This window comes from Rhinolophus hipposideros, assembly GCF_964194185.1.
Source record: "Rhinolophus hipposideros genome assembly, chromosome: 2".
Taxonomy (NCBI): Eukaryota; Metazoa; Chordata; class Mammalia; order Chiroptera; family Rhinolophidae; genus Rhinolophus; species Rhinolophus hipposideros.
In genome coordinates this window covers 34,461,077-34,734,908 of record NC_138048.1, presented here as the reverse complement: position 1 = coordinate 34,734,908, position 273,832 = coordinate 34,461,077, and the positions used below count along the sequence as shown (strand labels likewise).

At 35.4% G+C, this 273,832-nt stretch overlaps 1 protein-coding gene across 4 annotated transcripts; it reads right to left on the bottom strand.

Annotated features, from left to right (window-relative positions):
* Positions 1-37,663: 37,663 nt before the first annotated feature.
* ALCAM (activated leukocyte cell adhesion molecule) lies at positions 37,664-229,423 on the bottom strand. 4 transcript variants are annotated; one of them, XM_081066689.1, is made up of 15 exons: positions 228,630-229,423; positions 87,330-87,430; positions 83,330-83,549; positions 76,736-76,800; positions 75,415-75,502; positions 74,765-74,947; positions 69,777-69,904; positions 68,176-68,308; positions 64,086-64,198; positions 61,819-61,954; positions 61,573-61,710; positions 58,907-59,035; positions 56,977-57,015; positions 56,569-56,686; positions 37,664-37,779 (listed from the first exon to the last, which is right to left on the bottom strand). In XM_081066689.1, the coding sequence occupies exons 1-15, from the start codon at positions 228,700-228,702 to the stop codon at positions 37,692-37,694; spliced, it is 1,752 nt and encodes a 583-aa protein (XP_080922815.1). In that variant the 5' UTR covers positions 228,703-229,423; the 3' UTR covers positions 37,664-37,691. The 4 variants fall into 4 exon arrangements, with proteins under 4 accessions (XP_080922815.1, XP_080922814.1, XP_080922816.1 ...); XM_081066688.1 differs by having other exon boundaries at positions 58,907-59,039; positions 61,577-61,710; XM_081066690.1 differs by lacking the exon at positions 56,977-57,015.
* Between the last annotated feature and the right edge of the window lie 44,409 nt (positions 229,424-273,832).

Here is a 273,832-nt window from a genome sequence, read left to right as displayed (position 1 = left end):
AGACAATATATTAGACTGGCAGCTTGTAATTATACGACATGTAAACAAAGAAGGGGGAAGAGGAGGAAGGGAAAGAGGAGGAGAATAGAAAGGAAGGAGGAAAGGAAATGAAAAGAAAGGAGAGAAGTGGGGAGATCGAACAAAGGAGCATAAATAAAAATAATGAAATCATTAAATCTTCAGCGAGATGTATTGTCAAGGACCAGGAGCCTTGTGATTGCCCTAAAACGATCTCGTAGCGGGACTATATAGCTAAAATCAAAGGCACAATCTGATCATGTGGACTACCAAATTAAAATGTAGATGGAGGTATCGTGTTATCAAGTCTCATGTATTTTAGGGCCACTTTCAGGAAAAAATATAGGTTTTGACAATTGGAATGAATATATTGAGGTAGCTTCAAAGGAATCTGAGTTTTCTGGTCCTTCAAATTTACTAATCCTCCTATGTTGGCAGAAGTAGCCCCTCATCCCTGTCTTATAAAGCTAATTCTATGTAGTTTGGAGATCCTGTAAGTCCTTACATCATGTAGTTCCCTAGTAAGCAAAAAACAACTCTCCTCATGACACTGCCCCAAACTTATTGCTTTTTGATTTAGAACAGAGTCAGACCCGACACGCCCAGGGACCAAAAACAAAATCCAAGGTGGGATAGGATAGCTTTATAGCAATAATTTTCAAGATTTAGCTAATTTATTTGACATCAAACTGAAAAATATGTGTGGAAAGGGATTCCTATTTCTTAAGAGGAAAGAAGGACCAAATTTCGGTTAGGTCAAATTTATCAACATGTATACATTTTCCAGAGATATGTAATTCAATGTGCCAGCACAAATGTCTGGGGATGTTTCCCACTCAAGATTGGCTTACATGGATGTAAACATTCCAGAAAATCCTTAGTATATTATAGAAAGACTTAGGAAGATAGGAAGGATGGACATTTATTACATATAGCTTACTCATCCAAACTGTAAATATGTTTGTAGGAGGACTCAGAGAACACTTTTCACAAAAGCACTGAGAAATGCATATGTGAGAAAAGCATCAGATTATTATAAAGCTCTATAGAGTTTGTCCTTATAGGCCAGCACTGAAATGAGAAATCCCGCCATTTAAATGGTGTGACTCATTTCACTGAATGATGGATCCTGGAAAAAGAAATGTGATGGTTAATTTTATGTGTCAGGTTCACTAAGATACAGTGGTCAGTTATTCAATTAAACATTAATCTTATGTTGCTATAGAAGTATTTAGTAAATGAAGTTATCATCTGTAATCAGTTGATGTTAAGTGAAGGAGATTGTCCTTGATTGATGCATAAGTCTCACTCAATCAACTGAAAGCTTTAAGAGCACAACTGGAGGAGAATGATGTCATCTAGATGACAACATAGGTAGTTCCTGACTTTGCTCACCCTCACAAAATGAACTAACAACTGTTGAAGAACAAGGCACCCCTGAGTGAACATTAAAACACAGAGGTGAAGTGGAAGGGACCTCCTGCATTACAGAGACCAAGACACACTAAATTAGAGAAGCAACCACATGTTGCCTACATTGCCCCTCCCCCAGGCTAGCACAGCACCACATATAGGTCTCCCCTGAGCCTCTGGTTCCTCCAGTGGTAAAAATATACCCCTGGGGTGGGGATGGGGGCAACCAGTTCCCTCTGCACTGTGGGTCACTTTGAGGGATCCCCATGGGGATTGCATGGGAACCTGCTGGGCTCAACCACTGGGAATCTGACTGTGGTGGAGAAGAGGGAAGGGTCTTACAACAACCAGGACATGGATCTTGGCAGACCAAGTATAAACCTGCAGTGCCCGAGTAATAATCCCAACCAATGGCTTTGCTCATCTGCAGAACCAAGACAGGGATTCTGATCAGGAAACTCAGTTGGGGTACAGATCTGCCTTACTGAGATCTTCAAATGAGGAGCTCTGCTAGCCTTTGAACTTGGTTTGCCCATACCCAGGCAAGGAGTTGAGTCACAGCCCCACTTGCTGTGGAGAGTATCTCCCAGCCATATCTGACTAGACGGGCTGATGACAACTTCTGAAAATGGTGTAGCCCAGGAATGCTCATGCCAAGAGACTGACAGGTAGAGTTGGTCACCCCCAGAGCAAAGCCAGTACCAGGTGTGGAGAGCTCCCCTGCTACACATAGGCAGGGGAATTACTTATAGCCGAGGCTGAGAGTAATGCCCAGTCTCCCACACCAGATTGCCTGTTAGGGAAATTGAGAGTTGCCGGGAATGACCCCTCCCCTTTCCACAGTCAAGGGAGCTGAGTATAACCCTACTTGCTGTGGCTCCTCTCCACATCTGAGCAGCAAGACTGGCCAGAAAACCTGGAAGTTGTGTGGCCCAGTGACACTCAAGATAAGAGAAGAGAAGGTAGAGCTGCCCTCACCCCCAACCCTAGAGCTTGAACAATTGCCTTGCCTCCAAAATAGGCCATAATAGCTGGTCCCACCTGCCCAAGGACATTATCAGCAGATACCACCAGGAACTTAAACTGAGCTGACTGATGATGATCTGTCTCTGCCAAAGCAAATCTGTAAAGTCTGGAAGAGGACTCCAATTACTCAAATACAGAGACACCAACGTAAAAAAATCAAGGCCACAAAAAAAAACAGGTAAATATGATATCACCAAAGGAAATTAATAAAGCTCTAATAACTGATCTGGAAGAAATGGAGATCTATGAACTATCAGGCAAAGAATTCAGAATAATCCTCTTAAAGAAGTTTGGTGAACTACAAGAACACTCAGACAACTGAAAAATTAGGAAAACAATGCATGGATAAAGAAGTGGTAGTGCGTATATACTATGGAACGTTATCCAGCCATAAAAAATGAGGCATCCCTCCCATTTGCGATAACATGAGTGAACCTTGAAGGCATTATACTAAATAAAATAAGTCAGACAAAGACAAATGTTGTATGATCTCACTCATATGTGGAAACAACAACAAACCCAAGTAGAAAAAGAGGTTGGACTTGTGGAGTGAGGGCTTACCTGAGGAGTGAGGGGAGGGGAATCGAAGGAAGGTGATCAAACTGCACAAATTTCTAGTTTTAAGATAAATAAGTAACAGGGATATAATGTAGCACATACTGACTATAGCAGCACTGCTGTATGATAGGAAAATTAGGAGAGGGAATCCTAAGAATTCTCATTACAAGGAGAAATCATTTTTTCCTTTCTTGTTTCTTTTCTTTATATTGTATCTATATGAGATGATGGATATTAGCTGAACTTATTGTGGTAGTAATTTCACAAGATATGTAAATCAAACCATTATGCTGTACGCCTTAAACTTATACAGTGACGTATGTCGATTTTCTCAATGAACCTGAAAAAAAAAAAATTAGAGCAAAGCTGAGGTGTCCCTGTGTGAGAAGGCATTCCACCTATAGATTGCAGTTAGCTCCTGCTTGAGAGTTGCCAGCCTGACCTGCCCTGAAGATTTCAGACTTTCCAGCCCTCACAATCATGGAAGCCAATTCCTTGAAATCAATCAATCAATATCTCCCCTCTTCCTCTCTCGCTCTCTCACTGGTTCTGGCAGAAAGAAGACAAATGACAGCACCAGAATCAAGAAGCACGGCTGCTGTAATAGCAATCTAGTCCAGATTGTTAATCAAAATGCTTTGATAATTAGGAATCATTGGCAGTGGCTTAACATATTTGGGTGAGACTGTTGCCATATAGATTTTTGGAAAAACAAACAAACAAACAAAAAACCTATAAAACTGTAGGTTTGACCTATATCCATGTTGGAAGAGGTCACGAAAGGAAGTGATCAGCACAGTGCCAGGTGGGTACTAGACTAGTCAGGGGGATCATTTCTTAAATTATATAAATGTCTAACCACCATGCTGTACACCTGAAATTAATATAAAATAATATTGAATGTCAAAATGAATACATAAAGTGTTTAAAAAAAAAAGAGGATGTGATTATCAAGGCAACTTGAGGCTCTTACCTCCCTCCCCTGTCCTTGGTATGTGCGCTCCACTTGCCTTCCCCATGCTAGAAGCTGCCCAAGGACAGTTTTGTGATAGTAATGGGTGTTAACATCATCTGGGCTGTATGCATGATTGAATCCAGGTGAGGCCTTTATACAAACTTTTAATATTCTGCCAGGTGCGATGCGGAGATCTACTCATTTTATAACCACCCAAGACAACCCTCGTAGGTAAGTTCCCTTGCTTGTAAAACTTGCTGCCTACCAATCGAGAATGCTCTTCTTCTTTCCTGGGTCTTTCCCTGCTCTCTGTGTGTGGGGACCAATTTCAGATTACACTCAGGAAGCTCCCAAGCTCCCAACAGTCCCCCTAACTGGAATCACTATCACTATAATGAAGTGTCATTGCCTCTCACCCACTTCCAAGACCTGTTTTATCTAGACTGGTTTATCTAGAGATTTTCAAGTCAAGAGATAACATGTCCCTTTGACATTGTGACAACATATAATGTGAAGTTTCTTTATGGCCTTCCCCAAAGGTCCTGCATCTCCTTAGCAGAGTTACCATCCACTAGGAAAGGGCAATACTCAAAGAGCTGGCTCGGGACATCAGAACGGCACCATGAGAGAAGTCAGACTGAGCGCAGGTTATGGGGTCAGGTGATAAATGGGATTTCAGCCTGAGTCTGTACCAGAACAGACTTAATGAGTTTGCAGATACACCCTGAGGTGATTTTTTCCTTGTTTCTGAATGCATAGTTGGCATATAAATAAACCATACTAGTAGTTCCCTGACCAATGGAATAAAGGCTATTAAAATAAAAAGAACATATTTGAAGTCGCTGAGGTAATCCTTATCCACAAAACACAACATTGAATTCTTGGGAAAACTGAGTAGCAACATTAGTTTTGAGAAGACATAAGGATGGTGTCCCCCCAAAGGATATGTTGATGTCCCAACCCCCGGACTTCAGAATGTGACCTTATTTGGATATGAGGTTGTTACAAATATAATTAGTTAAATTAAGATGAGGCCATACTTGTGTAGGATGGGTCATTAGTTCAAGATGACTGAACTAATCATCCAGTCAGAAGAGGAGAGAGACACAGAGGGAGAAGGCCGTGTGACAATGTAGGCAGAGATTGGAGTGATGCAGCTGCAAGCTAAGGAATGTCTAGGATTGACGACCACCACCAGAAGCTAGGAAGAGGCAAAGAAGATTCTCCTTGGCAGATTTCAGAGGAAGCATCACCCTATCAACATCTTGATTTTGGACTTCTAGCCTCCAAGACTGTGAAACGATAAATTGCTGTTGTTTTTAGCCACCCAGTTTATGGTACTTTGTTAAAGCAGCCCAAGGAAACTAATACAGGTGGTATTCCTTCCCCGTTTCATCACTGAATAAATTTAGATGGGTTTTGGAGAATGCCATTGGAATAGCTCAACGGACCATGTGGTAACTTCAATGGGAGGAGACTTACCATATGGGCACTTGACTGGTGCCCTAATAATTGATATGAAGCTTTTGAGATGGCAAATGATTTTTTAAATAATAATAAACCAAGACTATCAGAATCAATTTTCTTTCACCTAACAGAGCCAAAAGTATGTTTCACAATCTTAGTTCATCTCTGTATTAGCATTCTAGTTCTCTGTCATAATTAAGTCCACAGGGATACGGAGTATCTCACAGTTCCACAGAACATTACATGTCTGTTACATTAAACATCATGCATATTGGATCTGGTGAGCATAATGCACATAATATCTTGGGAATCAAAATGAATACAAAGCAATGTGAGATAAACCCTAAGAAAATTCAAGGACACCCCAGTTCAGTGAAATGTCTAAATGTCCAGTTTTCAGTCATGTTATATCTTTCAAAGGAATGACTACTGCTACATTTGGTCCTACCGACCTCAGAGAAAAATGGTTAAACATTTAACCAGCCTCTTTGATTTTGGAGGCAACATAAATCATATTTGAATGTGCTGCTCTGACCAGTTACCAACTTTAAATATGGCCTAGAAAAGGTTCCTCCGCTGTCCCAGGTTGCTTTACAAGCACTCTGTTGCTTAAGCCTTAACACCCAGCTGATCTAATGGTGCTTAAATTTCCTGTGGGCCATTGGAATGCTAAATGGAGTCTGCCACAAACATTCATTTATGTGTTTCAGAGTTCTAAGCAGAATGCTCTAGTCAGCAACTAGTGTCCTTTTGAGAGAGAGCTCTGGATTGTTGCTGGTCCTGGTAGACACTAAAGTCAGTCACCATAGGACGAATAACAAGGAACTTGAACTACCTGTCTTAAACTAAGTGTCCGCTATTCCGCTAAGCCATATCTGGGCATGTGTAGTAGCAGTCCATTATCCAGTGGAAGTGGTATACATGAGATCGGGCTTGAGTAGTTTCTAATGGCACAGAAATCTGCATAAGCAGGTGACTGATATTCACAGTGCAGACTGCTACACTGATTCTCTCTCAACCCACATTTTTGGTAACATGAGGGAGTTCCCTATGACAGGTTGACTGAAGAATAAAAATTGACAATCTGCTTTACTATTGCCCTGTTAGATTTGTCAATTTATTGCTATTTCTCCTGTCAGAGTTGTCCCTGGATGGGAATTGCTTATGTTTTGCATACAATAGAATCCCTTCTCAAAGCTATAAGAACACATACAAACCAACTGGTAATTAATTTCTGCTTTAAAGATCATATTTTGATTTTGTTTGCTTCTATGATTAAAGATGGGGTAGCTGAAGTTGTAGAATTTGATTCTGAAAAATTCACAGACCGCTCACAAGGCTGAAGGAATCAGACACATGGGAGAATATCAGGCTTGGAATAAAAGTCTAAAATCAAAATGTGAAACAAAAAACTGTTAGAAAATAGAGAGGGAGGCACAAGTCAAGGTAAATGCCACAGATGTTCTAAGTACATAAGGTCAGTGTGGCAGATTTGCAGTTGTCTTGAGAGTACAATAACGGGAGCTTCATAACAGGTAAAGTAGAGTTGATTGGGGAGGAAAAGTAGAGAAAGAACTTACCAGGGAGATTTTTCAGAAGAGACAACGCAAACAAACATTAATATTTGAAATTGAGGGTGAGGTTGGATATTATTGACTATGTCTTATCTAATAAAGAGAATACACACAGATGCATTTGTATCTTCCCAAAGAACTAAACTTTTGAACATTATCTTTACAAAACAATGAGTTCTTGTCTGGAATTTTAATATTGAAAGTATGTAAAAGCAAAGACACTCTGATTAAATGGGAGAATGAAAGTTGAGAGCTCTCTTGTCTTGGTCTCCTCTCTACCCTTAAGCTGCTACTGGTTTGAAAACTATCCATGCTTTTCCAAGTTTTTATTGAAAGCAAGATCACTGCTGCATTAAAAAAATAATATTGACTTAAAAGGGAAGACAACCTAAGTTTTCTCTAAAAAATACATTTGAAAACTATAAAAATGGTATTTACAAATTCTCCTATAGCTTTGACAACTTTGTAGTTATAAGTCTCTTGACTTTTTCTTTTTCTTTTTCACTCTCAAAAATGTCTCAGTGTGATTCTAGAAGCACAGAGTAAGGTAAATTCTTGAAATAAGGACAAACTCTTTGTTTATCAATTATGCCTGGGCCCCATGGGGATTTAATACTCTTACCCTACACCTACTTTGAAGGAGGAATCAACATTTGTGTAAAACCTATAGTAGTTCTAAGACTTCATGAAATTACATTTGCTTTGGAGGATTAGTAAATTTTTGTAGAAGAAGAGGGTTACATTTGCATGCCACACAAAAATACTTAACATATTTCCCCATTAGATAGTCCTACCTCCAAAAGTTTATATATCGTCTTCTTATACCTCATCACCCATCCGTGAAAGGATCAAAAAGTACATTATTCCATGTGCCCAGAGGGTATAGGAAGACAGAAATACATGTAAACATCACTAATGATTTATCACATTGTGTTAGTAACTTCTCAACACACCTTTCATTTTTCTCCTCCACAAAATGCAGAAGTGTAGCTCTAACATTTTGGCACTATTTATCACTTGTCCACTTGTTTTATTTCTTGCAAAAATGCATTGTAAAAACAGCGCGTTCTACTATACCATCTATAGGACCCCTTTTTTCTTTTCTTAATCTCATTTCCTTTTTCTGAGTATTACCAACAAAATATTTCATCCATGCTGTAGAGGTGCCTGAGGTTGAGATACGGAAGTAGGCCAAATTCACTCTAAAACGTGGTTTCAAAGTTTTCCTGCATGAGAACTGCCAGAAAAGAATCAGTAGATTCACAGCCTGTTCCAGTCAGTTATTCCAAGGAATAACAAGGGCTAGCCAGATATAGATTTATGGTAGATAGAAATCAGAATTAATTTTTGTCACTTGTATGATTTAGTCTATTTGTGAGAGGTAGTAATTCATGACTGGGTTATAGCTGATTTAAAATTTTTTTCTCCTTTCTATTTAGATTGGTAGCTGATATATATATATATACATATACTTTCTTTCACCTAACAGAGTGAAAGATTTCTGGAAAACAAACAACAGTAAACATATATATATGTATATATATATGTATATATATATATGTATATATATACTATATACTATATACTATATACTATATACTATATACTATATACTATATACTATATACTATACAATATACAATACATAATATATAATATATAATATATGTGTATATAATATTATATATATAATATATATAACATAGTACATATATATATTATATATATACTTTTTTTTAACAGAGCATCCAATACTGATTTGCACATAGGCTGTTTCTAATTATCAGTTAAATCACATGCTGAGACACTGATATTCATTTCTTCTTAGAAATGTTTAAATAAACCAGAAGAAGCAAGGCCTCTTTTACTTTTTTTTTGCAAAGACTCCTTATTTATTTATAACTACTGTTTATACTGTAAAGTATCTAAAACACGTTATACAGTTTTATACTTCATTCTCTCAACAACTTTACCAGTATGTATTATTTTCCTAAATTTTAAAGTGGAGGAACAGATTCTAAAAAGATTAAATCACTTTCCAGTTGTAAGTGACAACAGTTGTCAGGAAAACCTGCAACAGAAACTCATGTTTTCTGAATATAAATTCAATAAATTTTTTTCTACTACTAATCTATTTGTTATAAATCTTAAAGCCAGATATACGAGTATTAGTTATTACAACAAATTATTTAAAAAAAATTAACCAGAAGTGATAAGTGTAAAGGAAAATAGAGCAGGGTATGGGGTAAATGAGGTGTCTGTGGGAGTGGGGAACATTTTAGACTCGATAGTCAAAGAAAGCCTCTGTGATAAGTGACATTTGAAGGCTACTTAATTGAAACACAAGTACCCACATGCATACATGGAGGAAGGATATTTCAGGCAGTGTGGGATTTAGGATAAGGCTACTATCTCAGACCCAATATCTGATCCAGGGATTTAGGAGGTGGGCTTTCAGTAACTAGGTCACCTTATCACCAACACAATTCTGTTTATCTGCCTGTTAAATGTCTACAAGCTTCTCTGTGGCCAGGCTCAGTGCACTGGCCAAGATAACAAATTTGTCCTTGCTGGAATTGACATTTCAAAAGCCACCTTTGTGGAACACCAGTAGTCAACTTCCATCTTTTACTATGCTCCTGTGTTACCATGACCCATCTGCCTTATTGGTCTCCCTCATCCTGCGGCTGAGTCTACTCCCATGAATCTGTGCCTGCCCCAACTATCTGTTAATTTGCTAATTATAAATCTCTCTATACCAATTGTTAAACACTGATCTCCTGATTTTGTCCTAAGGTTGGCCTCTGAGGTAAAACACAGTAAACATTTCAAGCTTTCTTGCATCTGTACTTTCTTAGATAATACCCTTTACTTGCCTCAAAATGTTTATTTCCAGACAGGCAGAGATCCTTTAACACAAGGAGCTATGTGTACGCCAAAAAATTGGTCATTATGATTAAAGAAGTCCCATGGAAATGCTCTTATCATAGTTCTTTGTTTCTTCTTGAATAAAAATTGGATTCACATCGATATAATAGATTGATATTTGCAGATTTTCGTATTTATGAATGATGATTTCAAACTCCATGATGCATAAATGTTTTTGTTTCTATAGTATTCTCTGCTACAGTGTCTTTAAAACCATTTTTCTGATGACTGTCCGAAAGTTTTGATCCTCATAATCTCTCCTGTAGACTAACAGCAATAGCTTCTTAAACAACCTCATTGTTCCCAGTGTCCAATATTTCTTATTTATCATAAAACACAAACTAGTTCATGTTTAGCATGGCATTGGTATGTTAACTTTCACAATAGGCCACCATAACAAACATGTAGTGATTTAAAATACAACTATTTATTTAGTTAAAAGATTCTTGGCTCAGCTGAGTGGCTCCTCTGGACTGAACCAACCTTGCTGATCTCTGTTGGTCTCTCATGTCTTTGAAGTCGGCTGGCAGATCAGCCTGTGGCTGAATGACTTAGGGTGGATTCACTGGCTGTCAACCAGGACTACCAGGGCCAGTTGAGCTTCACGTCTCATCATGAAGCAAATGGCAGATGCAGGGTTCTAAGATTAGCAAGTCGGCAAGTTCCAACATATGTGTGTCAGTTTTCCTAAAGGCCATAAGCCCAAACTAGTCAATGGTCAAGCCTGGATGGGATGAATGGCTATCATGTCTTGCTGGGCAGAGCTGCAGTCACATTAAAAAGGGCTATGTATGAATAGCAGCTTTATCATAACTGCCCAAACCTGGAAGCAAACAAGGTGTCCTTCAATAAGTGAATGGATAAACAAACTGGTACATCCACACAGTGAAGTGTTATTTAGTGATAAAAAATAATGAACTATCAAACCATGAAAATATATGGCGGAAACGTAAATGCATACAGCTAAATGAGAGAAGCCAGCCTGACAAGGCTATATACTATATGATTTTAATATACGACATTCTTAAAAAGGCAAAACTATACAGACAGTAAAAGGTCAATGGATACCAGGGGTTTGTGAGGAAGGGCGAATGAATGAGTGGCACAAAGAGGATTTTTAGGACACTGAACCATTCTGTATGATATGGAGGACATATGGCATTAAGCATTTATCAAAACCCATTGAATATATAATAGAGAATGAACATTAATGTGAACTATGGACTTCAGGTAATATGTGAATATCAATTCATCAATTGTAACACATGTACCGCAGTAGTGCAAGTTATTATTAATTATAGGCAAAACTGTGTGTGTGCATGTGGGTGTGGGGGCAAGGGAGCATATGGGAAATCTGTTTTATTCTGCAATTTTTTCTGTAAACCTAAAATGCTCAAAAAGTAGTTTATTTTTAAAAGTAGAGTGTGTGTAAAAGGAGAGAATTTGTGACTGTTTTTGGAATCTACTGCAGCATCTAATGCAATTCAAAATTTGCCATTCAATATCTGCCAAACCTTACCCTCCAGATTCATCTCCTAATTCATCTCCCAGACCACCTGGGCTAATGACCTAGAAACCCGTAACCATTTCCTAAATACAACGGCATTTCTACACCCTGCTGCATTTTCTGCATGTTCTTCCCTTAGTTAGGGGGCTCTGAACTCCCAATCTCTGTATTAAAGCTCCATTTATTTAACCAGACTCTATTACTTTCTCCATGAATCCTGTCAGTTTCCTTCAGTCGAAAACAATCCCTTCTTCCTCTGCATTCCAATCACACCCTGCAAGTACCTTATTTATTTGTTTTGATTTTTCAATTACAGTTGATATATATTATTACATTAGTTTCAGGTGTACAACATAGTGGTTAAATATTCATATAACTTAGAAAATGATCTCCCTGCTAAATCTAGTGCCCATCTGACACCATACATACTGTGTTTCCTCAAAAATAAGACCTAGCCAGACCATCAGCTCTAATGCGTCTTTTGGAGCAAAAAATTAATATAAGACCCGGTCTTATAGTAAAATAAGATCAGGTCTTACATAATATAACATAATGTAATGTAGTATAATACCAGGTATAATATAATATAATATAATATAATATAATATAATATAATATAATATAATATAATATAATACAATATAATATAATACGGGGTCTGGTATTGATTTTTACTCCAAAATACATTAGACCTGATGGTCCGGCTAGGTCTTATTTTTGGGGAAACGTAATAGCTCTTATAATATTATTGACTATATTCCCTGTGCTGTACTTTACATCCCCATTCTTATTTTTCTAACTGCCAATTTGTACTTCTTAACCCCTTTCATCTTTTTCACTCATCCTCCTAACAACCTCCATCCACTCTGCCAAGTAGCAATACTTATATCAGACAAAATACTTCAAAACAAGAGCTGTAATAAGAAACAAAGAAGGGTATTTCATAATGATAAAGGGATCATTCCAACTAGAGGATATAAGTCTTTTAAACATCCACGTACTCAACGTAAGAGCACCTAAATATATAAAGCAAATTCTGATGGACACAAAGGAAGAGACTGACAGAAATACAGTCATAGTAGAGGACTCTAACACATCATTGACATCAATGGATAGATCATCGAGACAGACAATCAACAAGGAAACAGTTGTCTTCAATGACACATGAGACCAGATGGACTTTATTGACATTTTTAGGACATTTTACCCCCAAATAATAGAATATACATTATTTTCAAGGACAAGTCCCTTATTATTGATCCCGGTTGGCTTTTTATTATGCTCAGTTTTCACATCTGTTTCTATCTGTTCTCCTTGAGGGCCAGCCAGTCCCTTGTCTTTATTTTCTTTGCTAAGCACAGTACAAGGCACATAATTGGAACCAAGTGAATGTTGATTGGAAACAGTAATTAAGTACAGAAGAGACGTGATAATTTAGTCATGAAAGTCTTGGTTTCTTGCCTTTTTTCTTAAGTAATTTGGATTTCCTAGTCTTTTTTCACTGCTAATGACCCAAAAGCCATTTCATTTGTAAAATATAAAGAAAGGCATGGGGAAGAGGTTATTAAATTACACAAATGATAACAATAGCAAATGGTTTCATGTAAAGTATATAGTAGAAAGGGGAATCAGATGTATTGCAAATAACGAAAACTACATTTAACTTATGGACTGTGGAGAAGGAGAAGACATATAAATTATTAGCTATTAGAGCCAGCAGATTCCTACTGTAATTGACAATACTAATATTATAAAAATTGCATTGGATATAGTTTCCTAGGAATGAAATTAGTAGTCAATACTGTCCCATTAGGGGGTACATTTTTCTTTATTACCATGACAAATGGAAACAGTGGGCATTTGAGTTTCTAATTTTTAATAAATAAGCAAATTGCTATTTGCCGAGTATTGAGCTCTAATGGCCTAAGGTCTGCTTACTTTTTCAACATTATTTCTGTGCAATTGAAATAAAATGATCAATTAATTTTTTAAGCACAGCATCAGTGTCTCGAGGGCAAGTTGAGAATGGAAGTAAAAATCATTTTGTGATGAGTCTCACAGGGGTACTGACTTTTTCCCTTTAGAAAAGTGCCTATCTCTAAGCAGAAGGCGGCTGCTAGAATTAGGGCAGAAGGGTAAATTTAGTACAGGACCTATGTAAAGTTTTAAACTGGTAACAATTGACATAACTGAGTGAGGATCTCATGATGCATTAACTGAGAAAAACACAAATGACCTAAAGAGAGTGATATCTACTCAGTCATACATACCTGGAAAGGAACAAAGCCAGGACCCTAACTGTACACGGGAGCTAATGTTACCACTATGAGGGATGAGCTGGGCTGTGATAGGAACTAAGGAGGAAGAATCTCTATTAATGGGAAACTCTACTCTCTCTCAAACTAGGGAATAGCTTCATATAATCTCCTGGATTTTGTCATATATAATTGTTGATGCAAATGCTTGTAGGGATGTGCTTAGTGATTACTGTTTCTTTAGAAAATGGTCCTCAGAAATATATGTATTTTAAAGTGTTTACACAGTCCGACAGCTAAGTTTGTGAACTCGTCCTAAAAAAAGTGCTGCATAACTCATTGTTGAATATCACTATGGTCACCTTCAAAGTACCCCCCTTAGGAAGCTATGCACCGACTCTAGCGCCTAGTCTATCCTTTAAAGCAATTTTGGAACTGTTTTTCTGGAATGGCCATCAGAGCTGTCATTGTATTACCCTTGATATCCTGAATGTCACCAGAATGTCTTCCTTTCAATATTTCCTTTATCTTCAGGTAAAGAAGTCATTGAGGTCCAGATCAGGTGAGTAGGAAGGGTGTTCCAATACAGTTATTTGTTTACTGCCTAAAAACTCCCTCACAGACAATGCCTTGTGAGCTGGTGCATTGTCCTGATGCAAGCGCCATGAATTGTTGGCGAAAAGTTCAGGTCGTCTAACTTTTTCACACAGCCTTTTCAGCACTTGCAAATAGTAAACTTGGTGAACTGTCCAGTTGGTACAAATTCATAATGAATAATCCCTTTGATATCAAAATAGGTTAGCAACACCATTGCAACAAGTTTGCGAACTTAATCGTCAGACCTGGTTCATAGGACTAAGGTAACACCAGAAGAAACAATCTGGAGTAATAAGAGTTTTAGGTTAATGAACATAGCCCAGAATGTAGGAAAAAGTGAGCAAGACCATGATATGTATACACCCAATTGACTACCAATGTGCTACATGACAAGCAACACGCCAACTTGGAAAAACTCCATAAAATCATTGACAGACCAAATTTTGGTTAAAAAGGTAACCTCCGGTTGTTTAATTTTCAATGATGGAGCCTAGACCTAATCAGATACATTTCACTGTTATAGACACCAGCATAAGCAGTCATCTGTATCCCTCCCCCCTCCTATACACACACACACACACACACACACACACACACATACACACACACACACACACAAACACCAGACTCAAGCGGAGGCAAGATAAAGTTCTTCATGTCTTGAATCATAATAAAAAAAAATTGCCTCACGTAGTTGTTTTGCTTATTAAATGAGCCAATCTTTATAAAGTGTCTAGGACATAAAAATCTCATAAAAATTGCTGTCTCCACTGTCTGTCTCCAAAGCAATCAACATAAAATCCAGGTATTAACAATTATGCACAATGACTCAGTTGTAGTATCATGTAAAGTGCTGATCTTGGAATCACATCACCCAAGCTTTGAAACCACTTACTGACAACTGAAAGGCTTCGGCTAACTTATTAACCTCCCTAAATCTCCAATTCTTCCTCTGTAAAATGGGGCAGTAACATTTACCTCAGGATTTCTATGAGGAATTAATGTAAAGTAAGTAGGAAGTAGAAAGAAATTGATAAATGTCAACGATTGTTGCCGTTTCCTCCTAAACCTTCTTTAGAAGAGTCTCCACTCCAGACAAGAGGATGCCACTCTTGAATGAGTGGGTTGTAGCCCTGCACATTCCTTCCTACTCTGAGTGATTGATGGAAACCGGTTATCTCTTTCTGAGCAGCAGCAGCTGTTGACTGCTACACAAGTGTTCCCTGGAACGTGCTGTTAGGAGATAGTGATGCTTTATTTATTGCTCGTGGTCAGGTGACCATTTCTCTGGAGGAGTGAGAAACCCAAATAAAATGTGTGAACCAGTGCTGTTGATGGATTCAGAACATGGTCCTGGATGGATACAAGAGTGATGACATCCTTAACTACCCAATTTCCAGCGACTCTATCTACATGCTTACATAGCACTGAAATGCCCATTCATTGTAATTGCACCCTTAAGTTGCCCCATTTTTATGTGAATCCCTAAAGGCAATCATATTCCTAAATTTGTTTTGCAAGTTTTCTTCCAGGATATTTCTAGCCACTCTCTGGACTTAAGCTATTGTGTGTCTTTTTATCTCCTTCCACAATCCTTCCCTGCTCTATTTCCCACCCAGAAGTTGACCCGTAAGATTTGAAATGGCTATAACATGTAAACCTTGTACTTGTCTTTCTTCAAAGAGGCAGAGTGATCCTGGAGGCAAGGGCACGGGTTTTACAGTACAAAATAGTCCTTATTGTCTCCCTGTATGGAACCTACATCAGTTAAGCCTCAATTTTCTCAACTGAAATGGAGACCATAGTGCATTCTGGTAAAGAATTATTGATGCTTAAGTGAATGCATGAATGGGAAATGCCTATCACATAGGTGATGCTTAACTTTTCAATGCTTTTTTTTTGACACACAGACTTACTCAGTCTATCTTCTTGATTCACCTACTTTTAAAAAAACTCTTATTCTGAATCTATTGTCCATTTCCACTAACCCTGTCCCAGCTTCAAAGGAGCATCTGACTGTGGAAATGCCTCCAGCTGTATAATCCAAAACATCAGTGCTTGGTACTGGGGATGGGAAGAATGGAGACTTCCTGGGAAGGAGAGGTGACACTGTGTTCCCACCTTCTGGGAAGCCACAGGCGGCCTGACCAACAAGAACATTTTCAGGGCACCCACTGAGCTCAAAGCACCTGATTAGGCTCAGTGAGGGATGACAAACGAAGAAGATGGGCCTCCTGCCTGGCTCTTCTGTCTGCCAACTGCTTAAAAGCCTGAGTGAAGCCCTAGAGTCAAAATTAGCTGGAAGGATGTCACACCACAATGCATTCTACTCAAGAGGAGCTAATTTTAAGCTGGCAAGTATTCTATATGTTAGCACAGAAAATATGCATTTCTGGAGTAAGGGAATTGGGAGATAACCAGATCCAGAGCACCCAGGGAGCCTTGTAAATCACAGAGCTACCGAACAACCTAAAAACTCTGCTGAGAACAGTGAGAGTACGTATTCCAGTCACAAAGAAGCACAGAAGCCTTTTGTCAACTGAGTGAAGGCAGATGCTGTGCAATTGCTTCACAGAGAGGGCAAAATCTAGGACAGCACGTACAATAAAGCCCAGCTAAGCCAAAGTCTTCCTGTTGTCTTTATGTACTAAGTCACTTAAAAAATTTTTGACTTGTCATTTGTGGATATTGCCTGATCAAAAGGAAAATCTCGTTTCCCCTGAGAGGGGCTGGGGTTGGCAGGAGAGGTGTGCCCAGGCCCAGCACGGGCTTGTTTAGCTCTGCTGTGGTGTCATCCTTCTGCCTGGTCTGAGCAGCACTCTGAAGAGCAGATTGTTCCACTCTCGGATAATGTGGAGCATGATTTCCCCTGCTGTCTCAATTATTTCCGAAATGCAAACTTGCAAGGGCTGATTCACGTGCTTGTGTTTAAGAAAAAAACCCAAGCCCTCCCACACAGTCCTGGGCTTTGTGCTCATGGTTGGATTCTGTGGGTTTCACTCTCCCCAAGATGACTAGATTCCTGTAGAAACTAAACAGAAGGGGGGAGATTAATCCAGCTGGGTTGCATGTCAGTCATTTTATACAACCTTTGAAGGTGGATGTGTGACAGGCATTTCTAATTATTTATAATGACACTTTCATTTCTATGGCTCTTTTAAGGATTTTCTGATTTCAGCATGCTTTAGAAGGCTACTGCTATTCATCACAGCTTATTTAAAAATTGGAGTGAGGTGATATGCAAATAAGTAATATAAAACTTTCTTTTAAAGTGACATTTTATACAGGTTTCCATTGTCACATTTTTATATTGCCAACAGTGCGTACTTTCCTGTTTTGAATAAATTATTATTTTTAAGGGGAAATTTCAAAGTCGTAATTTCAAGCAATGATTAAAAATAACCAACAAAGTCAATAATGCTTACAAGCAACTTTAGTATAGGGAAAAGAATTCCAGATTGAAGACAAAAACACTAGGTTTGGTTTAGCTGTATCACTAGAAAATATTGTTTAATATTGTTTAATGAAGATGTCTGCTTGACTGATTTGTAGTTATAAGAATTGAATGTGATCAAATGCAAGAACGCTACCGGGTGAGTTTATGATAATTAGTGTTTTTCTGGAAAAATAGCATATCGAGAATAACGCTCACGGAATTGAAGGAGAGTTTTAAACAGAGGTTCACATTTGAGGACTATGGATTCAGAGACAAAGACAGGCTTCTTCAGGAAGTCCATGAATCCCCTAAAACAATGTGTGAAATGTCTAGGCATCTACCTATGTTAGGACTCTCTCAGTTGTAGGAAACCAAACCCATATATTAGGTGGGTGCAAAAGTAACTGTGGTTTTTGCAATTATTTTTAACCTTGTAAACCATAATTACTTTTGCACCAACCTAACAGCTTATTCAAAATGAAGCTTAATAAAGTACAGATGGAGCCTGGGTACCTTGGGAACAGGTGGAACCAAGGCTTGGAATAGAGCCAAGATGCTTACTCCACCTAGTGGATATTTCTTCCTCGGGTGAGTGTTATTCACTTTTACACAGCTGACCAGCTTCTTCGAAACACATTGTGGGGCACGGATTCTGAATTACATCATTCACGTTAGAGAGGAACTGAAACTATTTTTCTCTCTTCCCAAAATGAGCCCCAGGAAAGGACACTGATCATCCTGTCTTGATCACAACCAATCACTGTGGCTAGGAGGGAGGGCATTTATGATGTTGGTAAAAACCCTTGCATGGTATCAAGTAAAAAAACAACAACAAACAAAAAACAAAAACAAAAAACAACACTTCCAAGGGAAAAAGGGGGCTCAAGTATGGTTCTGAGGAGACAAAATTCACATATATAGACAATTTTGTGAGAATTCTTTTTTAGATTTCCAACTGTTTCATTTTCCACAGAAGAACCATGTATCTGTAGATTTGAAAATTAAAAGAATGTTTCCTCTTGTGGAAATATCTTGTGACAGATATTTTTTAAAGAAACCCAATGTTTCTGTGAATACGTAAAAAAGTTTTCATTTAACTTTAGTCCGATGATTAAAAAATTAATGCAAAGCATTATTTATTAATAACCATCACATAAAGACATTATTAATATTTCAACTGAAGTGTGCAGAAGACTAAGATTCAATAATTCACAATGGACATCTTAGGCTTTGTAAAAATGTCTAATATACATAAATAGATGTCAATTTAACTCAACACATATTTGAATATTTACTATGTATGAGATTTGAGTTAGACAATGTTAAAAGATAGTTGACAACTTGCGGCAAACATCCTTAGTGTTTGTGATGGTTAATTTTATGTGTCAACTTGGCTAGGCAATGGTTACAGTTGTCAAACACCAGCCAGTCTTGTGATGAAAATACTTTTTCAATGTGATTAACATTTATATCAGTGGCCTGAGTAAAGCAGATTACTCTCCATAATGTGGCTGGACTCATCCAATCAGTTGAAGCCTTTAAGAGCAAAAACACATTTCTCAAGGAAGCAATTCTGCCTCAACATTGCCACATAGAAAATCCAGCCTAAGTTTGCAGACTGCAGGTGTTGGACTGACGACCGGCATCAGCTCTTCCCTGATTCTCCAGACTTCTCTACCGATTTCAGACTTGCAAGCCTCCAAAATCACATCAGCCAATTTATCCCAATAAGTCTGTCTCTGCCTCTCTTTATTGGTTTTGTTTCTCTGGAGAATCTTGACTAACACAATACCTCTTTGTAAGATAAAGTATCCAAAATTGAGGGAAAGAAACCAACAACCCAAGAATAAATTGAGTGGAAGTGAAACAGAAGAAGAGGCAGATGTTCCTCATGTTCACCTACCGTGTTGCAGACCTCGACCAGACGCTGGACCTGTCCTAGGAACACCGTTGCAGGTGCACACCACCAGCCACAGAGGCATCTCCACGCACCCCCTGCGGGGGAGGGAGCCCTCCCGGCAGTGCATGCACACCTCCAAGAAGGAGGCACCGCTGGTGGAAATATCTGAGGTTAAAGACAAACCTGTGGGGCATTATCATCCTGCCCCAGATGGTGGGCAACGTGGTAGGCATCTACAACGGCAAGACCTTCAACCAGGTGGAAATCAAGTATGAGATGATTGGCCACTACTCCATCACCTACCGTATAATTCTGTGAAGCAAGGTAGGTCTGGCAAGGACACGGGGCCACCCACTTCTCCTGCTTCATCCCCTTTCCAACCCCCCCACTTCACCTCAAGTAGCCTGCTCCACCAATGAAGGCACAGACTTCTCAATAAAAAGAAAGGGACTCCTCTGTAACTGTTCATATATAAAAAGAAATATAAAAGATATTTAATGTTGCTCAAAATAAAAGATTCGCAATAAAACTACAGAGCTACCTCGGTTTTTGAACTCTTGGTTGACGAACATTTCAGTTTACGAACGCTGTAAATTTTATGGATCGATGGTATCATTAGATAGTAAAATTCATGCTACATTTGCAGTATTAGGGATTGATTTTAAAAATTTGGAACAGATTAATACATTTTGTATTGCTTTCTCTGGGGAAACTGTGCCTCGGTTTTTGAACGTTTCAGAACTTGAATGGTCTTCCAGAATGGATTACGTTCGCAAACCGAGGTACCACTGTAAATTAAGACATGTTCCTTACACATCACAATGACAAAAAATGAAATGTTTGGTCACACTCGTTGGTTGTGGGAAAACAGGATTCTCTTATGTTGTTGCCGGAAAAAAAAAAAAAAAAAGGTACAAAAATATGGTCAGGCATCTGGTAATATCCAGGAAAACTGCATACAGATTTACAGTTGACTCAGCAATCCTACTTGTAGAAATATATTCCAAATGTACTCTTGTAAAATTATAAAGCGTGCACAAAACGATTCATGGAAGTTTTATTAGTAATACTGAAAATTGTGAACATCAAAATATTCAATAGGAGACTAAATCAACCACAGTGCAATGATAGAATAGAGCACCATGCAGGTGTAAAAAAGGATTAATCTGGTCTCTACTTATATGGAGTGATTGCCAGGGTATATTGTCAGGTGAAAAAGGCAAAGAACAAAATAGCATTTATAATATGCTACCTTTTGTGTAAGATGAATATATATGTGTATGTGTCTGTATATGATATATACATACAAATATTTATTTATAATATTTTCAAAAAGAAACAATGGAAGGATAACTAAAACAATACAATAATCATAATTACCTATCAGGAAGGAAGCATATACGGAAGAGAAAGAGAGATTGAAGTATGAACTTGTGTTACACCTTTGACACAGGAACCATGTAAATGTTTTATGTAATTGTAAAAAATATATTAAATAGGAATAAAAATTTTGAAGTAAAACAAAGAAACAAAAAAACAACTGAAATAAATGAACTTAACTGTTATTGTATAACAATCCAAAGACAAAAGTTACTTCAGGTTAAAAAACTTAAGTAACTACCTTTAGTAGTAGATATGTTATTTTAAAACAAAAATAGGTATATTTAGGATAAAAAAATAAGTAGCTACATTAATGTAGTTAACGAAAATGATTTTCATTATGAGCAAACAGAGCAAAGAGACCTACGAGTGTGTAAAGTAAAGCAAGTTAATAACAACCTGAGATCTTAAATTTGAATTGCAAACTCATTTTTAACTCATAAAAAAATATACATATATACTTCCTAACTCTGTCCATAGAAAAGGCTTAGTAGCATTGAGTACTTGTGATTTGTAAATGTGATTTTTCACTAAAATATTCTACGACTCTTGGTGAAATAGCTGATTCTAGCCAGACCTGGGGCAGAAAATGGGAAGGTGAACCTGGGACATTTTATTTTAACAGGAAATAGGAATTTTTCAAGACCAATGGCCGCCTATTAAAAGAAAACAGAAACTACATGGAAAGGGCTCTCTCCCATTGGCCAAAATAAGAAAACGTAAGCATCAAAAGGAATAATGACTACCATGGATTGAAACACACAAACTATGTAAAAATCCTTTAGTTCATTAAGATTCTTAAGGAAAAAAATATGCTTGGTCACCATTTGGAACTCATTCGATTCAATGTCATTTTTCTCAAAACTGATCAAAGAAGAACCAGACATCTATGCTTTCTTTCCAGTGCAAACTTTATTTTAGGACAGCCAAGTAATTAATGTATTACAGAAGAATCTCCTCTAAGACATGCATACAGAATTATAGAATTACAAAAATCATTTTTTTTGCAACCCCTAAATTATGAATGGAACTGGGAAAAGATCATCAATGGATGTTCAACCCTTTGATAAAAGTTGATAGGAAACTTCATTATGAGCACCTTGAACTTCAAATGTAATCATAACTAAAAGTGGGACTACCACTTAACAACTGTTGACAAGGAATGGAAAAATTGCTACTTTTGTGCACTGTTGGTGGGAATGTAAAATGGAAAAACCACTGTGGAAAACAATATGGCAGTTCCCTCAAAAAATAAAAATAGAATTATCATATAATTCAGCAATTCCACTTCTGGTTGTATATTCAAAATAACTGAAATCAGGGTCTTAAAGAGCTATTTGTACATACATGTTCATAGCAGCATTTTTCACAATAACTAAAATGTGGAAGCAACCCAAGTGTCCATTGAAAAATGAATGGATAAGCAAATGTGGTCTAAATATACAACGGAATATTATTCAGCCTTAAAAAGACATTTCTTCAGAATACTACAACATGAAAGAGCCTTAAGGACATTATGCTAAGTGAAAAAAGCCAGTTACATAAAGACAAATAGTGTATGATTCCTCTTATATTAGGTACTTGGAATAGTAAAAATCAGAAAGACAGAAAATAGAATGGTGGTTGCTAGGGGCTAAGGGGAGGAGAGAATGGGAAATTACTGTTTAATCGGTATTTTAGTTTTACAAGATGAAAAGAGTTGTGGGGATGGATAATGGTGATGGTTGAATAACAATGTGAATATATTTAATACCACTGAACTGTACACTGAAAATGGTTAAGATGGTAAATTTTATGTTATGTATGCGTATATTTACAAGATTAAAAACAAAGTAAGACTATCAGACACATGCCTCCTGATGTGGTACAATAGGACCGACATATTATGACTTATAAGAAATGTTTGCCTAAATAATTCAATCCTAAATCCACTCTAGCATCCAGTAATTAAACTACCAGTTTACAAGTACAGGTGACCAATGAATTGAATTTGGAATGATAAGCAGGATTTTAAAGTTTGACAGGAGGAAGGAGAGGTAGGAGGAAGCATTAGAAGCAGAAATAAAACTACAGGAGCAAAGGAGGAGCAGGTAGTTCTGTGGGAAATAATAGACATTGTGCTATTTTCTGGAAGGCCTTGACCCTCTGGCTTAGAAGTCTGTAGACACAAACAAAAATAATGACAATCACTTATGAATACTTGCTAGGGACCAGGCACTGGGTTTCTCATACTCATTTACTTCTCACAACAATTTTTTGTGGGAGGCATTATTTTCATTGTTTTACAGATGAAGAACCTGGGGCTTAAGAAAGTTTAAATAACTTCCCCAAGGACACCAGACACATTCAAACAGAAAAGGTTTCAAAGGTTCAATGTCACTGATTTTTTGACTGTGTGGAATAACAAATCCATTGAAGAGAAAATTGCTTACACTTCTGTAGCATTTGTCTGTGGCTTATTTATTTATCATATACTACATTGTATTCATTCAAAATGCCAACAATTGCAAGACACACCATTTTTTTATGTATTAAGAAAGAAAAATGCTGTCAAACTATAGCACGATGTTTTATCCTTTGAATTTTTATTCATTATACTATCTATTGAGGGAATTCCTATAGGTCATTGATTTTAACATGTAGACATTCATTTTGAATTATATATCATTGTTATCATACATAAAATCAACAATCAGAAAACTAATTTGGCTAAGAATTCCTAAAATTTCTTATCATTCAGAGTATAACTTTTCCACATTACTTTTCAAATCAATCATCCAGGTCTATGATTTGTCACAAACATAAACCTTTGTACTATCGAGAACCAAAAAAATAATTAAAGTCCACTGGTGCGGGGATCTTAAGTCAGTTTCACAAGAATTTAGATGTAGTCTAACTTTGAGTTTCATTTGGAACTTGTCAATTTGATCTACGTGCTCCCCACTTCCTCCTGCAATTGTTTATATCTTACAGGTTGAAAGAGTGTCTGATTTTCCTCCAACATATTGAAATTTAATTTTGCAAGTTTCAATGCTGGAGCTTTTCATATTTTCTTATAAAATGACAACTACATCCTGATTGCTGCCAGGCAAAGTAAGGTGTCCGTAGGCATAACTTGTATCTCAATTACAGAGATGTTAAAATGGGAACAAGAAAAATGCAGAGCTTAGGCTAGCTGATGAAGATGGTAGTTAAAAATAAAAGATTTGCTTAAAAATCATGAGCATGTGGAGACAGAATCTAATTAGACTAGCTCGCTAGTGTACTGCGTGGGTTTAAATCTTCTCTTCAATTACTTACTGTGTGTCCGGTGGCAATATCTTTCCAGCTTTCCCTACCTGCTTCCTGTCTTCCCTGCCTTCTTTCCAATATATATTTATTAAGTGTCTTCCATGAACTGGACATTAGTATAGATTCTCGGAAGTCATTAGAAAATAGAATAAGGATCACAGTTTTACATGGCTTGATTTGAGTCTTGAAGAAAAACAGGCATTTGATAATTGTAGAGAAAAAGAAAGACATTTTAGATAAGTGGAATATCACTAGTAAGTCAACAAAGTTGAAATTGAAATGTATTTTTCTCTACGTTCTATTTAGACTCTTCAGAAATTATTTTCTGACCTTCACATTTTTATTTGCATATTCCATGAATCAATTTTGTGTGTGAATGTTTGTACGTGTGTATGCCACTTTAAAATGAAAGTACATATGGAGCTATCTTCCACAGAACATCATGTATTCTTCAAGGTGAAGAAGAATAACTGCTGCCAAAAACGGTGATCAGTGAAATGCAGAAAGGGCAACAGCATGGAAAATGAAACATAAATGAGGTTTATAAAATTATCTTGGTTATATTTCTCTAAGGTATTTCCTGCAGTGCAGATGACCCTCTCATTTAGCACATGAGTTCTTGGTTAACTAAGTTGCCTTTGGAGTTACTTTGCTGTCATTCATGTGTGTTGTGGGTTTTATCCACAGAGAATATATATCCTTCCTGAATGCACACAGTCATTTTGAATTTGAAATATTTCCCTGAATTCTTCATATAGGGCCAAATCTATTATTTTGTGTAGGGAATAATTTTTTCCTTTACTTAACATCACAAGCTAAAGAGCGTATCATTTTCAGCAATTTAAATAGAAATAAATCAACGTGCTAACTTTGATTTGCCTCTGTTCCTTTGCAGCCACATATTGTAGTTTGCATTAAATTAATAATAAAGGGATTAAAATTGCTAGCTTCTAAAAAAGGGACTTGTCAGTGGTATTACATATTATTTTTGAAATGACTGTCCTTGCATGTTAATTATTAGCTGCCTGAGATACAGAGGAAGTTCAAGAAAATTATACTCTCAACATGTGTTATTTTAATTTTGGAAAAGATCCTTTAAAGGATGAGTTACATTGCAATGTGCTTTCTAATCAGAGCATGCATTCATTTAGATCGATGACCCCAAATCCTCTAAATCCACAATCACTGGCAGTAATTCCAAGGATTCTACAAGGCTGTTCACAATGTTTTCTAACAGGACACAATGAAAGATGGATTTGTTAACAAAATTGAATTTGTAACTATGTACAATAGAAAGCTCATCTCATTAGTTGTAATAGTGATGAGATAATTTGTGTCACCCTGTATTTGATGTGTGTGTGTAGGACTTGCAAAAGAGGAGAAATGTGGAAGGTAATGGTAAGAAAGAAATTACCAGTAACATAGTTGTTATCTACAATCACCTAATTTTTCCAGCTGCCTAACTGATGTCACTTGTGGATTCCATAGGGCAAATGACCATTTTTCCTTTGTTAAGCCTAGGTATACCAGCAATAAGGAGGCAAAATTAGCACTTGTTTTGGTTGCTCTATTGTTTACTCAATGACTCTCAGTCCAAAGAACCAGAAAAGAGCCGTGTTTTTAACTTCCCTGACCCTGCATGGAAACTTGGGCAGGACTCATGAATTTCTGGGTTCACTGAGAGGTAATGGACAGTTCTATTGTCACTTGAAGTCACAAAATGTAGTCTCAATTCAGTACGAGTGTCCAGTCTAAGATATTAATCAATAATTCAATCTTCATTGTAAAACAAGGATTTTCTTTTTCCATTTGTTTCTAAGACATGGGCAGAGGAATGAGCTGGGACTGCTTCTTTTTCCTTCATTCACACTCCATCCTTGCTTCGTATCTGCAGGTTGCAACTCTCGGGACTTGGAGCATGGAAAAGGAGGAGGGAAAAGGCTAGGGAGGTAGGAAGGTTTTTATTTGCTGATGGCTTCAAAGTCCCTGGCACTGGAGGATATTTAAAGCTGTCTGTTTGAATATCTTATTATTATTATGAGTAGTAGTATTTATTTTTTTTCTCCAACATAGCATACCAAGTCACATAGTTGCAATAGGCTAAGATGCAAAGGAAGTGGGTAATTAAACTAATTGAATTGGAAGAGGTGATGTCATACCAAACATCACTGCATCAATTTTGGGGTCACCTATGTCCACATTGCTGCTATTTGCAGTAGAAAAGAACAAAGTAAAGTAAACACACATATATCAGCTGTCCTGCTGAGGGCAGCACAGATCTGACATCAGCCACAAAGGAGAACCCTTTCATATATGTGGAGACCGTTTTCAGGAATAACCACAAACAGCTAGGCCAGCATTTGCCCAAGGACTAATCTGTTTGAGCAGATACCACCAGGAAATTAGCAATTCTCAGAGACTTCGCTTTCCCAGTGTGGGAAAAGATACTGCTTATAGTTTTCATATTTAAAAAACATATCTATTTCTTTGCTTCCTGCCTCCACCTTTGCTACCTACACTCTGTTGAGTTGGGTTTCCCCATCCTGCAGTAACCTCTAATCTGCACTTCATAGTGGGAGCCAGTCGTTTTCTCTTTACCATGTGCATTTTACCCTGTAAAGGACCAGCTCTGATGTAATTATTGTTGCTGCCATTTTACATATGAGGTAACAGAGGCTCAGGGGTTTTAGTGTTACGCTCAAGGCCTCACTGCTAATGAATTACAGAATCTCCATCCATTTAGAAGTTCATTCAAAGTCTGTTTGTTTCTAAAGACTATAATTTTTCCATTAAGCCAGTAAGTATATGTGTCCCTCAACAATGCTCTGTGCCATTTGGGGCACAAAGGAAAAAAAAAAGTAGTCCCCTCTGCCGCCACACTCACTTCATTCAGGAGGTAGTAGACAGTGAGATTCAGAATAGCTTGCAGGAAAATTTGCTGAGGGTGTATGTATGTGTAGGTGTGTTAAATAATTCCTTCCCAATTGTTTCATATTTAAATACTGCAGTACATACTTCCCTCTCCTTACACTGAAACTTCCAGTTTTGCAAATCTAGACAACGTATTCCTGAAATGTGAAACATAAGGAATAGGATAACAAAAAAAGTTACAAAAATTTTGATTTATTTTAGGGTATTGCCTGTGATCATTTAGATTCATGTTCTGATTTAGTGCCTGGACACCTGAGTGCTTGCTGATTTGCATGATTGTCCTAACGACCAATGACATGAAGAACTGAAAACCTAATTAGGCCTTTTGAGATGAGAACATTTTTAAGGGCCTCTGACATTTGGTGAGAAATGTGGTGTCAGCAGAATATCTAGCCTGAATATAACGTCTGATTTGAGGAAAAGTATTGGCATGTAATTATGTGGGCATACAGACAGAGCAATTATATGAACTCGTCTTGAACGCTAAACTTTTAGAACAATGAGAAAGGACAAACGTGGACCAGTGCCAGACAGAATACAATGTGCCCAGTCTGTCAAGAGACTTGTACATGATTTATATACTTAAGAAAGATCTCTAAAGAGCTACCTGGCATTACTAGAAATGATTCTTATATGTTGATGCCAAAGTATATTTAATAGCATATAGAGAGGTTGGGGGCCAGGGGTAGTGAATGTTGATCCCAGAAAGGTCAGGGAAGAGGGAAGCATTTCAAAAGCATGAAAGTCTAATCATTACAGCTTTAATAAAGTATGTCTGATTTTTCTGAGGAAGGAATGTTCTTGATATTATCCTGACCTAATTGGCCAACCAGGAACTCAGCGGCTCCTGAAGAGGTGTACTTTGTTAGTTTGGTTGCTAAGAACAATCTCAAAACTTAGTGGTTTCAAACTATACTTGTTTATTATCGTAGCCCATCTATCTCTGGATTATCTGATTGACAGCTGATGTAGATTGGGCTCAGGTGACCTTGGCTGGGCTTGTTTGTGTGTGGCCATGCGTTGACTAGGAACACTGCTCTAGCCTGGGCTTGTCTGAGGCACTTTACCTGGTGCAGGTCTGTGCTGTGCATCTTCAGCCACCTTCTGGCATGAGCAAGCTTGCCTCGGCTTGTCCTTCCCATCGTGATACTGAAGTACAAGTGGGCAAGAAGACTCATGGTTGGCTTCTCGAAGCCTAGACTCAGAACTGGAAAACTGTCACTTCCACATGATTTTATGGGTTAAAGCAAATCATATGGATGAGCCTAGTGTCAAGGAGTGGAATAATACGCTCTGACCCTTTTGTGGGAAGAACTGTAAAATCAGATGCAAAGGGTGCTGAAACAGGTAAAGAGTTAGGGCCTCTCATGCACCAAATGGTCCGTGAGAGAACTAGAAACAGACACTGTTTCCAAAAGCATTTAACTTTAGGAAGCAACTTCTGAAACATATAAAGAGGGGGGTGGAAGGAAAGGGCCTATATTGTGGTACAGCTGTAGTAGCTTCTTCTAAGACGAAAACAGGAGCCAAGGACAAAAATCAAAGACTGTGCAAACTGTTGCAGACATGCTTCATCACACAAAGTCATCTTTTAGCAAAAGCACAGTTAACTGCAATTATAAATATATATGTTTTAAATCTAGGAATCCGAGCTCATGTGCAGAACCAAATCATCACTGCACAGCTCCCTATGCTCATCCAATTTTCTAAAACTCTGCTGCTCCATTCTGGTCTTTCATTTCTACATTGGAATGTAAACAGTTTTGGTAAAGCCCATTTGACTTTGCTCCCAACCATATGATTTCCTCATTGGATCAAAAGCTTGGAAAAATAATTTTAAAAAAGAAAATGAGAAGCAGATTTCCCATCCCCAATGTATATATATATATATATATATATATATATATATATATATATATATACCCCATTTTCTATAGTAAGAGTGAGGAATAATGAAGACGAACCCACAAAAACTGCCTCACTGGCAGTTTCTCTTCAGTGCAATGCCAAGAGCCACTGGGCAATGATGCTGAGGGGATAAATGTAAATTTAACTCCATCTACCTTGCAGAAACCCCATAAAAGCAACAGCATTAATATTTATAAATCTCTGCCACCCTTTGAATTGAACACTGATGCCATACGTTGTCATTATCATCTGGACAACAAAAAAATATAATGAGCCGTGTGATAATGATGAAGTATACATTTGGTAGTTAATGATTTTATTATATTACATTCAAGAAAAATTAAACACCAAAGACTGAAAGAATAAAAATCACTACAGGCAACTTTTAAATTGTAGTATAGTACCGTGAAAACAGATTATCAGTTAGGAATATGGGGGAAGGTCTATCTGTTGTTTTTGTGGTATTGCCAGTGTGACCAAAAATCCATCGTCTTTTAAACAGCTTGTATGTAACTATTATATATAAAAAACAAACCTCTCTGAATTAAGAAAAGTCACAGAAGATTACTCCTATAAATGAATGTGCAACAGTTTAAAAAAAATGTAATCTTTCCTTTTGGAATCAGACTCAATGATAAGTAATGTCTCTATCACTCAATACAGAGATTATTTTAGAGCTTTTGGTGGACATTTCTAATCAAGTAAGAAAAAGGAACTTAATTATTGCCAACAATGTAGATGCCCACAATTCCTGGGTAGATTTTTTTTTATTACAGTTTATTGGGGTGACAATTGTTAGTAAAGTTACATAGATTTCAGGTGTACAATTCTGTATTACATCCTCTATAAATCTCATTGTGTGTTCACCACCCAGAGTCAGTTCTCTTTTCATCACCATATATTTGATCCTGTTTACCCTCATCTACCACCCCTGTAACCACTAAACTATTGTCTGTGTTTATGAGTTTTTGTTTCGCATTTGTTTGCCTTGTTCTTTTGTTATTTTTGGTTTATATACCACATGTCAGTGAAATCATATGGTTCTCTACTTTTTCTGTCTGCCTTATTTTGCTTAGCATTATAAGCGTTTTTAGTAGCAATTTAGTATCCAAGGAATTATTCTAACGATTAGACATAAACCTTTTCTTAACAGAAATATTCCATTTCCTTAATAAGCCATTCCAGAGATAGACTGTGAATCAATTTTCAAACAGTCACTATATCTTATTTCAATAATATTTCACTACATCTAATTTCTTACTGATGAGAATTCAAAGAATTGTATAGGGTGGTCCAAATTTCAACTATTATTTCTGTTGAAGTGAACAAGCAGATGGTATCTAAATCAAGCCATCAATTTAAACTATTAATTGAAGCTCAATTTATCTTGGGGGCGTACCTGGAAAAGTATAACCAGAAAGAAAATATGTATGGGAAATGTTGATCTTTAATTTTGATTGTCTTACAAATAGTCTAAACTGAGTTGCTGTCAGCTTGCAAAGGCACGTTTTATCAAATGCTATACCATCTGGAGACCACAGCCTTTGCTCTCTGATAATACACGTTTCTCAAAAGATCTAATAATTTATTTTGAGCTTCTACAATGTTGAGGCCCTCATTTTTCCCCTGGCCGATTACAGTTTAAAGAATTAGGTTTACTCACACAAATTTCATTGCAACTATTGAATCTAGTATGTGCTATGGTACCTGTTTGTTACACTTATGAATGCCTCATGTCAAAGTACCATGAACATTTTCACCCCAGAGCTGCTTCCTATTTCACAAATATTTTGTAGTTCTTCAAGCAATTCCTTTCTGATAAGGAAAGTGGGGTAAAATAGCCCACAATGTGTGTGTGTGTGTGTATGTGTGTGTGCGCGCGCATGAGAGCGCCCATGAGATTCTGCACGCCTGCATGTACACATGCACACACCTATATATACCTATATGTGAATATCTTTTCTCTATTTCATTCAGCTGCTTGGCCGTCACAAGGTAAAACTTCTTCCAGACCTAGCTAGTGAAAAGGGACAAGACAGAAAATTTGAGAATGGAATTAGCTCTCAGAGTTGTATGCGTGTGTGTTCAGTTTTCAATGAATATTTGTACATTTGAGAAGTATTTACAAGGAAACATGAGAGAAGGACAAATTTGGGGAGGAGAAATTGGATTAGAATAAGAATAATGAATAGGTGAAGAAAGCATGCTGGGAAATAATGAACTCCAGTTTTCTGACTTCATGTTTCCCAAATACAGTGCATATTAAAATCGCTTTTTATTAAGAAGCTCAAAGGAGAAATATACTTTCTATGTGTAACTGAAGTAGTTTTATAGTTAAAGTATGATACTTCTAGAGACAAATCTACTGCACTGATTTTTTTAATAACAGTTATTCCATTTGATTCCTTAGACATATAATAAAAAAATTATACTCATACAATAATGTTTTCAAAGTAGTTTCACATATTTCTTTGAACATGAATCACATTAGTTACTAAGATGATCAAACAAATTATTCAATGCAAATCTTTTTGGTAGCTTCTCCAAGCATAGATAGAAGTATATTCTTATAGCGGGAGGAGGGGTGGTAAACAAAATAGTGAATAGAACTTGGACTTTGGCATCTTGAGCATAGGTCCCAGCTTAACCACCCCCTGTGTCTGTGATTGTAGATAGTTATTTACATTGCCTTCATCTGTAAAATGGAGATAACACCTCCTGTAACCGGATGCGTTGCCACACAGCAGCCTACCCATCTGTCTCCTCTTACCTGCCCATAAAGAAAGGAGAGTCTGTGAGACGGATCCTTTCAGGGACTTTGCTTCACTTTTGTGCTTACACCTTATGTCTCCCTGTTTGGCCCCAAAAAGATGGCTGGCTAGTCAAAGACAGGTACAACTCCCCACCGGGGCGGGGAGGGGACAAACCAAGCCAGACCAAGCCGATGTGGGGACAATCTGGGGAACTCGCGGGGTCCATAGACCTGCGGCGCACAGCCCCCTACCATCCCCCTGCTAGGAAGAGCCTCTGCCTCTGTGGCTGCATTCCTTCCCACAACCTGCAGGGGAAGTGACTCAATGATGTGCTCTCCATCTGTTCATATGCATAAAGGTTTTATCCCTTGGTGAAGCACTTATTCTGGGACTTATCATTCAGCTGCTTGCAGGCAAGGGTGATTGGCTTAAATCAGTTTCCTTTTGTAATGTATGGGATTCACAGATCTTGAGATTGACAAGCTTTACTTCTTTTACTTCCACATCTAACTAATGAAAGCCATGCATTGGCCTGATTCAGTGCTCAGTCCTTGAGACTGCAGTCCCTTGGCCCTACTTGCACTCTATTCTTGTCTACTGTCTTTCTTAACCTTGTGCAATAGGTTAAGAAACCTTTCTTAACCCTCCTTGCTCCCCACAACTCTTGTCGTGCTGGACGCGACAATGATGTTGAGTGGATTCAAATGAAATAGTGTAAGTAGCACATCAATATGGTGCCTGTCTCATAATAGGCACTTAGTGTATGATAGCAATATATGTTATGTTTAAAAATCACACAAAGTCACACAAAGTATCATATGTATGTCACATCACATTTTTAAACACATGTGTTTTAAACCTACACACATATAATTATATATTTAATGTTTAATAAAATATCTAATCATCCACATACAGCTGAAAAATTATATATAATATTGGTCTATTATGTGATTTGAACATCTTAGAATAATCTTTTATGGATGGTATAACCAGTTCATGTGTCAGTTAATATTTCCCAATTTTACATATTATGAAAAGGAGGCTTTCTTTATTAAAGAAGTCTGGAAACTATAGTAGACTGGGGCAAGATGGCCTTTAGAATCAGATGGTTTGATACCCAACTTACCAACTTAGAGGCAAAATGCACTTGGGAGTTTTGGAACATCGCTAAACCTTAGTCTTCAGCTATTAATGGGGAATATTTAATACTATTTATAACTTTTAAGGATTAAATAAGATAATGTGTGGATGGCCTTAGTACATAATATGGGCTCGATAAATATTAATTTCTTTCTCTGATGTACACAGCTGGCTTTACCTTATTTTGAAGGGAAAGCATTTCTATGAAAGTTCATGCCTAGGTATTTCCAAATGATAAACTGAATGGTGCCTTGTTAATGGTGGAAGTGAAGAAATAGGAGAGGGTCCTCTTAATTAACTTCCTAGGACAGCCACATGGGACACCCACAATAAGTATCATCCTATCACTGAAGACAGAAACACACACATCACAGAACCAATCACAGGTGAAATCTAGGACTAGCTAAGGTGGCCCAGCTGACATAATAGGAAGGCAGGGACAATTTTATTTTGCCGCATTCTCTCCAGAGAGATGGAGAGTCACAATGAGTTTTCTACTCTTTCATAAAAACAACTACTTTCTATATGTAAACATCCTAGTTTAGACAAGAGGCAGACAGCTGTGAGAGATATGTGAAGACATATTTCAGTTTTATTATCTTTTAGCCATAGACGGGTATGTTAATCCATTTCCACATACAATTCCTGTAATCACAGATTGGAAGTGAAACTTGAACTGGAAAAACTTGCCTTCAGTTGCCAAAGAGTCAAACCGGAGAGACGCAACCTCAGAAGTTAAGGATTGTGCATGGTTTTCCTTCCCAGCCTCGCTGTACATATCTCTGCCATTACACAAATGAGCTTTCTTTTTTTACCCAGGCATTCATTCAATAGTAATAATGCATACCCTTAACCCTGGCCAACTTTCTGCTTTCTGTCCAGAGCTCTGAGTTTTTAATGTTCTGCTCTCTAGGTTCTGACAGCTGTTTTTGGACTTAGTTAACCATTTCAAGTGGAAGCCAAGAAATCATTGTAGTATATCCCTCTCTATTGTCACTGCTTCTTTCTGCAAATATATCTTAGGAGTTAGACTTTGAACCTTTGTCCTACACCAAAAGAAAAAAAGGAAAAGTGTTTATATGGAAGTGATTTCATTTTAGTGTTCGTGGTTTATTGTGGAAAGCAGGTGTTTAAAAATTTTAGAATTTCTTTAACAAAATTCTAAAGAGAAAAGAAAAAAAAAAAGAAATCACAGTATTTACAGAGATAACAGAATGGCTTAGCCATGCAAAACAAATAACTTTGGTTTCTCCCCTTTCACTTTGGTTTAAATATTGACCAAGATTCAATTTTTTTCTTGCCAAATAAAACTTCAATAAATCAAAGTTTAGAGGCAAAAATAACATATTTTCTTTTCCCCGTAATATTTTACACAGCATCGAGTCTAATAGGATATTTTATGTATTTAATTCATACCAATCACTACAGGAAGCTTTTATTAAACTGAGTCACTATTGCCCAGACAGTAAATGGTTTACAAATGTACAATAATATGTTTCTAAATAATGCAGAAGTGGCAAAATATTATTCCTAATCTCCATCTGATTTTAATCTTTATTTTTCATTGCTTTCATAATTTTTCATTCCATCAATCTAAAAAAAACAAACACCAGTTTTCCTTTTCTTCCCAAAGAACACGTGTTCTATACTAGGAAATCTGATGTTCATTTTTTCCCCCTATAAAGTTATGTAAATCCTGGGACAAGAATGGCTGTGCAGTTTTCTCCCAGAAACGAGGCTTCTGCTTAAAAGAGCAAAGTTTAAAAGTCTAGTCACAAGTAGCTATTGGCTCATATCCAGTCTACTTCAAAAAGTTCCCATTTATACTACCACCCTAAAAAGTCCCTCAAGCATAAAACATGTTTATAAAGTTACAAATTTAAATGTAACTAAAGATACATAGACATTTTATTATTACACTTTTATGTACTGTTTGATAAATTATGTACCAGTTAAAAACACTAAATTATCTCAAGGTGCATTCAATATCTTAGCGTAGTTAACAAAAACACACACCAAAAAAAATATATATTCTATATTCTGTGGAAAATAACACAGCTTTGATAATGACCACTGTTAAAAATCTCCAATTCTGACTGATATCTTTTTTTAAAGGAAATATTATAATTTTAAGGCAGTGGATAACCCAAAGGATTTAACACCAATTTTTAATTACAGTGATTTACATTGTAGTCTATGAAAATGGAAATGTTATCCATGATTTTTCCAAACTGTCTCTCACACATTGATTTTTTTTTTCCTTTGACAAAAAATAATTTACTAGCAGGTGTCTCTAAAGGTAAGTGCTACCCAAATTCTGTTACTTTTTTTACAGCACAGGCAAAATTGTCAGTTTGGGAGTACCATTTTTATGTATGTGTGTCCATATGCGTGTGTGGTTTACTTCTGAGAGTCAGCTCGTGGCCCATACACAGAATCAGCTCCTCTGGTGCTTATCAGTCTGACTCTCTGCCTCCCCCTCTTGTGATAAAAAATAAAAAATCACACTTTTCATAGGGCAATGTGTGTGTCCCCAATCTTCACAAGCTGCCACCTTTGGGATTTAGGTGCTTGTAAGAAAGTTTGAGGGCATTACTGATAGCAATCAGTCAGAAATATACCTGCTCAGATTATCCATATAAACAACTGAAATAAAAACATTACATTATACATCAGATTAACAGCAACTCCCAGAACAAAGCTTACAGTGTATAAAAATAGCTACGTAAAAAATTTACATAAAAGCAAACCAAAAGGAAATCCTCAGTGCAGACATTTTACAGAAAGAAAAAAAAATCAAACCAAACACAACATATGAACTATCATCATGGCTGCCAAAACTTGTTGTTATTGTTTGTAATTTCATTTCACTGTTTGACTTGAGATAATTCTCTAAAATCCCGTGACAGCTTGGTAGAATGATCTGCTTAGTACTTGAACCATGAATTGCTGTCAATATCTTTGTATATGTCTTAAATACAATCCACGTTCATGCTTCAATTGGCCTATATAGTTTTTTCTCTGAAATGATGAAAAAAAAACATAATTTGGTAAGTTACCATAGCAATAATTTCTCACCATCAATAGATGCTTTGTACTCAAAGTGACAGGAGTTACATTATAGGAGCCTTTCATAAACCTCCATTGTCCCTGAACCCATCTGTAATCCCAGGCATTGCTATGGCCCTTCTACAAATAATTTTTTGAAATTGGTGAGTCTTTATTTTTATGAAAATTCCTTAATTCATATGAATATTATAAGTTGTTTTGGGAAAATACCTCATTCTGTTTCTCTTCAGGTTAAAAAAATGCACTTATCCCTTCAAATCACACTCTTTTGTGGGCTTTGTCTTCAAGCTCAATTTTTGTTCGAGGATTTATTCTATCCGATTTTAAAGAAAACAGAACATAAAATCTATGTTTATGAAAGATTGTGAAATAAACCCTAGAGAAGCAGGAAAAAACACACCACACAAAAACAACAACAACAAAAAAAAAACAGGTGGAAATGCTGCCTACTTGGCTTCCAATGGAAGATAGGATAGAGGAAAAAAATCCAGTTCTTACTTCTTTTACCCAATTTGAGATCCTGATTTACAGGTTTTAAAAATGTCTTATTTAAAAATATTCTATTTTTCTTTCCTGTGTGCATCCTTCCAATTACAATTCTTTCCCATGCTCCGTATCTTCTCTGTGGGATTAACTCTGGTGACCTACACAAATTGTGACTTGTAATTTACTTATAATGAATCAAAGTTTTACTGTGGTTGTTGGGGATTATAACTTTAGATGAGGAAGCCACAGTAACAGTTATTCTCAAGGACACACAAATTAATTTGTCCAAATGGCTTCTCTAGTTGGCTCATGAAAACATAAATAAAAGTAAAAGCTCCAATTATAAGTGGCAATACCATGGAAACAGACTACCTCTTTTGAAGATTGTCTTAAAAATCACTTATATTGTTATTATATATACACATATGCAATATATGTAACATTGACATATACATTATATGCATACATATATGTGCATGTACAGATACATATATACTTACACATATACTATATAATATACACACTATCTGCCAAAGTGTGTGTGTGTGTGTGTGTGTGTGTGTGTACACACACAAATTTGTTAGCCAGTTCATTAAAATGATTTGGGAGATGGCTATATAAATACTGTGACACTTTTAAGTATCTTAAATCCTTGGACTAAAATTTTTATATTTTAAAATTATTCTTATAATTGCTTTTAAAAATAAATTCGAAGTTTTAGAATCAGCTCTCATCAAACCAAACTATTAACTTATAAAATTAAGCTTCTCTGCACTCAGGAAAATTCTTGGCATTAAAATAGAAAATGCTAATTGAATGTTAAGATCTCAAAATTGATTTTAATTATTCAGACAATAATTATTTTTTGGAAGATAAGGAAACTGTCAAGATTCCATTCTTCTGAAAACACCTTTTCTGAGTTAACAAAGTTGCTTTCAAAAAGCTCTCTTCTTGTTTTAAAAGCTGCTATTATGAAGCATCTTAATGTCAAAGCTTTCCCTTTCATTGCCTAGGATGTTTCATATTTTCCTGGGAATTATTCCTATAAACTTCACACAGTCTGCTCACCTGGACAATAAGTAGAACAGTTTCTCTCTTAGGCTTCTGTTTTGTGATTGTTTTCTTCTAACTTTTTATTTTCTTCCAGATTACCAAGGTCCTTGTTTACGTGTTTTGATGCAGTCCTATAAAGGAATGAAATAAACATTATTACACACAAAAAAACGTGCGCGCGCGCGCGCGGGCACACACACACACACACACACTGTTCTTTTTTAAATTTAGGGTTCACAGTAATGTATTCTCGTAAAGCAGATGTTTTACATCTAATACAGGCAAACCACTAGGGTGAACAACTGTACATCTGTGAGCCTTGATTGGTTACAGAACGCATTCCAATGAAATCACCTTGGTAGTGAGTGGGGCTGTAGTAAATATATGCTAAGAGAAAAAGAAATCCATTGTTTGGAACACAGACTATACATACTTAATTGCATCATGTTTTGATCTGGGTTGTTTTCCGCTTCACTTTCTGGAAAGTAATTATTATCATTTGATAGTCAAAATTTTCATTCTGGGCAAATACTTTCTGCAAAAAATTTCTGAGGGAGTTTCATTAGGGCCTTTTCCTTTTTGGCATTCCCTATTACTCATCCAGGTTGAGCCAATCCCCTGTATCTTTGTTTGCGGATTCTGTTTTATTGAATAAATCAAAAGCAAGGTTAATGACAGAAGATTGGCAGCAGAAGCTAAAGCAGCTCTAATATTTTGGTTCTCAAATCGTGGACCCAGATCAGCAGTATCAGCAAACCCTTGACAGAAGTGCAAATTCTGAGGTCCAGCAATAGAACTATGGAAACAGAAACTCGGGGGATAGGGTATGCAGTGTTTGATAAACAAGACCTCCTAGTGGTTCTGCTGCATGCTAAAGTTAGAAAATCACTGCCCCAGTGGCTGACATGGTTACACATGGTTTTATGGTTACACTAGGCTCTGTCCTTTAAGAGCTGAAATCAGATTTTCTTAAGCACACAGCTAAATTTCTTCGTTTTGTGACCACTCAGGAGAAATCATAACTGCATTGCCGAAAGTATATCCTTTCTTTCCTTCCTTCTTTCCTTCCTTCCCTAACTAACTCACCTATTCATCCCTGTTGTAAGCACATCAGGGTAACCACAGCGATATGGTACTTCAAATTATTATTTCCATATAATTCCTAGTAATTCTTCTAGTTTTAAGAAAGTGTATAATCCCAGATGTGTCTCTTGGTTAAGGAAGAAGGGGTAGAAAGCCCCATTTTCCCTGAACGTATTTCCATGCTTTAAATAGAATTCTTTAACTCATTTGCTAAGAATCACAACTTTACTAGAAAGAAGGTTGTGATGGTGTATGGCACATATCCAAGTGAAATGAAGACATACAGTTCATTCAAACTAGGACATTCATTATTTTTAGCATACATTTAATTTGTAATTCAAAAATTGTTAATTTAGCTTAAACTATAGCCTTCTAAATTCATGCATAAGGCAGGAGAGCAACCTCAAACTTTGCCAACATGATTAAGTCCTATCATATGTGATAGCATTTTAAAGGAAGATATTCAAAAATGTAAATGAGACCACGTTGTAAGTTTGAATCTATGTCTTGAGTTATAAAATATTATCATATAAATATTTTCTATCTTGTACTAAAATGGTACATCACAGTGAATGACATCTTTTAACATATACATTTTCCAGGCAAATATAATAATATAGATGGTATTTCTCTCTCTCCCAATACACATACACACACACACACACACACACACACACCATCTACATTATACATTACATTATATATCACAGATGATTTAAGGGCTAGTCTCTTTAATAAGTTACTTAACTAATAGCTAATAAAGTCTTAGTAAACTCAACAGTGTAATGTGAGGCGGTGGAATAGGACGCTCTCTAAGAACTTTCTTTAAAGCTTGAACTTTCCATAAATCAATGAATCCTTTTAAAATTTGTTTTGTTGAAAAGTAATATCCATTCAATATAATGTACTTATCATAAAAGTACAATTCAATGAATTTTCAATGAATGTAACCTGTACCCAGATCAAGAAACAGAACAGTTGCAGACGCAGAAGTGCCACAGTGTGTTTCTGTCCCGTCTCCACCACCTCACAAAGGTTACCCAATCCTAAATTTTAACAGAATAGTTTTACCTGTTCTTGTAATTTGTATATAAATTTATATATACCACATGCATTCATTTTTGCCTGCCTTTTATTTAAACTCAACCTTATGTTTGTGACATTCGTGTATAAGGTTGCAGGTAGTTGTAGGTTTTCTATTCTCATTGCTGTATAGTCGGGGGAATTATTGGGTGAATAAATCATGATTTATTTATCTATTTTACTGGTGATGGACATTCTTGCTCTTTGTTCTTTCTGGGATTCCAATTATATAAGTTAGATCTTGTGTGTGTGTCCTATGTCTCTTATGCTCTTACATGTCTTATCTATTCTTTTTTCCCTCTGCGCCTCAATCTGGATGCTTTCCATAGATCTGCATTCCAGATCTCTTCTCTTGTGTTCTGCTGTGGCCAATCTGTTTTTAAATTCATCCATCAAAGACTTATTTTTTTTTTAACATTATATTTTTCAGGTCTAAAATGTCGATTTGATTTTAAAATATTTGAAATACATTTCAGTTCTCTATTCCCTTGATGTCTTTTCCTCCACTTTCAATATATTATTTATAGTTATTTTAATGTCCTTGTCTGTTAACTGCAATAGCTAAATCATGCATGGATCCTCTTGTCTACTTTTTCTGTTGATAACTGATTGCATTTTCTTGACTCTTTGCATAGTTAGTCCTTTTTATTTTGCATGACACCATGTATAAAGGAACTGTAGAGACTCCATATAATGTTATTTTCCATCAGATAAGCTTCCCACTATTCCTTCTTAAGCAGATAAAGGTGAAGAGCTGATGACTCCAATTCCACCAGGGCTTGAGCTAGGTTCAGGCTCAGGTGAAGTTTTAGTAAGACTCAGTCTTCTTCTGGTTTGCTCCTATACCTAAGACATGGCCCTCTAAAGTTCTGATTAAGATTCTGGCATGTCTCATTTTCTTCAGCCATTAAAAAGAGAGATCCAGCTCTTTTCTTCACAGAGTCCCCCACCCATCTGTCTCATGACACTTCAAGATGTGGCCAATCTCTTTTGTACTCTTGACTTGAGTATAAGCTCTGTGAGAATAAGGACCATGTTTTCTTTCTGTTTCATCCACAGCACATAATACATTGACTGAATATGGTAGGCATCCAGAAGATAATTCTTTTACTGAATTGAACTGACTGACCTACTATAAAGGTATTTTCTCTTCATTATGATTTTCTCAATAACACTTTCTTTTCTCTAGCTTAGTTTATTGTAAAAATCTATAGTATATATTACACATAACATACAAAATATGTGTTATCGGCTGTTTATGTTCATATCTATTTCCTTCTACTGTTCTTTATGATATTGGTGTTCACCAATATGAGGTCTGTACTACCCAGCTGCTTTCTTACAGGCCGGTAGATAGAGAGGATACTACACTGAATGACAGAACCTGAGTTATGTCTTACTCCAATCTTTTCAGACAAAACTGCACAAAATTATACGCATAAACATGCACCTTGATTATTCCAATAGCTCCTAACTTTATATTCCAACATAAACTACATTTTAATAAATTATAAACTATAATTTCTATAATCAGTAAGTTATTGTGGTAATCAAGGAAAGCCACATGATTCTCAAAGCCTCTTCACTTATTTTCTTTCTTTTAATCTCCTTGCCTTCTCTCACCCCTCTGATTTTTCCTCCATTGCTTTTCTCTCTGCTGATCCTGTCACTGTCTCTCTCTATCTCTTTTTGCTTTCAAACTCACTTCATTACCTACTATTCTTTGCCTCTAAAGTGAAAATTGCAACTTGTTTGGAGCCACTGGAGAGAGTGACAAATAAAAGTGTCAATGTTTTTTAGGCATATTCTAAAAAATAGTAAAAAAATAATTTAGTAATGTAATAAATAAATTTTGCAATTTTGATTTTTTTCAACCTGCTTTGACCTTCATGGGAAGGAGGAAGGTATATTAAGGTTGAGGACATAATGATTTCATAACTTTGAAATAAAGCATGGATTATTAGAAGTTCTGGTATGTGTAATGATTTCTTAAAACTTTATTTTGTTAATCCTTACTTTTGTGACCATTATAAACTCTCAGAAAAATACATAATAAACTATTTGTACTTGAGAGTGACAAAAAGAAAGTAGGAAATGAAGGGAATTTGACCTTTATACTGAGTGAGCTCTATTTTTACGTAACTTTTCCTCTGAGAGCACTTCCCAGAGACGTAGGCTAGCTAGAACAAAAGCTGGAAATCAAGGGGGGAAAATCTCATAAAGGAGAGGGCCATAAAGTGGTGAGGACCCCAAATTTGCGAGTAAAATATAATAACTTCCCTAAACTGGATGTGTACGAGAAATTTCACATAGCCTAGCAGAAAGCAGCAGCTGGGAAACCTAAGAACTTTGCATAGATTTTAGCTACTACCCACACAGGCAAACAAAGTTTGGAGTTCAGGTCATCATGCCAGAAGTTCTTGTCAAATACATCAGTCTTTCTATGAAAATCCCAGAAAAGCCAAGTAAAGACTATGTATTGATTCGCAGCATTCCCCCTAAAACAGATGTGTCACATAAAATATAAAAGTAACTTCACAAGATCAAGAAAATTCAACTAGTAATATACTTGTCTGCTACAAAAAATAATCCATATCCTTTAGAAGAAAATAACAGAAATTAGAATCTCTACAATATATCACCATCAAAAGACTAGTATACAATAAGAAAGTTACCATACATGTGAAGAATAGAAAAATGTAACACAAACTACAGAGAATGTCCTTGGATGACACAGACTTTCTAAGTAGAAGGCAAGAACTTTAAATCAGTTATGACATCACATGTTCAAAGACTTAGAGGAAAATTTGGTAACAATGAGAGAACAGATAGAAATCTCAGCACAAAAAACATAAACAATTCTCCAACTTAAAACTACAATATTAGAAATGAACAATTCATTAAATTGTCTTATCATCAGATTGGAAATGAGAGAAAAAAAGCCTCAGTAAACTTAAGGACAATAATATGACAAATTATACATTCTGCAAAAAAGAAAGACAGTAGGAAAAAATGCAGATTCTCAGTGATCTGTGGGACAATATTGAGCAGTCTAATGTATGTATAATTGGAATCCAAGTAGAAGAAGCCAAAGAGAATGGGACAGAAAATATATTTAAAGAAGAAATAACAATATTCTCAGATTTATTGATCTCCATTAACTTGCAGATCCAAAATGCTCAGCAACTTCGAAGCAGGAATGATAAAAAGAAAAACACACCAAAGTACATAATAATCAAACTAATGAAAAGCAAATATTAAGAGAAGGACATGAAATAGCCACAGAAAACTTGTTCAGGGGAACAATGACATAGATAACAACTGGTGTCTCATTAGGAAAAAAATGTATAGAGAAACATTCAGATAATTATTGAGAGATAATTCAAGATCTTTAAAATGCTGAAAGAAAAATCTCTCAAGCCAGAATTTTATATCCAACAAAAAGACCCTTTCATTAAAGGCAAAATAAAGACATATTAAATTGAATAAAAGAAAACTGAAAGAAATCATCACTAGCATACCTGTGCTAAAAGAAGGATTACAGGAAGTTTTTTGGTTGAAGGGAAATTACACTAGATGGAAACTCCGATGTTCAAGAAAGCTTATATTTATGTAGTAAAATATAAATTCTATTTAAATTTCTTTTTTACAAAACCAACCATTTAATACTATATGTTCATAAAGTATTATATGAAAGAAACATTATTTAATGTAGCCTCCTACATCCTCTTTGCTATTGTTGACATAGCCACTACAACTGCACATATTATAAACCTTACACTACAATGTTATGGAGGAGGTTAGATGAAATTATAATGGTTCAAAAGTTTTAGATTATTACACAAGTAGATGCTATAAATTAAGAGTTCTTATCGTAATCCTGGAACAACCACAATAAAATAATACAAAGAAGCCAGTATAGAAATTAAAATGTAATACTACAACTTATTTGAGTTACTTGAAAGCAGGAAAAGAGGAAGAGAAGACAACTAGAAAACAAATAGGAAGATGGCAGTCTTAAACGTTAATTATTTAATAATTAGGTTAAATGTAAGTTGGCTAAATTCTCCAAATAAAGTTAAAGATTGTTAGACTACACTAAACAAGACGACTTAACTCTATAGTAGGAGTTAGATTTTATCTGAGAGTTCCAGATAGTAAATATTTTAGGCTTGCAGCCCATATGGTTTTTGTTCCAATTCTTCAACTCTGACATTATAGTGTGAAACAACACAAACAATATGTAAAGAAATGCGTATGTCTGTGGTCCCATAAGCTTTATTTATAAAATGAGGCAGAGACTGGAAGACATAGTTTGGTCAGCCTTGCGACATGAGATACACTTTAAAAATAAAGAGCTAGATAATTGTAAATAAAAGGATAGAAAAAGGTATATATGTAAGCAGTAAGCATATGAAAGCAGTGTGGTTATATTAATATCAGGCAATATAAAATTCAACACAAGTAATATGACAGCGATAATGAGAGACATTTCGTAATTATTAATAGAATAGGTTCAAGACCTAAAAAAGTTATAATAATTGTAACTGTATACATCTAAAGAAAGAATAAAGCAAAAACTGACAGAACTAAAGGGAGAAATACAGATACACATTCTTAGAGAATTTAATAACCCTTTCTCAGTAGCTAATAGGATAAATGAACCAAAATTCAGTATGCATGATCATGAGGAAGTAGCTAGAACTAGATAGCTCTAGTACTGGATGTGTATGTTTATAACCTTTTTAATTATATGTGAAGTGATTTTATATAATTTGAAAATAAAATTAAAGATGAAAAGATTTATAAACAAACTATAATGTAACTTGACCTAATATACAGCTATAGAACAGTGTACCCATCAACCACTAAATATATATATAAATATATCTATAAATATGTATAAATATCTATAAATATGTATAAATATATATAAATATATATAAATACATATATATATTTTTTAAGTGCTCATATAGCATCCACTAGGAAATACTGTATGACTGTATGTTAGGTAAATAAATAAATAAATAAATAAAATCTCAATGCATTTCAAAAGAGTAAAGCACACAGAGTATGTTGTATTAACAAAACAGAAGAAAATAAGAAATGTTTGGAATTTAATACAGTTTTAGTTACATAACTCCAAATAAGAAACCACAAAGGAGATTTAAAAATACTTTGAACTGAAGAAATATAAAAATACAACATTCTGAAATTTATGTTAACATAGTGCTGAGATTGAAATTAAATGCTCGTGTTATAAAAGAAAGGCTAACATCCATGATCTAAAATTTTCATTTACTTTATGAAATTAGAGAAGTAAGAGCAAGTTAAACTTCAAATAACTACAAGAAAATAGAAATGATAAGAGCAAAAATAATAAAATTGAAAATAAGCAATAGTTTTTAAAATATTAAGAAAATTGACAACTCTCTAAAAAGACTGAGCAACATAAAAGAACAAAATACGAAATAACAATATGAGAAAATAAAGAGTGTTATCACTATAGAACCCACAGACAAAAAAGATAAGAGATTCCTATGAATAACTTTTCCTTTCTGCAAAATCTCAACAACTTAAGTGAAATGGATAATTTCCTTGAAATACTTACCAAAATTTATTTAAGAAGAAGCAACCTTATATCTATTAAACAATTAAAATACAAAATAAATGAGTAAACTGAATTTTATTTTAAATAATTTTTGTTTTAAAGCAAGTTCTCATAAAGAATACTCCAGGCCCATGTGGTTTCATCACCAAATTATACCAAACATTTAAGAAAGTAATGAACTCTTTCAGTAAAAGAGAAGAATGGGACTCTTTCCCATCCATTTTATTAAGTCCACATTACTCAAATGCCAAAACTTGACAGAGATATTACAAAAAAATTATACACCAATAGTTGTCATGAATTCAGTCCAAAAGAAAATTCTTAATAAAATGTTGCAAATTGTATCCATCAATATATAAAAATTATGATACATCCTAATAGAGTGAAATTCCAGGAAAACAAGACTGATTTAACATTTAATAATCAATTAATGTCATTTACCATTTTTTAAGAATAAAGAATATGAGAAAACAATATGATTATCTGTAGAAAAAATGTAGATGTAGATGAAATGTAATGTAATGTATAAAGAGCATTTGAGAAAATTCAACAATGATTTGTGATAAAAACTCTTAGTAAGCTAGGAATATTATAAATTTCTTTCACCTGTTAAAGGACATTGTGTGGTAAAGAATTTGGCCTTGCTTAAAAATAGGTCTGGCTTTTGTCCTCCTGGGAGATAACCTTTAAATAGGATTTTCTGAGTGATAGAAGTGGCCATCTTATTCATGGTGGCCTCTTGGATCACACTTGACAGTTTAGGTTGTGGACATGTCTCAGTTTAGGGCCATCAACAACCAATAGTCTTAGTCTGGTGGCCCCACCAGAAAGAACAACCATATGATTTAGGGTGCTTTTGGCCATGTGATATCTGTCCTCTGGGGAAGGGAAAAACTGAAGACTGAGTTCAAACACATGGACAATTAATCAATCATATAATGAAGGCCCAATAAAAACTCTGGACACCAAAGCTCAGGTAAGCTTCTCAGATTGTCAATACTACATGGTTTGGCCACACATCAATACAAATAGAGTGACATATCCCTGAGGACAAAGGAAACTTCACATTTGGAACCTTCCCAGACTCTGCCCTACACTTCTTTTCCCTTGACTAATTTAATGTATCCTTTCATTATAATGAAATAACTGTGAGTATAAGTTTTCAGTGAGTTCTACATTTCTAGAAAATTATCAAAACTGAAGGTAGTTTTGAGAAATCCCCGAACTTGAGTTTGTATCATTGTAACAGAGGTGAGGGTGTTCTTATGTGGATTCTTCACTCTAACTTTGTATTTGGACCCTAACTCCTTTGGGGTCAGAAATCTTGGACAGACTTGGAAGCCTGGAGGACTGTGCCCTTAACCTTATAGTTTGACTAACCCCAGGTAGGCACACACACACACACACACACACACACATATATATATATATATATAAAGTTAACATCAAATATAATGTGAAATACTGAATAATTCCTTCTCTAAGATTGGGAACATGTAAAGATGTCTGCTCTCAACATTTCTTTTCAACATTGTATTGTAAGTCTCTATGAGTGTAATAAAGCAAGAAAAAGAAATAAAAGGCATCTAGAATGGAAGGGAAGATGTAAAATTATTTCTATTTGCAGATGAAATAACTATTTATATAGAAATAGTAAGGAATTCACAAAACAACTAATAGAACTAAGATATTTTGGAAGATGTTGTATACATTTCAAAAAAAACAATCATTTTCACATACTACTATAACAATTGAAAAATAAAAATTACAAAACAATTGATTTTTAACAGCTGCAAAATAATAAACTATAAGACGTCAAATATCTGCATTAAAAGTTACAAAATACTACTAAGAAAAAAATTAAGTAAATGGAGAAATATATGATAATCATGGATGGGAAGACTAAACATTTTTAAGATTTCAAATCTACCCAAGTTATCTATAAATTTAAACTAATCATAATCCCCAAAGCTTTTTAAAAAATGGTAGAAATTAAAAAGTTGCTAGAATTTATTTGGAAATACAAAGAAACAAGACTGCTAACACAAGCAGAATATCAAAGTTGAAGGACTCACATTATTATTATTATTATTATTTTATTATTATTATTATTATTAAAAATGTGCCAAGGCCAAAAGAGTCTTTTGAGCAAATGGTGCTAAAGCAAAAACAAACAAACAAACCACCTTTGTCATGGACCACACACAAAATCTTATATGTATCGAATCCTTAAGTATAAAAGTTAAAACTATGTATTTCCTAGAAAAAGACACAGACAAACATATTTGTCACTTTGGGATAAGCAAAGATTTTGTAGAGTGGACATAAAAGGCACTAAACATTGTAGGAAAAAGTTGTAAGTTGTTTTCATCAAAATGAAAACCTGCTCATCGAAAGAGCACTAAGAAAAGGAAAAATCAAACCACAGTCTAGGACAAATTGACAATATATCTGTGATAAAGAATTTTATGTGGAACATGCAAAGAACTGTTACAAATCAATTACAAAAGAACAAATACCAATAAAATCATAGGCAAAGATGTGAATAGTCATTGCACAGAAAAAGATGGACCTTAAAAACATTAGGTCTCAGGGAAATGCGAGGTAAAACCAAAATTAGATCTATTTCACACCTCCTAGGACGACTAAAATTAAACAGAATGACAACACCAAATTTAGGCAAGGATCTGGAAGAACTGAAACTCTCATAACACTGCTGGTGGGAATTGCAAATAGGACACATACTTTGGAAAGCTGTCTGGCAATTTCTCATGAATAAATACCTACCCTATGACCCAGCAATTCCATTTCTAAGGTATTTACCTAAGAGAATGAAAACATATGCCCACCAAAATATTTGCATAAGAATGTTGATTTTAGCCGTATAATAACTTAAACTGGAAACCATGCAAATGTCTATAAACAATAGAATAGATTGTGATATAGTCTAAAAATAGAACCCTACACAGCAATTAAAAATAATGAAATTATTAATACATGTACCTCAGAAATATTATGTTAAATGAAAGAAGCCAGACACAAAGGAGTACATTCTGTGTAATTCAACTTACATGAGGCTCAAGATTTAGGCAAATCTTGGTGATAAAAATCAGCACACTGGCTGCCTTTGAGAACAGGGTTGGTGAGTTTAGGCAGGAAGGGAGCCCAAGGGAAGTTTCTGGGGGGAGGGAATGCTCTATGTTACGATTTGAAGTAATGGTTACAAACGAATCTGCATTTATCAAAACAGATGTAATTGCACATTTAACATAAACAAATATGATCTGAATACTATAAAAGCATTATACAGAGATAAGCATGGTCCTCTTGGCCAGGGATTGAAAGAATCAGGCAAAAAGTGCAACGAAAAAATGGATACCATTTCCATTGCTCATTATAAGTACTTCCTAGTTGGATTTATGTGTCTAGGAATGGTGAGTAGTTTCTGTGATTTCATCAAGTTGTGTCAAATAGAAGAAGGAGGAATTGAGAGGGCGGGAGTGATGAGAATTCTCTCTGGAAGTAGTGGTACTCGGGTAAATCACCTATCTTCCCGCATATCAGTAAGGGTGAAAACTATTACTGCTCACAATCTGAATTACAAAACAGAGGTCATTAAGAGCAACATTAAATATATTTGTAGAATATACTTGTAGAATAAGAGGTGGGTCACTTCAAGCCAATTATATTTCTTATTTTAAAGTTTACAAAACCAAACCATAAGAAATGGTAAATGAAAAGCAAAACTCTTTTTGAATCTCACTCTCCAGAATAATAACTGCTAACACACTTAAAATGCCTCAAGGTGTCAAGCACTGTTCTAAGTACTGTACAGATATTAAATTATTGTAGCCTTAGGATATCTCTATTCTACATTGAGACTAATAAACTTATTTGCAGTCTCACACAGTTAGTAAGGAGCAAAGCCAGGAATGAAATTTCAGCAGCGTGGCTCCAGCATCCATGCACTAAGTTACTCAGTTATACAAATATGCTAAACGTTAATCACTGTGAAATGTACTAAACAGAAATAAAAATAGTGTTGCTGGTGGAGGTGGGGACATTCATTGAGTGTATATATATGTGACTTAAATACATTTTATTATGAATTTCTCCATTTTGGTTACTGAGAATCTGCTCTCCCTAGCAGGTAAAACAAGCAAACAAACAAACAAACAAACAAACAAACAAACACCTTTAATACTATTCTGATTACTTTTGACGTGGTGTGGTAAAAATAAATATAATTTTATGGATATGTCTTTTTTAATTTTGGAAAGATTCATATACGTGAATTACAGAGGTTAGGAATCCATCGATGACTGGAAGAAAACAAAAACTTATGTAAGTCATTTTTCTTAGCAAAATGTTTTCAGTCAAGTGGTTTGAGGAACAAGCTTAGGCATTTATAACAAATGAGTGCTTAGGTAAAAATACAAATTATTATGTATTATATTTTATCTTGGTGATAAAAATCAGCATACTGGTTTTTGTCACGAAGGTTATTGGTCTTAACCTTTCTTTAGCAGTCAACATTTTGTAACCTTAAATATGAGAGAAAATTTAATTCAGAGAATCACAGTAAATTAATGGTGGGAGTAGCCCCAGACTAGGGGTGACTCTAGTCTAAGCTCTAAATGAGGTAGAGAGAAAAGGTCAGTGGGCCACATTCTCACGTGTCAAGTCTGAGTGGAAAGGCCCTGGCCAAACGCCTCCTCTGAATCATGCTTGCTTATCTACAAACGGGGAGTAACAGGATGTATTCACAGGGCTGGTGTGAGGATACGTGTAACAGTATAAGGGAAAGTTCATAGCATGCAACAGGGACTCACCAACTCAAAGGTGAGGCATGGAGCTGTTCAAAACCAGGTAGCTATGAAGTAGCACAAAGAAGTTAAACCTCGTCTCAACTCCTCATCTGTGTTATTTCTATAAATGCAGTGCCTATTAAGGGCTCAAGGTACTTTTAAGTAACTTTTTGGAATATTCTTTAACTTTTATTGTGAGATTTCCCCAAATATTATAAAGTTATTTCGAGATCTCCTTCCAAGGAGTCAGGGAACTAATCTGGTGGCATCTCTTTAGTGTGCTTTTATTTTTAACACTTCAAAGTTGCTAAGAGACTAGATTTTAAATGTTCTTACCACAAAATGAAATGAAATTACTTCACGTGATGGAGGTGTTAGCTAACGATGCAGTGGTGATCATATTGCAATATATAAATCTGTCGAATCAACCCATTGGTGTACACCTTAAACTTATTCAATGTTGTATGTTCATTATTTCTCAATTAAAAATTATTTATTTGTGTATTTATTTATTTTTAAAGTTTATGGGGGTGGCAATTGTTAGAAAAGTTACACAGATTTCAGGTGTACAATTCTGTAATACATTATCTATGTATCACATTGTGTGTTCACCACACAGATTCAGTTCTATTTCCATCACCATATAGTTGAAAAACAAACAAACAAACAAAAACTTAGTGGGGGACAAAGGAGGTAGGAAAAGTGAAGGGGATAAGAGTGACAGGCATAACCAATATATCACAGTCTTGGGATGTATTACCATTTGAAAAGATATATGAAATATTAGAATTAAGTATTTAAAAAACAAAAATAATACTCAAAATAATTCACACATGAAAGAAATCATAGGTTTTAGGTATTCCAAATGCAGGAATTTGTAAAACAAATTTGAATACTCAGAGGCTGCATTAGAAATCATTAATACTTTCTAGTTTGAGGTGCATTTTCTGTGATTTTTAATTTACAGTGTGCCTCGGACACACCACGGAAGGTCGCCATAACTATGGGGATTTAAGACTGGGACCCTGGCATTGCCACTTCCAGCAAACTGGACACTGATTCCTGTACAGAGAATTAGTGTCACATCCAAGAGAATAGTTATTTTTCTTCTTCCCTGGTCACAACTATCTGTAGAATGAGTTTCCTCTTGGGCCAAGCGTAATAAAGAGTTAGAGAAGAGAGGAGGGCACTTCCCTGCATTTCAGGAAGACCGATGTCTGCAATTTCTGGATTTAAAAAAGGAAATGAACAAGAAGAAATAGTTGATCTTATTACAACTTTCACATTTATAGCCTTAGAATTTCTAAGGTTCTCCAAAGAAACTCTCCTCTTAATTAGGGAATCCTTCTTTCCTCTGTAAGAAACAGAAAATGGCCTTTTCATCTAGGCCAAAAACAAATCTGGGGACCATCCATTTAAAAGACCGAGAGATCAAAATAAACATAACGATATTGAATATGTGTGAAAACAGGATATCACCTGCATGCTTCAGCACCATGGTGGGGAGTGTATCCATAAAATGGGTAATGTTGAGACAGCACACAGCCTGGCCCATGGGCAAGTGCTCAGGGAACAGGATTTCCCTTCAACTTTGAAGAGATAATTAAAACGAACACTCGACATTAAAAAAAAAAAAAATGAAATGCCTATATACAGGTGGCTGGAAGAGATTAAAAAAATTGAAAACATTATATTCTGATACAAGCATTTTCCTCTGGAAATGTGTCAGGTCACACTTGGTAGGAGAGGGGGGAGCTGTGGTGGTTCTTCCCTCTGAGTGGCAAACGACCTTGTGGTTGAATGGATGGGACCCCACCATTTCTACATTATCTAATTTCCCCTCTAGTCCACTCTATCATTTATGGTTTGAGAGAATAATAGGAAATTTTATTTTCTTCTTTCTTCTGGCTACCTGCCAGGCTATGGGCAGGTAAAGAGAAAGGACCCAAAGCTTGGATTAGCCTGACTTCTTATAAAGGGGAGAGACCACATCAGCCCTGAACTTTGGGGCACACCGTTCCATCCCTAGCACTATATTAAATACCAGCAGGACACCAAAGTCAGAGATGAAATTTTAATTCCAAAGAAATCCTGGTGAGGCAGCACAATATATTTGAAAATATATGAAATATGGAATACCTACTACCTGTATTATCTTGGGCAGGGTAATCTCACTGAGGCTTAGATGCTATGAAACAGGGTTAATTGCATGTACCCCATTAAATTGTTAAGGATTTCAGTAAAAGAACAAAAAAGAGAAAAATAGAGGAGGACTCGCTGGGGCTTGTGTAGCGATGTATGAGGAAAGTCATTCAAAATGTGCTATGAAGGATCCTCCAGCACTATCTGTTCCATTAATGCAGTCGGAGTACATATTTGATTTTAGAGTGAGTATTGATTGGAAATAGAATTCAGTTAAAATCAACCTTCTTGCATGACCCTGTTCCATATATCAAGAGATACTGATGAGAAGGGTTCCAGAAAGGCTTCATACAACATTGTGTCTTGAGGTGTCAATGTTAGAATAGGCAAGTCCTCTTCTGTCCTTCCACCAAATTTAGAACTGTCTGTTTTTTTTTTTCCTGAGCCATTATTGAAATAACGTGGCATCACATAAAAACAGAACTAATAGGGTATTTGTGATTTTTAGATTTCCAGATTGCCTATATATTACACAATAATTTTCATGAAAATAGTTATGAGTTCCATAGTTGCAACAGATAAATCTTTTGGTAAGTTTCCAATATTCAGACAATGTGCGTTTTGCGATTACAAAAGTCTGGTTAATGCTTACTCCCAGTTTGGCGAGAAGAAGAATGGTGGCCAGGGGTCTCTTAAATACAACAAACCTGGAAATTATGGTTTTAATAAACCTCTGAATAAGTCTGTGGCTACATCATGCTGCCTTTACATTTTTCCTTTCTCTTTTGCTCTTTTAATTTTTCATTAGTTCTTGTACTATAAGATATACAGGAGAGGATTTGGAACTCAAATAGTAACATTTAACTTCCTCAGAGCTGAAAACCATGTTCAGAGTAGAGGATGAAGAGAAAAAAAGTAATTATTAAGTTATCTCTGGTTCTTGAATGTTTTCCTGCCTGTTAAACAATTAGACATGGAATGGGCTTAGTCAGTTAATGCCTTTTGCCTGGAATTGTCAGTTAATACTCTACATACATGGGAAATGATCAGTCATCCATTCTCATTATCAAAAAATCTCGAATTTTACTTCCACTGAGAAGTGATACGAATCAAAGAAGTAGAGAAATCAGAAGTCCTTACTCTGCTATGAACACACAATCTCACAAGGCTAAGCACCATTGCTAAGCACTTCGTGCTACAAGTCTCCATTTTTAAAATAGATATAAAATATATAGCTCATATTAATGGAATGGGGAGTGCGTGTTAGCTGAGTAGCCACTAGGTATGTTAAATATACTCTTAAATTCTACTTGGACATAAAAGATTCGTTTCTCTCATCTCTCTCCAATGATTTATAAATTGCCAATGCAAAGGACTTCGAAATGTTGCTCGAACTTCCCCACTTTGCTCTCTGTATCACTGAGGCTTTTAAATCAAATGTTTGACTCATAATTTAATTGGTGCTCAAAGTTGTTTGCAACAATGGGTTTCTCACTAAGATTATTGATGGCATTATTTTGTAGGATGGTAAATACAAGGCTGTATTTCATTAGGTACCTAGGGAAAAGTATGGACCATACTTTTAAAATCTTATTTAAATCTTATTTAAAATCTTTTGTATGCATGTAAAATGATGATAAATTAGCTACAGGTAGAAATGTAACCCTCATATTAATTTGTAAAGTTGAAAGAATTATCTAGAAGAGAAGAAAGAGAATATACTAAAGCTAAAAATGACCTTTGCAATTCTGAACTTGAAGGCTCTTATTCTGAATCTGAACTTACTCTGGACGAAGGGATTAACAATAACTCATACTGCAAAAATGCTGGCTTATCTCAGAGGGCTCTAGCAAGGAATAAGTTACTAAGAATAATCAGGAATGCAAAGCACTCAGCGAATCTGAAAAGTGCTGCAAATTCTTAAGAAAAACTCTGATGCTTGGGATGAGAAATGCAATTTATTACTTCGATTACCAATAGTATTGACTCTAGAAAAGTTGGTACACTTTTCAATTAAATAACAGTTATTTAAACAAATGTTCAAGTTAGATGGTAAACACTGCACAGTGATGAGGTACTTTAAAGGAAATTCATAAAGCCTTAATTATTAACCTATAGATAATATAAAGCCAAGTGTCTAGCAGTTATTTATTCATGATTTTATATTTAGGTTACCATATGGTAATAACCAATGAAGTAACACCCCTCCCACACACACACATACACACATAAATGTATTCTATTCCTAGATGGACAAATGGTGTCTGATGAGACACTAGCAGTTAGAATAGGGTAATTAAGGACATCGGTGATACTCCAAGAATTTATTGTAACATTCATTTAATCATAATGTAGAGGGCTGACATTTATCATTCAGCTCAATTTCAGGACACAGAGAAATTTAATTTTCATTTTTGTAGGAAATGGAATTACTTTGGAGTGCACCAGAAATCCTTAGTAAGTAAAACTAAAATATCCTCTAGCCCAGGCTATTAGATTTGTGAACACCTTATTGTGGGTTTCAAAGGAATGGTAAGATCTTAATCATTAGGATACTTATAACACATAGAGAATTTCTATAAGATAGATACTGCCTCTGGGCACCTCTTTTTACATTCCCTTTCACTTCCATGGGACAGACAGTTTTCTAAATTTTTCATGGAAACCATGGACACAAACCCATATGAACTTTTAGGCAAATGTTCACTGAGAAAAAGAACACATTTGTTACCAAGTGACAGTGAGGACTGCTTAAGATTGAGAAGTGCTAAGATCAGAAATGACCAGGCCCCAGCATGAGAGTGGATGTGTACATCAACCACAACACACAAGAGGAAAATGTTTCTGCCTTATGTGAACAAAAATGGGAAAAAGGGAAGCCTAGTGAGAGAAAGTCAAGTTTAGCGATTAAACACCAAGTTCCTAAAACATCACTGCCTTAAATCAAATACCATTCTGTCCCTTAACAACTGTGCAAGTCATTAGCTTTTTTAAATGTAAAACATGAATAATAACAGTATCTACTTCAAAGATGAGTTGTGAGAACAAGACAGAGCTCAATACATGCTCATATTATGTCACTTCAGAGTTTCTGAGCTACTGCTTCCCTTTGATGGCAGCTAAATTTGAATATTGCTCCATTGAAATTGCTAATATCTTTACAGGGCAAGATCATGGAACCTGAGTCTGCTCTTTTGTTGATTTTCTTTTAAGTTATTTTAGGTACCTGAGTTGTTAAAAGGTGTTATATTAGACAACAAGAAAATATAAAATTAAGTACAAAGTTGCCACTAGCTACACACATCCCCTTGCAAAAATCAATGTGCTCATTTATAAGATAAGAGGATTTAAATCCCATCTTTGAAACCAGGGTTGTACCACAGAATCACCAATGAAACTTTTAAAAAATACAAATGCTACAATCTCACCTCTGCCCAGTCGTGTCTGAATATAGGGTCAGGGCTGGAGAAATGAGGAGTTAAGTACCAGGCACATGTGTACGTTAAGAATCTTCATTTGTAAATTGGATTTTCATTATAAACCACTGTTAGATGATTCATAAGATTACTATCTGTATTATTTTGCGACTCTAATAATTTTAAATTTAAGCACCTTCTAAATCATTTTTAAAGTACCTAGTTCCTTAATCAATTTTTTTTTCAAGACAAAATAATGATGATATTTTTCCTCCTCTGAATTAGATCCTTCTATGGAGCAAAGTGACCTAAATAGAATAAACGAGTAATGACAACAAGATAATTCTAGTTTCCTGGCAGTTTCACTGCTGGCTAGACCTGTCACTGACAGGACACCTCGCCATGCATGTACGATGTACTAGCCACTTTCAATTAATCTCTGCCAACCTCAGGCAAACGTTAGAATGGTAAAACTTTAGGCTGTATATGTTTTTTAAAAATCCACCTAGGCATTGAAAAATTCAAATATTTGAATTCAGACTCTGGGCTGACAAAAACAAGGAGACACATGTGAAATCACAGCCCAAGCCATATCCCCAATGTAGGCAATGTCATTACTATGAGCTAAAAGCAAAACACAATTAGCCTGATGTGGGGTATACGTCTTTCCCATTATAGAAATTACATGCCCAGCTGGAGTGAGCATAATTAACACATTGTATTTTCTCTCAGTGAAAGGCAATGAACGATGAAGATCTCTCTCCCATGACTTACTTTGATTTCTTCATGTACAGCCAGTAGACAACACCAGCCACGAGGGCGGCCAGGAGAAGACCAACGACGATTCCCACAATTAGCTTTGCCTGGTCATTCACCTTTTCTCTGTTTTCATCTACAACAAAGAAGAAAAGCCCACGCGATTACAGACAATGCCAACAATTTTTGAAAAGAAGTAAATCTAGTTATTATTTCTTATTAAAGAGGGTTAAAGCTCACTAGCATTAGTAACATGCAAACTTGTGAATTTAAAGGTTAAAATCTTAGCATTCTTACTATCTTGTCTCACTCACTACTTTAATTCAAGTCAAAATTGTAGCAGTGAAGAAAATTACTCAAAACAGTGACACTTCATGAATATTGAGCTGATAGTCAAGGAAGAAGAGTCGGCAGCATAGTACCTACCACTTATCTCGTCTGCCTCATCGTGTTCTGGAATACTTACTGAAATGAAAAATGTTAATATGAAATTAAAAACAAAATTTGTTGATTAATGAAAGTCACCTTTACTATTATAGTATGATGTAATAATACTCAAAGGTAAAAAAATCTATTCTACAACTAAGGGTAGAAAAAAAATTTACATTTAATAGAGCATGAACTTTCCTACAAAGAAATTAATCTTGCTTTAAGGAAAGGAAAGTAGTTAAAACTGCAAAGGCATTAATCTACTATAGAAAATTTTGCAACTGACAAGCTATAGTATTCATCTGAAATCCATAGTAATTTTCCCACTATCTACCACCTTTTAATAGTTTTTTTTTTCTTGTAAGAGAAACAATTTGCCACATATGAATTCTACAATGCAGTGTTTCTCAATTTTTCCTGCCTCAAAAGCGGAGAAACAATTTTCCTCTTCAATGTCAGGGACTTATCACTAGAGACTTTCTCAAAGTGGTGGGGGTCAAGGTTACAACTGGGGATGTCTCTGAGGTTAAGAGGCAACTTATGTGATATTTGCAAAAGCCCTCCAAACAACTGCTAGTGCCATGCTCCTGGTTCATTTTAAGAACTGCTGCTGTGGTGGATTACCAGCTAGTATTAAACTACATAAATATTTTTCTATGTGCAAGGGTCTGCATTAGAATTTCCAGCGATGTTTGTTAAAGTGCAGATTCCTAGACCCTTCCTCATACATACTAAAGTGGAATCTCAGGAGGTGCTCACTGAATTGGAAAACGTCTGTATTAAATGTGGATCAAACCACTGCAAGGCCTAGAAAACCACTATTCAATGGGTTAGAATAAAGAGAGGGACTTGTGTTCAGGAAGAAAGGATAAGTTCTCTTTCTAGGTAGGACAAATCAATACTCGTTGAATTAGATTCTGAGAAGAAGTCAATGCTCCAATTTTAGAGTTAAATTTGTTTGGTTCTTTTCTTGTCAATTCAGCAGGCTTTTATAGTCTAGTCATAATCTGCTAAGAATGGTTATCTTCAGACAATTATTTTCTCCTAGCTCCAGCTAATTCCTATCCGGTATATTCCTATCCTGCTAAGGTCACATACACAATTCCAACTGACTGAAGAATAAAAGTTTGGAGGGTTAATTAAGCCTTCTGTCCAGAACCGAGCCTCATTCTATGCCAGTCCTGGCTTAAGGTTGACATAGTAATAGGAACAATGACAGAATTGAAGATGATGGATAATATCAAATAAATGACAATTGTTTTCAGAAGAAGCTGTTTTTGGTATATATGTATTACCCTGATTTCAGCATTGCCAGATTATTTTGCACTTTTTTTGACATAATCTCATATATCAGATTTTAAGCTGTGATTCAAATATGATATTCAAAAGCATTATTTTTTAAAACTAGATTTCATGAATTCTAATACCAGTTTCACTACCAATTTGCTGAATGACTTGAAGCACGTGGCATTCCTGTTAAAAATAAGGGTAGGATAAATACCACAAAGAATTGGAATGCAAAATAATAGATTAAAAGGAATTAAAATTTTACCAACATTAAAACTGTTACAGAAATGTTTTAAGATAATGTTTGAATCAATTATCTGTACTTTGAACACAAAGCATAGATTAAATAATAGCAACTCAATTCATATCTTCTGTTGGTCTTGGGAAACATTCCTGTACAAGATAAGGTCTCTGACCCATAAAACATAAAATGATTTAGCTGTCAAGACAAGGATTGTACACGAATGGATACCAGAAAAAAAGAAAAAAAAAAACAACTTATGATGATGATACCAAATGCAAAATAAATAAATAAAACTTACCATAATGCAGTATAGGAAGATGGAATTGAAGATTTTAAACTAATGAAGAATAACTTCAAATTTTCTTACTTTTTTAATGTCAGAAATGAAATACTCACTAGCAGAGACATTCAAGGAGTTTACTGTTCTCTCCAGCTGGTTTTCTGCTGTGCAAGTTAATGTAACATTCTCTTCAGGGGAAATGATAATTTTACTATAATACCTGCCATTGATATAAGGAGATTCCTCTGTCTGGAAAAGAAATAAGGAATGTAGATTTAGAAATGGAAAAAGATTAAAAACATGGGAAAGAGTAATACTGAGTGAAATAGGATAGATGTGGTGCTCGGCGTGCTATCTGGTCTTCAAGGGCATATGCAAGGTCATAGTCACAGACACTTCGGATTTACAGCTATAGCAGAGGGGAAAAAGAGTAGTGAATCCACAACTGGATTTCTGTTTTTGCTACTATTGTAAATTCTAATATTGTAAATTCTAAATTAATTAAAATCATCTTTTTCAATAGAAGCTCAGGTTAGTTAATATTCTGGCATGATAGGACTTGCCTCAAAATAATTAATGATTAATCACCAACTTTCCCCTAATAAACTTATGAATTTAATTCTTGTTTGTAAATTATGACCCTGTTCTTCACTACAGGGGTTAATTCCTTTATCTTAAACCATTACATCTAAGGGCATATTTATGTATGATGTACTCGTGGGAAATCAAACTATTTTTTCTCAATGTTTGGGAGCTAACTACAGAGGATGGGTTCTTTTTAGCGACTGGTAAATTCATTTGGTTGTTGTGAGGTGTTAATGAGGACAATCACTGCATTGAATTCCTCCAAACATAAGAGACAATTCCCTTGACTCTCTTCCCCAGGACTTGACCCCTAAATCCAATACCACTAAAGCAAATACGCATTTGTGCTCTTTTCTCAGTTACAATACACACACCATGTATGGGTTTCTATTTGCTTTCTCCTCATCTGTAATGTAAGGACTTTGAGAACAGGAGCTAATTTCATACTTAGGGATATCATCTAGTCCCTGGGTCAGGGGTGGGACAGATGTTTCAGGAGCTGTAAAATGATAGATTCACCATGTGATTGTGGAGGGAACAAATAAAAGATTATGGATGGATCAGCACACACCTAGAACAAGAAATATAACATATTGCCTAGTGGGCCAGAATCAGTTCTTCTCCTTGACAATGAAGAATAGCATTATTATTTTTATCCTCGTAGTAAGTTCACCTGATATTTTACCACTCTCCACTCGCATTTTTCATATGACTTTCTCGCTGAGCCTTTGGTTTTGTTATTTTTATCTCTACAAAATGTATGTACTCATTTCTAGGATGGCCTTTTAAATCTTTGTATCTTTATGTTCATCAAATATTTATTGTGTGCTTATTTTTTGTATTTCCTATGCTCGCATTACTAGTACTATAGGTAAAAAGAACCTTTAATTATTACTGAATTGAACTAGAGAGCAAAAAGAACACAGCAGAAAAGAAACGATCATTTTTAATGCTAAAAACATAAATCTGTACATTTGTCAACGGTTCAGGTGGTTGAGGCCTTTATTTGAAACAAAACAATAGCATTTCCTTCCAGGGAGAGGGCCCAGAGCCTCTTGTCCTCCTCTTGCATGCTCTCCTGGGTGTCCCCATTACACCTAACCAAATCAGGAGTCATTTGCTTCAAGTGTGACCACTCTTTTGGGGACCTTCCATACTTGGAGTTAAATATATTTGCATCACCCATAAAACAGCCAAACTTCATCTCGCTTTGCAAAACCACATTATATAATCTGAACCAGCAGCCCAACTTTCCTGCACAGAAAAACGATAGAAAGTTTAACTTAAAACTCAAATGCAACTCTGCTTTATGCATGTCTTCTCAGATTTCAAGTCCAAAGCTGAGAAGAAGGCAGCACAGAAGATGCAGATAATCAAATGGTACCTCTGGGTGTTGCTGAAGAGTGTTTAACGGGCTCCATTGAGAAGAGGGACATAGACTGTTGTAGAGAAAATTGAATTAACAAGAATGTCAGTAACTCAAGCAGACTGTCAATGCAATGGGATTATAGCTTTGAACCCCTAGTGATGGGCCAGATTTTCTCTTTGTTTCTTTTTTTGGTTAAAGAAAAGAGAAAATTACTGGTAGTGTTCTTAAGTTCTTAGCCCTTTATTATTATTAAAATATCCTGGCACAGTACAAATATCAAGGTTTGGTTTATGTCTATTTTTGTTCACAAGGCAACATCCTAGACACTGCATGTTTACCTAGCCTTATTCTGGTCCTAGCCCAGGCATACACAAATCAGACCATATGTTCAGAAACAGCGAATGTGTTCTTCACCACACTCTAGGGCCCAATTTTAAAAAGAAATATCCCTTAATGTGCATAAGTAAGCAAAGTAATGGAGGCCACTTATACTCTGATGTGTAAGTTTATGATGCAGAAAAGTGCATACCTTCAAGTTTTAATCACCCAAGTTTCAGGAATTAATGACCATGGAAGAACACCCAAATTACATTCTTTTAAAAACAGATACTGACTACAAGGTAATGATTCTTCCCTTCTCCATGGCCCTGGGTTTTTATATTTCTCTTTGAGCCATGTCCTGCTTTTGGGAAAGTTAAGAATCTCACAAGCTCTTCCTCTGAGAACATACTGCAAATTTCATGTTGGTAGGAAGGTAGCCCACAGTTTAGGCATCTAAATAAAATGCCACATTGGGCCAAGTGCAGCATATAACAAGAAGACCAATACTTGCTTGATTTATGACACTTCCGCTACCAGTAATTGTCCACTGTATAGCTGGCTTCGGAAATCCTTCCACATGGCAGATTATGGTCTTAGATAATCCACTGGGATCAGTTTTCTTTGTCATTTTGATTTGAGGTTTTCCTAAAGTATCATTAAAATTAAAATAAGATGTTGAACTGAGGTAATAAAAGTAACCATATATCAAATTCTCAAAGAAAAATTTGAATTTGAGCTCACATATTGTATTACCTTCCACAATAAGCGTCAATGACTCTCTTTTCTTTAGTCCTTCTACTTCTTGTAGAGAAGTTTCACAGACATAATTTCCAGCATCCTGATAGTGGAGACTAGGAAATGATGGGCTAGCTTTAAGCCTGGTATTATCCTGATTAAATAAAAAAGTTAATTACTTCACATGGCACAGTAATAACTCTTGATATATGTATTAGATAATAATTAAGCCAAAAATTATTCTTTCAGTTTAATGAAAATGCAAGCTTCTTCTTAACTACATACTTTCAAAACTAGATTTCCTTTTTCCTTGGTTGTTTTAGAGTTAGACATGCCAGAGTTTTATTTAAGAGTTATCTGTTTACTGAATTTATAATTTGGATCAGGTTCCTAAGCCTCTGACACTCAGTTCCCTTATTTGTCAAATGGGATAATAATCTTGCCATACTGAATTGTTTTGATGACTTAATTATATGAATAATATAATGTGTTTACACTAAGGAAAGTTCTCAATTCATAGTAACTATCCCTTGTAGTAAACGTAGCTGAACTAGGATTAACAGACACTGAGCTATGTAATCAATTTCATTCTATAAAATGAAAGTCATTTTATAGGATACAGTTAGCAAGACAGGGAATCCTTAGAGAACCTTGGCCATTATCACAAAATGCTTTTTAAAGAAACCCTTAATAACAGCTTGCTATCCTAATTTCTATGAATAAAGAAAATACAACATTAAATTGAAAAAAAAAAAAAAACACGATATACAGAAAATGATACTATTTTACCAGGAATTGAAATGCTCCTAAGCAGACAACTAAACATAATCCTAAGATTATGTGGTTTTTGTCCACTAAGAATTGTTTTCTACTCCCATCAACTAAGCAGTGGCTGGGAAATATTGATCAGCATCACTGACATTAGGTATTTAATTAACAACAGTGACTGCAGTTGAGGTAGAAACTGGTTTAGCCAAGTAAACTACTTTCTCCAGTCCAGTAGTAAAAACATTATGAGTGTTCACAATATTACTGATTAGTCTAGAACTTGTCTAGCCCTTTCACCACCAACTGCTATAAATATATTACGTTAAATATGCAGTCTATGGAGCAACACTTTAATTAGTTGAGTGAACAAGAAGTTGCGTGAGGTTGTCGTTAAAGCAAAGTGACAAATGAAACTAAGCTTTAAGAGTAAGCTTTAAGAGTAAGAGAACAAATAACGGGATCTAGCATTAAAAGAGATCAAATAGCAATACAAAATAATATATATTTTCATGAAGAAGAAACTCTAGCACTACATTTCTTCACAATGTTTTATAAAGATAATACTTGTCAATTCCTATTTCCAATGGTTTGTATGTGTTTTGTCAATACTTTACTGGTTAAATGCTCCTGTTACATGTCACGTTCCAGTAAAAAATGCACTGAGTGCTTAGAAATACTAGCCAAGATTTGAGGGGAGGGGTCATAGTTACAACCATTTGCTTTGGCGGCAAGTTTGTCTCAAATCACAAATTACCAATCCTACTTTCTCACTCTAAAGAAAAGCAGCAGTGATTGGGATCCCCAGGTAATCGCCCACATTTAGACCATTACAAGAATATATCAGCACTCAGGAAGGAGGTCCTACCTAAGCTCCTAAAATGTTCCAGATGTTTGACTACGGCCCACAGGTGAAAATGTACCTTCAAGGAGCTACTAATTCAGTGGAACCCACATTCAGACACTTAAGGTTAGTTTCGGCAGAGAAGCAGAAAGTTATTTGACCAGAACCCAGTATTTACACTCAGTAAGGCCTGAGCTCAAGTTTCTACTCTGTTACTTATGAGCTTTCTGATTTCTCTCACCTCAACCTCTTTATGAATAGCGTCGGGAAATAATAAATAGCCTGCACATTTCACAGGCTTGTTGTAACTGTCATGTGAGAATAATGTGGGTTAAAACACATCGTAAATTGCTAAGCCCCAAAGTCTTGTATTGTGTGTGCCCATGCGCATGGATATATGTGTATAACTACTTAGTATACACACATAATTAAATTAATACCTCACCAAACTAAGTTTAAGAGCATCAATTATAAATGCCATGCTATTGTTGAGTACCTCTAAAATTTTATTGTGACATGATTTGCATTATTATGTATATACAGAAAGAAAGTATGAGTGTGGGTGTATAAACACATTATCCGTGAATATACATATTTGGCTATAATACAACATGCAGAAGAAGCCTAAGAAGGAATCAATTCAAACAGCAAAGTATCACCAAGGAGTATTACTTACTTTCATCCACACCACAGTCGCATTCCTACTAGCAGATATTGTGCACGACACAGGCAGGGCGTCACCAATCTGCTTGGTCACTTCCCCACTTGGATTTAAGGACAAATCCAAATCTGGGAAGCAAAAAAATCTGCTTGAAATGCAAATGCCAGTAAAGTAAGATAGTCAAAATATTTTAGAGAAGAAACACACAAAAAACCCTCTAACTGCATGGAAAACTCAGAATTGATTTATGTGACTGAAATAACTGAACGGTGGCATCATCAGTCGTTTTTTCAAGTCAGCTTTGAGACCAGTTTAGACAAGTGACTGGCCAATCGAGTTGATTATGCATTTATTTGCAGTTAACATGATTGATGTTTTCACTGCATGTAAGTACTACCCTGGGGTTTATCACCTTAAGAAAAATATTCTTAAATAATTTCTGGAGTAAAATAAAAATGATGACTAGGTAAATATTATTAAAAGAATGAAGCATACCGTGAGTAAAATCATGTATATTTAGCCAGCAGGTAGTATACTGAAAAGTCATGTAGTTCATGTAGTTTTTTCAGAGAGAATTGACTATAGCAGCTAAATACTTTTTAAAAATTCTACTCAACTTTTCATATAGTTGAAATTTTAAACAAGATCTATTGTTAGGTACACTGTTAGCAGATATCATCTTTCAAAAATAGAGTATATACACATCTAAGGATGTATAATCTTTCAGATAGAAAGTATTTTCTATAAAAACCTTACTGCTATAGTATAAGCTGTATGAGGAAAATTCAATTCAATAGAACAGACATTTATTGTACAGCTACTACATTCCAAGCACTGATGGGAGATACAGAGATGAATAATGAGCTTACAATTTACAACTTTTGAGGCAGAGGTAATATGCACTCAATTATGCGACTATAATACACAGCAGCATGAAATCAGCACTTTGTAGCAAATATTTAGGAGCTCAATAAATATGTGTTGAAAAACTAAAGTAAGGGCTACAAATAAAAGCAAAGACTTATGAGAATTTAGAGGCTAGAGCCAACCCGGGTTTTAACGCAGTAATAAAGGTTTTGTATAGGCGGCGGTTTCTCTTTGGGGCCCCTGATAGCTGAGAAGGGCTATGTAAGTGGAGATACAGGAAAAACTTCTACCACATAATCAAAGGCAAAGAGGTGAGAGAGCTTGACAGAATTCACAACAGTGATTAATTTGGTATGAATGGTTACAGCACACGGAAGATAAACTAATTGAGGCCAGATTGTAAAGGATTGTGCTTGCCATATGAAGAGTTAGGGCTTCATTCTTATAGCAGTGGGAATTTGCTAGGACAACCTGTGCTTTTCCTTGGTTTTGCATGTTGTGATTGCAATTTGCTGATTGTTTGTACATCCTTTTTAATACTTGTTTCTCAGGCTAGGCTGTAAGCACCATGAGGGTAGGGACGATGACTTGAGTTGTCACTGTGTACTCATAGTTTTTGGGTCAGCTCTCAAAAACTATTGTTGAATGAATGAAGGGAAGAAGCATGCTTTCTCATTTCTCATTAATATTAAAATATGCATTATCACAGAGAAGAGTGGAGTTTCCTCAGAATATGTGGATGGATTATATTTAAATGAGAGTTCTATTCAGAGAGAGTTAGAAGTTTTTCTTTGCTGGACAGTTAAGCTGCCAGTGGTAAGAGATTTTAAAGGATGTTGGTGCACTTTGGAAGTTCTGATGAAGAATCGACATGTGCATGAATTGGCAGAGGAACAGTAGACGTTTCATCAGCAACTAAGCGTCAGTGGCTGAAAGCCCTGAGAAGAGGGATGCTATGCAAACATGAGCAAGTGTGGGATGGAGCTTCTCTTGCCACACTCCCTTTCATCGTCAATGGGAAAAACCACACACCTTGGTTTTGGAAAACAAACAAGCAATCAAAAATAAGTGGGCAAAAATAGGATTCTTATCTTTTCATTTCATGTAATTTAGAGTAAAATCTTTATTTATTTGCAATACCTTTTCAGCTTTTAAGGAGCAATATAGGATTTAAAACCTAATGTTAACAGCCTACCTGTCAAAACTAAAAGGCATTTAAATCCAATGAAATGCACTGTACTCTAATTAAAGGGTTACACGCTTTGTTTAATTTTGTTTTCTTATCACAGCTGATCATGGAGGTACTATGTAGCTGCAGTCAAGTCTTTTGCTTTATCAGTCTGCTATCTATCCCTCCCTTCCTAATGTACATGCAATACAAATAGAAGCCCTCTCTTTTCAGGTTCTGAACAGCTAACATCTCTTAAACATAAACAAATCATACCATCTCTCCACACTGGATTATTGGTTATTGGCCCACAGATCTCATGAACAATATCAAAGGGTTATTTCATAGGCAATTCTATATGCTGGTTATAGTCTTTCACTTCACGCCCCCGCCCCCCATGGGACAGGCTGGATAGATTGTCCCATGACTGACAAGTCTTCAGAGAAAAATTAGCACCGTTGGTATCCACAGAGGTCACCGCTTTTTGTCTAAATAATCCCTAGTGACAGACACAGTCAGATCTGTGCAACATGAATATGGAGCAGAGAGATGGCCTGGCCATAAATATTTCTTAACAGTTCACTGTCTTTATAGGTCTCCCCAGAGTGTGCTTCCAACATCAGACACTCAAAAGCAACCATCTGGTTACTCTACTCCCAAATGTACCTCCTTGTATCTCCCTGAAGTGTTAGCTCCTGTCCTACATGTTTTCCAAGCATTATGGGAGAGTGAAAGATTCAAATCATTTCCTTAGAGCAATTTCTAAAGTTTGTTTCAATTTTAAAATAAAGAAACCCCTCATACTCAATGGGACTTTAGTGGTTCATGTCTACAGGAAACCTTATTGATGGTGCTGTTGGGTGCAAAAGATGCATGAGAAAGTTTGGCCTAGGCCTCCAAGCAAGACCGACATTTGCCCAAAGCACTCTGTAAATAGTAGTGCCACCAGAGAGCAGTTCAAATTAGTGCCCAATTTCCATGATGCATACAGTACATCAATAATATAGACTGTCAGGAATTACAAAATAAAGAACACAACAATTAAACTTGTCTATGTGTATCCAACAACTGCAACTTTTGGCAGTAGCAAACTGTTTTTCTGAATGTCTTCAATTCGTGGCATCTACAAAAATATACACTTGGATATGAAAGAAAGAACTCATTTTATCTTTTAAGAAAATATTTAGATATCCCTGAAGTTTACAAGGTTTGCATTTGGCCCATAAAAGTATACTGCAGACCCAACTTTGAAAACAGAGACAGAGACCACTAAAAGTCATTGATTGCCTTCTATAGAGAAAGATAGAAAAACTTTTCAATCGTGCTGGAGTAAATACGACTTTTGGAGTACCTGAAGTTCAGAAGTAGGTTAAAAGTTATCAACACACAAAAAAACGCATTTCAAGGTGATTTTGAAGAGGTTCTCTTTCCAAAATTTTTGTATCTTCTCTAGAGAAGCCAATAAATGGCTTTTAGTGGTCTTTACCTCCTTTCCCAAATTTGGGTCTATAGTTACTTTGTGTTGCCTGGGTTTTGGTGTTAATACTATTCTGTAATGAAAAAGATACTTAATCTATACTTTTATGGGCCAAATGCAAACGTTGTGAACTTCAAGAATATCTAATTTTTGTTTGATTTTTTTTTTTTTTTTAAGGACGGCGCAACTCAAAGCGGCCCATGTGGGGATCAAACCCCGCCACCTTGGTGTTATCAACACCATGCTCCAACCAGCTGAACTAACCGGCCATCCCCCAAATATTTTCTTAAAAGATAAAATGAGTTCTTTCTTTCAGATCCATGTGTATATTATTGTAGATGCCACAAATTGAAGATATTCAGAAAAAAAGATGGTTTACCACTACCAAAAGTTGCAGTTTTCGGATCTGTGCAAGATTTCACAATTGCAGTACAAATCTCGACCAAAGGGGAGCTTGCTTTTATGCACTTCATTAAGTCAGTTGAAAGCACATCATTTAACAAAAACACAACTGCAATTCATTGGAAAAGATAGCCAGTTAGACTATTAGAGGTCTTGAAGTGAAGTTGGTAATGAAGAATAAGGTGACTTACAGTGAACTGTGATGGATGTTGAAGCAATCATGCTTTTTTTGTCTATCAGGGAGCATTTATAGTCTCCTGTTGCATTGCGCCTCACATCTGTCAGTGTGTAAGTATTTGAGCTCCTTATTCCTTCGAGCTGTCCCTTTTGATAGAGACAAAATGTCAGATGATTACACTTGGTAGCTACAATAAGAACAGTTGTATTTCTTGATGAAAATGGAACTTTCTCAAATAAGAACAAAAAAGAGAATGTGTTTCTTTGATTGGACAAATGAGAGTACAGTTTGTATTACCTGATTCCTAGAAAATAATTAATATTGATGAGTTAATTTACATTGTATTGATGACATCCATTTGATTGACAGCATAGGTTATGTTTTATTTTTTAATTTCCAATATTTTATTTTTATATTTATGCCTTGCTTAATTTGACAGGAAGATTCAAGGCAACTTAAAAGAAAACACGCTATATATCCAATTAAAAAGAACAGGAAGGAAGGAAGGAAAGAAGGGAGGAGGGAAGGAAAGACGGAAGGAAGAAAGGGAAAGAAAGTAAGAGGGGAAAAGAAATAAAGAAAAAGAGGAAAGAAAATAAACTAAAACAAACTAAAAATACAAAAATATAGATGAACTAGGAATATATGTTAACAAAAAATGATAATCACTAGATATTGTTGCTAAAATTACGAAACACATTTGGTTCTTTATCCCTGATAGCCAAGGTGTAAACAACTAGTTTCAAAATTTCTCTTCTGAATGAGACAAAAGCAATACATCAATTTATTAGGAGAAACAGACTCTAAAAGGAATGACTTATGTTAGTTTTCTGAGTACTGTAGTGGGTGATATTCTTAAATGCTACTGAGTAATACAGCGGATGACATTTGTAAGCATATCCCTGCAGTAAATGCATATAGAGTCATACATGGCTTCTCTCAATGGAAGGTAATGTCAAACAGAAATAGAGAAGAGCTGTGGGAGAGCAGGCATGTGTCCTAAGATGAGCTCTCTACTAGTCTGGCTCCATATCTATGGCATCTAGAACATATCCTAGAGAAATATTCCAAATTATCCTTTCTCTATACATATCATTTCTTTCAGCTATGGTACTGATAAAAGTTGAAGACTATACAATGGTAAGGTATAGCCACCGCTTTAGTCTATTAAGCTAAATACAATGTGCCACACAACTGTCCCTATATCAGAGGTTTACAAATGTGTCCACGAAGGTAAAATGGGTAGATTGGGAATCCACATTAGACCACTTGCTGCCATCACTTTTCATGTTAGTTATCTGTGCTTCTGAGGACCAGATTCTTATAGTTTATTTAGATGATGAAACCTTGAGTTTTTGTAATTATGGTTTCCCGTGATCAGCTTTTTTTCTCTTTGTCCTTGAAATCTCTTAACATTGAGGAAAAAGGCAAGAGCATTGGCAGATGCTGAAAAAGCTTTCAAAGGACATTCTACTGGTGTCCATTGTCCCCAAGAATAACATTCTGTGTCACTTAAGCTGCCCAAGTACATCCAATCCTTAATGTGAGGCCGCTGCCAAACAACAGGACAAAATGACAGCAGTCTAGCTCAAGTAGTAAGCTGTAAACACTTACTGGTAAGTAAAACATAAACTCCTCAGGAGGAGGGTTACCATTTCCCAAGCACTTAAGAGTCATGTTGTCCCCTTCTTTGATGGCATTTTTTGGTGGCAGTACTTGTATTGTCACCTGCTCTGTAGGATCTGCAAGAGTCATAGATACAAGTTAACCATTTTCGTTAAGTATCCAATTACACTGTAAATGTACAATGTAAATGACTAAATTATATACAATTTTCTCAAGAAGCTAGCAATGGTAATAATTACTTAACTATAGCTTTTTATAGAAGACTTAAAGTTAATAGCTACTTGCTATAGCAAGTACTAATCTTGGTTAGAGCAAACTACAAAGAGACCCTCTTACATAAAAATCAATTTCTTCCCAGGAAAATATCTTTAACTGAGGTAGGAATGACCATAATTATTTTACAGGTAAACGACTAGTAGGAACAATCTCACTATATGATTTCAATATAACGACAATTTAACTATATTATGTGAATCTTAAAACTTGGAAAGACTGGGTCGGCTGGCAAAGTAGCTAAAGCTATTAGGCACCCCTGCACTCATATTACATAATATCTTACATTTTTTAAAAAAGAGATATGAACTAAATAACACCAGCAAGATTTTTGGCATGTAGGAGCATAGATCTGCTTTCAAAAAGATGAGTACTGTGAACTGAGAGAGACCCTAACACAATCAACAGGGCTCTAAGTGTATTGTAATTTTGTTCTGTTCATTGGAGCCAAGATGTAACTTTCATTCCATTTTGGTCATTTTTATCAAGAAAATAAGGCCAAAGGGTATTCTTTCAACAGAAAGAATACTGCTCAACAGTAGAATGCTAAAGAAATTAAAGGCTGGATACAGAGGACCATATCTAGTAAATGGGAAATGAAAGGAGGTGGTGTAGGCAGTTATAAATCACCCACTTTCTAACATATCCATTTGTGATGTAGCTGGATAAATACAACAAACAATGAATTTGAAATCATATAATGCAAAGGTTTATTTTAGAGCACCTTTCCACAAGGCTTAGTAACTATTGAGGCACGTATCTGTATTTCCAAACTGGTTGCACTAAAAAATATCTGTGAAGACTTATTTTGCTATTGGCTAATAAAGCAAGATGAAAAAGTGCTAGATTTGGACGCTTTTTTCTATTTCTTGCAATCATTTATTCATATTTCCAAGATTAAAGTGCAGAAAAGGAAACTTAGAAGGATTGTTATAGATTGCTTCTTTGCATCTCTGAATATCTGTTTGTCCAAAATGTTCTGTGAGGATAAAGTGTTGGTTTAATATTCTTTATTTTTTCTAAACTTGCCTGAGATAGTTCCCCCACCAGCAGTTTCCAGTAAAGTTGTGAAGCGAATGAAGTTTGGTTTTGGTCCTCCACTGACCTTCCATTTCTAGGCCTCCCTCACTCTTTTGCGTGGCCGTCCTCTGACGAGTTTTGGCCTGCCACATGTCACTGCGTTACATCTCTCCAGTCGAAGCTGACACCAGAACAGCTAGCGATCACGTCTGACTTCCTGCTCTATTTCAAAAATCCCCTCCTCTGTGTCCTTTCTTCAAAAGGCTCTGCTCTGTTTTGGAGGGCTGAAGAACTAAACTGAGATCAGAAGGTTAATGTCTGATTTTTCACAGTAACTTTCTCGATGTCCACTACCGGTCCTGAAACAAAACTAATGACCCTTTGCTCACCTCTTGCCCCTGACTTTGAATTTTACTTTATTAGTAAATCATCATTCTGCCAGTTACTCTGGCTTTCCCCTTTGTCGTCTCTTACCCACTCAATCGGCCAGTCTTAATGATTAATACTGACTATATTTGGCATCTGATTCTCTCCTTCTATTCCAACGAACACTTCCCTTGTTGAGGCTCTAAGTAACCTGCACTTGAAACACTGCCATCACATTTCATTCTTTGTCTTTTTTACTCCTTCTTATGTATTTCCTCTAAATAAATTTTGCAGTAATGCTTTGAGTAGTACAATAATATTCAAACCCCTTCACATATTCCCAATATGGAAAGATTGAGATAAATGTTTCTTAACCTGGTATCTACAATTGGTTTGAATCTAGGTCAGCTGAGAATTTTCCACCTCACTGCTCTCTATATACCCTTACATCATAAACAAAAGAGTCTACTCAAATTTTCTTCCTCCCATCTCTCCATTTATCCTTCTGGCCAGTCATTTATTCATTGGTTAGCTAATATTTATTCTTTGCAGGTACTAAGTGCTGGAGTTATAAAGTTATAAACAGCATATTCCTTGCCTTCAATGAACTTCCAATCTATTTATGGTGACAGCAAACTTAACATTTAAGACTACAACAATGTAAAAACTGCATATGATATAAGCATAGTGACCAGTGGTAGCATATAGATGCATGAGATTGGGAAGTTTCCAGTAGGAATTGACCCTGGAGCTGGGTTCTGAAGACTAGATAGATGTTTGCTAGATGACAAAGGTGAGGTAGTAACAGCATAAGGCTAGGCATATAAGTGGCATTTGACAGGTGGAATCTGGAAGACAGAACAGACTATGGAAGGTACAGTGATGTGATGAAGGTTGAAACAGTGCAGAAGCACATCTACAGGGAATTCAAGGCATATTGAAATTAATAGGGAGTGGGAAGATTGATGTCAGAGATCTGAGGTGTCATTGAAGAATTTTAATCACAGCAGTGACTTGGTCACATTTGTGTTTAAGAAAGACATTTTTGGTAGCATCTTGGAGGGCAGTTTGGGATGAATATATTGAAGGAATATGATTTAGGAAATCATCACAGAAATATAGGCAATGAAAAATGGCGGCATAATCTTAGGCATTGTCAGAAGGCAGAAATCAGATAAACAAAGAATAAAGAGCTGGCTTCTATAAAAATTCATGACTAACTAGCATAACTAACTAATAGGGCAAGAAAGGAGTGCCCTAATGCATCTTTCACAAGTTCTCTCAAGATGGACTTAACATATTTATTTTGCTTGAATGTACTCTGTCTTTCCCATTTAGCTCCCTCCTTCTCTTCTCTGAAGTCATCCTACAGCAGTGGTTCTCCAAGCATGGTCCTCTGATCAGCAGCTTAGTTTTCCCAGGGAATTTGTTATAAATGCAAAGTGTTGGGGCCCTCTCTACACCTACTGGATAGGAAACTAGAGCAGGGTGCAGCCACTTGTGTTCTAACAAGTCCTCCGGGTGATTCTGAAGTGCACTAAAATCTGACAATCGCTGTCCCTGAGTGCCAGAGCTTTTAGGACTGTTCACCAAGTTCCTGTGGCACTTCTCATATGCAACCTTGCACTGACAATTTCCTTCTGATGTAGGTGTCTCATTTCTTTGTTGGACTAGCAGATTCCTTATATGTCAGGACTAGGTCTTAAATACTTTTGGGTTTTTACCGTGAAGCTCAGCACTGCATATATTGTACCTTCTCAAAAGCTATGCCCAATATGTCCCACATAGCCAGTCAGAGTAAAATCATTTCTTTCAATAAGACCAGGGACTTTCCTGCACATCCAAACCTCCATGCCTGACATCCATATAATTCCTGTTCTTTCTTAAGCCAAACTCCCATTCTTTATCATGATCTTGATGTTGTTTCTTCTACTCCTGCACTTAAAGCAAGATAGTTTATTTCCAATTGAATATTTTTGAACAGACAAAATTCTCCCTTCACTTACAGAAATAATACTTTGATTTTAGATGAGCTAGCTGTGTGTGATGAAATCTTCTCAATCTTCGCTTTTGAATCAAGTTGAAAAGTATTTACAAAGTTAAACGTAAAACGACCCTTTATTATTAGGGGAAGGACAATTTCAGTTTTGTTACTATATAAGGTTCCACACTTTATGGAACCAAAATAGAAATGTGGATGAGATAAAACTCTCTGAAGGCTTAACTGGAATTTATGCCCTTTCTGCAGAATAGATGTAAAAGTACTAGGTGATTCTGCAACATTTGGCAGTATTACTAGAATTTTTTTATTCATTTCTTTTAAATAATAAAATTCTTTCTTGTATTTTTCCCAAAAGATATCTCTACCCTATGCTTATGTAGTTCTAATGACCGTTTAATAATAATGACAATACTACTTAATAACGAGCATTTAATGTGTTGTCTAGTGTGCTATTTTAGATCTGTGATTTCACTTAATCTCCGTAATGACACTGTGAGTTAAGTATTATATTTTTCTTATTTTCAGATTAGAAAACTGAGACCTAGAATATTTAAACTACTCTTCTAGAAACACACAGTAATTGACAGTGCTGAGACTGGATTGCCAGCATGTTGGCTCTTAATAATGATATAATCTTGGCACCTGTCTTACTGGAAAGAGCACAGCATTAGAGAAAAGGGTTCTAATCCAGTCTCTACCACTAATTTAGGGCAAATCTCAGGGTCACCCTTTATTGCTGGGTAAAATAATGGAGTTAGACCAGATGATCAAGAAGATTCCTTGATAGTCTATTATTCTGTTTGAAATCTATGAAATAAAGTTAACCAAAACATGTTGGAATACAACATCCTATTTAACTTATGCAATTGATCTCATTAATAAAATAAATCTCTTCATTAAAATGGAAATCCCTTATCTAGAAGACATAAGCCTCTATTCATTTGTCATTCATTCAGAAAACCAGCAGTTAGCATTTTGAACTCCTATAAAAATCATGGCTATGTGCCAGGGCTGAGGACTCCCAGAAGGGATAAGACTGTCAGAAATCTTGTCTTTAAGGGACTTAGCATCTAGCACAATACAGAAAAACGGCTCATAAATAACAAAGTAGAGAGTGAAAGATATCACAAGAATTGTAAACCTTTATTGCATAGGCCTTTCCGTGAGGAAGAGATTATTTGGGTGCTATGGAGTAGGGTGGGGATTTGGAAGTAGAATCCAATGAGTATTTGGACTGGAACTTAAAACATTAATAAGCATTTGAATATTCTTTCTAATGCATTCAAATCCCGCAATTATATGTTGAGATACTTACAGTAAATATCAAAGACTACTTGCTCAGAATGAACTGTTTTCTGGCCAGATGGTCCATAATATGTCACAGAGCAGGTGAATGGCATTTGTATGTCAGCCTTGGTTGTTTTGTACTCCAGGGATGAAGTCATCGTATAGAGTTGAGTTACCGGGTCCATTTGCTTTGTAAAAATTATGACCACCACTGAAGAAAATAAAGAACACTAGTGATAGGATTTTTTCATCGGAAAACTCACAGTTCTTAATTATATGTCACATGCCTTTGAGAAGTGGTTTTGCCCTTCTCTCTGTATTTAACAGGAGGGGAAATTGACATGTATGGAGGTAGGATGTCTTCCAAACCATGAATCAGAGACATAGACAGAAATAGAACCCTGGAATCTTATTTCCCACTCACTTTAATTAACTTCTAGAACATGCTGTATACAGAAATGATTTTTTCTGCTCTTGATTCTTCTGTACAAGGGCTGAAATGACGTTTTTAAAGATCACTTAATGATTTAATGGATACTTTAACAAAGCATGGATACTTTAACAAAGCATAAAGTCATAGATCAAAAGAGGGCATTTAGATGTAGGACAGTCTAAGGAATCCCTAGACAAGAGAAAGTCAAAACAGGTCATCTGAATTTATTGCCTATTTATACCCACCTCCTTCAAGGTGTTGCAACACCTTTCCACCCCTGTACCATGTGATGTTGCCATCTGGATAACTGTCTTTTGAAATGCAGTCACCCAACTGAAAAACGAAGAGAAAATGTTACTACCTTGGTTTCATCAGTGGCTGTCAATTTGGGAGCCCAGAATGCTCAGGGGATTTTAGAGTTTCCTCAAAGAATTCCTGACCCATTCATTTTCCAAGCACTAAGAACTGAAAAAAAACGCTCTCTTATATAGAAACAATGTCTTCCAGTTAGAATTATGGTCTTGTCCATTTTAAAATATGCAACAGATGCTGCAACTATAAATAAATCCTCATTCATTTAAAAGCATTACTAAATTCACTTTGACATTATTCATTTTTAACATTAACTGAATAACATAATTACGTTAACATTGGCTATTACCGTGATTCATAGAACTAGGTATGCAAGAATCACTAACAGTGTTAGTGTAGGGTTGCAGCTCCAGTTTCACACTACATATATTTCAGACTACAGTATGTATACTTAGCATGATCTATAATCCCCACCATTTTTCTTCAAACTTTAACATTTAGTGTTTATCAAGTAATGTTCAGGAAAACTTAATCTGATTCAAATAACCCCAGACTTGCTTTCCCCCCCAAAAGGAAAATTGAGGCATTTTAGCTAGTGAAAGTGGGGTTATTAGTCAACTGATGTGCCCAAATATGGAACTCCATATTTGTCCTTCCTTCAATACAGCCTTCCTTCAAATCTCTGCTAATGTAATATTTCAAATCTGATCTTCTCACATCTTTACTTCAACTCTTCAATAGTTTAATTTGTCAATAGAATAAAGTCCAAAATTCCTCCATAACATATAAGGCTTGTCATGATCCATCCTCTCTTTATCTCTCCGGATTTATATTTTTCTGCACTCGATTGCCCTCTGTCTTAGCACTCAAATTTCTAGCAATGCCAATAACTTGATGTTCTCCAAAGATGTCATTCTTTTTCACACCATATTACTTCAAATTATTGGGAAGCCCTTTCCACCTTTGGTCTGGAGAAAATCTACTCATCTTTCATGATTCTGTTAAACATTCAGCTCATTCAAACAAGAAAGAATTATGCTTTTTTTTTTTTCTCTCAGTCTCCTCCCTTCGGAAATGGCATCACCTTCCTCTGTGTCCCCACTCTACCTTGTGCAGATGTTCTGATTGGCACTTGCAATGCTGTCAACTACACAAGAGGCAAAGTACATGTTATTTGTCCTGGCATCTGAGGCTACGAGAAGGCAGTTGAATAATAAGCTAAATAAAAGAAATGAGTCAAAAACAAGTTCTTACCTTTTTTAGCTGCTGAGTTTCAAGAAATGGTGCCTTGCTTACAATTTCAGGTTTAGATGGTTCCTCTAAAGTCAAGTAGAAAAAGGTTTTTAAGTACGTGTGGAAGAATGAAAGGACATGATTTAGCTTTTAGAAAAATAATTCATTTACTCAAAGTAGAAAATCAAAGAATAACATATAGAATAGATTTACCATATAATACCTAATTAAGACACCTAGTTAGTCCACCCCCTTTGAATATTTGCTTTATTATCTTAAATATTATTTTAAATGCTTATAACTCCTTTGACTAAGATATCAATAATGTTTGGATGCTTCATAAACTGACTATGGATTTGATAGTGAAATAGAGGTTAATGTACGAAATAGGGTGCATTATCTCCTATTGATGACCATGTCCACTTATCAACAACTTCCCCTTTCTTTAGGTGAAGACATCAGTACACATTAATCAAAATCACAGGGGTAATTTTTTTAAATGCAGATTTCTGAGCCCTACCTTGCTGACTGAATCAGAATCTCTGGGGGAAATTCCTACAAGTCTATATTTTTAACACGTTCCTTAGGGATTCTTAGGCACAATGACGTTTAAGAATCATTGCTCTAAAATCATGAGAAATACTAAGCTAGTTCAGGGATGCAGAGCCCAAGTTTCCTGTACATCTCAGACCTTATCTTTAAGTGATGTCACATCATGAAATTATCAATGTGGGGGAAGTTTTTTCAGAGTTGGAAGTTGAGATGGACAGAAGCATTTTAAATATAGGAATTTTTGTAAGCATAAATTCTTACAGAGGCTTCAGAAAGAATTGATTAAAAATTCAGCAACAAGCTATCATTTAAACTTAAGTTATTTAATTCTTCGCTGCTAGTTTTCTATCATTGATGGATTTAAAAATTTTTTTAGTTATCTTTAACAATTATTCTACAGAAAATGATATTGTCTCACTGGTATTGATTTTTGTGAGTTTCATGGATCAGAATTATTCTATTCTTAAATAAAGAGGCAATTAAAAACTAGCTATTCTTTCTTTCACAGTCTTACTGTTTACCATCTCTAATACTTATAATTTTGATTACCAAAGTAAAGTAAATTGGCTTTTGTATATTTATCACTCAACTTTGAATTCAGTTATTAGAAATGTTACCTACCCAGACCATTACAGAAAACAAGGATGAAGACAAAAGATCTTAGGAGAAGCAAAATGAATTATTACCAAAACTATATGAAAAAATGTAACCTTCTTCAGATTAATATTGAGAGTTAATTTCCCCTTTGCTATTATGTTTTATATTACAAATTAGAATAATGAATAATAATAAATCTGCCTATGTGTGGAATTCATGTGCTTTAATTATAGGAGGGCCTATTTATTATTAATTCTAGAAATATAATTCTCCTAATATAATTTTTATAAGAGTGATTATCTATTTTCTAAATATGTACCATATTTCCCCAAAAATAAGACCTAGCTGGACAATCAGCTCTAATGCATCTTTTAGAGCAAAAATTAATATCAGACCAGGTATTATATTATATTATATTATATTATATTATATTATATTATATTATATTCCTGGTATTATATTATAGTAAAATAAGACCAGGTCTTATATTAATTTTTGTTCCAAAAGACATTAGAGCTGATTGTCCAGCTAGGTCTTATTTTTGGGGAAACATGGTAGATTGGAAACAAATCATAAAAAGGATAGAAAAATAGAAAAAAAATATACAGAAGAATAGAAAGGCATAACAGAGACAATTACATTAGCCCAAACAAGAAGTGACACCTCATCACCTGATTTTTATGAATGTGACTAAAATACTTATAAAAAACTGACAAAAATCTCAAAGTAAACAGCAATTTCTGAGAAACATATTGTGGGGGATTAAAGTCTTCCATACATTAGTAAGCCTTAATGTTATCATTATTTCAATGTAATGTCATTAATGTTCATAATCACAACTCTGAGTTATTACTAAAACATGTGCCTTAAAACATTAAATTCTAAACAGAATTTAGTATTTAAAGCACATGTCTAACTCATTTGAGAGAGGGCTGCAATCAAAATATTTAAACATACTAAAAATTCTTGGGGCTTAAGTCAGTGAGCCAAAATCCTCTGGGAACTAAAATCAGTTAGTATGTAGTAACACCTCTCTGAGAGCTAAAGAGAGGTAAGATATTAAATTTATTTTTGTGGTGAATCAAGACTCAAAATTAACAAGAAAAAAGGTATACTTTTTTTTTTCTGTCTCCTTCAGTAGCATCTATGCCTGAAATACATGGAGAGATTTGAAAAATCCTTTGAAAAAACCGAGGCTCTACATACAAAATGTGTGTTGGCAGTTTGGCTAAGCTGCATTACTTTCTAGTTCACTAAAATCATCTAGTTAAACAGCTGGGCACATACTGCCTCCTATGTAGAATATATTTCTCTCCTTTGCTTGTAAACCCTGTGATGTTTTATCAATGCACATAAGAGCATAAGCATTTGCTGTGTTATAATTGCTGATCCTTTACACATGGGCAGGTGTAACTTTGTTTCCGTAAATATTTTCTGAAATTTATTCTTATTTCAATAAAATGACACTGTAGCAAATCCAGGGAAAACTGATGAAAGGATGCTTAAAGTTTAGTCCTCTTTACACTGTTATTCATCTTTCTATTTGGAAGAGAGAGAGTCTCAGTGGGTATTGTGGAAGTAATGGCAATACCCATTGCATTTCCTTGAGTTATTTTCTCTTTAAACTTTTGTTTCCAACCCTCTATATTAACTATATATTCTGCATGTAATTTGGTCTTCTATTAGCTGGTAACAATCGATGAGGATTAGTTGGAGGACCACACAAGAGGACATGTACTATTTTAGCAAAATTGCATATTGATTCCCAAGTGTTTTAAAAAAATCTTTATATGAATTGTCTTAATATGATTCAAGGATTCATAACCAAGTACAGAGGTGAAAGGAAAAGGCATGCCCCAAATTTATTTGCATTATTAAAATCATTTGGTCAAGGGTCTCCCTCAGCCAGGTGATAATGGAGTGAGGAATACAAAACTGCTCTTTATCACCCATAACGTACAGTGTAATTGAAAGCCACACACAGGTTAGCTCAATTTGATATGGGAGGAGAGCAGAATAAGGCACGTGTACTGTTATATTGAGTCAAAAGTGCTTCTCTCAGTACTTTGTCAGCAATCATCCTTAATAAATCATGATGAACTTTAAGTAAACCATTCTGAGCATGGCATCAGTTTGTTTTCCTCATGAGGTGCAAATGGTACTTTTTTAATATTTAAAGAATCAAAATGAAATATATGGTGTAGGTCTCATTTGTTCAATAGGTCATTTGCTGCTTCCTTCATTCCAAAAAAAATTACTTGCATATTTATTAACTTTCATGGGGAGAGTAGGAGAAAGGATGTTGGATTCTGATAAAGCATTGAAAACAGTATACAAATGAAAGCTCCAAAATGACTGCGTGAAGCCAACCAGCACTGCCCATCATGATGAGAAGAGCTGGTCGAGGTGTAAGCCAGAATCTGTCATGGGATCAGTCTTCCTTTTGACACCACAGACACCAGAATCCAAGAGGGTAGACAGATTAGCCTGGATTGGTAGCTTTCAAATGCTTTTGTAGAGCTGGAGTTCTTCTGCCCACATCCCATCTTTTCCCCTGAAAAATTATCATGAAAAGACTTTGATATATTGAGTAGGTGGAATTCTAGCTAATGGAGCAGAAACAGCTCCTCACCTCCTCAGCCCTCTTCATTAGTTCCTCAAAAGGATTCTAGAAACACAGTGGGAAAACTGCCATCCAATTCAAAGAACTCATTTTACTAATGAGGAGGGATATGTAGCCCCAGATTGGTGAAGTGACTTGTCTAAGGTCAGAAATTTGCAGCCTAACAAAGCTAGGTCTCGGGATAACCAGTGGAGTGATTTTTCCATTACACCAGTGACAGCCATGTGGCAATCTGGGCTCCCATATGACCTCGAAGCCTTTTGCACAATGACTGGAATAAAACTTCGGGAATTTTTCAAGGTCTATTCTTACTTTTGAATGGTTATGTTAACTTTGGAAGTGCATTAAATGCAAACATAGTTTGATTTTGATGCCATTCAACTACCAAAAAAATTTTAAAAAGCTGTATTAGTGCTAATAAAACATGTGATTTATTTGGATCTGGGTTGCTTTATGGGTATGATTTCTTGCATCTGAGCTGTAGGTTAAAACTGAGCAAACAACCTTACATCAGAGGTAACAAAGCTGTCAGTCAGGGCTTCCAGTTTGAAGAAAACCAAGTTGACTTTGCCCATGAGGATGACACTCTGCAACAAGCTGATCTGGGATTAGTTTACATCAAGCATACTCAGTTCTGTGGTACACAGTGCATGTTGCTAGGTGATTGGACAGAAGGAAACAGAGGACTGATTGATGAGTCTAGTAACTCTTAAGTGACTGCAATATACACATGCATAGAATGAAAGCCTCCCTGTCACAGCTGCTGTTTGCTTCATTAAAAAGCGACCCAAAGTAAATTCATTATTTTTAAAAAAGCGAAGCCCCTATATGCTCTTGTAAACACTTTCTTTACCATGAGCTGTACTGTTCATTTGATTAGACGTGGAGTGTCCCACGGTTTCTAGTATAAAACTCCATTTTCCAGAGTGTGCAACTTGCCTATTTAAATTCTCCCTGGCCTGGAGCCTGGAATGCAAATTCTTTTTCTGAGAATCACTTTGTTTCAACAACATTCAAAAGAGAAGGGGGTAGGGGCTACTATGGTATGTGGGTGTGAGTTTGTTTTCACAATCATAGAAATCCTTTGTATTCCAGAATGGCTTACAAATTTTATCTTATTAGAACAATTGTATTTTTTTTTTCAGATTGCTATACGGCATTTCAAAAAAATATATTCTGAAAATTGTCACAAATGGAACAACCTGGCTTTTTTTCAATGTTTTTGTATACTATCTTGATATTTGGTAATTTAACACAGTAAAAAAGAAACCCGGCAATGACAAATCAATGCATATACCATTTAGAGTGCTGTGAGTTAACCTCTGTACCTAGTGTGGTACCTTCTTCACTTGTGTTTATATTCATTATATCATGGCCTAATAAAAAAAAAAAAAAGGTTGCTTTCTTTAGAAAAAGTGTCCCTAGTAGGGCACCATCCATCTTCCTAATAACATCAAAGTGAAATAAAGATAGAAAATAAATACACAGGACATTGCCAAATACAGGATGCAGATTATTGGGGGTGTTTAGTAGAAGAGGGCATGACTGACAAACACTTAGTATTTGGTTTGATTCCTAAAATAATTGAGAAGCCTGTATGGTTTCTGGAAGGTGCCTTCTAAGCCGAAAGGGAAGCAACTGAAACATGTAATATGCTTTTACAAGGTTCTTCTGGAGAAGAAAGGTTTCCTTTGATAGTATAAGCGCTCTCTGAATCTATGTAATAAGCCCATAGGAGCTTTGAAGTCCATATAAATACTTAAGGGACAGTACTACTTAGTTGCATAGGCTATTACAAGAGAAACAGGAAAAATCCACAGTAACTTGCTTTAGTAGCAAGGTCCTCTGGGTTTCTTTTTTCCCTATTTATTTTAATAATTTCTAGGTGCTGTCAAATCATCAGAAAGCAGAGGGGAAAAAATGAAACATGAGACCTTCTTCCCTACCTAAAAAATACTGGCATTCTGAAACTATTGAGACTATTTTTTTTTCTTGTAATTTCTAATATATTATAATGGAAGTGAGGTGGGATTTTTATTTGAATATTAAAAGATAAAATGCTTTAATTAAAACTTGTCAAGCCCCTCATTTACATAGATGTTTGCACACTAACATTAACTGTATATTATTGTTAAGCAAAGTAACTGTACCATAATGACTACAGTAATTACCCCAAGTTTCTTCCACACTTTTCTCCTGATCCTACTCTACTTTTTTCCTTTGTTGTATTCCACATACACATTCAGGATTTGGTGAACTTTTTTATTTTAAGGCAATTTTATAAACCACCTGAACTTTGGAGAAATAAATCAACAGGCACTGAAGGTAAGGATGTGTGTTATACACACACACACATACACATAAAGCTTAGGTCTCTAAATCACAAGATAGCTTGGAGTTGCCTTATTTTATTTTTTATATATCAAAATGTCAATTTTATATGGTTCTTAATACATATATACGAGTATGTATGCATGACATGCATGATGATGTGTACGTATCATGTATCTACACATGTATCATAGAACACTTATTTGTACATGTCAGTGAAAGTTAAACATCACATGCCAGTTTTCACTTAGTAGTACTTCATATCACAGGAAATTTTACCCGACAAAGCAACAGAGAACGGTTTAGCTCCTCACTGCAAAGTCCTATTTGAATTTCAGGATTTTTTGTTTTCCTCACTGACAGCATGCATGAGCAGAATAAAGATCGCTAGAAATCCTTTTATATAGATGCCTGCTGTGGAGACACTACAAAGAGTTCAGTCTTCTTTCTAAAGAACATTTTCTAGTACCAGCCATCAATCCCACTTAGCAGTTATACTGCAGACTACTTACTGAACACCTTGACTATGGTAGGTGCCTCAAACACATTGTCCTCAGTTACTAGCATGCACACAAATCTCTTTTCATCACTGATCCTTGCATTACTGATAGACAAGGTGTAGTTTTCTGAGAGGCTCAATCTGTCTTTGTATTCTGGTACATCGTCGTAATGCACACTTTTCTTTGTAGAGGACCGGAAGGCAATAAATACAGGGGAGCCATCGAGCTTTTCCTAAAAATCAAAATAATAATACATTTAAAAAACAGGCACATTCAGATGTTTCAGATCACATCTAGAAAAACAACATTTCTTTGGCCATATTTTTCCACCAATATTTATAATTGTATCCAAGAAGAATAATTTTGGATATGAGCCTTGTATAAATCTTCAGTTACCGAAAATCACTCTTCACAAGAGAAGCTGTAAGTTCTTTTATAGGCATCAGCTTAAATACGTGAAAAAGAAAGGGCAGAGCTCTAGGAATTGAAGATTTTCTTGCATCTGGAGGACAGAATTAGTGACTGTTTTAAAACTGACAAGGGCTAGCCTTCTGTCTAATATAAAAGAAAAAACAGATGCAAACAAACATACAAATACCTCATATTTAAAAATGATACATGAATTCATTTCAAAATGTACAAAATGATATTCAGCTAACCATCATGCAAGCATACACTTGAGCTGCAAATACTCATTTAGCAATCCTGGGCAATATTTTGCATATTCATTACTTTAATCCACACACTTTCAATGTCTACACCTTTCAGTTTCAGCCTAAACTGACACAGCTAACCTTTACACATTAGCACAATTTAAAGAGTCTTCATGGAGGAACAGTATTTGCTGCCCCTGTGAAACAATCATGCCCATTAAACAATAGAATCAGATTAATCACTAAAACCCATAGTTTTGTTCTCTGAGTCATAAACTTAGCTCCAAGGGCTGCCATATAAAAACTTATTATCAAAATAAAATATAATCTTGGCATACACAATTAAGCCCAAAGCACTGAAACATACAAATTCATGTCTTCCTCTGCTCCTACAAAAATTCTATGACCTAATAAGGAATTTAATCGAAAATAGGGACCAATCTCTCTTCTATTTGCCTCACAAGACCTTTGAGAAAATAAAATATGACAAAACATTTTAAAGTGCATGGCAAATTTCAAGTTACATTTTAAAAATTATTAATATTATGAATGTTCTGCACTAAATGTTTATGTCCCCACCAAATCCATAGGTAGAAGCCCTAGCCTCCTCTGAAATGGTATTTGGAGGTGGAACCTTTGAGGGGGAATTAGGTTTAGATGAGGTCATGGTAACGGGGACCTCACAATAGAATTAGTGCCCTGATAAGAAGGGGAGGAGACACGAGAGTTCTCTCCCACTCCATGAAAACACAAAGAAGAGGCCACGTGAGCACGTAGCAAAATGCCAGCTGTCTACAAATCAGGGGAGGACCCTCACCAAGAGCTGAATCTGCCAGCACCTTGATCTTGAACTTCTCAGCCTCCAGAGCTGTGAGAAATAAGTACCTGTTGTTTAAATCCTCAGTCTGTGGTATGTTGCTATAGCAGCCCATGCTAAGACAATTACTAAGCTAATCTTGGAGTTCAAAAGTTCTAGTTGGTTGAATATCTGAATACATTAATAATATTCATTTTAAATCTCTTTTCGTCACAGGTCCGCAATGTAAATCCTTGCTCTAAATCCTTCCTCCTTAAGAGAAATACGTTCGACCAGTACCTTAAATTTCTGTGTTCATTCACTTACGCAATAAATAACAGTTACTAAATTTTGAGCACTTAACTATATGACAGATACTTTCTTTGGGCTTTCCACGCATTAATTGATTTAATACCCATAACAATCCTGTATGTTGGAGATATGATATTAGTGCCATTTACAGATTAGACAATAGAGACAGTTTGGTTAAATAACTTGTCCCAGGGCCGAGCTGCTGTATCTCAGCAGAGCCGAGATCGGAGCTCAGCAGCCTGGCTCCATGATGACTACCATGTACCACTGTCAATAGCTGTCAGATGTTGTTTCTGTAGCAGAACTGAGGCAGATGCTAGTGAAGACATTGGGGGGTGGGGGATAGGTGGTCACAGAGGGGTGCACAGGGAGCTAGGGCCTTATTCACTGGGAGACTACCCTGCAGTAGGGGAGAAGGCAACCATCCTTCCTCTATGCTTGCTCCCTTTCACTCTTTCCAAACCTGCCATCTGTCTTTCAGGTTACATTGAATTAGAGCTTGTATACTTGGTCTGCAAGTCAACACTGTTTTTAGAGCCCATGATACTCCAATGTATCTCTTCGGTTTACTGCTGAAGCATTTTGCTTAATTAACAATTTTAAAACTGCCATAATTGTTTGTTTCCGCAACCATTGTGCCAGTTCAGTTTAGGTGAAAATTATTCCCTGCATTATTGTCAAAAATGTCTGTGCTCACAGAAGTTTTCACCATCTGTGTTCCATTGATTTGGCAGGAGGCTGGACTTAACAGGTGAATGATGTAGTAGCTTCCTAGACCAGAGGAATTTTAGGGGTGCGAATAGACCTCGTCCTCATAGGCCCTAACTTCATATTTCCACTTTTAGAGGAAATCGGAAATAGTTCAACGTGAGCTGGATTCACAACGTGAGCTGGGTAACAGGAGGAGAGTACGGGGAGTGTTACACGTCCCCTCACCTCTTGGTCCTCCTTTCACATGCCCCTCACACACAGCATGCTTTCATCTTGGCAGCCCCACAGCCATAGCAGCTTATATTTTTCATACAATTATCATGTGTCAAGCACTATGTCAATATTCTGATGAGTTACTTCATGTAACCCTCACAACACTACAAGGAAGATAATTCTTATCTCATTTTGATGAGAAAATGGGAATTAATGAACTCATTCAGAGTTGCACAGTGAGTATGTGGTAGAACATATTGGTCTGACTTCAGAACCCATATTTTAAAAGACCATGTTATACCACCCTTTGGAAGGAAACTTAAGCACGTATCCCAAAGTGTGTTCTGCAGAATGTTTGTTCTTGCAGATATCTGAGGAAAAAAGGTCGTGTGGTTAAATAAACCTAAGAAATGAATCAAACTCAGACAATTCATAATGCATCTTAATATATGAAAGGCTCTGAGAAGCTTTGTAGTAAAGAAACTTCAAAAATCATTTGACCATCAAATCCTTTTCCTCTTCAAATACCTTTTAACATTTCAAGTAGCTAGGGAAAATGTGCCATTGTGTTTAAATAAACATATGCCTACGTTAAGCTTGCTACTATCGTAAGTTTCATGTGATCCAGCCTTGGGAAATCATGCCCCATAGGATACCTTTTGTTGGTTTTGGTAATTAAATTGAGAAATTTTATCAGTTTTATCAGATGTCACTTAGCCACTCCACATACACCTACCGGGATATCTACTCTCCATTTCCAGACCCACCTATACCTTGATACTTGAGAAAATATGATTTTGCTATTTGTAAGAGATGGATAAAATCAGCAATGTTAAATGCATAAAGGACCTACCACATCAACACAGTTCTAAGGTAAATACCAGAAATGAGCTTCAAATGCTGATGAATAATTCCCAATAAATATTTGGGTACTCTGGCTACTGGTGTGTCTTGCTTTTGCAATAGCTACACCAAGCAGAACATAAGTACGTAGCAGCTGTCCTCCACTGAGCTCTGTCCCATGCTCCACTCACATTACTCTGGAACTCAGCCTTTTCCTCTGCTTCCAAAATTGAAGGTTGAGTTTTATAGACTACTGTGACCTAAGAATTAGGTGTTTACTGGCATTATTTTAAAATAGCATTTGCTATGTAAGAGTTAGGAATTATTCTTTCGACATATTCAACACGTGAATTCTACCTTCCTACATTTGTAACACAGTTGAACATTGCCATTATGTTCATTTTAAATTCACATTCACTCACAGAAGGAATTTTGTTTCAAAAATTAGAGGCAATTAACCAAATCCAAGGTAGGTCACACTTACATATTTCCATTTGCCAAACATGAGATTCTGAGGTACATCGAGTCGGCAAGGCATGATAACGGTATCGCCATATGCTGAATTTACAGTGTATAATCCAAGGCCTTTAGGACAAAAAGGGGGGATAAAGAGAGAAGATTTTAAATGTTTTCCTGAAGTAGCAAAGTATAGTAGTCCCCCTTACCTATGGGGCATACATTCCAAGACTCCCAGTGGATGCCTGAAACTGCAGATAGTACCAAACCCTATATTTATTAAGTTTTTTCCTACACATACATACCTATGATAAAGTTTAATTTATAAATTAAGGCACAGTAAGAGATTAACAACGATAACTAATAATAAAATAGAACACAGCAGGATGTGTGTGCAAGATTTCATCACACTACTCAGAATGGTGCTCATTTAAACTTATGAATTGTTTATTTCTGGAATTTTCCATTTAATATTTTCAGATGGCAGTTAACCATGGATATCTGAAACCTCAGAAAACAAAACTTCAGATAAAGGGGAGCTACTATAACCAGTTCAAGACGCATGTCTTAATGAAGGTTACCTATTATAATTTTATCTTAAATGGCATACTAAAACTATAAAGCTACTAAAATATATTTACTATTTACCAACAACTCTGATTTAGCTACTAAGCTATTCAATGTCACACAGTTCAAATTTATAGACTGGCCCCAATATTATCAGGGAAGAGATAAGTGTGTGTTCCAAGGGAACACAGTGGAATCTGTGGGTGTATTTTCTTTGTGTTTCATAGGAAAAGCATTCACTATGTTGCACAGAAACATGGAAGTGTACAAAGATTAACATGCATTACATTCTCAAAGCTAGCTTTAAATATATTTGTGTTTCTTATTTGATAATACTGTCAAATTTATTTTATAGAAAAATTTTAAAAGTATTAAAAACTAAGAACTAATACATATAAGGCAATACTGAATTTTAATTATAAGTGGGAAAACAAGCATGGAAATGGTTTATTTTATAGTAGTAATGGTTAAAATACTAGTTTTAATTTTGATTCTACATAAAATATCATGATAAAACTGTGTTGTATGAAAAATCTTCATAAAGTATTTACAAAATGATTGTCCTGCATTTTTGGTAGACAATCTAACTAAACCTCAATTGCTACTAAAGTACAGAGAACTTCCTGGTCTCATGTAATTTTTTATTAAGAAAAAATGTAAATGATAAAAAATTAGATTGTTAAAAAAACCCAGAATTGTTGTCTATGTATATAACATACTATTCAAATCTGTATATATTCATGAGGTTTAATAAAAACTCAGACATTTAACCTGGCAATAAGACTTAGGAAACATCTCAGGTTTTTTAACCTCATTTTGGTTACAATAATCTTTTAGATTAAATATTTTTATAATTAAGATATGTCCTAATTGGATATAGATTGTCAGGAGGCTAATTTTGTAGAGAAAATGATATTTTGTCCACCAGGTGGTGCAAAAGTGCAAAGCTAAGGCAATTTGCAACGCAGAAATCAGACCATCTTAGAACTTTCTGAAGAACACAGGACACAATGAATAGCATATTTTACTGTTACTCATCACTCACAACGTATACAAAAATTTCATGTAGGGATGAAAAATCAGTAACCTTCGTAAAGAAAAAACGTAATAAGATTCCTATTTTAAAATTCTGTCAATTGAGGAAGCTACTTCACTTTAAAGCAGTTTTGTCCCGGTGAACAACATTATGAAGAACACAGATTTTTATGCATTTATGTCACAAAACAACTAGTTTCCAGCATTGTTAACATTGTCAAAATAAACAATACAAAGTATAAATCACAAGAATGTGTTTTTCACTTGCTATTGGAGAGAAGATATTTACAAAATTATTTATTATATGTTCAGTGTTATAATTAAACATTACGTTAGTAATTTTTAAGTTGTTTAGAGTTCCCCACACTGTAACTTTAATTCTTTATAACTTCAAACCATTGAAGAGTATAATCCTGTAAATTAAGAAATGATCTCTTCAGCCTTATTAAAATAAAAATTGTAAGAATTTAGATATATGGTTGCAGACATTCAAATTAACTAGAGTTAAGAAATTGCTTTATTTCACAATATAGTACTTATTTTCTATAATAATTTGGCTTTTAAGTGTGTAACTTCTATTGTGTAATTTTAAGGTCTGTTCATGTACAACATAGGGGCAGTTATGCCAAGCCAAGGAAACCATTTTGTGATTTAGTGTTTTGTTTTTTCATCAGGATAGCAAGGTGCTTGAGTATATAATAACTCTAAGATAATTTGGATCTAACCTTAAATTATGGCAGGCATACATATCTCTAGATCTCTTATCATTATAAAAGTATACCTTCTTTTGATAATGACAATGCTTACATGGTTGGTCAAGGAGTGAAAACAATTTAGAGAGCTTAGGTACCAATGACGTGAATCCCTTGCCAGGTATACAGAGAAATAAGAAAATTACTCTTCTAAAAATGTAATGCTTTCCTTTCTCTTTCAGGCCATTTTTATTTTATCTTCCCTATAGAACTATATATATATATATACACACATATATATGAATTTCAAATACATAGTGTATTAACGAGATGCAAGTGAAATTACAACAGGGAAGGGCCCATGTATTTTTAATCTCTGCATCCCCAGGAGCAAAGCCTGGTGTCGAATGGGCATCTAGTAAGACGATTCCTCACTTGAATGTTGTAGAATCCTTTCCATTTGGGTTATCAAATTAACATTTGAAAATCAGGAAGGAGTTAATAACACTGGGACTTTGAGAATTCTTATTCCCACCATATACTCTAGAGGCTGTCATATATTGTCTTTGATGTGTAGAAAACATGGATTTGTGCTTGGATGGCACTCTTGTTTTTGAAGAGAAACAACATAAAGCAAACCTTTTTATAAGAGTTCATGTATGAAACTACAGGACAGAACATTCCTCTTTTCCCTTTCAAGAGAAATTAAAGATTATTTGAGCTCTGTGATTTGTAAATGATACCATGAAATGCCTTTTTCTTGCTTGTGAAGACCATAAAGGCACAGAGTTGTTTTTAAAAGTATTTGAAAATTCTTGCATTGGTTCTTAATGACAGGTTGATATCCAAAATTAACCAGGACAGAACTCTTTAAAGCATAACAAACATAAGGAAAATACAACATGTGAACAAAATGAGGCCAGTAGTTAAAAGGCCAACAGTTACAGACAGAAGCACTGGTCTGTAGACTTAGGGCAGAATGAATGATAACCAGATGGCAGCATTAGGACCCACAATCATGAGGATTTTAGAAATAATTTTCAAGTTTTCTATAATCAACTTTCCCCTTCTGGTAAGAGTAAACCGACCCCCAGTTTTCTCTGACAGAAAGAGTAAATGCTTGAATCTGTGGGAGAGCTAGTATCTCTAAGCTCCCAGGGCTGAAGTGGCTACAAGAACAACTGTGATGTGGGGATGACTTTGCCTCCTGATTTCTAGATGTCTCTAGAGATGAAGTTCCAATGAGACCCAAAGTACCTGTCAGCACAAATGATTGTGTTTATACTTTTCATACAAGCGAAAGATTTTTTTTCTTTGAATTGCCAAGTCTGAATCAAATTTGGCTTACTAAAATTTCCCTGCAATTGTCTCCCTGTAGTGTTAGTTGCTTAAATTACTCATGGTTTAACAGCCAAGAGATTTTTGGATTCTACTGCAAGTATAGGATGCTGTGATGCTATGATGTCCTTCTTCAAAAATGTTACATAGAAAATATAGAAGAAACATATGTGTGCACAAGTGTGTGCATTTCTATGTGGTACATGGTATATCTACATGTACACGTGTATGTCATACCATACTTTAAATTGGGCTAGAAACTTTCTGTATTAAATGTGTTATATAAATTTAAGGTATTGTTATGAGTTATTAATATTATTATTGCTACCAAAATAAACTAAAATAAAAAAATATAAAAACATGTTATACGTGAGAAGCAGTATGTAACTACTTCAGCATTTTTTTTTTTTTATGAATAGTTATTAACTAGAGATAAAGGACAGTAGAACTAGAAAGGCTATACAGGAAAATTCACTGAAAATACAATGGGAAAAGCACAGCATAAGAAAATCTCTTGACCAAATAATTCTGACATATAGAATCTCAGGCAAGTGATCATAAAGCACAAGGTAGTTATAGTTAGGCATATTGTATAGCAAATAATTTAAAGAGGTTCTGAAACAGACTCTGGTAAAATTTTGAAGTTAGGTAACACTTCTTACTTCTAATTAAAATAATAAAAAAATGTAATAATTTAGGCTATATTGGTGAGAAACACTTTTTCTGTATAAGCTAATTCTTAAGGACTATCAACTTCAGAGTAATCATCCTTTTGCTTTGCTAACATATAGACATTTGCGCTAAGGTAGCTTAAAATTCAGAATCTGCCACATTTCAAGTAGAAAAACAGCAAATAATATAGAAAATAGGATGAGAATTCAACAGAGTCTATTTTTACATGCTGTAATTTAGCATGGTTAATTATTTTTTAGCGCACTGATATTTTAATAGCATCATCATTCTTAAAAGCATGCTTTTATTTTTTCTTAGCTCTGCAGCTCTGTTAGGAGCCATAGAAGGTTTACTCACAATTACAGTTGGCTCAGAGCTTATAAGAACTAACTCCCAGTTCTACAGGAATTCTAGAAAAAAATTATTTGTGCAAATGAATTGTTGGGGAGGAAGTAGGTAGAAATAAGAAAGTTATCCTAAGAGGTTACTTTCATATTTATGTGATTGAATTTGACAGGTAAACACACTAGTTCCCTATTTGCTTTAATCGTGAATTAAGATATGTACGACTCTAACTAAGACATGTAAATATTTTGTAACCGGTCTAGAGTTGGTTGTAAACCGGATGAAGTTTCTCAACCTCATCACTACTGACATTGGGGCTGAACAAATCTTTATCGTGGGGGACTCTCCTGTGCATGCTGTGCAGCACCCCTGCCTCTGCCCATTAGACGCCAATGGCACCCTTCCCCAGTTACGACAACAAGAAAATTAACAGACATGACAAATGTCCCCTGGGAAGAAAATGGCCCCCAAACTCCTATCTAGTTGAGAACCACTGGTGTAGGACTTCAAATCTTGGCTTCTTTCATTCAGGAAAACTGTGGTTTCCAATGAAGGGATCTACGTTACAAAATATAATTTTAATGTGGGACTAAATAATAGTCAGTAGGACTGAATATGAATAAAGGGATGGAGGCAGAAATGGCACATAATAACACCTGGTTGTTATCAAATTCAAATTAGTTTTCCTCACAAAAGTATAGTTAATATTGCATGAACTATAAAAAAGTATAGTTTTTTATACTATAGACTATACTATATATAAACTATACTATAAATACTATATATTTTATACTATAAACTATAAAAAAAGTAACTATAAAAAAAGTATAGTTCATGTTGTATATTAACCTATACATGGGCATTGATTACTGACCATAGAAATGAGATCCAATATCTTTACAGAAATTTCAAAAAATATTCTGTCTTTGCTTTTACTTCCCTTATCTTTGAGGTTAAATTCATAGAATCCTCTCTGAACCCAATGTCCATTAGTTTAGTATCTATGCTTTCCTCTATGCAATTTATTGTTTCAGGTCTTATGTTTAGGTCTTTGATCCATTTTGAGTTAATTTTGGAACGTGGTGACAGATAGCAGTCTAGTTTTATTCTTTTGCACCTGCCTTTCCAATTTTCCCAGCACCATTTATTAAAGAGGCTTTCTATTCTTCATTATATGTTTTTGGCTCTTTAGTCGAAAATTATCTGCTCATATATGCATGGGTTTATTTCTGGGTTTTCAATTCTATTCCATTGGTCTGTGTGCCTGTTTTTCAGCCAGTGCCGTGCTGTTTTGATTATTGTTGCTTCTAGTACAAATTGAAGTCAGGGAGTGTGATACCTTCATCCTTGTTTTCTTGGAGGATTGCTTTTGCTATTCAGGGTCTTTTGTGATTCCATAGATACCTGATGATTTTTTTTGTTCTATTTCTTGAAAAAAATCCTTGGGATTTTGATGGGAATTGCATTAAATCTGTGTATTACTTTGGGTAATATGGCCATTTTAACTATGCTGATTCTTCCAATCCAAGAACATGGAATATCTATTTCTTTGAGTCTTATTCAATTTTTTGTAATAATATAGTTTTCAGTGTGTAGGTCCTTCACATCCTTTGCCAAGTTTATTCTTAGGTATTTTATTCTTTTTGTTGCAATTGCAAAAGGAATTTTTCCCCCTGAAATTTCATTTTTAGTATACAGGAATGCAATGGATTTTTGTGCATCAGTTTTGCAACCTGCAACTTTACTGTATTCATGAAATTCATTTATTGTTTTTATAGTTTTTTTTTGTTGTTTTTTTTTGGTGGCATCTTTAGGGCTTTCTTTATAAAGAATTATGTCATCTGCAAAAAGTGACAATTTAACTTCTTCATTCTCAATTTGGATGCCTTTGGTTTCTTTCTCTTGCCTGACAGCTCTGGCTGGGACTTCCAATACTATGTACGGGAGGCAAATCAGCTTCTTCCTGATTTTAAACGAAAAACTTTCAGTTTTTTTCCATCAAGTATGTTATTAGTTGAGGTTTTGTCATATATGGTCTTTATTATGTTGAGGTACTTTCCTTCTATACCCATTTTATTAAGTGTTTTAATCATAAATGGATACTGTATCTTGTCAAATGCTTTTTCTGCGCTTATTGATATAATTGTATGATTTTATCTTTTATTTTGTTAATATGGTATATTACATTGATTGATTTGCATATATTGAATATGGATAGATCTTGAGATTATCGTGCTAAACAAAATAAGTCAGACAGAAAAAATGAAGGACCACATGACTTCACTCATATGTAGGATATAAAACTGAAAGCAACAAAAGAATAAGGCAAACAAACAAAGAAACGAAAACGCGTAGACACAGACAACAGTTCAGTGGTTACCAGAAGGTAAGAGGTGGCGGGGATGATAGACGACGGTAAAGGGGGTCAAATATGTAGTGATGGAAAGAGAACTGGCTCTGGGCGGTGAGCACACAATGTGATATACAGATGATATATGATAGAGATATATACTTGAAGCCCATATAATTTTACTAACCAATGTCACACCAATAAATTTAATAAATAAATTAAAAAATATATTCTTTCTGAGCAAATCTACCACATGTGCCACAATCAATTACAAATTATAGATGCTATGTGTCCTTTCTAACCTATACATGTGGCATATCTTTTATTTAATATAAAATATCATAGTCCTTTTGATAGAGAGGGTGAAGTAGGTACCTTTAAAGTGTCTTCCAAACCTGTGATTTTATCATTCAATGACACAAAGTTATCTCACAATTCTTCTCATGCTTTATTACATTAACAAAAGTTTAAGATTTTTGTCAAGGTCATGTGGTATATAGCAAGTAAGATTGTGTGTGCGTGTGTGTGTGTGTGTGTGTGTGTGTGTGTGTGTGTGTGTGTTACAAGGGCCTATAATTCCCAAATAATCTGGAGTGGGTGGCAGATGGGAGAAGACAACTGATGAAATCTAATGTTATTTTGAGAAATAGGTTTTTCTCCTCTCTTTTTCTTTTTCAATTTCTCCTCAATACATTTGGGTAGTTGGGGGTCATGTAGGGTCTTTGCTGAATCTGAAGTAGGAATACATTTGTTTAACATTCACTTTCTGCACTGCCTTTCAAATGGTCATATATTATAAAGTAGTATGATTGTGTAACTCCCTACAAATAATAAAAACAGTAATTCTTCCTTTCTCTTTCTCCTGTCAGTTTCCATAATTCTATAAATGCATTACATTGTATCTTTAGATACAATGGTGAGAACATTATGGAATAATATTTACAGGGAAAAGGACCATCTTAATAAATTATAAAATACTGTTGGTACCCCAAAATATGTTTTAAGATATGTGGTCTTTACTGCCTTCCAAGTTTGGTATATTATAATGTTCAAAATATTTATCTTCTTTGAAAAGTATAGGTCAATGTAATAATCCATATTATGTCTTAGAAAGGAGATCTATAAAACAATACAAATTTTAAAATAGAATATCAGCGTTTGCACTACTGTGCTAAAAACTATGTTCTCAATTTACTATTTCCCGACAGCTCATTATACCATAAGCATGGAATGAACTATAAAGCTACAAAGTCATAATTCTCCCCTTTTAATATAGGCTTTGCCCCATCTCTCCTTTATTTTTATCGTTGTTAACCAGCCTCTGGCTGAATTCCTGTATGTCCTTAAAGGCCTATCTCAAAGGTATCTATTTATACATTCAATCATACATTGAGTATTTATTGAGCAACTGCTACAGGCACAGTGCTAGATGTTATTTGTGGGGAAAACACATAAAAAGAATATTGAAGCCTATTCCTCAAGGAACACGATGGAATTCTATGAGTTGCTTGATAGCTTAACTAAGTGTTGTGGGAATGCAGAGAAAGGAATCCTAACAATGAGCTTGAGGATACTGGTAAAGGCTTCTTGGAGAAAATTTCATTTGTCTTGAACACTGAATAAAGGTTTCTATAGATGGAAAGATATTTTACTGGAATGTTCTAGCCAGGTACAATGTAGAGGCATGGAGTGACACTTGGTCTTTTCTCCTATGGCGAATTCCATTTTTTATTTTTTTTATTATAGTAATTTCTATAGAGTAAATCTTTGGTTTTCATAAGGAACATGTCCTAACTGGCAGTTTTCCCAAATTCTCAAATGCACATAAAATTTCCCTCACAAAATGTAATAAACAGATCTTTTCAGTTTCTCTTTACTTTCCTCATCAACACTAGCATTTGGATTCTTTTCGGGGCTACTTTTAATGTATAAGGAAAAATTCTATTTAGAAAATTTTTAAAAGCAACATAATTGATTTAAGTTGTAGATTATTATTTTTATTTTTTTGAGAGATGTCTCATGAATTTTAAATCATCAAATGTGCAGATTCTACTGTGCTTGTTTGAGTTTCTTAACTTGGGGTCCATGAATGAACTCTAGACCATCTATGATTCCTCTAAATTAACTTTAAAAGCCCCCGAACTGTGAAACACTTGTTTTAATAGAAAGAGAATGCAAAGCTTTCATCAGGTTGTCAAAGAGATTGAATAAAAAATAAAATGCTTAAGGTTCATTCTAAATTGAATACAATTTATGGGAGCACAATTTGATGGTATCCATCAAATTTTGAAATGCTAATACCCTTTGATCTAATAATTCTACCACTGAGAATCTACCCTCCAAAAGTTTTTGCACAAGTGCACAATTGTATTCAAAGATAATACACCATTATTTTGAATACTAAAAACTAGCATAACAAAATGTTTATTCATATGGGAATAATAAGATAAAGTGCATATCCACACAATGTTCTACATGAACCCATTGAAACGAAGAGCCAAATATACTGTATTTCTTTTTCGTCTATATATAATTATTTATAATTTTTTTATCACTCATTCATTCATTGACTACTGAATGTCTACTCTATGTCAATCACTGTTCCAGGGTAGGGAATCCAGCAGTGATAAAAAACAAAAATAAACAAACAAACAAACAAGCAAACAAACCTGCTTTCATGAAGTTTAAATTCTAGACATATATATTTATTCATGTATTTAAAAGCTTAATTTCTTTTCAAAAAGGGGAAAAATGATCAGTTTATAATTCCTCTACTATATTTCAAGCTATTTAAAGGAAAAGCCTACATTTTACTCATGTTGAAATTTGTTACAGCACCGTGAAGATTGCAGGAGCTCAATAATAATAGGTAAAATTAAACCCCATTGTACCATCTTGAAAGGAACTCTCTGAGATCGTATTCTTATAGCCCATATTCCTTTCTCTGCACTTAATATTCTAGGAAACAATAGGCACTATGATGATTAGAAGTCAGGATCTTAAAATTGTTCAAAAACAGCTACTTTTGATTTAAAATACCTTTAAATGGAATATAACTTACATGCAAAACAGTGCACAGATCTAGACTTAAATAGAAACATCACTAAAAGCACCAGACTTTAAGGTTTCTTTGGCAACTCTTCTCACATTCTTTGTCCTAATGATGAGACTGAGATTCCCACACATTTGTCCCAAAACCGACCTCTGTGTTTACCATGTCATCATTCCTTAGTGATGAGCTTTTGACTAGGCTGTGGGGTATATGCCAACAGACTAAAACACTGGTCCCTTTGTGGGGACAAACTTAAATAAAGTCACTTAAAAACACTTGATGCTGTGTGTGTGTGTGTGTGTGTGTGTGTGCACGCGCGCGTCTGTTTAGGGGGACTAGGAAGGAGACAGAGAACCCTTTAAACCCAAAATTTTAAATTTTGTATATACAAAGAACAATATCCTATTTTTATTTTAAAATAGATCATAGTGAAGGAGACTAAAATGGAAATTGTTTAAGCACATTTTCCTTTATATTGTATGGTTAGTTCATTATAAAAATTTAAAAGCATTTATGCAATTCATCATTTATTAATTGAAGTTCATAAAACTGACTATTTTCTACTATCACACTTCTACTTATATCACACTTCTACTTATCTACGAGTTGATGCTGTATTTTAAAATGCTCATATAAGGAGAGTCCTCCAATTAGTCAATACAATGTAATACAATGAAAATAACAAATACAATATTATTTTCCTCTCTCTTCTCCCAATTCAATTTACTGCATTAGTTCTTATATTGACTGTATTCAGATTCTGAGAACTTCAATTGGGAACGAGCTTAACTAAAGAGGTAGATGGAAAAAACCAATATTTGAATACTCCCTTGGGTTAAAATAATGCAAAGGAAAGACAAATACATTTATGCTCCAGTGTTCTGAATAATTTCTTCACATGCAAGTCCAGGCGTAAGAATACCAGTTGTGTGTGAATGGTAAAAATTACGTTTTCTTGTGTATTTTGCCAGAAGTTGTATTGAAATTGTGAATACAGTTCAATTATTTTAGGAAGAACAATAACCATACTGTATTCACCAAAGCACCATCAACAGGAAAGTAGGCACAACACTTCACAAAAGCCTTTAATTGCATCATCTGAAGCAATGGAAACTTTTGGAATTGAGAGTAGAGTCTGCCTTCAGAAAGAGTTCATAGTTATTGTGACTTTATTAAATTTGTTTTCTGAAAATAATTTAAATCCATGACAACAAGACGACCTTTTGGTTTGAAAAAAATCAAAGCTGTCCTGGATAGCACTCTCAAATTCCCAAACAACAAATTCCTAATAGTTTTAATATTCCTCAAAACATCTGAGGGAAAAAAATATATCATAAAGACTTTTCGCTAATAAGATCATCATTGTTTTCACAGAGAGTTTCAGTTAATAACAGTGTGTGCTAATCGCATTACTGTACCATTTAAAGTAATATTCAATAGCATTAGAGAATTTTAATTTATAATTGAGACCGTGAATAACCGGTGAGAGCAAATGAATTGTTAAGGCTACTAAATAAGCAGAGTAGTGACCTCTCACTTCTGGATTGGTTCGGCGATCTTGTCCAATATGTTCACTCTGGTATATTCCATATGAAGTATCTAACTAGGTACCAAGAAATATTTACATCAGTTGAAATAGGTTTTTCTTCTTTTCTTTACATGAATCCCAATTAGCATTGGCTAGATCTCCTGAGGATATAGATTTCAATCAAACATGGTAAGTAATAAAGGTTAAAAAGCTATTTAATAGGTTTTCTGCTATATTCAGTACAGATTGCTGGCTGGTTTCCGAGACCGAGATTTGTGTAAATTCCATGCTTTTAATTGACAGTTCCCCAGAGGCATTGTAATATAATTTAAGGTCATAGTAAGAAAATGATGGCTGTCTATGGCATTTTCCCTTTCTCTGAGAACTAAACTGACTTTCCTATAGTTTTGAGGAAGAAAGAGAAATAGAAATATTTGTCCAACATAATTTTTTGAAAGAGATTAAAACCACAGAAAAGATATAATTTTAAAGTAAAACTTACATACACTTAGGAAATCAGCATAATCAGTTGTATGAAATTGAAATCATCTTCTAGCCTTTAGAGGTCTTGGGTCACCCCAAAGACCAATTCAGTATGAAGAACAATACCCATCGTAGCTTGTCCACAGTCAGAGCTCAATGAAGTAACTATGGAATGCATAAACTTAGACAATTCCGTCATTTTTTAATATTGACAATAAGTTTTCATATATTCCATTTTCCCTGACAGTCATTATTCTTAATTGGTGAGTGGGAGGAAAAGTGGGAAAGAGGACAAGATAATTTAAGAAGGCAATGAGTAAAGATGAGAAATACAAGAAGCTGTATTGAAAGGTAGCTTTATCATTCCTAAGCCTCAGAATAGAGGAATGTTTTAAAGATCTTGGACCGGAAGTTGCCTCCAGGTTTGAAACTTTCCCTTACTCCCAAAGATTGTAACTCTGAAATCTTCATCTTACTGTTCCAGAGGCCAATCATAACTTTAAAATGTGCCTTATTTATGCTTTAATTTAGGAAATGGTTTAATGCACCACAGAAGAATTTTTGGAAAACTAGTTATCATGGACAAGGTGGGGGGAAAAAAACTAGATAAGGAAAACAAGTTCTTCCAGCAGGAACATAACAATGGTTCTTCTATAGACTCTGATTGCAGGAACATGAGAATGTGGACAGTGTTATTAAACTCTGCTCGGGCAGGGCACCCCTCTCTTGAGAAAAGTATCTGCATTCAGTTAGTTTTCCGTGTTTGCTAAAGTTCGCATCATATCTCACATGCTTCTGCTTCACATCTTCACATCCTCATTTAAGCGCTGACTAAATGCATGCTTCCTCTTCTTTGTTATTCAAGGAAACACAATGTTTGTGAGGTTTAATGGACATGAAAATGTACCTCATAGCCCCTAACTGCAGGGACTGTAACTTTCCAAGGACTCTGAGTGCAGCACTCCATTCATCACCAAGTTTGTGCTTAAGGCCACATTTTCCACTGGCTGTTCCCAGCTTATGGCTGAGCACAGAAAGGATACAAAGGCAGGCAAGGTTCTGGAAGACCAGGGACACTTGTGAGGGTTGACTATGGTCACGGACTCCCTGACAAACAATTCTTGGACCGCATGACAATCTAGGACACTTTCACCCAACTTTCTATCCCTCAGGGTTGGATTTACATTGCAGTCTGATGATTCTCGCAGCTCACCAGCTCCCTCCTCTTTTTTTCTAACATAGATGTTTCCCCTAGTATAATCCTTGCATGTTTAATCTTCTTTGGCATTCACTCTTAGAGGCTCCTGACTAACAAATACATGGGGGAAATGAGGAAGATCATAACTATATTGATACACTGACATTAGTAGACTACTGAATTCTAGAAAATTAGAATTTCAATACGAACGTAGTGGGGAAAAATCACTTTGATTTAGTAAGGGGTTAACTAAATTAAAAATAAGTAATACATTAGAGCAATAATAGCAATAATAAACTTTTATGGTGCTTTATAGTATGCAATATTCTCACATATACATTGTACATTTTTGCTTTGGGTCTCACAAAAGTCCTCTATAGTGGGCAAATATTATGATACTTCATTTGATTGATATGACACTGTTTGCCCTGCAAAGCCAAGGGAATATTCCAACATTATCAAGATAGCATGTGATGGAGCCAGAGCTCAAAATTAATTCTCAACTCTTGTCCAAGTCTCATCACTATTCTAGATACAGAAAATGACTACATGTTCTTGTTTCCTTTTATATGATGACTAATTTAAAAATATTGTTTGAAAAAAATGTTAAAATACTTTCCATGTTTAGACTTAAATATTTTTAAAAAACGTATAGATTGGAGGTACTAGAAAGAAAATACACTAACATATCCGATCATCTGTCTCTCAGTGGGAAGCTATGTGGCAACTGGCATTTATTGCCAAAAAATGTACTAAATCCTGTCCATGATAGCTCATCAAATTTTCAAAATAACAAAGGAAGCTGTAAATTACTGAGGATGTAGGTGTCTTTCAGATAAGGAACCAGAGGTATAATAAAGCTCTTTAAAAAGGATAAGGCACTCAGGTAACAGGCATGGTAGCACTTTACTATGCATTTCACATACCTAGGACAGTAGAGATAATAGACTACCGGGAAAAAAAATATATTGGATGAATAAAATGAAAAGGCTGGGATTCAAATCCAGTCTTTCTAACTTCAAAATACATGTTTTTCTTCTCCATCAAAAATACTTTTCAAAATTATAACTTTTAAGTGAGTTAAAAGTTGAACTTCACACAAAAAACAACTTTATTCATAATCGCCAAAGTTGGGAAGCAATTGAGATGTCTTTTAGTAGATGACTGGATAAACCAACTGTGGTATAGCCATACGACAGAATATTATTCAACAGTAAAAAGGAATGAGCTATCAAGCCATGAAAAGACACAGGGAACCTTAAATGTATATAGCAAAGCGAAAAATAGCTAACCTGAAAAGGCTACATACTGTATGGTTCCAATTATATGCCATTATAGAAAAGGCAAGACTATGGGGATAGTAAAAAAGATCCGAGGTTGCCAGGGTTTCAAGGGAGGGAGTGATGGATAGCTGGAGTACAGGGAATGTTTAGGGCAGTGAAATACTCTGATACTATAATGGTGGACACAAGTCATACATTTGTCAAAACCCATAAAATGTACAACACAAAGAGGAAAACCTAATATAAATTATAGACTTAAGTTAAAAATAATAATGTATCAATATTGACTCAATGATTCTAATAATTGTACCACACTAAAGCAAGATATTAATAATAGGGAAACGGGGGGTGGGAGTTGTTGAAGGACTATATGGGAACTCTATTTTCTGTTCAATTTTCCTGTAAACCTAAAACAGATAAAATGTTCCACTAATTTAAAAATATTGATGCCACTAGTTACTTAGTGTATAGAATACATTCTATTTTTAGACAATGTCACCTAACTCCCCTTGGTTACACCGGAGGGGAGAACATAAAAATCTTTGAGGGCAATTTTTGCATAGTAGCAAAGGTGATCTCAGTCCAGGCAGCTGAATTCCCAGGCAGAACTCAGAAGGTGCTGACAACACCACGACCTCTGCCCGACAGTGTCCTAGCGGTGCTGTGCTGCAGCCCAGCAACTGCTCTTTTATGATTCTGTTTCCCACGTATTCCCAGTCCCACTGAGGTGCTAATACATTTGGTTCATCTTTCCATTTAAAAAAGACAATGACTTGGATACTTTGTTCATGGTTATTGCTCAGGGAGATTATGACACTCAAAATTCCCCTAAACTGAATATTATAATATTACCTCTTTGGCTCCGCTATTTTTAACAGCTTTTAAAGACAATGGTGTCGTTAAGGTTAAAAAAAGTTCACTGTTCCTACACATTAAAATAGACTACCAGTTTACAGAGATGAGCTGGAAGAGTGTCAGCAGGGTTTTAGATTGTGTCACTACTTTTGTTTACGAAAGTAGGCCTAAAGCTCCCCCTGTAGTAATTAATTAAGAAAACAAACAAAATAAAAAAGACTAAAATGCTTAGGCTGTGTCACTGTGTCTGAAATCCTGTGGTTAATTTTCCGGTTAGTTCCCTTTTAAGAGACCTACAAAAATATGCAAGATGTGAATGTTTTTCAACCACAGTTCTACCTCTCTGCCTATGTAGAACAGAAGATAAAGAACGGCTCTGACCTCAACCTTGCAATATTTCTTCTCTACCTTTTATGAATTGCAGGCAGCTTCAACATACATACGAATCATATTTGTATGTTGATTCATATTAATATGATTCATATTAATTGTATCTGATTCATATTAATATGCACCTGATTCATATTAATATGTATTAGTAAGTACATATTAAATATCTCCTAGGTGATATTAAATATCTTCTAGGTGATGACTTTTGCTTGTTATTCAAAAGACTATTTATTCTTACTGCTAATTTTAAAAACTGGAAGTTACAAAGGAAATTTCCAACACACCACCTTACCTAACAGTCTCTCAAGGTAAACATATATGGTCAATGAAAATAACTGATACACATGTACTTCAGAAACATATCATTATGGAAGTGTGCTATTCATTTCAAAACTTGTGTAGCTATAAGGCAGCTTATGATGGTGTATATGTGAAAGCCATTGCAATCTACTGAAAAAGGAAAATGTCAAATGCGTGAAGAATAGGCGATAGCATAAATATAGGTTAAACATTTATCCAATATTGTTGATGTAATCTAAAAACTCTAAAAGATATATGCTAACCACCAAGAGCCACAGGGTGCATGCCATTGGTATCAAATAAGTTTTTGCATTATTGACCTGTGCCAAACAGTCTTTAATTTTTCCTAAGAATATATTCTATAAACTTTTGAAAATCAAATTTACCTTAATTCAAAGATTCTAGTTCATATTCATTCAAAGGCATTGGACATAAAGCTATTGATTGGCTACAATATATCAGATGTTATATTCCTGTTGGGCATACAAACGTAAATCAGTTATCTATTCCAGGAGATTAAAATTTAGAAGAGGCAAATGAAACGGCTAGCAGAACAACATGGCAGTTAAGGCCTGGTCACTGAAGCCATACTGCATGGGTGTGACTCAAGCCCTGCTAATTGTAAGGTAGGTGACTTCCAGACAGTTACTTAACCTATATGTGCTCCTATTAAATGAGAGACATAACAGTATGAAACCCATAGAGTTATTCTGAATATTAAATAAATTAATATATGCAAGTTGCTTAAGAGTGCTTTTCATACAAGAAGTGCTCGTAAGTTGCTCAACATCATTAATCATCAGGGAACTACAAATCAAAATCACAACGAGATATCCACCTCACACTTGTGAGAATGGCTATTACTGAAAATTCAAAAGACAAGTATTGTCCAAGATGTGGAGAAAAGGGAACCCTTATACACTGTTGGTGGGAATGTAAGTTGGTACAGCCATCATGGAAAACTGCATAGAGGTTTTCAAAAAATTAAAGATAGAAGTACCATATGATCCAGCAATCCTAATGCTACTACTTCTCTATATGTATCCAAAGGAAATAAAATAACTATATTGAAAAGATATTTGCATTCCCATGGTCATTGCAGCATTACTCACAATAGCTAAGATATGCAAACACATTAACTGTCAATGAATAAATGGATAAAGAAAAATTACACATGCACACACACACACACACACACACACGCACACACTGGATCTTATTCACCCTTAAAAAGGAAGGAGAGTGACCGGTAGGCTCAGTGGTTGGAGTGCAGTACTCAGGACACCAAGGTCCTCGGTTTGAATCCCACATGGGCCAGTGAGCTGCGCCCTCCACAACTAGATTGAACACAACGACTTGACTTGGAGCTGAGCTGTGCCCCCCACAACTGGATTGAACACAACGACTTGACTTGGAGCTGAGCTGTGCCCCCCACAACTGGATTGGGGACAACAACTTGATCTGGAACTGATGGGTCCTGGAAAAGCACACTGTTCCCCATATTCCCCAATTAAAAAAAAAGGTAGGAAATCCTTCCATTGATGACAACATGCATGAACCTAGACATTATGCTGAGTGAAATGAGCTGGACACAGAAAAGACAAATACTGCATCTCATGTGTGAAATCTAAAAAAAAAAAAAAAAGTCAAACTTACAGAAACAGAGAGTAGAATGGTGGTTGCCAGTGTTTGGGGGGAGAATGAAGAGACATTGGTCAAGGGGTACAAACTTTCACTTCTAAGACCTAATATATAGTATGGTGACTGTAATTAATAATGATGTATTATTATACAGTTGAAATTTGCTAAGAGAGTAGGTCTCAAGGTTCTCATCTCCCCTATACACACACACACACACACACACACACACACACACACACACACACACGGTAACTATGTGAAGTGTTAGCTTGAAGGTGGTAATCATTTCACAATGTATACGTATATCAAAACATCACATTGTATATCTTATACACACAATGTTTATCCATCAAAAATACCTCAATAAAGATCAAAAAGTGTTAGCTATTATCTCTCTCCGGCGTTTATATAGTGGAATAAAAGAGATTATGTGCCAAATGTTGTAGGGGCAGACGAGAGATTGAGGGATAGATTGGAGAAGGCTTTACCCAAGAAGGCTATTCATATTAATCTTCACAGATGAGGATTTCTTCAAGTCAAAAGGAGAATGAAAGAAATTCCACACAGAAGAAAGGCTGGGAGCAAAAGGCATGATCTTGTTCAGCCAGTGTGGCTAAGGTTTAGGGACCTTACACATATAAGAGAAAACTTCAGGGAATATAGCTGGGATGGGAACTTTCTCGGTGATATTCTGAAAGCCCTTAAATGAAAGCTGAAAGCTGAAATAATTTGGGCTATATTCTATATGGAGTGCGGAGACAAGTAAAGGGTTTTGAGTGCATTTTAAGGATGGCAGTGATTTCTGTTCAGATTTGCGCTCTTGAAAATTACCTTTAGCAGTCTTGTGGAGAATACCCAGCTGAAGAAGGGACTAGGGGAAGGTAACACTGTTAGAAAGATCAAATGTTAAGAAGGTCATATAATTATAGTGAAATATAATTGGGGAATGAAGAAGAGGAAACATGGTGAAGAGGAGACATTTCCAAAGTTGAATCAACGTGAGCTTCAGTAAGTTTGCTGCGTTGTGAAACTACAAAGTTCGCATTTCCCAACATAGCTAAGTACACTGCTCATGTGAAGAACAGCTAATACTTAGTCTCTGCAGAAGCACATCATACACTGTGTGTGAAATCACACACCCGCTAGGCAAATAAGAAAGCTGCCTTTTTGTGTTAGCTCTTCGGAAAAGCTTGAGACTAAATAAGCAAAACAGTCCAAAGCAAATATTAATTCTACTGGTGTTAGGTGCCTGGGATTTCTAAATGCAAATTGTTAACGTAACATGCATTTTGGCTTTAACACATGCAAGTCCTTTTCAGCAAACACTACAAACTACACAAAGAGAAAAGCCCAAAGCTGGAACTTAAATTGTCCTTAACCCCCACCCCCCTTTTTTAAAGGCTTTGTGTTTACCAATTAGGGCTTTGATAAAGAAAGCACAGAAATGAAACATAAAGAAAAAAGACCTACACGATTGTGCTTTTCAGTTACCACTGATTTTTCTCTTTTGGAGCAATTTCTGAATTCTTTTGGGACTCCAGAAGTGTTTCTGAAAGCCCTGATGAGTGGGTTAAGGACCTCATGCACAGCCGTGATATGAAGTACAAAGCCATGGTGCTGTTATTGTTTAAACATTCCAATTCCTAAGTGATCATGTGGCCACAGATAGTTGCCAAGGACTATTGCTGCTAACTTCGGTTACAAGTGAATTTCAGTTGTGACTTGCACAACACCTCTCCTGTACAGGGAGAGAGTGGAAAATATTACTTATGTATCTTTCAGATATCTCTTCCGAAAGTCACTGGTAGCTGGGAGTTAGTACACTCTGGTGTTCTTGTCTTTCTTTCCCTGCTGTACAAAAGAGTAATTGAGCGAGCTGTGCTCTGGTCTGCTGGGAAGTCAATCCATCCCACTAACCTGCACCTGCCTGGCTCGTGGCCTTGCTCCTATTCACCATTCAGTTGCTTTTGTGCGCTCTCCTTAAATGCCCCAACTCAGGGACATGATTTCCAAAATTATGGCCTCAAGCCCCCAAGACCATGGATTGTCATGTCTGCCAGCAATTCATTATTCAAGTGTCTGCCATTGTTGTTATGCAGCAGATGACAACATATTAAAAATTCAGTATAAAATATCAGTTCTATAACTCATAGTTGAAAAAACACTGGCATAGGATCTAGAGACCTGAGGACTTGTCTCATCTTTAGTTCTAAATCATTATGAACTTGCGTTCCTGGGCCTCAGTTTATTCATGGATGATCTGATATAAAACAAGGCTTAAATAGTTTAGGATTCACATTCCCCAATAGGAGATAAGTGTACAGTCAATGCTCAGCTGAGATTTGAAACCACATTATGTTTCTGTCTGGACTGGCAAAAGCTTAGAAAAAGAGAATTTCAAATTTCTTATTGTCATTTTATGACAATTTGCTGTTGGGGAGTCCAATGAATATTTTAATAACTTGACATTGAACAAACTTTGGTTTGGGCCTGACCACTGCGCTGTACACCTAAAGTTGAAGTAGAATAATACTGAATGCTGAATGTCAATTATAATTAAATATATCTAAATTATATATAAATATATATGTGTGTGTGTGTGTGTGTGTGTGTGTGTATATATATATATATATATATATAATGATTGGATGTAAAGTACAGCATAGGGAAGACAGTCAATGGTATTGTAACAGCTCTATACAATGTCAGAGGGGTAGTAGACTTGGGGGGGGTTAGCACTTTGTGAGGGGTGTAAATGTGTAATCATTATGTTGTTCTGTACACCTGGAACTAATATAAAAAAATAAAAAATAATAATTATTGAAAAATTTTAATATATCACCTCAGTATGTAATACGTTTCAAGTATTGGCATATACCTTGTTTTATGTCTCTCCAATAGTACTATCATAATAAGCGCATTAGTGTAGAAACAATGTTGCAAACAATTCTGAACCAATTAGAATCATTTTGTTTAAATATGGAATGAAATGAATTAATATTATTTTATCTTAAATACTTTCATTATGGATAATAAAAACTTAATTGCATTTCAAAATTAGAGTAATATTTCATGTATTTAAGATGATTGGGATATAAATTTCTAGGCAATTAAAATCTAACCCCTTACCATACAGATTTTAAATTTTAAATTCTTTTAGATGGAAAACATTTGTACCATGTTGCATACTCCCCTGACTTCAAATCAAATTATATGATTATTGCTAACATTTTATAGTGCATAAAAATGCAACTCCCAAGTATATAATATTTTAAACCAAATCTATTAGGTCTATAAATGAACTTTTCTGTAATAAATCAGTTACTTCTGTTTATTTTATTTATCTATTTTTTTAATTAAAGTTTATTGGGGTGACAATGGTCAATAAAGTTACATGGGTTTCAAGTATACAATTCTGTAATACATCATCTGTATGTCACATTGTGTGTTCACCACCCAGATTCAGTTCTCCTTCCATCACCATATATTGGATCCCTTTTACCCTCAACTACCGTCAGTTCCTTCTAAAAGCATATAGTATGCTATAACTCAGTGGGATCTTCAGAGCTACTGAAGTGATTAAACCTTTTTGCCAGTATGCTAAACACCCCCACCCCAATAGAATTTTGAAATTGCTATTTTGTTTGGAATGATTTCTCTCTTCTCCCACTCTTCCTATCAGTTGCCTCTCTTGCTGATGCTAACAGCTCCCATGTACATAGTACTTCAGAGCCCACCAAGCACTTCCCCTTACATTGCTCCATTTTAGGATGGAGCCTTGGAAGTCCCTCTCCAATTTGCCACCAAAGTGTCAGGCCTTTGAAAACATCACAATCAAACTTACAAAGAGATTCTATTTAAAGACTAAACAGTCTCTGAGGAAGGCCCCCAAGGAGCTTCCTTCAGAATAAAGTTTAGTTCATGGATATCAACATTTGTTTTGGCTGCTCAGAACCTTTGTGTTTCCCATGGGTTCTTGGCTGGGCCCTGAATGATCAAGGCTGGAAGATAAGAAGCCTCTGACTCGATGAAATAGTTCTGCTATTCTACTTTTATAACGAAATGTTTATTGTTTTAGAGACAGTGCACATTAGAATGTGAGGTAACCTTAGAGATAGTTTACTGAAGAACACTCATCTGAGGAGCAGAGAAATTTTTGGTATTACAGGCAGAACTGACTTAAGGCAACAACTCTTCTGACTCTCAATTCAATATTCTCTTTATTAACACCACACCATGCATTTGTTCTAGATCACCTTGGTATTTTTAAAATACTGCGTTTTTGGGAGTTTGGCATAAATGATATGAAGAAGATAATGTATTTTCGAATGTAGGTATTATGACATGCGATGGCATATAATAGAAAAATTACCTTTCCCACTATTAAATTGCAAATCTTATATCAGCATTTTTCTATAGTTTATAAAGTTAGAGAGGAAACACTTTAAAAGAGATACTGGTTTTTAAAATGATACATTACTGAGATGTACACTTGAAGCCTATATAATTTTATTGACCAATGTCACCCCAATAAATTTAATAAATTAAAAAATTAAAAAGGCAAAGAAAGGTTATCTGACTACCTAGCAAACAAAAAAAGAAGACCCTATATCTTGAAAATACAGAATCCTAAAATAAAAGGAAAGGAGAAATGGAAGGGAGGGAAGGAAGGAGAAAGGAAGGAGAAGGAAGGAAGGAAGGAAGGAAGGAAAGAAAGAAAGGGGGGAAGAAAGAGAAGACTAGAACAAAAGTTATTCATTCTTTGCATATCAATATTAAAGTATGGTAATTTTTGTGTTTCAATAGTTTTCTCCCATCCTAATATAAACTATAATTAGTTTTTGATTTCAAGAGCAGCTTTCTGAAATCAGGGCAAGGGTGGCTAATTTGGTCACTTCTGAGTGATGATGTAATCTTATTACTATTCCCCTTAAATACTTTACTGTCAACTAACCAATACAATTAACACCAAACATTTTGGTGTTCAAGTGAGTGATAATTTTGACTTGATATTTAATTCTTTGTAGATGATGAAATAGAAAGAAAATGGTAGCTTATTACAATTTTTAGTTCATTCTTTTGTTGGACAAATGACCACACTGGAATAGAAGGAAAATGGAGCAAGGACTTTGAGATTATAATATTTCATTTTAATAAACATAGGTAATGAAATAAGAGTAGTCTATAAATTTCACTTTAGAAAAGTCAGATTAGTAGCTCTTTATTGCTAACAACGTTGTATCATGTTTATACATAACAAAAACACAGGGAAGTATACTTTTCTCACTTGGTTAGGAGAAGTTGGCTTGAATATTTGCAGATTTGTTCTCATGACATATTCATAATGATTCACATGTTTGCCATTGGGTGAATTCTAGAGAAGATATACTACTGCCAATTAATGTCGAAACTCTGCTGGTAAATCAAGCATAACGTCTAAGAAATAAATTGGGAGATTTTAATCAATAGAGGTCCTAAACACAACTTACAATGAGGACCCTGAAGAGACTGTGTCAGAGAAGCCAGTCCACAGCACATGGACCTTATAGAAATAGGCTCTGAAACAAAATGGTCATTCAGTAAAGTAATTTGAAATAAGAAAAAATAGCAGATATTATATTAATTTAAAGGACTGGTATTCATCTGTATAGCAATTCTAAAAGTCTAATTTTAAATAGTAGTTCTCCTTGGAGATTGTTAGAATTAAATGGATGTGGAGTAGTGATGAATGTAGAACAGAGGGGTAGCCATATTTGAACGGAGATCATTTTGAGTAAATTGTTCTCTCTAGAATCCACATCAGCTTTCCACCAAAGGTCATGAGGAAATGTGTTTGCTTCTGCCTGCCATCCCTACTAATGTTTACCTTCCTTCCTTAATCATTTATGTTTAAACTTGATTGGCCAATAACAGTAGCCACCTCTCCAACCCCAGCAGATTTTAATCAATAAACAAAAATTAATTGGTATGTAGAGGGACAGACATGAACTAATTTATAAAGCACATTTTTAAGGCAAAAACAAATTCCTTTGTCTAGCAAGATGGAATTAAAGAACTTTTCTATACATGGTTGCAAATTAAAGCCACATTAAAGTTATGTGAGATTTCTAGTTGGGAATTTGGGAAAGAATTAATAAAACATATCTTATAACTGGGCCCATTTATTAAACTGACAATATTATACTATGTAGAATAATCCACATAATTTCTACATTGTTTTTTAGCTATAAATAACATTCTATTCTGATCTTTTGTCTTAACTGGTAATTCACATATCAATTTTTGGTCTCTTACCTAAAATCATTTACTCTTAGAAGGCATGAAATACATGCACATTTTAAATTATTTTCTGGCTCTTGGGATATTGAAGATATAAGATCTCTACCCTACAAGTTTTGAAAATTCTATGTTGCTTGGATTTTTACAGTGATATAAATATAATTCCTATTCTGCTGATACATTTTAACCTCTTTCATGAACTCAGAAGTAATTTTGTGACATTATACTACTTTAATTTATTGTGATTTATTTGCCTAAAGAAAGGTGAGATAAGTTGTGTCCTTCCTATTGCGGAACATATACATCATTTGACCATATATAAATACAATTAGGAAAACTCTGAAAAACATCAATATTTATATAATGTACTGGAGAAACTGCTTTACTCTATTTTAGAGCAGTTTGTGAAAACATAACTAAAACATAACTAAAAGCATTATACCATAACTCATATTGTATTCTTATACACACAAAAAATAATACAATAAGGGATTTAGCAAGGGGTCATTTTAATTGTTAAACTAAAATGTTTATATTTTAACTTTTGTTTCACAACTGGATCATTCTGTGCCTCGAAAATTTTTACATTGGAGAACTTTACCAGATTCCTTCAAAGCCAGTTGCTGCTCTTGAAGAGAGAAAAGCTCTAAGAACAGAACTTTGAGGTATTATAGAAAGTGGAATATCCTAGAATCTTCATTAATGGAACAAAGCTAATATGTTATGTCACACTGAGTAGATGACAGCAAGATGGATAAACACATATTACACTAATAAACAAATAAATAATTAAAACACACACACACAAAATGGCAGGCTGACAAACATAACATGATGGTAACAAGGTTATCAAACTTAAGACAAACGGCGTTGTGATTCTTCTAAGTCCTGAATTCCTGAATTTCTTAGAACAGTGTTCACATATTTAATTTTTAGAAAACTTCTCAGTTATGCTGTTCTGGTTTGAACCCTAGCACCATGACTTCCTAGATGTATAATCTTGAATATATTTTCTGTTTGGAAACATGAGTTTAGTGACCATATCCTCCAAGTGAAAAATTGGGACACAGTCTGCTACGTATGAATCCATTTATGGTGACAGCAAAACAAAATATTTGAAACTGGAACTGTCACTGCAAAACCATGATGGGTATTTATCATGCTATGAGGAATGTAGACATCAGGAAAGCATTCAAGCAGATTCCTTTTTAAAGAACTTTTACTTAATAAATTTTAATGTTTTCTATTTAAAAAAGGAGGCTAACTAAAGCACAACACATGTTCAGAAAGTCATTTTCTCTGAAAAAGATACCTTGCTACCTGCATTGTACTTTTCATGTTATTGTAAACTGTATGGTGACCAATTCTTGTATATTATATATAGATTCAAATAGAAAGACAAAGAGAACTTAAAGGGAGTTCCTTATTATCTGAAATGGCTGGGTAATGCTGTTTTTCCTCTTTACCTCCTCCTTCTATTTAGTGCCTAGAGGGAAATCATTTCTTATTGTCAATATATTCTGACTTTTTAAAAGTCCCACTTTTCTAGTGAAAATGATTCATTGTTGTTTAAGGAAAATAAACGAAACATACCCATTGTATTGTGGGTTGAGATGGGAAATACACTTGATTTGAATTCTTTTCCTTACAGGATACTATACAACTTTCTTTTCTTTATTGATTCAATCCCCAAATAGAATAAAATAGTTTTTCCTTAGTGACTAAGAATAGTTAGAAAGAGGTAATAGGGTGAAAGCGGAGATGGAAAAAAATCTATTGAATTCATTTCATATTTGAGAGCTAATCTTTACTACACTTCTTTGTTGGTCCTTCTTGCTTTTTTCTTATACTTCTGCTACACACACACACACACACACACACACACACACACACACACACACATTTTATTTAATTGGACACCCAGAATATCTAACCTCACTAAGCAGGGTGAGAAATAATCTCTTCAAAAAAGGACCTCTTCTGTTAATAATAAATTACCTCCAACTTTACCTAAAGATAGTCTTATTTACCTTAGTTACTCTATTCTGTTAATGTGCTTAACATCAAAAATTTCAAAAGACCTTATATAGAATGGCGAATGACAGAACATGCAGAGTGATATCTGTGGTGACAGGTATGCCAAGTCTAACAAAGCTGAAGACAATGAGGAGATATAAAATAAATATTCCTCTTACATGACTAAGGAGGATGGGAAGCTTTTTGTAAAACCTGTTTGGGTAGACAAAATCAACAACTTAGGAAGAAAACAACTTATTTCATTTCTAATTTATGACACCATTACATCACTACCTATTATTTCATTTTTCTTCTACAAGTTTCCATGTTGATTCAAACAGACTACTCACCAAAATTGTTTGAAATATGCTAGGTTACAGTTTCAAAATATCACCATGCTGGAGGGAAATAAGCACAGACTAAAGATATCTTACAAATCTAACATAAGGCAATACTTCTATTTTGGTTAGATAAATACTTTATATAGATAAAGCCAAGCAAAAGTATGTTTCTGTTTTTAACCCATTTAAATCAAATTATGATAAGGCATTTCATAACTATATCTCTTATTCCTCCAATAAACTAACGAACATCTCCACTTTTTAGTAGTTTCCCCAGGAAAACTTCAAATTTCTAGACATCTAATGAATATCAGTATTAAGCTTACTTGAATAATGAGAAACATTGGTAGAAAGGTTCTATCAATATCTAAATAAATCATTCCTAATTATTACTCCTTTTATAACTTCTGCTTTCTCTCTCTCTCTTTCTCTCTCTCTCTCTCTTTCTCTTTTTCTTTAGGACCTCATAGAAAGAGGTTACTTCATTAACAGAATAACTGGAATTATCTGACAAAATCTTATGTAGCAATAAATTTAGGTATTTGAAATATGGATAGGGGATGGAATTTATGGTTTAAATGTAACTGATGAGTGGAAATTATATTTTTCCACAATGTCCCAACCATGCTCAATTTATCTTCTCATGGCAATGTTATATCCCTTAATATACAAGTGTCCTGAGTATAAACATAAGTGTACACGATGCTCCAAGTATGTATTATTCTGTTACAAGGCGGTGTTTCTTTGGAGAATTGTTACCTATTAATTTGTATTCAAATTACAGGGTAATATTAGGTAGAAAGTATAGATATTGGAAATTCATTTTTCATTTATGAGAGTTCACACAAAGTCAAAGATAATGGCTATTTAAAAAGGTGAGAGTCAAGAACATTTGAGATTTATTGAGTCCAGTTCAATAAATGATGAAGGAAACCCTCCAATCGAAATATATTTTTAATTTTACGTAAAGAAAACATTTAGAAATCACAATCCTAAATCCTAATCTACATGCTACCTTCTTCTAAACCATTCCTTCCAAACGAGAGAGAGAGAGAGAGAGACAGAGAGAGAGAGAGAGAGAGAGAGAGAGAGAGAGAGAGAATTTCAATAACAGAAAATATACAGGAAATAAAAGAATCACAGGACACAAGTGTGTACTTAAGAAAGAACAATACTTTCACTCCTTTTTCAAAGGTACTACAGGCTAAGAGGATTCCGTATCACAAAGTAAATCTGAACAGATATCTTTATTTACCGGATTCTTTCATTAAGTGTTAAAATAATTTTGTCCCGCATGGTCACTTGATATCACTCTTCTAGTATAAGGCATCAACTGAGTGTTTGTGAAAGGGCAGGGTCAGAAGAGGCTCAAACATTTGGTATTTTGAAAATATGAGATAATGAAACTGGGCTAGAATGCCTAAATATGGAAGACACTGGCAAGCTCAAACTCTCAATAAAGAAAACATTTACAGGAGAGGTCACTTATAGCCCAAGGTACAATATATTTTTGAGCATCACTTCTCCAAACTTCTTAGTCAGCTTGCTAGGAAAACACAGTATCTTAAAATGTACGTTGGAATCAGATATGAGTGGGAGGGACTAAAGCAGCAGCACTAATTCCACTTCTAAAGTGTTATTGGCACAATGACAGGAATGTGAAAAATAACACAGGTAAAAAAAAAAAAAAAAATCATTAAATGGTGACCCGGCTGAGTGAGTTCAAGTGATGTATGGGAAAAAATACCCAGATAAACTTTTTTACAGTAATAAGTCTTTTCTTTATGTCAACACAGTCTTCAGAGAATGTAGTTTATATTCATTTCAATAAAATAGATTGAATTATGCCTAAGGCAGTATAAAGGTGTATATGTACACGTCTTTATTGTATTTTTTTCCTGGGGATGAAATGTTCTGGATGAGAAAATTTTCAAAATGACTAAAATGTACCTATTTAATTATAAAATTATATTAACAAACATGTTTTGATATTTTGGGTGGCAATTTTTCTAAAACGCATTGGACATTCCACTGATTCATCCCTCAAACTTGGTAATATGTAGGTCATAATTGATCCTATTTTTTCCTGATATGCGACTCATCACTACTGTCCTGTATTCAAGAGAATGAATCCTCAGAGGTGGTGTGTTGTTTGAGCATGCTGGACCATCCACTAAATGCCTTCTGGATTGCTCTATTATTCTAGATTCGGATTCTTCAATCTCCTCCACCACTATCAACCATCATTTTCTTAGGGTGTCTGGTTTAATGATTTTCCCTTCCTCCCCTTGTTACTTATTTAGTTCATTTTAGTAGAAGCCAGTTTAGAAGTAGCAAGTGGAGGAAGGGAAAATCACACAACTGAGATTTAAAATTCAGCAGTCGTAACTGTTCACATAAGAACTTAAATCAGTAGACTCTTAATATATGTTTTTTTCATTACTTAAGTCCTGGCAGTATTTTTCTCCTCTTTGATAAAGGATAGATACAGAGCTAGTTCTGGATGAATAGTATTGTAAAAACTGCCAGTTTGATTTATGAACAAGTATGGTATACAGGGATTTGTTTTTTTTAACCTACACCATTAGAATATAATATGTACTTGGATATGAAAAGCTCAGCATCACCTCCACCCCAAGACCCAATGAATCAGAATTTGGATAATATCCCCACAATATCTTTATGCACATTAAAATTCAGACGCACTGATTTAGAACTTAATACTCTCGAATGATGAACTTTCATTACTACCACCAAAAAATGAGAATTTTCTGTCTCTTTTTACAACAATTTTTCAATTACAGTTGATATACAATATTATACTAGATTCAGGTGTAAAATATAGTAATTAGACATATGTACAACTTACGAAATGATCACCTGGACAAATCAGGTACCCATCTGACACCACACAGTTATTACAATATTGTTGACTATATCCTTTATGCTATAGTTCACATCCCCATGACTATTTTGTAACTAGCAATTTTTACTTACCCTTTTCCTCCCAGCCCCTCAAACGCCCTCCCATCTTGTAACCATCAAAATGTTTTCTGTATATATGAGTTTCTTTCTGTTTTGTTCCATGGACTAAATACCACTCCTGATTTTTAACTGCCACACATGGGTGTGGGACCTGCCTGTCTAGCATCTCTGCATCTCCTACCAGTCTTGACATGATTTTTTTTTATATATCCTTAGTTGTAGGATTTCTGTTCAGCTAGACTTCTGATGGTTCTCAATAATGGTTTTTCTGTAGTTTGGTTGTAATTTTGATGTGGTCGTGGTATTAGGGGAGCTCAATGTTTTCCTCCTATGCCTGGAAGTCCTCAGGATTTTCTTTTATTGGATTGCCACTTTCCCCTATAATACTTTTTAGTCCATCTTCATGGATTATCTTTGTTACATGATATACCCTTAGCAAAAATTTTGCTATCTTTGTGAAAAAAAAAATCTCTCAGGTTAGATAAATGTATTACATTATTCAAGTAAATTAAGAGCCATTGGTTTTTAAATCCTTAAGGAACATTATAAACCATCGGGTTCAATCTTTTCTCTTTATTTTTCAAAAGAGAAAACTGAAACCCAAAGAGGTGAAGTGACTTGGTTTACCACATTAATCATGCATTAACATGCTTTATGATATCTTAATCACAAGTCTGCACATTAATTGATGGGTAGTCAATTCTTTTTTTTTTTTTGTTTTAATTTGTGAACTCACTTTTTCCCCCACACATCAGTGTCAAAGCTGTTTAATGGGTTTATTCTCCTTTAGATTCTTCTCTACATAACTTTATCAAGATTTGACTTATGGTTCCCATTTTATGCCTCACAATTAGTTTGTTCCATCTTTGCTACTGGGCCTGAGTCTAAATTAAAGCTTCATTCATGTTTCACTGTTGTTTTGCTGGTCTCCCTTTTTGCCTGGATTGACATTTACATTAAAGTTGGTGACATTCCATGCAAGTTCCGTGACTTTTACTGGCTCATCCTAGGAACTCTGAAACTAGCAACTAAATCTTTCCCTATTAGATCATTAGCTCATCTAAACTGGTCTTACTCTCTACACTGTAAGTCTTTTGCCTCTACACTATAAGTCTTCAGGATAAAAACTCAACTGCACCTCCCTCTGTGACCCACATTTCACTCATAAGGGTAAGTACTAAATATTAGTCATGGCAAAGGCACAATTGTAGGAGGTGATGATTTCTGGTGAAAGAAACAAAAATGTAGAGCTCTTCTGTTTGTAATCTCCCTTTCTTGGGATCTGTTATAGCGCTTGGATTACTTGTCTTTGCGTTGTTTTTCTCTTATCCCTCCGGTTTCACTAATAGAGGAACATAAGACTAAAAACTTGATTTCCTTCTCATAAGTCTATGACATAAGCCAAAATAACAGGAGTTGATGCCACAAATTAGATGTTAGTCTAGGCCTAATGTTAGACATACACTACATTAGATGAAGTTCAGCCCAGCTAGCCAAGAGCAGAGATTACATAGGGATTTAACTTTAAAGCCTAACTAGCAATAAAATGTATTAATTTACCTGGAATCTCCTTTGGGCATAGCTTTTTTTTTTTTTTTTTTTTTTTTTAAGAATCTGGGAAATGGACACGACAGGAAGAATAGAATGGGTGAAGACCTTCTTATTGAAAATGTCAATAGGCTCCAATTTTGCAGGGTTAGATTTTTTTTTTTAAGTTATTCCACCTCTAACATTTATGACACTTGAATCTTAGCTGGTTTCCCTAAATGAAAGCTTTCCTTTTTATAAGGCTTATAGATAAAACTCTTGCAAAACTAGGCAAAAATAATCCTCTTCCTTCATTGGTAACCTATTTTGAATCTTAGCCTAGCACAGCAACTAAAAAAAAAAAAAAAAAAGTCTCGAACTCTGCTCAGAGAGATAGCATAAGAATAATTCACTGTTAAAAATAACCTCATTTTTAGTGCAAGTGTTTATTTTCAAAATATAATTCATCCATTTTAAAGTTAGACCTTATGCTAACCAATTTGAAAATTAATGTTGAAAGATAAATGGAAGTTATTTCCTGGAGCAGGTTTTCCATCTATATTTTTAGGAAAGCCTTTGGATTGGTTAATTGTCAGAGGCTAACCTTCCTGAATGCACCATATCTAGTGAATTAATTTAACTGTATGTATACGCATCATGTTCTATGGTAAATTACATAGTCAACAAGCAGTGCAGTTACAATAGATATATGCTTGCTAAGATGCATACAATGAAAATTCAAAGTTGTATAGAACACAATCTCCCTTTATTAAAAACAAATGCTAATTCCCCCTAATAGACTTCATTATTCAATTTGAGCTCTTTCAACTCCCTCCCCCTTAAAGAAGAATTGCTGAGTTATAGTTAAGGATAATATCAAGACACAATTGAAGTTTGTTGAATGCCCATTTGGAAGGTAGAAAATATGTATCACGCTTTACAAACTGGTATAATAGCCTTATTCAGAGAAGACAATTTAAGTGAAAATTCAGTAAGTGCCACAACATCTCAAATAGCTGAGTACAGTAAGCACCCACTATGTATAAAAGCATTTCAAAAAAATCGAGCTGAGATTTAGAAGTTATCTATCACAATATTAAAATCTTCATTCAATAAATTGGGCTGGTGTCTCTCCCAGTAAGACCATCACTGTAATGACACTGCCCAGCAGAAGTCTATTTTATGAAGCATGAGAGGATCAATGCTTTCACCTAAAAACATTAAATTTAGAAAGGTTCAAAGTTGCTACAAATAGATTAACTCCTTTAATGCTTTAGTTAAAAGTTACTGAAACAACTGTTAATCCAAAATTTTGGTAGGCAAAAACTTCTCATAAGAAATCTGATCTTACTGTTATTTTGGCAGCTAATAAACCATCAGGAGGACCAAGTCCTTGCTTGACTCAGATTTTAAAAATCATCTTTTTTGGTAAGTTGATTTAATTTGTGTTAGTCTGTGTGGCAAAATCAAAATTTAAATCACGTCATTATTTTTATTTACATAAATGTCCACTTTTCTTAAATTGTCTTTACAAACTGTTAATCATTAAATCATTTTATCATTAAATTTAATCATTTTATCATTAAAGTCCTTAGAGATAAATACCTGGTTCAAAAACATGAAATAGCCTTTTTTTGAGGTAAAATGATCACATATTGGTAATCTCATCTTGTTTAACCTGAAATCAAGTTTCATACATATATGATTTCATTAATACCATGATTATCATTCAATAACCGAGATAGTCTGCATTACATGTTTATTGAATGAGTGAATAAATAGTGGATAGTTGACATAACTCTTTCATCTATCTATCTGCTTACAGACTTAATGCTTAAATCCAACTTTCTGGGTTAAACCGTACAGATTTAGTGTGTCTTCCGCATTCTAGGAAGCATAGAGTAGGTGGATTTCTTCTGCAATCTTTAATTAATGCAGTGGTCTTACCTCTACCTCTCTTTTCATCTGTCTCTGTCTCTGTCTCTGTCTCTGTCTCTCTCTCTCTTTGTCTCTCTGTCTCTCTCTCTCTTGTTTGCTAATGCTGTCTGGAGTCTCAAAAATAAACTAAATTATTTACTAGGATTCCTTTCAGGACTGCAATTGCATGATTTCTTTCCACTGTATATCAATGGAGTATTCAAGGTAAAACACAAGGGCATTTTTTGACCAGGAGCAGTCTGCATGTGAGCATTGATGCCAGCAATTTGGACATACCATCCACAGGCTTCTTTTCATGCTGCATTAGAGATGCAAGATTTGGTTTCGCCAGAATACCTCCTTTTATTTTTATCTCCATATGTAAATCAGAGTTTATTTCCATAACTCAAGATTTGATAGTTAAAAGTTGGACAATGACTTAAAAAGTTTACCATATGTTAATTTTTGAGCAAATATTTATAGGGCATTCAGTAATTAGTGAGAAGGTTTTTGAGATTTCTTTTATTTTCCAAAGAAAACCTTCCTGATTTTAAACTTGTTTAAGGGCTTAGTGAAAGTATTTTCTTTCGTAAGATATGAGCATGTACCAGTTCACTAGCTGCCCAGTTGTTTCTTTGGCTGAGCAAAGCTTTCATTTTGGTATCTGATATCCATGACAGCTGTTTATTCCACATGTTTCCATTGAAAGCATTATTAACCTGAACACCTTAGGATAATTATCATCATGTACAAATGCCTTTGGATGTTAGTGATTCCTCTTCTCTCTTGATTGTTTTGAGTCTGATATTACTGTATACTTGTATCGTTTGTCTTCATGGAGATAACACATTGAAAATCATCCACATTGACTTTGGCTAAGAAAGCTTGAGTTTTGGTAAATGTTTTTCAGTTACCTATGTATAACTCAACAAATATGTTTTATTTATTTTCTCCATGGGGTATGTACTAATATTGACTAGTAATAAGGTGACTCACTGACCTTTGTTTATCGGGAATCATTCAGATTTAACTATTTCTTCCTTGAGACCTGGGTGTAGCCATCATATAAATATCATTTGAATAAAGCTTGTAAAGGAAAACATCACCAATATCCTAATTACACATATTCTTGATTTGGTTTCCTAATTGATATATAATCAAAATAATCCATGCAACAGAGCAAAAATGGCAATAGTTGCTCTCTAATAACTTTTCTATCCATACAATTTCAACATTTTCTTATATGGTTGATTTTCTGATTCATAATACAAACTTGACATACTTGTATGATGGCTATATTTGTCTACTTTTATTTCCTAAGAAATTGCTTTTGACCAAGAGTGCTTCCTGTTTATTTCCAACACTGTATGTAAAATATTAGAGCTGGAAGGATCATTTTATTGAATATCTAGTTTTACAAATAAAGGAAAAGGATAAAGAAACATTGAAATTTGTTAATTTTGCAAATAAAGAAAAAAAGATAAAAAAACACTGAAATGTGTCACAAAGTACTTGTAACTTAATTGGGTTTTGTAAAACCCCAGGCAGGCTAAACTCGGCATTCAGAAAATAGCAAACTATAAATCTGATAAAAAATGTTCATTATTGCATGTAGCTCATTTCATCCCCTTTTATTCCACTATAACCTGTGGTCACATGTGTTCTTATTAATAATACACATTTCTTATTTGACCTTCATGGCATGTTGCTCTCCTGCTACTCTTCTTTCCTCTCTGAGAGATCCTTCTCTTTCACTGCCTGCCTGGCTGTTTAGGTTATATGGACGGCATCTAGTTGTGGGGATCTCTCTGTCTATATATCCAGCCCTGACCATGATCCTGTGATTTAGACCCACATTTGCAATTGCTCACAAGTCCTTTTCACCTGAAGGTTTCACAGACATCTCAAACTCAATGGAGCCTAATTTGAACCAATTATTTTCCTATTCTCCTCACTCTATCATCTATAGGCTTCTCTTCTTTATTTTCTACTTGGTTACTAATTCAACAATCTATATAGGCAACTGAATTGGAAACTTGGATGTCCCTCTGGATTTCTCTTCCACACTCAGTTCCCCACATCTAATCAGTCACAAAATCCTCCTAACATTTTATATTGATATCTGTCATGTGTCTCCCTCCTCTCCTTCCCCATTCTACTTCAGCTCATTGTAATGCTTAACACATTGTAGGTGCTCCATAAATATTTATTGATGAAAGAATACAACAAGAATGAGTAGGTGAATGATGACTAAGACAGTTTGTAGCCTCATTTAATATATTGTCTAACAATTGGAGAAAGACAAAGAAATATGCATGCTATGTTCCAACAGAGGTCATATATGAGAGATAATTTATCCGAGCTCAAGGAAGTCTTTCTGAAGAAGGAAACCCTAGGTAATGGAGACATTTATTTACTCATTTTATAATCTACTTAGTTTTCTACTAATATATTTAGATTGAGTAGCAGGGAAAAATTGAATGAGGACAAAGAAATACAGTGGTTTCTACAAATGTCAGTTTGGGTTTTCTCCTCCCCAGGTAACCATGACTGCTTAGATGCTCTTGGGTACAATTTTTTCTGAAAGGTCCTCGGATCTCTGTCTTGCAATATGAATGGCTTATAGAGACAGACTTGGCCCCAAACTGTAGTCAAAGTCATGAAACATGAGGCTTCAATTAACTAGCAGATTACATTGTTCTATAAACTTTTATATGAATTCAAATGAATCTCCTGATTTAATAAAAAAAGTATAGGCTGTACAAACACACTTATAAAGCTGTAGGATCTGACTCAGTCACGGCCTTTTTGTGAGATGTGCTCCAATTCTGGGCTGGTCTCAGCTACGTCATGACACTTAAAATGAACAGGTTTTCCTAGTGGTCGTTACTTGATGTATTTGTTCTGAATTGGACAAACCATGAACTAATAATTATAGTAATAAAAATAATGATTCAACATTTCCTAATATATTTTCTGTATAAACAAATTCTCCTCAAGAATTTAGGAACTTTCTTCCTTTATAATACGAATTACTATTAATAGGAAATGATCAAGTTTGAAGCAGTATTTCTTGGTTCTTTTTTAAAAATTTATCTTCCATTAAGCTTTCTTTTCAGGGCTAATTAGTCTACAATCATGAAACCTATAAAGTAATAGCCTAGTTTATTCTCTAATTACCAGAGATGATTCAGTAAATAGTGAAGAAGTCAATAAATTTAATTCTCATTTTGAAGTGAAACATACAAATTATCTTCAATGAGTTGGTCAAACAGCTCAGATAACACTTTTATGATTTTATTAAGAAGAGACTAAGAAATCCTAAACAACAAAGGGAAAATGTAGCTTTATTTTTTTTTTCCATTAAGAAAATTTCTCATCCCTAAATTTATGCCACTCTAGGTCTTAATTCACTTTAAGAAATATATAGGAAAATTCAATAAACAAAAATATTCCCTTATTTGGTCCCTTTTGGTAAAGGTGCCATATTAAAATCTGTATTTAGTCTGAACTACTTATAGACTTAGTCTTCTTGAAATAGATAAGAGAACCTGCCAATTCAGAATTACACACTACCTTTTGTCATCATTTCAGTTATTTTTAGGTACTTTTAAGGCCAAACTTTACATTTTTAAATAGGTGACCTATAACCAATGCCATGAATTTTCCATCTTTCAGAAAAGAAGGTAAAGCCATCACTTCCCTCAGTGAACAATGAAATCCCGGCTGCTTCCCAGCATGGGAATTTGAATAGCATTAAGCTACATACATTATCTAAGTCCGCTCTGCTTCCCCTTGCAATCAGTAATATTGAAAAGGGGACTATGGGCTCTAGTTATGGGTACCAGTTTTGTTTTGGGAAAACAGAATAGTTTTACAGCTTACATAATTACCAAGTCTGACAGTTGTTTGCTTTATTAGCCCCATTAAGCAATCTGAAGTCACCAATTTTCTCTTACCCTCTGGCTAAAATATATTCTACTTTCTACTATCATGGCTACTGATGGTTCCTATTCTTGTAAACAGTGTTAGGGGGAAAAAAATAAAAATTTCTTATGTCCCAAGGCTAAGCTACTCAGCCTCTCTGGGGGTCAACAGATAGGGCAATGAAAGGAGCTATGCACTGTCACAGCCTAAATAAAATCTCATCAATCAGATAACAGGATTTCATTCTCTGGTGCCTTCTTTCCACTGGAGTGGAAACAAAGGAAAGAATCCCCAAATAAGCAATTCTGTGGAATTACTGTGTAAGACCAGAGCAACAAATGACAGTGCTTCTATCTTTAGTAAGCACCTTCCAACATGAATAAATTGTTCCAAGAAAATACATTTTATGTGAAATTTTATTTTTAACACAAGAGTTTCAAAGTAACAGTGCATAAAAGTTTAAAATATCTAAAGTCAAATTTTATTCTATATGTGGAGAAACGTTCTCACACTGACAAGATCATTTTTTGCTACTGGTTAGCCTTGGATGGCCCTTCTACAATTCCACATGCCTGCCATTGCTAGTCATGTTTGGAGGGATTTGGATCTCAGCTCTACGATTTTCTCTTAAATCAATGTCTCAGAATTAGATTCTCTTTTCAAACCATCTCTTAGGAACTATTTCAAAGTCCTCACAGCACACACACTCACTCACACACACACACACACACACACACACACACACACTCACACACACACCAGCAACAAGAACTTTAAAAAGCACTGACTGAACCAGAAATTTGAGTCCAGTGAATGGATGAACTTTTAAATTATTCTTCCTTTCACTGTGTGTGTGTGTGTGTTTTCCAGATATCATTGTTTGCTAACAGATTATGCCAAAATATGTGAATTTATATTGTTAAGATAGATACTAAGGAACGTAGAAATGCTATGAATAAAGGCTGACCCTCTATTTCAGATTGTGCCTGGTATGAGGTAGGAGTAGGTTAGCCACAACTGAGTAGAATCCCCATAGTACACAATCTGGTTCGAACCTTTGCATATATAGACATTAAGTATGATTGTATTTTACGGGACTGATATATACCATCCAAGTTCAAAAGGAATGGCTATTTAATCCAAATGAAAAGAAACAGATGCAAAATAGATGTATGGAAAAGAGATTCACCATGCTAGTAGTAAACATAAGAAACCTGCAATGGCTATTTTATATTAGATAAAATAGACTCGAACAAAGAGTATTACAAATATAAAAGAGGAATTTCATAATTATAAAAGAATTAGTTAAGAAGACATAGCAAACATAAATGTATAAGAGCATAATAACAGAGCGTCAAAGTACATGAAGAGAAAGAATTAAAGGGAAAAAAACAGAATTCTACAATCATAGTTGGAGATTTTTTAACATCCTCTCAGCAACTGACAATAACTAGATACAAAAACAGTAACAATGTAGCTAATCTAAACATTATCAACTACCTTGACCTACTTGATATTTACATACTACTTGTCATGCAGGGGACCCTGCTCACTGCAACATTTGTCATGCAAGGCAGCCTGCGGGCTCTCTGGTCCCGCTCCCCACATAAGAATACAGGATATGGCTAGGCCAGAAAGGAACACCTACGGAGCCATAGATAGGGGAGTCATACCACTATAGTCTCACTGGAGGCTGGATCCACATGACCCGCAACCTGCAGACCACTTCTCTGCCTGCCAACTAACCAACCAACCAACCAACCAACGCAGCCCGGCAGTTATATCAGTGGCTAATTGACCATCAGCTGTAACCATTTAGCCAATTAGCCACTGATATAACTGCTGCGGCTGTGTTGGTTGGTTGGTTGGTTGGTTGGCAAGCAGAGAAGTGGACAGCAGGTTGCGGGTAGTGTGGATCCAGCCTCCAATGAGACTATAGTAGTATGACTCCCCTATCTATGGCTCCATGGGTGTTCCTTTTTGGCCTCACCATATCCTGCGTTCTTATCCTGTGGCCCACAGGCCGCCTCGCACAACACTACTATATCCAGCAAATGCAAAATATATTAATACAATCTTTTCAATTACACATAGTACACATGCCAGGAGAGACACATGTTGGGCTATAAAACAAGACTCAAATGTAAAATGATTAAAATAATAAAAAATGTGTTCTCTGACCACTATGGACTTAAATCAGAATCAATAACAACAGAATATGTAGAAAAAATATTTGTTAAAGTGCTAAGATTTAATTACCTACAAAATATATTTATGAAGAAAATAACCTTCCCAAACAATATGTATGATGTATTACTCTAGCATACTCAAATGTTCATAGAACTTAAGAGCAGAAAAAGAGCACAGAGATAAGCAAAAGTCTGTGGTCTTTACTTCTAAGTGATAAAATATTTAGATATATGTGATCAATGAGCTAGTTAGTGAATTGTCAGAATTTTTGTGTTTTTGTTTTAAGACCTTAAATGAAAGAGATAGGAATACAAAAAATAATTATGAAATTAGGCATCTATTTTTACTAAATTTCTGAAAACACTTTAAGTTTGCAAAACTCATTAATCAGATTTTGGTGGTCAGTATATTCCATTGATTCTATTTATTTGTAAATCTGTTAATATTCAACCTTAAAAGAAACCTCTGTTAAATATATTGGACAATTAAGGGGAAAGGTTTTGTAAAATATTGATTCCAAAATTTAAAATACAGTAACTAAACAATTTCCTACCTGATCAAAACCAAAATTTTTAATTCAAGTCTTTAAATTGTAGAAAGCTTTAAGAAAAATTTCATAGTTAAAGTACTAAACATTACTTTTGTTAGTCATATATAATAAAAAATCAGTTTTGTATTCTGTTTTAATCCTTCAAACATTTATCTTTTAGTGTATATAATTAGAGAAGAAAATTTTCGCTCATGTATTTATTAATTTGAGAAGTATTTAAAAAATGCCCTCTATGTACATGCCAGGTATTATTCCAAGAGTTAGGATATAATCATATTTTTTGTTCTAATAAAGTTTATATTCCAATGGGGAAGTAAGAAAGTAAATCATAATACAAAAATAGCTAATTATTTAATTATAACAATGTTCTGAAAGTAAAGTAAATGATGATATTAAAGCATGTCACTTGATATCCTCAAGTGACAGAGAATAGAACTGAGTTTTGGAGGATGAATAAAAACTAATCAATGGAGGGAGTTTTGCATAGGTAAGAATAAGTGAAGCTGTGAATCAGAAAGGGGAAAATGTGTTTGAAGGACCTAGGAAGCCTGTCAATGAAACACAGAAAGAAAGTATGGTTTCCAGGTAAGGTTTTCAAGGTTACCTGAGCTTGGTAGACCAAGTAAAAGACTTTTTCCCCCCTAGATACAACAGATAACCATTTGAAGCATTTTAGACAGGGAATTTAAAATTTAAAAGAATGGTAAATAGAAAAAGTCGAGAACCTTATGATTTCACTCATATGTGGGACATAAAACTGAAAACAACAAAGGAACAAGGCAAACAAATAAAGAAACAAAAACTCATAGATGCAGACAATAGTTTAGTGGTTACCAGAGGGTAAGTGGTGGGGAGGTAGATGTGGGTAAAAGGGATCAAATACATGGTGATGGAAGAAGAACTGACTCTGGATGGTGAACACACAATGCGATTGTCGTGCGGGGTTTCCTGTGGGGTCTCTGCTCCCGCTCCCCACATAAGAACGCAGGACATGGTGAAGCCAAACAGGAACACCCACGGAGCCATAAGTAGGGGAGTCATACCACTATATTCTCACTGGCGGCATCCGCCTCTCTGCAATCCGCTCTTGTTAGCTCAGCCACCATCTCCTTGCTAGCCCCCATTTTCCTGCTAGCATAGCCACGGCAGTTATATTAGTGGCCAATGGCTCACTGGTTACAGCTGACGGCCAACTAGCCACAGCTGAGGAGCCAGCACTTTTCTAGTGAGGCCAAGAGCCTGGAAACTGCTTTCTGGGGCTCTGTCCCCACAGTGATATATAGATGATGTAATACAGAACTGTACACCTGAAATATATGTAACTTTCCTAATGATTGTTACCCTGATAAACTTTAATTAAAAAAAAAACAACCAGTAGATATTCTGAATTTGGAGAGTAAAAGACCAAGTAAACAAGGATTTCTAGGTTTCTAGCTTAAGCAACTAGGTGGATAGTGATGTCACTTGCTGAGAAAGGAAAGATGGAAAAGGTAGAACTCTGTGGAGGAATCATAGAGTACTTGTTGGGACATACTGAATTTTAGTGGAGCTGCTGTGAGACATCAAGAGGAAGAATTCAGGTATACAGCTTGAAGTAGAAGTAGGCATCAGAGAATTGTTTTGGCTTAAAGGTGTAAATTTGAAGATCGTTAGTACACAGATGACAATGGGAGCTATGGTTGTGAATGAGAACATTTAGAGACAAAAGAGAATTGGTATAAAAACATGAAGCTCAAGGAACTCCAACATTTTCAGGTTAGGTAGATGATAATGAGTCAGCAAAGGAAACCCAGAGGGGAGGACAGGAATGAGTGTTGTGCAGTGTGGGGGCAGGAAGAAAAGACCGTCTAGAAGAAGCAATTATCAATAGCTTATAATGCACCAGAGAGTCACGTAAAAGGAAGACTCAAGAATCCCACTGTATTAGTAATATATGCCTCTGTTGATCTTAGGGGGAGTCTTTTTTTTGTGTGTGTGTGCATGGTTGAATCTTGAAGGAAAATTAGACCTTGAAGAGAAAGGACACATAGAAAATGAGGAAATGGAAATAGCAATTGTAGATAGTTATTTACAAGACATTTGGCTAAAAGGGGATGAAAGAGAAGAAGGTTGTAGTTAGAAGAGTGGAAGCAAGTGGGTTTATGAAAATACCTGTTTTAGATGGGAGAATTCTGAGCGTGGTAATGATGGCCGAGATCCATTCAGAGGGAGAGCACAGACACAAGAGAGTGTCAAGTTCCTGAGGAACTAGGAGAAGCTATGGCAGGTTTGAATTATTTCAGTTTTAACAGTTAGTCCAATAATCAGAGACAGTATTTTAGAAGAGGTTTTTCTCTTAGACAAATAACCTGATATTTTGCTGACCATGAAATTTATAAGGTAGTTATATTCGATGCTGAAAAACTTTACTGCCAAATTTTGTGTGTGTGAGATTAAGTCTTCTGTAGTTAAAACTTATGCCCCAGTTAATGAAAAGTTATAGATGTATTTTATCTACTCAGCAAACACCATTTTAAAGGGAAATGCTAACTTAACCAGCAAATTAGTTTCAAGCAAGTATACAACTGAAGCAGACGAACAGAACACATATTGCAATTAAGTGTTTTATTTCTGTAGATTTACCTGAGTGATTTCTCCTCAGAGCAACCAGAGTGGTTTCTAAATCTTATTTTAAATTTTGCTAGCATGTGAGTCACCCTCACATGAAGGATAGTATATACAGTTATCTGTACCATTTTAAAATGTATTCATTGAGGAAACTATAAACTTAAAATCTTCTGCATTAACAAACTTCGCTTGATGGTTTCAATTCAAAATTCAGTCTTCAAAGCAAACCCTCTTTCACCTGCTGACAACGTAAGCAAACACCTTCAAGGATAAAGCAGGTTATTGCCAGGTTTTTAGCCACAGCAAGGGGCTAAGTAGTTGACTCTGCTATATCTACAAGAACATGGCAGACCTATTCTAACTCAATGACTAGATAACCCATCAGCCACATTCATCCAAACAGTTGTTAATCAGATATCATTTGCTTTAATTGGGCTGCTATGAAGATGATCTTCAACTGGCCAGTTACAACCTGGAGCTTGAAAAGCATTTTACGTATGACAAAAATAAAAGGATCTGGAAAGTCAAAGGAAAATTAAAAACACACACACAATAATTCTTATAAATATAACAATAACTGAAATATTATAATTTAAAATTATAGTATATCTACTGTCAATGTTATCAATGTTCTTCATTATCAAGGCAGCAGATAGACATCACTCCCAATTCTGAAAAGAAAAAGTGACGAACTTTTGAATGTAAAATGATAATAGAGTTTCCTGTCTTCCTTTTTTTTAAATAAGAAAAGGCTTAAATCTGAATATTTTCATTTTTCATTGAAAGCAGAGCTACCAAGCAAAACAGACCAACTGTGAATGAAGTTACATATGGTTGTTCTCAAGTATTTACCTCTTGTTCTGGGGACAATTTAACAGATTGAACACCCTCGCACAGAACAAGAGAAAATACATTCTCATAAAATGTCTCATAGAATACCGCAGTCTGATCTAAGAATTGCAATCGGGAACCCATACACAAACACATGAAGCTGTTTCATGAACACCAGAGAGGGGTTAACAGGCAGACTGCAGAGCAACAGTTCTATTCGGTGTCTAATTACATCTGTAATTCAAAATTATGGGAGGGCAAGTAACAGAATAGCATCAACATTCTTGTGACAAAGTTTACATCATCTACTTGATGTTGTTGGAAAAACAGCATATGTTTCGGGTAATTGCTAAAACCTCAAAGGATACTTTCCCAATTACTGTCAGTGAAGCCAGTGCTACAAAACCTAACCACTACCTGTGGTACTGATAAAACCACAGGAACATATCCACAGTGATGGAGTTGGTAATTAAATAGTCACTGACCCTTATAAACATTGTTTTCACCTTGAGTATAACCTTTTGAATAACTGGGTATGACAGATTTTTAACTCTTTAAAAAAACCTGTGTTGTGCCCACATTGCTTAATCTAGGTTACATTCCAGGGCTTCAGTGGGATGGGATGGTGTAGATGAAATGTGCCATGAAAATCTGTGGATGGGAGTATTATACATACATTCCTTTGTCAAAATGTGCTTTAGTGAGAAAACGTAAGCATATGAGAAAGGAACTTGCTAGGGCCATCTTGTAAGATTCCTGAGCAATGACGAATGTTCATCTGAGATTTGCGGTCATGCACCTTATATGAGACTAATGGGGTTTCTTAAATAAGGAAAGCGGAAGATGAAAAGGAAAAAAGAGCTATAGTTTGTAAGGATGTCATTACAATGAAAGATCATGGGATCTAGTTTGGGAAAGGAGGAAGTAAGAACAATATGGGGAAGGTTGATGAATCGTAAAAGGTAGAGAAAGTAAATTAGGAGGTCATTGTGGTCAGAAAATGGAATGTTTAAACCCAAAATTTTGAATGTGCAGCAATTAATAATAATGACACAGAACAGGGTCTACCTATATATCAGGATCTACACTATGGAGATACAAGGTTAAGCAAGACAAATAAATATACCTTCCCGCATGAATTTTACATTCTTTGTTGCGACCACTTGGACCTTAGTTTCAGACACATGTACGTTACAATGTAACAATTAACTATTTATTTTTAAAATGTTGATTGATATTAATATTTCTATTATCAGAAAGCCCAATTTTAGCATGAAGGTGCCAAGATAAAGCTCCATTGTTTAGAAAAGAAAATAGACATGGAATCAATGAATGTAATAGTATTTTTCAGTCATTACTAAATATTGATCAAAACTATTATAATAAAAATTTTGTTATGAATGCTTTTGTAACTTTAGATTATGGAGACATTTTCATCAGAATTGATATTGAACAGACAGAACACAGACGAAGGAAACTCAGAGAACACCGAGCTAGATAAATGCTCCAAAATATATAAGTAGGTATATCATATTCAAACTTTAGAAACTTAATTTTAAAAATCTTGAAAGGAATCAGAGGGAAACAACTCCTGACCTGTATAAGACCAAAGATAAAAATGCTTTATCTTAAAAGAAGTCGTTTACTTTTTATTATTATAGAAGTACAGTACTTTACATTTCAGCTGACCAAATGCAGCGCCAATTTTATGTTATCTTACCGGAACACTTTCTCCCCATCACTAGTCAAAATAAGTAGCGGTTATGTAGAAATTCTACACATCACCAGATTTGTCTTGCTAATGTTGACTCCTTCTATTTAAACCCACTTTCCATTTGCTGACCTCTTTATAGGATAATAATCAGGCTTTTTACAGCCAAAATATTCATAAAAAATGACATTGTTCCTTCCCATAATTTTTTTTCTTATGATTCTTTTTCTTTTTCTCAGTTTGGCCAGATTGGATTTAAATTCTGGCTTCCAAAAAAGAACGATTTAATTATTAAACAATAAAGAATCTTATTCCCAATAGTGTCAAATTTGATCAGTTCCACACTAATGAAATCTTCCAAGCAATATTCAAATTAAATGAAGGTAAACCAAATAAATTGACCTACATAAATGCCTCTCTTATTTTCTTCCTTGTTCTTTCCCAAGTTTTATTTGTTTTCTGGAGTTGAAGTTGAGAAGCATAGAAAATTAGCATAAAAGTAAATGTAACATTTCACAGAGCAGCTTTGAGATTTAAAAAACTCTACACACTAATAGTACAATGCTCAGAAAGTAGGATGTTCTAATTAAATTTTCTCATGAACTTGAAGTGAACTTGGGAGGAAAACATTTTTTATAATTTCTATCCTTAAAAAAAATTTAGAAAATGATTTAATCTCATTTTTGGCTTATGAAATATAATCTATAGAGAAAAATGAACATATTTGATGAGTTAGATCATGTAACTCAGAATCATCATTATGAATAACAATTCTCATTGTATATTTCTGGGATGGTGTAGGAGTTTGGACTGATTATGTATAATCTTCAAGCAATGCCATAGCAAGTTCTCTTCTGAATAAATCCTGTTTATCATTTGCTTTTTTTTTCTCACTTTTCTCTTTCAACACTGAGTGTTATAAGATTCTGAGAAAGTGAGAACTATAGTTAATCCTATTTATAATAACTTTGACTTTATATGTACAATTCCCTATTATAAAAATATGAACTATTCAAATCATATTTTAACCTCTAAGTACTTGCTTCCTAACTTCCACCAACACGGTAGCTTACCCTATTAATTACTTCATTTCTTGACATAAATATATTCATTGTTTACTGTGGCCCAGAAGAACCTGGAAGAAGAGTTATTTTGAGTTATAAATTAATTATGTCAGTTCTTTCTCATCCTGGTGAAGATATGAAGAACTGTAGGGATGAAAGAAGTTACATATCTTCTTATTCTGGAGTGCACAGGAGATGAAATGTTTATCCAAAGGAGAAGATAGGAAAGCTACATAGTAATCCTGGTTTTTCTTAGAATGATTTTCAGTTTATCTATTTATTAAACAATATTATGAACCTACTATGTACAAAGCACACTTAAATCTTGGGACTTGATTCTAGCCTTCTAAGACTTTAGAGAGCAATTGAAAAATGGATGACTTTTGATTCAGGTAAACTTGTAGGCAGAAATTAAACCTATCATTTGCTGAGTATTTACCAAATGTCAGATATATACGTATACACGTATGCACACACACGCACACACACAGACAGTATTATTAATATTCATAGTGTCCTTAGGAAGTAAGAATTATTATTTCTGTATTCATAGATATGAAAACAAAGGCTCAGTGAGGTTAAGTAACTCGAAGAGTTCATTTTCCAATATGAGATGGAGATCACACTGTCAGCGGCAACAGTTAGAAAAGATTCCTTCAGGACTATAATTGGGTCCTAAATGGTTGCTAAACTGGAAGAATATGAAATAAATTTGAGGGATATTAGGATATTAAAAGGAGGCATTCTAGAAAAATATAATAGCAGCTAAAAGCTTGGAATAGAATTCTGCTTCTGGGGTTTGAACAGAACAACTTTACTACATGTAAAAACTATTATCTACAAACTGTAGAATGAATTATATATAATATATATTTTGTGCACACACCTTATTTATTTGGCTCTCAGGCAAAATCCTGTATAACCAGGAAACTTACCCAAATTCACCCAGTATCATCCCCCTTTTCTAAATTCAAATGTCAACTCCTTTCTGTTTTCAGCTTGCTTTTGGTTTCCCTTCAGTGCTTTCAAGTTACATAAAAAATAATAAGACATACAGCCTTGCGGGCTTAACGAACTAGAGTTTGGAGCTATCGCAGCATCTGGGGAATCAGGGGGGAAATCTTGGAAAACAAAGATTTGGGGGACAAATCTGTGTATACAAATGCTGTGTATAAACTCTGCCTACTATTTAGAAGAACCCCAAACTACACATGAGCAGTGGACACTCTAAGAAACCCAATTAAGGTTAATAGATCTGAACAGAAATTTCTCTATTGTCCATAGCAATAGAGATGAAGTTTGGAATTAATTGCCTCATAAAACAAAACAAAACAAAAAATGAAAAGCATTCTTTGGGAGAATGTAAAGAATCCAGTTTCTACAATGTATTATTCATATGTCCTATATACAATCCAGAATTCCTACACATATGAAGAAACTGTGATTCACATGTAATAAAAATCCAAGCATAGGAAACTGACTCATGTGAGACCCACATGATCAAATCATCAGGCAAGGATTTTAAAGCATTTATTATAACTATGCTCAAAGACATAAACATTTATATTAAAAATCAATAAATAGGAAATTACGTCAAGAAATAAAAAATAGCAAATAGAATTGTAATTCTGAAAAAATACAACATCTGAACTAAGAGGTTGAATGAGTACACAGCATTTGTTTAGATAAATATCACTGTTTTCATATATGCCAGCTTCACATTTTAAGTATAAACACACTACAAAACTGAAATGAATATTATTTTTATGTGCTTTGGGTCATTGTTTATGGTTTCATTCAGCACTGTTAGTAAGGAATACTTTTTTCACAAAGGGATGGAGATGGCAAAGTTGATCATATCCACAAGCTTTCACACGCACTGCCCACCACAGGCATAGAACCACAGCCTTCTTCCAAGGGACATGCCTGTTGATGGGTTGATTTTCCTGCAATGCTGACAGGATGCAGAAGTCATTTGTATTTTCTATTCCTTTATTTAAAAAATTAATATAAATGAACGGATGCTGGTCAAGTTTATAGAGACAGTCTGACCATTAAAACAAGAGTTTTACATCATCTACATATCACATTGTATGTTCACCACCCAGAGTCAGTTCTCCTTCCATCACATATATTAGTCACCCCAATAAATTTTAATGAAAAAAAAGAGAGAGTTCACTCTATGATATTATTTGGAAGGAAGTGGTATGGAGTGCTCACAGCAATGCCATGTGATCTCCGAGCATTACTAACTACCCAACCATGACTGATCAACCAAACTTCTTGCTAATTTGTCTTTATTAAGTGGCAATTAATAGGTGGTTTTATTACATGTTTTATAGTTATCCTGGTCAACAGCGGTGCCAGAGAAAGAGTGTAAAGCCAACAGTTCGATAAAAGGTTTTCTCATTATTTCTTGGCTTACCTTTCAGGTACCTGTTTATTCTGAATCAGAGACTCTCCTTGTAAACCCACAATTTGTTCTCCTACCATCCCATATACATAGCTCAGTGGTAAAATTAGCACATTCTATTATAAGTGCCGTTTTATTGCCTACATCTCACATCACATCACATCATCACATCACGTCATGTCATGTCACATCCTTAAGCTTCTTGAGGGAAGGTATGAATTACAACTACTTTCTCAAGGGGCAATAGGCAACCACATTGAAAGGATCCCCAAAGCTTGATTCTTATTTCCCGATCTGAACAAAACTGAGAGATTGAAAGTGAGAGTTGGAAACTGATGAGAGAAGTTTTACAAGATGTCTAAGGCAGTGGTGTTAACTGATAAGATTGCACAGAGCCTCAAGGCTGTTCTACAAAACGTGATCTCTCATTTGGATGGTTCCTAAGTGTAATTTTTACTGGGTCCACTGCAGGTACCAAATAAGTTTTCTCACTTCAGAATCAAGGTTTTAAAATCATCTGAAATTGAAGTAAGTAAGAACCAACCGGAATCTCTAGAAATCCCACCTAATCACTCCAGATAAATTTAAGGTATCTCTGAACCGCACTGAAGATCCTAAAATACTTTCCTCATCAAAAATGTGTCACAAACGATTAGGAGCCAACTTAGCCAAGAATGTCATCTTCTAGGAAAGATTGTAATATGAGAAGTATGTAACTAATAAGAAATATTGAAAAAAGGAGAGCTGTTTAGAAAATTTTTCCTGTATCTTTCATGATCTCTGTGGAGTGGCTTTTTAAAGCTAATGTATAGCATTGGTTACCTAGCCAAACATATTCCTGGGTTGAAGATCAATTTATAAAGCTAGTACTAGATGAAAATATCACATTTTGTGTAATTCTGTGTTCATGAAATAACTATTTAATCTGTAGATTGACTTTCTGAGGGAATCTACCCAACAGCGCACCCAGCTTTGATTAGATAAACATTTCTGTTCTCAATAGGAGTGAAGAAAAAGAAAGCAGTATTTACTTAGTATGTAATACATTCCAGGGAGGTTTCTATGCACTTTTCATATATAGTCTATGTAACACTCAGCAGAGTCCTCAATAAATATTATACTCATTTTACAAATAGAAAAATTAAATTCAGGGGAATTAAATTATTTTTCCAAAGTTACACAGCTATTAAATGATGAGGTTGGGAATTAAACTTCATTCTACATGGTTCTAATGTCCATGCTCATTTTATTCCACTATGAATTGATAAAATGCCATTATGCTCTCTAAATCATTTTCTGATAAGCTTGCTTAGTGTAAATAAGCGATCCTGAAGGGCCTACTCACTCACCCTACCTGGGGCTGATAAAATCACAAATCTAACTCCAAGCTGTTGAGACTAGCCCCTGGGGCTCCTGGTAGAAAAAAATCCAACAGCCAGGCCTCTAGCATGTGAGGCTAGAAGTCAAATATGTGCTTGCTCATTTGACCTGAATCTAGACAAAATCAATTCAGGTCATTCGTCACTAATTAATGTGTGCTGAAACAATGTTCTAAACATTCAGGGTCCATAACCTTTTCATTCTGCATGTCTCAGGGATACCAGAGAACAGTCACCTCTTGATTAAACTGAATGGACAAGTTAACCTTTGAGCTACATCTTGGCACATGAAAGAGAATGGCTTTAGTAACTCTTAGAGCTGGAAAGAGGACTTTTTTAATGTAAAAAGAACAATTAGATATAAGAAGAGCACTTAAACACTTCTTATACAAAGAGCAGACTCCTCAGAACACATATTAAGCTTTAATAAATGAATAACCATTAAATACAAATGTGAAAATGGCACAATATTAAAGAAAGCTTTTACCTGATCTCTGGCCCCTGATTACTGAAACGGTTCTGATTTGCACTTAAGAGCATAGTCACCCTGGCCTTTCTTGGAGGACATTCAAGATGACCAGAAAAGCACTTGTTAGATGAAGAGCGCACGGAAAATTAGGGGACTCTGGACCTACAAGAGCCGGAACTCCCCCAAAATGAAGAGTTAAGAAAGACTTATCATAAGGCAAGAATACAAAGCAGCTCTAGTCACATTCTCTGAGTTAAAAATTAAGACTCAAGATATAAATGGTGAAAGAATTTTAAAAAATTCTATAGTAGGGGCTGTGTAGAGGGACTGCTTTCAATAAAAGAGGAATGCAAAATTAGTGCTGTGTGGAGTAGATGGCAATTTAGAAACTGGCATCGCTTTGACAATGAAACCATCAGAGGGCTGGGTTTTTAATGATAAACACTGTCTTCTTGTTATTACAATTTTCCTGGCATTTAAAGTCAGAACGTATTTACCTCTTTGACAGTAGTCTAGACCTCTCGTCCGGCTTTGTCTCAGATACAGATGATTTTTGTGAAAGATTAAAAGTTGCAAAAATTCCACATTTATAATTTTATTAACAAGTACATTTTAATGCTTATCTACAATAACAGTAAATAATAAAAATAAAAAAAAATTCTTAAACTTGCTGAAGGATTACCAACGATGTTGTATTCAGATAAACAAGCTACTTCTTTAAAGCTGGAATGAGAAATAAGGTATAAACTGGAGATAGATACTTCTAAAAATTATGCTAAAAGGGGTGACAAACTCTTCAAACCATACATGACCAGTGGGCATAAATGTCTTACTCATAGTAATTGCCATTCTCTTGATCTTTACCAATTCTTTCTTTTTTTCCATATATATTTTTACCATGCTCTAATTATAATTACACTTTTGATCATATGCTGAGCCTATATTGCCCATAACCAATCTTGGCTAAATCATGTCTTCTGATTCTCTTGAACGTACCTTAGCCATTCAGAATTTTCTGGAAAAGTCATGTAACAGTGTTAACTGACACCTATGTTTACACATCTTGTCTCCAGCTCAGAAAAGATATGTTTCTACTTTTTCAAAATCATATCATTACTTATGCCCTCCCTCTTGAATCTTCTAGCTCTTTCTCTATATAGGTTCTTTTCCCTGAGTCCATCAACAATATAAACAAGACTCTTCTATTCTGTCAGACCTTGCTTGCCTCTTCTAACTACTAGCTGTTACCATTTTTTTCTCGTTAACAAAATTTCTAAGAACATACCATGTTATTGCATTTATAAGAAACTTGATCACAAACAAAACTAACTTATGATGATAGAAAATTAACACTGATTATCTCTGGGCAGAAGGAAGAGGAGATCGAGTGTAAAGGGACATGGGGAGCTGGCTGGGGTAATAGAGACGTTGTATATATTGATTAGGTTGTTGGTGACACTTTTGAATGCACCTGTCAAAACTTATTGAACTATATAATTAAGATCTCAATGCAAATTATGTCTCAAAAATATTCAGAAAGTGTACTGCATGAATTCTGATATTTCTTTCTTATACTTTCTTCTTTCGTTAACTATCTCCACCAAAATATTATTAGGTAGCTATTTTTCCAAAGAGTCCTCATATTAAAACCCTATTAATTAGCAAATGTAGTCACCTCCTCTGCAAATAATTACTCCTTGATAAGACATTTTTCTTTCTTTCTTTCTTTTGATGATAAAATACACTTTCCTATAAAGTAGAAAATATACTACATTATTCCTAGGGCATCTAATACAATAAAATTTATGATTTGTCCCAGTGTGCTTATAGTTATAAAGGAGAAAATACAAAGAAAAACTAGATTCCTTACTCAAAGACACTTGTGATCTCTTTGTGGATTGAGATTTGCCTTCCTTGAGTAACCGAAAGTCACCTATATGTTTTCTAAACAGAAAAAAGTTTCGTTTCTAAAACACTCACTGTGTTTTTGGTTTTTTGTTCCCCCCCGCCCCAACTAAAAGCTCTGTATATAGAAATTTTACATTTTGGAACCAAGATTATGCACAATATGTACAATGCTAATTTATTAAGTGCTTCAATTATTGTTTTATTATATTGCATTTCTTAGAGTCAAATATCTCTCTGTCCTCAGTAGAAGCTTTCTGTGAAAAAAAAATCTGAATTTACCAATACCTGTTAATAATATACTTAGACAAGAAAAAATATATCTAGCTGTCTAAGACATAAAAATGTCCCTGTCCCATGCACTACCTTGCATTGATATGGAGGTTGACAGATTGGCTTTTTGAGAGCAGCAGATATTTCACAGGCACTATGTGACAAAACAAGCCGCACATTTTGTTAGCTTAGTTTAATCTTGCTTGTGGTGAACAAAATATCTATGCATTATGAAAACCTCTCTTATAAAGGATGCAAACTTTATGAATTTTCAATCATCCAGATAAAGTTTTTTGCAGTGTCTGGGAAATTGCTTTTCCTTCTATTAACTAAGTGACTTCATGGAAAATTCTTCAGTAACCAAACAAAATCTCCTAAATTTCTAAGTAGCTTTATTGCATCTCTGAATCCATACCCTCAATATTCCGCAGTTTGTTATAACACGTTTTCTATGAAAAATGTAGCAGACATCTGTGTTATCTCTAAGAGCAACAAAGGATTTTTTGGGGGGTAATTGCAATTTTAAACTTTTCAAGAGAATTAGTCTAGCCTTGTGATGCAGGTGGTACCCATTAAGTAATCTTCTTTTTCTTAAAACCTTCACAACTCTCAATTCTTGTAAACTGCAAATCAAACAAAAAAAAAAACTTAAGAACATTTTATTTTTTTAATAAAAATGCCTTAAGAAAGTGTGTCAAGTTGTACACTGTTGGAAAATTATGTTTATAAAGTTAATTTAACTTAAAGATTGCTGCACCTTTACCTTCTTCACATATAGACTTACTGGACATAGAAATAGACAAATTAGGAAATATATTTGTGAAGATAAAAATTCCATCAGAGCAGGCAGTAAAATGTATGCAAGAGAGCCAACATTAGAGAGACAACAACCCAACGTCTGCTGCCTGAGATAATGTTGAGCTGACACAGTAGAAATACGACTGAGGGAGGTGAAATATTACTGAAATTCAAATACTGGGATGTTCCTCTTGGACACATCGTTTTTTAATCAAAAGTATTAAGTGATATTGATTTGTATCCCTTTTCATGATTGAAATATGGTTTTGTGAAAGGTGTGTAACAAAATAAGGTTAAACTACGTATTTGTTATGTAGTGTGTCAACTATGAAGGAGTAACTTTTTGAAATAATATCCAAGACACAGATTGAAGATGGTCATACTGCCACTTTATTTTCCTTGTACATATGGATCTCTCTCAGTTTTTGAAGTTAAATTTAGAGAGTGCACAGCTAATATCCTGTGTCTTGGAAAAGTGCCAGGATAAGACTGAGAAAGGGGTGGAAAGATTAGACAAGCACTGCAGCATTTTTAAACTGAATGTTACCATGCAATACAAGCTTTGTACATACATATTTTATATTAAACTATTTAGACTTTAACTAATGCTTTTGGAATGGCTTTCAACTGTTTGATAGTGTTTTAAAAGTAATACTGAGTTTGAAACATCAACATAGACTTTTGTAGACTTTTGTTAGCTTCATGTTCTATAATTTACTTTGCTGTGGGCAATGAACACTTGAATAAAGTTTTTTTTTTTGTCCTCCAGAACTTACTCATATTCATTGATTAACCATGTAATTATTTTTTAAACACATTACATTTTCACAGTTAAACATGGGTCTTTTGATATATAATATACTTCATATATAATCTGTATAACCAAATTGCCATAGTTTAGCAAGCATAGAGGTATTTACTGAGGCTAAAATGCCAAATAATTTATATATATATATAATATATATATATATTATATATATATATTATATATAATATATATATATTATTTTTTCATAAAATGAAATATATATAACCAAAAATCTCTTGGGGGACATATCAGTATTGCCCTTACCAAAATAGTTCTTTCTCTCTATTATTCTCTCTACCTATCTCTTTGCAAATCTATGTGCCACCTTCTCAAAGGGTATGAGAGGCAAGAAAGCAAAGTATAAAAATATTACTTATACTTACTTTAATATTTGTCCTGATGGTAAGTCTTCATTCAGTGGTTGTTGAATAGAATGTATTCATTAACTGACCAAACTGTTACTTTAGTTTGGCCACCCACTTCTAATTTTCATAAACTTCTGATGAACCTGAGATTGTTTTAGACACATTCACTACTGGAATTATTTGACATGAGTATTTAACACTTGATATAGAATGCCATATTACAAATAGTATCTTTTAACTATATTTTCCCAGGATTATGGAAATTCTAAAGTAATTCCACTTCCTTCTAGAATAATAAAAACACATCTAGTGTGACTACTCATGTATCAAGTTATAATAAGGTTGGGTTTGACCTGTGTCCATATGTAGACGAGAGCCTGTAATATAACATTAACAGTCTCTGTCGTCCAGAGCCTGGAGTAGTGCTTGGTCCATAGCAGGTATTCAATAAATATTTACTGACTTAATTAATGAATATCTCTATTTTATCATAGGTCACAATAGGAGGTGGTAGAACATAAAAGAAAAAACAATGAACTAGGAGTTATAAGAAATGATTCTCGTCTTTTTTGTTATTATTCTCACTTAGTATAAACAATTCACTGTCTTCTCAACTTATCATCTCTAGACTTCATGCTACATTTTCCCATTTGAAATGCTTTCTCCTTTACTTTCCCCCATTGATAGCTACCCATTCTTCAAGATTCAGATAACAACCCACTTCTTCACATTATTCTGGTTTAACCTCACCCAACACTGATCTCTCCCCTTCTACATATATAAGTTTGTCAATCGATACCTCATTTTATTTACTTTAAGGTCTAATTATGAAATGGTTCATACTACTTTTCAATTGTTTAACATGTTATGTCTTTTTTTCCCAATAAGACTCTAATCCACAGGTCTCAAAGTTGTACTAGCTGAATTTGTCTCCCCTGACATTTAAGTTTGCAAACTTGTTGCAACAATGTTGCTAACCTTTTTTGATGTCAGAGGGATTATTCATTATGAATTTGTACCAACTGGACAAACAGTTAACCAAGTTTACTATTTAGAAGTGCTTGAAAAGACTGCGTGAAAAAGTTAAATGACCTGGACTTTTCACCAACAATTCATGGCTCTTACATCACGACAATGCACCAGCTCACACAACACTGTCTGTGAGGGTTTTCAGCCAGTAAACAAATAACTGCATTGGAACACCCTCCCTACTCACTTGGTCTGGCCCCCAATGACTTCTCTCTTTATGCAAAGATAAAGGAAATATTGCAAGGAAGACATCTTGCTGACATTCAGGATATCAAGAGTAATATGACAACAACTCTGATGGCCATTCCAGAAAGAGTCACAAAATTGCTTTGAAAGGTGGACTAGGCACTAACATCGGTGTATAGCTTCCCAAGGGGAGTATGTCAACGGTGACCACAGTGATATTCAGCAATGAGGTATGTAGCACTTTTTCTAGGATGAGTTTGCGAACTTAATTGTCTGACCCGTACATCTGACCATCACAAAATTTTAATGTTTAGCTAGCTGCAGATATTCATGTAAGATTTCATAACAAAAAAATATTACAGTTTTCCTAGTTTCTTTTGGGAAAATAAAAGATCTAGTCACACTTGGCCTGCATTCTTGTTTGGCAGTAATGAACCAGAGCTGAATAGCTACTGCTCTTTTAGCCCAGGCACATATTTCTGTCAATGCCCACCTAGCCTGCTTTATTTATGTTCTCTGTCTAGAACCTATAGGACATGTGAGATTCTAAACTCTGCATGATACTCCATGCTAATAGACCTACCCCAATTCTCTCTCTCTCTCTCTCTCTCTCTCTCTCTCTCTCTCTCTCTCTCTCTCCCCAAATTTATGTGAAGTCTCTAAAAAGACCTAAAGTTCCCATCTATAAATCTCTTAGCCATTTCATATTCAAGATGCCTAAATTTTTTATTTTTTCTAAATTTTCAAGTGATCTTCCTGTTTCCTATATATCACTAAAGTGGGATTCAATGAAAAGTGATGTTAAATGTACTCTTAATTCCTAGCTTCATTAATTTATGCTGGGCAATTAGAAATCAAAAAGGCATTTTGACTCCTCCTTCTGTATCTCTGTATCCAGTGACTTCCCAAGTTCTGTCAAATTTCCTGGCAGAGAGAACAGTTAGAATGGTGGAGATTGATTCATTTTCTTCTTTCCATTCCTATTGCCTCTGCCTTCAGAGTTCACATTTAGTGCCCCTTTCTGTGTGAGGGTAGCTGTCTTTAAAATTAAAAGACCCCCACTAAGAGACTCCATTTAGCTTTGACTTCAGTTTCCAGAAACCAAAGTCAATTTATAGTCAACAGTAAAAGAGTTGTTTTAGGCCCCAAATTCACTTTCATAGAGGTTGCAAAATGGCTCTTCGAAACATTTACAATGATCTAAGAGACGACTGGTGAAATGTTCTGGCACCAGCAAGTCTGGCATGCAGCCCTCAACACAAGCAGCATTTCAACCTACATCCTACCTGACTTTCTCTATTAGAAGCACTGTGTGAGAGAAACAGGAAATGTGTGCAGCACTTTTAAAGCAATGTGGTGAATTATAAATTAATGAGGGTTTAGTATGGGAAGGGAATAACATCTGCAGAAGAGCGGATTTCATAAAGACAAAAGGGAAAACGGTTTCCCTTAATAAAACATAACCTTTCTGAATGTACAATCAATTCTCAATTAGTCATACCAGAGAGAGTATCCACCACAGACTGTCAAAACTACCTCACTTTGACTGCTTCCTTCCCGCCTTCCCCCCCACACAGTTCTGCCTCCTCTCACCAAGATGCTCCATGAATTAATATTTCCAACAATTTTCTTCAGTCTCTTTCTGGTACCAAAAAATCCAGTTTACTTTTTTTTTTTTTCCTGTGGGGAATCTATTGTGTGGTACCACTTTTCCTCCCAAAGTATTCTGCCCCTTCTCTGCCCAAGCCTAATGCTTAGTTGATCACAGTGGGTAAGAAGCTGGGGAGGAGAACAAGAACTAAGAGGAGAAATGATTTCCCTAGGAAGTTATCGGATTCTTTTTTTATATCTCTTTAGTGAGGATACAGCAAGGAAGTCATCATTTTGGAAGTTCAAACAGACTACAGGGAAATTTGTTGGCATGATTTTAAACTTCAATTCAACAGTTATGGATTGAGTACTTACTATATACCAGGCCTTTTACTAGGTACCTCTGGAGAGGGAACTCCCTGTTTCCAGGGGCTTACAATCTAATTGGAAAGGAAAGTAGAAGACAGTTTTACAAATAACCATGACATATATGTGGACTTGGATCACGGTAGCACCAACAATTTATTGCCCATCTAAAGCAGGCAGGTGGCCAATCAGTAATTTCTTCAGAAGACATTAACTAAACATTCACAATTTGTCAGATGCTGTGTAAAGCCCTGGAGATACCAAGACGAATAAGTATACAGTTGTTCATTGAACCAACAAAGTGCAGCCCAACATCTGCAACAAGGGGACTCAGCTAACTCAAGAGTTACATTTTAGAGGAGTGGGTGTATTGCAAATCATTTTCTGGAAAGTACCTTATGTGCAGTGGTTCTATGCTACTCACGTAAGTGAGAGTTCTCTACGGATCAGTGAAACTGGATATACCATTGACTCTTGCTAGGAAGCCAGATATATTTGGCCCAAAGCAGGATTCTACTCCAGCACTAGAGAAATGTTAAATGTCATTAAGCATGCCAACACCATTTTGGGTGCTACTTCACAGTAAAGAATGAGAAAGAGCTTATTCAGAACTTCCCTTTCTCATGGGAGTATTTCGCTGATAAACGAAGGAGCCAGGACTGGAGCTCAGGCTAACTGACTCAGGGTCCACTTTCTAAACGTTTAAGACAGTCACCTTCCCATGTTGAAAAATGAAGTTAATACACAGTAAACATGTAGACAGATAGAAAGAAAGAATATACTGATAACATATTTCAGTACCTGGGTCCATCCATGCCTAAGACCATCTGTACTCTTGTAATCCCCAGTACTCCCAAGTCAATAAATTCTCTTTTTTTAGCTGAAAATAGTTTGTTTACTGTTACTTGCCACTAAATGAGACTGGTTAATAGATAACCTCATCGATAATTTGTGTGTGTGTGTGTGTGTGTGTGTGTGTATTTGTCTCCATATAAGTTAAGGAAAGTATTATTTGATCATAGTATTAGTTGTTAAAAGCAAAGCACTTATCACAAGCCTGCTAGAATTTTCAGAATTACATTTTAAAATTATAAATATAATGTTATCTCCCTTTTAATAGGGTGGGTGTATGCTCCTGAGCAAGTCATTTAAGCTCCCAGTGCCTCAGTTTTCTCATTCATATAATGGGTAAAATAACAAGACATATGGATGATTTGAAGATAGGATTAAACTAAATTTTATGTAGACACACACACACACACACACACATAAAGTTTCATTTATATATAACTAAGATTTCATTTAATCATATATATAATTAAAATTGTACCTGGCAAATAAAAAGTACACAAGTGTAACCCAAATATTGTTATTATTACTATTTGTTTTCTTAAAGCAGCTTGTGGCACAGGCAAATAAAGAAACACTACCCTATGCTTTCATGAATATTTTAATTTAGAGTTATGTGGGATAATCATTTTTTGGTACAAAGTACTTTAAATCCTTCTTGGCATGTTCAGTGGGCCCATGTGAGTTGGCGTTGGGAGACGGAAGTTGGCCTAGGACGTTGGCAAGATGAAGAAGATGGTATGAGGTCTGCATAGCAATTTTGGAAGAACTTTTACCAAAATGCTTCTGCTTCTGGAGAGCAAAAGTGACTGACATTGAGTGATTCTAAAGAGTCTCAGTCAATATCAGGAGAACAGAAAGAAAAGAAAGATTCCAAGTGTGGGAAAGAGAGATAGAGAGAAAAATCCTGTGACCCTGTGATTTAATTGGTGGAGTATCTCCACTATCACTTGGAGTGGCTATTCTATGTTACATACAGAGCACCTTCAGATGGTAAATATTGATGGAACTATTACTGGAACTGTTATTAATAGCATTTGGGAAGCAATAACCAGTGCCCACAAGACAGTAAACATGTAGAACACTTTTTGCTTCAAAGACACAGGACCAATCATGCTTTATTTATTAATGAGAGATGTGGTAGTGTAAGATAATGAACCAGTTTGGGTTTAATGAGCAGTATTTTTTAAAATTCATCATTTGGAAAAAGACAATCCACAGGATGAAAGTAGTATACTACCTTTGAAGTACATAAACAATGCCCCAATCTCTTGGTGACTTGCCTTCTCTAGTTCTCATTAGTTTCAACGCATTAATTTTTTTTGACAAATGTAAATCCTATAAGGGTGATTGGTTTGATTAACCTAACAAAGAATAACAGTCAGACACTTATCAACCTTCACCTGACATTGGCATAAAGTCTTTACGTGGCACAGTTCCTGGGTTTTGTCATTTGAAATGGGACAAGGGATTTCTAGTAGAATGAATAGGGCTGCAGTGCAACAGATTAATTAAGCTGCTCTAAGAAATGATATTGAAAGGTAACTGATTAATTGAACATTGAAGCCATCTAATCAAATAGCAGACACAGTAAATATGTTTTTTCAGAAATAAATCATTCCCTGATTAGCATATTCATTTATACAGTTGAATTAACTCTTTATGTGCTTTTTAAGCTTTGCTTAGTTGGAAATAGCCACCTAATACAGATTATTTTTTTATGTCATTTAAAAAATGTCAGGTGAACATGCCAGTATTCCTTCAAGATCCGAGCTGTTTGTTCATTAAATATGCAAACTTTCTATTCATAATAAAGGTAAAAAAATCCACTGAATTATTATTATTATTCCACACAACCTGAGGCAAAGCTTACAATACCGTGTTTCCCTGAAAATAAGACCTAGCTGGACAATGAGCTCTAATGCATCTTTTGGAGCAAAAATTAATTTAAAATTATTTAAAATAAGACCAGATCTTTAATATAATATAATATAATATAATATAATATAATATAATGTAATGTAATGTAATGTAATGTAATGTAATGTAATATAATATAATATAATATAACATAATATAATATAATATAATATACCGGGCCTTATATTAATTTTTGCTCCAAAAGATGCATTAGAGGTGATTGTCTGGCTAGGTCTTACTTTCGGAGAAACACGGTAGATGAATCAACGAGAATGTTTTATGCTGAACCCAGGGTTTAATAAGGCGAGAACATATCACTGTGAAGGTATTAACCAGAGATCCCTGGAGTTATTCATAAATGAAAATATGTTTTTGAGGTGTAAGAACATGGTTACTATTTTTTTCACATTAGCTTGTGGAAAAGATGGTCACTTTGCAACTATAAAGTTTCAGTAAAATAAAGGGTGGATCTTAAATCAGGGCAACGTTATGGGGGAAGGGGTAATAAATTCAGAGCCTAAGCAGTTCGTTTGTACTTAAACTGTTTTCCCTTTTGCTGAAAGTAAAGCCCTTCCCGCCCCCCCCCCTCCAGTTTAGACACCTGGGCAGGATCCTGTTGCCACAGCTGTGAAGCTCCATGAATACTCCCTGTGCCTGCGGATGCTCATCATCAAAGGGGGTCTGTCACCCTCTCGGCCAGAGGCGAGCTCCCTGCCAGCCTGGGGGAACAGAGCTTCTGGGGGAAGGGCAGGGAATCCTGGAGATAAGAAACATGGCCTGTCAGCATGCGAGCCTAGGAAGTTTCTTGGCCTAACGCAGAGCCCTGACTGATTCCTGTGTCAGTGACTCCCTTACAGAAATGCACGCTCCACCTAAGGGAGAGCTCTCCAGAAGACGGACTTATGAATACCTCTGCGGCCACAGATGTCATGTGGAAAATTGGATGGAGCCACGGTTACTCATCTCTCTAAATTGGAATTGGCTAAAAAGATAGTATCACGTGCACAGGCAAGATGTTACAGAGCTGTTGGCTGAAAAGGGATTCAGAATATTATTAGATTTTTTTTTAATGGAGACTAAAGAATGCAAGTGACAATCTTCTTTTAGCTTAAAGTAATTTCATCAGATCAGTCACTCACTGACCAATAATCTTTTATACTACATAATATTTTACATATTATTGCTCTTTATAAAACTTTCATCTTTAGGATTTCATATAAGGTAAAAATGTGGTATATACATGCATATATATAAATTGAATATATACAGTAAATACATATATATATATGAAAATTGATTTAAATTGATCAGAAAAAAACAGGTCTCTAAATTGAAACTGAAGTGCTTTTATTACTGAAATACTTACAGTTCAGACTCAGATGACATTTAAATAACTAATTTCTCCTCTGGAAAAAAATTGTTTCCCATATCGTAAGAACTTCACAATCCCAACTACTATTTATGTTGTTGGTGGTGTCTGTATACCAAGGATTTATGTTAAACACATCCAATTGCCGAAATCTAGAGATCTATATGATAAATACATAATCAGAATTATAAAACACCTTCCTCATATTTTTGGTCTACTCCTTAGAATATTATGAAGAGGAAAATAAATATATCCTTTCATTCTATTTATGTGTTTATTGGTAACAATGTTATAAAAGAAGATTGAACCCTATCCCATGGCCAAATACCAGATTTATTGGATAACAAAAGGAAAGCAATTCTCAAAAACATGCTAGAGTTTTCAGAATTGTATTTAAAAAATCATGAACATAAACCTGTCTCCCGACTAATAGGATAGGTAGAGCTATAACTTTAAAAATATACTCAGTGTTTTTAAAATTCTAAAATCCATGCCTGCAAAAAAATTACAACCCTTTTACATCTTTCCCTCTTAGCTTCTGTTCCAAATTTCGAACATTAAAATTACTTGTTCTTGTATTACTTAACCAGTATCTACTGTATCTGAATATGTAGAAATTGTGATAGAATGACTTAATTTATTTTGTCTTAATTTCTCCAATTACTTTTGTTCTTGCTGCTCTTTGAGCTCATTATAAATACTATTATCTTATAGAATAAGATAAGTGAAGATCACATAAATAATTTGTTTTATATATCATACATCAAATAAACAATAAATTGCTGGCTGTCTTCTGGATGTATTTGGAATGTATGAGCCATTAAAAAAGCTGAAAAAAATATTGTATGTATATATAAATTATATATCTATATATATATAATATATATATTATATATATAATGTCTTTCTAGGTATGCTTTGGATTTCAAGTGAAATGTCACTGCTCATATTTGTTAAAACAAAACAGATTGGTGTTATGATTTATTATGATATAATCTGCATCAGTGATTCCTTACCTGACTGCTTATCTTTCTTTTTTTTTGTATTTACTTTTTTTAAAAATTAAAGTTTATTGGGGTGGCAATGGTTAGTAAAGTTACATAGGTTTCAAGTGTACAATTCTGAAATACATCATCTATATATCACATTGTGTGTTTGCCACCCAGTCAGTTCTCCTGCCATCACCATATATTTGATCCCCTTTACCCTCATCTACCACACCCCTCCCCCCATACCCTCTGGTAACCACCAAACTATTGTCTATGTCTATCAGTTTTTGTTTCATTGCTTGTTTGCCTTCTTCCTTTGCTGTTTTCAGTTTTATATCCCACGTATCAGTGAAATCATATAGTTCTCGACTTTTTCTGTCTGACTTATTTTGCTTAGCAAAATAATCTCAAGATCCATCCACGTTGTTGCAAATGGCATTATTTCATATGTTCTTATGCCAAAATAGTATTCCTTTGTGTATATATACTACATCTGCTTTATCCAATCATCTATCGAAGGACACTTTGGTTGTTTCCATGTCTTGGCCACTGTAAGGAAAGCTGTAATGAATATCGGGACACATATATAATTACGGATAAATGTTTTCAGATTTATTTGGGTATATACCCAGGGGAAGAATTGCTGTGTCATATGGTAATTCTATTCTTAATTTTATGAGGAACCTCCACACTGCCTTCCATAGTGGCTGCACCAATCTGCATTCCCACCAATAGTGTATGAGGGTTCCTTTTTCTCCACAGCCTCTCTAACACTTGTTATTATTTGCCTCTGATAGGGGCTAATATCTAAAATATATAAGGAACTCACACAGCTCAACGACAAAAAAACAATCCAATTGAAAAATGGACAGAGGACCTGAGGAGACATTTCTCCAAAGAGGACAACAGACATATGAAAAGATACTCAATGTCACTAATCATCAGAGAAATGCAAATAAAAACCCACGATGAGATATCACCTCACACCAGTTAGAATGGCTATCATCAACAAGACAAATAATAAGTGCTTATCTTTTTTTAAAAGAAGAGAAACATAGAAAAGCAGGAAGATAAGAGTATAAACACTTTCTAATGGTATATATAACTAAAATAATATTACTAAGCATTTTGGCTTAATTATGAAGATAAACACCTTTCACACTGGAAGGTCCTGATTTAGACAGTTATGGCATTTCTAATTATTTTTTCATTGTCAGAACAAATTTTAAGGGGTATTTTGGGGCTTCACTAAAATTTATTTTACACTATGTTTGGTTAATATTTTTGTTTACTTATAGAAAATCAATTGCAATATCACTGTAAAAGTAAACATAACCCCTCTGTTTTGAATGCATTATAAAAAGTAGCAAGCATAACTTGTTCTATTATGGACAAATCATGCTGTTCTTATAGTCAATATTTTTGAAAGGCCCTTTAAGAAACTAGTGGTGGTTTAGTTTTATTTGAAAGGTATAAAATGAGTTCCACACTTACACTGCTACATAATTACCCCCAGATTCTCTTTAAAATATCAGCAACATTATTAAACCTTCCGTCTGTTTTTGGCATTGTGACAGCAGTTCTCCAAAATTGGGTGTGGATTGAATAAAAGTAAGCATTAAAGAAACATTTGATTTATCTCTCTAATTCTGTGAAAGTAAGAGAGTTTTGAATTTACTTCAAAGAATGAAAGCTATAACTGATTTGAAATTATGCATGCAGCAAATTTATATGCAGAACCATTTGAAACATGTCTGTACCTACTTTAAACAGCAAAGCCATTTTATTCTTCTTTTGTCTAGTGTTTAAGATCCAAGCCTACATATATACGTGTTTTATTACAATTTCAAGAGAAATCATTCTAAAGCAGATATATTATTATGTATTTCTTGGTGTTAAAAGTCTATCATTTTAGAAAAAAAACAGCTATGGTTTTAATTGATGAATTATTAATTTATACTGTAGACCTCTTACTATTATTCAATGTCTTTTAGACAGCCACGGTTTAATTCATTGGTTCTCAATATTTTTTCAGCTTTTAGAAAGCTCATGTGCACAAGATACTCCACTCAGAAGCACTGCACATGCCCACTGTGATTTTCAACAGAGTCAAGTGGATGGAACAGGGAAGAAACATATCAGATCTGGAGGAAACGTGGGAGATAGGAATGCAGTTTGCAAAAAAATACCTTTAAGGATCATGATTTAACCGCCAGGAACATATGCTTGTCCTCATGTAAAAATGAGTGACTGAATGGATAATGTTTCAATTTCGTTTTCCAAATAATATATGTAACACTTTAACAGTATACTTGTTGTCTCAGAAAGGGTGCACTCAAAATAGGAATAAGAAAAAGTATCTTTAAGTTGAAAGAACTATATTTATTACTGCAATTTCTGCTTCTTTTATTTATAATAAGTTTTTGTATGTTAAATGCTTCTTCTAACCTAAGAACTTGGAATTTACTCATTTTCACAAGTAACTTTCTTTAGAAAATAATATTTCCCCACTCAAATATTTGATATTTTTATCACTTATCCTCAGGAACAAAGCAAAATATATTTTCATTATTCCTTTACAGTGGAAGAAATAAATTTAACAAGTTACTTGGCCAACATCCTGTAATGCTTTAATACAATTGGAAAATAATAAATTTCATTCTACGTAAGCCCATGGGAGTTCTGGGAGTTAGGATGACCCTAATGTACCCTGATACCTCAAACGCAAGAGACAAAAGAGGATATAAATGCTCAAAATAGATTGGTTCTGGTCATATTCCAGCATCAACCTATCTCCAATCTTTTACTCTTCCCATTACATTCAAAAATATATATAGAGAAAAAGAAAATACATTGATGTATGTTAAATATCCTTGGTTATTTTTTAAAAGCTGCTGATGAAAAAGCTTCACCTGTAGTAAATAATGAAAATTAAGGCTTCACTATAAAGTAATGAATCTTGAAAACAGGTTCTAAATGCCACTAAATGAAACACCAGCAATAACCTATATGCAATGACAACACCCTTGGAATAAATATACTGCCACTCAGGGTGGCTCCTTAGAAAGATGCAGCATCCATTTAGATATTTAAGTAGAGTTCGATTTCTTAAAATACCAATCTTGTTAGCTCATTATTTTATAGTCATACCTTAATATTGAGGAGAAATGCTAAGCCCTTCTTTTATGAAACTTGTCAAACATAAAGAGGATTGGAGCCTGTTAACAGAGAAAAAAACTATTTTATAGAGGCTTAGATGATGTGAGGAAAACTGAAGGAGAGTTGTGAAGGGGCTAGAATACTATTTCATTTATTGATCACAGGATTTACAAGCAGCAACTTGGGAAGGATGCATGGTCAAGGTCAGCTACACCTCTAAATATAAGTTCACATGTTACTGATGAGATATAGCTCCATGCGTTTCCTACTAAAAAATCTGGGAAGCCTTTTTCTTTCAACTGATTAAAAGCAAAGAAAGTTGATAAGGGAACTAATGAGCTATACATAATGAATAAGGGAGCAATGTTCCCTTGTAGTCAACCTCCCTTTTTATAAAAAAGGGAGCAGAAACCTGATTCAATGCGTGGCCATAAACACTGATCCCTGAACTTCAGCCCCTGTAACAACTGTTAGGTTGGTGCAAAAATAATGGTGGTTTAGAAGGTTAAAAATAATTGCAACAACTGCAATTACTTTTGCACCAACCTAATACATTGTTGAGACTATTGAATTACCTTAGTTAAATAACTGTATAAACATGAAAAACAGAACCCATGATCTTGTTCTGGGCTGAAAAATTGTAAGCCCACGGGACAGCCGGATGCCTCATTGCTTAGAGTGCGAGCTCTCAACAACAGAGTTATTGGTTCCATTCCCACATGGGCCAGTGAGCTGTGCCCTCCACAACTAGATTGAAGGACAATGACTTGGAGCTGATGGGTCCAGGAGAAACACTGTTCCCCAATATTCCCCAATAAAAATAAAACAAACAAAAAACACACAAAAAAAACCCATAACAAAAACAAAATTGTAAGACCACAAGAAAAGTGAGATATTTAGAATTCACATATTTCCTTTTATTCTTGTTTGGTAACAAAGTGCCATGATTTTGGGGGCAAATGTTCAAATGATATTTGGGCTTCTGTTTACAACCCAGTGATTATGGTTGATGTACACAACCAAATCAGAAAGTTGGGTCTCATTATTTTGCATTGATTACCTCAGGCATCAACAACTTACAACAAATGTTCTTGAAGGGATTTTCTAACTCATACAAAGACGTTCAGTAAAATAAAAAAAAAAATAGAGAAAGTCTTTTTTCAGTGCGTTGCTCTCTTGTTTTACTTTAACCTTTCTCTCTTGTTTCCTTGCCCTCATTCTGTTTCCCCAGGCAGATTCAGCAAGACCCAAATGGCCAGGACTCCCAAGACAACTCACACCTCTCCTCCACTGCTTGAAAATAATACCCTGGGGCACAAGATCTGAGATAGCATAAAAAGAAAAGCAATTTGTTTGGTTATCTGATGGAGGTAATTTATGTAGAAGTGTGAATCTATTTAAAGTTCCTGCCCGCCTTGCTTTGTAAGAAGGGATTATTAACACAAATGAATCTTGATAAGTGACGGGAGGTGGTAGGCCCAATGCTCTTGCTAACTTGTTCCCTAGGGCATGTTGGAGATAAGAGGTCACTAACTTGGCGACCCTTTACTGAACCAACTTTTTTTTTTGACTGAAAGTTTCTGATCTGCGGGCCCTGCCATAGAAAGGAGACACTTTTCGGTCCCTGACCTTGAGAAGTTTTAACGGGAGGATGTTTTCTCCCAATCCATGCCCCCTTCTCCCACTCCATCACAACTACAAAGAATGAAGTCAGACAAAACAAAGTTAAATAGTTCTGAAAAGATCCTGTGCTCCTCTAGAGTGAGCAGTACATAATCAATAAATATTTTGCTTTTTAGCTTTCGAATTGTTCAGCAAATGGTTTATTTATTTTTCCTATCACAAGTACTACCTCTTAGAACAAACATTCCTTTTCTGTCTCATGTTCTTTTTCCTGTCCTGAAATTGACTTAGGAGTTGACTTGGGTGCTGTTCCTTGTGCATTTACACCGTAAGGACTCCAAGGTGTTTTCTCCAATTCTAGTTTGTTTTCTCCTAGTCCTCTCAAGAGTTCTATCCTGATCATTTTAATCTTCATGGAAATATTAAGTGGACTTAAAATATTGTTAAATGAATGATGTATAACTGATATTTTTTCATAGGATAGAAATAATACTACGTATTTAAATAACCTTTAGACAGAAATAAGTTTAACCAATGTGTGTAACTTTCATATTCTTTTGAATGCAAGGTAAAAAGTCAAATGCTGCAATCTAAGAAAGAAACTGTGTCTTAATTCATATTAAGATGGAAGTAAGGAGAAAAGCATTTAAAACAATCCTTAGTGAAAGAAAGTTTTCAAGTTTTACTGAGCCTTTGATTTGGCAAACTGATGAAAATTGGCTCTGAGGCATTACCATTTGATACTGTTTTATAAAGGCACTAGTGGAGAAGTACATCTTCTAAATTTTGTCATTTTTATTATTTTTTAAGAAGATTTACAAACAAAGCTAAAGGAAAAGATATCAATCAACCACAATAGTGTTTTCTGACAGAATTCATACACAAAATTATTTTCCATTAAGAGTAAATGTTGCTAGAATGATTTTTTAAAAATTGTTTACAACGCCAATGACCAGTTATTAAGAAATCATTCCTAAAAGTTTTACTTATTTTAGAATCTAAATTATAAGGGAAAAGAACACAATAGTTTGTCTCATTTGGTATTTTGAATTCCTAAAGCTAAACAAGGGAAATAACTAACAACTTTAAGACTATCAGTGCTACAGGTTGATAGGTTTTACTCAAAATATTGATTCATGCCCTGAACTAAATAAGTAATGAAGTGGAGAAGAGAAATACCGTGTACATTCAGAAATTGCTGAACATAATGTAAGGAGTTGAAAAGAAAACTGCAAGTGTGCTGAAATAAAATAATTTTCTTTTTTAGAATACAGAATAGTGCCATACAAAATATTTCAGAAATATCCAAGAAAATTCTTGAATGTAAGGGTAAAAAATAAATTAATTTTAAAAAGTAAAATGTAAATTATTTTATTCATTTCTTTCCATCCTTATTTAAAACAAACAAAAAAGAATTAGAAGAACTGACATTACCTATGTCACTAAATCTAGTTTTATTTATATTACTTTCATCAGCATCATGGAAACCTTAACTTACATTTCTTATTTTACATTTTAAATAGAATTTATTGATATGATTTTTATTTTTATGATGTAGCAGAGCAAAGAAAAGTAAAGAAGAAAACTGGCAAAAAAGAGAGTGGACTATATTCTACAAATGCTTCTAAGAACTTTTACATACCTCAGCTTATTTAAAGAAAAACTCAAAATCAAGGAGAATTGCTGTCACGCACGAAATCAGTACATGTGATTTCAGATACAATAAGTTGTAATGTTATAATATAAGTTTATTTATTAACATTAAGTTTAATTTTGACGATATTCACAGACTAGAAACAAACTATAAAAACATTCCTATAACCACACTTTTCTCTTATGTTACAGCCAAATACCAACAATAACAACAATAAAAATAGTACATTTTACAGCCATAGGGACTCTGCTCTCTAAAGCAACTATACTTTTTGCCCTGACCTTCAGCGTCAAAGACTCCTTCAGGAAATACAAAATAGGCCACAGAAGTTACTCACTCTGTCTTGGGATCAGATTCATTCTGTGCTCTGAATACTTGTATTCTGATCTTAGCACAATTGACCTTTTAGATCAGCACTTGCTCCAACTTTCCATTTTAGGATACAAGAAGCTCAAAATTCCACACTGAGCCCAAATTCTTCCCATCCCTAATTCTAAATCACTTGTATTACTTATATTATGACTTTCTTCCCAACAGAATCATAAGCTCATTTCAGAAAGAGACCATTTCTTCATCTAGATCATAGTAAGTAGTGCTTACCATGTAGAAGGTGAATTCCATATGTTTTCCTATGTATGCAAAACCCCCAAAACATATAACTTTTTTTTTTGCTTTGTTTTGTTTTGTCATTTTTATTGATAATGAAATGGAGGTATGTGTCAATGGCACAAACCACTGAAATGATCTAAGTGACTCATCTAGGATTCCATTCCAATCTCCATCATCACCATTATAGGACTTATCACTCAATACGTGTTTATAGTTTAAACAATTAAATAAAACCTCTGAGACCTATTACTCTCGGTTAATAATTCTAATATTCTTTGGCTTCTGACTACTGAGAAGTACAAATCCTCAGCCATTTATCCTAACCCCTCACTTGTTAGTCTAGGTACCACAGAGCCATAGTTTCTGCTTTCAACCTTTGGCTACTCATTGTCTAAGACTTTCCAACCAGCTCATCCTGACATGAAGAACAAACACTTCACTGAATTTGCAACTGTCATATAACATCCTAAATGTGTATACCTTGGTCTGTAGTATAACATTATTTATATATGTGTGTTCTACACAGTATCATTAGCAACATGGATCATAGAGATAGCAGTCTGACATTTTTCTAATTAATTTACACTTGCCAGATAATTAAGGATTGATGTAACATGCAAACACTAAGGCTTTCAAGAAAACAATCAAGCTGATTCTATTTAATGAAATGTTTATGTAACAAACACATTTATTATCACAATATTGACATCTATTCTATGATGAAACATTTTCTTTTAACAATTTATAGTCTTATAAATTATATAGTATCTACCCTCCCTGGTAGATACTGAATAAATATGTTACTGAATTATAGAGATTTTTTGAGTTTTTCGACACAATTTTAGAATTTGATTAACATTTCAAAACTTATTTTGTGTCCATCAAGTATAAAGATAGATAAATTAAATGCCAAGGAGGCATAATGCTGAATAAACAGATCATGTCAACAATATGGGACAAACATAACATGCTATGTAAATGACAAGCATGTTAAATTAATCTTAAATCAGTATATAGTCCATGGAAAAATTAAAAATTCTCCATCAGGCCCAACACCAGATCATTAATTGGAATATCACACTTCATACAGTGAGGAGGATCATTTTCTTTAGAAAGAATATGACAGATATGAGTAAGTATTTAGAAAACAAATGCTAAGAATGAATAGCAGATAGTAAATCATGCCTTAATGGTGATTTTACATTATGTGAGGAGTTGTGTTACAGATTAATTTATTTACAAATAAGTTTTGAGTTTAGTCTACACTTTTCCTTTTAAAGTTTAAATGTGGCCTAAATTTAAGATTGATAAAAATACATTTCCTTTTATGAAATGTGGGGGCTTAGGGATCTCTTCATATAGATAGCTGTAAAATTGGGTTGTTTCTAATTTGTATATAGTGGTTTAAGTATGGTATTTTGTATTAATTTGCAATTTGAAAAGGAGTTCATACGATTGTAATTAACTTAGAAGTAGATTGAAAAGAAATACTTTTGATGTTAACTTACATCTTTTTTCCTCTTTTGAAGGAAGAAAAAAAGTGTTAATAGGTTTGGGAAAAAACTCCTATTCCAGGAGGATGATATATTAGAAGAGAAGTCCCTTTAATATTATAGCTAACTAGAGTTAGCTGTACCAAAGATTCATGGAATGTAGTTGAATTAATCAGAATGTCCTGATGGATTAAAATTTTCTTTCTTATTAACTGTTGTGGATTCAGTGTTCTAATGTTTTAACATGGAAAAACCAGCCAACACTTCTTTCACAAAACACCTAAGATTTGTTTAAAGTCATTTTACTTTTATTCCTTTAGAAAAGAAGGAAAAGAATTCTCCCAGGTAACATAAAAAATGCTAAAGAATGACCTTTTGAACATTTCCTTGCCTCAAGATATAGTCCGAAGAGATTAAAGTAGAAAGGATAAAAAGTAAATAAAAACTAATTTTATCTTTGCCATGAAGTCATATTATATCATAGAAACAGTAGCCTAGAAATTGGGAAAAATCTTTCTAAAAAACAGCTAATGAACTCCACAAAAAGTATATGAAAAAGAATTAATCTTATTACAAATAAAAAGTAAACATATTATAATGTGTGACGTATTGTAGGTTTAAAAATTCTGTTATTAAATTTTCTGAAGTTTGTAACTATTATTGGCAACTATCAATTGTAAGGAGACTAAAACAAATTCCTTAGTATTTGTACTCAAAATTATAGTGGGTGGAAGTGAGAAATTAATTAATCAAGCAAATACGTCTTGAACCAAACTTGAATCTAAATAGCTCCCGTACCATGAAGTATACATTACACCAGTTATTATGGACTGAATATTCGTGCCCCCCTCCCCCATGTGATGGTATTAGGAGGTGGGGCCTTTGGGAGGTGATTAGGCCAGGAGAGTGAAGCTCTCATGAATAAGATTGATACCCTTATAAAGGAGATCTCAGAGAGCTTCCTACTCCTTTCCACCATGTGAGAACCCAATGAGAGGATGACAATCTATGAACCAGGAAGCAGGCTCTCATTAGACACTGAATCTTTTGGCTCCTTGATCTTGGACTTCCAAGCTTCCAAAATGATGAGTAATAAATGTCTTTTGTTTATAAGCCACCCAGTCTATGATATTCCATTATAGCAGCCTGAACAGACCAAGACATCAATAATTCACCAGAGGTCAACACATAATTCTATCTCTCTCACCAGAATAAGCAACACAAGGATAAGGATTTTTATCTGTTTTGATCACTTCTGTGTCCTCAGTGTTTAGGACACATAGTAACACAAAACAATATGTACTTATTGAAAAAATGGTACTTTCCTTTCTGACTTCTACTTTTTTTCCTCTTTGATTCTTTTTTTGCAATGGATAGTCATTGCTTGAGCCAGCCCAGCAGTCATTCACTCTTCTGGGAACAGCACCCTGACGCTCTTGCAGCATCAGTCCTCCCCAATGCTCAGCCTATGTGATTCAGACAGGTTGACATTATTCCCACCCTCAACCCTGATAGGCTTTCAAGAGAAGCACAAACTTAATTTGGCCAATAGAAAGAGTCCATCCAATTGAGACATATGATTGGTTCAGATGGGCATGTGACCCACATCAGGCCAAAAAGACTCAGCTGAAGAACTTTTACTGGAACTATTAAGAAAGAGAAGCTTTTACACTGATGTTGCTGAGTGGATGGACTGTAATCCTGGCCATGCTAACACACCATGGTAAGAAGTCCGAGTGAAATAAAAGCCAAAGAAAACTGAGCCAACTGATAGTAAGATGGTATTCCAGCATCATCTAATCTCTAGAGTCTAGGCCTGACACCATTTATATCCCATTATTTTGAAGTTATATGACCCAATAAATTTCATTTTTATAAATCTGGTTTGGGATGGAATCCTGTTACTTGCTACTAAAAGAGCCATAACAAACACCTCCTCCAATACTATTGTTTTAATTACTTAAGGCCCTATATACAGAAGGAATGGATAGGACCATGTTGATGTTGAGTCATATAATAACCATGGGAGGGAAAGAACGATAGTCATAAACACTGTCCAGCAGTATTAATGTCCTTCTTTTAATTTACTCAGATTAAATTTCAGGACAAAGAGTAGCATTTATTTATCTCTTAATAGCTCTAGCTGTTATTTTTGACCTCGTGTGACTTGCCACTGGTTGTTTCAGCACTGCTGACTATAGAACTGAAGTAAATTATAATTAGTCATTACTTTTTTTTTTCCAATAGTGAACAACCACAGGCATGGTTTAGAAACAGAGAAAGAACAAACCATGTTTTAGAAAGAGCTACAATTTATTAAATCATGTAGAAGCCTAAAATGGCTTCAGGAATCATCAGCATAGATGCCCTCATTTTGCAGTTGAAGATCAAGTTAAGGGACCAACCCAATGTCATGTAACCAACTAATAGCAGAGGCAAAGACTATAATATAGCAAACCATACTATGACTCGACTTACTTTTGTACTTTAATTTCTTTCCAGAGACTTGCTTTTAAATCACATACATAAGAAATTAAAATATTTATTTAGGCTTAGAATTCTATTCACATGCAGGAAACTGGTTCCCAGTTGCTGCATACATGTATTATCACTGCCAGGTATGACAAAGAATTTCATAGTGTGCTCTGAAAAATTAGAGTGCATTAAACAATCCTTTCATTAACACCATCAAATTCCAATACAAACTTACAAAAGTTATGAAATAAACTGCTTTATTTCTAGAGAATTAGCTATCTTTTAGGTCAATGGAACATAATTTATCTAATGTTACTTTAGTTTCCTGAAAAATTTAATTTATCCCTACTTACCAGTAAGAACAGGTCTATGAATTACATTAGTAATTGCCCAAGAGGATAAAAAGGCCAATGTAGAATACATTTATATATATTAGTATATGAAATTTTTAGTGAAGGAAATTCAAAATCTGAGACAAAATATTCTCTATATTTTCGAAATAAGAACAAATTATTAAATTAAAATATAATTTAAAAGAAACAGGTCTTAGCAAAGTTAACTTTTAAGGGGAAACATATTCCAGTCTAATTTACCATGGACTATAGAAAACTAAGACAGGTAATTAAGACGAAATCTTACGTTTTTAAAAAAGTTTTGCCAAAATTATACTTTGTTTTTCTTAATGTTTTCTCACTTCAATATCATCATATAAACAATTTATCATCATATGACACAACCATATTATGTGACAAATAGAAAGTGCTTTGAAGTACCTGGATAAAAGGCTTTGTGTTAATACATTATTATTTCCATAAATACCAAAGAATTTAAAAGAGACAGTCATTTCATGGGGAGAATGGATTTTCAAGTTGATATGTATCATAAGGAATTTGTAATACCAAAGGCTCCTTAGTCATATATTTTAAGACCAGTCAGCCTTATAATTAAGACCCTTCCATATATCCCCATTGGATGAAGTACATTAGGTTGGGGGAAATAGGAGTACAAAGAAAAAACACTTCCATTGCTCTTAACTGAGCACTCAGTCTTCCTGATGACAGACCCAGGAGTACTTTTCTGCCATGGGACAAAGACTTCTTGGTATATTTATTCTGACCAGCTCATCATATGTCCATCCACAAAATTTAATACAGTATGTATAATCCAGTTTTCAGTGTGCCAACTTGTCTGGGAGTGTGCATATACCAGGGGTGCCAAAAATGTATACACTTGATTTGTATTCATATTTAGTTATTGGTGTATGTTGAGCATTACAATTTTACTACAGTTTTTACCTTTCTTAAAATGTGTATACATTTTTTTTGGCACCTTCTGTATATACTTGTTACCATGATGGAAGTAATGTCAAACTCTATTTAGAACCCTCAGCCATCTCCTTGGCACTATCCAAAGGAAGTAAGGAAGGAATTGGGTGGCTTAGCCATAACCCTTATTCATGGAGTCAATGCGATTTGATATGCAGAATCTTGTAAGGAAAACTCTTTGTCTAGACTACCAGAACGTTTCATTGAACCAGGGAAGCTCTGATTTGAAAACTGCACATTGAACATCTATTTATCGATTTTGTTTGTCCTTTACTGACTTTGGCAACAAGGACCTGGCATCATCTAGGATATCCTGTGACAAGCATCTGGCAATAGCAGAAGAATTAAACTACAAAAAGTTCTTAGTAATGTAGCTAACATTGTAGCCTGAATAGTACAGCTATAAACAAGAGTTTTCATTGCTTTAGAAGGAGGAAAATGGTATTCAAACTGAAGTTTAATATTTACAATTCTGTTTGCTTTCTTGTGTGGTGGTTTCTCAAAGCTCCAAGTGTTCTGAGCAAAGTTCAGCTTAATTTGTAAAACACACACACACACACACACACACACACACACACACACATTTTAATGCTGATATTAGTGGGACAGATTGATTACAAATTAGTTAATGTATGCTCCTGTTAAGTTTCAGAGAATATGATTAGAAGAAAAGTGTAAATAAATCCTTGTAATAACATACTGGTTTGTGTCAGTCATTTGTTTTGCTCAGACCCTGAAGGATGATATTCTTTTTCCTGGTATGCATTTTTCTATGCCTATATTTGAGTCAAAGTGTTGATATATGGCAGACGATCTAAAAGTGAAGATAGTTGATGTACCCTGGCATGTGACTGAAAGACCTTCTTTTAAGCTACTGGGAGGTAAAGTATGAAGCAAATGTAAAAGTGTATATCTTGTAAGTCAGTGATAGCAATATATTAGTAAGGAGTTTGTTCTGTGTGAAACATTGTGCTAAGTTTCACATTTTATATATCATTAAATTCTCATTAAGAACCACATGGGATAGACACTGTACTTCCTTTTTCTAGAGCAGGAAACTGAGGCTCACAGAGGTTAAAACCCCTTGCTAAACCAATTTCACAAAAGAGAGAATCAGGATTTCAACCCAGATCCCCCTGGATCTGAATCTCTTATCTTTTTCACTGAAAAGTGCTGTCTCAAACATAAGCAGCTTTCTAAGGGAAGTGTAATAGAAATTACTTCTTTCAGTATTGTATTTAGCACATGAAATGTAAACATAGAAGTTTACATTTAATTACAGCTTATACATTATTTTCAAATGTTTTGAGAAAAGAGGTTTATTTCATTTTGTTTTATTTCAATTTTTTCTGCAGAAAAAATTAGGATTTGATATGGATGAATTCTTAAAGGCTGATACTATTTTAAACAATCCCCAAAACAACAAATTTGCAAGTTGTATATACTGCAATTGTCAATAAGTCTGAAAGAGCATTTCCATGGAGACCTCCTTATAAGTAAGACTTTATCCTTTCCTGAATATTTACTGATAATAGATTATTCATATGTCTAATTCAGGCATAAATGTATACGGAGGAGATTTAGAACCTTAGCTGATTCTTTCAATTTACAGACCTGTTCATTATTACACTGTAAATTTTGATGCATGAAATTCTCATTCATATTGGAAATACATCCCTATTAAAAAGCACTTGTTCAGTGAGATTTCATTTTAAGCTGAGATGTGTGTAGAACTGAAAAGTAAATTATTATCTTATACTTTTAAGTGATTTGGTCGTCAGTTTGGAAAGAACAGCTTTTGAAATATGACAGTTAATGATAATGCTGCACTCCCAATTGCTGTCATAATTCATAACAAAAACAGGGTGGAAACTTATTTCAAAAACAATAAATACACACCCATGAGAGCTTAGACATTTTCCTTTGCATAGTTATGCAGGGTAGATTGATTGCTTTAATGGGCCTATTCTTTTTTTGGGGGGGCGAGGGTAATGGCCCTATTCTTTACCCTTTTCTGTATACACTGCATTTGCCACATGCCTTTGTAGTTCCTCTCCCTGAGGAGGCACAGTCTTGTTTCCCACTGCTTACAGTTGGACTCACCCTGGGCTTTGCTTTGGTCACCGGAATGACAGCAAATGTGATATAAGCCGAGTCTTGAGAAAATCACTTACACATTTCTGTTCACTCTTTACTTGGCCATGACCATGAGAACACGGCCAGCTGTCCTCCTTCATCATGAGAGGAAATCGTGACCCAGAGTGGAGTTGCCTCAGGTATGCCAGTCATGTGAGGCGTAACTCGTGCCAGCTGACTCCCCCAAGCACTCTTCCACCCCTGACATCACACACATATGAGTGACCTCAGCCAGCAGCCAAACTCAACCCAGATCAGCTGAACCCCACAGACTCATGAACTAAATAAATGTTTATTGGTGTTTGCTGCGAAGGTGGGGTGGTTCTTATAATGCCACATTATTGTGGTGATATCCAAATTATATAGTACTCTCTCGTGTTTTTTTTTTCTTTATAAGGATATAAGTGGAGATCTACAGTTAAGGATGAAGTGCATCATAATAAAATATATTTTTATTTCTTAATTAGGAAATAGTGCATGAGCATTCTTCTACATGTAGGTTCGCAATAAATTACCATTTATTTAGCATCTACTATTTTTCTGGCACTGTGCTGGAAACTTCCAAATATAAATAGATAGTTCAAAAGATAATGTATGGAACTAGTTGAGCAACAAAATAAAGTAGTAATGGTCTATAATCCAAAGCAGAAAATAACTATAAATGAGTTCATCCTGATATAAATACATGATAGATAGATAAATAACTGACAATAGATTATTAATATCCCACACAGAAGAATTGCAAATAATTTAAGAAGATACTCCAGCTTCAAGGAGGTGGAGCATAAATACTCACTCCTAAGTGTGGGCTATCACAGTGACATCCTTCCAAAGAGTACAGTATGGAAGGAAGCAAGAAGATTAACTTTACAGTGGAGAAACCTGACACACACCAACTCAGCCAGGTGATCAAGGTTAACATCCACAGTAAAAAGTCATGTTGATAGTATGTACCATGGATATCATGTGATGACAGTGGCATTTTCCCTCTGTAGTTTTCCCTCCCCTAAATCCATAAATTCAATCCCAATATTATTATAAGAAAAATATCAGACAAATCCCAATAAAGGAATATTCTACATGACCATCACCCATTTAAACTGTCAAGATTATTAGGAAGATAAAATGTGCAGGGGAGAAAGTCTGAACAACTGTTACAGCCAAGAAGAGCTTAGGAGAAATGACAACTGAAGGTAATGTGGTATCTTAATGTTCCAGAACTATATTAGGTAAAAACTAAGAAGATATGAATAAAGTATGAAATTAGTAAATGATTATGTAATTATTGTTGGTTATCAGGTTATTATAATTATGAGGCATAGTTTTTTTTTTTTTTAAATCTGAAAATTTATAATTTCCCTAACACTACTATGGATAAATGAATTTTGACAGATTGTTAATGTAACATAGATATTAATAAACAGCAAATCATTCTGAAATAAAATAACTTTTGTAAGTTAAGATCATTTTAATTCTAAAATGGATTTAAATGAGTAGGTTGCGTCCTACTTTAATATAATTTTGAAATAAAATGCAAATTTCATAATCAATTGTTTTTTACTATCCTTTTCTAAAATTGTCAAGTATCACATCTTGTCACACTCTTTCTGGAGAACACTAATGGTAGGATCACAGAGACACCAGCTGTTTAAATATTCTTTTTATTTACAATGCTAGCTTAATAAATAACCAATCTTCTTAGCAACTATAAACTTTTCGCAGCTGAAAAGCTTTCATGGAACTCCCCTACATATGGAACATTATTATTTTTTAATACTAGGCCATTGTCCTTAATAATGCATTATGAGACAAATGTTCAGTGTAGTGACAAAAATACCACAAGCTTGTATGCTTTGTTACTTTTAAAAAATTAAGGATAACCAATGGGTTTTGGTAAACAGGTCTAAAAGATAAAGGAAGCAGGTGTAGATGACATTTAATAAAACATGCCTCTCATTTTTATTCCTTTTTTGTTTGGTTTCTTGGGAATCTGTTTAACAGTGAACTGCAGTGTATTTGCTTCAGGCAGATGCTTTTAATCTCTTTGTCTACTGATGTGGCAACCGAAAGAAGGATGGTGGAAAATATGGTTGAAACCTAACATTAAGCTTTAAAAAGTAAAATAGACATTTTGCCAACAGAATTCTAGTGTTAAGTAATTTAAAGAGTTCGTTTAATGTTTATTATCTGAAGTTGGGCATGCTATGAAAACATAGTTTATAGATTCTAACTATAGGTTATCATGGAATCACATTACATTTGATTTTTTTTCTGTAAATAAGAGTATCAACATGAACTCATTAAGAGTATTTGTGTCCAGTGTGAAGTTATACTGAGGATCAACGGATAAATGTAAATCACTAAGTCATAAAGATTAAAGATTTATTACTTGCTTGCTTACGGACCTGTTTATGTCAGTACCAGTGGGGAGACCAATTCCAGTGCATTGCAGTACCACCTGGTTGTCTTGCATGCCCTCACAACCACACTTGCTAGTTTTAATCATTTTTTTTTTTTTGGTTAACTATTTTCAGACACTAGTAGTATTAATCTACTTTGCTTTGCATAATGATCCACACACCAACAACCATGTTTCCACAGGAGAGACAAATAGTAGAATTATTAAGAGATGTCAAAATGCAGTGTTTAATGAATTACCTTTTAAAAGTAGCAATTCTGAAATACTTATGAGATGTCAGGACTATAATATCTACTTCTGGTACTTCACTCAATATCTAATTCCCTTATGAATGAGATTAGCAGAAAATTAAATATTTGTGTTTGTATGTACCTTCCTAGTCGTTATCTATAACACACGCATTGTATACAGTATTTTTAAAATATATAGAGTACTCAAATAATTTCTTCTACTGCCAGAAAACATAAATATCACAATACTTACAAAAGAAAAACCTTTTGAAAAAACTTTTCAAACCAGAAAAGAAAGTGGCTTAAGGATAAAAGGATGAGAATTTAAGTTAAGAGATTGAAAGAAACCTCTTGATGTGCGTGGTTTCCTTTTAGACTTTATTTTTTCCAAGTTTGTTAAATCTTAAGAGGAACATTATGTTAAAGGGGCCTTTTAACCCTGGAAAATCTTTTGGTCAAAGAACTTAAGTTTCTAATTCTAAAATTGTCTGATAATATTTGCTCAGTCATAGGGAGTTTATAAAGGATATGAGCATTGTGATCTCAAGAGCACATAGCAACTCCAGGCCTTTGTAGGCATTTAAATATTTAGTTCAGATGCTTCAGAATTACAAATAAAGGATTTAAAAATGTTTTCCTTTCTTTTTCAAAGTTCTTCTGTGTAAGTGATGGGGGGAGGGCGATGAAATATATATTATCTCAACCCAGCATTTGATTTCCCTATTTTATTTTAATGAATATTATAGGCTGTCTCTAATCTTGATTTTTTTTTTTTTAAATCTGGAAACTACCTTTGTACATCATTTGTAGGTATTTTCCAATGGAAACAACTTTGTGCACATACACGGCTAAGTTTCAGGAGAGGGCATAGAAACAAGGTAAGGGGTGACGAAGGTAAGGGCTCATTCGAGAGGAGAAGCCTAAGAAAAGAGTTAAAAAGCACAGGTGAGTCAGGTTATGTTGAGCCAAAATAAAGTCCAGGATATATGTAAGAATCTGGTGTACTCTATGGGCTCTCCCTATCCAAATCCTCAAAGACACCCCAAACTTTGCCTACATTTTCCTGGAGTAAAGCACGTTGTGGAGCTCATTTAAGGACCCCGGAAGCTCAGGAGTTAAGAGCCCTTGCTCTAGGTAGGGAGATAGACGAGGCAAGGGCAATACAGACATACCTAAAGAGATACTGCAGGTTCAGTTCCAGACGACTGCAATAAAGCTAGTCCAGGCATCCACCTTACAGACAATGCGGGTGCCACAATAAAGCTAGTACGGGCATACGTCAGAGATAATGCGGGTGGAATTTCAGGCCACTGTCATAAAGCAGCTATCGCAATAAACTGAGTTATAACTTTTTTGCTGGTGGAGGGTCTTGTCTTCAGTTTATTAAAAAACACACCTGCAAAGCACAATACAATGAGGTGTACCTGTAGATGAAGAAAGGTGAATACTGAGGAAGACTAGAGCTTTTTTGTCTCCAGGTTCCCCTTTCTCTCCTTCACCACTTAAAGGCAATCTTTAGCCTATGGTGATGAAGCAGAGGGGACAAAGGGCAAGAAGGGAAGTTTTAAGGCAATCTAAATTAGAGTTGGCCTTTCTCCACTCACCTCCTTTTTCTCTCTGCCTCCCAGCTGTTCCTTTTCCTTTCTCCTCTACCACTGTGTTACAGATGAAAGAAAAACACAATAGCTCTAAGGGCAGCTGAAGTTTCTCAGGAGAAGGAGGAGCAGGGCCACTGGGAGTCCTTTGGTAGCAGAGTGATAAGATTTGCCGGCCATCCTGCTCTTCTAGTTACTATGGCTTCCCTGTCTCTCTATATTCTATCTCTTCTGTGTTTGCTTTCTCTCCAATTCCCCAACGTATACAGAACTACTAAGAAGATTCTTTGGAAAAGTATGGGCAGTGGTGATGATAAGAAAATGATATCCTTTTATTCCCCCCTTCCTTCTCCACTCCTTAAGGATGCTTTCTAGGATAGGACAATTCTACCGGGCAACGAGGGAGGGAGGGAATCTCCATGTATCTGCAGAAGTAATGGCTGGTCATTTGAGAAAAATCCCCATCTTTGTAAAGTACAGGACTGCCTATATGTTGTTAAACTGTGCTTTTATTTAATCAATAATAGAAACACTTAGAAACAAGTTTGAGGAATTCTTCCTAATGATTCTTTGTTGTTAATCACAGCCATATTTATAATGCCCAGGGGAAAAAAAAATACATGTATATGCTAATTTGCATTGTGAATTTGAAGTGACTAGAGATTCTAGGTTGGCCAGACCTCCTTTCACATATCCAAGATCAGTTATGTCCCTGAGGAGAGCCCTTTCAAAAAAATACGACATGTACTCTTGAACCTTGTTTGCCAGCTATTTTATTCTTTCCTCCATTGTCTGTTAATCCTAAAAGTAACCAAAAACATATAAATAATCATCTTATCCCAGTAGAAATGTACAGGGATGGAGTCTAAATCTTATTGAATTCTGGGCAGGCTTATTAATTTTATGGTATTTAATCCTAAAATGTCCATCCCTGTTGCTCATGTAGTTAACAATCCGAACTGCAATTAAACATTTTCTCCCTGTCAGAAAATTGAGGAGTTTCTTTAAACACACTTCTAAGTATTTTTTGATTTCTAAGATAATATTGAAAGAACTTAGGTGCCAAGAACCTTCAAAAATAGAATGGCTCTAGACATATAATTCTTTTTTTTTTTGACACTAACTATACAGATCATTTATTTTATAACCTTCTAAGTTAGCAATTAGAAAACTAAGGCCCAGAGAGCTTAAATGACTGTCCAAGTTCAATCGGCAAGTTAAAGTCACTAAATATAGATTGAAAAGTACACTGACACTCAAAATAAGTTTCCAGTAACCCTAAAATGAGGAACATAGACAAGACAGCACCTACACAAATAGAACTTAGTTTTGCTTGATCCTAAAGCTAGCAACACCCTTCAAGGAATAGGTCTCTTGTGAAAAGAAAAATACATTAGTGCAGTCTTCTCAGGATCTCTTTTTTGATAGAAAGATCCCTCATTTTCTATGAGATGAACAAATAGCCAACCACACAGCAACTAGGTAAAGACTACTGCCATGTTCTAAAAGAATATTTTCTCATTCCAATAATCATGTGATAGATACTCCCGCTCTACAGAATCCACCCCACTTTATAGTAAAAAGTATCAAAACTATGCCAGCAAAAATGCCTAGTAGCTGTAGGATTAATCTTTTTACCACATACATATTAGTGGCTATTTAATTTATGCCTCCTTATTATAAGGTACTGCATAGTACATTTAAAACATAAGCTTACAGCTAATCAAAAGCTAATTAAAAACTTTACACTATAATTTTCTGTGCTTGCTTTCATCTGCAGTTTTATAGGAGTAATTATATGATTTTTACAGTGTAATCTATTTAATTTTTATGATAAATTATTCTTTAAATAATTACTGGAGAACAAAAATCAGTTCTCTATAGTCAAAAGTGTTCAGCAGAAGCACCAAAAGCACGAGATTCTTCTAATGGAGGCTTCTCCTCTGATGGACTGAGCGGGTCCACACCGGAAGAGGAGAGAATGCTGGCTTCCCTGCCCTGCCCAAGCCGTTCTAAATACTACACACACACACACACACACACACACACACACACCAAAAAAAAACAGCAAAACAAATAGAAACAAAGTGTCACCAAACATATAGCACAGCCTAAACTCAAGCAAGAAAATAATTTTTTTCAGAGATTAATGCTTAAACTAAAATAATTGTATAAGTATTTAACAATCATGAAGCATCGAACAAGACTGTAAAGTTCCTGAATTTTAGCACAGATGCCTCTATTTATTTTTAAGATAACTTGAGACATCTTTGAGCCTCATTCTCACTATTTCTAGAATAAGACTCAAAATTGCTGACCATGCTGCCAGCCATAGGTTGGGGGAAGTACAGGGAAATTATGAGAAAAGACCATGGTTAATATCCAATATATAAATAACTCATACAACTCAACAACAAAAAACAAACAATCCAGTTAGAAAATGGGCAAAGGACCTGAACAGACACTTCTCCTAAGATACACAAATGGCCCACAGATATATGAAAAGAGGCTCAACTTCACGTGCTATTAGGGAAATGCAAATTAAAACCACAATGAGATATCACCTCATCCCAGTTAGTAAGGCTATCATCAACAAGACAAGTAATAACAAGTGCTGGAGAGGTGTGGAGAAAAAGGAACCCTGGTGGTAAACTGGTACAGCCACTATGGAAAACAGTATGGAGGTTCCTCAAAAATTTAATGGAATTACCATACAATTCAACAATTCCTTTTCTAGTTATCTACCCCCCAAAATCTGCAAACATTTATCTGTAAAGATATATGTACCCCTTTGATCATTGCAGCATTATTCAAGGTGGCCAAGACTTGGAAATAATAGAAGTGTCCTTTGATAAACGACTGCATAAAGAATATATGGTACCTATGTGCATATACAATGGAATATTACTCAGCCATAAAAAAGATGGAATACTGTCACTTGTGACAACATGGATGGATCTTGAGATTATCATGCTAAGTGGAATAAGTCAGACAGAAAAAGTTGGAACCATATGATTTCACTCATATGTGCGATATAAAACTGAAAGCAACAAGTGAATGAAACAAACAAACAAGTGAAAACTCAAAGACACAGGCAACAGTTTAGTGGTTACCAGAGGATAAGGAGAGAGAGAGGGAGAAAGGGAGGTATAAGAGGGTAAAGGGGGTAAAATATATGGTAATGAAGAATTGACGTTGGATGGTTAACACGCAATGTAACACATGGATGATGTATTATAGAATTGTAAACTTGAAACCTATGTAATTTTACAAACCAATGTCATTCCAATAAATTTAATAAAAAATATTTTTTAAAGAGTAAAAACCATGTAAAACACCCAGAGTTCAAGTTATGTTTCTACCACTTACTTCACGGTACTTAACACAATGGCAGACACACAGGAGATGCCCAATTTTTTTTTCAATTACAATTAACGTTCAATATTAATTTATATTAGTTTCAGATGTGCAATGTAGTAGTTAGACATTTATATAATTTATGAAGTGATCCTCCTGATAAGTCTAGTACCCACCTGGCACTATACATAGTTATTACAATATTATTGACTGCATTTCTTATGCTGTACTTTATACCCCACGGTGCTCAGTTTTGATTTGTTCAGCATAAGTGAATGAAGCCAGTCTCCCAAATTAGGAAGTGACTTACTCTTTCCTCTGCTTCATTTGTCATAGTCAGTCTATCAACAAAGTATTTGTTCTTTGAAATGTCTATAATGCTCAGAACGTGGTTTTGTAGTCTGATGCCATTTTACTCTGGCTACTACTTTACATCAAGATTCCTATAAAGTCATACTCATTTCTCTGATCTTGCCCTTTCCCAAGAAATTTGTCTTTTTTTCTGTCACCTTTAGACATATCCAAATGTTATCAATGCTGACTTTAACAAATGTCAAATTATAATGCTTGTCTTTTAAGATATTCTCTACACTGGCCTTACAACTATTCAATATTATTTACTGACAGCTCTAAAACAAAGCAAAGTTAATTCTTCAGTATAATACTACACAAATTCTCATTCCTATACCCACATGCATTTGCTCTGAAATGCCTTCTCATCTTCTATGTATGTAGTAAAAAGAACATGATTTTTGGAATCAAAAAATTCTAAGTGTTAATCTGAATTCTGATGTTTGACTAGATGTGTAATTTAGAATAGCTTGGCTCCTTGTAAAATGGGAATAACTTCCCAACAGTTTTTTGTGAGGATTAAATGAGATAATAAACATTATATATATATAATTTATTGAGAGCATACTATGGCTCAGGCCCCATTCTATACCTCTAACATGAATCTATGCATTTGATACTGACAATAACCCCATGAATAGCTAAGAGACTATTTCTCATTTATGGGGGAATTGTGGCATAAAAAGCTAAAGCAACTTCCGTAAATAGTATGTAGCTTCTAAGCCAGCACTCTTTTTTTTTTTTTTTTTTTTAATTAATTTTATTGGGGTGACAATTGTTAGTAAATTTACATAGATTTCAGGTGTACAATTCTGTATTACATCGTCTATAAATCCCATTGTGTGTTCACCACCCAGAGTCAGTTCTCCTTCCATCACCATATATTTGATCCCCTTTACCCTCATCACCCACCCCCCACCCCCTTACCCTCTGGTAACTAAATCAATAATAAAAAAAAGTATCTAGAATAGTATACCTGGTATATGCACCAAGATATTAGTGAATGAGTGAGTAAACTGAAATTTTAACAAGAATGAATTTCTTTACCAAAAAAAATACTAGTTGTACTATTCAAATTAAAGTTAGCTTATTTGACTCAAGATAAAATAGTCGCTATGCATCAATGTTACTGATTATATAATTACACTGTTACAAGCTCTATTTTCTCTGTATGAAGAGGGCATGAACTCTTAACTACAGGCTCAAGGTTTATTAAAGTGGAGATTGCTTTGGAATTTAAATACTAAGGGATTTTTTGGTGTGGGTTATAGAAGTAGAAGGGCATTGATTTATAAAATAAAATGCCATGTCTGTATATAATTTTCTAGTTAAATGTGTGAAAATACTGTGTTACCAACTAAAGTATTTGAGCTAAGACTGAACTAATACAAATCTTAGTCATTAGAGAAACATAGTCCTGGCAGAGAATTGGATAGAAGAACATTGTACAGAATTTAAGAATACCTGATTATATGTTGTTGTTTCTCTGAAAAAACAGATGTAAAAACTATGCCCAGTAAAAAGTGATTAAATAGTACCTGCAGTTAAAAAATTATTATTCAATACTGAAATACTAGGATAACTGACTCAGCCTAATGTCTTTATTACACCGTTGCCCCTGTTCAGCCTCCACTGAAGGAATCTGCACACAAATAAGACTCCACAGACAATACTAAGAGTCACTTGTCACAATATGTTTCTCCATAGGCCCTGAAAAAAGTGCATCGCGTATTTTTATTGAAGTGTGTGTGTGTGTGTGTGTGTGTGTGTGTGTGTGTGTTGAAGAGGGGATGGGTTAGCAAAGCACCGAGGATATTATCATAAAGAACGAGGATATTATAATATAATGTTTGTAATAAACTATTGGAATCAAGTTGTTACTCTAAAGACTTTTTGTTTTACCATCTATAATATAGGAATAAATTTCTTGTACAACATTTCTTTTTCATCTAGAGTTTTCAAAAATGCACTAGTGGCCAGTTGTTCCTTTCATTGCTAACAGCAGAAACTTATGTTAGAAGCTTACAGTAAAACTGTATGACTTACCTATAACCTATGTGGTAAAATGGAATGGCTCTATATTTTCAAACAGAACTACTACCACTATTAGTTATGAGTCAAATATATTTTGAAAAGTGTGTTCAGTTGTTGAACTATGTCATTCCCCAGAGTAATGACTACACTTGCTCTTTTTATCCTTTAGTGAGTTCCCCACTTGAATACTTTGTATCCCATTGACTCTTTAAGAAGGGGCTAGAGAAAAAAGCAAGTTTATCTGACATAATTTCATAATTATCAATGACTAAAGCACCAGTTGTTTGAAAGCTGCTCTATCTAACTATTGTTCAATACCCTGCTCCATAATACACCAAAGAAATCCAGTACTATACCATAATGATAACATCTAGCGGGTTGAGCACATTAAATGGTTGCTACAGCCCCCATAAAGGAAGAAAGGCACAGTTTTCTCTATTTATCATTTGTGGTCTTGAAAAGCACATATTTTGCCCAAGGCTATAAAATATCTCAGAGGCAAGGCAAAAACTCAGAAGCATTCAGTAATTCATTAATCAGTCTCCATAAAGTGCACTGATTCAAGTAAAAAGAGGAAAGTCAACAAATGTTCTGCTTGAGTGCATTACCAGTACCACTGGAAATCAATGTTAGAGTTACTAGTTGTTTTCAAGTATTGTCACCCTGGAGAGGCTAAAACTGTTCAAAACTACAGCTCTAAAAGTAGAGTTAATGTTTTTAACCTCATCAAAGTTTTGACTCAAGAATGAACAAAAATCTCCCAGGAATGTTTTCCAACTAGAGCGCTTCTTTGGTGCTCCACTTTAAATGCCATGGATTGGGCAAGATTGTAGAATTTAGGATTTCTCTAGGTGACAAGTCTTCATCCACTTTTCAAGGTGGCACTTTTTTTTAATCAGAAACCATCTCCTTCTTGCTCCTTCATTAGGACAGAGGAGGTTGAGGAAAAGAATAGATACAATTAAAAGTGATCTACCTGTTTTTCTATTTTTAAAATAATGAGAGAAGTAATTCTTCAAGTTACTGATTTTACTAGCATCTTCTGATGAAAGTTTATTACAAGTAGAATATATGGTAATTGAGATCTGGTATTTTCCATGTTATGTTAACACAACGATTTAATTATTATTATTATTTTTGGACATCAAAAGAAACAGCACAGATGCTATTCTTTTTTAAAAAATCATTTTCATAATTTGTCTCACTTTTATAGATTCCCCTCTTACATTTATCTCAATCAGCTAGAATGCTGATGGTGATTATTAATTGTGTAACCCGAAAACCATTTGCTCATTCTCTTTCAAGCTATTTCTTCTTATCTAAAATAAAGCTAACAACTCTTACCTCAGAGTGTTCCTGCTACTATTTAAGGAGATAAGTAAAACACCTACCACCCCAAAATATGTAAAGATAGTTTGAGGAATGAATGTGAACAAATGTTTGCTAAAGTTACTACTAATCCACTGGTTTCCTAGCTTCAAATACAACCAAACTGTGTCTAAAACCCCTGACTCTTTTACTCTATACTCCCACAGGGATGATAAAATTTCCCTCCTTTAACCTCTCTCTCTTCAGCACAGCATATGCCCACACCTCCACCAAATATATTGCTCCTTCATCGAGTTCCCATAGCAGTATCTCCATTAGAGTCCTCATTCCCAGTGCATTATGTATATTTGGTTGTGAATATGTGTGTTATTTGGCAGCACTGTGAGCACATCCAGAGAAAGAACCTGCTACCTGCCGGAACATGCTAGGCTCTCTGTAAATAACGCTGACCTCAATGGCCCAAGAGTGGCTTTAAGAAATGGATGCTGTATGAGCTCTGTAAGTTAGCACTACAACAAAAGTTATTATGTGATGGGACACATAAATTCCAAAATTCAAATTTATAATTTCAAATACTCTCATCCAGTAAATCAATTCATTCTGTCCCCAAAGAGTTCAGTTTGTAGTTAGTTCTTTTTGGCTAATGTTTTGATATAACATTTCCTTTTTTTATTATTTTGTATCTCTTTCCTTTTTTAATTAAAATGTATTGAGGTGACAATGATCAACAAAACTACATGGGTTTCAAGTGTACAATTCTGTATTACATCATCTATATATCATGTTGTGTGTTCACCACCAGAGTCAGTTCTCGTTCCATAACCATATATTTGACTCCTTTCACCCTCTTCTACCATCCCTCCTCGCGCTTACCTTCTGATAACCACTAAACGGTTGTCTATATCTGAATTGGTTTCTTTTTTGTTTGTTTCTTTGTCTTGTTCCTTTGTTGCTTTGTTTTATATCACACATATCAGTGAAGTCATATGGTTCTCAACTTTTTCTGTCTGACTTACTTCACTTACAATAATAATCTCAAGATCCATCCATGTTGTCGCAAATGGCACTATTTCATCTTTCTTATGTCACAGTAGTATTCCATTGTGTATATATACCACATCTTCTTTATCCCATCATCTATCGAAGGATACTTTGGTTGTTTCCCTGTTTTGGCCATCAAATGATGCAATATTTCTTCAAAGCACACATTCTTAGAGCCAAATTTGGATTCTTTAAAGGTGGATATCAGCATGTAAACCTGTCCTTGAATTTCTCTAGGTTATAATGGTCTCCTCAATATTTTGCAATATAGAACTCTGAGAATATAATAAGAGCATTACCTCTCTAGAAACTAAACACTTTTGGAGCACCTTTTTCTTTTTTTTAAGAAAAGTGTAAGCTTTGTGTAAGGTGCTGCAAAGTGTTCTATACATGACAAGTTGGAAAGGAGAAAGCTGTCCAGTCTTGAGCAAAAAGAAAAGGCAGACCTCATTGTCCACACTGGGGTCCTGAGCAACTATTTTCTAGGCTGTATGACATTTGTGGAATGAAGGAACTTCACAGCCTTTGTGCAACCCCGGATCGACTCCTATCCATTTCCTCTCAAAGTACAATTCAGATGTCTGGTATTTTAGAGAGGTGGCCACAGAGATGTGTGAACTGTCCTTACCTCTTGGCACTTTAAGTTCTTTGTCTCTACTTTAATAGCTTCCATCTTTTCAGAGGTAAAGACTTCTTTGAGAAACCAAGAAAGCAATGGAAATTCTCCACTAGAAAAATACAAGTGAGCATATACTACCACAAAAAATTTTCTAAGCATTAACAGACACTACAGCCTGTCTGTGGAATCTATATCAAGAACTCCTGTAATTATACTAAGTCAGATCACTAAAACAACATGTATGACTCATATCAGTTTAGGTGTCACAAGCATAACTTAAATTGTCAATGAATTGTCCTAAACTTTTATTGAAAACCAATGTGAAAAATAGTAATTGAAGAAAAGAAAAATACAAATAGGTACGGATTTAACTGAAATCTTTTGTTAATTATGTTCCTCCAAGTCTTCTAAATAAAAGTAGGAATGAGTTTTTACTTTTTCCTTAAAATTGGAATTAAATATGCTCTCTTTATATGAATCTTTTTCCATTTATCTTTAAAAATTGATGCTACAAAATCATCCTATTTCTCACTTTCCACTGGATTAAAGAAAGTTAGAACAGAAACGTGTGGATTTCACGAATGCCTTTTATGTGTAGGGCACTGCATAAGATGCCACACATATCTAATTTTATTTGATTACAATTGAAGAAAGGAGGTTTTGTCAGGGCTGCTTTAGTAATGAGAAAACTGAGATTCACAATGGTTAAGCAGTTTGCCCAAAATTACCTGTTTGGCATATGGAAGAGCATTTCAACACTCTCTGTGACACCAATATCAAGGCTCATTCAACCACATCGTGCTGCCCAATGATACACTTAGTGAACAAAATCAATTACTACCTCATGCGTGGCCCTGATGCTAGGGACTGAACTCTATCCTCCACCCGTCAGATTCACATTTTGAAGGCCCAATTCCCCATTCATTATCGCTGCATTTGGAGATAGGGCCTATAAGGAAGTAATTAAGGTTAAACAAATTTCTAAACATGAGGCCCTGATCCAATAGGATTAGTGTGCTTATAGGAACTCATATCACAACCATAGACTTCTTGCTCTTCCCCCTGCTTCTCTACCCCCAGAATGTGAGGACACAACGAGAAGACAGCCATCTGCAAGACAGGGAGAGAGTTCTCACCAGGAACCGAATTGGTTGTCACCTTGATCATAAACTTCCCAGCATCCAAAACTGTGAGAAAATCAATTTCTGTTGCTTATGCCACCAGTCTATGGTATTTTGTTATGGCCAACTGAGTTGATTAACACATCTGGGATAACAATATCTACTTTCCTTTTAAATAATTTCTGATCCTTCTTTTATCTTAAATTGTACAAGTCCTCAATGTGTGTTTTAATTTTGTAAGCAACTTAAAGTCATTTTTGTAAGAGATTAAAAAAATAATTAGAACAAAGGGAAGAAATGGACATAAGAAGAAAGAGAAAAAGGGAGAAAGAGAGGAAGGAGAACATCCAACCGTGACTCTTTCCAAGAAGTTAGATAAGTCAACCGTCTATGTACAATTGGAACATTTACCTTTTAGGGAATTTTTTTTTTTGAAGTATTACTATTTGTTAATTTTTATGACTTTAAAATGTAAAGTAATATTTATGATTCTTCAAAAATTCCCAAAACAAATTTTTGTATTTGTGCTTATACATATAAAAAGGCTTTATCTATTTCTTTGCCCTATCCATCTTCCATATACATATCCAGATGGTTAGAATGGTGAGTCCATAGCTGTGCCGTGCACACAATAGGCTCTCAACAAATGTTCACTTTGAAAAATAAAATTGAATTCTACCTTCACTATGTGACCTTCTTCACAATGTGAACTTATGTAATACTATACCTACTTGCTTGTCTTTATTATTTACATATTCTTCAGGGAAACTTAATTTTTCATTACCACCTGTTTATTTTAACAACGTATTATTATTAAGTCTCAAATTTGTAGCAGCTACTTCAACTAGAAAAATAAGACTCCTCTGAGACCACGTATAATTACCAGTATGCTACATTTTTAAAAATCCCCTATTGGAAAATTTATTACCATCTACTTTAAGACCTAACAAAATTTGGTACTTTATATTCATTTTCCTCTTTTTACCTCTGGACTCTCCCTGTCAAAATGACCCTGCAAACATTGCAGTTATTGAGTTCTCTGTGATGTAGTTTTACCACTTTTACCAGTTCTCAAGGTAAATATAAGATAGCTTTCTTTTGACTTATTACCTCATTTTCCCTTAGTACTCTGTACCATTAGCATTTCCCTGATGACTGCTTTTTGTTTTCATGCTTATTAGGTATGTTTTATATAGACCAAATGTAATTGTTTGACACTATTTTCTCAAATTAGCAATGAAAAGAAGGGTTACCAATCTGAATGTGACTCAAATCAAGTCACCTTTTGAACTTAAAAACTTTCCAGAATCCTTCCCTAAATTCAATTTCTGTGGCCTTACTGTAGGCTTTAAGGAAGTAAATGATAATTCAAAGTATGACACTACTTTTGTTTTACATTTTTGAGAGAAATATGGGGAAATTTACTATATTGTATATACGGGTTTCATAAGATAATTTTTTTATCTGATAGCATTTTATTTTAGAGAAATATAAAAATGGAGAGTTCTATAAATGTAATGGAATTTGGAGGGAGGGGAGGAAATGATCTCAAAAGAAAGCAGAATGTACCAACTGCTCAAGGAAACGGAGAAATGGAAATTGATAAGGAAGTATTATTTGCAAGAATGCAAGAAAATGGTAGAAACAAAAGAGTAGGTGAGTGATTAATACATAAGAAATGCAAAGAAATGTTTTAGGGTTTGGTATAAAAAATTAGAACTCAGGAAAAATTTCATTTGTAATAGGTAGCTTTTTTTCTACAGTGAATATTTAGGAGATTCAAGAAACTAAAGATACAATTAAATATCTAACATATCCAACACTGGCATTTGTCCTAAATATATTTTTTATAATGCTGCACCCTTCATTGCTATTTTGGTCATAGACTTCTAATGCTACAAATTGGTAGTTACAAAATAGTCATGGGGATGTGAAGTACAGCATAGAGAATATAATCAATAATATTATAATAACTATGTGTAATGCCACATGGATGCTAGACTAATTGGAGGAATCACTCAATAAATTATATAAATGTCTAACTACTATGCTGAACACCTGAAACTAATATAAAATAATATTGCATGTCAACTGTAACTGCAAAATTTTTAAAAATATAATTTAAGAAATAAAAATAAAACCCTCCAAATTCTGAGGCAGATGAACTGTAATCCATCAAATTAACTTAGTAGCAAAACCAAAGCAAACCAAACAAGCAAACAAACACACATCAGAAGAAAAAAAATCTAATTCCTCCACTGTCACAATCCATGGTTTTAGAAAAGTTTGTTCTATGAAATGAATCTGGACTGTCATTTTTTTTTTTAAATCTCATGGTAGTAGACGGACTGAAACAAGCACATCTGCTTGACTGCAGGTTCAAGGAGAAATGGTGTCATACTCAACCCTTCAGCTGTTTCTTAATGGAGAATTAACTTCAAAGCTTTTGAAACATTTAAATTCTTAGTCTAAAGCTAGCCAACACACACAGTGTTTCATGTGAGAAATGGAAATCTAATTTTAAAATGGATGGCTGGTTAAGATTGTGTTTTAATATTCTTATAATCAAAAAAGTCACCTCTTCAACCCCTTTATTCTGTTTTACCTACAAAAAATAGAGAAAGAGACATTTTCAAAACACACTGGATTTGCATTAAAGCTTATACTTGATGAATTTAAAGACCTCTGTAAAAAAGAATAAGCAAAGCCATACATCATAGGAGGAAACGAAAATGAAACACCTTTCTTCAGTCAGGGTGAGTCAGAACCAATGCACCACACAGTCGGATCCCTCAAATTAATCAGCAAAGGTTTCTTCTGGTACTTTTAACCCTTAGGTCACCACTTTCTCTTCAAGTTATACCAAAGAATATAATACTTATTCCTGGGAAAAAACGGAGGCAGTAATTTCTCCATTCCCAGAGACACTAAAATAGTTCTTCAGTAATTCAAAGAATATTGACAAAAAAGGGGAACAAATTTTGTTCCATATGTCCTAGAAGAATATACAATAAAAAGGTATGAATGTTTCACACTAATCAAAATCACCACTACTGCTTCAGAAGAACAACTAAATATAAATAGGAAAAAGAAGAAGTAACATTTATAGACAATGCACTATATTTAGTTGCTTTACATATGTTACCTTATTTAACTTTCATAACCATCATCCTAATTTCCTGATTTAAAAACAAAACAAAACCTGAGACTAAACAATTATGTTCAAGATAACAGAGTCAGCAAGGGTCGAGGTGGGATTTAAGCTCAGGTCTGAATGGTTAACAAAAGAAAAAAGTCTGTTATCTTCTCACTATAGTTCATTCACCTCATTCAACAATTATTTACTAAATAGTTATTACTCTTTTATGTTATGTATTTGGGCCAAAATGGTGAAAGATGGAACTGTCACTGTCCTTAAAGAACTTAAGTATCATTTGGAGAGCACCAAACCTGGAATAAGTGAATTTAGCATGAAAATTCTGGAGGATTTAATAATAGTTCAGCAGGGGGTGGAGTTGGGAGGAGAAAGAAATTAGAAAAGCTTCTGGGAAAAGTCACTAGAAGAAGGAAAAGAGTTAGCCAGGTGAAACAGGAGCTTCAGAGGCAGAGGAAATGGTGTGTCTAAAAACCTTGGGAAGTAGTGGGGCAGGGAGACTTTTTGGGAAATAAAGCTGAAGCTTGGCCACAGAGGAGATGAATGAAAGAACACATGGTGAGGGCCCTTTCTTATAGCTCATATCAAGGATTTCTGATCTTCAGTGAGAAGTTATGACAGGCTATTAAAATATTTTAAGCAAGGGGTAGCATGATCAGATTTGAAACTTCTAAAAATCTCTTTAGCTATGAGAATAAATTGTAGGGTCTACAAGAGAAATGTGGGGAAATGAGTTAGTAGGCTATTATACTGTGTTTCCCCAAAAATAAGACATAGCTAGACAATCAGCTCCAATGCATCTTTTGGAGCAAAAATTAATATAAGACCCAGTATTATATTATATTATATATTATACCCAATATTATATTATATTGTGTTGTGTTGTGTTGTGTTACGTTACGTTACGTTAGACCCGGTCTTATAGTAAAATAAAACTGGGTTTTATATTAATTTTTGCTCCAAAAGACACATTAGAGTTGATTGTCCGGCTAGGTCTTATTTTGGGGGAAACACAGTAGTAGCTCAAGGAAGAAATAATGGCAGCTTGAACAAAGAGAATGACTACGTATAGAAATAGATAAAAGGTGTTGTTGAGATGCAACAGATAGCAAGAAAGTAGAATCAATAGAATTTGGTGATTGTTTGTGGGACATGACAGATGGAGATGTGTCAAGGATAATTAAGGACATGGGTCTAAAAACGGGTTGAATGTTAGTGCACTTATCAAGCTTGGGAGCACAGAAGGAGATGGAATATGGGGCAATTTCATAATAGTAACGTTGTTGCTATTATAAATAATAATGATGATAACCAATTGTTGAACTCTTAACTATGTTGCAAGAACTGTGCTTAGTGGTTTGTATGTATTATCTTGTTTTTTCACAAGTCCCCCTCTGAAGCAATTATTCTTATTATCTCAATTTTATAAGTGGAAAAATTAAGAATGGAACTGAAAACTTTAGTAACTTTCAGTTGCCAATGCCAACTGAACAGGAAAGAAACATTGAAAAGAGATTAAATGCATATTTGGAAAAAAGATAGCTCAAGGCATTGGCAAAGCTCCAACCAATGGTCTAAGGTCCTAGGGGACATCCTAATGAATTTAATCTCCAACAGAAATCATTAGTAAGGAGAATCTACACTACATCCTTGAAAGAGAGAGTGCAAGGTCAAGCTGGGAATGACAAATGAAATAAAGAATCAGGAGCTAGGTAGAAAGGAATGGAGTGGGCCAACTTTGGAAGCAAGCAGGAGAGGTGGAAGACTACATCCAAAGAACATTACCCAGCACATCTGTTTTGTCTGTTGGCAGGTAAATAGTGCAGGGTAGTACATGGTTGTCTTATAGACATGCAATAAAGAATATCAATAGGAGAATATTCCCCAACCAAAATAAAATGTATATTTACATTAGGCCCCAAAATATCTGAGTTAGCCTGAAAATTCTTTAACTATACATCCTACAGAATGAACATTCTCTGTGAAGTCTACTGATGTTCTTTTATGGTTGCATCAAAGAAAAGCCATTGGTAAAATATAATAGATATATCATTTGACATAAATTTATAGAGATGATTTAAAAAAGAAATGAAGGCACAAAGACAAAACTCGTGGTAGGAAAAATACAACATGAAATTCTATCAGTAATAACTAAAAGATTATACATACAAATAAAACTAATTTACATATGGCCACTTTGAGTCAACCTATTCTATTCATATGGTTTTCAGAAGACAACCAATAAATGTTTCCATGGCTGGCAGTAATGTGGTTGTGGGGCTATTAGCAGGTATTTTTCTTAAGGGTATATCTGTAAACTGCCATCAGTAGAGAGAAATTTTCATTTCCTATGATCTGCTATGCAGTCTGGTCTTAGGGGGTTATTATTTGGTGATCTCTGCTAATCTTTCACTTTACAAAATGTCTGCCGTTTTAAAATTTACTTCTAAAGCATAGACGTAGTAACACCTATAAGATTTGTTTCAGGAAAACCATATGTTCCATAGTTCTATCTAAGGAACTTTATCTCAACTAATTAATCTTTAAAATCTTTCTAAGACCAAATGATGAAGACGAATAATTCATGTTTACTGAGAAAGAGCAAATTTAGGCACCCTTCCCAGAGTCTCTCAGTAAATAAGCATGAGAAAATGGGCATCCATCAACTATTCCAACATACTCTCTAAAGAGGATTTTGCAGCATTTCCAGGCGACTAATCTGACAGTGCATGCAAAACAGTACTTTACAGAGTAGCCAAAATTACCTAAGCTGGCATGGATCTTGTGTGTGCTGCGTCTAATACATCTCTTGAGTCAGCTTTACTCTCATTTCTATGAATCAGATCAAGTTTGCATCTTGCTCTTACCTTCCCCATAGCTTCCTAACTGCTCTCCCTTCTTTCAAACTCTCTCTCTCTCTGAAAACACATCACATTTACTTTTTTCAAATACAAATTGGGTCTTTTCATTCTCCTAGTCAAAAAACGCCTTTGATGTGTTCTCACAATATGCTCCAAACCCCTTAGCCTAGATTGCAACTTTTTTTAAATTTAATTACAGCTCACATTTTTGAACTTGTATCTCCCACTACACCTTGACGCTTAGCCCATTTATTACAAATGCAAACACACACACACACACACACACACACACACACACACTCACATACGCATGCATGCACGGCCTACATCCCAGTTGCCTGAACATGCTCTGAGTTTATTTACATTAATTCTCCCGTCAGCATTGATTGAGCATGATATTTTGCATATAGTAGGCATCACATTTACTAAGTTGAATTGAATAATATTTGATAAATAACACCATAGTCTATGGCCATTTTTAGGCCTAAGTAAAGATAATTATGTTCTATACCATTTTCTTCCATTCAGTGAGTGCAAAATTTCAGTCAAAAATATTGCACATCCTATTTTCTAATTTCTTTTGTGTTTCTTCAATGTGTAGAGGTTGTAATTAAAAGGAAGCCTACAATGATCAAATATGTTGAAATAAGGAACAGTTGTGGGCACATTACCTACTCAGTGTTAAGCCTGCTCTATGTCAACTATAGAGATACTTGACATTGTTATATCTATAATTCTAAACAACTTATTAATTAAATATCAGTCCTTTTATTTTAGGACTCACAACTGATGGTCAAAGATGGGACAGGTGACTTATCCTGTGCTCAGTTATTAAGTGCCATAGTAGGAACTAGAAGTCAGTTATACTCAACTATATATAGAGGCCAGGCATGTTTTAGGCTACAGCACAGTTCTCCAGGTCTGCAAGATTGAAATGATGTGCGAATGTGTACACAGGAGATGGAGAAACTATTTTGTATCCTGTTTTACACAGCAAATTTATACAAAAATGTAACACCGGAAAGAACTACTATACAAATGTACCATTTGTATTCCTGACCAACCTGTGATACTTAACCTGAAATATGATGTTGCTATCAGATATACTTTAAATTATATCGTAATTATAAAATATAACCTTCATTGGCATAATAAGTATCAATGACTGTGCTAATCGTTTAATTCACTATTTAACTTAATCTTCACACAAACACTGAGGTAAATACTATCATTTTGCATATGATTTTACCGATGAAGAAATGGAAACTTAAGTGTGTTAGTAAGCTAGCCAAGTTCACACTGCTAGTGAGTATTAAAACTTTGATTTAGAACCAGGCCTACTGGTTCAGTATATTTCCTGACCACATGCACAGATTCATAAAATCCAGGCAAAAGTGAGCAGGTGAAATGTTAGATTTAGATAAACCTTTTATTACTGTTTAGCATATGATGAGGAGCATATAAACATGTTATTTATGATCATTTACTTTAAAATGTTTCCTTAGAGAAAGTCTAGTGAATATCCTCATTAATATACATACCACTTCTTACTGAATATCTAATCTAAAACATTAACCATACTGGATGAACATTAATATATTTTTCATATTTTTATTCACATTTTCTTCTAATATTTTCCAAAATTAGGGGGGTAGTATATTTTTTTCTTAAACTAAACAAAACCATCATGAGTATTCTGTTCATGTTGATTTGTGGTGGTATGTCTAAACCATTTTTCTTCTGAAGAACATAGCACTGAAGATGACATATCATCCCATGTGTAAAAAAAACCAATATGGCACTTAAAATTATGATGCTAAATTAAAATTCAAGTATTTTCCGAACACAAAATTAATAACTGGAATAAACACAAGTGCATATGGATGACTAATTTTACTAGTTTTAAGTACAAAATCTCTCTACTTTCATTTACTTCTAACAGTGTTATTGTAAGAGGAATGTATTTAAGTTGTTGAGTACCACTTTTCAAATTAATTACAATTATACCATTCAAACATTATCTGCCACATCGGTTCATAATGAGAATAAAGCATATTTGTTTCTAATGCTTTTTGACCTTCATGTTCTTTTCTTTTACCACAGCTTTCAAGGTTGTAAAGGTGGAAAGCTAAAGGAAACTGATGTCCTAATTATTTGGACACATGGCTCTCTTTCTCCCCTTATGAGTACTGTCCTGAGATATTAAAAATTTAAGAATTGCTTTATAAAATCGTAGGTCTTGAAAAGGGCTCTAGAGATTTATCCCTTCTTTTTCTAGGTTTTACTCATCTCATGCTATATGAATGCTATTAGTCCTGACATTAAATGTCTCCAGGGGAAAAGATTCCATTCCCTTCTTCAGCAACCTGTGTCTGTTCATAAAATGCCCTTCCCACTAGGAGAGATTTGCCCTTTGTTCCTGTATACAATATAACATTTTATAGGTGATTAAATTATTTCTCATGTTTTTCCTATTTACATTCTATGCCTTCATTTTAGATTACATTTCTGTGCTAGGTAATAAGCCCTCCAACATAGAGGACTATAGAGCTTTCTCTGTGTTCTGCTCTTCAGCATCAGAAGCTGTCTATGCCAGTAGGTACTCGGGGAGCCACCTGAGGATGTCTATTCCCTTAACGGCAGCATTGCTAAGATGTCCCTGTTTGGCTCTGTTCACATGTCCAACCAGAACTCTAAACTCTGAGCATTGCATACTAACATGCCCTCTGTCCCTGTGCTGATTGTGTGGTATAATGTTTTCATAGACAATACCCTATAAATGGGAATAACTAATGTCATAAGAGTTACTGTGAGAATTAAATGAGTTAAAACATGTAAAAAACTTAGAAGAGTGCCTGGCACATAGTTAATTGCCAACTAAATTTTAACTATTGCGCCTGCTGCCACTGCCACTAGTTCTCCTACTACTCTTACTGCTATTTCTACCACTTCTATTGCTATTAATACTGTTGCTACTATTATTAATGCTACTACTGTTACTTCTACTGCTACTTGTTCTACTGCCATTACACCTGACAGATGCACTTTCTTCTACTGAGTGGGGAATCCAGAGTGAATTGGAATGCCTTGGGGGTTAGGAATCACCTCCTCCCAACTCCTCGCTCCTCTTAAGTGTACGGTTGAGCTGGGTTCTACCTGATTACATGGCCTCTAACACAATTCCTACCCACAATTGACAAAGGCACTACAGCAAATTTATACAGATCAGGGCCTCTGGGTTTCCTGGCTCTTCAGCCTTCCTGAGATCCTTCTGACAGTCTGTCATTTTTGTAAGATCTGCATTAAAATTCTTCCATTAACATGAATAATTGAGAGTTTGTCTAATAGGAATAGATTTTAATATTATATGATGTTTACTAACTCTATTAATGGGTTAGGAGAAGTATTGTATGCATGTATAAAACTGTAAGGATAAACCAAATATTAATTTTCTTAAAAAGGTCTATAAATGGGAAATGTTATACTTTTTCTCTGTAAGTTGATAACAAAGGAAATTTTGAAAACAATTAAGTTTTTTACAACAATTTGTACTTTCAAAGTGCTGCACAATCATTTTTAATATTTATTCCTCAAAAAAAAATCCCCATGGGGGAGTACATCATCATCAAATATTTTTTACAGACAAAGAATCTAAAGTGTGCATATGAAGCAATAAAGGATGTGTCAAAATATGATTACATTTCACAGTCCCTGAGACGCTAGCATGCTGTTAAGTAAATTGAAGCCTGCCTGCTTCAGAAAGGTAAACAGAATAAATGAGTTAGCATTTAGATTTACAAATAAACCAAGTTAGCAAGGCCAATTTCCATTGACTTACAAACAGTATTGGGATATACAAACACACACATACCACATAAACACACACATACACATATGCAGGAGAAATGAACGTTCACTCTTCTGCGCTGATATGCTTTGAACGAAGTCTGATTCTCTGATGGATTTTATGGTAGACATCGCAGAAGACACTACCTCCTTTCCTCCAACTGAAGACAACTTGCTTTTGTGATTTTCTAAAGCGGCCTGTCCAACCTGCCTTTCTTATTGTGCTAATTCTGACTGACCCAGATTGGTGATCTGGGAGACAAACTGCAAACGGTATGGCTGTACAGATGGCCCTGTTATCACATCAAGGTGACTGCGAGGATAAAACAAAACCAGTAGTTTAAAATTACAAGTGCCAAGATCACATTTATATAGCTATCATTATTTTAACTATAGAGATCGATCTGGCCCAAATTCCTTGTTAATCGTATAGCTCCAGTTGGCAAGGTATGCACAATAATCCACTTATTGTTAGGACAGGAAATTCCTAACAATGTGACCAAGTTCCAGAATTGGAACATTTCTTGACAGAAATTTCCATTGAGTATAAATGAAATCACATTATCTAAGAGTAAACTGTTTTACTTGCTTTCTGTATCAGTCATATACTTGAAACATGAGGGAGCAGTTCAGTTTCAGAGGTATTATTTCAGAGGTACTATTTTTATCATTCTCTTTGCTTAGTGTTTATCAACAATCTCTATCCCAGAATTATACAATCGTTGCTATTTCTTTTCTGTTTTTCTGAATATTAGATTAGTTTCTATCCTCTTTTCCTACTTCATCCAACAAATCCCACTACCACAATCCCATCCTCAGAAAAACTTTCACTTGAATATTTCTTCAACTCTGTGAAGTGTTCTTTCTGTCTATCAAACTCCTTACTTATCTATAAAACTGGGCCTGAAAAATGTTAAACATCCTTATTATCATTGTATTACTATTCTGAAGCTATAAAATTACAAAAGGTCATTAAAAATTACAAAAGGTCATCATTAATAAATCATCATATAAACACAAGCGATATATTATGCTTATTATAACCACTATGGAAGACAGCATGAAAGTTCCTCAAAAATTAAAAATAGAACTACCTTATGACCCAGCAACCCACTTCACTTTTAGGTATATATCCAAAAGAAATTAAAACAGGATATTGAAAAGATATCTGCACGCCTATCTTTATTGTAGCATATTTACAATAGCCAAGATATGGAAACAACCTGCGTGTCCATCAATGGATGAATGGATAAAAAAGATGTGAGATTTATATATGTGTGTATATATATATGAATATAACTCATGAGAAAGAAGGAAATTCTGTCACTTGTAACAACATGGATTGAGAGCATTACACTAAGTCAAATAAATCAGACTGAGAAAGATAAACAACATATGATATCATGTCGTATATGTGGAATCTAGAAAAGACAAACTCAGAGAAACAAGGAGTAAAGTGGTTGCCAGGGGGAGAGGAGATGGAGCAAATGGGGAGGTGTTGCTCAAAGTGTACACACTTCCAGTTATAAAGATTAGGGGATCTAATGTACAGCATGCTGTTTATAGCTTATAATATATTATATACTTGAATGTTGCTAACAGAGTAAATATCAAATGTTCTCACCATAAAAAAGTAACAGTAACTATGTAATAGAATGGAGGTGGTAGCTAATACTTTGGTACTAATTGTTTTGCAATTTATAAATGCATCAAATCACTCTAATGTATACCTTAAACTTATACAATGTTATGTGTCAATTATATCTCAAACAAGTTACGGGGAAAAAAGAAAACATTATGCTTGATCAGTCTATTACTCAAAAGTCTTCAACACTATTAATGAATAACATTAAAATTTTTCATTTTAAGATATTTTGCACATGTGAAATGACAATGCTTTCTTTCTGTTATTTATAAATTAAATGGCATTTAGAGAATATGTCAAAGGAAGTTTTCAAAACCTAATAATAAAATATCTGTTTTACCAAAGGCAAATGAAAATCTTTCAAGTATCCACAAACATTCAATAGGAAAAATACTACATCATCTCATTGATGGCTAGAGAGAGATATTTACTGCTTTCATTCTTCATTTGTATGTTTAAAGCCACCTGAATTACTTTTAACAGTCTTCACAGGACAATGCAGTTACTCCTTCCAGCTATTATGCTTTTAACTTTAATTATTTGAAAACAAGAGTAGTGACATGAAATAAAATCTGTATATAACAATAAAAGTACTAATAAGTCAGTGATAGAAAGTATAAAAATACAGTCATAGAAAGTAGGGGATGATAGTGGGGAATGAGGTTAGGGGATTTAGGATAGCGTTTGCTACTTTTTAAGAACAGTTTTTGTACAATGGGATGCAGGCTGTCTGCTAAACAAGTTAATTTTAGTCAGTGGGTAAGAATGCGATGTATTCTCAGGCCAATGGTAACTCTGCTGAAAGAGAGCCATAGTTTTCCAAACAGAGTGACCCTTGTTGTCTTTGTTTGAACAAGCTCTTTTGGATTTTCCAGGGAGAGCAGGTTTTCACAGTTTGGGTGGTCAGAAAAGTCTAACCTGTAAAATTGGACTGAAAGCATAAAACTACGGCGATATAACATTAAACCATTATGTCATTATTAACATAATGACAATAACTGCTATAGTCCTTTGCTTATTTCATTCACTGTTTTATTTATATTGAAATTTGATAAGGAAATATAAAGAGTTGCAAACAATAAATCTACTTAGGTCTAATATGTGTATATATGTGCAATAATATATATTTATTGGGCTTAAATATTTCTTGTTAGCTACTCTGAATTATTTTAACTAGTTATTTGGTGTATTAAATATTTACAATTCAGAGTAGCTAACAAGAAATATTTAGTCTCAATGAATAATAAAAATAATAATAATAACTAAATTAATATTCTGGCATAGTGTTAGATTTTTATTTATTTATTCAGATTTATAAAGTTTAAAAGGGAAGATGAGAATTGTACATATACAACAGTGACATGTAATTTCCTTTAAAGCTAAAATGTATAGGATTAAAATAGTCAGGTTAATAAATATTTACTGAAATGTGTTAGGTTCTATGATGAATACAAAAATAAAGTGACCAGTGTCCAAACTTTATCTGAATAATTTCTGTTAAATTTGAGGTCCTTTTATTTTTGAAATGGAAAGGACCGTTAAACTCACATAGCATTTTTAAAAATGATAAAAGTCTATTTCCATCTGTGTTTTAAGGGAATTTCAAATATGCCTTATAAAAAATTCACATTCGGGGCTGTGCTTCTTTGTATTTTGGGTAAACTGCCCAAAGTCACTTAAGATTCACATGGAAAAGTGTTGAGAATTAGAACAAACTAAAGGAAGTGTAAAGGTAGTAACAAAAAACAGGGTTGTGAGGGCTACAAGGCTTTTTTGCTGCTCTTGGCAGAAGGAACAAAGTGAAAAGCAATCTCCCGTGCTGGGAAAAATGCAGACATGAATTAGTGGTGATTAAAAATTGGTAAATATTACCAGCTGCTTAATAAATATCTCTCCTAAACATGCTAGATTTAATGGTTTGGGGTTACAAAAGATATGACCAAAGCAGAAGCCATAAAAGAGGCTTTCATACTAGGAAAATAACTTATACAACAAACACAAGTGTAGTCATTCCAGCTGGCATGCTGCTATCCATCTTAATTATTGTAATAAATGAACCACTGGCCATCACTTTTAAAAGACTATGGAAAACTGGAGGGTTCCCAAACGATCAGAAAGAAAAGCTTTATGTTAAAATACAGTGATGATTAAGTTGAAAATCAGGCCATAATGCTGATGTTACATGTTTACTGGGATAAACAAGGCAGCTTTGTCTTTGAAAATTATATCTAATCTTGTAAATATCATGATAATTTTGACAAGCAGCTATACAATTTGTGCACGATACACACACACCAGAATTGCATTTATAGACAGCATGTTTGCTACTGGAAATAGCTTCAAAGGGGGTCCTGCAGTGGGCGTGGGTCAGCAAAGGGTAGGCTAATTGGAAACCGGGTGTGTACACAGCATTGCCTTCCTCTAGTACTCAGTGTGTGGTCCCAGGACTAACTGCATCAGCAACCTATGGGAACTTGTGAGAAATAGAAATTCTGGACTCCGCATCAGAAATATTGAAATCAATCTGAAACTCTAGGGATTGGGCCCAACAATCTGTGTTTGAACAAGCTTTCCAGGTGATTCTGATGTGTGTCCAAGCATAAGAACCACGGCTCCGCTGAACTTAAAGCTCTGTGGGACCATATTGTATTCGCTTCTGTGTCCCCAGCTCCCATCTAATCCATGATAGGCACTCAAGAAACATTTGTTGAGTGAATTAATTAAAAAGAAATGTTTTCCTTTAAAAAGTAAGCTTAAAAGCTACCACAAACCATCACTTTAAGGTAATTTTAATGCTGGGAAATAATTTCATTTATAGAACATTAAACTTTTTTTTAAAGTTTCATTAAAATGGGTGAATTCGCATTCAAATTTAGAGTCAGTTGTATTGGAAAAATGAAGTGTTCTTTAAAAAGATATTGTGATAATCATTACATCACTATCATTGAATTTGTGGATGGGTAGTCAGTTTGTTGTTTTTTGTTTTGTTTTTTTGTTGTTGTTGTTGGGGGCATTATTTGAGGAAGGATAGGCCTTAAAATAGAATCTATTACCAATCTTTAAAAATTGGCATAAATAATGTTGTCAATTTAATCGTTTATTTAAACTTTTAGTATCACTTCTTGTCACTCAGCATAACATAACATATTCATGGAGTTTTGTATCACAAAACAACTCTAGCGCTTTGCATAGATTCGATTCATATACACACGTGTACCACCTGCAAAAGATGTGCTTTATTTTTTCAAAATTATTGTTTACAGGGAATGAGTACAAATATAAACATCAAAAATCATAGGATTTGTATCTATCATCTCTAAACTTATATTGCCAGTTAACTAAGGGGGGAAATGCCAAAAGGAAAATTTATAAACCTCAAGGGATAGCGTAATGGCCTTCATCATTTCACCAAGTACAATTTTTGGAAACACACTTTTATTGTGTTTTTTAATTTGAATTATAAACTTTCATAGACAACGGGAAATTGGGTAAAGTAATACACTTGAACTCTAGATTACCATTTAATATGGCCTCACACACACACAAAAATGTTATTTTGAAAAATTAATTCAATTCACCTGCAAGAGGAAATGTGTCATCATGAGCTGAAAATTGGCTGAAATCCAACAACAAGAAAGTTAACAAACACTTTAATGCTACCGAATGATATACATATCCTTTTAATAAAAATCACTATTTCACATGCTAACATATAAAAAAGGAACTATAAAAAGGTTAAGAAGTGAATCTAGAAGCTATAATCTTTGAAAAGGAATGATAACCCATAAGGGGACAGTCTCTTTTCCTGAGTGCCATCTGTGAGATTAACCATGCCAATAATTGCTGACACGATGAGCATCAAAATCAGGGGAAAAGAACCAAAGAAAAAGAGGAACAGGCAGTGGGGAAGCAAGGGTTCCATGATATTTTAACTCCTAGGGAGTAAATATTCCTGCAAAGTGTCCAAAACTATTAACTTTAGTCCACTACAATTGTATTTAATAACTCAATTTTCCTAATGCCTTTATCAATCTTTAGGGTTTCATCTTTGGAGAAGAAGCCCAACAAAGTCCTAAGTACTCTTCTCCTATTTCCTGGCTCCTTCTCTTCCTCCAACTTTAACACTTTACTCAATCATCATTTGCTTCCAAGTTTGATTCTGCCCTTTGGTTTGTTCTTTTTCTGTTGGCCCCCACACTCATATTTAGATTGCTTCTATGCCAAAAATTCTCCAGAGGATCAAACCTCTTATTTGCTTAACCTCCTATTTCTCTCCTTATGATCATCACCAAGCTCCATTCTCTGTCTGCATTGCACTCCAATGATGTGTGTAACAGCTGTGTCCTCTTACACCCTTTGAATTCAGATATTGGATCTGACTTATCTTTATCCAACACAATAGCCATATGTAGCATTTTGCTTATAATGGATGTCAATACACATTAGGTCAATTAAATTAAAATTTTAAAGTGCTGTGATAAACAAGTATAATTTTGCCTGCCCTCTCCTTACTGTTATTGCAAACTCATTTTTCATAAAACTGCACCAAAATCTGCCAAATTCACCTCCTCCATTTAAGTTGATTGGTCTAAAGTCAGTACCTGACCCAAACTGAGCCCATCAGAATACTTTCTGTGCAACTTGGAATTGAAACAAGGCAAACCAAGCCACTTAGTGTATTAAATGGAAGAGAACTAAATCCAGAAACTATACACTGCTATATGGCATTAGAATCAAAATATGGGAGTGATGTCAGAAACATGGTGGCATGAGGGATCCCCCTTAAACTTACAATAAATTGAACAGGTATAATTCAACAAAAAGAATTCTCTACAAAACACAAAAACGTCTGAGGATCTGTGCATCAAAACATCTGAAGGTGGGCAAATAGGGGTGCCCAGGAAAGGAGAAAATGGAGAAGTGGAGAGACAGGGGCCATGGGATGCAGCCAGGAGCTCACTGCAGTCCTGGGAGAAGAGAGAATTGAGACTGAACGTGCACTCCCTCTGCCCCAGCAATCCTGCCTGAGGAGTCAGTATACAATATGCTTGAACCCAGTGATCAAAGCAGAGACCTCGGAGTAAAGACTGAATACGGAAGAGTGACAACTGTGGTTTAACAGCCCTGACTGCCTGACAGAAAAAAAAGCCACAGAACCTGCTGCCTCCCCCAACCCTCCCAGAGCTCTTCTCTCTCACACCCTCCTAGTGTTAGCAGTGGGCCCCAGAAAAAAAAAAATAAACAAACAAAAACAGTAACAGTGTCGAATTAAAGAGCACAATATCTACATCCCAGACAAAAGGAGAGACAGTTCGTGAGTGGCAGAAACACATGTGGTTAATTCCACTGACAAAAGGTGAGGCGCTGTGGTCTGGCTGTCACCATTACCCAGAGGAGAACAAAGAAACACACTAGCCACCTCTCCCAGCTCACTCTGCCCCCACCTTTCCCAGCTGATTCCCTCCCAGAGTGACTGCTGAGGTGCATAGCTCAGCATCTGGCTTCTGGAGCAGCACTAGAATTTCAGGGGCTCAGAATCCCATCACCCCATGGGGGTGATGTTCTGAGACCAAGGTGACCTGGTCCCAGAGGAGATGCCTACCTCCCCAGGAAATCTCCCATCATGCTAGGAGCCAGAAAAGCGCAAAAGTAAATAAAACATTCCAGCACTACCCACTAGAAAACAAAAGAAAGACCTTGTCATATCAACTTGCTGCAGAATTCATTTCCATAGATGCCCAGGAAGAGAAATAATCCATTAATTGCCAAGAGTAACAAGGCAGCTCAGAAAGAAAATGAAAAAGTCTCCAGAAAAGAGACTTAAAGATATGGAAATATGTGACTTAAGTGACAGAGAATTCAAGATTGCAGTTCTAAAAAAACTCAGTGAGATGCAAGAAAACTGAGATAGGCAATTTAATGAACTCAATGACCAAAATGACAACTTTACCAAAGAAATCAAGATTTTTTAAAAAGAACTAAATAGAAATTCTGGAGCTGAAGAACTCAGCAAAAGAGATGAGTGAAGTAGCCAGTTTAGGAAATAGAGCCAACCAGATGGAAGAAAGAATCAGTGACATCGAAGATACAGATCTGAAAATGACACAGAAGGAAGAAGAGAGAGACTTGAGAAGTTTAAAGAAATGAAAAACTATACAAGAACTACCTGACTCCATCAGAAAGAGCAATATAAGAATAATGAATACACCAGAAAGAGAAGAGAAGGAGAAAGGCACAGAGAGGCTACTTGAACAAATAGTTGATGAGACCGTCCCAAACCCATGGAAAGAACTGGATCCTTGAATCCAATAACCAAACAGAACACCTAATTACTGCAATCCTAACAGGCCTTCTCCACAGCACATTATATTGAAACTGTCAAAAATTGATGACAAAGAAAGAATTCTCAAGGCAGACAGGAAAAAGAGGATGGTAACCTACGAAGGAAAGACCATTAGATTAACATCAAATTTTTCAGCAGAAACTCTACATGACAGGAGGGAATGGAATCAAACATTCAAACTACTGAAAGAGAAATTATCAGCTAAGAATACCATGTTTCCCCGAAAATAAGACCTAACCGGAAAATAAGCCCTAGCATGATTTTCAGGATGCTCGTAATATAAAATAAGACCGACTCTACTTCCCTGAAAATAACACCAGGTCTTATATTAATTTTTGCTCCAAAAGACACATTAGGGCTTATTTTGTATTATGAGCATCGTGAAAAATCATGCTACAGCTTATTTTCCAGTTAGGTCTTGTTTTGGGGGAAACACAGTAATATATCCAGCAGTTGTCCTTTAGATATGAATGAGGAATAAAGACATTTCCAGATATACATAAGCCGAGGAAATTATCCACTACAAGACCTGCATTATAGGAAATACTGAAGGAAGTTATTCTTCTACCTGAAAAAGAAAGAGAAAGGGATAAAAAAAACTATGAATAAAATGACTAACAGAGAGACAGAAAAAGGAAATGGCAATGCCTACACAAAATAGGGCATAATACACAGATAACATAAAGGGTAAACAAGATAAAAACATAAACAAAGAAAAAAAGAAGAAAAAAACAATTTGCTACTGCAACTCACAAATGAACTCACAGCATAAACAGGGATAATTTGTGACAACAAAAACTTAAAAAGGGAGGGAGTAGAGATATGAATTTGCAAAGATGATTAGAGATGATACATACTTAAGAGAAAGGACTACTGTATATATGCAACTTTCTTTTACATAAACTTAATGGCAACCACTCAACAGAAGAAAAAATCCAGAACTGAGACACATAACATAAAAAAGAGGAAACACAAGGGAAAAATAATGAAAGAATAAAACCAAACTAAAATAACAGATAGAAACACAAAAGGCAAAGAAACAATGGAGACACTGAACTACCAGAAAACAAAAGATAAAATTGCTGTAAGAAATTCTTATATATCAATAACCACCCTAAATTTAAATGGAATAAAATCACCAATAAAAAGGCACAGACTAGCAGATTGGATTGAAAAAGAAAACACAACCATATGCTGCCTTCAAGAGATATAGCTCACCAATAGGCACAAATATAGATTCCAAGTGAAAAGGGTGGAAAACAATACTCCAAGCAAATGGCATCCAGTGAAAAGCAGGTGTTGTCATACTTTTATCTGACAGGACAGACTACAGGATAAAAAAAGGTAACAAAAGACAAAGATAGAGAGTTCTTAATGATAAAGGGGACTATAAAACAAGGAGACATAACAGTCATCAATATTTATGCCCCCAATTAGGGAGCACCAAAATATGTAAAGCAACTACTAACAACTAAATGAAGAAACTGACAAAAATAAAATTAAAGTAAGGGACCTAAATACATCATTAACAGCCATGGATGGATCATCCAAATAAACAATCAATTAGGAAATATCAGCTCTAAATGACACATTAGACCAAATGGACATATAAGTGATATCTACAGAGCCTTTCATCCTAGAATACCATACTATACATTCTTTTTGCTGCACACAAATCATTCTCAAGGATAAACCATATGTTGGGACAGAAAACTAACCTCAGCTAATTTAAGAAGATTAAAATCATCCCAAGCATATTTTCTGAACAGAGGTTTTGAAATTGGATGTCAACTGCAAAATAAAGCAAGAAAAACCACAAACATGTGGAGATTAAACATCATACTTTTAAAGAACGACTGGGTCAAAGAAGAAATAAGAGGAGAAATCAAAGGATACATAGGAACAAACGACAATGATATACATCCTACCAAAATTTTGGGGATGCAGCAAAAGCAGTTTTAAGAGGGAAATTTGTATCATTACAGACCTATCTCAAGAAAGAAGAAAAATCCCTGATAAATTACCTCATGTTACACCTTAAAGAACTAGAAAAACAAGAACAAATGAAACCCAAAGTCAGCAGAAGAAAGGAAATAATAAAAATCAGAGCAGAACTAAATGGAATAGAGAACAAAAAGACAATAGAAAAAAATAATGCAACAAAAAGCTGGTTCTTTGGAAAGATTAACAAAATTGACAAACCCTTGGCTAGACTTATTAAGATAAAAAGAGAGAAGACACTAATTAACAAAATCAGAAATGAAAAAGGGGAAGTTATCACGGACAGCACAGAAATACAAAGGATCATGCAAGAATACTATGAAGGATTACATGCCACAAAATTCAATAACCTAGAAGAAATGGACATATTCTTAGAAACATATAGCCTTCCTAGGCTGAATCACAAAGAAATGGAAAATCTGAACAGACCAATTACCAGTAAGGAAGTTGAATCTGTCATCTAAAACCTTCCAAAAAGCAAAGGTCCAGGACCAGATAGCTTCATTAGTGAATTCTACCAAACATTCAAAGAGGATCTAATACCAATCCTGCTCAAACTCTTCAAAAAAATTGAAGAAGAGACAATACTCCCTAACTCATTTTATGAGGCCAACATTATCCTGATGCCAAAACCTGGTAAGGACAACACAAAAAAAGAAAATTACAGACCAATATCTTTGATGAATACAGATACAAAATTCCTAAACAAAATTCTAGTAAATCGAATGCAGCAATGCATTAAAAAGATTATACATCATGATCAAGTGCTGTTCATCCCAGGAGCAAAGGATGATTGAACATACACAAATTGATCAATGTGATATACCACAAAATAAAGGATAAAAATCATATGATTATAGCAATAGATGCAGAAAAAGCATTTGACAAGATACAACATCCATTTATGAATAAAACACTTAATAAAAAGGGTATAGAAGGAAACTACCTTAACATAATAAAGGCCATATATGACAAACACTCAGCTAATATCAAAATTAACAGTGAACAAGTGAAGCCCTTTGCACTATGCTCAGGAATACAACAGGGCTATCCCCTATCACATCTGCTTTTAAACATACTTTTGGAAGTCCTACCCAGAGCAATTAGGCAAGAAAAAGAAATAAAGGCATCCCAATTGGGAATGAAGAAGTTAAATTGTCACTTTTGCAAATGACATGATGCTATATAAAAAAAAAACCCTAAAGACTCCACCAAAAGCTATTAGAAACAGCAAATGAATACAGTAAAGTGGCCGGCTACAAAATCAATGTACAAAAGTCCATTGCATTCCTATATACTAACAATAAAATCTCAGAAAAAGAAATTAAAAAGAAATTCCTTTTGCAATTGCAACAAAAAGAATAAAATACCTAGGAATAAACTTAACCAAGGATATGAAAGACCTATATACTGAAAACTATAAGACATTCTTAAAGGAAATTGAAGAAGACACAAAGAAATGGAAAGATATTCCATGTTCATGGATTGGAGGAATCAACATAGTTAAAATGGCCTCATTACCCAAAGTAATATACAGATTCAATGCAATCCCCATCAAAATCCCAATGGCATTTTTTCAAGAAATAGAAGGAAAACCATCAGATTTGTATGGAATTACAAAAGACCCTGAATATACAAAGCGATCCTAAGAAAAAAGAACAAGCCTGGAGGTATCACACTCCCTGACTTCAATTTATACTACAAAACAGCAATAATCAAAACAGCATGGTATTGGTTGAAAAACAGACACACAGACCAATGAAATAAAATTGAAAATCCAGAAATAAATCCACATATATACGAGCAGATAAATTTTGACAAAAAACAAAAAACATACAATAGAGAAAAGAAACCTCTTCAATAAATGGTGCTAGGAAAGGTGAAAAGTCACGTGCAAAAGAATGAAACTGGACTGTTATCTGTCACCGTGTACCAAAGGTAACTGAAAATGAACCAAAGACCTAAACATAAAACCTGAAACAATAAACTGCATACAAGAAAGCATAGGTATTGTACTTATGGACCTTGAGTTCAAAGACAATTTTATGAATTTGACCTCAAAGGCAAGGGGAGTAAAAGCAAAAATAAATGAATGGGACTATATCAAACTAAAAAGCTGCTGCACAGCAAAATAAGCCATCAACAAAACAAAGAGGCAACCAACAAAATGGGAGAAGATATTTGCAAACAACACTTCCAATAAGGGGCTAATAAAAAAATACATAAAGAACTCGTACAACTCAACAACAACAAAAAAACAAACAATCCAAATTTTAAAATGGGCAGAGGACCTGAACAGATACTTCTTCTAAGAAGACAAACAACCAACAGATGTATGAAAAAATGCTCAACTTCTCTAGCTATTAGGAAAATGTGAATCCCACAATGAGACACCACCTCACACCTGTTAGAATGGCTATTACCAACAAGACAAGTAATAAAAAGTGTTGAAGAGACTGTGGAGATAAAATAACCATTATACACTACTGGTGGGAATGTAAATTGGTATAGCCACTATAGAAAACAGTGTGGAGGTTCCTGAAAACATTAAGAAGAGGGGTGGCTGGATGGCTCAGTTGGTTAGAGTGTGAGTTCTTAACAACAGGTTTGCTGGTTCAATTCCTGCATGGGATGGTGGGCTGCACCCCCTGCAACTAAGATTGAGAATGGCATCTAGATTTGGAGCCGAGCTGTGCCCTCCACAACTAGATTGAAGGACAATGACTTGACTTGGAACTGATGGGCCTGGAAAACACACTGTTCTGCAACATTCCCCAATAAAAAATTAAAAACAAAACAAAGACACACACACAAAAACCCATCAAGAATAGAATTATCATACAGCCCAGCAATCCCTCTTCTGGGTATCTACCCAAAAATCTGAAAATATTTATCCATAAACATATATGTACTCGATGTTCATTTCAGCATTATTCATGGTGGCCAAGACAGGGAAACAACCAAAGTGTCCTTCGGTAGATGGAATTGTTAAAGAAGACATAGAATATATATATTCAATGGAATATTACTTGGCCACAAGAAAAGATGAAATACTGCCATTTGGGGGAACATGGATGGATCTTGAGATTATCATGCTAAGTGAAATAAATCAGACAGAAAAAGTTGAGAACCATATGACTTCACTCATATGTGGGATATAAAACTGAAAGCAACAAATAAACAAGACAAAGACACAAAAAGTCATAGACGTAGACAGGAGTTAGTGGGTACCAGAGGGTCAGGGAGGAGGGGAGGTGGTAGAATAGGGTAAAGGGGGTCAAACATATGGTGATGGAAGGAGAACTGACTCTAGGTGTGAACACACAATGCACTATATAGATAATGTATTATGAAACTGTACACTTGAAACCATATAATTTTACTAACCAATGTCACTCCAATAAATTTAATAAAAAGTAAAAAATAAAATAATTAATTTTAATGAAAATGATGTCACTAAAATATAAAATATTGAAAAGAATAAAATATGATAGTCTGAAGAAAGAGAAAAGGCACATAAAAAGAAAGAAGAATTGAGAAAGGGAGACAAAGAGAATTGACAGCATTCATCCTTTTGATTCTAATTAGTTCCCAAGTCCTAGTCTTAGCTTTATCATCTTCCTTGGATATAGAGATTTCTTGTATCCTCGTTATATTTCCCTCATTTTTGCTTAAGCTAGAGCCTGTAGACTCCTGTCACTACAGTACAATACCCTGAATAATCCAGGTACCAGAATTATGGGTCATGTTTTGTTAATTGCTTTTAATTTAATAAGACAAAAGCATATTTTCATGGAGGGGGGTCAAAAATAGAAAGCTAATGTGGAAATGTCACTTGAAATCAGATAGAACAAATATATTATAGCAGTATACATAGAGACAAATTTAGTAACAAAAAAAATCTGCATGTGGGAAGTGGAAGCCTAATTGTTGTTTTGGATTTCTATATTTCTGTACATTCTTCAAGGACAAAATGTTCTAGGTTTCCATCATACTGTATAGGATTAGAGTGACAACATATGAAACATCATCCTGAAAATGGTCTGTTGAGTATTGTTCAGCCTAAAATGTAAAAGCATATTGTGTTGTAGTCACTAAATGTATTTTTTTAACTGGATAAATATAGAAGGATCCAAAGCAACCATTAAAAAAACTTAATTGCATAAATTGTTTGTCAATAAGTTGGCGGAACATGATTTGGTATAAATCATGCATGCTTATTTTTAACTTGTGATTTGCTTTGGGTATAATAATTGTGGCATGAGATGCATGCTTAATTTACTATGCTTCCAATTATAATGTTATTAAAAACTCTATATGAAATGTAGTCATTATTACCTCCCCTGCATTTGTTTCATCAATTATAAAACTACTTCTACTTTCCACATTAATGGAAAGAATAACTACATAGAGCAAAACCTTATAAAGGCCACTATAATGGATTCAGAAAAAGCAAAGGCAATCTCTTTACACTATTGAATTATTAAATAATTTTCCAAAATATAGTCACTGACTTGCCACACTTTCTGTATGGCTGCAGTTAATCTTAAAATGAAAGAAAAAAAATCGCTTCCTATACTAAATAAAGGCTAATAACAATAAATGCCTGAGTTCCAGGAGAAGGCCACAGAGCTGCGTAGTTTTTTTTGTTTTGTTTTTTTTTTTAATTTTTTATTAGTTTCAGGACTGTGTAGTTTTAAGTGTACTCAGTGTAACTCTGAAGTAAGAAAAATCATTTCCAGGAGAACTTTGTGGAGTATGTGTCATGTCTTGCATTTTCTTAAAAACAGTGTTAACTTTATAAAAGTCCTGTCCGACAAAGGTCTGTTTTCTAAAGTTAGCTAAGGTTGAAGGAGTCAAAGGCAATCCCTGAGGCCTTATTGAATGTAAATGACAGCAAAGAAAAAAAATTTCTATGGTCCTCTTGAAAATGACACAGCAAAAGAAACCATCGACAAAATAAAGAGGCAATCAACAAAATGGGAGAAGATATTTGCAAATAACGCCTCCAATAAGGGGCTAATTTCCAAAACATGTAAGGAACTCATACAACTCAACAAGAAAAAAACAAACAATCCATTAAAAAATGAGCAGGGGACCTGAACAGACATTTCTCCAAAGAGACATACAGATGGCCAATAGACAGACGAAAAATGCTCAACATCACTAATCATCAGAGAAATGCGAATAGAAACCACAATGAGATATCACCTCACTCCTGTTAGAAAGGCTATCATCGACAAGACAGATAATAACACGTGGTGGAAAGGCTGTGGAGAAAAAGAACCCTCATACACTGCTGGTGGGAATGTAGATTGGTACAGCTACTACGGAAGGCAGTGTGGAGGTTCCTCAAAAAATTACAAATAGAATTACCATATGACCCAGCAGTCCCTCTCCTGGGTATCTACCCAAAAATTCCAAAAACATTTATTCGTAAAGATACATGTGCTCCAATGTTCACTGCAGCTTTATTTACAGTGGCCAAAACATGGAAACAACAAAGTATCCTTCCATAGATGAATGGATAAAGATGTGGTATATATATATATATATATATATATATATATATATATATATGCATATATAACTATATAGTGGAATATTACTTGGCTATAAGAAAAGATGAAATCATGCCATTTGCGACAACATAGATGGATCTTGAGATTATTATGCTAAGCGAAATAAGTCAGACAGAAAAAGTCGAGAACCTATTATTTCACTCGTATGTGGGATATAATACTGAAGGCAACAAAGGAAGAAGACAAATAAACAAACAAAAACTCATATACACAGACAATGGTTTAATGGTGACCGGAGGGTACGGGGGGGGGGGATGGGGGGGGCGGGGAGAGGGTGGTAGATGAAGTTAAATGGGGTCAAATATTAATATATGGTGATGGAAGGACAACTGACTCGAGTGGTGAGCACACAGTGTGATATATAGATGATGTATTACAGAATTGTACATTTGAAATCTATGTCATTTTAGTAACCACTGTCATCCTGAGAAATTTTAATTAAAGGAAAGAAAGGAAGGAAGGAAGGAAGGAAGGAAGGAAGGAAGGAAGGAAGGAAGGAAGGAAGGAAGGAAGGAAGGAAGGAAGGAAGGAAGAAAGAAAGAAAGAAAGAAAGAAAGAAAGAAAGAAAGAAAGAAAGAAAGAAAGAAAGAAAGAAAGAAAGAAAGAAAGAAAGAAAGAAAGAAAGAAAAAGAAAGAAAGGAAGGAAGAAAGAAAGAAAGAAAATGGAACAATGATTTGGAAAAACCTAGGCATTTGTGAGCAAGGGTGGCAGCTTGCTGACCATGGCTATGTGTGTCTACAATAGGAAACTAGGAACCTCTCAAGATGTCTATGCTTCCCCTCCCTCACATCAAGTACCTCACACAGTTTAGCTACTGACATCTCAGATTCAGATATACTCAGGTGATGAGTCATATATGTGGGCCACACATTGAGAAGTAAAAAGGAAACTAAACAGTTTCCTGTTAAAAGGAAACTAAGCAGTTGACTGCCCCAAAGTGTCTTGTACTTCCTTAGGGGGTACAAGGATCTATGAATTACTTTTAGTTCTATCAGTTATAGGTGTGTTGCATGCACTTACTGAAAGTGCCGTAGTACTCTGGCTATTGATGGGACATTCTTAAGGAAATGGACAAGAACTGTATTGTACAAATGCACGAAGCCTTTTTGTTTGCTTCTGTGGCTGTTGGATTACTATGGCAATTTGAAGAGATTCATAATGCCTCCCATATACTATTCATCCCAGCTCATAAACTGAAAGCTTGTTTACTTATATCAGTTTGGCTTCAATACTTGACAGTGAGGTCTGTGAAAATACTCTGGAATATTTGATTACTTAAAGGTAGGTATTCATTATATTTTTCAATTAAAAAAATATATTTTACTCCCTGTTTTAAATTTTGTTATTAATCTTTCAGTTGTTTCTTTTCAAACATGTTTACCTGTTTTAAAGTCTAATTAGCTCGTGACTAGCTGTGAATTAAAGTGTCAGTTACAAAGGAGAGCCTAGAAACCAGAACAATTTGGATTTCTAAATGCCAGAATACAATCTAAAAGTAAGACACCATTACCTGGACTGCCATTTTATGAGTGATCTTTCAGAAAAATGTCAGAGATAATAGCTATAAGGAGAATGTGGCCAAGCGGTGTCTATTTGAATCAGGTGAGTTATCAATATGTTTTGTATGAATTTATACTCAGAAAGAATCAACCTTGATGTTGCAAAGATTTCTAGGAGGGTTAATTGTCTCACAGAATTTAGCTCCGCTAAATGACTCCAATAAAGAGATAAGATTTGGACATTCTTCCATTTCTCTAAGCAATGCTTAAACAAAAAACAAAACAAAAAATGTTTTATTTACAGATATCTATGCTTCCAAATTTTTATGATTGATAAAAATAGTTTGGCAATACAATTTTTCTAAATTCTGTGTACTAAGATTATATCCTTGAAAATCCCTGAGGCCTCTATCTTCTACTTATAGGTACTAAGTACTTAATATATTGGACAAAAAGTAAAATTAATACAATTATAACTGGCTACTTCCCCAAATATAAAATTATCTATATATAAGTGAGCTTAAAATTTAAAACTGGATGATATAAATTCCAAACAATGAAGAAATCTTACATGCAGCTTCTAAGAAATGAACAGATTTCTTTTTTGTTCTGTTGTATTTTTATTTATAATGCAGAAATATAGTTCTAGATTATACCAGAAGTCAAATAATCCTAAATCTGGTAATATGTTTCATTTGTGTAATATATTTATGTAATGTATTTTATTTGTAAACATGACTAATGTTTCTTAAACACTGGTTCTCCAAGTGTCTCAAGTCAGACATCAGATTAAACAATGGTTAACATATTTCTTTACATCAAGAATTAGCAAAGTTTATTTGTACTGTGAACTTTAAGTATAAGTAAGTATAAATATATATGAATTTGATCATGCCCTAGTTATTGGGGTCACAAGACTTTGAGCAACATTTTCCCAGGATGTCTATGCCACACACCTGTAAATAATCCATTTCATTAAATGTGGTGTCAGAAAATTATTCCTGACACAAAATTTATATTCTTTTTACTGTATTTTTGCTCATATTCATTTGCTTGTCATCACAGGTATGAATTTTTTAACTATATGTTTGAGCAATTTTAAATTTACAAATCACTTCAAAACACCAATCAATAAGTAAACTCTCCAATCTCACCTTAAATGTGATTTAAACTTAAATGTGGACTAGTATTATTAAAAACACCAATAAAAATGAAGGATCATTTTAATTTCAATATGTTTGTAGGTCTATTATAATAAATCAGAAAACCAGAAAGGGAAAGAGAAGCAAGAAACACAAAAATGAGTACAACTATTATTCTAAAATTCCATAAACATGGATAGCATTATGTATGTATGGGGTGCTCCTTTCAGGCAGTCAAGAAGCAGGCACCATCTTTCCTGTGTTGAGCCCACCTCTAAAGGCAAAATCTGAATCTGATTGGCCTGGTGAGTTCTGCTGCTCCACTCTGCTGACTCACTGGGAACCTGCCCTACCCAATTCCTCCAATGCCGGGGGTACTTTTTTAGCTAGCAGCCCGCCCCGCTGGCAGCTGGCATTGCATTCTTTCTTAGAAAACTATCAGAATCCCCGGGCTCCAGGTGAACAGCAACTGGCCTCAGTGTGCTCTGAGACTTTTACTGAGAAGCTCCACGCTCAGCACTGGCAACAAACCAGAATGTACGTTAACATGGTGACCAGATCTCTTCCCATTCTAGGGACTCTCTGAGACACTGCCTCTCCCAATTCCCATACCACATGAGGCTTTTTCAGTGGCTGAACCTTAAGGGAGCCAACAGGTGGTAGAAGGCCTCAGGGTATACTGACTATTTTTAGAGCTACCCCAACCCTAGTACTGGTGGCAGCTATCCTGGGTTTGAAGCGAGGCCTCTCCTAAGTACCCCCAGGTTTAGCACAAGCAGCAAACAACTGTGGATCAGTTTGTAGCTCCTACCAGGTGGTTCCCAGCCAGTCCAGGCAGGTGGTGACCTGGCCCTGCACCAGAGCCTCTATGAAGAGGCCCCAGAACCAACATACTTGGAGGTTGGCTTCAGACCACAGCAGATCACCACTCAATAAGCCACACAAGTGGCACACACAAAGGGTGGTCTCAGCAGGAACCAGAGTCCACTGGGGTGAATCCCCTCAGTGGGGTAATCCACGCCCCCGACAGCAGCCCATAAGCTGTGTACGTAGGCAAACCCCAGCCAATCAGCAAGAGGGTCAATCAGACCAACTGACATGCCAATAGCAATCAAGGCTCAACTATAATAGGAGAGGACACACAACCCACACAAAGGACACTCCTGGAACATCTGGAGCAGATGATCCACCATGAAGACTGTGCCAGGCCCCACAGGACAACTACTACATAAGGCCCCCAACAAGACTGGAAAATATAGCAGATCAACCTAATACATAGAAACAAACACAGGGAAGCAGCCAAAATGAGGAAATGAAGAACTAAATGAAATGGAGGCAAACAACCAACCAAATACAGAGTTCAAAACAATGGTTATAAGAATGATGAAGGAACTTAGTGAAAACGTCAACAACAAGATAGCAGTTATGAACAAGGACATAGAAACCATAAAACAGAACCAGTCAGTAGTAAAGAATACAATAACTGAAATGAAAAATGCACTAGAAGGAATCACCAGTAGACTAGATGAAGTAGAGGATAGAATCAGCAATTTGGAAGACAAGGTAGCAGAAGACACCCAACTGGAACAGCAAAAATAAAAAAGAATCCAAAAACATGGGGACATTTTAAGAGACCTCTGGGACAATATCAAGTGTAACAACAATCACATTGCAGGGGTACAAGAAGAAGAAGAGAGAAAGCAAGATATTGAAAACCTAGTTGAAGAAATAATGACTGAAAACTTCCCTAACCTGGTGAAGGAAACAGACATACAAGTCCAGAAAGGATAGACAGTCCCAAATAAGATGAACCCAAACAGGCCCACATTATAATTAGAATGGCAAAGATTAAAGACAAAGAAAGAATCCTAAAAACAGCAAGAGAAAGGTAACTAGCAACTTAAACGGAAGCTTCCATAAGACTGTCAGCTGATTTCTCAACAGAAACTTTTCAGGCCAGAAGGAATTGGCAGGAAATAGTAAAAGTAATAAAAAGTAAGAACCTACAACCAAGACTACTCTACCCAGGAAAGTTTTCATTTATAATTGAAGGACAGATAAAGAGTTTTCTAGACAAGAAAAAGCTAAAGGACTTTATCACCCCCAAACAAGTATTACAAGGAATGTTAGAGGGACTTCTTTAAGATGAAAAAAAAAAAAAAAAGAAAGCTCAAAATTATGAATAACAAAATGGCAATAGCTACATATCTATCAACAATTACTTTCAGTGTAAATGGATTAAAAGCTCCAATCTTAAGACATAAGGTGGCTGAATGGATAAGAAAACAAAACCCTTACATATGCTACCTACAAAATAATCACTTCAGGTTGAAAGACAGACACAGACTGAAAGTAAAGGGTTGGAAAAAGATATTTCATGAAAATGGAAATGAAAAAACAAAACAAAACAAAACAAAACTGGGGAAGAAATACTTATACCAGACAAAATAGATGTTAAAACAAAGACTATAGCAAGAGACAAATGGACCCAGTTATCCCGCTTCTGGGTATTTATCTGAAGAAACCCAAAACGCTACTTGGAGGTTATGTGTGCATACACATGTTCATTGCAGCATTGTCTACAATGGCCAAGATGTGGAGGCAGCCTGGGTGTCCATCGATGGAAGAATGGATAAAGAGGAGGTGGTACATATATACAACAGAATATTGCTTGGCCAGGGAAGGGAATGGGTTCTTGCCATCTGTGGTGGCATGGATAGAACTGAAGAGTATTTGCTGTGTGGAATGTCAGACAGAAAAAGACAGAAGCAATGTTATTTCACTTATATGTGGAATCTAAAGAACAAAATAAACAAACAAAACAGAAACAAACCCATGGATACAGAAAAGATTTTGATGATTGCCAGATGGGAGGGGGGGTAGAGGTGTGGGTGCAAAAATGGGAAAGGATTAAGTACAAATTGGTTGTTACGCAGTAGTCATGGAGATGTAGGGTATAGTATGAAGAATATTGTCAATAGTTTTGTAATAACTATATATGGTGTCAGATGGGTACTAGATTTGTTGGGAGGGAGTTGGGGAGCAGGGTGAACAAGGTGAAGGGATTAAGTACAAATTAATAGTTACAAAACAGTGATAGGGATGTAAAGTAAAACACAGGACATATAGTGAATAATATAGTAATAACTATTTATAATGCCAGGTGGGTCACTTCTAGTCAGGAGGTCACTTCTTAAATTACATAAATGTCTAACCACTATGCTATACAGCTGAAATTAATATAAAAAACATTGAATGTCAATATTGAAATATTGAATGTATTTGAATAATTAACGAAGAGGGGAAAGATGAAGGGGAATGAGAGGTCCAAATGTTCAGGTATAAAACAGATAAGTCATGGGGATGCAATATACAGTGTAGGGAATATAGTCAATAATATTGTGATAGCATGGTAAGGTGTCAAATGGTTGCTGGACTTATGGTGATCACTTCTTTAGTTATATAAATGCTGAATAACTATGGTGTACCAGTGAAACTAATATAATATTGCATGTTAGCTATAGTTTTAATAAAATCTTTTAAAAAAATGCAATACATCATGCAAGTCACATGAAAGAGTATGTAGTTAGAAAGTTTTCCCTTCTATCTTATATTCCCAGTCTACCCTTTCAGGGATAGCTATTATTAAAGGTTTCTGTATGTTTTTCAGGAAAAAAATATCTACTATGTAAACACAAGCATGTTAAATAATTGTATCTGTTTAAATACACATTTAGTGTTCATACAAATGAGCACCCCATACACATAGTTCTGCTACCCCTTTTTCTCTTACAGTTCATCCTTATGTTTTTAATCAATAAGAATAAAGAGAATGTAATGGGATAATTTTCCACTTTACGTAGAAACATTTCCCTTTTCTGTTACATTTGAATGTGTCATATTTGAACTTTTTCTTGGAAGGTACAGTATATTAAAACATTCAGCTTAAGATGTTGACAATAATGGCAGTATTAATAATAATAGCTACGTTTCTGAAGCTTGTACTACTTGACATTCACTTTGCTAATCACTTTACAAAGATTATGTCACTTAGTTCTTTCAAAAAACCTCTGATATAATTGCCATTATTCCTTTCATTTACAGATAACGAAATTGACCTAGAGGCATTACTTAAGACACAACTTGCCCACTTATAATACACGTATGAAGCTTGTTTCCATTATTCCTTCTTCCTCTTTTCTTGCACAGAATCTTTAATATCACCATTCAATTTATAATCTCTAAGTCTGAACTGTAAAGTCTCAGGGCTTTGAGCTTTCAAGAGCAAATGATCTGCGGGGTGTGGTTAGAACCATTTGGAATCTAATTATTTAAGTTCAAAAGATACCCATTTTATACTTTATAAAAAAAAGAAAGAAAAGTCTGGTTTCTTAGCAAAAGGTTTCCTAGAAGGGTATGTCTATAATCAAATATTAAGCTAAGGTTTAAATCCAACCTCCTAACACTCAAAAATTATAGACAATTTGAACTAGAATCTTAAGTTATCATTTCTTCCTATCACTTTACAAATAAGAAACATTAAGCATTAATCACAATTTATTATACTTTCATACTGATCTCTAAATTGAAAGAGACGTCAGAATATCTCTGCCTGGAGTATGAAATACATATAAAACATCCCAGACAGACAAATGGCTCTAACATTTTGTAATATTATCAGAGAGAGCAGTCTCTGAGTCTTCCCCAAAAGTAGCAAATTCAAAGTCAAGGAACTTGCTTTTTCTTTCATTAGTTGATGTTTTGTTATTATCATTGTGGGATAGTTATCTGTGAAGACAGGCTATCAGGGATCAGTGTTCTCATCACAGCTATTAATTCCCCCTTTACCCCTTCCTTCTCTTGACTTTAATCCTTCCTCACAGGACCTGTATTCTATAAGTTTTAATTAAGTTCTTATTTTTCTCTGAACCAAATTAAACTTCTCTATATCCTTATTTAAAGTATAGACACTGAAATGAAACATAACACTGTACTCTCCTGAACTTTGTTCAGTGTTGAATAGGGGGGAAGTTGTATCCCTCCTTGCTAACTTGTCTATCATAATTTCATACTCTGTTAATGCTTGCATATATTGTATTTTTTATTTCTATGGTTCAATTATTTTATTTACCATCCACTGTCACTGGGAATCTCAATCTGCAAAATGTTACATGGCTAGCTCTCAACCGAGCATAACTCATGAGGACAAAAAGAGAGCAAATAATATAAAAGAGACAATGCAAAACTCATTTTTTGTTTGGCAGTGGAACAAAAATATCACAATACTCATAATCACATGGAAGGAAGCCCACTAGCCTAATATCGTCATTGAACAAGCAAAGAAACAGAACAGAAACGTGAAGTGAGTAACCAAAATTCAGGGCTGCTGACAAACGAGGAACCGAAACCTTGGGTTTAATTTTCCTCTCTAGTCTTCCACGTCACTCTGCCATTCATCACCAGCAATCAGAGTTCACCAAGAAGGAAGGAAAATTTCTGGTCACTGTTATTAACTTGACAATGATCCTGGTTACTGTTATTGATTCAACAATGATAAACCAACACTCACTATTAAATGTTTTCCAGCTTAATCACTAAGTAATAGAGTTAGTGGGGTTCATGGTCTGTTGCTTGAGGCCTGTTTTCTTAACTTTTTCCTTTTATTTTATTATTTGTGAAGCAACTATATTTGACAATGTAGTTATGTGGTTAACGAGTACACACTGGTTCTGTTGTGAGAATCAATGATTTTTTGTTGTTTTGTTTTAAGTTAGTGGCACATTCTGTCTCCTGTAAATATCTAAAGAGAAAAAGCTAATAGATTGTGTAATATTTCCAGGAGGCAAAGTAAATACACAACAAAAGAGTAAAGTAAAAGATGATATGTTGGAAATGTTTCTGGGCTTTGTTTGATGGTTTCTTGTTTTTCTGTGTGTGGATAGGGAGAATTGTTTATTTTATTTTTATTTCCTCCTGCCCTTCCTACAGCAAACTCATTTGAAAGCCCAGCCTGTTTGACTGCTACATACTGCTGTGGAACATGTAATCATCCTTCAGTTATGCTATTTCTCTTATGGGGAAATCTCTAAATTTCTATGTGGAAATGACCTGCGGTAAAAAGAGAAGACAAAACTCAAAACGTGTCAATTTAAAATATTATCAACACTTAATATGCTATTAACCAGAGTGAGATCGGAACTACTGAAAAAATGTTTATTGTTTTTTACTTATACTACTCTTGATGTTTATTTTCACATTAAAGGATTAAGTTCAGAAGGATGGCATTCCAAACACTGGAGACTGTACTTGAAAAGGAATATAACACTCATTATTTGGTAGTTTCTATAACAAGTTTCTTTCCATTCATAGTTTTTCCCCTTTCAAGAGAAGAAATTAAGTGATTTTTAGTTATTGAGAGGAGAAATGTAAATTTGGAATTTCTAGAACACGTTATCAAGTAGGTGTCACAGCAAAGCAGGAAAAGAAAAAATGTTTTATAGTATGATGCTACTGGTCCACAAAAGCAATCTGTAGCAATCTCTCTTTTGATTGCAGTTTCTTTTTGCTGTTAGCATTCAGGTCTTATCTTTCTTTTCGATCTGCAGAGAGGTCCTCTCATTCCTTCCTGTACTTTCCTCAGCAGCACAAGCTGCCACGTTAAGCATCACTGTCCTCTACAGCTTATACAGAAAACTTACTTTTGATGTGATCACATCCTTTATCATAAAACTTAACTTGTTAAACCTATTTACATAGAATACATTATGGTTTGTTGATAAGGAAAATAATTTCACCACATTGACCCTAGATTCTGCTTCTATGGAAAATTGAGAGCTCTATTATTTATACTCATATATTGTTTTACATGTTTGTGGGAAGATGTTTTTTTCAAACAAAAACATTGACAATGTGAAACCTGTATTAGATGCCCAGAATCCAGGCACTGTTTGTCATAGGAATGGGTAACATTTTTTCAAGAGATAAAAAAAATATATACTGTCATGTAGCCTAGTTGATTAATCCAGACAGGTCATTGATATGGCCCCAACCAGTTTTATACAATATGTTAAAAGAACAAGAAAGTCCCGCAGACTTGGCTTTACTTGACAATATCTTTGCTCTAACTACGTTTTGATTCTGATACTATAGTTCATTCACCGTCCTATATTGAAATCTTACCATTTGTGACAATGTGGATGGACCTAGAGGGTGTCATGCTAAGCGAAATAAGTCAGAATGAGAAAGACAAATACTGTATGATCTCACTTATATGTGGAATCTAAAGAACAAAATAAATGAATAAACAAACAAACAAACAGAAACAGAGTCATAGGTACAGTGAACAAATGTATCTATGTACAAATGTACAGTGATGTTTGCAGAGGGTAGGAGTGTTGTGAGGCAGGGTGAAAGAAGTGAAAGAATTAAGAAGTACAAATCGGTAGTTACAAAATAGTCACCAGGATGTAAAATGAAGCATAGAGAATATAGTTAATAATAAGGCAACAACTATGCATAGTGCCAGGTGGGTACTAGTCTAATCAGGGGTAATCACTGCATAATTATATAAATGTCTAACCACTATGCTGTACACCTGGAACTAATATAAAATAATATTAAGTATCAACTGTAACTAAAAAACAATTTTAAAAAAAGAAAATCCAGATGATCTTGAGTTTGGTGATGAATTTTTGTTACAATATGAAATGCACGATCAATGAAACAAACGTTGATTTAAAAACACAGTCTTATATTGAAAAGACTGAAAGTGAGATTAGATTTTGTAATTCAAAAAATAAAAACTACAGTTTTTAAACATAAAATTGATTATGCAAATATATTGGCCATTCTTTTGTAAGTGGAACTGTTCATGGAACATAGCAGGTATTCAATAAGTGGCAGCTAACAGTGAAATGTCGAATTTATATTGGTTTATCTGGACAATAACATTTATAACATATTAGAAAAATATTAGAATTTCTCTGCAGGAATTCAGGATACAACTTTACTATCAGACTACAAACGCAAAAATTTCCTAGCAAGGTTGTCTGTAAGGAATGACAGAATAAAACAATGATACAGAAGTTAAAATTCAGAACAACTAGAAGGATCCAAAGAAAGCAAGAAAGAAATCAAGGCTTATACAAAAAAGCTTTAAGTAAAAAGTTTATAAAAATTAAGATTATTTTGCCCAGAGAACAGATATCAGACAGACTTAAAACCATTAAGTTCCAGGTATTAAATACCATCAAATAATAAGAAACTGCAATAAATCCAATTCTGCACTGTTTTTTTGTTTTGTTTTGTTTTGTTTTGTTTGTTTGTTTGATTAGTATTGGCTTGTTTCTTAAAATATAGGAGTTTCAAGACTACAAGCTTTATTTTTTTAGTAAAAATAAAATCTTTCAGTTTTTTCCATAATGTTTTCTTAGGTTTTTGTCTGAATTTTTTGAATTCTTCAATAGAAAATACTTTTGCAAAAAACAATATTTTCTCCAAATTATCTCTAATACTTTATTGTTAATAGTATTCAAGGCATGGCATACACTACACATGGATTTTCTGTGGTACAAATATGTTAAATATTGCCTGCATGACTGATCAACTTCTTCATGAAATCTTTTCTATACTGTTTTTTCTATATTTGGGGAAATGCCTTAATCTACAGGTTTAATCTAAGAACAAAAAAACAGGACAAATAAAATATTACCAGTCACTTACTGCATATTGAGAATGTGTTCCTACAGTTATCCTAAAAAAATTAGAATTTTAAAAATAAATTAGTTTAAATGAATTTCTATATTTCTCTGGGATATCTTACATTTAATGTTCAATGTCTATGGAAGTTCTAGAAGAATGCAGTTATTAAAGTTTTTATTTTATGTTAACCTGGAATGGCACCTAGAGAAAAAAATTAGAGGCTAACTTTATTCCATTTCTTTTTACACTTCATTGCATAGCTTGAGTAGAATATGGCAAATACTATTTTTTTAAGAACTATAATTCAGGAGATTTATCATTCACTAATTAAAGTTCTAAAAGCAATTGAAAAATTGTCTCAACATAGATATTTTTTATTCATATGCGAATAAATGTTGCAGTTTTAAATAAGCTTCATTAAAAATCAACGTTTCTAATTTTGACTAAGGCATGTATTCAATCATCATAGATGTACTGGGAGTACACTTTATAGACATCGAGGGGAAAAAGGATTAAGAAGGCATAGTCCTGACTCCAGGAACACAGAAATCCTCGAAAGGAGAGTGACAACAATATTACACAATAAGCAACAAATGAAATTAGTTCTGGAAGTACAGAGGATGGACACTATAGTAAGATTAGAAGAGAATCTCTGGAGGAGATGGCATCTAAACTGTGTTCTGAAGGATGGGGATGTTACTTATTTTTCAGTCAGAGGAAAGGTGATAGAGGATGGTGTGAAGGAGAGAGTTCTAGAATAAGACAGTGACATGAATAATAACCCAGGGAACAATAAGGCCACGGCACACTTAGAAGTATGGCTGGAGCATGGGATTCCAAGAAAGACTGTATAGAAAAATGTATGAAAGACCTTAAATGCTACGGTAGGAGGTTTGTATTTTATCCTTACTCTAATGGGAAGCCACTGAAGTATTTTAACCAGACCAGTTACAAGATTCTACTCATATCTTACATCATTTTAATGGCAGAGGGGAGAAGAGATTGGAGGGGGGCTAGACTGAAGTTTGGAACATCTGTAAGACTATATTTGTTTATATTTCTTGCTTCCTTAGAATATTATGATCACTGTGCTCTATTTTACTCTGAATCTAGAATCTACGTAAGTCTATCTCTTAAGCATGCACACTTTCCTACTCTTAAATGAACTTCTGGTCAACTTACACTAATGACCGTATATGCTCTCAGACATTGTGAACTACATACAGCCTGCAAGGTGTCTCATTTTTAGCTTTAAATTTACCTTCAAATTTAGATTTCAACTTCAGGACTGCAATGCAATGATGTCTCATTATCAGATTAGAATGGTGTCATAATGAATATGATCCTAATAATTAATGGATAAAGTCTGGGAGTTTGTAAATGACTTATTTGTTTTACAGAGTGAGTATATTCAAGGTTATGCCAAATTAATAATATGACATCATTCTCATTAATATTCCATTTCTTCAGTGGAAGAAAAAAGCATGGGGAAGAGCTACAGCTGGCACTTTTATAACTTTGACCAACTTAGGGCATCTCTTCTTTATGTACTCATGGAAATACATTGGTTTATAATCATTATTGAAGAATACTAACAATTTAAAGAGAGCTTATTATTTGACAATCACACTATTGAATAAGCTTTATGTGTATTAGTTTATTTAACATTCCCAACAACCCTGAGGTAGGTACTATTTATGCCTATTACACAAATTAGAACAGAAGAGGGGTTAAGTACTTTTCCCAACGTCAACTGGCTGGGATGGTGGAGAGTGGAGACACAGGCTTCAAAACCACAGAATTTGGCTCCAAAAGCCACATTCTCAAGCTCTAATCTGTAACGGAAAGTAAATACAATAAAACGAGCACTTACTTTAAAGAATGCTTAAAACTATAATGAACAAGCCATAAGCCTGAATCCCCAGGCTCTCCTCCTAGTACTGCCATAAGAGTAGATACCTAATTTCAATACGAACTTTGTTTAAAAGCTGTCTCTGTGTTGGAAATTGTTAAATATGCTAGAGTACTGGGCCATTCTTTCAACTGATAGCATTTTAGTAATAGATTAGGAGCTCTAACATATGGGATTCTGTAATTTTCTGTGGAACTCAAAAAAATCATTTCCATTTTGAATTAAAAAGAATAAGTAGGGATCATCATTTAAAATTGTATATTTTTAATTGGACCTCAAGTCAAATTTGTTGACAGCAAACAATTCAAATTTATACAAATTTTTTCTTAATTTATGTTACAATTTTTAATCTTAGAATTTTTAAGTTGCAAAGACCTTAAAAATGACATGATTCTATACTTCCATGACAAAAGTGAATCTCATAAAAGGTAAATGAATTGTCAGGGTCAAACAGGTGATGGATAGCAATTTGATTGAAAATATAGCCGGAGTTATCTAAATCAAAGGGACATTTGGGAAAATAACAGAGAGAAAGATGTATGGCCTATTTCCACATAGAAATCCATACTCATTTGGTTAAAAATATAGACAGAGTAATTGAGAAAAATATCAGCTGTTTTTTTCGCTTATTCAAATATGTAACTGTTTCTTTTTAAAAGATACCACAAAATTAATATCAAAAAGTCATTACTTTATCATTAGAAATAAACTTTGTTCTCCTTTGATGCCTCGCTATATTAAAGTATGCTTCTCAAAAGTATACCTACTTTAATTTCTTCCAGCAATTTATAATCCAAAGTGTACAAAGAACTAAAAACTAGGGTTTAAAACATATATTATTTGTAAAAGCATTTTTTGAATTCCACTAATAAGAGAAGAATATTGCTCAATTTCCAAAATATCATTAATGTTAAAATTGTATTTTAGTAATTTCACTATTAAGTTAGAGAAAAATCATAATATATAAAGCATCCTAAATAAAGTGCTCATAAAAGGAAAGTTATGGAGCTCCCTCTGTTGAATGGCAGTTGAGAAAATGTGTCTTGTGTTTAAAATCATAATTCTATCATCAAAATGACTCCATTATAATTGTAAATCATAATTGTAAAATTTTTCTCTTTCTAAGGTTTAATATCTTTCAAATCATAGAAACACATATACAATATTGATTTCTAAGAGTACTACCATAAATTATGTATGTCCTTATAGTTTTAAAACGTGTTCTTTTTTTCTTAATGGTTTTTGTTTGCAGGAATTACATTCTAAACTGTAATTTTCAATCTGTATTTTTCTGTTGTTTTCCTTGAGTTGATAAAACTGAAAAGTTACTTGGTACACATTGGGACTCTGAAATATCCTAAATATCCTAAAGAATATGAATTCCAATTTTATTCTGGAAACCCAAAAATGTACTTAGATGGAACTGAAATATATCTTCAATCAGTAACATGAAGTATTTCACATATATTTCTGATATGAATAAACTAACATTATAATATTATAATTACCAAAAAATGTGATTCATAATAATTATTATTCATTGTGAGTCCAATATGGGCCAGGCACTGAGAAATGCACTATACACTCATTACCTTTCTGAATATCCATATCTAATGAACTTGGTAGTATCGCTATGTTCATTCTGCAATTGTTAAAACAGCAATAAAAGATAGAAATCAAACTAATGCTCTGAGCCATAACGCAAGCTCTTGAGCTCCTGTGCTCTATATTGACAGTCTGTGGAATCGGTGAGCTTTGACAGCCTATACAAATTAAGAAGACATTTATTTTTTAAAAAATATTATTGAAGTATAGCCGTACTGTCTACCAAAAATCACTACTCACCCAGTTCAAATCCTTTGTAACCAAACATCTTGGATCAATTCTAAAAAGTGACAACTTCCAAATGACACCCTGAAACTCTACTCTTTTTTACTGTTTGTCACTTATTTTTGTAAGGAGACATATTTATCAGCAAAGAGAAAAACAGCTAAGCAGATGCAGGATTTGTTTTAATAAACAGATATTTATTTGCCATTCCAGTATGATAAGAGAAGAAATTCTTTTTATCTGATTTTGTTGTTAATTTTTTTAATTAGTTTTTTGGAGTGACAAGTGTTAGTAAAGTTACATACGTTGCAGGTGTACCATTCTGTAATACATCATTTGTATGCCACATTGTGTGTTCGCCACCCAGAGTCAGTTCTCCTTCCATCACCGTATATTTGATCCAAGAAGCAATTTTATCTTACACTAAACAGTCATTCCAAAAAACAATTTCTACTTGAAAACTAGATTGTCATCCATTGGGACTGGGGATTAATTCAACAAGGCAAATCCAGATATGTACTACATTTTATTCTTAGGTCTGATAGAAAAAGCATTATTCATATTTAGAGTCAGGACCATCTCTGCACAAAAATATAAAACTATATCTTACAACCAACATAAATATTTTTTTGAAAAGTGTCATACTTATCATCCAGGTAGAGAAAGTGCTTGTAGAATAAAATATAAATGCCAAAAGTTTGTACATTTAAAATTAAATGCTAGGCAGAAACTGATTTATTCATGAAATTACAGTATGTGCATACTAATATTAACTCCATTATGCATATTTGTTGCTTTGTTTTAAAAATATATGTTCAGCACATAATTGTTGAAAACTCTTCATATATATTATTATGGTTTTTCTATAAAAGTAGCTACAAAATAAATATTTTACTCCTTTCTTATGGAAAGAAGTACAGGGTGAAACATATTTAATGGCACTGATGTTTTTTATAAATTTACAGAAGGTGATATTTTTTATCAGCTCGTAAACAATTTTGATGAGTCTGTTAAAACAAATTTGTTGGAAGAATTGTTCAAAATGTGATTTACTTAAAAATAACTGAAGTCCGTTTAGTAAGATGTATTATGCAAGGTTTACAAAATGGCATTAGTTAGACCACCCAACAATGTATATTTACAATGAACTAATACAAATATTTGAAACCATTTGAGTAATGTAAAACAACATCAACTACTCTTAAGGATTCCACAGAGTATAAATCTTCCAAAATGGAAGAAAATATGCCTTATAATTATGTAGTTTATGTTATAAAAGTTTGCCATCTTCTATGGAAAAAGCAATAATAGTAATTCATAATAAATGCACTTCTTTCCCCCACTTTTGGCCCCATCTCATGTATAATAAAGTTAGACACCAATCTATCCATAGCTTTGGCCTTACAAGAGAGTGTGTGTGCCTATTACTTCTATAGTTCTATTTCCCACAAGCTTTAAATAAATAAGAACCAACGTATTATCCTATTTATGAAAAAAAAGTTATAATAATAGTACACACAGAGGAAGTGTGAGGAAGGGGCATCCCAATATAGTTTTCTTAGAACTTTTAAAAGATACATGTTCTTTTTTTTGAATTGAGATACATGTTCAATTTTATTGAGATACATGTTCAATTTTATTGAATTGGGACATATAACATGTTTTCTTTTAGTTGACATATAACATTGTATTAGTTTTAAGTGTACAACATAATGATTTGATATAACTTTATAGGGCAAAATGATTACCACAAGAAGTTTAGTTAACATCCATCACTGCACATAGTTACAATTTTTATTTTCTTGTGATGAGAACTTTTGAGATCAACTTTCAAATATACAATAAAGTATATACTCTTTGAACTGTAGTTTTAAAATCTCTTTCTAAATGAAAAATACACATACTTTTTAACTCAGCAATTTCACTTCCAAGACATTTTCCAACTAACATAATTGCACATATGGACAAGAACTTATAGGATATTCACTTCTGTATTGTTTGTAATAAAACAAGATTGGAAACAATCTACAGTTCTAAGAACTGAGGAAATGGTTAAATTAATTTTGATGCATACAATAAAATACAGTACATCATGTTTTAAAACTGAGGTAGAGTTATATGTGCTGATATGGAATACGCTCCAAAATGTGCTGCTAAGTGAAAATGGAAAGTTACAAAATGGTGTGGATAGTATATTCCTATTTCACTTTTTTAAAAGGGGGACGTGTATATGCCAATATTTGCTAGTGTATGAGAATTTGAATAAGATCAAAGAGATCCTTTTCTGAACCCCATAACCAATAAGTAAATTAGGGAAATTACAGGAAAGCATTGGAAGAACTTCAAGGAATTCCTGGTCACCTCAGGCGTTAGAAGCCATATTCCTTAGCATCTTCACTCATATTATTCTCTCAGTCCATATCTTTTGCTTCTCTAGTCCTTAGCACATGCCTTAGATATCACTTTCTGAAAGAACCTTTCTGATTTTTTTCTAAATTCCAGAGCAAATACGGCAACTTTAATGTAAATTATTCTAGCAAGTAATTATAGAATTAGTTGATTGACGTCTGTTTCATTCACAAAGAGGACATAATGTCTTGGAGTGATAGGACCTTGACTAGGAACTAGTTTATTGCAGTAACCCCAACACCAAGCACAGTGCTTTGCACATATCAAGTACTCAATAAATACAGTATTTGTTGAATGCTCTTCCATATGTTGAAATGTTAATTCACATGAATGTTACTCTTGAATTAGCCAACAACGTGTCCTTAGACTACCAGCTAAATGATTTTAATGTTCTTTACAGCTCCAAAACCTTAAATCTATGAGTCTAAGCATAAATGAAACTAAGAACACCGTTGTCTCTAAAACATGGCTAATTTGCTATTGTATTTTAGGTAATCTCTTAACCTGAGGCTTTATCTATCTCAGCTGTCAAATAAGAGAACTAAACAAGATAAATGTCTAAGGCACCTTCCCATTTTTACAACAACTCTCTCTCTCTCTCTCTCTCTCTCTCTCTCTCTCTCTCTCTCTCTCTCTCTCTCTCTCTGTCTCTCTCTGTCTCTCTGTCTCTCTGTCTCTCTCTCTCTCTGTCTCTCTCTCCTTCTTTCTGTTTCTCTCTGTCTCCTCCCCCTGCCGTTACATACACACATTGAACTTCCCATCATTTTATTCCAGAGAAGATAAGTCTGAGCAGTAGAAAACAGTATTCTTACTGGACACTGCTTGAGCTTTTATAATCTGTCATATTTCTCGCCCAAGGATCCAGAAGACGAGGGTGTAAATTGTGAATGTGGGCCTAAGGGTCTGCAGTAAGGGTCTTTTGCTGCTGCCACATCCCCCACTATTATTGTGAGAGGTAGACTGATTGCAAAAATGCTCCTAATTCTCTCTCCTGGTCTTTATCCACACCTTTTGCAAAGTATTTTTAGCTCCTTCCATTCAATAGGTGGAGATGATTTCCCCACCCTGGAATCTGAGCTGGGCTTGGGACTTGTCTTCACCAACAGAATTTGTCTTCCACCAAGAGAACAAGCCTAGGGGAAGATTTTAGAGAATGAAAGATCAGGGAGAAGAGTCAATTTTCCCTGAAGAATAACCCGCCAACTCCCAGGAGTAAAGCTGCCTAGGCTGACCCACAGTGGACTACGGGAGAATGAAAACATCTAGCTAAAATCAGAAAAACACCCACTGTCCTGACTGAACTGTCAACCTGCACAATAATGTACTTCATAAAATGGTTGCTGATTTAAACCACTGTGTTTTGGTGGGATTTATTACACAGCATAGTTAACTGATACACTGTGGTTCAAAGATTTAATAAGAGTAGTTAGGCCTCTTTTCATGTGTTTTGCTTCATTGGAGCTAGATAAATCCCATACCCACTATCAGGGAAAAACTTGGGGATATGCTGACTAGAGTTCTAGCCACAATGACAAAGGCCCCCTCCTTTCATTCTTCCCTATTAATGAGGACAATACTATGACATCCTTTATCTTGTATTCTTAGATCATATCCTCTCACCTTTCCTTATTCCCATCCACTTTGGGGGTTTGTTGAGTAACTGAGACACTCGGACATAGCTGGCCCACATATCACATGAGTGCCTAATTAGGAATAGTCTGTCTTGGCACCAACTGTCCTAGCCATATTGTTGGCTGAACCAGGTCAGGTCCCCATTTCTGATACAAGTGTAGCTTATATGTACAAAAAGACTTAGGGCTTCCTTCAATTTTATTGACTTCCCTGCCATTTTTTCTTTCTTTCTTTTTTTTTTTAGATCCAAATTGATAATAAGCTACTGAGAAAGCTTATGGAAGAACAGAATGGGAATTATGCAGTTGGCTGAAAAAGGATTTTAGGATCAGACTGAAATAGGCCTTCACTAGATACTCCATGGCTAAGTATAGCTTCTAGGTGAATTTCAATCACCACTATCCCTTGGCATCTCAGGTTAATTCAGTTTCCATGAGATCTTTAATGTTCCACACCCACTACAACATTCTGAGGTTTCAGGCTGTAAACTTTTCTCTCTTATACTTGACAGTAAAAGGGCATATAACTCCTATTGACAGTTCACTGACACTAAAATTTAAAAAAAAAGGTTAGAAACATGCAATGGTAAGGATGAGGGATGAATGTCTTATAGTTAAGCACTCTAAGACAGACATATAGACAAGTAAGTCATTAATCATTATGGTAACCATATAATGTGTCATTCAAACTATACTTTTGAAAGAGTGAAATCCTTTGATTAGAAACTGTTTTGGATTATGCACAACTCTGATTTCTCCTTGACTATAATGGATAATTGAGAAGTGAATGGATAAAGAAGAGGAGAAGCACTAAAAGCTAATTTCATTCTTGGAACATATACTACAACAATGGCTTATGATAATAGGTGACCATAAAACAATTACTGAATACCACAGCATGTTTGGGACTAGTCTTAGTTGAAATATATATGGTATTCCATCTAATAATAAGATAGAAGAGAGAGAATATAAATATTATTATTTAAACAGAGAAATTAGCTGGACGAAAACATTGGTAATTCTAGATATATGTTAATACTTAGTATACCATAGGAATATTTATAATAACTGTAGGATTTAATCTTATCAAACAGCCTATAATCCTCTTCTGAAATATAGAGGATATATTTTCTTGACTTTTATCTCCACAGGAAAGGGGAAATTCTGATCTAATTAAAAAAATAATGAGAAATATAAACAGACGTTTTTCTGGTCTTTCATTCCTTATTGAAAATGAAAAGAAATGGATATCCAAAATTAATAAATAAATATTAATTCATCACCCACCACTCCCAAGAAAACTTTAGTATTCCAGTGAGTTAGCTTATCTCTTAATATGCCACATACAGCCATATGTAAGAAATGAAGTGGGCCTTTGTGAAAACCTAACAATGGAAAATAAAATTAACACTTTGAGAGGAGATAAATTTAAGTTTCTATGCATACACAGAGGCACAGAGATGCTATCTTATCATATCTGCATCTATGCTGCTGTCCTGCATATTTGGGATATATAGTGCATGTGTCTACCTGAGTTAATGCCTTCTGAGAGGTAGAACTCTTTGATGTTTTATGCAAAATAAATGGCCAGGACAGAAAAAGATGTGTTTGAGAATATAAGACAACTTGATTGTAAAGCATTTAAAATGCTATATGACAAAATACTGCCATCTTACACCAAGTAATGCTGACAACTTAGTATTCAGTTTTATAAAGGCCTATATTTAATGGCATAAAAATTTGGGTAGTAAAAGGAAAAGGAGAAGAAAAAAGAAGAACCATTTTGCCTACTTTTAATAAAATGGTTGTGATAATTAAGTGCAATAAAGAGTGTTATTCTATTAAGAATATAATAAAAGTCTCAATATAATTTGTTTTATTTGAAAAGTTCAAAATGCTGAGCAAGGAAATTACTAATCAGAACCATGTATTACATAGGGAGAACATTTTACAGATGGGAAATAAAAAAGAACAGAAAAATAACTTTCCCAAGGTCACAATATTCTTATATAGCACAGCTGAAAACTGAACACATGAATCCTGACCCCAAAATACAGAATTTTCTGGTAACACTTATGACTATTAAAGTAGGTTTTTATCGATTATTTTCTTTTTAATAAGTCAACAATAGACAAGCATTCTCTTCCAAATTTCTATTAAAAAGATATGAAAGTTTGAATTTTCTGTAGAGTCAGAAAAAGTTTGGAATCCAACTTTTGTTAGAGTAGTCATGAAAGTATTTTGAATTTGCACAGAATTGAAAACAGGAGGAGAGCATTAGTGTCTTCTATTTCTTTCTGTATTGCACTCACAACCATGGTGCAAATCAACTTCTTTGTTTAGGAGCATTTTTCAGGTGTACATATGTCTTTTTCACATGAACATATTAGCATCAACGTCAGTTATATTTTGTTCTAGGAACTATATATGAAGTTTAAATAGAGGCAGACTTCCAGGAGGAACGGGTTACACTAACGGAGTTTTTTGAGATCTAAAAACCTGTGGGGATCTCTTTACACAGGAGAGTGGGAGACCAATTCCTCTCCATCACACTTCTTCTTTTTTCTTTTTTCTTTTTCTTAATAGCCCTATTCAGGCCTGGAGGAATAAGTACAAGATATTATAATGAGTTTATAAAAGTAAGAAAAAGGTAGAAAATTAGCAGTTGGAGTCCACTGACATTTTCTAGTAATACAATTTATATGAATTGTTCTAGTAATACAATTTATATGAATTGTGTCCATCCAGACTGTCTGAAAGCATTAGAAAAATACAGGAAAATGACTCTTCCTTGCCCTAATCAGCTTTTTACCTTAGGTTGTTATGAACAGTTTTGACCTGAAGATATCTCAGTGAGTAGATCCTTAGTCCTCTGTTTTACTTACACATGAGAAAGCTGAACCCAAAAAGGTGGAATGTCTTGCGCAATGTGCTTTTCAAAGGTAGATGGCACTGAGCCAAGCCTAGAAAAGCAGTTTACTGAAAATAGTATCCTATTAAATTGTAATTTTTATTGGATTAAATAAATCATCAAGGAAAAAGCAATATTTAGTGGCTACTAAGCAGTTTGTGGTTTTAAAATTAATAAATTTTAACAGTCCCACATCAGGTAGTCTGAAAGAACATTATTTAAGTTGATGCTTTTCCCAAGGCCTTATTAGTAAGATAAACTGATACCTTCTGATCATAATATCCTCCTAAAAAAAAAAAGAAAAAAAGGTTTCAGTGTGCTTATGTCTTGGAATGAACCTTATATCAGTGAGCAATTAAAAAAAAATTCCAGAGAGGAGTGCACACAGACAATCCAAGTGAAGAAACAGTTAACTGCAGGGCCCCACTTCCTTGTAAATAATCAAGGAAAGCCTTTTTTAAAGCAATACAAAATGTCACCACAGGCTGACGCTCTTTCTATAAGAATAATGAGATTCTCTGCTCCCTGGTATGATGAGCACATACTTCATTGCCTTTATAAGTCCAAATTCAGTTTTCCTGTTTCATATATATTTTCCCTTCCCTTCAAAATAGGTAACATGCCATGCCTAAAATACATCAATGTTCATGTAGCGACAGATGAAAAGACCTACAGGAGCAGGTTCATGAACTCGAATTTTTGTCCAGATCTGGACACAAACTATGACAATTGTTCCGGAAATGAAGGGCCGCGGACGGGGAAGTCACTTAGTCCCTTTGACTAAGCCAGCCATGGGCCTTGCACCCCCGCCCGACTCAGCTCTGCGGAGGGCTCGGAAGAGGCGCACTGCCGTCCAGGATTTGCGTCCTAATTCCGGACATGGTGCTTTTAGTGTCGCAATCGTTTATTTTAAAACATACTGACACCTCACCGAGCACCTCGCGCATGTGCCAGCCGGGTAAATTCCAGGAAACCGCAGATCTGAGGGGCTGAGGCTTCTAACCCCTTGGGGAGTCGGGCTTGACTCTCGCCAAAAGCGCGCAGCTGGAGAAGCAACGCGAGCCCACGCGCCGAAAGAATCGCCACCGACGGGTCTGAAAGAGGAACCTCTCCCCTTTTGGCACTTAACTGTGCGGAAAAACCTGTCCTCCAAGGTGGCCCCACAGAAAATAAGAGCGCGAGCGCGCGGAAAAGGAAACTGGGCGTGTGCTCCCGGGGTGTGGCCGTAGGTGAGATTACACTCTCAAAGTGGCCAGAGGGTTAAACTGAAAACCAACTGTGAGCGTGTGGATCTTTGCATTTTACAAACTACATCACCACCCCTGTTCTCCCTTCTATCCCCTCCGCTCCAGAGGGAATGACCTTCCCATATCGGACACTGGGATCACGAAAAAGAGAAAGCCACACAGTGCCAAACCCAAGGGGATCTCCCCTCACCGCCCCCCCCTCCCGCCAGTTCCCCGGGTTTCCCACCCCCCCTAGACCCACCCGCTCTAAATCCGGTTCGACTCACATTTCACAGTCCCCGCCCCAGAGCTGAAGATTAGGCACAGATGATGCCTCTTTCTCCAGCCTCAGAACAGCAGGTGAGCTCTTTGCTTCACCCAGAAATGTAACTTCATTGAAGAGATCGAGAGAGGGCACCCCACCCCCACCCCGCACCACTACCACCACGAAAACACACAGCAGTAGTTCACAAACACTCCCCAGACTCCAGCCCCCAGCCTCACTTTCCCCCTTTTCCTGGGAAAGATCCAGAGGCTTTCTAAACTCTCCTTTTTAACCTCGGCTTGCCACCAACTGGAGGGATGCACAGAAATTAAAGATGCAAAAAAGGAATTGCGTTTTTCTTTGATAAAAGCTAAAGAAAAGGATAACGCAACAAAACAGAAGCCGAAATAACAGGAAGTAGGAGTTTTACTTGCAACCGTCTACAAAGAGCTAGAGACCAAAACTTCAAAGGGAGGAAAACATCCAGAAAATCCTCAAGTCTAACGAAGACATGAACCTGCTGCTCGGTCAAGTGACGGCGAGCACGCAGAACGCGCTGCGAGGACCAATTCGTGTCAGCGGCCCGCGGGTCTCAGGATGACAGAACCCGTGGACCGCCCTAAGGTGAGGAAAGGGATTCCCGGCGAGATATTTTTAGTTGTTGGGGGTTTTGCCTTATTTCGTCTGAGGTTCAGTACAGAACTGAGACCTGAGGTCGAATCACGGGTCCTGAAAAATTTACAAACCCCTCAGCGAGGTATCACAAACCTGGCTGCTTATTCTAATTCAGTCTGCGATCTTTCCCTGCCACCACCCGTACACTCACTACCCACCCAGACAATGCAGGAGAGGGCGTCTACAGAACGAGTTAAGCTTTGGGAGGTTTGCTTACGGGAGTGATTCAAGTCCTCTTTCTCCTCTATCTCCCCCCCCCCATCCCACCATCGCCTCTTCGCTTCATACCACGGGGAAGTTACCAGGGGATTTATCACGAAAAAGTGCAGGCAGTGAGTCAAGAGCCAAGGGAAAGAAAACCTGCCCGGAGCAAAGTGACGTGGACGTTGAGATCCAGGGACTGGAGGGATTGTCAGTGGCCGAGGCGGGAGCCACAGGGGGAACCCGAGACAGAAAGGCGAATCTGGCCGGCGCGGGCCCCTGGAGCCCAGAGCCCGGCTGCACCCAAAGTTGCTGGAGATTTACACAGTGCCCACAGTCGCTGCCCAAACTTGAGCCGGCCAGCTGAGCCCAAAGGTGCGGCGCAGGTGACTGAACCCCGGGCCAGCTCTGCGCCCCTCACCGCTATCCCTTACCTCCCCCACGCGCCTGGGAGCACAGCTCCCGCGGGGCAAGACCCGGGCCGGGGACCCAAGTGCCCCGGACGCACGTGGGTCCGAAGCTGCTCCGAGGTCCCTGCTCACCTGGCCTGAGGACAGCAGCGGTGATCAAGAGGCAGAAGATCAGAGGGCAGGAAGGAGTCCCCTTCGATGCCATATTCCTCCTCCTCCGGGGCCACCGACAGAGTCCGCGCCGCAGGAGGGGGGCGTCGTTCCCGGCCCCGCGCTGCCCGCGCGCCCGCGCTTCGGGATGCAGGGGGCAGCGGCTTCTCGCAGACACTCCACCGCCCCCTGGGCTGTGGCGCTGCACCTTCTGGTCGCCGCCGCACGTAACTTTCCACCACGCAGTGCCCCAACTCCTCCTCCCTCCCTTTTCAACACTCGCCCTTGGCCCCCTGGGCTGCTCCTCCCGGGACTGCCGACCCTCTCTTCCCGGGAGACACTTGAGCAATTCAGAAAGGTGTACGTGGTTCTTTTTTGGCTGGTCTATTATTTCCCTTCTCTTGGAATAATAATAGTGGTGGTGGCAGTGTGCGTAAAAAGCCCAGTGGTAGGAAGGAATCGTCGGGGATGGCAACTGGGAGCGGCGGGTCCGGGCGGTCTCCTCAGGTGGCAGCAGCGGTGGCAGTGATAGCAGCGGCAGGGACAGCAGCGGCGGCAGCAGCACTCGGGGCTGCTCTGAGTGGAGGAACTGGAAGGCGTGTGTAAACTGCCTCTCTCCTCCTCCCTCCGCCTCCTCCCTCCCTCCCCTCTCCTCCCGATTTCCCCGGACGCAGCGCCGAGCAGGTGGTTGCAGCGCGGATCCGCAGCCTAGAGGCGCTGCAGGACCGAGTCCCAGACTCACTCAGCCCAGCTCTGGAACTTCGACCCCGAGGCGCGCGCCGCGGTGCCGGCCCCGAGTTGGGCGGGGTTTTCTCGTGGCCCCGCCCCTGGTACCCGACCCGCCAATAGGGAGGCGACCACGGAAGCTGTGCACTCCCGGTGGGACCCGGGGACTGTCAGTTCCTGGTGGCGTTGCCCTCTCGGTAAAGACTCAGTTCACACTGCCCACCCAGTTTGGTCGCGGTTCAGAAAGCCAAATTGCCCTTTTCTTTCCCCCAAGACCCCCATTGCACTGACTCATATTCCGCGGGGACTTTTCGGTGGTGATACTGCAGCTTCCTTAGTCTTCACAGTAGTGTGGGGCAGCGCGGTGGAGGTGGGGAACTCACGCGGGACGCGCACTTTGGGTGCCAAGGGCGAGAGCGGAGGAGGAAGGAAGAGGCTGGAGGAGGCGACAGAGGTGGAAACTCGCCTCCTGGGAGTTAACAGGAACAGCTACTGGTTGGCCTGGGGCAACCTACGCCCTGAGCTGGTCCCTCCCCGTGCCCCCGCCCCCCCCCCCCCCCACACCACCACCACCACCAACCTCTCGCACGCACCTTTAGAAGGCAGATGACTTCAGTGGACTGCCCAGTACCAAATAGAAATATTTACTCTTTCCCGGAGCAAATTAAACCAGGAATTTCTAGATCACACTTCGTCACACGGATTTCCCCAATGTCTACAAAGCCAGAGCGGGTGTCTCTTTTCCTTTGAATTAAGCGAAGATTTTAAGTTTCAAACAGAAAATCCTCAAGTTACTCAGATTAAAAGCCAAGCTCCTCCTTGTCCGTTCCAGAAAGCCAGACACCCCCGCAGATGGACAGGCTTTTCGGGCAATTTCTAAAGATTGAATCACCTCCCTGGCGGAACATCCGGAAGCTGTGTCGCTTTCTGATCAGGCAGAGAGCATGAAGGAATATATTCCTCTAGAACACTGGGGTGGAGCTGTTGGAGCCCAAAGTGTCTCTAAATCAGGGAAGCAGGTTCACAACTCTCATCCCCGAAGCTTAATAAAATATTGGTCTCTGAACCACTTCGCCCAGGCATTAAATAGCCTTTTCGTGCATCGCAGGGTCACCCCTGTGTGAGACTAGTCTCCAGCAGAGAATGCCAACTAGTGATCCTCACATGCTGTGCTTTCATTAGAAGGCTTCCACTCACCAGCTAGATGGGGGTGAGGGGAGTTGGAGGCAGGAGAAGCTTAATAAAACAAGCATACACATGCACAAACACGCTCCCGCGCGCACACACACGCACAATGATCTTTGAATTCTTTGTCTTTTCATGCTGGAAACGATTAAGCTCCATCTTCAGCTGTGATTTTTATCAAAAGACTGTCTGTCTTGTCCTCCTGCTTCTCCTTGCATTATATTACCAGTATTCTATAGTAGAGCTCTTATATTTTTCCTATCAAAATAAGTAGTTTCCCCCCCTTGGCTTTAACATTAACATTTCATTTGCATCTGATGAATCAACAAGAAGGCTAATGCCATGAGGCAAATGCTTTTTAATTCAATATTCCATAAACTGAGTTTGACTGAATTGCCAGTATTCCGTGGATCCTGTAGAATTTTTATGGGGAAGTGTTTTTCTTTTAACAGTGGCTCTGCATAGCATGTATTAGAACAAATCATCCTAACTATATTTTTAACCCAGATGGCCCACTTTGTCTATCTGACCCCCTTTATTTTGAGGTGGGAATTAATACAGCATAATTGTTAAAAAGTAGATCTGCAAAAAGCAGATGGTCTGATTTGGGCCCTGACCTTTACTCACTGCATGATCTTGGTCAACACACTTAACTGCTCTAAGCCTCAGTTTCCTTAAATGTAAAAAGTGATAACAATACTTTCAGCCTCTTGAGATTGCTGTGAGAATTAAGTACGATCACACAAATAACTGGCCGGATGTAGTAGAAGGAGCTTGGGCTTTGGAGAGTAGTAAGCATCTAGTTAAAATCCCTTAGTTCTGCACTGAGTCAGCAAGTGACCTTGAGCAAAAGTCAGTCCCATAATGAAAGTGTGATGACACATTAGAGTACCACCTTCAAAGATGTGCAGCTAAATTGGATCAAAATACATTTTACAAATTAAGAATACCATATACACACATACACACAAGGTATGAAATTCTGGAAGCAACTGACTAACGTACAAACATGTGTAATACATATTTGCATATAAAGGCAGTTGCTCTCAGAATTTCTTTTAGAGAGGAATTTGTCCTAGTTAAGTAAAATACCTTGATAAGCCACTTGGAACAATAACTCCCATATATAGCTAAGGCCACAAAAGTGGTGGTGAAACTACTCTGTTTAAACAACATAATAAAAATAAAAATAGGAATCATAAAATAATAAAAAATAAAAATAGGAATTTGGTAGGGGAATGAAAAGGGAGATGCTGAGGAAAGAGGAAGGCACAAAGACCAAGTCATACAATTATGAGTTTGAAAATAGTCAACGGCCTTTATATATGTTTTAATTAATTAGTTAGTAATAGTTATTGCAAACTTACCATATGTTAGTTAGGTTATTCTAAGCCATTTACATGGAGTAATGGAATAATTCCCCTCAAAAATAATCCTATAAGGTAGGTGCTATTATCACCTTCATTTTACTCATGAAGAAACTGAAGCCCAGAGACATGAAGTAACTTTCCCAAGGTCACAGAGTGATTCATAGTTATGGTAAAGCCATGTCTCTATCCCAGGTACTTTGAACTCCATTCCTACCCACTTTGCTCATCAGAAATGTCTAACAATAAGTTTATGACTTTCTTTTTGGTTGATGGGAGGCTTGATTTAAACTTAAATTATTTTGTTTTCCCAAAATTTTAATGAAGTCCCCTACCATCAAACACATTTTCCTAAAGAAAATTAACTAAGGTAGTGCACCCTATCTGCATAAGCCAGGTATAGTGCATATGAGATGACAAGACCATTTGTAGACTGAAATAATTTCAGTCTAAACAAAAGCTCAGAGTCAGAAATAAACTTAAAATCGTAAGCTCCACAAAATAATGTAGTGGGGAGAGTATTTGTCTTTCAAAATCTAGGGAGCTGGGGGTTGGATCCACCTTACCTATTTCTTAAGAGGAATTGTTTTTCCAGCTGCATCTGGATCACCATTGCTTTTGTTAGATATGAGGATATTTACCAGACAAGTTAGTCATGATTCAGACCATCATAATGGGTATTTCTTACTGCAAGAGGTAAAATGAATAATGTTCAGTCAAAGGAAAACATATTTTGTTACCAGGAACATGAGAAGAGTTTTGCATCTTCAGTATAAAGGAATTCATCATTAGTCAGGACTGTGTGCTCCAAGCAATGATACCACAGTAGACAACATGTCTGCTTAGACTCTTTTGAGATCAGAACTCAAGACCCCAGAGACTCGGGTCAGGACACTGTACTAAAATATTAACCCATCAGTATGTGATAACATAGCCAGGTCAGGCACATAAGCATTGGAAGAGTTTAGGTGATTTTTTTCTATCTGATTAATGTAAACAGTTTTCCTCTGGAGACAAAATTTCACCAAAGATGCTTTGGGAGGCTAGTGACCTTTGTTTCTTACCACCTTATATCATAGTGTTTTGTGTGTCTTCCTGGTTTCTGAACAAAACTTGTATGCAACATACAAGTTGCATACAACAAACTAAAAACAACAAAAAATTAAAAGCATGCAACAAATTTAATTCACGTTCTTTCCCCCACCTCCCCATCAGTGATTACACACTTCTAGCGAATACTTTGCAAATACATTGGACACACGATAAACATTTATATAGAGTGTCAAAAATGTATACACATTTTAACAAAGGATGCCAAAAATGTATACACATTTTAACAAAGAAACTGTTAAAATTATGCTGATGGTAACCACTTTGAGCATCTCTAGTAATTGCAGAAGTCAAACGTGACTTGTATTCATCTTTTGTTATCAGTATATATTGAGTATTACAATTTTAATACAGTTTTTTTCCTTAAAAAATGTGTACACATTTTTTTTTTTGGCACTCTGTATATTAATGATAGGCAGCGAGAAAGAGTTCCTTTTTACAGAACATAGAGACCTTGAAATAAACTTGTAAGGGAGGGTGATAGAAAGAGGTAAAAAGTTTTTCCACTGGATCTTCAGGGATGGTACTAGAAAGAATGACTCTGGTACTGATTCCAACGTGGGTTTTTCCCTCCCACCACCAAGCTATTTGTGGACATCTTGGACATAAGTCCTACAATTCAACTCAATTCTGACACAACTACCTGGAGAGAACATCAGCCAGATGGAAGAGATACATAGGCCAAGGTATGTGGAATAGGGAGCAGGCTTCCATGCTCTGTGAGCTCTCCACTTTCCCTGAATGTCCATGTGTTCACCAACCCTGGAGTGCTAGGCACCCTGTCCTTTGGGTTTTTGTAGAACTTTATTACATAGGAATGATTGATTAAATCATTGGCCACTGGTGATTGTACTTTATCTTCAGGCCTCCTCCTCGCTTTCCTGGTGGTTGAGTCCCCTGCCATCCAGCCCCCAATCTCAGGTTACCTAGGAGCTTTCCAAAAGTCACACCATTAATGTAACAAAAGACTCTTATTGCTCTCTTAGGAAATTCCAGTTGTTTTAGGAGCTCTGTGCAGAGAATGGGTCAAAGACCAAACATTTGTTTCTTATTGTGAATCACAATATCACAACTAGGCAGACTGAAGTTTAGGAAATGCAAGAGAATGAGTCAAGTCCTACTCACCATAGTGAAAACCTTGAAATACAAAGTAAGGAAACTTAATCTACAGGAAGAAGAGAGTGATATAAATGATTTGCCATCAGTGAGAATAAAACAAAAAGGGCCACACTGAGAATAGAAGCCCGACTAGTAAAGGTTCTAAGTAACCAGACAGGAGTTGAACAAGGGTCTGGGCTGATGCACTGATGACAAAGATTGAAATAGAGGGCTAAGTGGGATTTATATTTAGTCTAGGATGATAGAACTATTTTAAAGAGGCACAGAGATTACATAAGTATAAGATAAAACTGTTTCATTTCTGGATCCCAAGGGTTTTTTTTTTTTTTTTAAGTTATTAATACCTAAAATCACTCTATATATGGGTAACTGTCCTCCTAAGAAATATCCCCTTGAATTTTATTGATTAATTTCTATTTTAATAGTTATATCAGTCATCATTTTAATAAAATTTTGCAACTCACATCCTCGGTAATGCTAGCTAATGAAGACATATCACTGGAGCGCAGAAGGGCAAAAACTTTTAAAGCCAATGGTAAACATTATGTTCTCATTTCAGACTGTAGATTGCTCAATGTCTGGGTACAAAAAGTAATGCATAACTATTTCAGTCAAAGTAGAAATCCACTTAGTCATTTTCCTTCCTGTCTTAGATACGAGGAATGAAGAAAGAATCTAGCTAAGCTATTTAACTATGAGATTTACATTATAACTATAAAATGGATGTTAAAAACCCTTAGTGTGTTAAGCACTGCTAATTTATTAGTAATCTCAGTCAGTGCGTCAAATTTACTCAGAAAGTATAACAGTCTGGGTTTGCCCTACACCTTGAGAGTCTCTCTTCAGAGGTCTCTATGCTTTCAACTTTCAACTGAAATAAACAGCTCTTTCAGATTTGAGTAAATAGAAAGTGACTTAGGATGTGGGTTTTGAATTGTTTGATACCTTAAAAGAAATTTTAACTTCATTAATTCTCAAAAAATTCTCCAGAGTTATCTCTACTTGCTTTGTCACATACCTACTAGCTATTATGATCCATGATAATTTCATTCAGAAATTTGAAGTGGATATATAATGACTGCAGAAATGTGAGAACAATACGTATATTTGGTTTTGTAAAACAAACAGATCACCATAGATTGAATGGACTTCCGGAAAGCCAAATTAATTAAATACTACTAGTCCCTGGTTATCCATACTATTTCCCCTTAATAATAAAATACTTGAGTTTACAATAAAGTATTAAGAAGCAATTTTTGGATAACCATATAATTTCTAAGGAGTGATATTAATCAGCCAAAAAAACCAAAAACAAACGACAACAACAATGGATTAATAACACTAAATGAAGATGCATTTATTATATAATATAAGATAGAACCTTAAAATATTAATGCTTTTAAGGCCTTACAAGTGATTTAGATGAAGAGTTTCAATCTTTATTTAAATACAAACCTTTTTGTTCTAACATAGGCTTACTCTGAAGCCTAATTTCCTATTTTGCTTTTGTTCGGTACATTCAAATCATAGGGTTCTCTTCATTATTCCTAAACACACCTGCCATATTCCCACATCAGAGCCTGTACATTTGCTTTTCCTAATCCTTGCATCTCTTTCCCCCTAGTTATTACTGTAGCTTACTCCATCACTTCCTTCCACATATTGGCTCAAATGTTACCTTACTCTTGAACCTTTCCATGAACAATTATTTAAAATTTCAATCCCCCTCCCCAATACTCCTTATCTCACTTTCCTGCTTTATTTTTTCCCCATAGACTCTATCACCATATAATATCATGTATATAATTAACATATATCTTCAATTTTGTCTGCCTGTCTTTATAAGAATGAAAGCTCAAGGAGGACAGACATTTGTGCCTGATTTATTCTCTGCCGTATGTCTAAAATAGACAGACATATAGCAGACACACAGTAGTATTTGTTTAATTATTTCATCAATTCATGAATACATGAATAAATAATTAATTATTGTGCAAGGTAATTAATAGACTTACACAGGTGTGTTGCTTTGGCTGCAGTTTGATAAGCAGCCTGTAAATACTTTAAGGCTTTTCAGTGCAGGTAGAAACCCCACTGAGCCAGCTTAATTATATCTTATGACAGATGAGGTAATAGAGGTCCCAGGAGCCAGAGATGTAAGCAAAATTCCCATAGCTATGAGTACCACTCTTGCTTAAATGCAAATGGATCACTTTATTAGGTAGAGTAATAACACAAGATACCCTGCAACTTTTAAGTCAAATTCTCAGCACAATAAAAAGTTTGGAGGTATGTCAGAAGCATTAATCAATTTCAAATCTAGTGTATCTATCCAAACTCTTTTCAGAGCAAACATTCTGAATAATGTTCTGTATATTCTTTCACTAAGGCATGATTATGGATGCAATACCAATATTGCAAAATCTACAGAGGTGGTTCACTATTTAAGATTTTAAGCCTCAGTGTTCTTTATACTTTGTTCTTTACAGGATGAATGTGGCAAAATTATAATTCAAAGCAATATATTCCACAAACATAGATGATTCATAACCTATTCTGCTAACAGTGCTATAGGACAAATATTTAATTTAATTTAATATCCAGCATTTTAACATTACGTGGAGGTGTTCAATGTGTTTATTTGTCTTTGTAAGGGCAAGAAATTCACTCAATAGTTATACCTGGAGGTAAAAAGCTTGTGAAAAAATACAACACATATTACAACAGATATCTAAGTTAATGCAAAAAGATTTATAAACATGTATATGCTTCCATTGAAATCACAAGAATCTGTGATGTGTTCTAACTGTCCAGGAGGCAAATTAATGATTTTTGGTTATTGCTTCCAGTTTTGAAATTTTCTTTAAACTAGTTAATTGATACATCTCTTAAGGCAAATGATTTGCCTTTTTATTGAGAATGACATCCAAGTTATACAGTGAAGCATTCTGTCCAAGAGTGGTTAACATATCAAGTTAGAAGAAAATTCCCAAAGAGCATAACTCTCAATTATTTTTCCTAGATTTAAGGACATTTCAAAAGAGTTCAAGGTCCAGGGTTATTGCTTAGATTTTTTTCAGGCCTGAGACAAATGTTGAATTCAGCATTAAATGAACACTGAATTCAATATTTAAAGGCAAAGAAACATCAAAGGGTAGCTTGAGAGTGTGTGTAGAGGGGAATCACACTCATTTAGTTTGACTAAGTAGGTAGGGCTGAGTTACTCATGTTTCTCCCCATATCAGCAACACAGTCATCTTCTATTCTCACTTCTCACCTCCTACAGTATTCAACTTTTGGGGGATCTTCCCAGAAAAAGTAAGAGAAACTCTCAAAGTACTCTATCTTGAGGTGATTCTTCACCATCTGCTCAATTTCCTGCCATGACATGTAAGATGGAAAGAAATTTTTTCTAGTGCTGATTTGTCCTTTCAGTTCTACAATGATCAGCATCTCCTTCTCTGTTCTTTCCCTCCCAGCTAATACCTTGTCTTTTGCTCTTCTGTGAAGGCTCAGTAGTTTGAGTGAAATAAGAAAGCTATAATAATTTATGAATGAAGGAATGGATGTATTGTGGTCTGTGTGACAATGAAAGAAAGGGAGGTCCAAAGAGAGATGAGCCATAGTTCAGAGAAATAAAATAAAGTAAATTAGCATTTCTTAGGATACCGGCCAAGAAAGAAATTTAACTCTTGATGTTACCCTCATTTTCCTTTCCTCTACCTTTTTTAAGTTAGAGAGACATTATTTTCATAATCTCAGTTAGCCAGGAGTTTGTCATCAGGTCAGGAAACTTTTACTAAGGTTTTTGTAATGGTCAGGTACTTTCAACTGAAAGTGACAAAAACCCACTCCAAGGAGCTTAACCAAACCAAACCAAATCAAGCCGAACCAAAACAAAACAGCAAGCAAAAAATAAAAATAAACAAACAAACAAAAAACAGGGTGACCTACAGGTTTAAGTGATGGGAATCCCAAAAGTATGTATAGTATGTATATGCATAGGCATAGCAGGATCCAGACATTTGAGTAAAGTTGTCAAGGCTTTTTGTTCTTCTTCCCATATCTTGGCTTTACTTGCCTTTGCTTCTCTTTGACTGCTTTCTCAATTTCTTTTGTCACAGCTCAACTTGCTCCATACTGAAAGATAAGTTATGTTCAAAGGTGATCCTATATCCACAGAGACTAAAATCGTAAAGGGACAGGTACCCTTTCACTCATGTCAAAGGTTTGATTGGCTTTGCCCATCTCTAGAGTAATTTATTGTGAATAAGGAGATCCAGGACTATGACTGATGCTTGGCGAGGCATAAGTCATATGTCAACCCCTGCAGCCCGAGAGCAGTTGCTTATCATGCTTGATAGGACCTCAAAATTACGGGGTTTGGGGCTGTTCCCCAATAAGCAGACAAAAACAGTAGACATCCACTTTATTTCCTTGATATTATTTTATATTGTCCTTAGGACCAATATGCTTTGTATTCAGATTATGTACAACAGATTTTGATTATCAGAGGGGAAAAATAGAAATATTCTGCAACGTGAGAAATATGATTTTATTTTCATTATTTCTTCTTTTAAAGGTCTAGATTACTGGCACAGAGGAAGAACAAGCATTATATGCAGGTGCTATCTAATGCTTTTTTTTCTCCTCAGTATCCTATGTACTGTCTGATTATGTGGGGAATAAAGGAAGCATTGGTGGTGTTTTATGCTTAGGAAGATGTGAAACAAAGTGACAAAATAAATATTCTGAAGTATTTGCAAATATATTTATTTCCCTTGGATACAAATTCAATAAAAGTACATTCAGACAGTCTGACAGAATAAGCGGGCATTTCTTCAGGACCTCTTTCGAAGGTGAGCACCAAGTAACTCTTTTCAACTTTATCGTCCATAGATTTGCTTAGGCTCATTTGCCATCAATTTATCACCTTCATCTGTTTGCTGTTATCCTTGCCATAAAGAAAGAGAAAAGCAGATAAGTAGACAGAAATTCATATCGGCCTATCTTTTTGATTCATCTAGCCCTGATTTCAGTCTTTTAAGTATGTTTTCAGTTTTAGCAGTCATTATGACAAGTGCCTGCTGACAGTTTCAGAAAAAAATAAGTCAATGCTTAGGTCTTCTTTTTTCAAGCAAATTGCCACCCTTCAAGAATGGTGACTTTAAGCAAGTAGCTGCCCCAACCAATTCTAAATCACAGTTTCTACTTGATCTAACGACAATTAGCTTAATCCACCTATCTTCTTTGAATATAACAAACCTCATCCCCATTCCAGATTTCATCCATTACCTCTTCTTTCTCTAGGAATTATCCCAAATCTCTTCCACTTCTCCTCTAACACACTGCCCAAACATCTCTTCCTCCATGGGACAGTTGTATGCTACAGGCTTTCCAGAGCTGTTTGTGAACATCACTTCCTGACGCCACCTTCAGTGATGTCACATGAGTAGCCTGAAATTCAGTATTGTGGGATTATTTACACCCCATGGGAATTGGAAATTGGCAAATACTACAAATCAGCATTGTTTTTGGTTTTGCTTTTGGTTTCCAGAGCTGGTTGTTAAGCACTTACTAATACACTTCTGTCCATGGGACTGACTACAGTCTTCACTAACCATAGAAATAGTTTTCAAAAGCCGGAGGTTGGTGTTAGATAAACTGGAATTCAAGTTCTGGCTCATCTGTTTAGAATTTATGTGACACTGAGCAAGTTAGTTCACTGACTAAGTCAGTTTTCTGAAGTAAAATAACACGAGAAGCCCCTTGCGCAGGAAAGTACTGAATAACATTAGCTAGTTCTCCAATAGCCTTGATGCTTCATGTTTATACCATTCAAAGTTTTGCTTGTCTTAAAATGGATCATAATAGTACCTTGTTTAGTGTATTTGATAGACAGTGAATCCACAGTAAATGCTGCTTACGACATATTTGTAGAGTAGACAATTCAGATTGTCAGGAATGTGTTCCCAGTAATGCCTGAAATGCATTTAACAGAAGATAAAGGCAGCAACTACTAGTGAAGAGAGCACTGGATTAGGAGTAAAGATGTCTAAATTTTAGTCTCAGGACATAGCATACAAAAAAATGTTAAGAACTTCATGATCAGACAACTTTAGTTTGCACCCCAGTTCTGTCTCTAAATATCCGTGCAGCTTCACCAACTAACTGACTTCAGCTTTCACATCTGTTAAATGGTCGTAAGAGAAGCTTTGTACTTACTCTCAAAAGTTAGGAGGGTCAAATATTTTAAAGGATGCTAAGTTTCCAGACAGTAGTCTCTAACTAAAAGGTGGCTATTATGATTCTTCTACTAGTTGATGGTGTGGTTTAATCTTCTTAAGTTCCATGCACTTCAACTATACCTATAAAAGTAAGAGGGCTAATTTGTGTCCTGTAAAATGGTCTTTTCTTTTTTTGAAACTTTATTGGGGAATATTGGGGCATAGTGTGTTTCTCCAGGGCCCATCAGCTCCAAGTCATCCTTTAATCTAGCTATAGGGGGCACAGCTCAGCTCCAAGTCCAGTTGTGGTTTTCAATCTTTAGTTACAGGGGGCACAGACCACCATCCCACGCAGGAATTGAACCCACAACCTTGTTGGTGAGAGCTTGTGTTCTAATCAACTGAGCCATCCGGCTGCCCCTAAAGAGGTCTTTTTATTTTGCATGAAATTTTTTGTGCTTAAAGTCTTATATTCTATAACAGACAGAAGACTTAATGCCAATATTTTTGGTGTCTCATGACTCCTGATTCAGGCTTCCATCATCTGTACAGAAGGTTTCCAACCAGTGTCCCTACTATCTGGCTTTTGCCTCCATCCTTTAGAGTTCCCTGTTATCTTAAAGACAAACAGAAACACAAATTTGATTATGTCACTCCCTTTCTTTAAAATCTCTGCTGGAGTCATTTTACCTACAAAATGAAAGCCAAACGTACTAGCAAGATCTCTAAAATCCTTGACATTCTTGCCCCTAGTTTCATATTGGTCTGTTTCATATCACAACACTCTCATGAACCCTGTGCTTCAGTCAGATCAAATTCACAGTTTCCGATTCACTATGCAACCTTGCTCAACGTGTGGCATTACATATTTGGTTTCTTCAGCCTGAAATGCACCTACCACCCCTATCCCTTTGTTTCCCTGGGATACTCCTACTCATATTTCAAGACCCACCTCACCTGTCAAGTTGTCTTTTAAGCCTTTCCTGATTCCCCTAGGCAGTGTTAGTCATGCTGCCTCTGTATTTCCACAGCACTAGCACTTACCTCTTTGAATTATATTTATGTGTTTACAAGTCTGGCTCCTCCACTGAAACAGTGACTCCTTAGTAGTGATGTGCCACAAGCCTGGAGTCAGACTGTCTGGTTTACAACCTCCCTCCCCTGCACCAACACATACTAGATATATGAGCTTGAGGAAACTACTCAACTTCTTTAATCCCCAGTTTTCTCACCTATAAAATGGAACGTTCCATTATAAGTATCCTTATAATAATTAAAAGAGAAAATGCATGTAAAGCTTTTACCCTATGCCTGACATATATTAAGGGCTCAATGAATATTATAAAGGATGATGTTGATGAGGTGGGAGAACAGTAGGAGGAGAGAAAGTGATGAAAAATAAACCTCATTTATCTTTTTAGTCCCTGGACCACTTCCCAGCTTCTGGCACCTAGTAAGTGCTCGATGCATGTTTGTTGAATGAGTAGTTGTGCTACTTTACAACAGAGCCAAAACAGCAGATACCAACTCTTTTCTCATACCTGAGTCCAAGGATGTTAAATTAACCTTTGGGATGCCAGAAACTGAAGTGCTGATGGAGAGGGGGATTAGAGAAGGAAAAGGAAGGTAAGGGAGCCAGAAGGAAACTATTGCGTTGGGGGTGATTACCCTACTTCACAACTTTGTCTAAGCACTTCAATTGTTTTTATTATCAAGAACTGAAACAGGCAAAAAAAAAAAATAAATAAATAAAGGAAGAAGTGCAGATTCCCAGTTTAGAGAACAGCCCCACCAGAGGGCATCACTTGGGCGTTAAGGCAGTCAATGGCAAACTTCTCTGAAGTGCTGTGAAAGCCTGAGGGCAAAACAGCAATCAAGGCAGGGGTGAAATGCCAGGGGTTTGGAAAGATGTCAGTTCCTGAGGGAGGGAGGAGTGGAGTGAGGAAAGGAGGGGTGGAGTGAGGAAAGGAGGGGTGGAGTGAGGGGGGTGGACAGATAATGGAACCCCTGAACTAGAAAGGACTGGAACATTGCGAGTGGAAGACCAAATTAGAGGAATAGTATACTCTGAAGGCGTTTAGGCAGACACAAACCTGATACACAGGACATTAAAACTGAGACAAATTCTATCAATTAGTCCAAAACACCCGCCTGGAATTAGACTAGGAGTGCGGTGGGAATGGGGTAAGAGAAAAATAAATTGAGGAAAGAGAACTGAAGAGGTGGAGAGAAAAACAGTGCTGCTGTATTTATTTCAAAAGAGAAAAACAAAATGCTCTCTCTCTCTCTCTCTCTCTCTCTCTCTCTCTCTCTCTCTCTCTCTCTCTCTCTCTTTTTTTTTAATAATGCATACACTCCAGACAAAGAGTGGTAGATGATTCCCTTTTGAGCTTGGTAGAGAAGCCCAAAAAAAAAAAAAAAAAAAAAAAAAAAAAACCCAAAAAAATAAAACACAACAAGCAAACAAACAAAAACAGGAAGAGAGATGCTCTTGTCTTCTTCCTTCTTCCAACTGAATCCTTCCTTCAGCCCCAGAGCCCGCGTGAATGTTTTTTATGTTTTGCGTCCTTCCGGACTCCCAGCGGTTTGCCAAGGCATCCACTCTTCAGACCTGTGTTGGGTTTGGTCTGGAGACCACACGGGCCAGAAAGCTGATCCAGTTCTTTCTCCCTGTCGTTTTCTCTCCTTCTCTCCCCGGTCCCTCCGCTCCTTTGCTCAGCTGTCGCTGCCTTTCTACCCATGTCTTTGACCAGGCAGCAGGGAGAGGCTCAGCTGATGCTCCTGGAGAATGGGCAGGGTCCCAAAGGGCACTCCCACCCTTCATCTTCAAGAAACCACTCTCCCTGACAGGAGAGTGATTTCCATGGACAAGGATTGCTCTATCTGCACCCCGAGGGACTGACATGGCACACAGTCCATGGCTGCGGCTCCGGGAAGGCAGAGGCAGGGTCTGGGACCGTGGAGCGCCAGGCTGGCAGCGCCCTAACTGCAACCTCCCCACGCTGGGGACTGCCCACCCCTAGGATCGCGTGACTCCTGCCTGGAGCAGAAGGGGTCATGGTCAATGTGTGGTTCCTTCAATTGTCTGAGGTGAGGGCCGCAGCCAGCCTTTCTCATCAAGTCATTGACTCATCATTTCCGGGACATGGGCAGACTGACATACATAGAGGAACGCCAGAGATATGTTTAACAAAATAAGCAGGTGCCCATGTCCTGTCATTATCACTAGCAAGAAGAAGTCCAAGGTTTTTCTGTGTTTTTTTGTTTGTTTGTTTGTTTTGTTTGTTTGTTTGGTTGGTTGATTTTTGTTTGGCCTGGTAGCTCTGCTTGCAGCCCCGTTCCTCCATAACTTTTCATTATAAACGGCGCTATATTCCAGATAGAGTCTAGAAATGATGATTGCACTTAAATCAACACTTGCATCTACCAAGAATAAATACAACAATTATTACTGGAAAAAGATTCTCAGAAACCAAGAATGTGTGACTTCTGGAAGGCTACTCCTTGATAGCTGGTCTGGAAGCCAGAAATAGGATTCTGAAATTCCTGATAATACAGCTGAGTTGGTCGCACAAAGTGAAAGGCCAGCTCATGTCTTAGCAGTTCTGGGGAATTGTTTTATATTTAGGTGAGAAAGCTGATCTTGGCATAATTGATACCTAGAAAGTTATTGAATTGATGTGGGAAACAGAATCATAAAAATCCTTGGGCAATATCTGGAAGGGAGCGTTTAATTTTCTGCCACTCAAGAAAAAGGAGCAGTTCAGCTTTCAGAATGCATCTCCCTTATACAGTCAGCCAATAAAATATAATCCCCACTCAAGCAATTAGAGAGCGTGAGGTTACAGTTGGGATTTTTAGCTTGGTTAAAGCAAATAAAATACTGTAGAAGGAATGAGATCAAACTTGTTGAAACTTGGATTTGCAGAAATAGAAGGTGGCTTGGAGAAGATGAATTCAGGTGGAAAATGACCTTTTTATTATGTTCAGGAAGGCATTAGAATGTCAGAAGAAATGCTGGAAATGAGATTTATTGCCATAAGCACAGTTTACAAGTTCTGTTTTGTTTAGTGTCTTGGATGGAGGAAGGAAGCCAGCATTTCAGGATGCAATTAGAGCAACTCTGCAAAGTGTTCAGTAATCCAAGGAGACCTGAATAGGGAAAGGGATGTGTTACTCTCAGTCTGCTGAGAGTCTCCTAGGAGCCTCAAGGACCCTACTCCATCACAAATTTGCTTATTCCTTGTCAGAATATTTGTAGTAGGTGTATTATAGAGATATGTGATGGGATAGATACAGTGTGTGTGTGTCTGTGTGTGTGTATTCTGAATCTCTGACTACATAGATTCATAGATTCAGAATTTCAACATAAATCATTTTTGTAGTAAAGTGAAGTTACATGTATGTATTATGTTTCATTTTGAAGGCTATGTTCATGTGATACGTACACATACCGTGTTATTACCTAGAGGGCTAATGTTAGAATCCCCATATTAAATTTAAGGAAATGAGGATAAAATGAGGGAAGCGATTTTTCCAATGTCCTTTTCACTTTGCTACAAAACCTTTCACAGTATTTGTGATTCATAAGCATGATCTTTAGACTCACATGGGACCTCGACACATCCACTTTTCTTGACCTTTTCCCTCTCTTCTTCTTAGTTTGAATATTTAGTTGAAATCCTATCAGAATTTTCAACAATTCTCTGCACATGCTCACTTTCTATTCTTCTTCCTTGTTTTGTTTTTTCTCCTTAGCCCTTGTATTTAACACACCTTAAATATTCATCTTGTTTTTTTACATATGCTTTTCTGCTCTAAAGAATATACTCAATAAAGACAGGAGATTATTTTAAAGGGGAGGGGTTGTGAGGGTGGGGACTTTTCAGGGGGACTTTTTTTTTTGCTGCATCCCCGGTGCCAAGAAAAGTGCCTAGCAAATAGTAGTCACTCAATAAATATTTGTTAACTGAATGCATGCATGCATGAATGAATGAATGTTTGAAAAACAGTCCATTTGGATCTAATTAGTATCTTTCTGCCAATGCTTTTTGTAAGGGAGGGGTGCTAATTAATTACATGTAAAAAAATAATGAAAATAAGCTCACTGCAGGTCCCTGGACATTTGATGTGAAGATGATATTCCTTCCTTGTTTCCCTCAGTTTTTTCTATCAACAAAATGTCATTTCAGATCCTCATTTCAAATCATCAAATGATGTTTCTGCTGTGACATGGAATATTTTTTATTTCTTCTGTCTTTGCTGACTCCTTCTCCACCTTCACCTTTCTGTCATGTGCACAACCCTCAGGAAATACCCCCTGCCTACACCCAGTCAGGAATATATTTTTCCTGGACTAGTGCCATTTACTTAGGATCTTTCCAAACTTTTCCCTCCATCATTAAATTTTACCTACCACTTTTTCCATTCCGTCTGGTGTCTGCTTTCCATACTGTCTTATGCTTCCTAGGTAATATATTTTTATTTTGTTAGAATCAATTTATATCAGAATTGGAATGCCACATAGTACAGCTTCCCTTCCAGTGAAGCAAATCTTTCTATAGCATTGACAAGTGAGAAGCAGTGTGAGTAAGAACTCAGTCTTTGGCAATAAGAAAGCTGTGCTTTCTGCCTTTTACCAATTATTTGACTTTGGGAAAATTACTTAATTTCTTAAGCTTCCGGCCCTTCTTCTAAAAATAATGTCAAAATAGATCTCATCTCCTATGACCACTGTGAATATTAGTGAAAAAGAGAAAGCACATGTAATAATTCCTTGCTGGTAGAAACTACTAGTAAATATTAGCTTTTACTAGTGACATCCTTGATAAGTGGTCTTCCAGACTCCATTTCAACGCCACTGGTTTTGGGAAAGAAGAACACTAGTTTCTTGAGTCAGTAAGATCTTTTTGAAGACACATTGTCTACCTGCTGTAAAGATCCTTTACAATTAGCCTAAACCTGCTTCCTTATAGCTTCCCTCCATTGGTCCCCAGTGTTCACCTTGAGAAACACAGAGTACACATGTGCTATAATGGACTGAACACTTGTAACCCCCACCCCCCAGTTCATATATTGAAATCCTAATCCTCAACATGATGGAATTTGGAGATGTCTCCTTGGGGAGGTAATTTAATTTAAATGAGGTCACAAGGGTGGTGCCCTCATGATGGGATCAGTGCCCTAAAGGGAAGAGAAAGAGACAAGAGAGCCCTCTGTTACTTAAGCCACCCAGTCTATATTATTTTGTTATAGTATCCCAAGTTGACAGACATGTGCCCTGTATTTCATAAGGAAATACTTAAAATTTTTAAACACAATTCTCATAGCCCATTTATATTTTCCCCATTTCAAGCTAAGATTTTCCATTTTCTTCAACTGTTGTTCATTGGTAGTAGTTTCTCAGCTCACCAATTGACTGTACTCCTCATGGTAACGTCCAGTTTACCTATGTGCCTCTTCAAGAGCTGCACTAGAAAAAGATTCAAAAGCTTTATTGCTGTTTAACTAGTTCACATTATAGTGGAGATATTATCTCCTGTGATCTGGGCATTTTATTCTTATTGGAGGTTGATTTGATTTCTTGGCAATCATGTCACACAATTGGAGGCATGTCTACCTTGTCAACCACAAGTTACAGACAGAGTAAGAAATCCAGGTCTTTATCGCATGAAGCACTGAGTAAGAGTGTGTCTAGCAGCAGGGTTTAACATTTATTGTTATTAAGTCACACTAAAGGAACTTCTGGAGACAATGCCTTCAACCTGTTGTCCCCAACAGTTTTTCCTTCTCAATACACATTAATGATGGTATCCACATGAAATACATATGCCCAGGGGAGCACTTGTGATTATTTGAAATTTTCATCTTCCAATTTTAACTCCACACTTTTCTGTACAAAAGTGTATATCAGAATTAGAGTGAGTAAAACAAAGAACTGCATGTGAAAAACAAAAGCCTAAAACTTTTGGAAGATCACATAGGTTAATATCTTTGTGATAGTGGAAGCAAAAGGAATTGTCTTCTTTTTTTAAAAAAAATTATTCACTGTCAAAACTCCACGATCTTGTGGTGATTTTTCTCCAAGATATAATGTATTTAAATTTGCAAGGAATTTCTTACACGTTAAAATGAAAGAAAACACAAACAATAAAGGAAGAAGCTGAGGTATCTGATTTCATTAAAACACAAAATATCACCAATCTTCATAAACAAAATGAAAGATTTACAACATCTATTTGCCAAAGGACTAGTATGTTTTCCCAAATTACAAAGTATTCTTACAAATTATTAAGAAAAAGACAGTCAATAGAGAAATGGGAAAAGACTTAAATATGTACTACACAGAAGGAGATATCTGATTTTTTTAAAAAAATCATATGAAAAAATTAACAATAGTAATCAGGGAAATGTAACTTAAAACTCAATGAGCTAGAATTTGATAAACAATAGAGTTGAAAAAATTAAAATGACTGGTAGTATGCAATGTGTGGGAGGAGTTATAGTAATTGGAACTCTCATACTCTACTGGTGGGAGTGCCACTTGATACAACCAGTTTGGTAAACATTTAGGCATAACCTGCTAAAATTAAACATGTTCATATGCTACATATTACACAAGATAGAGGCCAAGATGCTATAAACCCCATTGGTGTTTGCCTCTCCTGTAACAGTCCCAAGTACATGGTCCAGTGTTGGGGCTGTCCTCTTCCACAGTCATTTGGGGGTTCTTCTATCTCATTAGTTGGCTCTTTTTTAGGTCATTGTCCATGTTGGCATGGTCTATAAGCTTGATTGCAGGCACATTAATGTTCCACAGTGTGGAAAGAGAAACGAGAGCATAGAGGAGTTCACATCCAATTTTTTAAGGTATAGACCAAGACCAGCAAGTGTCTTAACTTCCTTTTTGCTTAGACTCCATTGGCAAGGACTCAATCACGTGGCTTCAGATGATTGAGAAGAAGGCTGAAAGAAGGCTGGAAAATGTCTTTTCTAGTCCTCTATTTTTATGGAGCAAGAAAAGAGTACATGTGAAGAGCAATATCTACCATACCCTATGACACAATTCTACTCCTGTACCCTACAAACTTGTTTCTAATTGTCCAGCAGGGGATATTGTTTAAGAATATTCATAGCAGCATTGTTTGAGTAACAAAAAAATCTGAAAGTAATTCAATTATCCATCAACAATAGACAGAATAAATGGATTGAGGTGTACAATGGGATACTATATAGTCAAGAAAATAAACAAACTAAGGCTACACATCAACGCAGATGAATGTCAGAGTAATGGTAAAAAAAGAAGCAAGTCACAGAATATACATAGGATGATTCATTTGCATAATGTTTATACAAAGGAAAAAGTTTTTTTAAAAACGTAATGTTTAGGGATACCTAGTGGGTGGTAATCTGGAGAACAATAAGAGAATGAAATCTCAAAAGCCAGGAAAATGAATAGCAGTCTTTTGTGCAGAAGGAAGTAAATGAGATTGGGAAAAAGCACTCGGTATTATTACTGGCATTGCTCTATTTCTAAACTGGGTGGTGATGACACGTGTTTCTTCTTTTCTGCATGTACATGTTGAACAACAAAATCTTTCCTGAAAAGGCAAATTTAAAAAGCAAGTATTTTTAAAGATTCTGTGTTTTAAGTATATGGGTAACTAATTATTTGTGACATATAGTTTGCAACACATGTGTGAAGATAATATAATCATTGTTTTACCAAGAGGATGGCCTGGTAGAGGGAATTGTGGCCATTCTAGAAATAGACTTCGGGAAGATACTTCAAGGATGTTGGGGAATGAGTGTACCTTCTATCATAGCATGCAGGCTCCATCTTTCTTCTGTCCTCTGGGTGGGTCAATATATTCTGTGCCTACCGGCATGCAGATCATACAAAGAGCACACATTCTGTACTAAACATCTAACCACAGTTCTGATGTTAAGACTTAGCAGCCTGTCAGTGTTCTCACCAATTCCTTCAGTGCAGCCAGTGATGTTCAGGGGACCTGTGTTACAATTCTAGTTCTTCCCCTGTAATCATAGATAATCTTCTGAACTTCAATAAGTCTTCATTTCTTTATCGATAAAATGGGAATTTTAATAGTACCTACTTTATAGGGTCATTGTGGGGGTTAGACAATATGATGTGTAATAATTTCACACGTGCCTGTGACGTGTAGTAGGTGCTAAAAATGTTAAATTAAAAAATTAAAGGATAGAAATTTTTTTTTTAAGTTAGCAATTGGTTAATACCAAGAGATGTAGAAATGTAACATAATGCTTGGATAAATATAGTCTTTTAAAATTTGTTAGATCTGTGCAAAAACTAGTTCTAACAGGAAACAACCCTGTCATGTAATGGATACTCAATAAATCTTAGCTTTCTTTTATTTATGATATTTGGAAGCTTTGTCCTGTTTCTTTCAATATGTTATTATACATGAATCTACTAATTAGAGTCACAAGTTGTAATTAGGAGTTGAATAAGCTGCAAGAATATCCTGCAAGGAGGTAGAATATCCTTCAATATCTGTCCAGAGTGTTACACATATTTGATCTAAAATTTTTGCTGTGACTAGAGGTCAGTATCCCACGGCGTCAATGATGTAAAATAAAATAATGTAAAATTAAATGGGATAACTATATGTAAGCTTCTAGTACTGCAATGACATATAGTAGGAACTTAGTACACTTGAATTTTTTTTCCCTCACTTGGAGTTGCTTTAGATACTGTATAAAGTGCAAAGATAAATCCTTAATATATCTTTGTCTTTGGAATTTGAGTCTGATTTTCGGAAATAGATAAAAGCCACTCAGAGCCAAGTGTGGTGAATAATAAAAGTGAACAAGTTGTATAATACCATTTTTAGTCAAAAATGAGTTGTGATGACATTAATGAGACTTACTTGTGCAGGCTTGTAAACTGGCTCTGAAGGCAATTCAAAAAAGGAGTTCCATACATGGTTTAGGCAATGACAATTTCTTTGGAATAATATTAAGGACTCCTTGTCATCTCGTCGCACATGTGGATTTCACCCATATGCAATAAATTCATATCACTTTTTAAAAATATTCAAATAATTCTGTACCTATTACTTATATTCTCTGACTTCAATTACCCTGTTTGTGGTTCCCAGCTGCCCTTACCCCTGCATTAGATTAACTCATGGTGTAGCAAGGGGTTTGGAATTCTGCTTTGGTACCACAGCCAGAGTCAACTCTGATTGGTTGATGCCAGGGACGTTCAGTTTGCTAATTAATTTGAATATCATTACTGTCTATGACCAGTAGTTTCATGGTTCTGGTAATGCTCAGTTGGACGTTAAGCTTGGGGAGTTTGTAGAACGTCAACAACAATATCTTTCTGAGATGACCAGAAATGAAAATTAATAGTTCTTCTTTGGAATAACTTATCACCCTCAAGTATTATTTCCTTAGTAAGGTGCTACATGCATCAGATTAAGACTTCAGGTATATCTACCATCAATAAGTAAATGTTTTCTTGATGTTTGCAGTATAGTCAGAAAAGCATCCTAAATATTTCTGGAATTAATTTCAACACCCTTATAGATGTTAAAGCAAGTTAATTCTACAAGTGGTAAGTCCATAAAATTCCTAGGTATGATAAAAATAAACAGAAAAAATTCCTAGGTTCTTATAATGCAGATAGTACAGAACAATCCAATCTGGAGACCTCATAGGGAAAAAAATAAATCTTTGAAAATCCATTTAGGTATTTATGGTCCATTTACTTTCACAATTTTCCATTTTTCCCCATTGTATTCACCTCATTGATAGTTTTATTAGTCACAAAATGGTGATTGTTTTATTTCTGTCATAAATAATTCCATCTTACTGGCAATTTTCTATTAATGTTTCATTTGACATTAATTGCGATTGTCAGCTATTGACATCATGTGATCACGCATTCAGGCTGTAGCAGCAGTTACCTACACTTATCCCAAAGAAGCTGTATTATGTAGTGAACAAACACTGTTATAAATGAGTCATAAAAATTTTCATGTGTTTTTTTCTTTATACTTTTCTTTATACACATTTGAAACTAATTTGCTTTCCTTTTCTTGTCCCTTGCATTTTGCAAGAAAGGGAAAAAAGAAAAAAAGCAAGGGATAATAGAATCAAAGAACCTCAAGACAGCCAGGTTCTCCAGCACCTAACACAGTGCCTGGCACATAAAAACATTCGATCAATGGTTAGTGAATGGAGAATTACCTAGGCACAGAAATCATATGCCTTAAGGACTTCCGTCAGTTACAGTTTTGGAGTTCTCGGTTGTAGGCCCTGTGATACCCAAGAGAGGAGTTTGGAGCAGTCAAGTCTCCTGCCCCACTTAATTTTTAACTTGAGAGAAATGCATCGTAGATGATATGTAGGAGGTTTCTGAGCTCTGTTGTAAAAAGCTTTCTTATTTTGAAAAAAAGAGCCTACTTACAAGGTATAGAGTGAAATAGTATGATAGAGATGCCAAGTCCAGACTGATCACACTTTCCTACAATGCTGTTTGCTATAGCTATCAGGGACTAACAAAACAAGGAGAAAGAAATGGAAACAGAAAGATGATTTTATGTTTATTGCCAAAAGAGCAAACACCTTGGGTTCTTTGTTACAAAATAATACAGACTAGACAGTAATCTGGTTCTCAAGACAGCAGCATGTTGAAGTAAGCACTGAGAAGCACTATATAATTTTAAGAATTTTTCTCTGAGTATATGCATTTAGTGTTTATTTTAATAGTTGGATATGGTTTCATTACTTGAAAAAGTCAAACTAGAATGATGTTATGAGTTATCTATTGCTATGTAACAAATTACCCTAATACCTAGTAAAAGTAAATGTTTGTTATGTCTGTTTTTATAAGTCAATAATTTGAGAGTGGCTCAGCTCAGCAAATCTGGTGTAGGGTCTCTCAGGAGGCTAAGTGAAAAATGTTGGCTGGGATTACAATCATGTGAAGGCTTGACTGGGTTTTGAGGATCCACTTCCAATATGGTGGGCTCATACGGCTAGCAAGTTGGTGCTCGTTGTTGGTAGAAGACTTCAGTTCCTCCCTATGTTGGCCTCTCTTCAGGGCTGCTTGAGTGTTCTCAAAATATGGCTGCTGGCTTTTCTCACAATGCGTTATTTAAGAGAGTACAAAATGGTTGTGGCAATGTCTTTATAACTTACCTTCAGAAGTCACATACTGTTACATCTTCAATATTCTATTGTCAAGCCGATTAGCCTTAATCATTGTGGAAGGGAACTATGTAAGCGTGTGAAAACAAGAAAGAGGCCATAATTTGGGAATCATCTTGGTGGCTACCTCAAATGCTGGAAACTTAAATGTCAGCACTGTGTATTGGAGAGCTGGAAAATGGTTGTATCCCTCTCCAGTTCTCCATCTTTCTAAAAGCTTTTATTAATTTTGTATCTGCTAAGATTATCTCATTTAATTCTCACCAGAAATCTATAAGTGAGATATATCATTGGTCTCATTTTCAGGTGAGAAAATACAGACCTAGAGTGATTAAATAACTTATACCAGGTTACACAACTAGTAAGTGAATGAGTTAGGATTTCTATTCACTGCAACTCATTGGTCCCATTTAATACAATGCAATAAAAAATAAAAAAATAATGGGAATATTGCAGCTATTGAGCTAATAAATATAAATAGAAGACAAGGTAGGGTCAGGGGCTTATGATCACATGTAAGATACTATTCAAGACATATTTTGCCTGAATGTTCATCAGAGCTAGATAAGCTCTTATCACTAAGCTAGAGAAGTTTCCAAGACCCAAGCAGTAGCTTTACATGTTACCAAAATGATTTTGCCTGGTTCTTAGGGTCTTAGATACCAAGACACTCACTCACTTATTTAAACTTAGGAGTGCTTAGGAACAATTGATTTATAAATAAAAATTTTAGATAATTCTCTTATAATATAAAATTAATTGCCAGAGCAATTGGGTTTTTACTTTGATCAGATGAGCACATTCTCCCTCTGTAGGGAGTTATTTATTATAGTTAATTGTATCAGTTGGGATAATCTAGGTTATGTTGCTGTAACAACCTCATGATTTCAGTGTCCTGAAACAACAAAGATTTATTTCTTATTCACACTTGTCCAACCCTTGTCATCAGGGTGATTTCATTGTAGTGCATCAGGGAACTAGATCGATGCAGGCTCTATGTCACATGCTTCCAGGGAAGATCCAGTTTTGGGTGCTTTTTAAAGGAAATATAATACCAAATTACAAATACAGAATTAGATATAGAGCCTTGAAGGCGGTCCACGCAAATGAAAGACCCTAAAATCAAGTTTTTAAAAAATTAACTTCATAATATACCAGTCTGCTTTAATGAGTTCTAGGTCAGGGAGAAAGAATATGGTGAATCACATACTGACTATTAAAGCTTTAATCTGGAAGTGACACAGCCAAAGTTCAAAGTGGGTTGGGAAGCATAATTCTACCATGTATCCCCAGGGAGAAAAGCTGGGACTATTTGGTAAACAGCAGTAATTACTGCAGTAATCAAGGAGCAGAGACAGGAAAGATAAATGATTTGAATGCATAGTCATGTCACATTTTAAACTTGATGTATCCATTTGTGCAAAATGTCCTTACTTACCTCTCAGAGCGAAATCACAAGTTAGCTTTCTTGGATCTTCCTCCCAAGGATAACACAGAGATGGGTACAAGCAATGCATGTTTCATGAATTTCTATTTTCTTTTAAAAGTGATCAATCCTTTTTGGACTGATATATTTTTTCTTAAATATGACATTATTTTTTGTCAAGTTATGTAATATCTATAGTATATAAATATATACACATAGATATAATACTATGTAGAGTAGACTATATATATATAACAGATATAGTATCCTATAGAAACATATACAAATAGATATGCATATATGTATGCATATTTATATACATACATACATATATGTATGTATATTTAGCATATGTATATACACTATATATCTACAGTGTCAATATATTGTATATATGTATTTATATAGTATACAGTATATAGATACCCTGACTTATAATGGTTCAACTTATGATTTTTTGACTTTATAAGGTGTGAAAGTGACATGCATTCAGTAGAAACTATACTTAGAATTTAGAGTTTAAATCTTTTTCCCAGGCTAGTGATATGCAATATGATACTCTCTTGTGATGGTGGGTAGTGGCAGTAAGCCACAGTTCCCAGTCAGCCATGCAATCATGAGGGTAACAACTGTGTTGCCAGTGTTTCTTACATATTGTGTTTTTGCCTCCCATCATGTGTATAAAAAGCCTATGTATATCTCCTACTTGTGGTGAGAAATGGAAGGCAATTACTCTTGAGATAAAAATCAAAATAATTGCCTAACTGTAGCCTAAAGTAAAAGTTCTGTGCATGTTTAAGGTAGGCTAAACTAAGCTATGATGTTCAGTAGGTTAGGTGTATTAAATGCATTTTTGACTTATGATACTTTCAACTGCAGTGGGTTCATCCAGACACAATCCCATTGTAAGTTAAAGAGCATCTATATGTATAGTATACATAGATGTGTATACCTATGAGGTCTGACCAAAAAATATGGTGAATGTTTAAATTAAAAAATATATTGCAGTAAAAAACATTGTCATTAATCCCTCTCAAAATACTTCTCCTTACTTTGAAAACACTTACCCCATCATTCTTTTTTTTTTTAATTTATTTTTTTAATTAAAGTTTATTGGGGTCACAATTGTTAACAACGTTACATAGATTTCATGTGTACAATTCTGTGATACATCATTTATATATCACATTGTGTGTTCTCATCATGCTTGCCACTTTCTGAAGCAGTTCTGGAAGTCCTCTTTTGTGAATGTTTTTAGTTGTGCTGTTGTGGCTGCCTCGATGTCCTGAGCCCATTCAAAACGTTTACCTTTCATGGTCGTTTTGACTTTGGAGAAGACCCAGAAGTCTCTAGGTGCCAGATCCAGTGAATAATGTGGATGAGGACACACCGTAATGTTTTTATTTGACAAAAATTGCCATATACCAGAAGCGATGTGTGACACAGAGCATTGTCATGATGGAGGATGATTTACGATACACTTTAAAACACATCTCTCAACTATAGGCCCATGTAAATGAAGACCATAAAATCAGTTTTAAAAAAAAATAACTTCACAATAAATCAGTCTGCTTTATTGAATGACTGCACCAAATAAGTTGAAACCTGTCACATATTGTTACTAAGGTTAGACACATCACTTCCCACGTTGAAGATCCCTGCTTTTCCACTGGATGGCACTCGGCAGCACTGGCATTCAGTGTATTATTTTTATCACAATGGAAAGGCTCCGTGTCACACATCACTTCTGGTACAGCAATTTATGTCAAATAAAAACATTATGGTGTGTCTTCATCCACCCTGTTCACTGGATCTGGCACCTAGAGATTTCTGGCTCTTCCCCAAAGTAAAAATAACCATGAAAGGTAAACATTTTGAATGGGTTCAGGACAACGTGACAGCCATGACAGCACAACTAAACCACTCATGGTAAAGGACTTCCAGAACTGCTTCAGAAAGTGGCAAGAACGATAGGATAAGTGTGTTCCAAGTTAGGGGGAGTATTTGGAGAGTGATTAATGGCAATATGTCCTTTATTGTAATAAATTTTTTGTGTGAACATTCACCATATTGTTTGATTACACCTCACATATGCCAAAAAATGTATACAGGCAGACACTTTGGTCAATATTGCTCAAGCAGTACTTCGCTGTAATCAGAAGTATGTGGACACTGATGGTAATCACTTTGAGCACCTCTTGTAATTGCTGAAGTCAAATGTGACTTGTATGCATATTTTGTTATCTGTATATATTACACAATTTTAGTAGTTTTCCTTTCTTAAAATGTGTATATATTTTTTTGGCACTCTCTGTATATGTGTGTATATATATAGCATAGATGCTACACAAGGTCTGACAATTAAAGTAGCAAACTCCTCCTAGAAAAAAGTGCTACATACCTCAGTGCTGAATATCACTATGGTCACCTTTGAAGCACTCCCCTTGGAAGCTATGCACCGACACCAGTGCCTAGTATACCTTTCAAGCAATTTTGGAACTCTTTTTCTGGAATGGCCATCAGAGATGTCATGACATTACACTTGATGTCCTGAATGTCATCAGAATGTCTTCCTTTCAATATTTCCTTTATCTTTAGGTAAAGAAAGACGTCATTGGGGTCCAGATCATGTGCGTAGGGAGGGTGTTCCAATACAGTTATTTGTTTACTGGATAAAAACTCCCTCACAGACAGTGCCGTGTGAGCTGGTGCATTGTCGTGATGCAAGAGCCATGAATTGTTGGTGAAAAGTTCAGGTTGTCTAACTTTTTCATGCAGCCTTTACAAACACTTACAAATAGCAAACTTGGTTAATTGTGTGTCCAGTTGGTACAAATGCATAATAAATAATCCCTCTGATATCAAAACAGGTTAGCAGCATCATTGCAACAAGTTTATGAACTTAATTGTCAGACCTCGTATGTAGCATACTATATAACATTTATATTATATAGTATATTTATATATACTACAGATATATAGTATTCTATAGATACATACTACACATATTACATATTTTTATAAATATATAGATACGAGATTATGTTTTGCCAAGCTTTGTTGGTCTCTTTCAGGTGATTTTGCATATAATCTCTATTCTTATATATTGATTTACCAGTTTGTTGAAAAGCAACCTTAGTTTCGAATTCTTAAAAATGTACTGCCTAAAATATCTACTAGCCTTCTTATAATGATGCCCATGCCCCAGGTTAGCGAGTATGATTGTTCTGAGTAATTGTTGCTACTTTGTGAGGACCTGAAATAATCATCGGAATCAGGTTTGGAGCAAAGGAAAAAAGGAATGTGTTCACTGAAAGATTTTTGTTTGTTTTTTATTAGATGTAGTGGTATGGTAGAGTAGAGACGGAATTCACAGTTAACTACTGTTTTTGAAACATGAATGAATTTACATTAATGAAAACATTTATATTTTAGAGTTGTATATTAATAATCCCCATGACATTATTTGAAAGACAAATCATTGCATTTATTTGCAGTTAATCTGAAAATATGCCAAAAATTAGATACGAGTTTATGTTCCTATTAATCTACCAAAGCAATTATAATTTGTTTTCTGTAATATAATTTCTTGTACTCAGCTCTCAACCACCTACTTTAACAAAAAGGGGTCTGTGGCTAGGCTCATATTAAAAATAATGACAACAGTAATTCTAAAATGTATTGAGTTCCTATTAATGTACCAAGAAATGATGATTTAAACTAATACTACTTAGCTTTGACATTGTATAGCATTTTATTAAAAATGTATTTTCTCTATTGTTTAAGTGGAGTTGCATTGAACTTTCAATGTCCACTACAGAGTTTAGGCATAAATAATATTGGAAAACAACTAATGGCAATGGTTAAAAGATATGGAGTGTGCTTTGTGCTAGGCATGGTGCTACTTAATGTGTGTAATCTCATTTCATCTATGAGATGGATCTAATTTTCCCCATTTCATTGAAGAAACTGAGACCCTGAGAAGTTAAGAAATTCGGGATTACACAGCTAATGAGTGTTATAGTCAATGGGCCTAATTCAGAATTACAATATATGGTTTCATCAATTACATTACCCTTGCATTCTTCAAATACTGAATAAATGAGTTTTCCATAAGAAAGAGGTAATTAAGGGTATAATGAGAAAATTGTTCATCTCCAGATAATCTGCAAATAGAAGGTTTTATGTTTTGAAAAAAGAGAGAGAAGGAAACATAGAACAAATAACTAAATATATAAATAAAGATCAGTCAAACATAGTTCATGGTGGAGTAATGGTCCTCATAGACTGGACATGACCACTGGTTCAACCAAGAGCTGGACTAGGGCAATTAGAGGCTTTTCACTCCTTCCCTGTCCTTGAATTGTCATTCTGCCCACTGTTTCCTTGTACAGAACTGTTTCAAGGCCCTAGCCTTTAGAGAGCAATGTGTTTTTGAGACTTTTTTTTTTTTTTGGTATATCTGACTGGACTCAGTTAAGGCCTCTGTATAAACTTTTAAGATTCTGATGGACTGGTGCAGAAATCTACTTGTCTTGCAGATGCTCGAGACAAGCCTTGTACATAAGTTCCCTTATTTATTAAAACTGCCGTCTATCAATATGGAGTGTTATGCCTCTTTCTCCGGTTTCTCCTTGTCCTCTCTGTGTGTGGGGGCCAGGCTGGGAACCAACAACTGGCAAGCCAGACAATAGACTGAAGAAATGGTTCCTGGGAAAGAAGCATCTATAAGGGAAATCCCGGGTTGGCCATTGCCCTGTATGTGGGGAAGAGTGGCCCATATACTCGGTGCTTGTTTATCTCCATGTGTGTACAGGAAGTCCTCAAAATAATGGCTGAATGAATGTGTTTCTTTGAGGAACTGCACTTTATGCCCCCGGTATGGGACATTGATAATCCATGCTGAGCTATTGTGGGACGAGATATCTATGAGGTTGTGCAATCCATTGCTGATCTAGGGGAAACTGAAAAATCTCAGGAATAGGGACAAGCTGTGGGAAAGACCTGAGACAGAAAGGGCAGTTGAAAAGCTAAAAGCTTATCCTAATCAGCTTTAAAGGCTCCAGTAGAAGTAATCTGGAAATAAATGTGGTTTGACCTCATTGCTGCCAGGATGCCACCTGAAAAGATACACTGGCGGCCCAGAACTGATTGGCCCATGGAAAGCCTTACAACCTGAACTGCAGTTCAAACCTGCCCCACCTGCTCTTACCATCACTGCTCCACCCTCTCCTGCCTGCTTCAGCAGAGTCTTCCAGCTTATAGTCCTACTTTGGAAGGGTATCGGACTCCCATACCCCAGGTATAGGATGGATGCCGGTAGTGGCCCCAGGTAGGTTGCGAGGTAATTAGAGGCCTTGTGTTAAGCTCACTATTCACCAATCCCTCAGAAAGAAACAAAAGCTGATGGCTTTGGTTGATACTGGAGCAGAATTTACACTAATACATGCTTAGAAGATTTCTGATCCTCTCAGTACCATTGATGGTTATAAAGGACAAATGATTATGGTCAGGAAAGCCCTTTTGGCTCTGCAAATTGGGTGTTCTCCCCAAAATAATATGTTTTTTGGGTTGTTTTTTTTTTCAGTACCAGAGAACATATTGGGCATTGATGACCCACAAAGTCAGATTCTGTAAACCTCCTCTATCAGTAAATTCTGCCTCCAGCTTAGAGAAATCAAGTCAGTGCTGAGGGGAAACTCCAATTGGGAACCAGTAAGTCTACTGTCCCCTCAAAGAGTGGTAACTGTCGAACAATAAAAATTACCAGGGTGCAAGAGCATAAAAAAATTGGAGAAACTATCCAAGAGCTGCACTGAGTGGGTATTGTACACTCTGTCATACTGCTTCCAGCAGGCTGCTATAGCCAGTAAAAACCCAGATAGCTCATGACAGATGACCATGGACTACCGAGAATTAAATAAAGTAATGATCCCCATCCATGCTGCTGTGCCCGACATTGCCACCATCTTAGATACATCGGCCACAGTCTTAGGAGGGTACCAACCCATAATGGACTTAGCAAATATGTGTTTTTTGTTTGTTTGTTTGTTTGTTTTTGTTGTTTTATTTTGTGTGTGTTTTTTCTTGTGTTGTTGTTTTTTCTTTTTTGGTATACCTCTGACCACTGAATAACAAGATCAATTTGCCTTTAAATGGGAAAGAGAATGATGGACATTGTAAATGCTTCCCTAAAGTTACATGCACAGTCCCATAATATGTCATGAGAAGGTAGCCCAAGATCTGCCTCTATTCTGTTTTCCCACATTGGTAAAATGGGCTTGTTACATTGATGATATAATGTTGATATGTGAAGACTGGCCTCTTCTGTAGGACAGTCTGCAGACATTGTTGGAACAACACCGAAACAGAGGATGGGCAGTGAACCATAAGGAATTCAAGGCCCAGGTGTCACCGGACAATGTTTGGGATGTATGTAGAACCTCTAAATGACCATGCCTTTATTCCTGTGGCAGCCCTTGCAGCCTGTAGAGAGGGAGTGGAGGAAATTCCTGCTAAAATCTGTTATGCAGAGGGGTGTCCTCAGGTCAACCCATCCATTTGGACTAAAATCGTGATTCAGCCCAACACTGACACCATCTGGATGGAAACAGGAACACATCACAACAATTAGTGGGCTGAACTCGAGTGGTTTGGTTGATGACCACTCATGAGCCCTGGCCAAAGGGATTAACCCTATGGATTGGAAAATGGGAAACCAAGGGGTAGATAAGCATGAACAAGCCCTTGTGGAATCAGGATGTGTGGAAAGACATTTGGGTTCACCTGCAAGAGTCTGAGGCAGCCCTCACTGTCTTTCATGTCTTGGCTCATAAGGCACTGACACTTCCTGGCAATCAAGAAGCTGATGCCCTAGATTGGCAACTGATCTTTCAATACATACAGCAGATTGGGTCCATGGAAAGAACAGCCACTGTAGTACCCAGGTGGGATGGCATATTGCCAAAGATGCTGATTGCCCTTGAAATACAGTGAATTTGTTGATGCAGTAACAGCATGTCCTGTGTGTTCTAAACAATACCCAAGACAATTGCCAAAGGAGTCTGGGGTCAAACTGCTGGAGTTCCCAACCGATGAGGGATTGGCAAATCAATTATATTGGTCCCCTCTGTCTGAATGAAGGTTCTAAGTATGCTTTGGTTTGTGTAGACATAGTGTCTAGCTTAACCTAAGCTTTCCCCTGTCCTCATGCAAACCAGGCTGCCACTATTAAGGGGTTAGAGAACCTGAGTACTGAGTACAGATATCATCATTGAATAGACAGTGATGAGGGGGTCACATTTCAAAGGTTGTGATGTGCAAGAATGGGCAAAAGAATATGTCACTGAATGACGGTTCCATCTCTCCTATACCCCACAAGCAACAGGGTTAGTTAAAGGGAGGAATAGCAGCATATTAAATTACTAGCAGGGAAAACAACCTTGGCCAGGTAGATTGAAGTACTGTCCTATGTTTTAATACATTTAATTGAACAAACAGTAGGGCCTGTTGCCCCATATATCAGCCTGGGGACCCCTACTGAGATATCCAGCACTGTAAAGGTTTGGATGTGAAGGGAGATAGTCATTGCCCTGACTCTCACCATGGACCAACATGCTATGCTGCTGAGAACACCAAGTCCCATCATGCCTGGGGAAGGTGTTAGCTCCTGGAATTTGCAATGGGACATCTCACCAGATGGGAGAGTAACTTCCCACCATTGGGTGAGGAGAAACTACTCACTTCCCATTGGAATGCTGTTGTCGTACTCCAAGCCAGAACTTTTGAAACACACTCTACCTGGAATGGAACATGCACCACTGAAGAGTGGAGAAAGTGGGGGTCCTGGTCTGGCATATTTGCTCCTAGTCCATCTGCTCATGCCTGACAGTGTTGCCTCCCTGGGCAATACGTATGGTACATATGCACAACCTGGTCAAGTTCCTACAGCTGCCAACCTCCCTCTTCTGAAAGCCAGTAGGCATGCTGTTTTCCACTAGAATGATCATTTGGCCATTGTCTTTGTCCCCTCCATTGTCCTGGGGGATGGTGTAGCACACATAGAAGCCCTGACTAACTTCACCCAAGAAGCCTTAAATTATAGCTGGCAAAGTCCGTCTTTTACTGCACACCGAAATGTCTCTAATGGGAAAAGCTGCTCTCCAAATTAGGGTGGCCTTGGCTGCCTCATACCATTATCCAAACAGAGTGATGTGTATTCATACCTGATGAGTCTGTTAATGTATCATCTTTATTAAATCATATGAGAGCACAGTGAGTGATACAAACCCCAAGGTAGGGTATTTGATAAATCAATGGTTTGAACCATGGGGCTCTTGGTGGGAAAAATGGTTACTTATTTTGGCAATCATTATCTTGATCTGTGTTTTTTGTTGCACATGCCGATATTGTTGCTGTGCTTTCTCTCTCCAGTGCAGCCAGATAGCCACCAAATGAGCCATCTGAATGCTAGTGAAACCCTTGTGGACCGCTCAGGGTACGTTGTAGAAGAGGGGGGCGGTGTAAGATTGTAGTTGCGGTCATGAGGGGTGGAGTGTTAGAGAAGGTCATCAAGAGGATGTGACTGCCAGTTTATCTGAAAATTCCATCCCAAACTCCTCACCCATTCCCCTGTCCTTGAAATGTAATTTCTGTCCCCTGTTCTTGAAGCCCAAGCCATTTTTAAGGATGAGAGACTTGAGAGATTGGTTATTTGTCGAGACACCATCTGGACTGAATATGTGAAGTGACTGAATGCAGGTAAGTCCTCTATATAAACTTTTAAGTGTCTGGAGGGCGAGTGTGGAGACCTACTCATCTTGTGGCCACCTGTCCAAGACAAGCCTTGTATGCAAGTTCCCTAGGTTATTAAATCTTCCCCCTTCCAATATGGAAAGGCCAGCTTCTTTCTTCAGTCTTTCCTTTCCTTCTGTGTAAAGGGCCAATTTTCAAACCAACAGTGGAATATTCAGAACTTAATTTTCATTGGAATTAAAATCCTATTTGAATTATTTCCTAACTTACTAAGCTATGATTACAGAAGCCTGATATTATAACATGGAAATAAACATGGTAACTGTGTTTTTGACTTATTGCTTGTAATTACTAATAGAGATAGAGATATTAGAAAAAAACATTTGCACGATTTATTGGTTTCTTCATTCATGGAAAAACTAAGAAATAGATTACTTAGAGTTTGCCCCGAAGGTCTATGAATTAATGTCATTGTAGATTGTTTATTTTTTCCTGTATTTCTTATATTAATGTGTTGAAAATATTTAAAAGGAGTAGGAAAAGGAAAGGATAAATATAAATTCAAAAGGATAAATATAAAATCAAGACAAATATGTCTTTTAAAATTAATTTCTTTCCCATCAACTCCACTCTCTTAAGTGCCTGCTACATAATTTTCCATAACTTCAGATACCTAGTAGTAGACTAGATATATAGACTATAGATTATTCAAATACTTATTTCATAGGAATGTGCTTAATACTATTACCAATGCACTGATGCGTTGCCTGTGTATTTGAGATTAAACCATGAACATATATAAAAAATAGTGTCAGCCTATTATTAGTGTTTCAGGACCTTTTCCCACTTCAGACAATAATCACGTGACACATTATGTGATTATTTATTCTTCAAAACTCCCAATTTGCAGTTAGAATGTCTTTTCAATTGTGTTTATGCTACTCATGTTTCCTGTATCACCTTCTTCCACTTCAGTCCATAGTTCTTACTATAAACTCTTCAAGCATGATTATTTGAAACATTCATTTGTGTCATATCCTGCTTTTTATTTAAATTCTTTAAATAGATTTCAATACTGTGTTTCCTCCCCGAAAATAAGACAGGGTCTTATATTGATTTTTGCTCCAAAAGACGCATTAGAGCTGATGGTATGGCTAGGTCTTATCTTGGGGGCAACACGGTATTTCAAATCATAAAAAGTTAACTGATATAGAGGAATGTATACCTTAAAAAGAAAAAAGAAAAACTCACTGATTCTAGCAATTAATATTTGTTGAGTGAAGTAATAAAAACCCAAAAGTTATTCAGTCAACATAAAGCCTCTTTAGAACTTGTGTTGATGTTATGTACTTTAGTTTAGTAGAAAGGAATAAGTACATACATGAACTTGTTAAAGATATTTTTAACCAGAAAAGTTATAGGTTAAAAAAGAACCATTTCTTTGGTACTTCTGCCTATTACAAAGCAAACAAGAATGGTCCATGGTAAAAATAATTTTAGAAAAATTATTATTGAAAAAAAAGAAGATAGCACAGAGTTGTAGCATTACTAATTTTTCCATAAAACACAAATATAGACTTTTTAAATAAAAAAGTAAAAGTGGAAAAATACAAATGTCAAAAAAAATTATTTATGTCAAGTTTGAGATTTGATAGCTAAATGACTTCCTACACATTACTAAATTAAGTTACTAGTGCATTTTTGAAAATCCATTTTCTAGGCAATTCAACAGATGTTTACTAGTCAGTTTTAAATGGAAATGCATATTAAAATAGCTCAAATTATTAGCACATAATACAATTTGTCCAAAGATGGAAAAGACTCAGTGAAGTGGCAATCCCAGTGTATTTCTTTGAAAATAGAATTTTAAAAGTATATAAGGCACTTAAGGAATTGGGGAGGCAATTTTCGCTATTTGCCAGTTTTCAAAGTGTGTTTTCTTATATTCCCTCATTTAATCTACTAGATAATACCATGGGGTACACATTATTATAATCCTCATTTCAGAGCTAATGAGAATGAAGTCTCCAGAAAGGTATTTTAATCAAGCACCTTGTAGTGTAGGAGGATATAATAAGCTCTTTTAAGTGCTATATCCTGCCATCACTTCTATGCTTTTGTTCACTCTCACTGTTCTCTGACAGCAATCTACTTAACATGCTGGTTCTTTGTCTGTAAATTCTTTTTAATTCTTCAAAACTCACTGATCTCACCGGGTGCCTACTTCTCCTTCATAAGGACTCACAGACAGAAAGTTTTATCAGAAAGTGAGTGAAAGGAGAAGTGGACAGGGAAGAAGGAAAAGGAAATATAAGGCATTGTTTTGAGCTGGTCCCAGTCTCACAAGACAAAGCAGCTGGTTGCTCGGCCTCATGGCGTGCTTTCCAGGGCAGCCACTACATCTTGGAAGAGTCACATCATTGACTGAAGAGGGATTGAGAGTTCCTCTGCTTCGTCCTTCCTGTCTCTTGTCTTTCACTGGTTAAAGTTAGACCCATTGGGTGTTACCACTCTCTGTACTTTGGGATTGTTCCCTGGCACCCCTCAGGCCACACTTCATCTGATCCTCAGAGTAGTGGCAGTGGCCATCATTTAATGTTATGTTTTTTTGTTCATTATGGATGTCTTTTGCATTAATTTGGTTTTGAAAAATATTGCATTAAATGTACTTTTTCTTGGTTACTTAGTTTTTTGCAGCCACTGAAATTTTGTACCTTAAGTAAGTACCTTGCTTTGCCTCACCCTAGTCCCATACAAGTCCATATTCCCCCAAGTCTGGGTGGCTCCACACAGCACTAGTTAAGCAATTTGCATATCACGAGATGCAGGACCTGAAAGGTCATCAGGGTCTAGAGACTGAATCTTAAGGCACTTTCATTAATTGATTAATTAATTAATTAATTCAACAAATATGTATTAAGGTTCTGTGTGCCAGTAAAGGTGTTAGCAGACAGCTATGAAAATAGACTGAAACTATCATATCTAAAATATAATTCCTCTTGTGATACCCTTTAATTATTTTTTTCTTGAAATTTATATTGGTTCATAACTAGTCTGTTTGTCTTATGTAATTAAAATATGTAAAATACCCAACACTTTCAAAGGGACACTGATATCTCTTGCTCAACTTTTGCTTTCACATAAAAATTACCATATTATGGACAAAATACTGACAGCAAGGTCTATAAGTATGCCCTACTTCTAAAGCATATATTCAAACATCTTTCAATTAAAAAAATCGATTGATAGGAAACTCATAGCCAAGTATGTATATTATTGTAGAATCTTATGTACTGCTCTTCTAAATTTTTCCTTTATACTCGATGTATGACTTCTATTAAAATTTATATATTTTAATTTCCATATTTGTTTTATTCGCTTTTTTACTGCTCATGTTACATGATAGAAAACAAGAAAATATACTGTTTATTGTATTTCAAGGAGAGATAATGATACAATAGTATAGAGTAAGAGAAAGGTAATGGTAATGAATTTCCGTGTAGCTGAACTTCCCAGGTTGCAGTACTATGTCAAAATTCATCAATATAGTAAGTATACACTATTATACTAATATAACTCACTAATATACTAAGCACACTGCTATAATTCTCTCTAAGGAAAAATTAATTTGGAGCAGAATTTGATTCATTACTGCAACACATAATTATTTAAAACTAAACTCCAATTGTGTTGGAGTTGATATCTAGGATATGCTACACTAGAAAACGAGCAGATGCAGATTTGAATGAGTGACTAAGAACATATGGTAAGAAGAGAGATAAACTAGATATCATTGGGAATTTTAAATGAGTTGGGAAAAAAATCCTAAATAACAACAACAAAAAAATCACTGAATTTTTACAACAAAGAAGGTGTCAAGAGGGCATTGCAATGAATAGGAATACCTGCAGTAGCAAGCTACTTCCCCTTATGCTTATTGAAGCCTCTGCTTCCTATGTTTTTGAGAACCAGTAAATAAACCTGCAATATTGTGGTAGATGATAATGTAGCAGGACATAGAAGGCACCTTTTTTTCACAGGTTTTATTTTCAAGGCAATAAAGCAAAGTTGAGGCATTAAAAGGAAAGGTAGTGAAAGGATCCGTCTCAAACTGGCATTATGAAGGATAAATATATTAAAGGGTTAAAATAAGAGATTGAGTATAAATCCCTAGAACATGATAAGCAAAATTAGAAAATAGATTATGACCATGGCAAAAAGGTAGTAGTAATAGTGTTTGCTCTGTTACAGGCACAGTGGCTTAAAGAAATCTAAGATTAAAAACATGCAAGAGATCTTGCTCATAATCTGCATCTCCTGGAGATGTTGCATGTTTTCTAATTTTATTTTGATGAGTCACTTTGTGTTATAAACTGTGATTTATTCTAACAGGACAATGCATGACAATTACCTGTATGTTTTCTCATGTTATTAAGATTCTTTGTACATTGTTGGTGATAATCAAACCTGATTAATTGCAGTAAATTAGTAAAATAAAATCTATACACATATCCTCTGTTTTCATATTTATGCTCACAAGAATTGGGGCACAAAATAAGCCTTTAAATAATCTTCATTCAGTTGCTCTTTCAAAAACAGGACTCTAGTCAAATTAGTGGATATGTAAAGCTTCATTAATTTTTCTACAGAAACATACCCAGTTTTTATGGACTAATTTAGATATTTATTAAAGACAACACCATTTAGTAAAAATTCAATATTTCTTGAGGATTTCTTATTTTGCAATACATTCCTGTCTAGTATATTACAAAACATGTGATATAATAAAGACATGCACAATAATCATAGTGCAGTAAGTAGCAATAAATATAAATACATATGACTTTATTAGCAGGGCATTTGTATTAATTGCAAACATTGTTGAGGGAAATACTCAAAACAAGTATTAATGTGGCTAAAAATTTCATGATTGCCATAATTTTTAATTATTTGAACTATTTAGGAAGTAACGTTAATTATGGTTATTTTTATAATCTTCATTTTGAAAACAATTTAGGTAGAACATTTTTTCTTTAATTGCTATGATTTATTTCAAAGTTTCCCATACCATCATTACAGGAAAACACTTCAAAGATAGCATGTTATTCCATTGATGAGTTATATCCCTGGTGTACACACTAGAGTACATCTCACCTACAAGATTAGTGATAGCTTGTAAATGAAATGCCATCCACGCTTCTCCGCATCTGTGTAGTAATGCTAAGGAGTCTGAAAACAATCTCTTAGACAGAGGAAACATTTCACAAATATTTCCATTCAAATGCCGGGTATCTTACTATGGCTTCAAAGGACTCCCTTTTAAAAGGTGAATTTTGAGAATCGTTAACACTAAACCAGTAAGCAATTTATAGACAAGTAAATTGATAGTCATCCCTGGCAAGTAATCTTAGAAGCAGATTTGTGGGTTTTTCAGGAGTAATAATGTGACAATCACTATCTTTGACCCTTGGAATCTTACTGTAATTTCTAAACCCTAAAACTGGAAAAATCCTTCATAATAGAAAAACTAGCGCAAGAGATATAAAAGATCACTGCGTTCTGCTTGGGTAAAGCTTGGAAGTGAAAACCTAGTTCATGCAGCTCAGTGATGCAATAGATAATGGGGTTCGGCATGACGGACAGAGCTAAAGGAACTACTGCCTTTAAAAACAGAACATTGATGTAATTATTACAGGAAAAAAATGCATGACACATCGCCAGTTTCATGTACATGGATTTTTCTCTAGACCAGAAGGTGACTTGTTAAAATTGTTGTAACACCCATATCTATTTTGTTGAAGATTTTTTTTTCCAGATGATAGGGGTATGTCTAGTCCAGTGGGCTCACGTTCTTACTGGTGACCTATATCAGGGTGATGAGGTAGCCAGCCTGGGGCCAGGGAGACCACCCCTTATTTCCTGTACCATAGAAGCGGAGAAAAAGTAGTTTGCCAAAGGAAGAGATAAAAGGAAAGTGAAAAATTAAAAGGTGTATCTTCCAAGGATCACTAAAATCTCCTCTAAAAGCAACTAAACTTGATATATTTAGTTGTGAGAATAAAATTATTTTTCTTCTTCAAGCAGACAGCATAATTTTTTCTCAAATATTATTCCCTACCAAATATTACTCTGTTGAACTATTATTCAGTTTTTCGTGAGGAAAGAAGAAATACTGCCATCGGCCTTATGTTCTTAACCCAAAGGGCATGAGAGGATGCATCATTCAGTGGAGTGAAAACAACTCAGAGCAAGAGGTTTGAAAGGCAGTCCTTGCTGATTAGTAACCTGTGGAAGGTAAACCTGAGTAAATCACACCCAGTTAATATCTTCACTATCGGCAGCCTAGTGAACGTTGTATTTGATGCCAGGATCTTGTGGACAGATTATGGATTGACGCAGGAAATAGCAGTGGAGTCTTTGGAAGAACAGAGACATGTAAGTTAACCATGCACAAGGAGTAGTCTTTAATTCTTCACTTTCATGAAAGGTTTGCATAAGAACTCTTCTTAGCAACATGCTGGTTATTACCTGTTCCCATCTTAACTTCCTAAAATTGGACTTCAGTTTTCAACAATCTACTGAAACTTTGCTATGGTTTCCTTCTTGCCAGAATATTTCCTCTGGTGTGTATGTGTCTGTGTGTCTGTCTTGACCCCTTTGAGATCACTTTAGACTATCATTTCTTATGGAAACTCTCTTTATCTTCAGTATCACTGATGTTTTCTGTCTTTGTATTTCTACAACTTTGTGAACCAATTCTTATAGTTCTTTTGTGGCTCTTTGTCATTTCTCATTCTCTAAGGATATTAACAGAAATTCAGCTCTGAGATGCTGTTTTCTTCTTTCTTTCTGTCTATTTCTGAGACAGCTCCTCTCTCTCTCTCTTTCTATCTATCTCCCTCTCCCTCTCCCTCTCTCTCTCTCCTTTCTCTATCTCTCCTCCCCCTTTTCCCTCCCTCCCTTTCTTTCCTTTCCCTCTAGCTCCTTCATTCCCAACCTCCCTGTGATTCTGGTGTTCTATTCTTCGTCTTGTTTGTTTTTCAGTGGGCCAGTGATCTTTCTCTAAACTAATGCCCTTGAATTGACTGTGGCGCACAGATGTGTAAGTATCTCCAATCTATATCACTAGCCCTAAATTCTTACCCATTGGACAGTTCTAGTTGAAGGTTTTAGCATTATATCAATAGAAACATGCTTAAAATTAACCTCATTGTCAACATCATTTCTCTTCATTTTTGTCATTGTCACCTACCTCTAATCAGATTCTCAGCTCTTAAGAAGTTTTCTGTTCTCCTCCGATATATATTATTTTGCAAAACAAGCAAGGAAGAAAGAAAACAAAAAACCCATTGGGCTAATCTTTCGAAATGTCTCTCATATATAAATGCTATCACCTTTGTCTGACACTTATCATCTCACCACAGTACCAACTGTTGCTGTTTTGTTGTTCTTTCTGCCTTTAGTTTCTCATTTTTCCCAGCAACCATACATATATTACAGGACAGCTTTGCAAGGTTAATTTGTATAACACCTAAATGTAAAAACTAATTACCTGAAAGTACTGAATAAATCATGTTTATTCCAGTTGTTACATATTCCAATCATTTCTCTTTGAATCCATTCTTCTCAAGTGGGTCATTCAAGATAGTCTACAATCTGATTTCAGACTGTAAATAGTGACTATAGTCTGGCCCCATCTTTGCTAATATCAAATTCTATTCTATCTTTAAAGTCTAGTAATGATATTGATACAGATTAGTTAGCATGTTCTTAGGTAGACACAAAGTTCCCTGGTGGAATAAATAAAAGGCAGCTATATCCTAAAACTCCAGTGAGGTAGCTCATTCACTCCAGAACAAAAATGTAACGGAGCCCTGAGGTCAATAAGTTATCTTATAAATCCCTCTAGGCCAGACAAATAGAGCAGATCTGATAGATAGGAGTGGGTTATTTCATTAATCCCTTCAGGATGGGCAAACAGAACAAACCTGGTAGACAAATTCCATTAGAAGGCACCAGCTTCCTTCTCCAAGCAAACAAGAGAAGGCATAAAAGGAAGAGCTTTTGCCTTAGTCACTGGGCACCCCATTCGGGACCCCCTCCCACTCAGGAGCTGTGACCCTTTGCTTTTAATAAACTATTCTCTTTTACAACTCCTCGCCTCTCCTTGGTCCCTGCTTCCATTCTTCGGTTTCATGAGACATGATCCCGGCACTCACAGAAATTTCCTACATCAATGTTACCTTTTATTGATATTTTCCTCAGTTACTCTAGCCGATATGGTCTCTTGTTTCTCTTAAATCCTACAGTTTGTGCCACATGTTTAATATCTCACTCTACTTCTATCTCTCTCCTTCCATCTATATATCTGTTCTACAATATTAATTTCATGTTTATTATACACTAACTATATTATATTATTTAATCTTCAAAATATCCCTATTATTATTCCTATTCTAAACAATAGAACACTAAGACTTAAAATGTTTAACTCTTTCCCCAGATCACATGGTAAGAAACAGATCTAGGTTTCAAAAATCTTTGACTTTAGTATGACTTTCCACTACATTAATACTGAAGTATTTTGCCTTGTATTATTATACCAGTACTTAACCCAATCCATGATTAACTGGGTGTTCCAAAAGCCTGAATACAATGAATGAGCAGATGGAAGTTTAAGTTTTAAGTCTAAGGCTCCCAAATTGGTGATAAGCAATGTAAAACTCAGGTTCATGATTTATACTTCTGTGAATGTCCCTAATGGCATTATAATTATAAACATTAGAATTGCTAGTGCTTACTGAAACTTCACTATCAGCTACACTGTACATATGTTTTCTTATTTAATCATCAAAAAAATCTAATTAAACAGCTTTTTCCAGCTTACACACTGGAAGAAACAGAGGTTCAGAGAAATTAAATAAGTTGCCAACAGGCACATAGTAAGTGCCAGAACCAAGAACGACATGCAGCTACATTCACTTATTCTTGTCTACTTCATTATTTGTCCTCTCAATCAATCAATACTCAGTGATGTAACACATGTACCCTACTGAGCTCTCAAGGGGCTTGAAAGAACTGAAGATCAAAACAAGTTTGGGAACCCAAGTAGACTGAGGCCAAGTAGACTTGTTTTGGGAACCCAAAACAAGTAGATTGAGGCCACTGACTCCAGTGATACGTCTGTGACATCCTACATCTGGTGGGATACTCCAGGTAATGCTTGAAGGTCTTGTTTTCCAAGTCTGTTTGTCTACGGAGCCATGTAGCCCTTTCTACGCTTTCTTCTGGGAAGAAGCTGAAGAAGCTGAAGACATTACTGTTCTGTAGTGCTCTGAATCCAGAGTGAGTTGAAAATCACAGGAAAATATGAACGTCTGACAATTAAGTTCGCGAATTTTGTTGCAATGATGTTGCTAACCTTTTTTAATAGCAGAGGGATTATGCATTATGAATCTGTACCAACTGGACAAACAGTTAACCAAGTTTACTATTTGGAAGTGCTGAAAACGCTGAGTGAAAAAGTTAGATGACCTGAATTTTTTGCCGACAATTCATGGCTCTTGCATCACGACAATACACAGCACTGTCTGTGAGGGAGGTTTTAGCCAGGAAACAAATAACTGTATTAAAACACCCTCCCTACTCACCTGATCTGGTCCCCAATGGCTTTTATCTTTATCTGACGATAAAGGAAATATTGAAAGGAAGACATTTTGATGACATTCAGAGTATCAAGGGTAATGTAATGACAGCTCTGATGGCCGTTCCAGAAAAAGTTTCAAAATTGCTTCGAAGGGTGGACTGGGCGCAGATGTCAGTGCATAGTTTCCCAAGGGGAGTACTTTGAAGGTGACCATAGTGAGATTCAGCAATGAGGTATGGAGCAGTTTTTCTAGGATGAGTTCATGAACTTAACTGTCAGACCTCATATGTGAATCCAAAGTCAGATTGAGAAATAGGATAAATTAATGAAATGAGTATCTGTTTATGTCCCTATATTATATTTGTTACAGTAAAATTGGAAACATCACCTGCATCTGTGAAATTTTTACTTTGTTGTAAGTTACCATTTATTATTCTGTTGAAAAGAATATAGCCTTCCATAAGATTTTGTTTTAAAATGTGGGCTGTACTCATAGATTAGGATGTTGAGAAGAAACATAAAATATTATAAATTACTTGGAATATACAGAAATTTAGATAAGTACTTAAAAATATTACAAAGACTTTGATATGCAACTTGCTACTTTATTACTGATTCAGGGACATTGTATAAAATGAATGAGGGCAAGCCATTGATACAAAAACCAGGAATTTTATCAACATGAGAGTAATCATTTAATACAATGATGATTGAGAGGAAAATGAATTATATTATCCTTAGCAAAATAATTTACTGAAATTTTTGCAAATTGTATGTCAGTGGGTAATTTGTTTTGTTTTCAAGATGTTTTTCCCTACATTAAACACTATGAGAAGTATATAGTTTTCTTTTTTACTGTCACGTAATTACCGGTATTTAATATGAAAAAGATCACTACTATTATGCCACTTTTACATTTCTATTTCTAGTTCAATGAGTAATAAAACTCAATAAAACTGTGCTCAGCTAAATGTTAAAATTTGAAAGAAGTATAAAACATGCAAAATACTAGCATATCCAATATTTATGAGCAAAAGTGTTTTGGCTGGTCTACATGACATTAGCATTTTTCAGTGATCACAGAATCTCAAGCCAAAAGAAACAAACAAAAACTGTTTAATGCAAATCAAAGGATTTCAATCAAATCTAATAAACAACATTGGCAGGCAGTGTAGGAGGTTGTGAAGGACACCGGAGGGCAAGGTAGGATGAAAAATGCACACACAACTATAACAATTTCATGTGAAATACTATGGCTTAGTATTGGTTTATTTCAACTGTAACTCTACAGTTAATGTTCTATACTTTCATTGCAAAAGTCTACATTGTAAAGAGTATGCCAGAGCTCGTTGTCAGATAACTGGTGCTAGTACAACCTGTGCTAAAAAGACATACAGTAAAAACCTATACAAGGACAGATTTGT

Excerpts from the sequence above, each read along its gene's own strand:
- ALCAM (XM_081066689.1), bottom strand. The coding sequence starts at position 228,702 with ATGGCATCGAAGGGGACTCCTTCCTGCCCTCTGATCTTCTGCCTCTTG. Across the intron at positions 61,711-61,818 it reads ATTGACGCTTATTGTGGAAG|GAAAACCTCAAATCAAAATG; the intron begins GTAATACAATAT and ends ATGATACTTTAG. Across the intron at positions 59,036-61,572 it reads AAGTGTCATAAATCAAGCAA|AGGAATCTCCTTATATCAAT; the intron begins GTATTGGTCTTC and ends TTTTCCAGACAG.